The sequence below is a fragment of the Lynx canadensis genome, chromosome C1 (assembly GCF_007474595.2).
Source record: "Lynx canadensis isolate LIC74 chromosome C1, mLynCan4.pri.v2, whole genome shotgun sequence".
NCBI lineage: Eukaryota > Metazoa > Chordata > Mammalia > Carnivora > Felidae > Lynx > Lynx canadensis.
In genome coordinates this window covers 97,761,250-98,049,607 of record NC_044310.1, presented here as the reverse complement: position 1 = coordinate 98,049,607, position 288,358 = coordinate 97,761,250, and the positions used below count along the sequence as shown (strand labels likewise).

The following is a 288,358-nucleotide window of genomic DNA, read 5'->3' as shown; positions in this document are numbered from 1 at the left end:
AGGCAGAAGGCAACTTGGGAGATCCCCACGCAGGAGTGCACGGTACACTCAAAGAAGGAGAGAAGGTGAGGGGGGCCCAAGAGAGACTGCTCCCCAAGAAGGCAGGCAGAGAGGCCCCCAGAGCGGTGTGGGCTTGGCCTGCAGGCCACTCTGGGAGCTGGGTTTTGCTCTCATAGAAATGTGAAGCCCCCAGAGCTGTAAGCAGTGGGGGGAGCTACAAGAGACAGAGAAAAGGGAGCAGACGGTGGCCTTTTCGGGGTTCTTTGATCATAAACAACAGCAATGGAGTCTGGCTTGCTTCAGAAAAAGCTAATTTATTGGAAGCAGATGCTGCGGCATCAAAGGGAAGGCTGAACCACAGGGCCTTGAAAAGGACGGGAACAAAGGAAGTGCCACAGATCCCAGAAGCAGGGATTATAGACAGTCACCACTGTCCCAAAGTAGCTGCCCGAGCGCTCTCCAGCTCTTAGGCTGTGTCGCTCACATTTCGATTCCCCAGGGACAGACTGACGAGCTCAGCTTGGGTCACAGGCTCACTTCTTGGCCACAACACACAACACCTACCCTGACAGACTCTCAACAAGACAGCTTCCAAGGGGAGGGGTGTTCCTCCAAAGAAAAATAGCAGAGGAACTGGGGCGACATTCCCAAAGAATTGAGAAGGGGGTTCTGGACAAAAAAAAATAAAAAATGAGGTGTCTACTACAGATCCTGAAAAAACAGCTGAAGGATCATTAAGGACAAAGAGCATTTTCCCGGGGTTTTGCCTAGGAAATAAAGTCAGGCAGCATCCTGTCAAGGGGTGGGCCGGTAGAGGAGGTTTGGGAGATGGGAGGTTGAGAAAGAAGGTACCAGATGGCACCTCATATCAGGTTGCACGCCACAGAGTCCTCCCCTGGCCTCATTCGCTGACTCATCCATAGCCTTCAGAGAGATAAGGTAACCAACCACTAAGTAAATAAGCCACCAAGCTAGTGAGAAGTGACAGAGGAAACCGAAAAGGAATGTATTCATTCCACCAACAGTTATGTATAAATACATTCATCTAAGGAAGAAGGCTGACTGAAGCATCCCCCTGCTTTGGGAGGATGAAGGAAGGGGTAAGTGATAACCCATCGATGAGATTCCGGACGTCAGAAGAGAAAGCCAGGAAAATAAGCTGACAGACTACAGGCAGGAAGCAGCTAGAGCCCTGCCAGAGTCACTTCTCCGGCTCCTGAAGATCTATCCGTTAGAATAGCACTGCAGGTTCCTTCCTGGACAGGCAACTTCCTTCACCATATGCTAATTCAATGCTTCATTTCTTGCAGGAAGAATATTTCAATGTGGGTTGCAGTGTCTTAAGAAATCCACAGTGCCTCGAAGAATGTAGACATCGCAAACAAAAGAACTGAAGATTAAAAAAGTGCACAGAGCTGGACTTGGGGGGTGGGGGATGCGGATGGAAAGCTTTTGCTTGCCTCCTTGCAACTTTGTTTCACTGGAATAGAACTCAAGATTCTCTGCGCAATTTCAAGGCGTCAGCCTGACAGTTTCCGAAGGTCTTATTCCCCCTCCCCCTTCCCCACCCCCAGCTTTTTCACGCAAGACTTCTTTCGTTGCGCTGAGATGAAAATTTTGGGTGCAAAAAAGAGTGGCGTTGACTCTAAGGAAAGGAGCTCAGACATGGAACTGTGACGTGTAATGTGTCAAAGCTTCAAAACGCCACTGCCAGAACCCAGGGATGTCTGTTTGCAGAGAGGCAGTGGGGAAAAATGCCGGCCACTTCCAGCTGCACGTGTTGCTTCCACGTGAAGCAAGCTGATGAATTTACAATAAGAACTTGAGCAAATATAGGAACGCGTGAAGGAAAAGCAGCAGCATGTTCCTTAAAGAGGAAACTCTTACTACTACCGCGTTACAATACTTTCCTTACTGGTCTCTGCCACCTAGATCACTTTTTCCACCTTAGTCCATTTCACACCCGCTCTCAGATGGATCTACCAAAGCCCCACCCTAAACACTTAGCGTGCCTACCCTCCTAAATCATTCTAAACTGAGCCCAATCTCCCTGCATTTTTCCTTGATGATTTTTGTCATGTCTGTGCACCATCCAAGTTATTACTTCCTTCTTTCTTTAATGATTTTTTAATTTATTTTGAGAAGGGAGAGGGGCAGAGAGAGGGAGCGAGAGAGAATCCCTAGCAGGCTCCGCACTGTCAGCGCGGAGCCCGACACAGGGCTCGATCTCACCAACCAACCAGGAGATCGTGACCTGAACTGAAATCAAGAGTCCGACGCTTCACCAACTGAGTCACCCGGCCGCCCCCAAATTACTGCTTCCTGAATATTAAGTTGCCTCATTTTCTTTACTTTGCCTCATCGTGAGGAATATTATCATTACCGTTTAAATATTTCCAAGGTGCGTTAATATAAATGCCTAACTGATAAACTCTAAAATGGCCATCACATGCCACCAAAGACCATCTCGTGCATCCCCTAGCGGCACCGCACTGTCCTGGGCTGCTCCTAAGCACCCTTCATTCATACCCCCTGCACTCAGGCCAAAGCGGGCAATTCGCCGTTTCCCCCACACGCATCACTCGCTCCGATGTTTGTCCCACCATCCAACTCTACCTCTCTCATCACACTAATCATTCAAGCCCCAGCCCTCCACAGCCACCCCTCTCTTGAGATTTTCCCAGACTCCCACAGCCTGAAAGGATCTTGGCTCCCTGAGCTCTCTCGCTGCACTTGGAGCACCTAGGACTTCTCACTTCGGACTCTAGGTTGGCCTCTTCGAAATACGACGTTTTGGTAGACACCTTTTCTTTTAGAACATCCGCAGGCTTCCTTAGACCAGAGGTCATATAAGCTGATGAATTTACAATAGACCAGAGGTTTGTCAGTGTATTTTTAGGCTTCTTCTTCTTTTTTTTTTTTTTTTAATTTTTTTGTTTTAATGTTTATTTATTCTTTGAGAGAGAAAGAGAGCACGAGCAGGGAGGGGCAGAGAGAGACACAGAATCTGAAACAGGCTCCAGGCTCTGAGCTGTCAGCACAGAGCCTGACATGGATGGAGCTCAAACTCACAAACTGCGAGATCATGACCTGAGCCAAAGTTGGATGCTTAACCAAGGGGGCCACCTGCCAAGGCGATAGGGTAGCCCGTGGCTACCAGAACTGGGTTCTAGTTCTATGCACGTCCTGCAAAGACAGTGTGATGGTTAATTTCATGTGTCAACCAGACCAGGAACAGGGTACCCACACACTTGGCCAAACATTATTCTGAGTATGTCTTGAGGGTGTTCTGTAAGGAATTAACATTTCAGTTGGCAGACTGAGTAAAGCAGATTACCCCCCTAATGCGGGTGGGCCTCATCCAAGCAGTTGAAGATCTGACTAGAACACAAGGCTGGAGTAAGAGAGACCTCCTCTCACCTGCCTGCCTTGAGCTGAGACACCGGTCTTTCCCCGCCTTCAGATTTCACCTGAAAAATCAGCTCTGTTTCCATCTTAAGCCTGCCAGCTTTCGGACTGGAACTACATCATTGACTTTGCGACTGCAGACTACAGATCCTGAGACTTGTCAACCTCCACAATCACGCAGGCCGATTCCTTATAATATATATAGATGTACATCCCTTTGTTCTGCTTTAGAATGTAAAGGTTCTAAAGATTTTGTTCCCCGTCTTTGAGGTCCCTGTCAAAATTTAGAAGCAACAAGAAAAGTCACATTAAAATTATGCCAGATTAGGGGCACCTAGGTGGCTCAGTCTGTGGAGCATCTGACTCTTGATTTCAGCTCAGGTCACGATTCCATGGTCGTGAGATCGACCTGCACAGGGCTTCATGCTGGGTGTGAGCCTGCTTAAGATTCTCAATCTCTCTCTCTCTCTCTCTCTCTCTCTCTCTCAAAAAAAAAAAAAAAAAAAACAAAAAACATTATGCCAGATTATTATTCTGTAATTTTAAAAAATTTTCCCTAATTCAGGTGATGAAAATGGGGATCATCTATGAGATACGATAAATATTCGGACTCATAAATTAGACCTGAATGGGTTATGTTCTCTCCTTTCCCGACCCCCTAGAAAAGTGAAAACAAAAATGAGTAGGCTATTCCCAAAGGGCCCTATGGAAACAATCAATTATCCTTTGTGTTTGCCTCCGCCTCCTGTGTCACGGTCCCTTCTCTTGCACCATACATGTCTACACAAGCAGGTGTGCATGGCTTCCTCTCACCAGCAAACACCAGGAGCTAAAAAATGATGAAAGGAAGCTACTACTGCCTGAGTGCTGCAGATAAAACATTGAAAGCGGAGAGCCCAGCAACCTGTGACCATGGAGATGAGTTGTAATCAGCAAACCAAGGCCTCGCCTTCCATCTTTCTCTGGGCATCCAAGAAATGGTTGGTTTAGAAACCCTGAGCCCACACACTATTTTCCAGCAACAACCACATAGCAACAGAATTAATACATCACAAGCTAAGCAGTCAAACACTGCTCACGGCCTGCTTATCAAAACCAAAGTTTAGATAGCAGGTACACCACAGTTCTTTTTCCAACACTAGGGCAGACTTGATGCCCCGAAGTACTTCCTCCACTGAAACTAAAGCACAGGATAAAATATATAAGCATCTTTTTAAAAACAGGTTGCTTAGCTCGCACAAAAGAAAAAGCGTCGACAAAGGCCAAAATGAAGTGAATTCAAGAACCCTGGGAAATAAGATGCCAAGACCATCTCTGGCCCCGAGTTTCTGTTTCAACAGCTGCAAAGTCTCAAAGTTGATGAAGTAAAGCATGAAATCCCACTAAGGTAAAGAGTGTATGAGGATACCCTTACCCAAACCTGGTGTCCCCTCCCAAGGGCTGCACTCTCAAGGTAGGACTAGAGAGGAAATAAACCCATCATAAGAAAGGGGGCAACAAGGAAATGGACATGTTTTGATCTTGAGGTTGGGGGGGGGGGCTCCAGGTGGAATCTCCCCTGGGAACTTGTAAAGCCAGCCTTGAAATGGGTTTGCTGTCTGAATTAACACTCTGCGGTGGTGCCTTGAGATGATTGATTTGCGGACATCAAAGTAAACCCTCGCCGGAGAAACAAAACCTCAACTCAGGACACAAGGCATTTCCACAATTTTCCACGGGGAAATGAGCAGCTTACCGTAAGAAAAGAGAAAGAAATCACACAACACACAAGGAAACAAGACACTAAAACAAATAGGCAGAGAGTTCCACAGGTAGCAAAATCAGATCACAGAGAGTTCAAGGACTGAGATTAGGCAACACAGAATGCAAGCTTTTTCGATGCCACCGTCCCTTGCCTGCTTTCTCCCGTCTCCGTACGTAAACCCCCGTCAGTGTTCTGTCTCTCCGCACCTTTCTACTTCTTCCGAGTCTCTACTCTTGCTTTTCATCTTTTTTGACCTCTCTTTCTCCACAGGCACTGGAAGGACACAAAGCACTACTACGAACATGTCCAAATCTTTCCACGAAGGAAGAAAGGAAAGAGAAAAGAAAATTCGTCCCCCCCACGCCACCACTTTTCCTCTACCGCTCTTGTAGGTGGGCTTCCTGAAGAGCAGCTACAGTGACTCCCCCACTGCCCAGTCACCCCTAAACTGCAGCCCAGCTTCCACATGCCCCCCCCCCACCACGCTTCTGAAACAGCCCTTACCCTGATGTCCTGAGTTACCACATCACCAAATGCAATCAACTTTTATCTTACCTGCTCCTGCTGAGGTATGTGCACTTTGACTAAGTCCTTCCTTTCAGAAACTTTCTTCCTCCTCCAGCCTCTATGACATCACTGTCTTCTGATTTTTCTCTCACCTCTCTGGTCATGTCCGACTAGTCTCCTTTGAGTGTTACGTCTCCTCTGCTCCCTTCTTAAAATGTAGCTGTTTTAAAGTTTTCATTCTTGGGGTGCCTGGGTGGCCTAGTCAGTTGAGCATTTGACTTTTGATTTTGGCTTAGGTCATGATCCCAGGGTCGTGGGATGGGAGCTCCGCTCAGCGTGGAGCCTGCTTAAGATTCTCTCTCTCCCTCTGCCCCCCCTCCCCCACTTGTGCACTCTCTCTCAAAAAAAATAAATAAAAATAAAAATAAAATAAAGTTTCCATTCTCAACACTTTTCACATCCTCCCTGGCCATATCATCCACTCTCAGGGCTCAAAACAGCAGTCCATCTCTGGGGCACGCATAACCTGGCAATATAAGACATCTTTCCAGAAGACGTTCCAACATGAATAGTTTCAAGAGGATCCATTTCCAGATCCTCAATTGCCATATGTTTTCCTTCCTAGAATCAATCTGCCTGAGAATACGTGACACCTTGATGACAGGCGTCTTCCTTCATAAGTTCCTTCTTGCTCATCCTAAATCTGATAAGGGCACATTTCTTCAGAGTTTATGTAAAAATCTCTGGGCCAGCAACTTGAAAAGTTGCTGTAGGAAAGAACAACCTGATGGCTGCCAGAGGGGAAGGGGTTGGGGGATAGGTAAAATGGGTGAAGGGGAGTGGGAGGTACAGGCTTCCAGTTATGGAATGAATAAGTCACAGCATGAAAGGTACAGCAGAGGGAATATAGTCAGTCAATGGTATTGTAATAACGTTGTATGGTGACAGACAGTAGCTACACTTGTGGTGAGCATGGCATCACGGTTAGACTTGTCACATGACTATGTTGTACACCTGAAAGCAATATAAGATTGTGTGTTGACTAAACTTCAATTAAAAAAAAATGCCATAGGTACTGAGACTACCTACAAGGACTATAATATAGTGAATGACTATAATATGGGTAATAAATGCTCTTGTAAGTTAGAAGGGTTCCAATCCTGCTTTCAATAAAGTTGAACAGGGGCTCCTGGGTGGCTCAGTCAGCTCAGGTCATGATCTCGTGGTTCGTTGGTCTGAGCCCCCTGTGGGGCTTTGTGATTACAGCTCAGAGCCTGGAGCCTGCTTCAGATTCTGTGTCTCCCTCCCTCTCTCTCTCTCTCTGCCTGTCCCCCGCTCATGCTCTCTCTCTCTCAAAAATAAATAAACATTAAAAAATAAAATAAAAATATTGGGGCACCCGGGTGGCTCAGTCGGTTAAGCGTCCGACTCTTGATTTCGGCTCAGGTCACGATCTCACGGTTTGTGAGTTCAAGCCCTTCACTGGGCTCTGTACTGACAGTGTGGAGCCTGTTTGATATTCTCTATCTCTCCCTCTCTCTCTGCCCTGCTCTCTCTCTCTCTCTCAAAAGTAAATAAACATCTAAAAAAGTAAAATAATGGGGTACCTGGGTGGCTCGGTCGGTTAAGCGGTCGACTTTGGCTCAGGTCATGATCTTGCAGTCCGTGAGTTCGAGCCCCGCGTCGGGCTCTGTGCTGACAGCTCAGAGCCTGGAGCCTGTTTCAGATTCTGTGTCTCCCTCTCTCTGACCCTCCCCTGTTCATGCTCTGTCTCTGTCTGTCTCAAAAATAAATAAACATTAAAAAAAAAAAAAACCTCTTAATTTCAAATAAATAAATACATACATACATAAATAAATAAATAAAATAAAAAATAAAAAAGTAAAATAATAATAAAATAAATAAAATTGAAGAAAGACCAAATGGAGTTGTCAGCATATTGATCATTTGATGATAGTTTTTGATGATACATCTATATGTGAATTGGGGCTTATAATTCAGAAGGGGGTTGAAGAACTAATTGGCAGTTGCTATAACAACTTCTTCCATCCTCATTCACTTATTTATCCAACCAGTGTTTCTCAGCATTAATATCAAAGCAAGGAAAAATATTAAGACAATTTATGCTGAGCCCTGTGCTGTTCTAGCAATAAGGAATATTCATCCGTGGATAGGTAAACTAGTAGGAGAAAAATCCCAGCCCCCCCCAACCTCATTAAAAGATGCAGTTCCAGTAATATTTTACATTTGTGCTTAATGATTGTGCATTTAAACTATAATTGTGTGTTAATCAGTAATCAATTGTGTACTAAGAATAATTAATGATAGCTCAAGCGAGAATAAATTAATTAACACTTAGAGCCTTAGGGTCTCAGGAGGCAAAATTTCTTTTAATAAACATATAGTAATATTTGCTCAGACAAGTATAAAAGCACATTCAAGAAAAATCTTTCAAGCATAAAAATTACTTTAGGATTACATCGCATGGAAAGATAGAATGGAAATACAAGTTCAAGGAGAAAAAGGAAAGTTGTGACACCTTTACTCTGTTGAAGATGAGCTTGTTTATACATTTTTTAAATGGATGATGAATATGTAAAAATGTTGAATCTTTATGTTGTATACTTGAAACTCATATAATGTATGTCAATTGCACCTCAATAAAAATTTATCTTGAATTAAGTCTTTAAAATTTAAAGTTTAAATTTAAAATTTAATTTAAAAATTGAGAGATTGTCATGCACTAGACCTGATGAAACATTTCATATCGTCATTTCAAGTGTTAAACCTGAGACATAAAAAGAAGTGGGTGATGGTCGGTAGCAAATGACACTGGCACTAAGTTTCTAGTGGATGCATTAAAATGAGGGATGTGACCGTTTTTTATGTAGATATTTAAAATACATTAGAAATGACATCTTTTGCAAATATTCTAACTTATAATAAAGAAATTTATATGTCAACTTAAAAATATGTGAGGGTATGGGACACCTGGGTGGCTCAGTCTGTTAGGCGTCCGACTTCAGGTCAGGTCATGATCTCACAGTTCGTGAGTTCAAGCCCCGCATCAGGCTCTGTGCTGACAGCTCAGAGCCTGGAGCCTGCTTCGGATTCTGTGTCTCCTTCTCTCTCTGCTCCTCCCCTACTCGCGCTCTGTCTCTCTCTCTCTCAAAAGTAAATAAACATTTAAAATACTAATAAAATTTTAAAAATGTGAGGGTAAATACTGTAAAATTCCATTTATATGATGTTACAGAAGAGGGAAAATTAATCTATCATGAAAAAATCAGAACAGCAGTTGCCTCTAGAAGGGACGAGGGCACAGACTGACTGCAAAAGAGTTCAAGGGACCTCTTTGTTATAAACACAAAAGCATTTGTCAAACATCATTGAATGGGGTACTTAAAAATGTGTACATTTCACTGAGGCAAATTTTACTTCAAGCAAAAAAGAAAAACTACTAATATAGGTAGTGTCATGCATGCCAAAAAATTTAGAGGTGAAATGTATTGGTGTCAAACATGTATTTGGAAATGTACAAAAAATAAAATGGATTGAAAATGGACAGATGTAGAGATAAGTAATGTAACTAAAGCAAAATGTTTATGGGAGAATCTAGGTGGTGTGTGTATGTTGCTCACTGCTCAAGTATTTCAACTTTTCTGTATGTTGAAAATATTCACAGTAAAATATTGGGCAAAGTGCACAAATGAGAATATTTTTTTCATAATTCTTTGAGGGACATGTGGGCAAAAGTTTGAGACCACTGGTTTCTATTAGCACCATTTGCTAATGAATCTCTAACTTCAACAGCCCGAACCTCTAACTTCAACAGCCCAAACCTCTCTCCAGAATCCCAATAATCTTTCCATCTTCTCCTGGACCACTCCATCTGGATTTCCCATCAGATCTAAAACTCAACAGATCCAAATATGAATTTACTGTCTTCATGTGTCAGTTAGAAATATCATCAAGTGACAGAATGTAACAAAACGAGGGCGATTTTTCTTACATAACAAGAGATCTGGAGGTGGACGGCTGCTGGCGTTGGCTCAGCAACTCAACGATCTCCTGGCAGGTCTGCCATTCACTTGGCCTTTCCTCATAGCCACAAAGTGTTCTACTGTTCCAGGCATCATGTCTGAGTTCAAGATAGGAAAAAGGGGAAGGAAGCAATGCCAGTGACAATTGAACTTTTATTAACACAACTTCAGATTTTCCAGAAGCCTCCAGCAGCCTTCCACATGAATACCATTAATCAGAACTGCAAAGGAAACCAGGAGGCAGGTACCCAGTTTCCCTGTCCTCTAAACTGGATGTAGGATTGGGTGACAGGAAAGCCCAGCTACAGCATATATAACATTCTCCCCCAAACCTGTTCTACCTCCTATACTCCCTCTCTGAATTGATGGTCCCTGGATCTGATTAATTACCCAAGTAAGGAGCCCAGGAATCATCCTTACCTTTCTTTCGTCTCTACTCCTCATATTCACAGTCTTGATCTTTTCTCAGTCTTTGAGTCTCTCTCAGATCTGAGCCTCCTTCCTATATCCACTGCCACTGTCTTGGTTCAAGTTCTCATTTCTTCCCTGAACTGCTTAGTCTCAATTCTTAACTTTAAACCATCTTCCATGTGGCCCCAGCTTGACCATTCTAAAAATAGACATCTAACCATCTTATCGCCTGCCTAGATCTTGTCTGTGGCTTTGCATGACACCTAGTTTAAAAGCTAACTTCCTGAGTATGTCATGTATTGTAGCCCCCCGTTTTCGTATAATAATGGATTCTTGCAAATGTGTTATCAGTCAGGGTGCCCCAGTCCTGTCAAGGGTCAGCTCCCCTAAGACACAACTTTATAGATGGGGAGGGGGGAGCTGGGAAAGTCGATATTCAAAATCTAAACCTGTTATGCTAGGTAGGGAACCATCTGTCTCTAATACATGTGAGCTAAAATCATAGTATGAAGGAATAATACATTTACATGTTATTATAAGGGTTCTGTTCTCAAGAGTTTTGAATATATCATCTCTAAATGCATTTTGTCTTAGAGACTTAAAATTCAACAATATATTTAAAATATATCATTGCTGTTCATTCAGTTCAGATTTATTGAATGCCCACTAGGTACGAGACCCTACCCTTTAGTTCTTTTCCTTCATAATAGAGCAGAAATGAGAGACCTAGAACAGTGTTTGATGGAAGCTATTTGCCTCTTTCTGCATACCTAATGACTCACATCTTTGTCTCTATTGCACTATTTGAGACTTATTACCAGAACCAGCACTTTTATTTTTGTGGCTTCTTACTCATTTCCATAAATAAAATTCACTATTCAAACAAATGTCCAAAGACACAGATGGAGGCAAAGATGGCAACATGGTAGAAACCGGTTGATTGATAAGAGTGTGATGCGGTGATAGCTTAGCTTTAGAGAGTACTTACTCTGTGCCAGGCACTGTTCTAGGCACTTTACAAAGAGTAACTGAATCCTCACAACTCTACGAAGCAGGTGCTATGATCTCCATGTTGCAAATGAAGAAACTGAGACCCAAGGATACTTTTGGACCTTTGTCAGCTGAGAGCTATGCCCACCACCTCCCAGATTCACCTCCTGTCTGTTCCACTTGAGCTAACTACATTTCTCGTAGTTGGAGGTCGTGTGTGTGGGGGGAGGGACTTTGGTCTCTCCAGCCCTGTGGTTTTGTACATGCTGTCCCATCTGCCTGGACCGCTCTTCCTTTGTGCTCACCTCATTCTTGGAGACCAGGTCAGGCCCACTCTCCTCTGTAAAGTCTTCCCTGTCTAATGAGGTGAGGTCCAGCTCTGCTGGCCAGCACCTTGCCCAACTTCCCCATCTTGCTGTAACTATGTGCTTACAGATGTCTCTCTACCACCAGAGAAGATACTGCCAGGCCTGGCTGTCTCATTGTTGAGTCCCTGGGGCTTGCTACTATGCCTAGCCTATAATTGGCACTTCAAGTTTTGCTGAATTGATGCACAGGATTCCTGGATTTTACACTTTCTTGTCGCCCCCATACCGTCTGGCACCACATATTGCAGACTCTTAGTCAATGGGAGCGGGAGCCTGGTTTCCCTGCCAGCAGCCTAACTTAATAAAACAGCAACACAAAACCCGCCCCCCCCCTTTTTCTCCCGTGTCCCCATCACAATTAATACCCCAGGATCTGAATTCCTTTCGAAGCCCTCCCACCAGTCGAATCCAGCGGGACCCGAGGGGTCTGACTGACTCCCCCGCTCAGTGCAGAAGGGGCAGGGTGGGGAGCCATCAGGGCGCAGGGTAACCGCATCCCGCGCCTTCTGCCAGTTCTTGCCTATTAAGGTAAGAGTTCTCGGAGGAGTGCGGGAGCAACCGAAGCGGGGGGATCCCCAGAAGGGGCCCCGCGGCCGGTGCGCTCGCCCGGCGCCGGGGGAGCACAGCCCGGGTACTGCCAGCTTCAGGGCGGCCCCGGGTCCTACTTTTCTCTTCTGCCCGAGGCCACCTTCCTAGGTTTCCACAGCCACCGGGGCCGCGTCCTCATTCTCAACCGCCACCGCAGGCCTCAAATGAGTCTCTGCACAGGGCGCTGATTAAATGGGTCTCCGGTCCCCAGCGGACGCTCCTACCCGTCAGATGCCCGCGGAAGCACCGAGAGCGCTGCGCCCGCGGGGCCCCGCAACCGAGGGACGGTCCCGCGCTGCGGGGGCACAGCGGAGGACGCGTCCTTCCGGCCTTCGGCTCTCCGCCCCCTCTGCGCCCCCACCCCACGCCAGTCCCTCGGGGTCCCATAGGGCCCGCTCCAGCCCCGCGCCGGGCGCAGGCCCCGCCCCGCCGCCCCGCCCCCCGCAGGCCCCGCCCACCGTCCCTCGCGCTCCGCCCCCTCCCCGCCGGCTCCCGCCGCTCCCGGCGCTCCGAGCGCGGGCCTGGGGACTCGGGATCCCGCCGCCGGGGCCGCAGCATGGGGCGCTTCCGCGGGGGCCTGCGATGCATCAAGTACCTGCTGCTCGGCTTCAACCTGCTCTTCTGGGTGAGACCCGGAGCCCGGAGGGCCGGGCAGGGGAGGGGCCGGGCGGGGGCGCGGGGCCAGGGTCCCCGGGGAGCTGGCCTTTGCGGCGTCCGAGCCGGGCTCCTGAAGGCTGGGTGTTCAAACAGGCGGAGGTGTGGAAGAGGCAGACAAAGAGGGAGGGGGAAATAAAAGGGGAGGGATGGAGGGGAAGGAAGCACAGAGGGAGGGAGAGGTTGAGCAACAAGAAACGGTGAGAAGGGGGGGGGACACCTTGTGGATCTTACCTTTGAGGAACCTTCTGCCTCAGCTGGTGACTCCAGATGCGGGGACACCAGCCCCTCCTCACCTCACCTCCTGAGGACTGGGTCCCCCCAGCCTTCAGGGCACTCACCCCTTCTTGCTCTCCCTTTCTACCGCAGCGGGGGCCTGGCCAGGGCGCTGGAAGAGAACCCCCCCCCTCTCCGGGCCCAGGAGGGGGCTGCCGGGGGGTGGTGCCCCAAAGGGCGTGTGTGGAGACACCACCTGGCGAGGATGGTTTTGTTTAGGAAATTGGGGGTAGGAGTGAAAATGGTATGGGGGGGGTCGTCCTTATTTTGGGTGTTAGAAGAGGGTACCACGGGCTGGGAGGGGGTGGTGGTGCTCTTCTGCGAAGCGTATGGACGGAAGAGAGGGGCTTGCAAAGGGCATCGGCATCTCCCCACAACCCCTAGCCCGCAGCCTCTGCTAAATACCACAGATGATCTCATTCAACTTTGCATTGAACCAGCATTCCCCGGATTAGTGGTTCACAGAGAGACAGGGCCATGCCCCTGGTCTCCTATATTATTGGGACGAGGTTAAGGCCAGACCATCCCTAGATCCCCGGCTATCCTGTCTCAGGCCCTGGAGGACAAGGTCTAAAAATTGTTTTCTCTGCACGTTCCTGTTTGGGCTTTCTCAAGAAACTGTTGGTCAGTATAACTGCTCAGTTAGACCCTGGGGGAAAATAAAAATCTTGTTTTGGGTGAACAGGTTCTTAAAGCTGGGGTGGTGGGTTGGGGGGGGGGGGGAGCAGCAGTGGCCCGGGTGCTTTGAAACAGCCAGGAAGGAAGAGGATGGTGATTGTCCTATGGGCTCTGGGGAGTCGGTCTTCCCATGGCTGCAACTAATTAATTATTGAGTGATGGGCTCTGCTCATGTCTGCCAACCCATTAGCCCAGATGGCTGGGTGACTTCAGCAACTGCAGCCTCTCAGAAGACAAGTTACCAGGCTCAGCATCCTGCAGCAGGGGAAGGTGTGAAGGAGGCACCCCAAAGACAGCCCCTGAATTTTAAAAATACACATGGTTTTTGTATCCCAGGCATTTACACTCAGCCTGCTGTAGGGAGGGACATTTCTAAAGGCCCTTTATGTTGTGCTTTTTAATAGTGTGGCTTAATTTCAAAAGCTGTTAATTATAGATGTCATGCTTGGGTGACACCCTTCGCTCTCGCTGCTTACAAATTCAAAACAAGTTTCATATCAGCCTTAGAAGGAATTCTCGGGCTGGGCTCAGTGCTTACTTAGTGCCTGATGTTATGCCAGCCCTTCCAGGGATAAGAGGAAGCATTTCTTGAATGTTTTCTGTGTGTCAGGGACAGTGCTAAGCACATTGCATTCATTATTACACTTAATCCTCACAACAGTCCTCACGTGTATAATATTGCTATCCCCATTTTTACAGTTGAAGAAAGAGGCTCAAATAGGTTGACTTGCCCAAGGTCAAATAGCTAGTGAGTGGCAGAGGCAGGACTCGAACTCCTAAGCACTGTGGTACATCACACTCCTAAGCAGGGGTTCTCAAAGAGTGGTTCCTAGACCAGCAGCATCAGCATTTCCTTAGAACTTGTCAGAAATGCATATTCTCAGCTCCATTCTAGGCCTGCTGAAGCAGGAACTCTGGGGTAGGGACCCAGCAATCTATTTTAGCAAGCCTTCTAGGTAATTCTGATGCATGCTTGAGTTTGAGAACCACTGTTAAACAATTATTAAATAAGTATTATAAAGCTCACTTATCACATATAAATATAAATTAATATGTATAATTTGTCAATATAAAATGCTGTTACCTAAGTTTGCTAATGTTGTTAAGGAAACAAGCCCAATGCATATAGAACAACAAGTTAATAAGTATATAATCAAGCGAAAAGTTCACACTTCTGGCCATAAGCACAGTAAAGAAGGGAAGTAGGAACGAAGTGGTGTTTGAGCGTCTACCATGTGTTAGCTACTGGGGTTAGTCGTGACCTTTTATATGTATGATCTAATTAAGGAGTTCAGAGAAAGGATCACAGCAATAGTGAGGAGTCAGGACTCTTGTCCTGAAGAATAGGGTGCTTAAGCTGAACCCCGAAGGACTGTTGAATGAAGGTAGGCAAGGCAAGGGAGCGATGCCACCATCCAGTCTGACAAAGGGGTCAGGCTTGAGTGCAGAGATCCCAGGCAGAGTGTGCTTGAGTAAGCTATTCTCATCTCTAGGAGTCTGTTTTCTCGTCCATACTATTGAGGTAACGGGGTTGTCAGGAGGATTAAAAGGAAATGTGTAAAGCGCCTGACCTCCTCTTCCTTTGAGTCTAGTACGTAGTAAGTGCTCAAAAAGCGTTGTTATTAGTGCAGACAGGAAGCATTCGATAAAAATTAGCTCTCTTTCCCGAGTCCCATAATTTGGGGGAATAGCCTGTATGTTTGCCAAATGGCTTGCAGCTTGTCTTTGTTTTAGGATAACTACATGTTATCTTCTCAATTCGTACTCACGAATTTGGAGCGCTAGAACTCGGAGTGCTCGGAGAGCAGGAGTTTTTGGTTTGTTTGTTTTGTTTTTATGTCTTGTTCACAGTTGCACCTCCAGTGCCTAGAACAGAATCCAGCACGCAGGAGCCGCTCAGTGAATAGTCTGTAGAATGAATTCATGAATCTGCAGGTTAGAGGACGTGGTACAAATAACCTTTCCAGTTTGCACAGATAATCAATGATCGACTTTATCTGGACGACTGAGCCTATCTCTTCCCGCTCATTACCTGCCAATTTGTTCTCTCTTGGACAGATTGAGCCCAGGACAGGGGCAGGGATGGGTGCGGGTGGTATGGGGTCTTCCTCTCTCCCCACTCCATGGGAGGGTGGGGACTGTGGGTCTCGGAGCAGCAGCAGTTACAAGAGGCCTTCCCAGGTCCTCTACATGCACAACCACAGGGAAACGGCCAGCTGAAACCAGTACATAATGACTTAGGGGAAAATGAGTATTTGGGATAAATTATCTAGATGTCTACCTTCACTGTAACTGAGGGAACCTGATTCCAGAAAAGCCCCACCCTCGTTTCTGAAGTTGGAGGGGTTTGTGGGGAGGTTGGGGAATGGGCAGAGGGTGGGGGCCGGTTTTCCTGGAAGGCTGGGCTTTAACTGTGATATTCAAGTGTAATATTGCCACACACTGTTGGATGTTTGGGTGTCTGCCCCTCTGAGATAGAAGGTCCCCCTCGGGGACTACACTCTCTTTCCTATCAGGCCTTCAACAGAAGGCAGGCAAGGAGGTAGGGGTGGGTGTGTTCTGTGATCTGCAATTTGACAAATCAATTTGCAGCCTCCTCTGGCAGTTTGGTTTAAGTAAGCCTCCCCAGGCTGTGCTCCTGATTTTATAAACATTCAGCTAGATCCTGCCAGAGCCAGCACAGCACTGCCTGGCCCAGGGCCGCTGACTGTATTCACCACTGAATTTTTAAAAACAGAAGTACAGCCTAGCCATGAACCCCACCAAATTCATGTCTGTTATCATGGTCGCTGTCTAACATGGAACCCCTCCCAACATCTGTCATGTCTAAATTCGGACACTGCAATCAGATAGCACAGTATATTCCTATGCCTTTCACTGAAATCACCTTTATTTTTTTCTTCTGTTGCATAGCAATATAAACAAAACACCACAGTCCACCACACTGCATATGTTGGTTTCAAGAAAAACCTGGGCACTGTTTATTCCTTGGTTTATTGTTGTACGCTCAGCGTTTTCCTATCATTGTGCTATACCGAGCAACTTGGTGTTAGCGACCGACAGGAAGCAGGACTGCTCATTGTTGAAAGTCACATGCCATATATGGCTTGTCTGAAGTTTCTCTCCTTTCCTTCTCACCACTATTCATGCAGCTTTGGGGTTTCAGTCAGTGATGTCTAGCAGGTGCTGTTGGGAAAGACTGTGTCCCGTGGGCTGGGGAGTAAAACATATTTGACCCTACTGAAGCTTACACAGGTTGCCTCCTCCACTTTGTCAAGTTGAATTCAAACAGCGACTTCAGAGCTACCACCTGTTCAGAACACTGGTTTAGAAAAATACCTGAAGAAAGTATTCTTTGGAGTCCACCCAAAAGCTAGACCACCCCAGAAGGCAGACAGGAATTTCCTTGGCATTCTTGTAGGATAGTCTTTGTTTCTGATTTCTGTCTAGGGGGGGAAGATAGCAGTGGAGGCCAGCCTCCCCTAACGTGGACAAGAGGGGCCTAGCGTTGCTGGAGGGGGCAAGGAGTCTATGACAGGGCCAGTGTGTGGAGGCTAGAGGTATAGTGCCAGTAGTCGGGTCGACCTCGGACAGGTCCAGGCAGTATGGCCATTCAAATCCAGGAACTCAAAGCCAGGAAGGTGGATACTGGCATCACACTGCCTGGGGTTGTTCTTGCCTGTATTATTTACTAACTAGGGGACCTTGGACAAGTTGTTCAACCTCTTTGAGCCTCAGTTTTCTCATCTATAAAATAGACATAATTGAGTACCAACATCCATCTGTGATTTTTGTGCAGATAAAATGAGTTACTATAGGCAAAATAGTAAGTATAGTATGTGTGCATAGGTAACACTCAATAACGTAAGTTATTAGCAGCAGTCATATTTAAGCATTAGAAGTACAAGTAGAAACCAGAATCCAAGAGGTTCATAAAGGTAAAGAGAAGTGACAGATAGGTGGCCTAGGTCCAACCTGACCAACTAAAAGGGCAAGAGTTTCATACCTTCCGAAAGGCACGGAGTCCAAAGGACAGATGTCCTCCTCTGTAGTTATTCAGGAGACATATGCTGATGACCTACTGTGTGCCCAGCACCCTGCCAAGTGCTTGGGCATTCAAAAATGATTAAGACACAGTCCTTGACCTTGAGACACTCATGCCTCTATGTTAGCGCTCCATTTTCCCTTTCACTGTGGCTTATTTCCTCTCTAGTGTCTTTGCTCCTCGAGGGCAGTGACTGTTTCTTGCTGGGATCCTCCTTTGTCTCTCCGCACCTAGAAGAAGTTCAGCGGTCACTGGCAAAGCTCTGGCCAACAGGACTACGTTCACTGATGGCAGCACAAGGGCTGCCTGTTTGTGCCCTGCTCTCCCTCTCTACTACCAAGGGGAAGGCTTTGAGAAGCGATGGGAAAGCCTTTGGTGATTGCCGCCCCTCTAACTTCAGTGTGTCTGCAAATCATTGGAAGATCTTGTCCAAATATCCACTTTGCTCAGTAGGTCTGCATCTCTAACAAGCCTCCCAGTGATGCTGATGCTACTGATCTAGGGAATACACTTTGGTTTAGATGTGGCCTGAAGAGGTCAAAGACCTACTGGTGGCTTTCATTTCTGAACGGGGCAGAGAGTACCCTTTGTTTTGGCTTCCTTATGGCACTTCTCTTAAAAGACTTTTTTTTTTTTTTTCACATTAAGACTTGATGGTTTCTAGAATTACCCAGTGACCATGTGTCCATTGTTCACTTCATTTCACTGTGCAATTCTAGAACATGCATGCAATATCCTTATGTCTCCAACCATGTGTGACAAAAAAGAACATAACCTCCATCCCCTATGTTAATATTGACCATTAACATCACAACAGGGCTGTTCTCCTGAAGTAAGTGATGCTGTACTGACCACTGAGGCAAATCACGTCATGGTTGCTAAAGAATTCGGAGAAGGAATTGAGGAAGAAGCAGGTAAAATGAGAATATCCGATTGGCTGAGAGCATATCTTACAGATGAGTAAGGGTTACCTTGGCCGGCCTTTTTCATCCTTTTTGGATTTAATTGGACACAAAAATAATAATGCTAATTAACATTCATATGATGTTTTAGTTTACAAAATGCTTTCACATGCCTTATCCCATTTGATCACACATTGCAACGGGCCCATGACATAATGTAATTATCCCCATTTTACAGACGTGGAAGCCGAGAGTCAGGTCCAGTATATGAGAGGCAGGAGAGAGGTTGAGAACATGACTGGTCAGTTTAAGACAGAGGAAAAGCAAGATGGAAATCGAGAAAGGGTATATATGTATCAAGAGACAGTTTTTAAACTTAATTTCAGGAGCAAAACCTTGAGGAAGAATAGTAAGCATTATATAAATGTAAGCTGTGTGCCGCTGCTTTCCTGAGCGCATTTTCTACATTAGCTCCTTAAATCCTCACTCCAGTCTCCGAAATAGCAGCTATTGTTACCCCTAGTTTGCACAGGAGGAGACAGAGGTGCAGACACTTTAAGAGACTTGGCGGGGACTCCGAGCCAGCCAGCGACAGAGCTGGGTTTCCGTGTGTGGCCCCAGACTCTCTGGTGTCAACCACTCTAAGTCTGCAGACCAGCAGGAGAGAAGGTTGGAGCTGTGATGAACGTGTGCATTCCAGTATGGTGACCGTGCTACTAATCATATGCGGTGACTCAGATTTAAATTAGTTAGTATTAAAAGAGACTTAATATTCAGCTCCCCAGTCACAGTAGCCCCATGTCAAGTGCTTGATAACCATAGGGGGCTAGTGGCTACAATACTGGATAGCACAGAGAGGGAACATCTATATTCACATCACTGGGAAAAGTTCTATTGGATAGCTCTAGCCTAAGTATAGTTATTCTTTCTCTCTACATGATTTTTTCTGTTTATCTCTCATTAGGTCTTATAAAACTAAAGAGAGAGGGGAAGTATAGTTTTTAGAAAGGGGCACTGACGTCTGGAGTATCGGATGATTGAGAAAACTCAAGGGGATTCTAGCTATCCTGGAAAGAGCATAGAGCTAAAATAAAAGTGAGGGGAGACAGGTAGCAGAAGACTTAGTTATTGGTACTATGGGACTGGTGTTTCCTACCTTGAGTAGGATTCAGTTTTCAGTTTGACTGTATGTAGTAACATTAGCACGTCTACCACCATAATGACGCTAAGTGCCACTCCCACTCCTAACACTCACTCCCTCTCCGAAGTGTGAACCGTGAACTCATTTAACCTCTTAGGGAGGCACTGTTATTACCTCCACTTTGCAGATGAGGAAGCTGAGGGTTAGAGGGATCAGGTGTCTTGCTCAAGATCACAGACTAGTAAGTGACAGAGCCTGATTCCAATCTAGGATGCCTAGAACCTCCTCCTGTCGACACCGCAGCACTATATGGTGGATGTTTTTGTTATGATCCAGCCTGAGGGCATCGCTATGCAGTCAGAATACTCAGAAGCGGTAGAATTTTCAAGAAGAATCGTTGGCAGTGTTCCCAAGTGCATGCCAAGCCCCGTCCTCCCCATTGTAATGGTGGTTGGGAAAGAGTCAGCTTATAAACTGGGGCACGGAAGTTGGGCGAGGATGGCAAAGCCCCCTGTGGAGCAGGGCCTGGTGCCCTGAAAGTTGCTGTCACTCAGCCAGGAAGCCCATTTGCTCTCCCTGCACACGCTCGAATCTGTCCGGTCCCCTGTTAATGCCCCAGCGCTGTCTGCCTTCACGGCACAAATGGCTTCTGGCAAAATTGCTGTTAAGTAAAAGCTCTCTAGAACACCAAGCTGGACTTTCAGGATTTCTCCGGGATTCCATCCAAGCTAACTTTTTAATAAACCAAAGCTTTTAGGCTTGTTCCAGTCTGACCTGAGTTCTACCTGAAACGTTTATTTCCTCCTGTTGTTTCTCTGTACCATCTAAAACTGGATGGAGAGCATTATCATTGATTGATAGTTAAGAATCCTATGTATCTCAAGAATAATTCTTGAGATACCTTGAAAGATATTAGGCTCTAAAACAAATATTGCTTCATGCCCAGTCTTTGCTCATATAAAGCTTGATACAGATGAGATATCACAGTAGGCATTGGAGCCCTCAAGGTATATGTCTACTCAGAGGGCGAGCCTGGGATAAGAGCCAGCCAGGTGTTGTAAGGAGGAAGTCAGAGGATGTAGAAAAGGCCATTACTGTGCTCCTGGGAAGTCATCCGCTAGGTGAGCTAAGGCAGACGGCGGATTTCGGCGGATTTCATTCACTTCAGTGACTTGGTGGGTTGGATGTTAGTTCTGTATTTGATCTTCCCTTGATGAAGCCATCTGCTCACTGGAATCATTAGCCAGCAGTCTGTGATATTTGTATTGCTGTCAAAGACAACTATACGGCCATCACCTTTCTCCTAATCCTTGCTGATCCTTCCCCCCCCTCCTCCTTTGCCCTGTATCTCTTTAGAGACAAGGCGTTGTGTAGAACCACTGAGTAAATGCAACACACTTTCCAGCACCTGTCTTGTATCTGCTTTGGGGTGGAGGAAAGCTCCACCCCAGGTTAGTTTCCTTCTCCTGTCCCTGGGGTGACCCAGCACTTCCACACTGTCTCCCACGCAATGCCATGCCGGTTGAGCCACACAAGTTAACTTCCTAATGACCTAAACAAGCACAAGAAGGTGTGTTTGGCTCAAATCTATAACCCGGCATTCTTTCCAGAGAGGACATGCTCCTGATTCTGTCGCGATGTTGATTGCAGAACATTACCATCAGTGCAGAGAATTCAACATGGATTGGTTTTAAAATATATCCTTACCCGGAGGCAGTCTTTCGGGAATTTCTGAAGCACGAGCTTGTTCTAATGAAACCGTTATGAGAAAAATAATAGGGAAAATCAGAAACCCTGGTATCTAACCGGCACGTTTCCAAGCTAACATACACTGCTGCAGCCCTGCCTCCCCGTTACACCTCACCTGCTCCGGATGTCAGGGCAAAGGCAGCGAGCTTCCTCAGATCTCCTGTAGCCTTTGGCTCTTGGGTTTCTTCTGACAAAATCCTCGATTTTGAGAAAGTGCTGTCTGCCTCCTTTCACTGAATAAGGGGATGAAAATCTTGGGAGCTGGCTTTCCTCCTTGAGAAAATTAGTGTCACCGTCCAGAGCAAATGTGCTTCTGACGTTTGCCTGCTGAAAGGATGAAACTCCATTACCCTTATGGTATCATAATGTGGTTTGCAATCACATCAAAACTGTGAGTGCTCATTACGTGATTCCATCCGGGATGAGAACTGCCCCCGAGCTTAAAAGCTTTTAATGGAAACTCTGGGGTTCAAGTGTCATTTCCAGCTTTGCATGACTTCATCCCAAAGAAGAGATTTGCAGATGAGTTGGGTTGTGGGCACACATGGGGTTCACCCTGGAGAAGCAAGAATACAAAATTTCTTTGGTTCAGTCTTTCATTCGAGTCCTTGATTGCTGCTCTAATTGCATTCATATGTCCCTGCCTGTAAAAGGCGTGTGGAGATGTACCCTGTGTCCACGCATGAGGGGACAGCACACGTCCGCACAGGCTTAGGAAACACGGAAGTGGATGACTACCTGCGCTGGTTTTGTTTTGGTTTTCTGTGGGAAAGTGTTTTGCTGAGTATATTCAGCAGTGTGTTCACACAGTGCCTTCCAAGGTGTCTGCACAGTGTTTCCCAGGCTCAGATGTTTTTGAAAATAGTATTTTGCAAAGTATTCCCTTGGGGGGCAATCATTCCTGTCAGCCTGTCTTAGTCAAGTCAGGTTGCCATAAAAAAAATACCATAGATTGGCTTAAACAACAGAAATTTATTTCTTACAATTCTGGAGGCTTGGAAAGTCAAGATCAAGGTATTGGCCGATTGGGCTCTTGGTGAAAGCTTTCTTCCTGGAAATCAGATGGCTGCCTTCTCACTGTGTCCTCACATGGCAGAGAGAGAGAGAGAGAGACAGAGAGGGAGAGTGCAGGCTCTAGGGTCTCTTATAAAGGAATCCCATCATGGGGCTTTCACCATCATGACCCCATCTAAACCTAATCATCCCTCAAAGGCCGCACCTCCAAATATCATCACACTGCGGGTAGGGCTTCAGCATATGAATCTGGGTGGTGGTGGAGGACACAGTTCAGTCCACAGCACAGCCTAAATGGTAACCTTGTGAAGGCTCTCCACTCTTGCACTTAACAGATGTCTGTTGGGAGCCTGCTCTACAAGGCTGAGGGGTAAATCAACATACACCCTGTCCCTACCCTCATGCACCTCAGGCCTTAGTTTTTTTCAATGCCAGAAATATTTACAACGGATTATGTTTTTAATGTTTATTTATTTTGAGAGAGACAGAGCGGGGACGGGCAGAGAGAGAGAGGGAGAGAGACAGAGAATCCCAAGCAGGCCCCGCCATGTCAGCAGAGACCACACACGAGGCTCGATCCCAAGACTGTGAGATCATTGACTTGAGCCAAAATCAAGAGTCAGGCACTTAACCAACTGAGCTACCCAGGCACCTCTGAATTCCAGAAATATTTAAATAGAAGTGGTTACATGAGACATAAAGGAAAATACATATGCAGGCCAGCATAGGTTTCCCAGAGGAAGTGACAAGAGAGCTGATAGCTGGGGGTGGGGATGGGGGGCAAGTTGGGGAGCTCAGGGGAGGGGGAGGGGAGGAGAGGGGAGGAGAGCTTTCTAAGCTAAAGAAACAGCAAGAGAGTAAGCGGAGGCCCTCAAGTGTGAGGAGGAATTGAAACTGTGTCTCCCATATAGGTGAAAAAATATGTACTGAGAACTTCCCCAAGTGAAGCTTTTTTTACCCAAATAGGGGGCTTTCTGCTGGGTTTAGTTATCAGATAGCAGAGTAGCATGTATTTGCTTTTTATGATCAAGGTTTGGCTGGCCGCCTCTGGGTGTGGGTGCAGGAGGGAAGCTGGGCAACCCCGGGCACCAGGGTCTGGGGAGTGATCTTTGCATTTCCGCATCTCAGCACAGCCCGCTTTCCAACTTAGTGCCTTCCAAAGAACCATGTTTGTGATCCATGAAATCTTTGTTTTCTTTAAGTGAAAAAAATATGTCCTCAAGATGGAACATTTCATCAGCAATCCTAGGAAAGTAGAAATAAATACAGCAAAATAAAATTGAAATCCTTTGACAAGTTCTGCTTTGTGCCAGATGATCTGTTTCTGACAGATAGCCATTCCTTAAAGGAAACTTTTTGCTCGTCCACTTTCTTAAATGCTTTCTGAGCAGGTCTGGAGACCTCTCCGCTGCTACTTCAGTTTTAGAACACAAACTGCCTTCTCATATGCTTACAATTTGCAACTTTGTGTCCTGCAAACGCTCTGGAGTATGGTTAGATACTGAAACCACTTGCCTGTGAAGATGCATAATATAGTTGTATCTGGTGACCCCCTATTTAATGACATGGATGTATATGTCACTGTTCCCTTCACTGTTACCTTTTTCCCCTATTTGATTCCTGTCCTCTTTTTAAATGGTGGGCACACATTTGCCCTCAAAATTCTGTTTCATCACATTCTCTGAGTTCTTAATGCACAGTTCATCCTCAGAAAAGAAATGTGACACAAAGGATAATGATATCTGGCATCTTCTCGTGGGCTGGTTCTGTGATTGAATTCTTACCTGCAAGGTTTGTGTCTGTTGTGGACCACCCGGTGGAAACCAGCTTCTCCATGAGCCCCTGAGATCCTCCTGAGAAGGAACTGGGTCTTCCTTTCCTATGAATCTTTGGCTCCTGGCTCACAATAGATGTTCAATAAATGTTTCAGTGACCAACATCAAAGTCCCACTCACGCTGCTGTAGGAGAACATCCATTCCTAGAAAAAACAACATCTCTAGTGAGAATTACTCCAGAGGCACGAGGATTGGTACGAGTCCTGGACACAGGGGCAGCCCTCAGGAAAGTTCTTTAGTTAGGAGAGTGGATCCTTTGTGGTCCTCACCACTCAACTACATCCACTCTCTAGTGTCCCTGCTCCCTCCTTCAGCCATCGGGTCTTTATCTCTGGTTTCTCACTGTCTGGCATGAGGAAGCACTCATGTTCCTGATTGTTCCATCAAAATGAGTAGCTCCCGTCTCCCCTCCCCTCAAGGCCCTGCCATGGGCTTTCCAAGATGGCAGCAAGCTAAGTAGAAGCCATGGGCCATGCATGGTCTGCCCCAATGTGCTTTTCCAGCCCCAGATTTCTCTCTCTGCCCAACACAGGTTCCAGGTAAGGAAGGAAAGCCTTACCCATGCTGTTCCCTCTGCCTGATATTTGCTCCCCCCTTCCAGTCCTCCCTGGCTCAGTGACTTCCAGCTCATTCTTCAAGGTGTAAATCAAAATGCCTTCTGCCGAACACCGGTTGTCACGCTTTGCTCTGACCCCCCAGGGCAGTGTGACGCTCTCCCATGAGCACACTTCCTGCATTACGTTGCATGTGTCCATTCATGGGATTATCTTCCATGTGAGACTGTGAGTCCTGTCTTTCAGCATTGATTTCCTAAAGCCTAGCACATCCCACTGGGACCGCAGTTGATTCCTTGAAAGATGGGAGGAAGGGGAAGGAGGTGAGGGCAGGGGCAAGAGAAGGAAAGGGCGGCCTCATTCCTTGTTTGTTCTAACACTGGCTGAGGTGCATGTTGCGGCTGAGATTAAAAGGAGAAGAGCGGGAAAACGGAGGGTTTGGGCCTAGAAGGGGTTAAAATTTAAGCTTAGTGGGCCTGAAGTCTTCTCCCACATCATTTAGTGAGATGTCTCTTCCCGGGTTTGGGACACACAGAGCAAGGGGACTCACTGACACCTGCCTTGCTCTCTTTGCCCCTGGCTGCACTGGAATTGGGGTGAAGTTTTTCAATTTAATTCAGTTTGTAGCATGAGTTAGATCAGTCAGAGTCCAGTGATCGGAGTATTACAAGAGCCTTACCGGAATGGTGAGTCTGAAAAAACCAAAGGGCTACGTGGTCTGTGTTGATGTCATTTTCCAAAGCAGCGATCACTGTTGTCACGAGCAACCTCAGGCCTGACTGGTCCTCACCCACGTATTCCTGACACAGCCAGTGGCTATGTGCTGGGAGGATTCCCTCCACACAGTGATGACATTCAGTTAAGCCACAGTTTCCTTGACCCGGGAGGAAACCCGTGTGGTTTGGGGTTGGGGGCGTGGATGAGCAAGCCCAGATTTTTTTCTTCTTGCCCCGTGGCTTTAAATTGCAACTTCTCTTTTAATTTTCCATTATGCACTGAATACATGTGTGCCAGAAGTGGACAAATGTGTTCCGTCTGGGAGGGTGATCCCAGACAGCAATAAATTAAAGTCTGTGTACAGACATGCCAAAAATGTGGCCGCGTGGTGGGGTGTCCCTGGGACCAGTCACCTCCTCCACAGTCTGCTTGGTGGCTGCAGGCCTTTGGCCTGACGCCTCTGTCAATAGATTTTGCTTTGTATTTGGAAACTGTCTTTCCATCAGGTCGCCGCAGAGGCAAGATGGGAGGGTTGCCTGTGAGGCTTTGCTGGGCACGTCTGTCCCAGGCAGCCTCGGGGAGCTTCTAGGACAGTGTCCTCCCAAGGGCATCATTCTCTTTCCTACACCAGAACAGCAATGACCTCAAAGCTGGTTCCCTCCCAAACTAAAGCACGGCCCAAGAAAAGCCTCCCCGCTCTTTCAGGGTTGAGCAGATAAACTACCCTATAATGCTTTAAAAAAAAAAAAAAGAAAGAAAAGAAACAACATTTTTAAGCTTACGGGAGTAATACATGCTTAATGCACACAACTTAGACGGTAGAGTCAGAAAAAAAAGCCACCCATAATCCCACCTTCAAAGATACATACTGTGACTGTTTTAGCATGACTTCTTTCAATATTTTTCCATGCCATGCTACCCTTTTAAACATGCAAAACCCCTTTTAAAGCTGTCAGACTCCGGGGTGGCTCAGTCGGTCAAGCGTCCGACTTCAGCTCAGGTCATGATGTCTTTCTTGGTCTTGGGAGTTGGAGCCCCACATCGGGCTCTGTGCTGACAGCTCAGAGCCTGGAGCCTGCTTGGGATCTTATGTCTCCCTCTCTCTCTGCCCCTCCCCTGCTCACGGTCTGTCTTTCTCCGTCTTCCAAAAATGAATAAATGCTATAAAAAAAATAAAAAAATAAAAAGCTGGCAGACTCCAGCTCCCTTAGCTGTCCCTCACATTATCCAATTAGTGCTTTCCCCTAAGTACTGGAAACTTTTACTTATTCCACATGAGAGAGTCCAGCTGGTGGAGCGCTAGCGCCTCTGACTCCCCATGCTCTTCTGAAGAAGCCAGCCACAGAGGGAAGTGGCCTGGAGACAAGGGAAGGACAAAGTCCTTACGTAAGTCCAGCCAGAGAGCCCCAAACGGGAGCACCAGGTCCTTTAGCAGCAGCCCTGCGAATGGAGGGATGCTGCATCCAAAGGGCTCTGGTCTGACCCTGACTTTGATGCCCTTTTCCTTCGGAAAACCTCTACTGCCCTGACCGCATCCTGTCCTGTTGCTAGCATGTGTGTGTGCTCTTCCCTGTCGGGCCAGAAGCAGCCTCTGAACTGCTCATGTGATGATGGGCTCGGGTGCCCCCACACCAACGAGAGGGGTTGGCCGACCCAGGAGGCGATCTTGACATCTGCTTGCTTCCCCGAGAGCCTCCGAGCCCAGCAGGTGCCCAGCGAGTATCTGTTGATTGACTGATAGGACACAATTCGAGATGGGTGTTTGTGGCAGGAGTTGTGACAGTCCTGCGACGGGAGGAAAGACTCCCAGCGTTGATGCGGAGCCTCACAGAAGCCCTCGGAGTGGCCGAGAGGAAGCAGGCAATGAGTCTACCAGCCGCTGCCTGCGCCAGCCACACGGCCTCTCCATGAGCCGCACAGTACACAGACCGTGCTTTTTCAGAAAATTATTTTTTCCTTTCTCACTTTCCATGGAAACTCAAAATAGCAACCAAAAAGAAAAAAAAAAAAAACCCAAAACAAAACAAAACAAAAAAACAGCCGAGCTCCCTCTCTGCCTGCAAAACCATCCCCAGGCCGTACTGTGATCATAGAGGCCCTGGTGGAGACAGGGTTCTAGATCCCTCTAAAAGAGCTTTCTAACTGGGCACTGCACACTCATGAGGTGAAAGCGGGTTCTGAGGTGGTGTGCTTTCTTCCAGTTGAGAAAAGTGGGTTTCTTCCAGGTCTTCGAGCTCAGCTTGCTGTTGTGGTGACGGTCCCCTTTCACTGTGATGTCGGTGAGGAGGTGCGGACTGCCCAGCAAGGGACGATGTGGCAGAGGGTAGATGCCTTCCAGGGGGACTTTGATTGGAACATTCTTTTTGAGATGCCTCCCAGGCTGTGCTGTTATGCCCGGTCACCGCAGGGCAGCCTGGCAGAATGGGGAAAACTCTGGGCTTGGAATCAGGAAATCCCAGTTCTGGTATCACATCAGGTACCTGAGAGGCTTTGAGCACATTGTTTCACCTTCTCTAGGAAACGTGAAGGGCGGACAGGCTGGTTTCTGAAGGGATACCCTCATCCAGCCTCAGCACTCTGTGCCCCCAGCCCACTCCCAGATTATGTGTACACCATCCCTTTCCATTCCCTGAAAAACCAGGTTGTTTCCCTTTCAGCTGGCAGGGTCGGCCGTCATTGGTTTTGGACTATGGTTTCGGTTTGGAGGCACCATGAAGGACTTCTCATCAGAGGACAAGTCCCCGGAGTATTTCTACATGGGTGAGTGACCCCAGCTTGCTTCTCTAAGCTTTACCAGAGCTGCCCTGGAGGCTTAGGGCAGAACCCGCACCTGGACTTACGGAGGGGAAGTGAGGACACAAAACCTGGCCCCTGTAGACTCCACCTGGCTCCGAGGGTGCAGGGGCCATGTGGCCATGGCAGGCGAGGACCCTGCACCCCTACCCTGCCCGTTCCTCACATGGATCAAGAAAGACCAGTGTGGGAGGACCAGGACCGACCCACTGTGCTTCTCTCAGCCACATCTCATTTCCAAAGAGTTAGAAGGTTGCCTCTTGCCCTCCGAATGAGGTGGGTGCGCCACAAAATCAGTCATCCTCTTGTCCGTCTGGGCTGATGGGGTCCCTGCCGAGTCAGGTTTTTTTGTGTGTGATCTGCTATTTTAAATTGTCATAAGAGAGACACAATTCAAAGTGAGGAGACATCTCAAAGTTTGGAGGTGCTCAGTCCATCCCTAACTAGGGCCTGTAGAAGGCAGGGCTCCCTACCCAGGGAAGAGGCTGCCTCCCCCGCCCAGCAGGAGGAAAGGGATGAGGGCTGCGAGGGCAGCCTGCAGTTCTGAGACAGTGTGGTCAGTAATAGGGGCTGAGCATTTCCCCGGGTTTAGTCCCTCTGATCTACTCCTCGTCCCCTTCTGCGAATGTCCTCACTCTCCAGCCGCGTGCACCCAGACTCTAGACTTCAAAAAGCTCCAGACCGTTGTCACTGCAGGTCATAGCCCCGTGTGACTGGCCATTTCACGGTCTGTAGCAGCCACACGGTCCGCGTCAGTTGCTGGGGGAGAAGCAGGGCCCTGTGCAAGTCCTTTGCTCCCAGCACAGAGAAGAGCAACGTCCACTGCCGGGCCGAGGGGACTGAGCACCCAGGCTCAGTCCACACCAGGAAGGGCCACCCACAGCTGTGTCACCTCCTGTTCCTGGCACCTTTTGCACACTGCCTCCTCCTGCAGAGAGCAGCCAGATCGGCGAGGATACTCCCAGGAGCAAGTAACAAGAAAACCTACTACAAGACGGGTAACTGTAAGGACACTCCACATTCATCAAATCTTAGATGCAGTCTTTTGTAAAACACACAATTATTTTAAGTTCCACCTTGAGGTGGGAAAGAAGACATGCTGCCAATTCAGCCATGACCGCCCCTAAAATATGCATGCTAATTTTAGAAACATTAAAGTGTAAATATGTAAAATGTATATCGAAATTGATGAAACGTGGGGAGGGAAGAGTGGCGGTGGGGAGTCTCGTCTCCAGAGCTAGTTCTGGGTCCAGCAAAGTCATCAAGGAGCCAGGGTTTTTCCGTCTTTCCACCGGCAGTCCTTGGGATAACCTCAGACACCTCCCCTCGGGTTTAAAAGACAGCCGTTGTGGCTCCACGTCTCATGTCCTCATACGGCAACCTCCAAAAGAGAAAAAAAAGAAGTTTCACCTCGCGTGGCCCCTTTTAGGGATGAATACCACCTTTGTCCGAAGACCCCCAGCAGACCTCTCCTCGCAGCTTATTGGCCAGGACTGTACCGTGTGTTCCAGCCTAAGCCAATCACAGCCGAGAAGAGAACTACTGTGACTGGCTCTCTGACTAATGGGGAGGCACCCTGGGCTTGGGAAGGGGCCCAGGCTCCCCGGAGGGCCTCTGACCCTTGGACAAAGTCAGGGTTTTGTGCCAAGGACGGAGCGGAGGAATCTGCCATCGTGCTTAGCACCGAAACGCTCTTTTCCACTCACGTGGTTTCCAGGGAGTGCACACCCTTCCGTCCAGAGCCGGCACGCACATTTAACATATTTCTCCTTGAGGCACTCCTGGCTCTGAAAACCTCGTCTCCATCCCAGGGCAGGCCCCAGTGCCCCAAGACAAAGCTCGGCCTGTCCTTGTCCTGCGCCACCTCCCCGGGGATGCGCAGAAACAGTCAGGGGAGGGGAGCAGAAGGAATGAATCTCCCTGCCTCCCCCCTCCCCAGCCCCCATATGCTGCTGGTAGTCCAGGACCTGCTTACTTCATACTTGTTCCCCGGGATGTCTGACTCGGTTCAGCATAGTCACACCTCAGCACCCTCTGGATTAGCCGGCGTGGTTTGATCCTGTCGTCCTGGGATTCTTGCCTCTCAGACATGTGCAGTAATAAACAGCAGACAACAATCACAAGCAAACTTAAGTGCTAACGAGTGGCCCAAGCATAACCACTGAATTAGGAAGTAGAAGGGGCGCCTGCCTGGCTGGCTCAGTCAGGGGAGCATGCAACCCTTGATCTCGGGGTCATGGGTTCAAACCCCATATTGGGCATAGAGCCTACTAAAAAAAAGACGAAAAAAAGAGAAAAGATTGTGTGGGAACAGTGGTGGTGTATGTGCCTGTGCCTTTAGCAGTCACATGAAACCAGCGTCACAGATTTAGGGGACACTTCTAATAGCCACCTGGCCGACCCAGTCAGAAGAACATGCTACTCTTGATCTCAGGCTCATGAGTGTGTGCTCCACGTTGGGCCTAGAGCTTACCTTAAAAAAGGAGGAGAAGAAGAAGAAGTGAGAGAAAGCACTAGGGGCCAGCAGGACAGTCTCAGGTGGAGGGGGGCTTGAACGAGGCCTTGGAAGACAGGTGGGTTTCAGACAGACCGAATGAGTTAGGGAGAGCGTTACTCATGACTCGGAATTAGCACTGGCAAACATAAGGCAAGCAGTTATCCACCATTTCCCTCTCCTGGGGAAGTGATGGCTAATTGTTCAGGCTGCTCTCTTACCACAGTCTTCCTAACCTAGCCCCTCCAACCAACTATAGCTGATGCCCAGGGTCAACAATATTTTCTCTCCCTACTCTGAAGCCAGTAGTTACCTGATGGCGTAACATGACATCCGTCCCAATAAAACAGCGGAAATCTTTTGCTCCTGAAATCCAGGCACGCAGTGGTTCAGGGTTATTAACATTCAGTCTGTCTTCTCTTCACATGCTGTTGGCTTCGCACTGGCACCCTATTTATCCCCTCTTCCTCGGGAGGGACTCTCAAGACTTTCCATCAAAAGCTGCATTTCTGCCTTCAGGTGGAAGCTGGGGGGGAGCCCGCCCTTTGCTAGAACCAAAACATGGGAAACATCAACCAGTTCACTTACAGGCAGACGTTCTCCTTCAAGGTGTTTGGCAATAAGTAACTGCCTAATGCCCAGCCACCTACCCACCTCCTCACCAAGTTTGAGGTTGACAGATGTAAATCTCTATAATGCAGTTTCTGAGCTTGAACTGGAAATTTTCAGCACCAGTGAAGAAAACCCATTTTAAAAGGTCATGAAGGCCTGGGTTATGTGAAACACATGTAAGAAAAGCTGTCTCCCTTTCAATGATGATAAGCGTCTGGTTATCTAGTGATCTCTTCCTGGCTGTTTTAATTTGGGGATTTCATCAACTGTGGGTTTATGCAAACATAGGTATTCATTCAAGCAGGGGTGCCTCTATTCTTTCCATTTTTTTAGAGGTTTCTCCATTTGGGAAAAAATATAACCTATTCATGGATGCATCACCCAGCATCTACAGTCGTGGGCACTGGAGTCACACAAAAAAGGATGAGAACGCTGTACTTTCTCCCACGTATCTTTGCAACCTATTCGAAAAGACTCACGGAGTTAACAACTCAAATTCTAATGGAAACTAGCACGTAAATGCCAGCTAAGTGGTATTTGCAGTGGGTGAATCAGGGGTCATTCTAAACTGGTGAGGCAAGGATCTGATGTAGGTTTGAAAGACCAGACTGTAGTCAGTAAGTGGAAGCAAAATGAGGATGGTGAAGGTTGTAGGGCAAGACGGCACAAGGCATGTCCACAGGACAGTGACCAGTGAACCCAGGCTGGGGAGAGAACTCTGGTTGGAGTGTAACAGGTTGGGGCAAGGTGGGAAGTAGGACTCGAAGGGCCAGGGAGGGGGCGCCTGGGTCACTCGGTGGGTTAAGCATCTGACTCTTGATTTCAGCTCCAGTTATGTTCTCATGGTCTGTGAGATCGAGCCCCACGATGGGCTCTGCACTGACAGTGAGGAGCCTTCTTGGGATTCTCTCTCTGCCCCTCCCCTGCTCATGCGCTTGCTCTCTCTCTCTCCCCCTCAAAATAAATAAATAAATGTTAAACAAACAAACAAAAAAAGAAGTGCCAGAGAGGGAGGAGGACAATCACAGAGGACCCTGAATGTCAAAACTTGTTAATTTGGTAATCAGTAGAGGAATAATTCAGGGTTTGGGGGAGGCATGATCAGCGCTGCGTTTGTTTTTGAGTTTATTTATCTTGAGAGAGAGAGAGAGAGAGAGAGAGAGCGCACAAGCAGGGGAGGGAGAGAATCCCAAGCAGACTCCGTGCACAGAGCCCAGCGCGGGTCTCAAACCCATGAACTGTGAGATAATGCCCTGAGCCGAGATCAAGAGCTGGACGCTCCACCAACTGAGCCACCCAGGTACCCTGGCAGTTCATTTTAAAGAGATTATTCTGGCAGCGGCAGAATGAGAGGGGAGATAGCCCATGCTAGGTTATTGACATAGGCAGACATAGGACATAACCCTTGGGGGTTGTCAATAGTAGGGACTGTGAAGAAAGAGACAGGCAGATAAGAAATGTTATTAAACGTTATTATTAAACATTATTAAAGTCAGGAATAGAAAGAATCAAAATGACAAAAGATATCAGTGATAGAAGAGTCAAGCCTAGAAGTAATAATTAATGATTTTCAGTGGAACCTTGAGTTGCAGAAGGAAGGGATCCTGCTCAGAGAGAGGGGGAGGGATGTGGACCTGAGGTGAAAGCCAGTCTCGGGAGCAGCCTGTATGTGTTGTCCCGGAAACAAAGTGCTGATAGGAATTTCACAGGTGTACATCTGGGGCCAACAGAAGAGAACCTTTTTAATGATTTTGTAAACCAAAGAAGCTGAGCAGATTTCCACAGATAGAAGTGAGCTTTCCTCTACATCGGTATTTAACCACGAACGTGGCAAAAATCATAATGGAGTGATTATCAATTCGGGAGATTTCCTGTGCTGAGTAAGAGGGTGAAGAGGCTCCATACAGACATTCCTGATCCTATTTTTGAAACGAAAGCAAAATGAACTGCTCAAGATGCAAGAAATGTCATATCTTTATGGACGTATCTGTCAGGACCCTTTTCAAATCCAGTCACAGAAACTTGACTCCCACTGTCTTGAGCAAAACAGAAATTTCTTGACTCACAAAACTGAAAAGTCCAGGATCAGTACTCATCTCGGGGGTGCAGGTGGTGCGGTCGGAGCCCAGCCTGTACCCATCTCTTAGCCCTGCTCCCCTTTGGCTCCATTCTTGGGCGGGTTCCCATTAGACGTGACAACATGGCTGCTCCCAGCTCCAGGTGCCATCTCCCGAGCAACACTGGCAACGGAGGTACATACTTCTTTCATTCCAGCAGCTCTAACCAAAGTCCTGAGCCTCACTCTTACTGGCAATCTTGGGTCCAGTGCCTGTTCCCACACCAGTTACTGGAATGGGCTTTTTGGCCGAGGCCTGGGCTTCATGCCTGCCTTAGAGGTTGAGGTGGGGCAGACCACAGAGACTGAGTGGAGAAGGTTTGTGTCTCTCACGGAGATGAGGAGGAAGTGAATTCAGGTTAGGGAAAACAACAGGCTATAAACTGGGCCTGAGGTCCATCTTGTGTGTTTTTAGCGGCCTGGGGCATGGATGTGGGTCTGCCCACCCTTAGTTCTTCCTCAGCCACACTTCCCTTCCCTGTGTCTTCCCTTGAGTGGCTGGTGAAACGCTCATGGTCAGTGCTTGAAGTTCAGCGAAATGTGTTATCAAGAAACTAGAAACCAGTGGGTAGAGCAGCGGGGGTTGGCAGTCAGCCATGGTTTTCCAGCTCTTCGTGATGGGGCCCAGCCCACCACCCAGGTCTCCTTGTTTGTTTCCCCAAGCTGCTTCTCTGGTTAGAGGCAACAATAAAAAGTCCTGTGAAGTCAGAGATCTTTTCTTCACTTTAAATATTCCTTCTAAGTGAAGCAATATAACCCACGTTTATAGAAGGCGATAACTTCCTTCCTCAATAAATAATTTTCCAAATCGGAAAGATACCTGCTCTCTGGCAATCAAATGAGGAGAAAAATACACCCAGACACCATTTATGGACTTGCATAGCAAACAGTGTGAGGTAATAGGACTTTAAAAAAGAAGCAGGCCCAGCTTTTGGAAAATCTCACTTCATGTCACAGGGCACCAGTCACTAATCTGTGTGTTTTCTTTGCAGAGTAAGTTCCAGAGCAATCAGCCCACCAAACTCTTATCACCCCTTTGTTAAAGAGCGTCGGTGAATGGGCTTGGCACATTCAAGTGGTTCTGAAAGAAACAGGGCCTCACAGCCTAGAGTCCGTCCCCTCTGAGAGGGACCTCGGGAGGACACGTGGTCTAGCTGCCTGCTTCTGGGCAAATGACTGCCATGCTTTGTAGGAGAACTTCCTCCATCTTTGGGGGAATGCTTTCCTGTCTGGGATCCTTAGTTCTTTCTCCTTGTGATGGAAAGAGGCTCCCTTCCTGTGATGAAGATCTACCCTGATGTGAGCTGGGGACAGGGTGGAAAGGATCCAGCCACAAGCCCTGGGGGGAGCTGGCACTGAGGGCAGGGCGTGAGGGTGGTCAGACTGTCTCCTGCCGCCCCTTCTCCAGGTCCTCTGAGTCCAGGCCGGGGTCTGGAGGCTGACGCAGGAAGTCTGTGTCCCCTGAGTGCTAACATGGACAAAGGAGAGCCTGGCAAGAGAGGCTTGGGTGGCTTGGGGCTTCCTGCACTCTGTCCACTGTAGTCTCTCTCAGTGAGCTCCAAGGGGAAGCTCTCCCACCCCCGTGTCTTCCAAACTCTACCCATCTGCCCCTCTGACTTCCTGTCAGTCTGTCTCTAGGGCTGCCTCGTAGAGGGGCAGATACCGCAGGGGGCTTCTTGGGGGGCAGGGAGGCCTCCCCTAAGCCCTTGGAAGCCTGGACAGATGGCATGTGCTGGAGAGCCTGAAGTCGTGTCCCGTGAGCAGAGGACGTTGGCAGGTTTTCTCCACGAAGGGGCTGCCCACACAAACAGCAGTCCTTTGGCCCTTTGGGGTCACAGGCTGACTGCCTACAGCTGTGTCTCCCTGTTGAATTCAGAGTCCGGGAGCCTGGCTCTGATTGCGGGCTGGACGCAGTGCTGAACGCTGAGGAGCCGGCCTGCCTTTTCTCAAAACTCTGACTCACCCCACTAATATTTTTTTTTTCACTTCTTGGTTTTCAGTTGTACATGACGGTCATAGTGGCTGCAGAAGAGATGTGCCGTAGCTCACGTTGTTGAGACAATTTCCCCGAAGCCTTTTTTTACAAGTTAGATTGTTATCCATACTGCAGATGACAAAACTGAGGACTAAGGGGAGGTACCTAAAGCTCAGTTGACAGGCATGGGTCTCTGGCTCCCAGCCCTGTATTTTCAGAGGAAAACCCAGACATCATCCACTAGAGACTCCTCAAGCCCTTCTCTCAAGGAAGAAGAAAGAACCCTCCTGACATTTATAAGTTACAAAGTTAACAGACTTCCAGCTGTGAGCCTTTGTTCTCCTGCATTCCTACCGGAATTGCCCTGTAGGAGTTGGGGGGGGGGTGCCCTTTGGAATAGACTCCCTAGTTCAGTTCCAGTTTTGCACCGTCCATGAGCTGTGCAGTCGCAGGGAAGTGACTTAAACTGTCTGTGTCTCCGATTCCCCAGCTGTGAAATGGGAGTACCAGCACCACAGACGTCACAGCATGAGATGATTTAACACGTGAGCGTGCTTACACGCAGTACCTGTCGTGTAGCTTTGTTGTTTTGTGTAGGTAGGTTGCCGTGTTCCTCAATCAAGGAAGGAGCCGGCCCACAGCCCACGGGACGCATGGTTCCATGGGACGAAAAGAGAAGGAAAGAGAGAGAAAGGAATGGTTTAGGTGCCGGTAGTCAGTGAGAGAAGAGTTGACAGCATTGAGGCTTGTCAGGCGGCAGGTTCCCGAGATGATGCTTGTCAAGGTCACAATGCAGAGTCCGCACAGAGCAGGCTGAGGCTCCAGGAAGTGGCACCTGTTACTCTAGCCCTGAATGACTCCATGACTAATACATGTTACGCTACTTACAGCACGACTCGATAACCAATAGCTGTTGTTATTTAGATAGAACCCGAGTCTTTACTGTCCCCATAAGCCAACCCCCATCCAATATTCCAGACGACAAATGGTCATTAGCCGAGTGTGTAAAACCATCTGCTGCCAGAAAGCCACTATAATTGATGACCAGGCCACTCTCCAGTCCCTAAAAGGGGAAGCCGTTTTGAAATGAGTTGATGCCGACAAGGCTTTTTGGAGGTTGCTGTCTCCTTTCCATGTTAACTAAATGGTGCTTCTGGCTTAAAAAGAAGAATCTGGAATGTAAGAAACGAGCGATGGAATTGTCAGGGATTTGGTGATAGTGTGTCACCTGAAGATCACTTGCATCACAAGGCCCAGCTATTAATGATAAAAATGTGTTTTCAAGGTGTTTACTCTTTTTTTTTTTTCTCAAATCGAGGGAAATAGGACTTGGAAGGCATAGGGGAATGTAAGAACTCGGTAATACACTTGTCACACCAGCCGCCTGAGAGGGAAAGGGTTCTACAGAAACCATCTTGGAATTCAAATGTGACTGTCAATTAATGTATTCATTCAACAGCTATTTTTTTAATGTTTATTTTTTGAGAGGGAGAGAAAAAGAGACCAGGCATGAGCAGAGGAGGGGCAGAGGGAGAGGGAGACACAGAATCCGAAGCAGGCTCCAGGCTCCAAGCTGTCAGCACAGAGCCTGATGCGGGGCTCGAACTCACAAACTTTGAGATCGTGACCTGAGCCAAAGTTGGATGCTCAACCCACTGAGCCACCCAGGTGGCAACAGCTATTTTTTGAGGGCCAGATCAGAAAAAGGATAAGGTGTCCTTGGAAGCCACAGGTGGCCTTATGGTGTGCAGTTTTACAACAAGACTGGGAACTGCTTTCCAGAGGCCTAAGGAATTCGTCTGATTTTCCCTTAAGCTCCAACAAGCAGTGCTCATTTGGCACTGGGCTGAGTCATGTGGCCCACGCATACACAAACTGAGGTTTGCTGGGGAGAGGCCTCTGAATTTGGAGCTGCCGGGTCAGTTCCAGGGTGTTTTTGCTCTGAGCTCTAGACTCTGACAGCCTAAGAATGGACTACTATACCAATCAGCAGATTTTCTTGGCGAGCTCGTATTATTTCAGAAGGGAGAGGATTGTTGCCCGTGGAACCGAGTGAGCCTGTTTGCAGTGGGGAACAACTGTGTCCTCCTCAGGCCCCTGTGCCTCTGTCCACTGCACCCCCGCTTTCTCAGAGTGTGCAGCCATGCACTCATCTGCCCGACCTTGAGAGAGCCCACCCTGTGGCAGCTTCATGGAGGTTGGTTGAGATGTATTCCTAGCATGTATCTCTAAGCAAAGATGGGCGATGGCAGGCAGCCAGTCCAGAACTTCAGATTTGATATGTTCTTTCTTTATCCCCTCATCCAACAAACACTGATCAAGAATCCCGCCTTGTGTCAGCGTAGTCTAGATAGGGTGAATAAGGGTTGTTTGTGGACTTAAAATCTACAGAAGACAGACAAATAGGATAGCCTGCAAAAGCACAAAATGGAAAAGAGCTGGCCGGGTCAGATCACGATAAACTCCCCTGTGGCCAGAGCATGGGCTAGATGAGGATCAAGGTGAGCCCAGTCCCTAGGCTGTTACTGTAAGCGGAACCTGTAGAGTAGATCTTGTAGCAGTGGGAGACCATGACCGTTAAAAAAATTTTCTAATGTTTATTTATGTTTTGAGAGAGAGAGCTCAAGGGGGGCGGGGCGGAGAGAGGGGGACAGAGGATCCAAAGCAGGCTCTGCGCTGACAGCAGACCTGGGGCTCGAACCCACGAACTTCGAGATCATGACCTGAGCCCAAGTAGGATGCTCAGCCGACAGAACCACCCAGGTGCCCCCACAGTGAACATTTTAAATGGGAAATCAATATATTAAGGTAGCCCAACCATGAGATCTTCTGTGAGGGAACTGAGTACGGTGTTGCTGCCTTCCTGCAGCCTGTTCCAGTAGGGTGGGGATCAGGTCTCCAGTCCCGGGTGTCCCGCCTGGAGCCACCTTGCCTCTCTGACCCCCGTCGGCAAAACAGAAATAGAACACTCGCCTTACCTTACAGGCTTGTTTGAGAAACCAGTAAGAGGATGAAAGTGAAAGAGCTTTGAAAAATAAAATTTTTAAAGCAATAAGGTGTGTAGGCAGTGGAGCCAACAACAGTATTGTCTTTAACATGGTGTCATTTCTCATTCTCACGTCCGTTCCACACTAGGTCAATTCTTTTAGCGAAAAGGGAAGGGGAGGGAGTGGCAGATCTGGCGTAGCAGGAAGTAAATAAATAACCTGCCACAGGACCGCAGCACGGCAGGGCTTCCCCGTCCCAGGGGCCCCGAGAAGAGCTGGGGTGCTACAGGAAGCGGAGCTGCCTGGGTGTCACCCTGTCTGTGTCAGGGACCAGACAGATCTGCCCACAAACAACCGTCAGCACTGAGAGGGGCCCCCCGGAGGCACCCGGCTCAGGCTTTCCCCACGGAGGTGGGACACCGGCTGGCTCCCACCCTTTCGGTGACTGGGAGTGGTTTCCAGGTGACTCAGATGAATACAATGCAAAAAAATAAAATAGGGACAATTAGCATTACTCTAAGCAAGTCAAGTGCCAGGCCCCCACATTGTGTTCTGACTTATCTCCGGATCAGAAAAGGAAATAAGAAAGGGCTTGGCTTTATTTGTCTCCGAACAAGAACATTTCTGTCCTTTTCTTTCTCTGTGAGAACAGTGGTTCCTGTGGCTTGACTTCAGGACTGAGTGGGATTAGCGCCAGCAATGAGGCTGCTGGTATTACCAACGAGACAGGGCAGGGTAGGCTAACCATGATGAGCTAGCTTTAGAGGCACATGGGTATTTTTATCCCAGCTCTATCTTCTTGAGCAAATCACTTAACCATTTGGGGACTAGTTTCTCTAGAAAATGGATATAATGGTACCTGCCTCAGGAAGATAAAATTAATCAATCTGTGCCAGGTGCTTAAAACAGTGCCTGGAAAAAATAAGCCCTTAATAAATGTAGCTACTGTGGTATTAGGAATAGTATTTGGTGTGTATTAGCCTGTCACCTCCTCTCATTGGCTACTTTCTTGGAACATTGCCACCTCCCATGTGTCCAGTGTTCGTGGTGATGCCCTCTACAGTTGGTGATTCTCAACCAAACTTGACTGCCTTATTCCTGTGTCTTCCTGCCCCTCTTGGTAAACAAAGACCCCCTGTTCTGCCCCACCCTGTCCCTGCTTCCCCATCTGTGCCTGGGCAGACCATCAGCCCTTTTCCCTTCCAGACACTTTGTCCTCACAGCCTCTCCTGTGATGGAGACAGCCATTAATTCCAGAGTGCCGTGATGGCCCAAGGGTCTCCTGGAAAGGTGTGGGTTTGTGTCCCAGCTCCAGCACTGACTCCTGACCACCCCTGGACTCACTGTACTACTTTCCCGCAAATTATAGTGATACCCACTTTCCAGGGAAGGTAGAAATCTGAAAGGTAAAGTGCCCGGCATGTAGGAGGCACCTGGAGGGGATTAAGAGCATGAGCCGTGGAATTTGGACTAGTCACTGCCGCTCAAGTGACAGTGAGTAGGTCCCTTCACCTCTGTAGGTGTCAGCTTTCTCTGTCCACCGGGGATAATCGTACCCCCTACCTCCCAGGACCCCGGTGCGGGTTCTGTCAGGTGCACACTCAGCAAGCATTCAGCAAGTGCTCCCCATTATACTGTCAGCAGCCATGCTCTGCTCTGCAGGGACACCTGGCGCAGCAGGGGAGCAAGCGGGCTAGGTGCTCAGTGTCCCCTCTGACCTCTTCCCTGCAGGACTGTATGTACTGGTTGGAGCAGGGGCCCTGATGATGGCTGTGGGCTTCTTCGGGTGCTGCGGAGCCATGCGGGAGTCGCAGTGTGTGCTCGGATCTGTAAGTGGGGCATGTGGGAGGGGACTGGTCTGAAGGGCACTGGAGATCGGGCCTCCAGCGCCAGCTCCTCGGGCCCACTGAGACCTTGGCACTCGCTCCCTCTCCCTGAGTCTCCGTTTTCTCCATCTCTTGCTTAAGAATAATATTATCTTTGTCCCTGCCTCATATGGAAAATATGAAAAAAAAAAATGAGGTCATTAGTGTGAAGATGTTTTGAAAGGAAAGGTGCCTAATAATTGTAGGGGGTAATTATGATTGTTCTTTCAAAAGTACTTCCCAGTGAGGCAGCTAAGATTCCTATAGCCAGGGAAGTGCTGTTATCTACAAGAAAAGAATTGCTGTTTGAGATCAATAAGTTAGCCAAACATCTCTCTTGTGGGTTATTTTAACAAGCAGCCTCTGTCAAAAAAAAAAAAAAAAAAAAAAAAAAAAAAAAACGAATTTCAGTTACTGCTATACACATCCAATGCCAGAGCGACCTAAGAGAAACGGGGAGAAGGAAGAGGGGTCAGAAGAGAGAAGGATTTCGTATTTCTCCATGAGGGGTCAGAAACAGCAATTTCAGAGGGCAGTCTCTGCTTACTCGTTGCAATCTTTGATTTTTAAACCGTGTCTGCTGCTTCTGATCTCTTGCTGTGTAAAATCTCTTAACTCATTTCCTCAGTCCTGCATTCTGCCTGTCTTTCCCCTGTTGCTGAGCATCTCTCTCATTTATCTCTTAACATAGAGCCGACCCAAGAGACCGGAACAGAAATCTGTCCGGGAGGCCACCCCTCACCACCACCCCCACTCCCCAGAGAAGCCCTCACAGGCCCCAGGCCCCACCAGTTGCTCCCTATCTCCTGGCCTTGTTTTAGATCTTCGTAGTATCTCTTTTGTTCAAGAATTCGTTCAGCGCATAGGTGCCAGGCACTGTTCTGAATGGTGGGGTTTCTTTATCAGTGTCTGAAATTATCCAACTCACCTTTTTTTAGTGCTTTACTCCTTTATCATATTTACCATTTTCCAAGATGAGGCCCATGATCGCAGAGACGTTGGGATCTTACCTTATTCACCATTGAATACCCAGTGCCAAGGACAGTGCCTGGTGCAGAGTAAATGCTCAATAAACAATCACTGAATGAATCAATGAGCAAATGAACGCATAAACAAGCTCCAGGGGAGGGGGGGACAAATACTTCCTACTAGATCAATTCGAATGAATAATCTTGCCTCATGTTTTCCAAATGGAACTAGAATTAAAGAGGCTGAATACATTGAAAAGGTATTGAGTTAATGAAGTGAATGTTTTCTCTCCTCTATAGTTCTTCACCTGCCTACTGGTGATCTTTGCTGCTGAAGTAACCACTGGAGTATTTGCTTTTATAGGCAAGGGTGTAGTAAGTAGAAATTACATGCAATTTCTTTTTACGATGGTTAAAGGGTCTCTTTATGGCAAAGGATATGAGAATATTACACCCACAATGGTATTACAAAACTAAATAACCCCCACGTTTCTCATTGGCGCAGAATGTCTTAACCTGGAAATATCGTGCAGACCTATGCGGGTGTATATACGTATGTGCACACATTTTTCTGAGGAGATAGTTCATAGCTTTCATTAGATTTATGAAAGGGGCTATGATTTTTTAAAGGATATTTATCTTAAGATTATCCTATTTGTAATGGGGAAAGGGGATAAATTGCATTCGTGAGAAAGAGGGATCAAGAGGAACATGCATTTTCATCCCTTGTTGGACTAATATTTGTCCATAGGGCTCGGCCTGGAAAGAGGCCACATCATCCTTGAAGACTAAAGCCTGACCTGCTGTGTGCTGGTGAAGCCAGTCTCTTTAGATTTGTGCTCAAACTATAGGTGTCCAAAATAGGTTATCAGAAGAACCCACAGAGGAAACGTCCTTTTTAGAAGGTTAAAACACACTGTGGGAAAGAGGGGAGTGAAAAGGAGGAAGAATGGAGTCTTAAATGTACTGTATTTCATGTAAATTCATGTGCTATCAATATTGTGTTTATGAACTTACTTTAGATGTAAAAAAAAATGGTGAACATGTAGAATAAGTAAATATCACCTCCTTTGGAATGTTTCTGAAGTAGCTGGCTATATTTGCAGGTTGGAGGAATTGGATCTAATGACTTTTTGAGATCTTTATGGATGTCAGATCACATGCCTTTATATCAGAAAAAGCATTCTCTATGTTTTCTACGATATTTATATGCTGAAACAGCGTTCCTCAATCATGAACATCTTTCAAACCATGTCATGAATAGACTTGAATACTTTTAACCAGTGGGGTACCAAGAATGCCTAAGTCCCCACTCCCTGTATGTCAGAATCTCCTGGGGAGGCCCCAGAGTCTGGGGCTCGGTGGATGCTGATGTCCATTCAAGTTTGAGAACCTCCACTTAAAGAAATCTTTCTAGTCTATGAAAGTTATTCTTGGTTAGTCTGTCCTCCCATCTCCAGAAGTATCTACGAAACTCCAGAATCTATAATCTATTCCATAAATGCAGAATTGACTTAAAATACAGATAAACACAGGGACAGGCTGTATTTTCCAAGGGTAAGGAAGAGGGGGTTTTCCTTGATGAAAGGAGAATGTTTGGAACTTCCCACAGTTTTCCTGGTATTTTTTCAGGCTATACGGCATGTTCAGACCATGTATGAAGAGGCTTATAATGATTACCTGAAAGACAGGGAAAAGGGAAATGGGACCCTCATTACCTTCCACTCAACAGTAAGTAACTTTGCTTCTTCTTTAACATCATATCTTCTGAAGACCATGCGTTAGTCAGGACCTCTGTCTTCACTTGGCTTAAAGGTCAGAATAACTTTGGTGAAGCCATGCCGCAGCTGTATTTCAGCCCTCACAGGAGCCGCCATTGGCATTACGCGTAGAACCTAGAAGAGGAAGGGGCCTACCTGGCACCCAGCGTTCACCAGAGGAAGTCAGGGCAAGTGCCCCAGAGAGACAAAAGAGCACAAAGAAGAGCGCCCAGAAAGCAGCCCAAATCAGTTCCAAGCTGTCTCAGAAGGTGGCATGGTGGTGTAATAGAAGCGACCATGACCTTCAAGTCAGGAAAGCTCTTTCTAGCTGCAGCTCTGCCACTGAGCCTCTTTGCGACTTGAGCCACTTCCTTGCCTCCCTGATAATCACTCAGCTCCCCCATTTGTAACACAAAAGGGCACGGAGACAGCTATGCTCCCTTTATCCTAGAACGTTCTGTGGGACTGTGCCGTCAGTGCAGTGCTGAGGGCTGCACACAGCTAACCAACAAGGGCTTATGGATGATGGGCCAGGTCAGAGTCATCCTGATTTATTAACCACTGCCGTATGGAGAAGTATCTCTGAACCCCTGGACTAATTGCTTCCGGGTAGCCCCATTCCTGTTTGTCACAGGAATGTCCTGGAAGGTGCCAACCATTTATCCTGTTCAGCCTCAGCTGCCCCAGGGACATCAAGCAACACACAGTCTCCTTTGTCTTTGAAGAGCCAGCCCTAAGGCAGGACACCTATTTGTTGGCCTGACTTCATGCCCTGGCCTTTCAGCCCCTGGGGTTTATTTACTGTGGCCACTTCTCCTCTCTGTCCCAGACTGTCCCCAGTTAATGAGCCCTTCCTGAAGCTCATAAAACTTGAGCTACTCAGCAGGGTAAGTTACTCCCAGGCTGAAATAAAGAATCTAAGGACCCAATTCCTGTCTAAAAAACAGCAATTTACACAAGACACTGTCATTGGCTTCTTGCTTTGTTTGGATTGCCTTGAGTCACTTCCCATCGTAAAACTCAGACAACTTTACCGAAGTTCTCTTCTTGTTTTGCTAGCATGGTTATGTGACTCTTCACTATCTTCCTAGAAATGGCAGTTTGGGTTGCAGAGATTGGCCCCATAGCTGCTTTGCTGCCTCAGTACCCCAGTCCTCCGCCGTGATGCCCAGACTTATAGCTCCCACTCCTCCTTCCTGTTCCCTAAAAGCTGTTCTCTGACTCTCTAGTTTCAGTGCTGTGGAAAAGAAAGCTCTGAACAGGTCCAACCCACATGCCCAAAGGAACTTCTAGGGCACAAGGTAAGCTTCTCTACTAGGGTTCCCATCCTATCTATACTGTAAGATGGCTCTTGCCCTTGGGTATGATTCTAGAAGGCCATCTCCCAGTGGCTTCTGAGCCTCAGCTTTATTCTATGTAAAATACATGAAGCAATGCTGAGTCCTAGTCTCCCGGTCTCCTGGGAAATGATGGTAAGCTGACCTGCCCATAATGGTGCAAATGCCATGGCATTAATTAAACTCACCAGGGCCAGAGGTGTGCACCCTGAGAACGTTGCCCCACCCACCTCTCCCTGGAAGTCACTGATGAATGCTTCATTTAGCAAGTGAAGGTGCCAGGTTCTGAAACCCTGTGCCAGGTTTTGTGCCAGGTTCTGAAAACTCTGAGATGAAACATGGCTCCTGCCTCAGTGGCCTTGTAGACTAGTCAAGGGAGATGGTGTATGCCCGAAGCCTGTAAAGAATACAATGTAGACACAGAAAGCTTCACAGAAGTTGAGATCCTTGAGCTGCATTTTGACAAAGGAAGGTCATTCTGGGCCCATGAAGCAGCAGGAACAGAGGCATGGCAGTAGGGAAGTCCAGGACTGCAGGACAGTAGGGAGTCCAGAGGGGATGGTGAGGGACATTCTTGGGCAAGGCAGACAAAGGCGTGATTTTACACCTGGAAGTTTGGGAAAGGTGTTTCTTTTAGCAGAGGATTATCATAGTCCGTTTTGCATTGTAGAAACAGTACTCAGGCTGCTGGGTGTGACAGGTAGAATAGAAGGTTGGGGAGTGTTGGAGGGAGGCCACGTAGGTGCCACTTGTGGTCACCTTGGTAAGAGAGGATGAGGAGCTAATGCAAGTCACGAGCAGTAGGGATGGAGAGGAGGCAGCCGATTCAGAGATGTTCGGAGGGTAGAATCAACAGGCCTGGCCAATCTCTTGTGTGTGAGTGGGGAGTGGGAGGAGGAAGCTAAGACCTCAGACTTCTGCTTGAGCAGAATGGGTGGATGGAGACTCTGCTCCCCGTGAGAGGTGCATGGAGGGAAAAGAGCACATTCCGGGGCAGTTTTGGCCAAGTTTGCACTTCAGGTGCCTGTGGGACTTACATGTAATCTGAGCTGAAGACGGGTGTAGGAATCCCAGCATAGTGGTGGTAGCTGAAGCCGTAGGAGTGGCCTCACCCAGGGAGAGTGTGTGGAATAAGGCAGAGGTGGGCTGAAAACCCTGTCATTTAAGGGTAAGCAAAGGACAAGAAGCCAGAAGAGACTGTGAAGGAGGAGTCGAACTGGAGAGAGTCCAAAGACAGTGGCGCCTGGGAAGCAAGGGAGGAGATGGTTGGTCCATAAAGTTCAATGCTGGGAAGAAGACAAGGCAATGAAGGCTGGAAATAATGTGTTGGATTTGGTCTTAATCATTAATGATGTTTGCTCTGCAGTTTCAGCGAAGGGGGTGGGGGAAGCACAGATGCGATGTGGGACATTAGGGGAGAAATATGAGAATATGGGGACAATGACATGGATGCTTCTAAGCATGCAGCTGTGAGGAGACTGATGAGATCTTAGCTCCAGCCTGTGTCCTGAGTCCTGCATTGGACACTTAGTGACTCCCTTTGAGTTGGAGGACGTGAACAAGGCACAGCCACTGCCCTCAAAGTGCTCAGCGGCTGCCGGAGAGACCCGCAGGGGGACCGGCACCACCACTCGGTAGTACAAGAGTAAGGCTGCGTGAGAGAGGCATGCGATTGAAGGGTTGCGGGAGACCCTCTTGATGTGTGATTCTTTTTTGTTGGTGTTCAAGTATCATTAACGTAACAGTCTTCACTTAGTTTCAAGTGTACAATATAATGATTCAACAATTCTGTGCATTACTCGGTGCTCGTCACAGGTGTACCTCTTGGGGCACCTGGGTGGTTTAGTCGGTTAAGCGTCCGACTTAAGCTCAGGTCATGATTTTGCGGTTCGTGGGTTCGAGCCCCGTGTCGGGCTCTGTGCTGACAACTTAGAGCCTAGAACCTGCTTCGGATTCTGTGTCTCCCTCTTTCTCTCTGTCCTTTCCCTGCCCATGCTCGCTCTTTTCTCCCACTCTTTCTCCCTCTCTTAAAAATAAATTTAAAACATTTAAAAAAAATTCTAGGGGCACCTGGGTGGTTCAGTCAGTTAAGCATCTGACTCTTGTTTTCAGCTCAGGTCATGATCTCACGGTTTCATGAGTTAGAGCCCCACCTCTGGCTCTGCACTGACAGTGTGGAGCCTGCTGGGGATTCTCTCTCTCCCTCTCTATCTGCCCCTCCCCTAGGTGTGCTGTCTCTCTCTTAAAATAAATAAATAAACTTAAAAATTAGTTTTTAAAAATTTCAACAAGTGTACATCTTAATCTCTGTTATCTATTTCACCCATCTCCCTACCCACCTCCCCTCTGACAACCACCAGTTTGTTCTCTGTATTTAAGAGTCTGGTTTTTGTCTTTTTTTGTTGTTGTTGCTTGCTCATCTGCTTTGTTTCTTAAATTCCATACATGAGTGAAAGCGTATGGTATTTGTCTTTCTCTGACTGTGTTTCTCTTTTTCACTTAGCATTATACCCTCTAGGTCCATCCACGTTGTTGCAGATGGCAAGATTTCATTCTTTTTTATGGCCGAGTAATATTCCATTGTGTATCTATACCACATCTTCTGTATCCATTCATCTGTCGATGGACACTTGGGCTCCTTCTATATCTTGGCTATTGTAGGTAATACTGCAATAAACATAGAGGTGCATATATCTTCTTGAATTAGTTTTCCTTGGGTAAATATCCAATAGTGGAATTACTGGATTATAGGGTAATACTTCATATTGTTTCCACAGTGGCTGCACCAGCTTCCATTCCCACCAACAGTGCGTGAGCGTTCTCTTTCTCCACGTCCTCATCAGCATTTGTTTCTCGTGTTTTTGATTTTAGCCATTCTGACAGATGTAAGATGATATTTCATTGTGGTTTTGATTTGCATCTCCCTGATGATGAGTGATGTTCAGTTCTTGCATGTCTTCTTTGGAGAAATGTCTATTCAAGTCCTCTGCCCATTTTTTAATTGGATTGTTTGGGGTTTTTTGGTGTTGAGTTCTCCAAGTTCTTTATATAGTTGAGGTATTAACCCTTTATCAACTATGTCATTTATAAATATCTCCTCCCATTTGGTAAGTTGCCTTTTCATTCTGTGATTGTTTTCTTTGCTGTGCAGAGGCTTTTTATTTTGATGTAGTCTCCATAGTTTAATTTTGCTTTTATTTCCCTTGCCAGAGGAGAAATATCTAGAAAAATGTTTCTATAGCCAATGTCAAACAGATTCCTGCCGTGTTTTCTTCTTGGAATTTTATTTTTCAGGTCTCACTAAGTCTTTAATCCATTTTGAGTTTATTTTTGTGTGCGGTGTAAGAAAGTGGCCCCATTCCATTCTTTTGAAAATGTAGCTGTCCAGTTTTCCCAGCTCTGTTTGTTGAAGAGATGTCTTTTTTCCATTTTGTATCCTTGCCTCCTTTGTCATAGATTAGTTGACCATAAAAGCCTGGGTTTATTTTTGGATTCTATTCCGTTCCATTGATCTGTGTGTCTGTTATTGTGCCAGTACCATACTGTTTTGATTCCTACAGCTTTGGAGCGTATCTTAAAATCTGGGATTCTTTCTTCAAATCGCTTTGGCTATTTAGGGTCTTTTGTGGTTACAAATTCCAGGATTATTCGTTCTAGTTCTGTGACAAATACTGTTGGTATTTTGATAGGGATTGTATTAAATCTGTAGATTGCTTTGGAGAGTATAGACATTTTAGCAATATTTGTTCTTCCAATCCATGAGTATGGAGTATCTTTTCATTTGTTTGTCATCTTGTATTTATTTCATCGGTGTTATATAGTTTTTGGAATATAGATTTTTCACCTCCTTGGTTAGGTTTATTCCCAAGTATTTTATTATGGGTGCAATTGTAAATGGGATTCTTTTAATTTATCCTTCTGTTACTTCATTATTAGTGTGTATAAATGCAACAGATTTCTATATATTGACTTTGTATCCTGCAACCTTACTGAATTCATTTATCCATTCTGGTAGTTTTCCAGTGGAGCCTTCAGGGTTTTCTGTGTATGGTATTGCATCATCTGTAAATAGTGAAAGTTTTAATTCTTCCTGACAAATTCAGATGCCTTTATATATTTTTGTCTTCTAATTGCTGTGTCTAAGACTTCCAGTACTATGTTGAATAAAAGTGGTGAGAGTAGGTAAAAAAGAAAACAATGGTAGGAGTGGATATCCTTATCTCGTTCCTGATCTCAGAGGAAAAGCTCTCAGTTTCACCATTGAGCATGATGTTAGCTGTGGAGTTTTCACATATGGACTTTATTATGTTGAGGTATGTTCCCTTTAAACCTACTTTGTTGAGGGTATTTATCATGAATGGATGTTGTACCTTGTCAAATGCTTTTTCTGCATCTATTGAGGTGATCATATGGTTTTTATCCTTTCTCTTACTGATGTGATGTATCACATTGATTGATTTGCAAATATTGAACCACTCTTGCATGACAAGAATAAATCCCACTTGATCGTAGTGAATGATTTTTTTAATGTATTGTTGGATTTTGTTGCTAGTATTTTGTTGAGGATTTTTGCATCTTTGTTCAACAGAAACATTGACCTGTAGTTCTTTTATTTTGTAGTGTCTTTGTCTGGATTTGGTATCAGGGTAATGCTAGCCTTATAGAATGAATCTGGAAGCTTTCCTTCCTCTCCTATTTTTTGGAATAGCTTAGGAAGAATAAATGTTAACTCTTCTTTAAACAATTGATAGAATTCACCTGTGAAGCCATCTGGTCGCATATGTTTGTTTATTGGGAATTTTTTATTACTGATTCAGTTTCATTTTTAGTATTTAGTCTGTTCAAATTTTTTATTTCTTCTTGATTCAATTGTGGGAGTTTATATGTTTGTAGGAATTTATCCATTTCTTCTAGGTTGTCCAATTTGTTGGCATGTAATTTTTCATAATATTCTCTTATAATTGTGTTTCTGTTATGTCAGTTTTTTCTCCTCCTTTGTTTCTGATTTTATTTGAGTTCTCACTCTTCCTTTTTTGATGAGTCTGGCTAAAGTTTTACTGATTTTTTTTAGTCTCTATTTCATGTATTTCTGCTCTAATGTTTATTATTTCCTTCCTCTACTGGCTTTGCTTGGTTTGTTTTCTTTTCTAGCTCCATTCAGTGTAAGTTTAGGTTGCTTGAGATTTTTCTTATTTGTTGAGGTAGTCCTGTATTGCTGTAATCTTCACTCTTAGGATAGCTTTTGCTGCATCCTAAAGATTTTGAAACCTAGTTTCATAGTGTTCTGGTCAGAAAATATGCATGGTATGATTTCAGTCTTTTTGAATTTATTGAGATGTGTTTTGTGGCCTAACATGTGATCTATTCTAGAGAATGTTCCATGTGCACTTGAAAAGAACGTGTATTCCACTCTTATTGGATTGAATGTTCTGAATATATCAGTTAAGTCCATCTGGTCCAATGTATCATTCAAAGCCACTATTTCCTTGTTGATTTTCTGCCTGGATGATCTATCCATTGATGTAAGTGGGGTGTTAAAGTCCCCTACTATTATTGTATGACTATCAATTTCTTCTTTTATGTGTGCTAATATTTACTTTATGCATTTAGGTGCTTTCTTGTTGGGTGCATAAATATTTACAATTGTTATATCTTCTTAATGGATTGTTCCCTTTATCATTATGTTGTGATCTTCTCTGTCTCTTATTATAGTCTGTCTTTTAAAGTCTATTTGTTCAATATAAGTATTGTTACCTCTGCTTTCTTTTTGCTTCCATTTGCATGGTAAAGGTTTTTCCACCCCTTCACTTTGAATCTGCCTGTGTCTTTAAGTCTGAAGTGAGTCTGTTTTAGGCAGCATGTAGATGGGTCTTGTTTTTTATCCATTCAGTCACCCTATGTCTTTTGATTGGAGCATTTAGTTCATTTACATTCAAAGTAGTTATTGATAGGTATGTATTTATTGCCATTTTGTTACTTGTTTTACATTGCTTTGGTAGTTTTTCTTTGTTCCTTTCTTCTCTTGCTCTTTTCCCTTGTGGTTTGATGGCTTTCTTTAGTGATATGCTTGGATTCCTTTCTCTTTATTTTTTGTGTATTACTGCAGGTTTCTTATTTGTGGTTACTATTAGATTACTATTAGGCTCATATACAACATCTTATACATATGGCAGTCTATATTAAGCTGATGGTTGCTTAAATTTGAAACCATTCTAAAAGCACTAAATTTTTACTGCCCCCCCTCATTTCATGTAATGATGTCATACTTCATATTCTTTTATTTTTTAATTCTTTGACTGGTTTTTATAGATATAATTGATTTTACTGCTTTTGTGCTTTAATCTCTGTATTGCTTTTATAAGTGATTAATCTACAACCTTTATTGTATTTGTATTTACCTGTGAAATCTTTTCCTTTCATAATTTTCTTACTCCTGATTATGGCCTTTTCTTTCCATGTAAAGAAGTCCCTTTAATGTTTCTTGTAAGGCTGGTTTAGTGGTAATGAACTCCCTTAACTTTTTTTTATCTGGGAAACCCTTTCTCTCTCCTTCCATTCTGATGCTAGCCTTGCTGGATAGAATATTCTTACTTGCAGGTTTTTTCCTTTCAGCACTTTGACTATATCATAGGGGCCTTCTGGCCCTCAAAGTTTTTGCTGAAAAATCCACGGGTTTACCTTGTCTGTAACTATTTACTTTTCTCTTGCTACTTTTAAAATTCTCTCTTTATCACTATTTTTTTTTCTTTTGCCTGGTGTGTCCTGGGATGTATCTTTGTGGGTTCATCTCGTTAGGGGCTCTCTCTGCTACTTGGGCTTGTTTCTTTCCCCAGGTGATTAGGGAGGTTTTCAGCTATGATTTCTTCAAATAAATTTTCTACCCCCTTTTTATTTTTTTCTCTGGTATTATAATGTGAATGTTACTGCATTTGAATATGTCACTGAGTTCTCTTAACCTGTTCTCATTTTTTATTGTTCTTTTTTCTTTTTGCTGTTCAGTGTGGTTGCTTTCCATTACCCTGTGTTCCAGCTTCCTGATCCATTTTTTTGTTTCTCTAATCTACTGTTGATTCCCTCTAGTGTATTTTTAATTTCAGTTATTGAATTCTTCATCTTTGATTGGTCCTTTTTTATATTTTCTCTTTGTTGAAGGTCTCAGTGAGATCCTCCACTCTTTTCTCAAGTCCAGTGAATATCTTTAGGACCATTGCTTTGAATTCTTCATCAGGAATATTGCTTACCTCTGTTTTATTTAGTTGTTTTGCTGTGTTTTTATCCTATTCTTTCATTTAGGACATATTCCTCTGTTTCCTCATGTTGTCTAATTCTCTGTATTTCTGTGTATTAGTAATGTCAATTATGTCTCCTGCTCTTGAAAGTAGTTACCTATGAGGAAGAGGTCTTACGGTGCCCTGCAGTGCAATGTCCCCTGTTCCCCAGGACCAGGAGCTTCAGGGGTGTCTTCTATGTGAGTCGCACAGGCCCTACTGTTGTGGCTGAGCCTTGTTTACCTTCAGTCCAGGTGACTGCAGTGGTCCGCTTTGCCTGTTGTGGGCAGGGTTTGGTCCCTGTGCCAGTCTGGGGCCACAGTGGGCTTGTCGTTAGGCAGTATCAGCAGTCAGACCAGATGTCTGCCCTCATCCCATCTGCTGCGGCTGGGGTCATACCAAAATGCAGGGCACTGTCTCTTCCCTGTCCCCTAAGAGGCTTTCATTGGTGGCTTGGGCCTCCAGTCCATCTGCTGAGGCTGCAGTGACCCCAGACTGCAGGACTCTCTTCCTGTGCTGTCTTTGAGAGGTTTCTGTTGGTGGGTAGAGCCAGTAGTGAGATCAGATGTCTGCCCCCAGTCTATCTGCTGGAGCTATAGATGCACCGATTGTCAGGGCACTCCCTCTGCACTGCCACTTACAAGGTTCAGCTACTAGAGCTGCAGCGAAACTGGTGTGTATGGTTATCTTCCCTTCTTCCCAGGGCAGATGTCACTTTGGAGTGGCAGGGTCCCTGCCTGGGCTGATTGCAGGGTGAGATGTGGCCGGAGCCATTCTGGAAGGACTCCTGTCAAGTGGGGCTGGTTGGATGGAGTGGACCCAGATCCATAGGAGAACACAGGGGCAGGCAATGTGGTGTTAGCAAGCTAGGTGGCAGGTGTTCTCACTGGTTCCCGCAGGTCTCTAGCTGTCTAGGCTGGAGAGCAGGGAGAGAGAAATGGTGCCCACAAGCTCTTTTGTTCTTAGAAAGTCTCCTAAAGACCCCTGCCCCTCCAGCACATGTTCTGCGGTTAATAAATAAATCTTCCCATATACCCCAGCCACTTTTCAAACTGCTGCTTCTGTGTTATATCTCCGCAGGCCTGTTTGTTATGCTGGCTCTTTAAGGATAGCAGCTGAGTTTCCTACCACCCTCTGGCTCTCCCAGAGCGGAGCATGCTGATTTTTAAATTTCCCGGTGTTAAGCCCCACAAATTGTAAAACCTCTCAAAATTAAGCCCCTCTGGTTTTCAAAACAAAATGTTATGGGGACTTATCTTCCCAGTGCCAGTCTCCTGTGAGTGGGATGACTGGTGTGGGGTCTGTCTCTCTCCCTTCCCCATGCTTGTGGTGCCCCTCCTGTTCGTGGTTAGTCTCACCAAGAGTTTGGTTCCCAACTGCCTCTCTGCCCTCCCTGCCCTTTTCCATGTGGCCTCCTTTCTATGATTAAGTGTGGAAAATCTATCCTGCTAGTCTTAGGGGTTTCTGGGTTGGCTGCACTGATGTCACGGTTCCCTAGGTGTGCCCATGGGAGGAGGTGACTTGAAGATCATCTACTCTGCCATCTTTCCGGAAATCCTCTCCCCTGATATAATTCTTAGGATGCGTTTTAAAGGATGAATCAGAGCCTAGCAAACAGACAAAAGAGAAGGGTATTCCAGGTAGAAGGGATACGGGGTAAAGACAATGAAAACAAGGGAATATAATTGTATCCAGAAAAGTGCCAGTAGTGGGTTTTGGCTCAGGTACCTGTGGGGATGAGTCCTTCAAGGAGGAGGGACCTGTTCTTGAAGGGCCTTGAATACTTTCATGAAGCCAAAAGTCTACATCTCCTGCTGTATGCTTAGGAAAGTACTAATGTTAGAATCTGGGATAGGATTTACATTTTCCTGAGTTTCCTATAGTAGCAGTTTGGAGGATTGATGGGAAATGAAAATCTGGAGCCAAGAAGGCCAGTTGGGAAGGCTGCTGTCCTCGTTGTCGTCCAAGAGACGTTAACTGGTAACAAGCTGGACTGAGCACCAGGAATGGAGAGAAAGCCATTTAGAAAGGAAAATCTACAGGATCTGGTGACCAGTTCAATATGAGAGAAGAGGGAGGAATCCATTGCTGCTTTTGGCTTTACTAGCTGGATAGATGGTATCATTTAATGAACTGAGAAATAGAGAAAAAGGAACATATTTTGGAGGAAAGAAAGCAAGTTCAGTGCTTAACCTGGTAATTTTGAGGAGCTAGTGGAACTTCCAACTGGAAATGTCCAATAGATGGTTGCAAAATCTGGCCTGCGGCTCAGGAGAGAGGTTTGGGTGTCAGGACTTCATGGGAGTCTTAAAGCTGTAGATAAGAATTTAATCCATTAGGTTTAGACGAGAAAATGGCAAGGATAGAATTCCAGGGAACAACAACATTTAAGGACGGGAAGAAGAAGAGTTGCCAAATAAGAAAAGTAGAAAAACTAGATAGACACATGTGAGGAGATGCATGGGGGGAGGAGGGAATAGTTACCAGGGTCAGGTGCTGCCATTGAGGTCAGCTCAGCATTTATCCATCCCTACCCTACGCCTGGCCCTGCAGGTAAAAAGATGAACGACACAAAGTCGCTGCTCTCAAGGAATATGTGGTCTAACAGGACAGATGGACACAGAAATGGACAAAGTGCAGTAACAGAGGTAGGCACAGAGGGTGCAAGTGCTTTGAAAGCACAAAGGGTTACTTAGTGAGGCCAGAGGCTGGAAGGGTCGCGGGAAAGCTGACCGGAGCAGTGATGTCTCAGCTAACTCTTCAGGTGTGAGAAGTAACTATGGAAGCATTAGGCAGGAGGAAAGAGGAGAGCAGAGGAAAGAGCATAAGCAGAGACACAGAGGCAGAAAATATGAATGGGGAAGTAAAAGTCCAAGGAGGTCCACTGAGATAACTACTGCAATGTTGACAGGATTGAGCATTTTAAAACGATAACTTGATGTCAGGGGGAGTGAGGACAAACCCCATCCTGCATGACATTTGCCTAGTTTGGGGCAAAGGACAGGAAAAAAGAGTTCAGAAAAGACGATATCCAGGGGCACCTGGCTGGCTCAGTTGGAAGAGCATCCAACTCTAATTTCAGGATCCTGAGTTCGAGCTCCACGTTGGGTGCAGAAATTACATAAGTAAGTTTTTAACAACTTAAAAGACAAAAGCCAAATTACCATTAAACACATAAAAATTACAGGCAGTTAATAGCAATGGTAAAATATTGCAAATTAAAGAGCTGACATCGTTTAACCTATGAAATTGACCAAGTTCTTTCTTCTTTAATAGTTATATACAGGGTTGACAAAAATGATACGAAGTGAGCATTTTCAGAGAAATCAGTACAAAATGTTTAGAGGTAGTATGACTGTAGAATACTAGTGAGTTAAAAGAGCTTAGGAATGTGATAGAGTAGGAGGACCCTGACCTCACCCCATCCCATGTTTACAACTAGATATCACCCACATCCAAATCAGTAAACTAGAGAGTAATCCAAAGGCCTAGAAAACAAACGTCACAACTAAATGTAGAGAAGAAGCTGCATCTGGAAGGTTAGGAAGGTCAGAAAGGCAAAGGGAGGCTGCCTGGAGGAGGGAGGGAGCCGCACACGTGGAGAGGACAGAGAAATGGGCCTTTGCACCAGGGAACTTACGCAGGAAAAACTAATCCCCATGATGTTTGGCTTTAAAAACCAGAGAGGCTGAATTCTGGGGGACTTGGATCCTGGAACTTTAAAAGTCAGCTGACTCAGCACAGGGCAAGCTGGGAAGGTGAGTGATAGCCAGGTCACTGCCCTTAAACAGCAGCCTGTATGAAGAGGCAACATGAAAAAGGCGGTTTACACAATGCCAGGGGCAACAGGAGACAGATCTGTTCATACTGATTTCAGAGCACGTTGGAGGACTTCAAACTAAGGGAGCTGGCAGGTGCCGTCTTCCTCCTCCACCCCCCAGCATAAACACAGAGCCACTTGTAGGAGGCAGGACTGCACAGACACTTGCTGCCTAACCTGCTAGCAGTTCAGGTACATGCCTGTGAGATCTCCTGAGGACTCACCCACTCCAAGCCTGCTAACCTTGGCCCTGGGCTCAGGGAAAATTTTGTTAAAGCCGCCCATGCAGCCCACCCAGCCTCTGAGTGCCCAGTTGCCACCATGTTCAGTGCCTAGCCACTGCACCAGGCCCAGCTGAAAACTCCCAGCCGCCAACACATGCTAAGCACAGCTGGATGCCAAGTTCAGCCTCACACCCCCAGCCATCCTGGCACAGCCTCCAGCCACCACATGGGACGAGTAGCACAATGCGAATTTTGCTAACACTGCCACCCTGCTCCCAAGTTCCCTGGTAGGCACACCCACTCAGAGCTGGCCTGCGTGGGACCCGGGGGTCCCACTAACACCACAGAGAGCAAGCACAACCCACACCAGGCAGAGAGTTAGTGCAGATCACTGCATGGAAAGGAAAAGTGACCCAGACACAATAACAGAGCATAAGCCACACACATAGGATACTATCCTGAACTGCCAGGACCTCTTTGTTGTGAAGTCCCCATTTTCAAGAGCAGAAGACGTAGCTGACTTTCTTAACACAGAGAGACAGACAGAGAAGCAGACAAAAGGGAGACAGAGAAATTTATCCCAAATGAAAGGACTGGACAAGGCCACAGCCAGAGATCTGAGCAAAACAGATATAAGTAACATGCCTGATGGAGTGTTTAAAGCAATGATCATAGGACACTCATTGGGCTTGAGAAAAGAGTAGAGGACATGAGAGAGATACTTAACAGAGATAAGGAGTAACATAACAGAGATAAAGGTTCAATAAAGGAAATGGAAAACATGCTTGATGGATTGAACAGCAGGATGAAAGAAGCAGATAAATTAATTAGTGACCTAAAACACACACTATTTGAAAGTAATCAAGTTGAACAAAAGAGAAAAGAATTATGCAAAATAAGAATAGACTTAGGAAATTCAATGACTCCATCAAAAATAATAACATTTGTATTATAGGAGTCCCAGAAGAAAAGGGGGCAGAAAATTCATTTGAAAAAATAATAGCAGATAACTTCCCTAATCTGGGGAAGGAAACAGATACCCAGATCTAGTAGACACAGAAAACTCCCATCAAGATCAACAAAAGCAGGGATGCCTGGGTGGCTTGGCTGGTTAAGCATCCAACTTCAGCTCAGGTCTGAATCTCAGGGTTCTTGGGTTCGAGCTCCACATTGGCTCTGTGCTGACAGCTCAGAGCTTGGAGCCTGCTTCAGATTCTGTGTGTGTGTGTGTGTGTGTGTGTGTGTGTCTGCCCCTCCCAAACTCATGCACATGCTCTCTCTCTCTCTCTCTCTCTCAAAAATAAACATTAAAAAAAATACTTTTAAAAGAATCTACAAAAGCAGATCCACACCAAGACATATTGCAATTAAATTGGCAAAATATAATAATAAAGAAAAACATTTTAAAGCAGCAAGAAAAGTCCATAACTTACAACAGAAAACCCATAAGGCTAGCAGGGAATTTTTCAATAGAAACTTTCCAAGCCAGAGGGAGTAACATGATGTATTCAAAATGCCCAATGGGAAAAATCTGCAGCCAAGAATACTCTATCCAACAAGAATACTCTTATCATTCAGAATAAGAGAGATAAAGTGTTCCCAGGGAAACAAAAACTAAAGGAGTTCATGACAACTAAACCAACTCTGCAAGAAATATTAAAGGGGACTCTTCGGGTGAAAAAAAAAGAGACAAAAAGTAAGAGTATAGAGGTAAGATATACAAAAGGAGTAAAAAATGAATATTTCTGTAAAAAATCATTCAAGGAGATCACAAAAAAAAACGGTTATAAAATATAATAATATATACCTAAAACCTGAGGAGGAAAAAACAATGGGTTCAAACTTAAATAACCATCAACTAAATATAGACCACTATGTGCAGAAGCTGTTATATACAAACCTAATGGTAACCATATATCAAAAGCCACTTGGGGCGCCTGGGTGGCGCAGTCGGTTAAGCATCCGACTTCAGCCAGGTCACGATCTCGCGGTCCGGGAGTTCGAGCCCCGCGTCAGGCTCTGGGCTGATGGCTCAGAGCCTGGAGCCTGTTTCCGATTCTGTGTCTCCCTCTCTCTCTGCTCCTCCCCCGTTCATGCTCTGTCTCTCTCTGTCCCAAAAATAAATAAACGTTGAAAAAAAAAAATTTTTTTTTTAAAAAAAAAAAAAAAAAAAAAAAAAAAGCCACTAGGGGCACCTCAGTGGCTCGGTCACTTAAGTCTCTGACTTTGGCTCGGGTCATGATCCTGTAGTTTGTGGTTCAAGCCCCACATCAGGCTCTGTGCTAATAGCTCAGAGCCTGGAGCCTGCTTTGCATCCTGTGTCTCCCCCTCTCTCTGCCTCTCCCCTGCTTACACTCTGTCTCTCTCTCAAAAATAAATAAACGTTAGGGGCGCCTGGGTGGCGCAGTCGGTTAAGCGTCCAACTTCAGCCAGGTCACGATCTCGCAGTCTGTGAGTTCGAGCCCCGTGTCGGGCTCTGGGCTGATGGCTCAGAGCCTGGAGCCTGTTTCCAATTCTGTGTCTCCCTCTCTCTCTGCCCCTCCCCCGTTCATGCTCTGTCTCTCTCTGTCCCAAAAATAAATAAACGTTGAAAAAAAATTTAAAAAATAAATAAACGTTAAAAAATTAAAAAAAAATTAAAAAAACACTAAGGGTACTTGGGTGGCTCAGTCAGTTAACCCTCTGACTCTTGATTTCGGCTCAGGTCATGATCTCGTAGTCATGAGATCAAGCCCCGTGTCAGGCTCTGTACTGTGTGGAATCTGCTTGAGAATCTCTCTCTCTCTCTCTCTCTCTCTCTCTGTCCCCACTCCTCTCTCTCTACCCTTCCCCCTCTCTCTGAGAAAACACTAATAAATATGCAAAGAATAAAGAGAAAGAAATCCAAATATATCACTAAATAAAATCAGCAAGCTATGAAAGAATGACAAGAAAGGATGAAAGAAAATCTTCAGAAACAACCACAAAATAAAAAATAAAATGACAATAAATACATACCTATCAATAATTACTTTCAATGTAAATGAACTAAATTCTCCAATCAAAAGACATAGGGTGACCAAATGTTAAAAAAAAAAAAGACCCATCCATATGCTGCCTACAAGAGACTCATTTTAGACCTAAAGACACATGCAAATTGAAAGTGAAAGGACAGAGAAACGCCTATTGGATGCAAATGGATGTCAAAAGAAAGCTGGAGTATTAATACTTACATTGGACAAACTAGACTTTAAAGACTGTAACAAGAGATGAAGAAGGGCACTATATCATAATAAAGGGGACAATCTAATAAGATATAACAATTGTAAATATTTATGCATCCAACAAGGAAACACCTAAGTATATAAAACAGTTAATAAAAAACAAAGGAATTAATTGATAGTAATGTAATAATAGTAGGACACTACCACCCCACTTACAACAATGGACAGATCATCAAGGAAGTAATGGCTTTGAATGACCCACTGTACCAGATGGATTTAATAGATATATTCAGAAGATTTTATCCTAAAACAACAGAATACACATTATTTTCAAGTGCACATGGAACATTCTCCAGATCACATATTAGCCCACAAAAGAAGCCTCAACAAATTCAAGATCAAAGTCATACCATGCATATTTCTGACAGCAACACTATGAAACAAAGTCAACCACAAGATAAAATCTGGAAAAACCACAAATACATGGAGCTTAAATAACATGCTACTAAACAATGAATGGACCAACTAGGAAATAAAAGAAGAAATTAAAAATTACATGAAACAAATGGAAATGAAAACATAATGGTCCAAAACTCTGGGGTGCAGCAAAAGTGGTTCTAAGAGCAAAGTTTATAGCAATTCAGGCCTACCTCAAGAAGCAAGAGAAATCTCAAGTAAACAACCTAACCTTACACCTAAAGGAGCTAGAAGAAAACAAACAAAACCTAAAGCCAGCAGAAGGAAGGAAATAATAAAGATTAGAGTAGAAATAAATGATACAGAAACTAAAAAAACAAGAAAACAAATCAATGAATGCAGGAGATGGTTCTTTGAAAAATCAATAAAATTGATAAACCTCTAGGCAGACTTATTTAGAAGAGAAATGACTCAAATAAATCTCAAATGAGAGAGGAAAAATAACAACCAACACCACAGATATACAAACTCATAAGATAATATTATGAAAAACTGTATGCTAACAAATTGGGCAACCTAAAAGAAATGGATAAATTCCTAGAAACCTATAAACTCCCACAGCTGAATCAGGAAGAAATAAAAAATTGAAGACTGAATACTAACAATGAAATTGAATCAGTAATTTTAAAACTCCCAAAAACCAAAAGTCCGGGACCAGATGGCTTTACAGGCAAATTCTACCAAACGTTTAAAGAAGAGTTAATACCTGTTCTTCTCAAACTATTCCAAAAAATAGAAAAGGAAGGAAAACTTCCAGATTCATTCTATAGGGCCAACATTACCCTGATACCAAAACCAAATGAAACGCCACTAAAAAAGAGAACTGCAGGACAATATCCCTGATGAACTTGGATGCAAAATTTCTAAACAAAATCCTAGTAAACTGAATCAAACAATACATGTAAAAATCACCATGATCAAGTGGGATCTGTTCTTGGTTTGCAAGGATGGTTCAATATTGGCTAATCAATCAGCATGATACATCACATCAATAAGAGAAAGGATAAGAACCATATGATCATTTCAATAGATGCTGATAAAGCATCTGACAAAGTACAACATCCATTCCTGATAAAAATCCCCAACAAAGTAGGGTTAGAGAGAACATACCTCAACATAATAAAGGCCATCTATGAAAAACCCACAGCTAACATCATCCTCAATGGCTAAACACTGAGAGATGTTCCCCTAAGGTCAGGAAGAAGACAAGGATGTCCACTCTCACCACTTTTATTCAACATGGTGCTGGAAGTCCTAACCACAGCAATCAGACAACAAAAAGAAATAATGGGCCTCCAAATCGGCAAGGAAGAAATCAAACTTTGACTATTTGTAGATGACATGAAACTATACGTGGAGAACCCAAAAGACTCCACCAATAGATAGGTAGGTAGAATGAAAAACTGCCAGAACTGATAAACGAATTCAGCAAAGTCAAAGGATACAAAATCAGTGTACAGAAATCTGTTACATTTCTATACACCAATGATGAAGCAGCAGAAAGAGAAATGAAAATGCAATTTCTATCAAAATACCAGCAGCATTTTTCACAGGGCTAGAACAAACAATCCTAAAATTTGTATGGAACCACAAAAGACCCCAAATAGTCAAAGCAATCTTGAAAAAGAAAAGCAAAGCTGGAGGCATCATAATTCCAGACTTCAAGTTATATTACAAAGCTGTAGTCATCAAAACAGTATGCTACTGGCACAAAAATAGACAACGCAGATCAATGGAACACAATAGAAAATCCAGAAATAAACCCACAGCTATAAGGTCGATTAATCTTCAACAAAGCAGGAAAGAACATCTGGTGGAAAAAGACAGTCTCTTCAACAAATGATGTTGGGAAAACTGGGTAGCAACATGCAATAGAATGAAACTGGACCACTTTCTTACACCAAACACAAAAATAACTTCGAAATAGATGAAAGACCTAAATGGGAGACATGAAACCATCAAAATCCTAGAAGAGAGCACAAGCAGTAACTTCTTTGATATGGCCATAGCAACATTTTTCTAGATATGTCTCCCGAGGCAGGGAAACAAAAGCAAAAATAAACTATTTGGACTACATCAAAATGAAAAGCTCTGCACAGCGAAGAAACAACAAAACTAAGAGGCAACCTACAGAGTGGGAGATGATATTTGTAAGTGACAACTCTGATAAAGGGTTAGTATCCAAAATATATAAAGAATTTACAAAAACTCAACATCACAAACACAAATAACCCAATTGAAAAATGGGCAGAAGGTGTGGACATTTGTCAAAGAAGACATACAGATGGCCAAAAGGCACATGAAAAAATGTCCAACATTACTTATTATGAGGAGAATGCAAATCAAAACTACAATGAGATACCATCTTATACCTGTAAGAATGACTAAAATCAACAATGCAAGAAAGAACAGGTGTTGGCAAGGATGTGGAGAAAAAGGAATTCTCATGCATGGTTGGTTGGAATGCAAACTGGTATAGTCACTGTGGAAAACAGTATGGAGGTTCCTCAAAAAATTAAAAATAGAACTACCTTATGACCCAGCAATCCCATTACTGGTATTTACCCAAAGAATACAAGAACACTAATTCAAAGTGATATATCCACCCCTCTGTTTATCGCAGCATCATCAACAGTAGCCAAAATATGGAAACAGCCCAAGTGTCCACTGATACTTACATATATATCATATATATATATATGTATGTATATATATATATATACACACACACATATATACATGTCATATATATACATATATATACATATATATACATGTCATATATATATATACATATATATGTCACTTTTTATATATATACATATATGTGTATATATATACATTATATATATACATATATGTGTGTATATATATATATACATATATAAAAATAGAATGAAACCTTGCCATTTGCAATGACATGGATGCAGCTGGAGAGTATAATGCTAAGCAAAATAAGTCAGACAGAGACAAATACCATATGATTTCAATCATACGTGGAATTTAAGAAACAAAACAAGCAAAGGAGAAAAATAAGAGAGACAAATCAAGAAACAGACTCTTAATTGTAGAGAACAAACTGATGGTTACCAGAGCGGAGGTGGGTGGGGGGGGATGGGTGAAATAGGTAAAGGGAATTAAAGAGTGCACTTGTAGTGATGAGCACAAGGTGATGTATGGAAGTGTTGAATTACTATATTGTATACCTAAAACTAATACAACACTCTATGTTAAGCAATTGGAATTAAAATAAAAACTTAAATTTAAAAAGAAATTTAAATAGACTAATGAGTTGAGTATGTCCATGCCCTTTATCCAGAAATTCCACTCGTCAATTTATTTTAAGGAAAATAAATCAGAGATAGGGAGAGAGGTATGGTATCACTGCAGTGTTATTCATGAGAACAAAATACTGACTAGGCCATTAACAAGAGGGGACTGTCTAAATTATGTACTCTCATATGATAAATTGTAGCCACTAAAACCACTATTGCAAAGAATTTTTGATGAAAGTAGTTTTGAAGTCCTAATGTTAAGTTTAAAAAGCACATAGTTGTATATAAAGAATTACCTAAGTGTGTGTTTGAGTTTAAAAATACACCACCTGAGTCATCTAGCTGGTTCTGTGGGTAGAGCATGCGACTCGATCTTGGGGTTATGTGTTTGAGCCCCATGCTGGGTGTGGAGATTACTTAAAAAAATAAATATTTAAAAAAGGAATATACTCACAGTGTTGATGATTATCTTTAGTGTAGTAATACAAGTATGTCTTATTCTCTTTATTTTTTAATCTCTAGTAGTTCCCCCTTACCCACAGGGGATATGTTGCAAGACTCCCAGTGGGTGGCTGAAACACAAATAACACCAAACCCTGTATAAAGGGTCTTTATATAAACCCTATATATGTGGTATCATACATACCTGTGATAAAGTTTAATTTATAAATGAGGCACAGTAAGATGTTAACAATAATAATAAAATAAAACAATAATAATAATGTAATGTAATAAAAGTTATGTGACTAGTCTCTTTCTCACTCAAAACATTTTACTGTGCTGTACTTACCTTGTTCTTGTGATGTGAGATGATAAAATACCCATGTGATGAGATAAACGAGGTGAATGACAGACGTTGTGATGTAGCATTAGTCTACTAATGACCTAATGGTATGTCACGGGAAGGATCATCTGCTCCCGGACCCATGGAACCATGGGTAACCAACTGCAAAAGCGAAACCACAGATAAGGGGGAACTACTGTATTTCCCAAATTTCAACAGGAAGCACCTCTTTCTTTTATAAGGAAGTAAACCAGTACAAGTTACTTTTCCAAAAAGAAGCTGGCTTTGAAAGCAAGGATGGAATATGGGTAGTGCTAGAGGAGGACAGTCGTGGAGGGGATTGTTTTGTTTTAGACTGAGGAACACGGGCATGGTGTCATAACGATGAGTGGGAATGTCAATGGAGAAGTAGAGGCAAAATAAGAAAGATAACGGACAGCACAGGCTTCCTGAGGAGATGACCGGGAAAGAGATCCAGCCCCAGTAAAGGGATTAACTTTCAACAGAGATGCGTACTTGGCTTTGATGAGATAGAAATAAGAGCAGTGTTGCCTTGTTCACTCTGCGTGCTCACTGCCTACAACAGTGCCTGGCACTGAGTGAATGGAGCGTGTAAGTCTTATAGGTGAAGGAGGGGAAGGTTGAGGAATTTTCTCCAACAGGTGCAGTCGTGTATTATAATGTATTATTTTTTCTGTGGGTCTGTATCCTTCTCTAAACTGTGAGCTCCCTGGGGTACCTGGGTGGCCCAGTTGACTAAACGACTGACCCTTGATTTCGGCTCAGGTCATGCATGATCTCACAGTTCATGAGTTTGAGCCCCAAATCTGCACTCAAACTGCAGAGCCTGCTTGGGATTCTCTCTTTCCCTCTCTCTCTGCCCTTCCCCTGCTCGCTTGCTCTCTTCCTCTCTCATAAAATATATCAATAAACTAAATAAACTGCCAGCTCCCTAAGGGCAGAAGAAATCATGTCTTATTATCTCCATATCCACCACACTATTCCAGTGACTGACTGATGAAGGTAGATTGCTCAAGAAATGTTTGTTGAATGAATGAATGATGAATGAATACGGTATGATAGGAGACCTGAAGATTGTGGTAAGGGTTTCATATAGCTTATGTGGGTATTAGAGGCAACTAACCAGTGACAAGTAAAAGGACCTGGGCAGCCTAAAGACAAAATTGAATAGAGAGCATACCTCTGTACTTAAAAGGATTCCAGAGAGAAGCTGGAGAAACTAATTATAAGTGATCTGTTCTTTTCCCTGTCCAATTATCCCCCTTTCCTTTAACCTGCCCTGCACAAGTCTCTGTGGGCACAGATGAAAGGATAGAGACCCACCCAGCCCGGCCATCATTGAAAAGAGTTGGTCCTCTAACTGCTAACATTTGGTTTCCCTTTGTTTAATTCGAACCTGTACAGTCTTTTAAGCCTCTTACTAAGTAATCCCTACCTTGCATAGTAAATTGGACCAAGTATGTAGAAAGTCTTTTAAACTATTAATGGCAATAAAAAAAAAAAGCAAGGAGCTACTATCTGGGGGATATTTTACTTATTTTTATATGCTGAAAGTGAGAAGATGCCCCAAATTTTTAAATGCTTCAGGTCCTAGAATCGCTTCCCCCAGCCAGGTTTCAGGGTTCTGAAGCAGCCATTGGCCTAAATAGGAACATTTTACCAAAAGGAGAGGATTATATGTTTTCCCTAATATACATTTTTGCTTTAAGGTTATCAGAATGATGCTAAGAGGAGTGGTTTGGATGTGAGCAGAAGCTGACATGGAAAAACTGCTCTGTAGAGAAGGAAAGGGTTGGATCAGAGTGATGATTCACAGATACAATCATTTGTTATTCCTTTTTTTTTTCCCAAAACAGAATTGCATTGATGAAATTGAGGCCATAATCAGCGTTAAACTCCAGCTCATCGGAATCGTCGGCATTGGAATCGCAGGTCTCACGGTGAGAAAGTTCCAGAACTTACCTCTTTTGCGCTCTAAGAAGCCTTTGTATGTTGTTTGTCTTCCAGTGTGATACGGCAATACCTTAGGAGAGATTTCTCATAAAAGACAGACACTGTTGACAGGACCTCTTCTAAGAACAAAGCTTGTTAGATATATCAAGACTTAGTTCTCTAAAATATGATACAGGTTTTTTTTTTTTAACATTTATTTATTTTTGAGAGATAGAGACAGACCATGAGCAGGGGAGAGGCAGGGAGAGAGGGAGACACAGAATCTGAAGGAGGCTCCAGGCTCCGAGCTGTCAGCACAGAGCCTGATGTGGGGCTCGAACCCACACACCGCGAGTTTATGACCTGAGCCCAAATGGGACGCTCGACCGACTGAGCCACCCAGGTGCCCCGACACAGATGTTAACTTTAACCAAATTATGACCTTGAGTTTATCATTGTAATAACTTGCTGCTTTAAGGCCACCAAACTTAACACTAGACAAGTGATTTTCAATTCTGGTCTCTTCTTACTCTTAGAAATTTATAAGAGCATACCACATTAATCCCTCTCACTTATGATTTGCAGATGTGGTGATTAATAGTGTAAACTCTGGCGTCACCCTGTCTGGATTCAGCTCCTAGCACCACTACCTGTGAGCCCTGGGATCATGGGGTAGTTTCTTAATGTCTCTATTCTTCAATTCCCTCATCTGTGAAATGAGAATTTTAATGTACCAACCTATTCTTCCAAATTAACCCCTATAAAGTGTCTGGAACATAACACTCATAGATGCTCCCTCTAAACATAGTCTCAGGGTTCCCAAGCCCAGAATCCAGGCAAAGGGAGTAACACATGCAGAGTGTGAAGCCGAGTGCAACCAGCACCTGCAGGCAGCTCAGTGCCTCTAAAGTATGTGTGTGCAAGAATTGAGAGGCCTCGGGGCGCCTGGGTGGCACAGTCGGTTAAGCGTCCGACTTCAGCCAGGTCACGATCTCGCGGTCCGTGAGTTCGAGCCCCGCGTCAGGCTCTGGGCTGATGGCTCGGAGCCTGGAGCCTGTTTCCGATTCTGTGTCTCCCCTTTCTCTCTGCCTCTCCCCGTTCATGCTCTGTCTCTCTCTGTCCCAAAATAAATAAAAAACGTTGAAAAAAAAAATTAAAAAAAGTTTAAGAGGCCGAAGGATGTGAGAGGCCGAAGGATGTGAGAGGAGCAGCAAGAGATGACACTGAAGGGCGTGTGAGGGTCCACACAACTGTGGTCTCTGTGTGCCCTTTAGAAAGGCTGGGCTTCATCCTTAAGGTAGAAGGAAGCCACCGAGGGTTAGAAGGGCCTGTGGTTGCCAAGTGGAGACAAGTTGGAGGGAAATGAGGTTGGAATCAGGCCAGTAAAGAGGTGATTTCCACTGTCCAGGAGTTGAGTGATATTCGCTAATGCCAAGGCAGTACTTACCCTCTGGCTCTCTATGTAGATTAATTCATGGCATGAGCATAAGGGAATTACGAGGAAAATCAATGAATTGGCGGTTTTCCAGGACACACCGGCATCTGCCCTCTTTTCTGTATTTCGAGCGCAGAGGGGTGGGACATGTGGGTGAAATACTATGCTGAGGACCCCCCAGTCCAGGGCCGTCTCTCAGGCCCTCCTCACCTGCTCTGGGGCTAGCCCGGTTGCTACTCTGTGGCTTCCTGAGGACAATTTTTAGGCAGAAGACTTGAAAATGCACTGCATCACAGAGGTATCAGATAGATGCTCCTAACAACTCTACAGTCAGTGAGCGAGCATCCTACAGGCAGTCACCCCTGACTCGTGACAGTGGCAGGACAAGGCTGAAAAAGTTCTTTAGAGTACAGCCAGGATGAAGCAGGGGTTGTAGCCAACCTTCACAACCACACTCAAAGGGGAACGCCTTCTATTGGTCGTCTTGAATCAGCACCCCCGGAGTTTCTTCTTAAATTCCTATCTTCTTAAGTGTAATCAGTTAACCGGATGTCCATTAGGTGTCTCCCCTGCCATGCACTGGTACCATCAGCGAGAAGCTTGGAGCCCTGCTGCTGGCTCTTCTACTTAAGCCTACCCCTTCCCTTCCAAAAGAACAGATAATACATGTCTTTTTAAACTTAGCATTTATAGATTCTGGTCCGATGTAGGGTAGGATCAAGGAGAGAATGGTATGGATTTCTTGAAACAAACATTGACAGTCATTTATCAACATTGCACCCACAGATAACATTCCATAGGCTCTGCAAAACTGTAGGGGAAATGACTGAGAACAAGAAAGATCTTTTGGCCTCCTTCTATTCAAACCATACCAGTGGCTGTTGGTTTGGCCAGGTGTTTGGCTTTTCCCAGAATTATCCAAGAGGTAGAAGACATCAGTAATACCAGAATTCCAACACCTCAGTTTATGCTTTGGGGAAACTGTGGAGTTAAATAGTGAAGCATCATTTGTACCTTAAAATGGACCAAGAATGAAGAGACGCTCCACTTTGTCATATGTGGTCAAAGCTGCAAAAATTCGAAACTTTTCCAATGACAGAAAACTCTTTAGACCAAAGTGTAAACAACTAATAAATAGTTGATATGTTAATATGGAAGCCTTTAACCTGCAGCCATAAATAAGTATTATATATAAAACTGCCATTTATAGCCAGTAGTGGTTGTAATTATTTGTTAGACACCCAGGCAGTTTGCTGACCTTTTCATCAATTTTTATCATTCGAAAGTCATTAACAAGTGGTTCCTTCTTTTTCAGATCTTTGGCATGATATTCAGCATGGTCCTTTGCTGTGCAATCCGAAACTCACGAGATGTGATATGAAGCTACTTCGACATGAAAACTGCAATCGAGAGCTTTCATACAGCTGTCACAGGACCTGGCTCCTGGCTCATTTTTAATACTCAAAGGACATTAGGATCTTAAAATAATTTGCTGTCAATTGTACATTTGCACATGTATGTATGTTTGGCTCATTCCTCGTTTACCCCTTGAGTGAATGCTCTGTGTGTTGACTGACAGCATATTCATGTGTGATCTGTGTGTTTCTGGTATACGCATTATACAGAATGAAATCTGTTGGCTGAAAATTCCTGGTTCTTGTTATGTTAGAGGAATAATCTATTTAACTCTCAGAAAAAAGATCATAAAACTTTGATACACTTTAAAAAACTTGGCTATTCAGAAGAAGTGATAATGGGTCATTCTCTCAGATTCTAGCCATAGAAAGTTAGATACAGAGAATTCAGGGATTTCTAGTTAACAGAAGCAGTAAGTTATGGGAATTGAGAGATTGTGGCGGGGTGCTAAAATTGACTGCCTCTGAGTTGGGTGTCAGGGTTTCCTGGGATTTTTTTATATACATACTCTCCCCAGAACACAGTAAGCCACAGTTTTAGAACTAAACACATCTGTAAAACTAAATATAGCATGGAAAATCTTATTTGAATAACTCATACTTTCCTAGTATTTAAAAACAAAAAACTCCCTCTGGAAAGAGTGGTCACACAGACAATCATGTGCCCTATAAAAGTGAGTGTTTTTAGGACTTCAAAAAAAAAAAACCTTTTAATAACTTTTTGAAGACATTTTTTTTCTTATGTAAGTACATTTAAACATTGCTTTATTACTTACTTTCCTTTTCTGACTCTGTTCTGAACTACAGCAACCCTCACACAAACAAAAGGGCTTTTATCTCAAATTTTTCCGTGTTTCTCCAAATGTAAAGATAGAAAGACTAAAGCCAGAGATCTGGCAGTTGCAATTAGTGGGAAAGAGAATTTTCATGGGCACTGTATCCTTGAAATACCTCATAACTTGAGTTTACATATTTTCCTAATTTTTTCTATTTTTCTTACCTAGAGAATTCTTCTTCATAGATTATGAACTATAGATTCCACCACTTAGGAAAACAAAACCCTTCCTAATTCAAATATTATAAGCATCCTTGGCCAAACCAAAATAGAGAAAGAAAAGCATCTACTAGTTGTGTGCACACAGCAGAGACAAGCTAAGGAAATTAAAATATTTAAACACACAGAACAGAAATATGTTTTTTCTGTGTTAAGTCACCTATAAAAATAAAATTTTTGTATTCTTTATGATCTTGATGCTTTCATTTTGGTATGTAAACCCAAAGATAAGATCTAAACTGACATTATTTGTCCATTTTTAACAACTTGGTACCTTTAGTGGATCATGGAGGGTTTTTTTTTAATTATTATTATTACATTTGAAAAGGCCACCCAAAAGCGAAAGTGCTGGGGACTTTGGAAGCCCCTGAGTAAGTTCACAGGCCTGTGAGAACACAATCTTTGGGTGCGCACTAAAGCAAAGTGCTCAGTCCCAAGAAACTTTTACAAAACGATTTGCTGAAAAGACCTAATTGCTACAAATAGTCTCAATCACATAGAGAACCACTCTTCCACCATACTTGCTACTGCTACTAACTTGGGAGGAAGCTTTTCTAGAAAAAAAGACTGGAAGCGAGCTAATTTAATCGTACGTGGCTACTTTACAGTGTTTATAGCTGATGCAAAGATGATTTTAAGAAAGTCAATTTGTCAATAAACTTCATATAAAAAAAAAAATAAATAAAAAAAAAAAAAATAAAATCGCAAAATAGTAGATTAGCCCAGCCGGATCAATTACTACATTAAGTTCAAAGGATCTAAACAATCCAATAAAAATAAAGATTTTTTAAAAAATTTAAAAAAAAAAAAAAAAAAAAAAAAAAAGAAAGTCACTTTAACTTTAAAGACTATTTTAAGAAAGTCACGTGTAAACGTGAAATAGATGTTTATACCCCAGTAGGTGACAAATACAACCTTTGAGGCAAAGAACAAACCGTCCATCTCTCTTGCTGGCTTTAGTTCATCCGTCTACCTGAAGACAGGCCCAAGTGCATACTCGGGTTTCTTGCAGTTCAGAATCGTCTCTGATTCAACAAAACTGAGTTTCACTCCATATCTGAATTAACAACCTTAAAGAAGACTACAGTGGTTAAAAGAGGAAGAGTAGAGATCTGTTCCATAAATGATTAATGTACCCCTTTGGGGAGTAATTTTTCAGAAATATGTGCCATGAGTAAAACTAGAGAATTCCACCTCTGAGTGAGGGTAGATTTATATATATCCTGAATCTATATATATCTTGAATTCCTATATATCTTGAATCTATATATGTCTTGAATATATATATCTTGAATATATAACTCTTGGATACATACATATGTAACTTGAATATATGTATACATGCATGTATGTATAGACATACATACATGCGTGTATATATATATATATATATATGTGTGCATATATATATATATATATACACACACATATATAAATTTTTGGTTATGTCTGTTTACCTGAACTGATTTGAGATCAGACTCAAACAGATTCTTAAGCATCTGGTGCCAAGTTACTGAATTAAAATTTCTTGATGAACTATTTTAAGTTATTTCAAATTAAATTTTCTACGTACTGGAATTGTTTGTTTGATTTTATCTTAAAATTCTATTCTATCTGTTATACACCCCTTTACACAACCTTTCCAAATGTCCAACTACCAAAACAATACGGTTAAAAAAGGCAGGAGTAGCAATCCTTCTATAGTTTATTGTGAGGAGCTGGACGTAAAAGCAACACCCTAAGGACATTCAAGCAAATAGCACTATTTCCTTTAACGTTGTTTCATCTCTTCCCCAGAGTCGCTCCTTTGTTGTCCATGGTTCAATCTGGGAAGCCAGACACTGCTCCTGGGGCCATCACAGTCCCCCCCCCGCGCAGTCATGGAGATAGTTCTTTGCCCGTGTGCCTTGCTAATAGGTTTGCTTGATGAGAATAAGGCTGGTGGGAAGACAGCAGTGAAGGAGATCTCTTCCCTTCTGAAGTAAGTATCAAAGGTTAAAAGGAAGAGGCACCCTTGGAAATTCAGGCAGTGCACCCCAACTTTCCTGGTTCACTGCTCCATTGACATCCCTTTGAGGGAGCATTTGTGGGCCCTTGAAGCTAGTCACTTAACTACACCATCTTAGTTTGGACTCATCAAAATCAAATTTGTATTAAGGTATATTTTAAGGGGAACAAACGTTTTCTACTTTCTCTCAACATGATTTTATGTTTACCTGTAAATTATTATATGTAGGTGTCCACTGAAAGGTAAAAAGGACTACACTACTACCAAATATTATTAATCATTCTGTTGGTAGCCTCATTGCTAACAAAAGTTAAATGCATTCCAGGAAACCACTATTCCAATGGCTATCTCCTGGGGACACAGAAAGCATGACATAGAGAAGCAGTATGTCGCAAAGCAAACTCTATGTTGATTTCATAAAGTTTTTAGCCAGAAACCCATCTGAAGCTTTGGTATTTGTTTTTTGGGGTTTTTTTTGTGTATAATTTAATGATGGTTTTACTTACATTAAACAGAAGAAATTTAAATTAAAAGAAATAACCAACGAAATGCTTAGCAAACCTGGCAACTAATGAGTATTACCTAAATTGTTATGTTTATTACATTGATCAGGACTTTCTGTTAATTACAAATCAAATATGCATCATCGTGCACAACTGAATATAACTTCTGCATGATACCAAATACCTATCTGAACACATTCATTTGTTGAATTAATCAATAGTCTTTGATCTAGTTCCCCATTCTATTTTAATTCAAAGACTTGTTATTAGTAGCCAGAGCCAGAGTCCCTCTATATTCCCCTCGGCCTGCTCTGCCTTACAAGATGCAACCCACTCTAATAGAATTTTTTTCTTTACTTTATTTGGGGGCTACTATTTTATATGTTTGAAAATCTCTTTGCAACATACTGATATGCTAAGATGAACAAGAGCCTTCAAGAAGCTTAGGGTGAAAAAAAGGCAGGCAAATAGAACCCCCGTGAGGTTAAGTGCTGTGATAATCGTTAACCACGTGTGGGCCTTCTTGACCTTGGAGAGGATGGTCAGGGGAGAGAGGTTTCCTAAGTTCTGAGGTATCTAAACTGAGTCCTGAAGAACTCCTAACACATTAGCCAAGTAAAAAGTAATAGGAGTCGAGAAGAAAAGGGGATCTTTGGTGGAACAATATACAAGAAGACCCTGAAACAGAGAGCATGGAAGCTTTCCAAGAGGGCATGTCAAGAAGACATGAAGAGATGAAGGGCCCCGTTAAACTGTACCAAGGTGTCTTATCTCTGTACAGAGATCATAGGAAATACTTTATTTTCACATATTGTGATCTTTATTTTTTCTTTTAATTTAAATTTGAGTTAACATAGAGTGCACTATTGGTTTCAGTACAATTCAGTGATTCATCACTTACATACAGCACCCCATGCTAATCACAAGTGCCCTCCTTAGTACCCACCATCCATCTAGCCCATCCCCACCCACCTCCCTCCATCAACCCATAGTTTGTTCTCTATCATTAAGAGTCTCTTGTGGTTTGTTCCCTTCTCTTCTCTTTTCCCCCCTTCCCATGCATACATCTCTTTTGTTTCTTAAATTCCACATATGAGTGAAATCATTTGGTATTTGTCTTTCTCTGACCTATTTCGCTTAGCATTATAATTATACTCTTTAGATTGATCCATATCGTTGCAAATGGCAAGATTTCCTTCTTTTTACGGCAGAATAATATTCCATTGTATATGTACACATCACATCTTCTTTATCGAGTCATCTGTCAGTGGACACTTGGGCTGTTCCATAATTTGGCTATTGTAAATAATGCTAGTATAAGCATCAGGGTGCACATATCCCTTTGCATTAGTATTTTTGTATTCTTTGGGTAAATACCTAGTAATGTAATTGCTGGCTCATAGAGTAGTTCTATTTTTAACTTTCTGAGGAAGCTCCGTACTATTTTCCAGAGTGGCTGCGCCAGCTTGCATTGCCACCAACAATGCAAAAGAGATCCTCTTTCTCCGCATCCTTGCCAACACCTGTTGTTTCTTGTTAATTTTAGCCATTCTGAGAGATGTGAGGTGGTATCTCATAATGGTTTTGATTTGTATTTCCCTGATGATGAGTAGCATTGAGCATCTTTTCATGTGTCTGTTAGCCATCTAGATGTCTTCTTTGGAAAAGTGTCTATTCGTGCCTTCTGCCTCTTTCTTCACTGGGTTGTTTGTTTTGGAGGTGTTAAGTGTGATAAGTTCTTCATAGATTTTGGATACTAACCCTTTATCAGATAGGTCATTGGCAAATATCTTCTCCCACTCCATAGGCTGCCTTTTAGTTTTGTTGATTGTTTCTTTCACTGTGCAGAAGCTTTTTATCTTGATGAGGTCCCAGTAGTTCATTTTTGCTTTTGTTTCCCTTATCTTCAGCAATGTGCCTAGTAAGAAGTTGCTCCAACCAAGGTCAAAGAGGTTCCTGCCTGTGTTCTCTGGATTTTGATGGTTTCCTGTCTTAAATTAAGGTGTTTCATCCATTTTGAATTTATTTTTGTGTATGGTGCAAGAATGTGGTCCAGTTTCATTTTTCTGCATGTTGCTGTCCGGTTTTCCCAACACCATTTGTTGAAGAGATTGTCTTTTTTCCATTGGATATTCTTTCCTGCTTTGTTGAAGATAAATTAACCATATAGTTGTGGGTAAATTTATGGGTTTTCTACTCTGTTCCATTGATGCATGTGTCTGTTTTTGTGCCAGGACCATACTGTCTTGATCACTAGCTCTGTAACGTAGCTTGAAGTCTGGACTCGTGATGCCTTCAGTTTTGTTTTTCTTTTTCAGGACTACTTTGGCTATTCAGGGTCTTTTGTGGTTCCATACAAATTTTAGGATTGTTTGTTCTAGCCCTGTGAAGAATGCTGGTGGTATGATGACAGGGATTGCATTAAATGTGTAGATTGCTTTGGGTAGTATTGACATTTTAACAATATTTGTTCTTCCTATCCAGAAGCATGGAATGCCTTTCCGTTTGGGTCTTCTTCAATTTCTTTCATAAGTGTTCTATAGTTTTCAAAGTATAGATCTTTTACCACTTTAGTTAGGTTTATTCCTCGGTGTCTTATTGTTTTTGGTGCAATTGAAAATGGGATCGAGGGGCGCCTGGGTGGCGCAGTCGGTTAAGCGTCCGACTTCAGCCAGGTCACGATCTCGCGGTCCGTGAGTTCGAGCCCCGCGTCAGGCTCTGGGCTGATGGCTCGGAGCCTGGAGCCTGTTTCTGATTCTGTGTCTCCCTCTCTCTCTGCCCCTCCCCCGTTCATGCTCTGTCTCTCTCTGTCCCAAAAATAAATAAACGTTGAAAAAAAAAAAGAAAATGGGATCGATTCCTTGATTTATTTTTCTGTTCCTTCATTACTGGTATATAGTAATGCCACAGATTTCTGCACGTTGATTTTATATCCTGCTACTTTGCTGAATCATGTGTTCTAGCAATTTTTTGGTGGGGTCTTTCAGATTTTCTTTTTTTATTATTTTTTTAATGTTTATTTATTCGAGAGAGAGAGACAGAGCATGAACAGGGGAGGAGCAGAGAGAGAGACAGACAGACAGACAGAATCCAAAGCAGGCTCCAGGCTCTGAATTGTCAGCATAGAGCTGAACTTGGGGCCTGAGCCCACACACCGTGAGATCATGACCTGAGCCGAAGTCAGACACGCAACCAAGTGAGCCACCCAGGTGCCCCCAGATTTTCTACATAGAGTATCATGTCATCTGCAAAAAAATGAAAGTTTGACTTCTTCTTTCCTTTCTTTTTGTTGTCTGATTGCTGAGGCTAAGATTTCCAGTACATGTTAATAGTAGTGGTGAGAGTGGAAATCCTGTCTTCTCCTCACTGTAAGGGAAAGGCTCTCAGTTTTTCCCCACTGAGGATGATATTAGCTGTGGGTCTTTCATGTATGGCCTTTGTGATGTTAAGGTATGTTCCATCTATCCATACTTTATTGAGGGGTTTCATCAAGAATGGATTCTGTATTTTGTCAAATGCTTTCTCTGCATCTATTGACAGGATCATATGGTTCTTTTATCCTTTTTTTTAAATTAAAGTGGTGTATCAAGTTAATTGATTTGTGGATACTGAACCAGCCCTGCAGCCCAGGAATAAATCCCACTTGATCATGGTGAATGATTCTTTCAATGTACTGTTGAATTCGGTTTGCCAGTATCTTCTTGAGAATTTTTGAATCCACGTTCATCAGGGATATTGGCCTGTAATTCTCCTTTTTTAGTGGAGTCTTTGGTTTTGGAATCAAGGTAATGCTGGCTTCATAGAATGACTTTGGAAGTTTTCCTTCTATTTCTGTTTTTTGGAACAGTTTGAGAAAATAGATGTTAACTCTTTAAGTGTTTGGTAGAATTCCCCTGGGAAGCCATCTGGCCCAGGTCTCTTGTTTGTTGGGAGATTTTTGATTACTGATTCAATTTCTATACTGATTAGGTGTCTGTTCAAATTTTCTGTTTCCTCCTGTTTCAGTTTTGGTAGTTTGTGAGTTATTAGGAATTTGTCCATCTCTTCCAGATTGTCCACTTTGTTGGCATGTAATTTTTCATAGTATTTTCTTACAATTGTTTGTATTTCTGTGGTGTTGTGATTTCTCCTCTTTCATTTGTGATTTTATCTATTTGGGTACTTTCTCTTTTCTTTTTGATAAGTCTGGCTAGAGGGTTATCAGTTTTGTTAATTCTTTCAAAGACCCGGCTCTAGTTTCATTGATGTGTTCTACTGGGTTTTTTTGTTTGTTTGTTTGTTTGTTTGTTTCTATATCATTTCTATTCTTTATTATTTCCCTTCTTCTGCTGGCTTTAGGCTTTATTTGCTGTTCCTTTTCTAGATCCTCTAGGTGTAAGTTTAGTCTGTGTATTTGAGACCTTTCTTACTTTTTGAGATAAGCCTGAATTGCAATATACTTCCCTCTTAGGACTGCCTTTGCTGCATCCCAAGGGTTTGGGATTGTCATGTTTTTATTTTCATTTGCTTCCATGTATTTCTTTAATTTCTTCTTTAATTTACTGGTTAACCCATTCATTCTTCAGTAGGATGTTCTTTAACCTCCCTGTATTTGAGGGCTTTCCAAATTTTTTCTTGTGGTTGACCTCAAGTTTCACAGTGTTGTGATCTGAAAACGTGCATGGTATGATCTCAGTCTTTTGTACTTGTTGAGGGCTTATTTGTGACCCAGTATGTGATCTATTCTGGAGAATATTCCATGTACCCTCAAAAAGAATGTGCATTCTGTTGATTTGAGATGAAATGTTCTGAATAATATCTGTTAAGTCCATCCAGTCCAGTGTGTCATTCAAAGCCATTGTTTCCTTGTTGATTTTCTGCTTAGATGATCTGTCCATTGTTGTAAGTGGGGTGTTAAAGTCCCCTACTATTATTTTATTGTTATCAGTGAGTTTCTTTATTATTAATTGATTTATATATTTGGGTGCTTACAAGTTGGAGGCATATTACAATTATTTGATCTTCTTGATGGATAAACCCATTTTATTATGATATAATGTCCTTCATCCTTTGTTACAGTCTTGTCTTAAAATCTAGTTTGTCTAGGGGCGCCTGGGTGGCGCAGTCGGTTAAGCGTCCGACTTCAGCCAGGTCACGATCTCGCGGTCCGGGAGTTCAAGCCCCGCGTCAGGCTCTGGGCTGATGGCTCAGAGCCTGGAGCCTGTTTCCGATTCTGTGTCTCCCTCTCTCTCTGCCCCTCCCCCGTTCATGCTCTGTCTCTCTCTGTCCCAAAAATAAATAAACGTTGAAAAAAAAATTAAAAAAAAAAAAAATCTAGTTTGTCTGATATAAGTATGGCTACTCCGGCTTTCTTTTGACATCCAGTAGCATGATAGATGGTTCTCCATCCCTTCACTTCCAATCTTCAGTGTCTTTAGGTCTAAAATGAGTCTCTTGTAGGCAGCGTATAGATGGATCTTTTTTTTTATCCATTCTGATACCCTATGTCTTTTGATTGACCCTATGTCATTTAGTCCATTTACATTCAGAATGATTATTGAATGATTGGACTTTAGTGCCATCATGTAACCTGTAGATTTGATGTTTCTGGTGATGTTCTCTGGTCCTTTCTAGTCTTTGTTGCTTTTGGTCTTTATTTTTCTTTTTTCTCCAAAGAGTCCCCCTTAAAGTTTCTTGTATGGTCACAAATTCCTTTAGTTTTTGTCTGGGAAACTCTTTATCTCTCCTATGTTGAATGACAGCCTTTCTGGATAGAGCATTCTTGGCTGCACAATGTTTCCATTCAACATGTTGAATATATCTTGCCACTCCTTTCTGGCCTGCCAAGTTTCTGTGGACAGATCTGCTGTGAACCTGATCTATCTTCCCTTGTAGGTTAAGGACTTTTTTTCCCCATGTTGCTTTCGGGATTCTTTCCTTGTCTGTGTATTTTGTGAATTTTACTATGATATGTCTTGGTGATGACTGGCTTTTGTTGAATTTAATGGGAGTCCTCTGTGCTTCTTGGATTTTGATGTCTGTGTCCTTTCCCAGATTAGGGAAGTTTTCCACTATAATTTGCTCACATAAACCTTCCTTTTTCTCCCTGTTCATCTTCTGGGCCTCCTCTGATACAAATGTTATTACATTTTAATAAAACACTGAGTTCCCTAAGTCTGCCTTCATGATCCCTGACCATTGTTTCCCTGTTCTTTTCAGATCCATTATTTTTTATAATTTTATCTTCTGTATTGTTAATTCACTCCTCTGCCTCATCTATACTTGTTTTTATGCACTCAATTTGGGTTTTTGCATCTCAGTTTTAGCATTTTTAATTTCAGCCTGACTAGATTTTAGTTCTTTTATCTCTGCAGAAAGAGATTCTTTTGTGTCTTCTATGCTTTTTCAAGCCCAGCTAGTATCCTTATAATTGTTTTAAATTATAGTTCAGAAATCTTATTTATATCTGCATTGACTAAATGCCTGGCCATCATTTCTTCCTGTCCTTTTTTCGTTTTTAAAAAAAAAATTTTAATATTCATTTATTTTTAACAGAGACAGACAGATTGTGAGTGGGGGTGGGGCAGAGAGAGAGGGAGACACAGAATCTGAAGCATGCTCCAGGCTCTGAGCTCTCAGCACAGAACCCAACACAGGGCTCAAACTCATGGGCCATGAGATCATGACCTGAGCCAAAGTCAGATGCTTAACCAACTGAACCACCCAGGCACCCATCTTCCTGTTCTTTCTTTTGAGGTGAATTCCTCAATCTTGTAATTTTGGATGAATATAAAACAACAACAATAATAATAGAATAAAATAAAATAAAAATTAATTTTAAAAAATCAAGTAAAGGAAGCTAGATCCTAGGTGTGTTTGGTCTGCATGTTAAGAGAAGCTTGATAGAAAAAAGAGGAGAGAAAAAGAATAAAAATTACAGAAATTAAAAAAATGAAAATAAAAATGAAATAAAATTTGAAAATAAAAAATTTTGCTCTTTCCGTAACCAAGAAACAAAAGAAAAACAACAAAAACAACAGAAGCAACAAAAACAAAAAAAGCAAACAAACAAATGAACAAAAAAAACCCAAATGAAGCTAGATCCAGTTTTCCCTAGAGCTGAAACTTCGCAGCAGTATGGTCAGTAGACTAATCTCGTGGAAGGGACTTGTGCTGGTCTCCTAGGGGAGGGGAATGCTGCTCTCTCAGGCTGACTTGCCCTAGTGGAGATGTGCCTGGAGGACACAATGGGGAGGGGCTTGCAGTAATGACTCAGTTCTCCACTTGGTGGCACTATTTAGCTCACTGGGGTCCATCAGTGTTGGTGGGCTAATGGTGAAAATGGCTTCACCCCACTGTGTATTCTCCAGCGTGGGAAGTTTGGGCCATCACCCCTCCTGTGTCCCCTGCTTCCGTCACCTCCCTGCCTTCCCCCTGTGTCCAAGCTGTCCACCTACTAGGCAATGACTCTCTCCAGAGTTTTAGGCATTGCTGTGTTTCAAAATCCACATTTCAGAGACCTCCATGGTTCAGACCCACAGCGATCTGGGGGAGTCTCGTGGAACTGTAGCCTGCTTGTTCCAGGAAACAGTTGCACCACCACACAGTGGCTTAGAGTTTATGGTGAATCAAACACAGCCGGTACCAGGGTTTGTTGCCCTCAGCTGGGGTCTTTGTTCCTATATGGGTGAATATGGCAGCTTGATCGTGCCCACCAGGTCTTTTGCCTGCGGAGAGGCCATATCACCTCTATTAAATGCACTGCAAGCTGGGGAACCACTTCTCCCTGTAGGAGCCAGGGGATCCTCAGACCGTGCTTCCTGCTCCTGGGCCTCTGCTTTGCTTCCTCACCAGAGCACCACCAGGGGCTGACCTCTGACTCTGTGCTCTACTGTTTATTAAAAACTGGCAGTATTGAAACCCTGTCCTTTTTCTCCTATCAATGGTCTTGGGGAACAGTTTTCTTGTGCAGTCCCCTGTGCCTGTTTTCACTCTTCCTTTCTAGCTGCTTTCAGGGGGATTGCTTTCTTGCACAAACCCAATGCATTGCCCTCTCCCTTGAAGTGCAGATAGCTGATAGAGACTCTCCAGCCTGAGATTAAGGAATGGATGGGGAATACGAACTGTTTTGGGCTTTAAACATTACTGAATTCTGGATTGTAGTTAGAAACATTACTGGATTCTAGTTTTTGCAGCTTTCTCACTGAGGTCTTCGATGTGAAAGGCTACTCATATTGTTCAAATATGGGCACTACTACTTGTATGTTGCAGATTCCTAAACTATAGTTCTCGTGAGACTCCCTCCTTGAGCTTCAGGAATGTATATATCCTTCACATGTATTCAGTGCCTGTTTATGTTTCCTCTTGGATGTCCTATAGTCATTTCCAACTTGCTTCGTCACTGTAGTCTGCTTTCCTGCCTGTGTGCCACCATCTTCTAGCTGTCAGGAAACCTGGGAATGATTCTAGTTTCCTATTTCCCTCAATTCCCTTTCTCTACTTCTTGGTAGCAATTCCAGTATATTAGTTAGAAATCCTCATGAAGGGGCGCCTGGGTGGCTCAGTCGGTGAAGCGTCGACTTCGGCTCAAGTCATGATCTCACGGTTCGTGAGTTCGAGCCCCATGTTGGCTCTGTGCTGACAGCTCAGAGCCTGGAGCCTGCTTCTGATTCTGTGTCTCCCTCCCTCTCTGCCCCTCCCCTGCTCATTCTCTGTCTCTGTCTCTCTCTCCAAAATAAACATGAAAAAAAAATTTTTTAAATCCTCATGAAATCCTCTGACTTTGTCCTCCAGTCACTTCATACTAAAGCTAAGTGATCTTGAAAGGGTTCAAATTTGATTTTGTAACTCGTTCAAAATTTTTTCAGTGTGGGGAGGTGTTAAGATGGCAGAGTAGTAAGAGGACCCTGGGCTTGTGTCATTCCTTGGACACAGATCAACATCAACCCATTTTGAACACCTATGAAATTGATCTGAGGATTAACAGAACAACCTGCATAATTTGAGGCAGAGAACACAGCAGGTGTGTGCCAAGAGGTGAACTAGGGGAGTGAAGAGCTGCGGTGCCACAGAGCGGAGGGAGGGAAGGAGGAGAGAGGGAGGGAGCGAAGGAGGAGAGAGGGAGGGAGGGAGGGAGGGAGGAAGGAAACAAACATGGGGAGAAGCCCAAAGGAAAATCGAGGTGCACCGACCAGAAGGGACATGAATGCTAGGCAGACAAAAACAGCAGGTGGAAGGAGGGTAACAGAAGTAGAGAATGTGAGCCAGAGTTCTTTGAAAAGATAACTAGGAATTAGCCAGGAGAGATGAGAGGGTAGGAAAGAATCCAACATTGAGCAATAGGGGGTTAGAGTGGAAGTTACCTTGATAAAAAAAATTTTTACTGTACTTAGACTTGCTACTGAGAAGTGGGAGAGGGGCAATTTCTTATATAAATGAGAACTTTTTTTTTTCCTGAGGAGATACTGTATAATCGACATACATTAGTTTCAGATGTACATTATATTTGTATATATCCTGACATAATCACCACAATAAGTCTAACATCCGTCACCGTACATAGTTACAGAATTTTTTTTCTTATGATGAGAACTTGTAAGATTTACCTTCACTTAGCAACTTTCCACTATGCAATACAGCATTAACTATAGATGCCATGCTGTACATTACATCCCCATGACTTAGTTATTTCATAACTGGAAGTTTGTACCTTTTGACTCTCTTCACCTATTTCACTCACCTCCAACTCCCCACCTCTGGCAAGCACCACTCTGTTCTCTGTATCTCTAGCTTATTTTTCTTTTTCTTCAAGATTCAACATATAAGTGAGTATTTGCATTTCTCTGACTGACTTATTTTGCTTAATATAATCCCCTCAGGGTCCATTCATGTTGTCATACATGGCAAGATTTTACTTCTTTTTTATGGCAAAACAAAAAATAAGTGTTGATGAAAATGTGAAGAAAAGGGAACCCTTGTATGTTGTTGGTGGCAATGTAAATTGGTGTAGCCACTATGGGAAACAGTATGGAAGTTCCTCAAAAAATTAAAAATAGTACTCTCATATGATCCAGCCATTCCACTTCTGAATATTTATCCAAAGCAAATGAAAACACCAAGTTGAAGAGATATATGCACCCCTATGTTCCTTGCTGCATTATTTACAATAGCCAAGATACGGAAGCAACCCAAATGTCCATCAATGGATGAATGGATGTATATACATATATATATATATATATATATGCAATGGACTATTACTCAGCCATAAAAAAGAATAAGATCTTGCCATTTGCAACAACATGGATGGACCTAGAGGGTATTGTGCTGAGTGAAATAAGTCAGACAGAAAAAGACAAATACCACATGATTTCACAAGATGTGAAGTCTAAAAACAAAGAAAAAAAAAACACAGCAAGCAAAATAAAACAGACTCATAAATACAGAGAATAAACTGGTAGTTGCCAGAGTGGAGGGGAGTGGCAGGATGGGTGAAGTAGATGAAGGGGATTAAGAGGAACAAACTTCCAGTTATAAAATAAATAACTCATGGGGATGAAAAGTACAGCATACAAAATATAGTCAATATATTGAATAACATTGTATGATGACAGATGATGACTACACTTATTGTGGTAAGCGCTGAGTAATATATATTGTAGTGTATACAACATATGTCATATACATATATATTATACTTTGTTGTATGTATAGTGAGAATTGTTGAATCGCTGTGTTGTACATCGGAAACTAATATACTATCATATGTCAACTACACTTCCATAATAAAACAAAAATATTTTTTAAGGTTGCTTTGGTTATTCAGGGACTGTGGTGGTTCCACACAAGTTTTAAGTTTTAGAATTGTTTGCTCTGGTTCTGTGAAAAACGCCACTTGCATCTTAATAAGGATTGCACTGAATCTACATGTAGATTGCTTTGGCTAGTATGGATTTTAACAATATTCATTTTTCCAACCCATGAGCAGAATATCTTCCCATTTATTTGTGTCTTCTTCATTTTCTTTCATCAATGTCTTAGAGTTTTCAGTGTCTTTCACTTCCTTTGTTAAACTTATTCCTAAATACTTTCTTCTTTTTGATAGAATTGAAAATAGGATTGTTTTCTTAATCTCTTTCTGACAATTTTATGGGGTTTTTTAGTGTTTGTTTTCAGTGCAACAGGTTTCTGTAGATTGATTTTGTACCCTGCAATTTTACTGAATTTATTTATTAGTTCTAACAGGTTTTTGGTGGCGTCTGTAAGGTATTCTATATGTAGTATCATGTCATCTGCAAATAGTGACAGTGTTACTTGCAATTTGGATGCCTTTTATTTCTCTTTCTTACATACTTCTGAGGAGTTTGGCTATTAGAAAAGCAGAGATGGCGGCTGCACTGATCCCAGATCCATTTACTTATGAAAAAACTCTTTATATTTCAGAGTCAAATGAGGAACAAAAGGGTTTTTTACAGACCTGAGTCTCAAACTTCTGTCAAGAACTGACTCCTTTAAACTTTAGGTTGAATTAAAAACCACTTCAGTCCGATTCTGTGTCTCCCTCTCTCTCTGCCCCTCCCCCGTTCATGCTGTGTCTCTCTCTGTCCCAAAAATAAATAAACGTTGAAAAAAAAAATTTTTTTAAAAACCACTTCAGAAGATGTTCCAAAGTCTCCATCTTTCCCTTATTCCACCAGCAATGATTCTTTATTTCCCATTTCTGAACTCTCTATTCATTCCGCCTCTCTTAAACCCAAAGAACATCGATACCCTCCAAAAGAGCATTTCCATATACATGTGTTTCTAGATCCAGTTGAGGCAAATTGTTGATCATTCCAATCCCGAACCCTTCTCCTAAGGATTGTCTTAGACTACTTCACTTTTAAAAATAGTTCAGTATAACTTATACGTGCCCCTATTCTAAGTGGATTGCCTTCAGTGGGTGGAGACAAGTTGTCTCTGATATGCCATTCTAGGGTTCTGTGGCCCATGATGGTATAGGCCCACCACAGCCATGTCCAGGCCTAGCCTCCTCCCTACAGGTATAGGAAGCTAATTTATGCAATGTCTTCTGAGTGGAAGTCTGTTTAAGGGGCCTCCCTAAATCTCTCAACATAGTCACAGTTCAAGTTGCTGGAAAATATCTTTCAGATTCCATGAAAGCCATGGAATCACGTGATTAGTGCCAGTTAGGTTTGAACATTAAAGAGTTTACTCATTAATCAGAGATCTATGTTTGATACACAGTTTTCAGAGGGGATGTTATAATCCTGCAGCTTTAACGTGTTCATGTTATCAAGTGATATAAGAACCCAAAGCCCCAGATTAATACTTGGAAACTGTACTGTCAACCTCAAACACAGTAAGGTAAGCATAATGTGGATTCCTGACTTTGTCTATAAATGTGCAACTATTCCCTCCCCATTGACAGAGCACGGGCTTGGTGGTAATCAGTCTATGCCACCTGAACACCTGCACACATGCACACTCGCACACACACGCATGTGCACTCGCCCAGCTCTCCCGTGTCTGCATGCGGGCATTTACAAGATGCCCAGCTGAATGTAGCCGGTGACTGTGGGATACAGCAAAGGTAACCATCCCTGCTGATAATTGATTTTTACCCTGAGGGTAGCAGTTTAGATGGAGAGAAATGGGCAAATACAGGATAAATCATCTTTTTGGGGTCAAGTCTTTTTGAGGTCAGATTAGGTCTGTCTCGCATCACACGTGTGTTGAAACCAAACTCATGAAAGAGTACCTAAGGAAGGAAAAGAAAAATAAATGGCCACTTACCAAGTGCATTTTCCAGATAACAGTGTTTCAATATTGATGAATGTTTAGAATTTAGGATGATTCTATGTTATTGAATCCCTTAGCATTCTCCCCCTGTCCCTGAAATCTTTCAAAATCCTTCTAGTTTTTCAGGACATCAAAAGCCAAAGCAGCACAAGTTACTCTTGGTATAAATGCTGAAAAGTGTCTCCTATTACTTGAAAGAATACAAAGGATTTAGACTTCCACATGTAAAATGATCATGGCCTCTTTTCTAGGCTTTTGGGCGTATAACTTTCATAAGTCAGTTGGCCCATCAGAGTAATTAAATTAAAGAGAACAGTTTTTAGAATGGAATATACTGTCCTCTGAGTTTTGGTGAAGTTTTATCATATGCATTTGAGTAGCCTAGAATAAAAGGCTATATTGCAGATTTCACATATTCTTTACCCACCATTTCCACTCCAGTCCTGCTTCTAGCCTTTGGAAGTCAGTGTCTCCAGTACCCTGTTGCCATATATTCCTTCACTTTCTGATCACATAACCCTCTACTTATAACTCTGCAGCATCCCCACATTCATTTTCTATATCAAGACAAACCTCATGGCCTTCTGTTAAGAAAGCCTGCTCAGGGGGCGCCTGGGTGGCTCAGTCAGTTGAGCGTCCGACTTTGGCTCAGGTCATAATCTCACGACTTCGGCTCAGGTCACAATCTCATGGCTTTGGCTCAGGTTATGATCTCACAGCTCATGAGTTCGGGCCCCACGTCAGGCTCTGTGCTGACAGCTCAGAGCCTGGAGTCTGCTTCGGATTCTGTGTCCCTCTCTTGCTGTGCCCCTCCCTCACTCACGCTCTCTCTTTCTCTCAAGAATAAATAAAACATTTAAAAAACATTTTTTTTAAAGCCTGCTCAAGGCTGGCTTTCATCAGTGTCTGATATCCCTGTTCGCCATTTTACCTGCTCTCTGCCCTTCCATGTGGAAACCATCCTTTATGCGAGCTCAAAAGGCTGTTTCATTGACCTTTTCTTCTAAATCCCCTAAGCTCTCTAATGCATGTGTGGGTATAGGTTTGGATGAAAGAGTACTCAAAATGTACACAGTGTGTTGTGAAACATATTGGTATTTTATTAATTGTATTCCAGGTAAACACATTGAACTGAACCGCAAGTGACCTTGCTATTGAAGTTAGATAGAAACTCCTACCACATCGGACTTCCGGGGTTTGGTACAATCATTTGTCTTGATGGCCTCATGTATGCAGTCGCTATAGTCAGTATTACACTTGCCACATTTACAGCTTATAGCTACCGGGTAGGAGAAATAGGGAGTAACATGGTGTGGGCATCCTGGTATTTCTACAGTCTTGTACAGGAAGTCTCTGTAGGTGCAAACATCTTGGGACAGAGCATATTTGGGAAGAAACAGTTTGCCATTGATATCCTGAGGGAAGAACAGAAGAGGAAGCAAAATGTTAATTCGCTTACATCCCATAGATACAAATAGGACTGGGGGAGGATTCCTTAGTCCCATTCCCCAATACCAATTCAGCATATCCACACTGAATCCTATAGAGACAAAAATGACATACACACACACCTCTCTTTTATCCTTGATCGTGGGAACAAGATAAGGTTTAAATAAACTTTGGGAGTAAAACTATTGTAAAAATTATCTGTACCAACTGTATGGAATAGGTCCGTATATTATAACCTAGGGACTCTACCTCTAAGGAGCCAATGACCGTTAGGTCTGCGAAATGAGGTTGTGATTTATCTCATTTCCTTTCTGGATAGAAATGGACTGAGTCTAGGTTTATCTAATTTTCAGCTAAAAGAAGTGAGATGAACTACATACCCGTGTCATACAATATCCAGCACAGATGGTGGTGTTGATGGTTAGGCAATAAGCACACTCTTTCCTTTCGACATGCATCATATACTCAGTTGGAAAACAAAAAGACATCGCTTGTCCACATGCCAGGCCAAAAAGCACGGACATCACGTAGATTGCAGTCATGCTAAATCAAAGACAAAATTAAAGACTCTATTACATGAATCCTTTAGGACATTCAGAAGGGACATTTAGAAAGAGCTACAGTGCGTGTGCATATGTGTGTGCGTGTGTGTGTGTAAATATATATATTTATCGAATGCCTACTTTGTCCTAGGCCCTATATTAGGTGTTTTTACATACTTAGTACTCTCAATAACCTTTCTTTATAATGTGGCCATGAGCCATATACGTCATAGTGTAGGAACTCACATAGCAAATGTCCTGCTCGCAAGTGCCACTTAACAACACTGGGCAGTGAAATGGAAAGCCTGAAACATCACAATAGAAAAGTGACAGACACATAAGGTCAACTCAGCGCAAAACAATTCATTCAGTAGAAACAGTTTAAATACCTGCCTCTAATTATAAGAAGTGACTTAACAGGCCTCAGTAGGGGCTTTTCAAAACAGGAGTTTTCTAAAATCTTTGGTTCGATAGTTTAAAAGGCCAACAGACTAGTCATAATTAGAAAGCATATAGAAACCAAGAAAATGTATAATCAAACTGTAGTGCCATCTCAATGCAAATAAGCTTGCATACAATTCTATCCAATGTCTGTCAAGGAAGATGAAGCTAGAGAAAGCCTAGAATGGGCCAACTATTCTAGTGTTATTCTAACCGGTGTTAAAGGGTTAACCCAGAAATCTAGAACCCCCCCCCCCTTTTCCAACCCTGAGAATATTCTCTGATGGTTGAAAGAAGTGGAGTTGGACAAATAAAAATTATTTTACTAAGAAAATGTATGGAGCGCACTATCTTAAAACGAATTATAGAAACAAAAAATATAGGTTGACATAGTGAGAGTAATACCATTCAAGGACAGATCTACTGTGGGTTAGCCGGGAAAATAAAATGAGGTTTGACTACCTGGAAGATAACAGAGGGTCCACTGTGCCTCAAGTAGAAGGAGAATATGTATCTCAATAGAACCTGTTTAATGGAGAGTCTGTTCAATATTGATGGGTCATTCTAAGCAGATGGATAATATTATTATGACTTATAGCAGATAAATTAGATAAACATATACTGAGCATTTGAACCAGACGATGAGAAATACAAAATGGATAAGCTATGGTCCATGACTTCAAGGGCTAACAGTCTAAGGAGAGAAGTATGAACACTAATAATAAAAGCATTGTTCTAAGTGCTCTGAAAGAGTCCAAATCATGACTCCAAGATACAAAATTATATAAAACGTCTTCTGTATAAACAAGGAAGTGAAGTAACCCATTTAAAAGGGTTTTCTGGTTAACTCATTTGGATAAAATGTTGCATATTCAAGTATTCTTTGGAATTTTTTGGTATTTCAGTTAAGGAGTGAAAATATAAGAATTTCTGGCTCATGGGTCTGGTTTTCTCAAGTGCTTCACAAAATGTGAGCTCCATCTATGGTAGAGAATTGGTTCCATTATTTTAAAACCACAGATTTAGAGGATTCTCTAAGAATGATATAAAATATTCAGCCATCATGATCATATGGTTCTTGCCTGTCTAGCCAACTACTGGGTTTTTGCATAAAAAATAATTAACTCGGATATTTTAACTATTAGCTCTGTCTGTGATTCTATATAAAATAGATCTGTGGTGATCTGGTGAGAATATTGGTCGTGGAGTTAGGAAACAGAATGCTATTTCAAGATCTCCCATAGATCTATGAGAAATTGACTAAAATATTTAATCTATCTGGGCCTTATTTTCTCATCTGGAAAACATAAAGAGACAAGTAAACCTAACCTTTTTTTTTTTTTAATTGTAGGATAAAACACTGTTTTAGAACTTTTACCCACTGTTGCCATATTCATTATGGATACTGTATATGTTTTGAGAGTTCCTCTTATAAATGTAAAACTCTGAACTAACAAAAGGAAAAATTAAAAGTGCTGAGTTACTGGGTGGCTCAGTCGGTTAAGCATCAGACTTCATTCAGCTCAGGCCGTGATCTCATGGTTCCTGAGTTCGAGCCCTACATCTGACTCTCTCCTGTCAGCACAGGGCCCACTTTGGATTCTCTGTCCCCTTCTCTCTGCACCTCCCCCATTTGCATTCCTTCTCTCTCAAAAATGAATAAAAACATTTTTAGGGGCTCCTGGGTGGTTCAGTTGGTTAAGTGTCCGACTTCAGCTCGGGTCATGATCTCATGGGTTTATGGGTTCGAGCCCCAGGTCAGGCTCTGCGCTGACAGCGTGGAGCTTGGAACCTACTTCAGATTCTGTTTCCATCTCTCTGCCCCCACCCCCTCCCTCGCTCACATTTTGTCTGTCTCTCTCTCTTGCAAATATAAAATAAAATGAAAAAAATTGTTTTAATAAATAATTTTTTAAGTGCTGAATTACAAGCGATAGTAGCTGTATAATTTTGTGAGTGTAAAAAAAAGTAAGAATTGTTCTTTCCCCTTCATTGCAAATAGTAAAACTTCACCCACAGAATCTTTCTGAGCCTGTTTCTTCATCTATAAAAGGAAGGCTTAGAACTAGAAGATGATCAGGAAGGTCTTTTCAGCACAAATAGATTGTGATTCTATGTGATAAATTAGTGTCAGTTCCCTGAGCTATAAGAGTTAGTGATCTAGAATTCTGCTTCCAGATTTCATTACAATTATGAGTAACTGAGCAATTTAATATCATTTGCCTTCATTTTTCTACATGCTCCTTCCTAAAAATCATAAAAAGAATAAAACAATATGTGTGAAGCTCTTGGAATGCTATGGAACAAAGACTAATAACTATATAACACTATATAAATCACTATTAGTTAATACCTCCCTATATGATCTGCCATAATTTCTCCTTTATTGTCACCTGGATTCTCATCTCTGCAACTTAAATGCCTCTTTAAAGTCATCATAAGTGATTTATTAAGCACCTAAAAATAGAAGGCATGATTTCAGGTCCTAATGAGAGATGCCTCTTTCAGTGGTATGACCATCTGTCTACACTTTCAACATTTTTTCTTACATAAAGTAACTTCTTTCCTTTGCCATTTCCCCACCTTTTTCCTCCCTCCCTCTTTTCTTGCTCTCACTACCTTCATTCTTAATAAACACATTGCTCTCTACTCTGCTAAATTCCTTTGCCTATCTTTTGTCTCCAAATTCCTTACTATGCCATAAAAAAATCAATTGCCCACCCTATGAGCAATCCAGAACTTCACTAAAGCAATATTTTTCTGGAAACCAAAATATACTATAAGGCAGGTGTGTACATTAGACACTATCCAAAGTGAATTTACTGTAAGTTTTCCCAGAAGTATATGATCATCAAACATAACCATTAGTAATTGACAGGATCTAATACACTGATAAAAATGTTTAAATCAAAATGTAACTAGAGAAAGCCATGAACATCAATCAGCCTTCATTAGAGAACTGACCAGTTGTTCCTCTTACTTTAAGACAATGTAGTTTTTCATATCTTTATATATGTCATTCACTCACCTCCACCACCATTGAACAATTTTGGAGCAGTAATTAGAATTCTTGGAGTCTATTGAAGCAAATTATCACTTAGCACTTGCCATTTTTGAGTATTGGCTAAAATCATGAAAATGAAGAAAGAATTCAAGTAAGAACATTTCATTTCACAAAGCCTTTTCAGTGTAGACACCTACCTTACTTTGCATTGGTGAGCTGATGGTATAATGACCCAGACTAAAAGCTCTTGGTTCATTTTATACCCTTCAGGATAATTCCTCTCTGATCTTCTTGTTTATATAATTGCGTTTGAATTACTGCTTTCTTATCTGAAAAAACATCTATTGAAAATTCATACTGAACCCCAAATAAAATGTGTTTAGACAAACAATTTCACAACATATTCCCCTGGAAACTCTGACATTATTGCAGCATGAATTTTCCTCTCTCCAATTTCAAAATAAAATTACCCTTTTAAATACATCCTTTATTAATATTTACTAATATTAACAAAGGATACACACAGAAGGAGAAAAAACATGACAAAAAAGAAAAACCCTCAACATCATCTAAGTAAATCTTGGGAATAAATTTATTTGGGGCTTGAGTGTCCCAAATTTTGCCTGAATGCTCCTTTACAGATAATAGAAAATTTTGCTCATCTACAAAACAAAGGCACCTTTTTTATGGAAATCCAGAGCAATTCGCATATGTGTTGTGGATTAAAAGAAAAAAAATATTTAATTAGTTAAAATATTTTAGTTCAAAATATTTTAGTGTTCTATCTTTGGATTTGAAAAAATAATAAACAAAATTTACATGTGTGAAAGAATAGTCATTTAAGTAAATGACCAAATCTGACAAGATGTCAAACTGATCTGAGATCAAATCCTGACTCTGCCATTTACTATGACATTAGCATGCTTGAGCTTTAGTTGTTTCATCACGTACTTAAAGGTAGTATCAGTGTTTATGTAAAGCACTTAACACAGTATCTGCCATATAATAAGTGCTCGATAAATGATAGCTAACTTATGATAATTCAATACTCACTTGTTTAATAACTATTTAGTCAGAATGCCTGGTATATAGCAGGCAGTCGTTATATGTGTTTAGTGTATAAATGGCTGAGGAAGGGCATGAAAAAATAATTATTGAATTTTTGAAACCGACATACACTTTTCTCCATCTACACAGCTGTAATTCAGTTCTACTTCTTTTAACCCATTTGCCTCTGTGTAACAAGGTAATATGCCAAAAGTTCAACGAGAATTTTCTACTGCCCTCAGGAAAAAAATGTCCAAACTCCTTAGTATCATTTACAAATCCCTGGCAATCTATTTTAACTCTCTGGTTTTATCTGTCACCCCTCACCCTGACTTCCCCACCCTGTCTGCACTTTCTATGTCCTTCAGCCAATCTAAATGGAATTCTCAAATTAGTCACATTCTTTCTTGCCTCCAAGTCCTTTCATATACCATTCTCTATCTCTGGAACATCTGCCTGATCCCCCACTGTGTGCCTCATCCCACCTAATTCCTACTCATCCTTCAATACTTAACTGAGTAAGCAGCCCTTCTGTAAGCCCTGATTCCCCAAGGCCTTCATCATGGTTAGTGGTTTTAAAAGAATTTGAGAAAATAATAGAACATCTGGCACATGGTAGATATTCAATAAATTATAGATACTATTCTTGATTATTGACAATCCCATTGATCTTCATTTATCCTAGTCTTTCTTGTTAATAAAAGTTAATGCAAAAAATGAGTCCTGTTATAGGTAAGTCACTCTGGAGGTAGGATGGAGAGGTCAAGGCAGAATCTGGTATGCATACCAGGAATAGCTAGGCCAGAGGCCTCTAAATATCAGGAATATAAGTTACCGTGTAGTAAGAGAAAAACTCTGAAAACAGGAAAAGTTGAAATGAAGATACCAAACTTAACCTGTTTCATGTGATTCCAAGCAAGATGTTAAGACAAGAGTATGGTAACTGTGAGAAGATTTGATGTTTGTTTCTAGTGGAAGTAATACCTCTGTTGTATAAATTACTGATTCAGGAACTCAGTTTCTAGCACACTTGTATACATATTCCTGGGAAATATATTTGTATAATAGATACACTTGGCCTATTACTTAAAAACTATTAAAAATATCATATATTTGGGTAATGATTTTCTTTTCAGAGGGAATATCATGTATATGATCTGAATCCAGGCAGACTGAACTTTCACTTCTGGCCCAGATTTACCCTCCCATCTAAAATTACTGTAAACAGGACAAAATATATGAAATAATGCTTTGCATACAGTGGACCTTAGGCAATAGGAAAAAAGTGATCCCAGAGAGATGGGAAACAAACAAGAGAACGAGCTTAGTGCCTGGGGAAAGTTTCTGGCAGATGGTACAGTGAGAGGTACCAAGGTTGAGGCCAGTGTCCCCAAATTGAGAATATGGACTTGGGAGTCCATGGAATCTGGAGAGGAATACTGGAGAGGAGAGAAATGCACAGAGAGAGAATTCTTGAGATCTACAGATCTCTTTGAGTATTCAGCTGAAAACAATAAACTCATGCATGTGAAGAAATTAGATGAGGCTAGGAAAAGAAATATCTGAAAGGATTAAAGAGAACAGTCCTGGAACTCACACAGGGATAGGCATAGTGTTTGTACCCACCAGCAACAGTGGAAAATCACCTAATTCATGGGAAATCAAGTAGTATACTTAGAATGGTTTTGCCTCAATTATGGGAAAAATTAGCCCTAAACTAATGCTGTTTTGATCCTGCAAAAAAAAAAAAAAAAAAAAAAAAAAAAGCTTAAAAAGCAAGACCTAAAAGGATCAACTGTTTGCAAGTAACATAATTGAGTCAATGAACAAAAACAAAGAATATTTATAGGAATGCAATGATATTTGGTACCCAAGAAGATATAATCCACAATATGTGGAATTTAATAAAAAAAAATAAGTAGTAATGCAAAGAAGCAGGAAAATACATGGGCCCTTGTGTGGTTCAGCCGGTTAAATGCCCAACTCTTGATTTTGGCTCAGGGTATGATCTCATGGTTTGTGAGTTTGAGCCCCACATCAGGCTCTGCAGTCACAGTGTGGAGCCTGCTTGGAATTCTGTCTTTCCCCCTTTCTCTCTCCATCCCTACCCCACTCATGCACATGTGTGCACTCTCCCTCTCTCAAAATAAATAAATAAGCTTTTTTTAAAAAGTGAAATACAATTCATAATGAAAAGGAAATTAATCAATTGAAACTGACCCAGAAATGGTATAGAATTAGTAGACAAAGAACATCAAAACTTGACATCACCAAAAGAACACAAAATCTTTCCAGTAAATAATCCCAAAGAAACAGAAATTTGAGTTACCTGAAAAACAATCCAAAATAATTATTTTAAGATAGCTCAGAGAGATTCAAAGGAATGTAGACAAGTCAATGAACTCAGGAAAACAATCATGAAAAAACAAGAAGTTCAACAACAAGATAAAAATAATAAAAAATAACCGAACAGAAGTTCTGGAACTGAAAAATATGTAAACCACATTGAACTCTAGTATGTAAGTTAAAAGACAGAACTGTTGAAAAAAATATCTGTTAATTTATATTGTGTGGATACACCATATAAAAAGATGTAAATTGGGCACCAAAAACATAAAATGGGGGAGGCAAATAAATGTGTAGAACTTTTTTATGCAAATGAAGTAAAGCTGTCAGCTTAAAATAGACTGTTATAAACATTACATGTTTTATATAAGCTTCATAGTAATCACAAAGAAAAACCCATAGTAGATACACAAATAATAGAAGAGAATCATTATTAAAAAATCATCAATTCAGAGGAGAGACAGGAAGATGGCGGCGTAGGAGGACGCTGGGCTCACCGCGCGTCCTGCTGATCACTTACATTCCACCTACACCTGCCTAAATAACCCAGAAAACCACCAGAGGATTAGCAGAACGGAGTCACCGGACCCAAGTGCAGACGAGAGGCCCACGGAAGAGGGTAGGAAGGGCGGCGAGGCGGTGCGCGCTCCACGGACTGCCGGGAGGGAGCCGGGGCGGAGGGGCGGCTCGCCGGCCAAGCAGAGCCCCCGAGTCCGGCTTGCAAAAGCGGAGGGGCCTGACGGACTGTGTTCCGACAGCAAGCGCGACTTAGCGTCTGGGAGGTCATAAGTTAACAGCTCTGCTCGGAAAGCGGGAAGGCTGGAGGACAAAGGGAGGGTGAGCTACGGAGCCCCCGGACGACAGAGCTCATTTTGGCGGGGAACAAAGGCGCTCGCCAGCGCCATCTCCCCCGCCCATCCCCCAGCCAGAATCCCAAAGGGAACCGGTTCCGGCCAGGGAAATTGCTCGCTCCGCGCAAACACCCAACTCTGTGCTTCTGCGGAGCCAAACCTCCGGCAGCGGATCTGACTCCCTCCGGCTGCCACAGGGCCCCTCCTGAAGTGGATCACCTAAGGAGGAGCGAGCTAAGCCTGCCCCCCCTGCCGCCGTGCACCTTGCCTACCCACCCCAGCTAATATGCCAGATCCCCAGCACCACAAGCCTGGCAGTGTGCAAGTAGCCCAGACGGGCCACACCACCCCACAGGGAATCCCGCCCCTAGGAGAGGGGAAGAGAAGGCACACACCAGTCTGACTGTGGCCCCAGCGGTGGGCTGGGGGCAGACATCGGGTCGGACTGCGGCCCCGCCCACCAACTCCAGTTATACACCACAGCACAGGGGAAGTGCCCTGCAGGTCCTCACCACACCAGGGACTATCCAAAATGACCAAGCGGAAGAATTCCCCTCAGAAGAATCTCCAGGAAATAACAACAGCTAATGAGCTGATCAAAAAGGATTTAAATAATATAACAGAAAGTGAATTTAGAATAATAGTCATAAAATTAATCGCTGGGCTGGAAAACAGTATACAGGACAGCAGAGAATCTCTTGCTACAGAGATCAAGGGACTAAGGAACAGTCACGAGGAGCTGAAAAACGCTTTAAAGGAAATGCAAAACAAAATGCAAACCACCACAGCTCGGATGGAAGAGGCAGAGGAGAGAATAGGTGAACTAGAAGATAAAGTTATGGAAAAAGAGGAAGCTGAGAAAAAGAGAGATAAAAAAATCCAGGAGTATGAGGGGAAAATTAGAGAACTAAGTGATACACTAAAAAGAAATAATATACGCATAATTGGTATCCCAGAGGAGGAAGAGAGAGGGAAAGGTGCTGAAGGGGTACTTGAAGAAATAATAGCTGAGAACTTCCCTGAACTGGGGAAGGAAAAAGGCATTGAAATCCAAGAGGCACAGAGAACTCCCTTCAGACGTAACTTGAATCGATCTTCTGCACGACATATCATAGTGAAACTGGCAAAATACAAGGATAAAGAGAAAATTCTGAAAGCAGCAAGGGGTAAACGTGCCCTCACATATAAAGGGAGACCTATAAGACTCGTGACTGATCTCTCTTTTGAAACTTGGCAGGCCAGAAAGAATTGGCACGAGATTTTCAGTGTGCTAGACAGAAAAAATATGCAGCCGAGAATCCTTTATCCAGCAAGTCTGTCATTTAGAATAGAAGGAGAGATAAAGGTCTTCCCAAACAAACAAAAACTGAAGGAATTTATCACCACTAAACCAGCCCTACAAGAGATCCTAAGGGGGACCCTGTGAGACAAAGTACCAGAGACATCACTACAAGCATAAAACATACAGACATCACAATGACTCTAAACCCGTATCTTTCTATAATAACACTGAATGTAAATGGATTAAATGCGCCAACCAAAAGACATAGGGTATCAGAATGGATAAAAAAACAAGACCCATCTATTTGCTGTCTACAAGAGACTCATTTTAGACCTGAGGACACCTTTAGATTCAGAGTGAGGGGATGGAGAACTATTTATCATGCTACTGGAAGCCAAAAGAAAGCTGGAGTAGCCATACTTATATCAGACAAACTAGACTTTAAATTAAAGGCTGTAACAAGAGATGAAGAAGGACATTATATAATAGTTACAGGGTCTATCCATCAGGAAGAGCTAACAATTATAAATGTCTATGCGCCGAATACCGGAGCCCCCAAATATATAAAACAATTACTCATAAACATAAGCAACCTTATTGATAAGAATGTGGTAATTGCAGGGGACTTTAACACCCCACTTACAGAAATGGATAGATCATCTAGACACACGGTCAATAAAGAAACAAGGGCCCTGAATGAGACATTGGATCAGATGGACTTGACAGATATATTTAGAACTCTGCATCCCAAAGCAACAGAATATACTTTCTTCTCGAGTGCACATGGAACATTCTCCAAGATAGATCATATACTGGGTCACAAAACAGCCCTTCATAAGTTTACAAGAATTGAAATTATACCATGCATACTTTCAGACCACAATGCTATGAAGCTTGAAATCAACCACAGGAAAAAGTCTGGAAAGCCTCCAAAAGCATGGAGGTTAAAGAACACCCTACTAACGAATGAGTGGGTCAACCAGGCAATTAGAGAAGAAATCAAAAAATATATGGAAACAAACGAAAATGAAAATACAACAATCCAAATGCTTTGGGACGCAGCGAAGGCAGTCCTGAGAGGAAAATACATTGCAATCCAGGCCTATCTCAAGAAACAAGAAAAATCCCAAATACAAAATCTAACAGCACACCTAAAGGAAATAGAAGCAGAACAGCAAAGGCAGCCTAAACCCAGCAGAAGAAGAGAAATAATAAAGATCAGAGCAGAAATAAACAATATAGAATCTAAAAAAACTGTAGAGCAGATCAACGAAACCAAGAGTTGGTTTTTTGAAAAAATAAACAAAATTGACAAACCTCTAGCCAGGCTTCTCAAAAAGAAAAGGGAGATGACCCAAATAGATAAAATCATGAATGAAAATGGAATTATGACAACCAATCCCTCAGAGATACAAACAATTATCAGGGAATACTATGAAAAATTATATGCCAACAAATTGGACAACCTGGAAGAAATGGACAAATTCCTGAACACCCACACTCTTCCAAAACTCAATCAGGAGGAAATAGAAAGCTTGAACAGACCCATAACCAGGGAAGAAATTGAATCGGTTATCAAAAATCTCCCAACAAATAAGAGTCCAGGACCAGACGGCTTCCCAGGGGAGTTCTACCAGACGTTTAAAGCAGAGATAATACCTATCCTTCTCAAGCTATTCCAAGAAATAGAAAGGGAAGGAAAACTTCCAGACTCATTCTATGAAGCCAGTATTACTTTGATTCCTAAACCAGACAGAGACCCAGTAAAAAAAGAGAACTACAGGCCAATATCCCTGATGAATATGGATGCAAAAATTCTCAATAAGATACTAGCAAATCGAATTCAACAGCATATAAAAAGAATTATTCACCATGATCAAGTGGGATTCATTCCTGGGATGCAGGGCTGGTTCAACATTCGCAAATCAATCAACGTGATACATTACATTAACAAAAAAAAAGAGAAGAACCATATGATCCTGTCAATCGATGCAGAAAAGGCCTTTGACAAATCCAGCACCCTTTCTTAATAAAAACCCTCAAGAAAGTCGGGATAGAAGGAACATACTTAAAGATCATAAAAGCCATTTATGAAAAGCCCACAGCTAACATCATCCTCAATGGGGAAAAACTGAGAGCTTTCTCCCTGAGATCAGGAACACGACAGGGATGCCCACTCTCACCGCTGTTGTTTAACATAGTGCTGGAAGTTCTAGCATCAGCAATCAGACAACAAAAGGAAATCAAAGGCATCAAAATTGGCAAAGATGAAGTCAAGCTTTCGCTTTTTGCAGATGACATGATATTATACATGGAAAATCCGATAGACTCCACCAAAAGTCTGCTAGAACTGATACATGAATTCAGCAAAGTTGCAGGATACAAAATCAATGTCCAGAAATCAGTTGCATTCTTATACACTAACAATGAAGCAACAGAAAGACAAATAAAGAAAATGATCCCATTCACAATTGCACCAAGAAGCATAAAATACCTAGGAATAAATCTAACCAAAGATGTAAAGGATCTGTATGCTGAAAACTATAGAAAGCTTATGAAGGTAATTGAAGAAGATTTAAAGAAATGGAAAGACATTCCCTGCTCATGGATTGGAAAAATAAATATTGGCAAAATGTCAATACTACCCAAAGCTATCTACACATTCAATGCAATCCCAATCAAAATTGCACCAGCATTCTTCTCGAAATTAGAACAAGCAATCCTAAAATTCATATGGAACCACAAAAGGCCCCGAATAGCCAAAGGAATTTTGAAGAAGAAGACCAAAGCAGGAGGCATCACAATCCCAGACTTTAGCCTCTACTACAAAGCTGTAATCATCAAGACAGCATGGTATTGGCACAAAAACAGACACACAGACCAATGGAATAGAATAGAAACCCCAGAACTAGACCCACAAACGTATGGCCAACTCATCTTTGACAAAGCAGGAAAGAACATCCAATGGAAAAAAGACAGCCTCTTTAACAAATGGTGCTGGGAGAACTGGACAGCAACATGCAGAAGGTTGAAACTAGACCACTTTCTCACACCATTTACAAAAATAAACTCAAAATGGATAAAGGACCTAAATGTGAGACAGGAAACCATCAGAACCTTAGAGGAGAAAGCAGGAAAAGACCTCTCTGACCTCAGCCGTAGCAATCTCTTACTCGACACATCCCCAAAGGCAAGGGAATTAAAAGAAAAAGTGAATTACTGGGACCTTATGAAGATAAAAAGCTTCTGCACAGCAAAGGAAACAACCAACAAAACTAAAAGGCAACCAACGGAATGGGAAAAGATATTTGCAAATGACATATCGGACAAAGGGCTAGTATCTAAAATCTATAAAGAGCTCACCAAACTCCACACCCGAAAAACAAATAACCCAGTGAAGAAATGGGCAGAAAACATGAATAGACACTTCTCTAAAGAAGACATCCAGATGGCCAACAGGCACATGAAAAGATGTTCAGCATCGCTCCTTATCAGGGAAATACAAATCAAAACCACACTCAGGTATCACCTCACGCCAGTCAGAGTGGCCAAAATGAACAAATCAGGAGACTATAGATGCTGGAGAGGATGTGGAGAAACGGGAACCCTCTTGCACTGTTGGTGGGAATGCAAATTGGTGCAGCCGCTCTGGAAAGCAGTGTGGAGGTTCCTCAGAAAATTAAAAATAGACCTACCCCTATGACCCAGCAATAGCACTGCTAGGAATTTATCCAAGGGATACAGGAGTACTGATGCATAGGGGCACTTGTACCCCAATGTTCATAGCAGCACTCTCAACAATAGCCAAATTATGGAAAGAGCCTAAATGTCCATCAACTGATGAATGGATAAAGAAATTGTGGTATATATGCACAATGGAATACTACGTGGCAATGAGAAAAAATGAAATATGGCCTTTTGTAGCAACGTGGATGGAACTGGAGAGTGTAATGCTAAGTGAAATAAGCCATACAGAGAAAGACAGATACCATATGGTTTCACTCTTATGTGGATCCTGAGAAACTTAACAGGAACCCATGGGGGAGGGGAAGGAAAAAAAAAAAAAGAGGTTAGAGTGGGAGAGAGCCAAAGCATAAGAGACTGTTAAAAACTGAGAACAAACTGAGGGTTGATGGGGGGTGGGAGGGAGGGGAGGGTGGGTGATGGGTATTGAGGAGGGCACCTTTTGGGATGAGCACTGGGTGTTGTATGGAAACCAATTTGTCAATAAATTTCATATATATATAAAAAAAATAAATAAAATAAAATATCCTTAACTTACAAAAAAAAATAAATAAAATCAAAAGAACTTAAAATTAAAAAAAAAATCATCAATTCACAAAGAGAGATGAGAAGAAGAAAAAGAACTACAAAATAATTGAAAACAATTAACAAAATGGTGATAGTAAGTGCTTTCATATCAATAATCATTCCAAATGTAAATGGTTTAAATTCTCTAATTAAAAGACACAGAGTGGCTGAATGCAAAAAAAAAATAAAAGACCCATTGATATGCTGCCTATAAGAGACTCAATTAAGCTTTAAGGACACTCATAGCCAAAAAGTGAAGGAATGGAAAAAGATAGCCCATGCAAACAGAAACCAAAAAAGAGCAGGGGTAGCTATACTTGTATCAGACAAAATAGACTTTAAGTTAAAAGTTGTAACAAGAAACAAAGAAGGTCATTATGTGATGATAAAGGGGCAAATCATCAAAAGGATGTAACAATTATAAAATACATGCATCCTATATCAGAGTACCTAACTACATTCAACAATAATAAACAAATCTGAAGGCAAAAACAAACAGCAATGCAATAATAATAGGGAACTTAAATACCCCACTTTCAAAAATTGATAGATCATCCAGACAGAAAATCAATATGGAAATAATGGACTTAAACTACAAGTTGGACCCAACAGATATATACACAAGATTCCATCCAACAGCAGCAGAATACACATTCTTCTCAACCATATGCAGAACATTCTCCAGGATAGATCATATGTTAGGTCACAAAAAAGTGATAACTAATTTAAGATGACCAAAATCATACCAAACGTCTTTTCTGCCCACTAGAAATCAATAACAGAAGGAAAACTGGAAAATTTCCAACATGTAGAAATTAAGCAAAAACAATCCTGACCTGCCAACTAGTCAAAAAAGAAATGAAAAAAAATCTTAAAACAAATGAAAATGGAAACACAACATATCAAAACTTATGGGGTATAGCAAAAGCAGTTCTAAGAGGAAAGTTTATAGTGATTAATACCTACATTAAGAAACAAAAAAGATACTAAATATACAACCTCACTTATACCTCAAGGAACTAGAAAAAGAAGAACAAAGCCCAAAGTTAGAAGGAAGAAAATAATAAAATTAGAGCAGAAATAAATGAAGTAGAGACTAGAAAAATAGAAATCAATGAAACTAAAAGTCGGGTTTTTGAAAACATAAACAAAATTGACAAACCCTTAGCTAGGCTCACCATGGAATAAAAAAGACATGACATAAATAATAATTATAAATGAAAGAGGAGACATTACACTGACAACAGAAATACAAAAGACCATAAGAGACACTATGAACAATTACCAACAACAAATTAGATAACCTAGAAGAAATGGATAAATTTCTGGGAACATACAAGCTACCAAGATTGAACCATGCAATAATAGAAAACCTGAATAGGCCAATAACAAGTAAGGAGACTGAGTCAGTAATCAAAAATCTCCCAATGATAAAAGCCCAAATGGTTCACTGGTGAATTCTCCAATTAAAATATATATTTAAAGAAGAATTAATACCAATCCTTCTCAAACTCTTCCCAAATAATTGAAGAGGAAGAAACATTTCCAAATTAATTTTATAAGGTCAGCATTACCCTGATACTAAGTCAGACAAGGACCTACAAGACAAGAAAATTATAAGCCAATATCCCTGATAAACATAGATGCAAAAATCCTCAATGAAATGGTAGCAAACCAAATTTAAGAGCACATTAAAAGGATTATACACCATGATCAAGTGGGATTTATCTCAAGGATGTAAGGATGGTTTAACACATGCAAATAAGTCAATGTGATACACCATATTAGCAAAATGAGGAATAAAAAATCACATGATTGTCTTAATAGAAGCAGAAAAAGCATTTAAAAAATTCAACATTCTTTTATGATACAAACTCTCAACAAATTAGGTACAGTAGGAATGTACCTCAACATAATAAAGGCCATATATGACAAGCCCACAGCCAACATCATGCTCAATGGTAAAAAGTTAAAAGCCTTTCCTCTAAGATCAGAGACAAGATGTGGAGGCTCACTATTGTCAAGTCAATGAAGTACTGGAAGTCCTAGCCACAGCAATTAGGCAAGAGAAAGAAATAAAGGCATATGAATCAGAAAAGAAGCAGGAAAATTATCTGTTTGCAGATAACATAATCTAATGTATGGAAAATTCTAAAGGCTCCACCAAAAAAACATTACAACTAATAAATGAATTCAGTAAATTTGCAGGATATAAAATCATTATACAAAAGTCAGTTGCATTTCTATACACTAACAATAAACTATCTGAAAGAAAAATTAAGAAAGCAATCCCATTTAAAATAGCATCAAAAAAACAATAATATACTTCAGAATAAATTTAAACAAGGAAGTGAAAGAGATATACACCAAAAACTATAAGACACTGATGAAAACAAATGAGGAAGTGACAAATTAATGGAAGTTATCCTGCATTCATGGGTTAGAAGAAATAATAGTGTTGAGGCGCCTGGGTGGCTCAGTCCGTTGAGCGTCCGACTTCGGCTCAGGTCGTGATCTCACAGTTTGTGAGTTTGAGCCCTGCATCAGGCTCTGTGCTGACAGCTCGGAGCCTGGAGTCTGCTTTGGATTCTGTGTGTCCCTCTCTCTCTGCCCCTAACCACTTGCGTTCTGTCCCTGTCTCTCTCAAAAATAAATAAACATTTAAAAAAATGTTTTTAAATTAAGAAGAAATAACAGTGTTAAAATGTCCATATTACCCAAATCAATCTACAAAGTCAATGCAATCTGTATCAAAATTCCACATCCTCTCCAGCATCTATAGTCTCCTGATTTGTTCATTTTGGCCTCTCTGACTGGCGTGAGGTGATACCTGAGTGTGGTTTTGATTTGTATTTCCCTGATAAGGAGCGACGCTGAACATCTTTTCATGTGCCTGTTGGCCATCTGGATGTCTTCTTTAGAGAAGTGTCTATTCATGTTTTCTGCCCATTTCTTCACTGGGTTATTTGTTTTTCGGGTGTGGAGTTTGGTGAGCTCTTTATAGATTTTAGATACTAGCCCTTTGTCCGATATGTCATTTGCAAATATCTTTTCCCATTCCGTTGGTTGCCTTTTAGTTTTGTTGGTTGTTTCCTTTGCTGTGCAGAAGCTTTTTATCTTCATAAGGTCCCAGTAATTCACTTTTTCTTTTAATTCCCTTGCCTTTGGGGATGTGTCGAGTAAGAGATTGCTACGGCTGAGGTCAGAGAGGTCTTTTCCTGCTTTCTCCTCTAAGGTTCTGATGGTTTCCTGTCTCACATTCAGGTCCGTGGGTGATGGGTATTGAGGAGCGCACCTTTTGGGATGAGCACTGGGTGTTGTATGGAAACCAATTTGTCAATAAATTTCATATATATAAAAAATAATAATAATAAATAAATAAATATTTGACAACCAGAAAAAAAAATTCCAATGGCATTTTTCACAAAAAATAGAAATAATCCTAAAATTTGTACAGAACCACAAAAATCTCTAAAAACTAAGGCAATCTTGAGAAAGGGAAACAAAGCTAGAGGCATCACACATCCTGATTTCAAACCATATTACAAAGATACAGTAATCAAAACAGTATGATACTCACATAAAAACAAGCACATATAACAATGGAACAGAACAGGGAGCCCAGAAGTAAACTCATACATATATGGTCAACTAGTCTTTGACAAGGGGGCAAGAACACACAAAGGAAAAAGTGTAGTCTGTTGAATAAATGATATTGAAAAATAGGATAGCCACATACAAAGAAAGGAAACTGGATCTTATTTTATACTAATCAACAAAATTAACTCAGGGGTCCTGGGTAGCTCAGTTGGTTAAATGTTCAACTCTTGAGTTCGGTTCAGGTCATGATCTCACAGTCATGAGATTAAGCCCCACATTGGGTTCTGTGCTGGGCATGGAGCCTGCTTCAGATTGTCTTTCTCCCTCTCCCTCTGCCCCTCCCCAACTCATGTGTGCACTCTCTCAAAAAAAAAAAAAAAAAAAAAAAAAAAGAACTCAGAATGGATTAAAATTTAAATGTAAGACCTGAAACTAGAATTCCTAGAAGAAAACATAGGAAAAGGCTCTTTGACATATGTCTTGACTATGATCTTTTGGATAGGACTCCAAAGGCATAGGTAACAAAAGCTAAAATAAATAAGTAGGACCATATCAAATTTTAAAAGCTTCAGGAAAGCAAATGAAATAATAACTTGAAATGGCAACTTACAGAATGGGAGAAAATACTTGCAAACCAGGTCTGTTAAGGAGAAAATATTTGCAAACCAGGTCTGTTAAGGAGGTAATATCTAATACACACACACACACACACACACACACACACACACACACACATATATACTCATACAACTAAATAGCAAAAAAGTAAATAACGTAATTAAAAAATAGACAAATGACCTGAATTGACATTTTTCCAAAGATGGCCCAATAATACAGTATTGTATATACTTGAAAGTTGCTGAGAGTAGATGTTAAGTATTCTCACTACATAACAAAAAAAAAGACTCAACTATGTTAGAAGATGGTGCATTAATTATCTTGATTTTGGTTATTATTCCACTGTGTGTGTATGTGTGTGTGTATAAAATCATCATGTTGTATAATTTTAATATATACAATTATTTTGTCAATTATCCCTCAATAAATAAAGTTGGGGAAAAGGTATTATAACTAGTTTCCATATATTAGAGGAAAGATTAAGTATGTAGAGACATGGAGATATAAAAGACCAAAATTGAACTTCTAAAGGTGAAAACAACAATGGTTGTGAAGAAAAATACATTTAAATGAGTTGACAATAGAGGAGACATTGCAGAGAAAAAGATTAGTAAACCTAAAGACATAGCAATACAAATTATTCTAAATAAAATACACAGAGGAAAAAAAATTAACAGTAAATGATTGAGTTGTGGAACAACTTCAAGATCCCAAACATATATGTAGTTGGGACTCCTGAAGGCAAGGGATACAGAAAAAAATACTCGAAGATAATGGCCAAAAAAGTTTACAAACATGATCAAAGCTATAAATCTACAGATCCAAAAAGCCCCAAAACATAAGAAATGTGAAGAAAACCAAACCAAGACACATCATAATTAAATTGCATAAAGGCAGTAAAAAAGAGAAAAAAATTAAAAGCATCCAGAGAAAAAGACATATAATGCAGAGTAGAGCAAAGATAAGGATGACAAGAGATTTCTCACTGGAACAATCAAGTCAAACTAAAAGGCAGTGGATTATCATCTTTAAAGTACTGCCAAAAACAAAAACAAAAAACTAAAAAACCTATCCACAGAATTCTTAAGCCAGCAAAAATATCTTTCAAATATGAAGGGAAAATAAAGGGTTTCACAGACATGCACAATCACAATCTGAAAAGAATTCATCACCAACAGATCTGCACCATAAGCAGAAGGAAATGATACCAGATAGAAATCTAGACATAGACAACAGCATGAAGAACACTGGAAATGGTCATTACATGTGTAAAAAATTTTGTCTCATTATTTACATTTTTTTAAAGATAACTGGATGTTTAGGGGGAAAACAATAATATAGGGCTCATAATATATGAAGAAGTTAATTATATAACAAAAGCACAATGGCCAAGAGGCAGAAATGGGAGTATCCTGTTATAATGTTCTTATGCCATATGTAAAATGATATATATAACATCACCTGAAGATAGACTAAGATTAAGTTAAAGATGGATAAAGATATAATCCTTAAACTATTAAAATACCACAACAAAGAATTATGAATAATAAGTCAACAAAGTAAATAAAATGAAATTATAAAACATGCTCAATCCAAAAGGAGTCATAAAAATAAGGGAAAAGGTAACAACAACAACAAAACAGATGGGACAAATAGAAAACATCAAGATGACAAATTTAAATCCAACCATGTCAATAACTGTATTAAGTTAAATAGTCTATGGTAGGCAGAATCTTAGCCCCCAAGATTCCTGACTCCTATTATACATACCTTGTATAATTCCCTCCCCTTGATTATGGGTAAACACTTTTAAAAGAAGATCAGAAACAGAAAAAGTCAGAAAGACTCAAAGCTATAGCAGATGCCCTCCATTGGTCTTGAAGAAGCAAACTTCCATGTTGAGGAAAGTGCCACATGGCAAGGACCTGAGAGTGGCCTCAAGGAGCTGAGAGTGGTCCCTGATCATAAGTAAGAAAAAGAGAACCTCAATCATACAGCAGTTAGGAACTCAATTGTGCCAACAACTTGAGGGAGCTTGGAAGTGGATCTTTCCATAATCAAGTTTCCAGATAAGGATGCAATCTACTGGCACCTTAATGTCAGCCTTGTGGGAGGTACCAGACCAGTGACCCATGTAAACTATGAGATTATACATTTGTGTTGATTTAAATTGCTGTCTGTGGTAATTTCTCACTCAGCAAAATAACATATGTTATAAACACACCAATTAAAAGTATAGAATGTCAGTGTGGAAGGGAAAAAGACCCTACTCAATTACATGCCACCTATAACAAATCTACTTTAAACATGAAGGCACAGAGGTCCTAAGGTGGCTCAGTCAGTTAAGTGGATGACTCTTGATTTCAGCTCAGGTCATTATCTCACAGTTCATGAGATTGAGCCCCAGGTTGGGCTCTGTGCTGATAGTGCAGAGCTTGCTTGGGATTCTCTCTCTCCTCTCTCTCTTCCCCTCCTCTCACTCATGCTATCTCTCTCTCTCTCTCTCCCTCTCCCTCCCCCTCTCCCTCTCCCTCTCTCTCAAAATACATAAATAAACATTTTTTTAAAAAAAGAATTAAACATGAAGGCACAAATAGGTTAAAAGTTAAAAGAATATAAAATGATAAACTATGCTAACATCAATCAAAAGAAAGCTAGAGTAAATATATTAATACAAAACACACTACATTTCAAAGAATATTACCAGAGTTAAAAAGGGTCATTTGAAAATGATAAAGAAGCCAATCCATCAAGAGGACATAGCAATTCTAAAAATTTATGCACATAATAACAAAGCTTCAAATTTGTTGAAACACTGATAGAACTTCAAAGAAAAATTTCCAAATGCATAATTATAAGTGGAAATTTCAATGCCCCTCTCAACACTCGATAGACAAGTGGACAGAAAATTATTAAAGATAGAGAAGATTTAAACAACATTATCCAACATTTCCTAACTGACCTTTGTAGAACATACCACCCAAAACAATATGATACACACTCTTTTATAAAAAGATTCAAGTCATACAAAGTATGATCTCTGACAAAAAAATGGAATTAAATTACAAATCAATAATAAAAAATTATCAGTAATAACCTCAAATATTTATAAACATACTTCATATAACCCATGGGTTGAAAAAACATTCAAAGGGAAAATTATAAAGTATTTTGAATAGAATGAAAATTAAAAATTAAAACACAACACGTAAAAATTTGGGAAATGCAACTAAAGCAGTACTTAGAGGGAAATTTATACCCTTGCTGCATGGGAAGATAATACCTTAGAAAAGAATAATGGTCTCACAAGAAAAAATTTGAAAAGAACACAAATACTTGGAGGTTAAAGAACATCCTACTAAATAATGAATGGTTTAAACAAGAAATTAAAGAAGAAATTAAAAAGTACATGGAAGCCAATGAAAATGAAAACACGACAGTCCAAAACCTTTAGGATGCAGCAAAGGCAGTCATAAGAGAGGTGTATAGCAATCCAGGCCTTCCTACAAAAGAAAAAATGTCTCAAATACACAACCTAACCTAATACCTAAAGGAGGTGGAAAAAGAACAGCAAATAAAGGCCAAAACCATCAGAAGAAGTGAAATAATAAAGATTAGAGCAGAAATCAATGATATCGAAGTAAAAAAACAAAAAGCAAAAGACAGAAGAACCGATCAATGAAACTAGAGACTGGTTCTTTGAAAGAATTAACAAAGTTGATAAGCCCCTAGCCAGACTTATCAGAAAGAAACAGGAAAGGACCCAAATAAATAAAATGAAGAATAAAGGAGGAGACAGCACAACCAACACTGCAGAAATACAAACAATAATAAGAGAATATTATGAGCAATTATACGCAAACAAATGGGGCAATCTGGAAAAAATGGACAAATTCCTAGAAAGACATAAACTCCCAAAACTGAAACAAGAAGATATAGAAAATTTGAATAGACCCATAACCAGTAAAGAAATTGAATCAGCCATCAAAAATCTCCCAACGAACCAGAGTCCAGGGCTGGATAACTTCCCAGGTGAATTCTATCAAACATGTAAAGAAGAGTTAATATCTATTATTTTGAAACCATTCCAAACAAATAGAAATGGAAGGAAAACTTGCACACCCATTCTCTGAGGCCAGCATTACCTTGATTCCAAAATGAAAGACCCCACTAAAAAGAATTACAGAACAATTACCCTGTCAAACTTGGATGCAAACATTCTCAGTAAGATACTAGCAAATTAGGGTACCTGGGTGACTCAGTCAGTTAAGTGTCCTACTCGTGGTTTCATCTCAGGTCATGATCTCACAGTTTGTGAGATTGAGCCCCACATTAGGCTCTACACTGACAGTGCAGAGCCTGCTTGAGGTCTCTTTCTCTCTCTTTCTCTCTCTCTCTCTCTCTCTCTCTGCCCCTCCCCCTCTCAAAATAAATAAATGATCTTAAAAAAAGATATAGCAAATCAAATCCAACAATACATTAAAAGAATTATTCATCACAATCAAGTGGGATTTATTCCTGGGCTGCAGGGCTGGTTCAATATCATCAAATCAATCAACATGATATACAACATTAATAAAAGAAATGATAAGGGGCACCTGGGTGGCTCAGTCGGTTGAGCGTCCGACTTCGGCTCAGGTCATGATCTCACAGTTTGTGGGTTGGAGCCCTGCATCAGGCTCTGTGCTGACCGCTTGCTCAGAGCCTGAAGCCTGCTTCAGATTCTGTGTCTCCTTCTTTCTCTGCCCCTCCCCTGCTCACACTTTGTCTCACTTTGTTTCTCAAAAATAAATAAATGTAAAAAATGTAAAAAAAATCTAAATAAGTGATAAGAACGACATAATCCTCTCAATAGATGCAGAAAAATCATTTGACAAACTACAGCATCTTTTCTTGATAAAAACCCTCAAGAAAGTAAGGATAGAAGGAACATACCTGAACATCATAAAGGCCATATATGAAAGACCCACAGTTAATATCACCCTCAGGGGAGCAAAACTAAGAACTTTCCCCTTAAGGTCAGGAACACAACAGGGCTGTCCACTCTCACCACTGTTGTTCAAGACAGTAGTAGAAGTCCTAACCTCAGCAATCACACAACAAAAGGAAATAAAAGGCATATAAATTGGCAATAAAGAAGTCAAACTTTCACTCTTCACAGACAACACGATACGCTATGTGGAAAACCCAAAAGACTCCACCAAAAAACTGCTACAACTGATACATGAACTCAGCAAAGTTGCACAATATAAAATCAACATACAGAAATCTGTTGCATTTCTATATACCAATAATGAAACAGCAGAAAGAGAAATCAAGGAATTGATCCCATTTACAATTGCACAAAAACCATAAGATACCTAGGAATAAACCTAATCAGGGGCTCCTGGGTGGCTCAGTTGTTTGAGCTACTGACTCTTGATTTGGCTCAGATCAGGATCTCACGGTTCATGAGGTTGAGCCCTGCATTGAGATCCATGCTAACAGTATGGAGCCTGCTTGGGATTCTCTCTCTCCCTTTCTATCTTCCCTACCCCACTCTCTCTCTCTCCCCCCAAAATAAATAAACTTAAAAAAAAAACAAAACCTAACCAAAGAGGTAAAAGATCTGTACACTGCACACTATACAATGCTTATGAAAGAAATTGAAAAGGACACAAAGAAATGGAAAAACATTCCATGCTAATGGATTGGAAGAACAAATATTGTTAAAATGTCTATGATACCCAAAGCAATCTACACATGCAATGCAATCCCTATCAAAATAACATCAGCATTCTTCACCAAGATATAACAAACAATTCATAAATTTTTATGGATCTAGAAAAGACCCTGAATAGCTAAAGTAATGTTAAAAAAGAAAACCAAAGCTGGAGGCATCAAAATTCTGGGCTTAAAGCTATAATAATCAAGACAGCATGGTGCTAGCACAAAAACAGACACATAGATCAATGGAACAGAATATACAGAAATGGACCCACAAATGTATGGCCAACTAATCTTTGACAAAGCAGGAAAGAATATCCAATGGAAAAAAGTCTCTTCAACAAATGGTTCTGGGAAAACTAGACAGTGACATACAGAAGAATGAAACTAGACCATTTTCTTACACCATACACAAAAATAAATTCAAAATGGATGAAAGACCTTAATGTAAGACAGGAAACCTTCCAAATCCAGAGGAGAACACAGGCAGCAACCTCTTTGACCTCAGCCACAGCAACTTCTCATTAGACATGTCTCCAGAGGCAAGGAAAACAAAAGCAAACATGAACTATTGAGACTTATCAAGATAAAAAGCTTCTGCATGGTGAAGGAAACAATCCAACAAAACTTAAAGGCAACTGATGAAATGGGAGAAGATACTTGCAAATGACATATCTGATAAAGGGTCAGCATCCAAAATCTATAAAGAACTTATCAAACTCAACACCCAAACAAATAATCCAGTGAAGAAGTAGGCAGAAGACATGAATAGACACTTTTCCAAAGAAGACATCCAGACGGCTAACAGACTCATTAAAAGATGCTCAACACCTGTCATCATCAGGGAAATACACATCAAAACCACAATGAGATACCACCTCATACCTGTCAGAATGGCTAAAATCAACAACTCAGGAAACAGAGATGTTGGTGAGGATGCAGAGAAAGGGGAACCCTTTTGTACTATTGGTGGGAATGCAAACTGGTGCGGCCACTCTCAAAAACAGTATGGAGGTTCCTCAAAAAATTAAAAATAGAACTACACTATGACCCAGCAATTGTACTACTAGGTATTTATACGAAGGATAAAAAAATGCTGATTCAAAGGGGCACATGCACCCCAATGTTTATAGCAGCTCTATCAACAATAGCTAAATTATGGAAAGAGCCCAAATGTCCATCAACTGATGAATGGATAAAGAAGATGCGGTATTTATATACAATGGAATATTACTTAGTGATCAAAAAGAATGAAATCTTGCCATTTGCAACAACATAGATGGAACTATTGTGCATTATGCTAAGCAAAATAGTCAGAGAAAGATAAATACCATATGATTTCACTCACATGTGGAATTTAAGAAACAAAACAGATGAACATAGGGGAAGGGAAGGAAAAATAAAGTAAGATAAAAACAGAGAGTGAGGCAAACCAAAAGAGACTCTTAAATACAGAGAACAAACTGAGGGTTGATGGGGGGCGGGGGGGAAGGCAGACGAGAGGGGAAAATGGGTGATGGGCATTAAGGAGAGCTCTTGTTGGGATGAGCACTGGGTGTTATATGTAAGTGATGAATCACTAAATTCTACTCCTGAAACCAATACTACATTATATGTTAACTAACTTGAATTTAAATTAAAAAAAAAAAAGAAAAGAAAAATGGTCTCAAATCAATGACTTCTGCTTCCATCTTAAGAAACTAGAACAGCAAAGTAAGCCCAAAATGAGCAAAAGAAAGGAAATAAAGGTCAAAGAGAAAGTCAATAAAATAAGAAAACAGTAGAGAAACCTCAATGAAATTAAAAGCTAATCCGTTGAGAAAATTAATAAGATCAATAAGCCTCTAGCCATACTGATAAGAAAAAGACAAAACACATATTATTAAGATTAGAAATGAGAGAAGTGACATCACCACAGACTCCACAGGTATTAAGAGGGAGTATTATGAATAACTTTCTCTCAAAATCAACAATTTAGGGGCACCTAGGTGGCTCAGTCAGTTGAGTGTCTGATTCTTGATTTTTGCTTGAGTCATAATTCCAGGGCCATGAAATCAAGCTCTGTGTCAGGCTCTGTGCTGAGCATGGAGCCCGCATGGGATTCTCTTTTTCTCTTTCCCTCTGCCCTTCTCCCCTTCTTGCTCTCTCTCTCTCTCTCTCAAATATCAACAATTTAGATAAAATTGACAGATTCTGTAAAAGACACAAATTACCAGAGCTAACTCTAAAGGAAAAAAAAAAGGTAACTTGAATAGCTTTGTATCTATTTAAAAAATGAACTTGTAGTTAAAAACATTCCCACAAATACTATGCCAGGCTCAAATGACTTCACTAAGGAAATTCTACCAAACTTTTAAAAAAGAAATAAAACGAAACTTACACAAATCTAGAGGGTAGCAGAAAACAGAACATTTCTCAACTCATTTGACGAGAACTGCATTACCACTTATATACAAACTCATATTCTTCAAAAAATGTGAAGAGAAGGAAGTACATCCCGATACATTCTATGAAGCCAACATTATCCTGATAATAAAGCTAGACAAAGACATTACAGAAAAGAAAACCACAGACAATAACCTTCATGAAATGAACATACATGCTAAAATTCTTCACAAAATTTTAGCAAATCAAATCAAATAATATATAAAAGGGTAAAACATGACCAAATAGAGTTTATTCCAGGAATGTAAGGTTAGTTTGCATGCAACCAATGCAATTCACTATATGAATAGACTAAACAATAGGGGAGAGTCAAGATGAAGGAGAAGTAGGGGAACCAGAATTTCCCTCAGCCCTCAAACACAGCAGTACAGAGGTCAGAACATTTGAAGTTCCAGGAATCCAGGCTACAGAGTGACAGAAACATCTCCACAGGTGTATAGAGACAGCTTGGCAGGACAGAGGTGCATGTTTGTGAATTGGGAGAGTGAACTGGGTGGTGTAGGCATGGACAGGGGGAATCACTTCAGTGGAGAGACAAAGGGAAGAGAAAGGCTCTGGAAGTAAGGGATTGTATTTGGACAAGAGAAAAACCTCTCTGGACCATGGGCCAGAGAATGAAAAATACGGAGAGAGCCCATTTCTACATTGCAAATAGCATTCAGGGTGAAGATCTGAGTTTTGAGGGTTGCACAACTATCTCCAGACTGGAGCTGTGTGCACAAACTTCAGGAGGAGGGGAGCCAGCACTGGGACTCAGTAGCAATCTTGGGGGCATAGTGGGAATAAGCAGTCCTCCCTTGAGTACTGTGGGAAGAAGGGTATATTGCCCCTCCAAGGACAAAAGACCTGCAGGCACCAGCCAGAGGCCCTTTTGTTGACTGGGCAGAGTGGTGCTATTCCAGAACGGGTCCCCACAGAGTGGGATCCTTTAAGACAGTTGGTTTTGAATCCCATTCAAGCATCTGGGAGGAGCAGGAGATTGTAAAGCTGGACAAGCCTGCCCACCTGTACTGCTCTGTGAGGGCTGCCTAAACAGAATAGTTTGCAACACCTGGCCCAGGAAGGAGAGATGGGGGTATTGCCATTTTTCTGGCCATCACCAACACAGTGGGGCTTTGGAGAACAGGACAGTGGGTCCCAGTGGAGGCAGGACCCACCTACACCAAACCCTTTCACTTCATGCCTGGCAACTGCTTATCTACAGCAGCAAGATTGACACTGACCAAACCAGACGGCCTCTCTCCTCCAGACCAGTATAGCCGCCAGTTTCAAGGCACCAACAGACAACCATCCTGCGGTTTTGCATTTTCTGATTTGATTTTTGGCCAGTTCTTATTTTCTTCCTTCCTTCCTTCCTTCCTTCCTTCCTTCCTTCCTTCCTTCCTTCCTTCCTTTCTCTCTCTCTCTCTCTCCTTTTCTTCCTTCTTTCCTTTCCTTTCCTTTCTTTCTCTGTTCTGGTTGTTTGTTTAATCAGGCACTTTTACTCTATTCTTTTTACATCTTTGATGTATCTCCTTCTTTATTTTCCTCTCTCTCTCTCTCTCTCTCTCTCTGGATTAAGCCTTATAGTTTCTTTGATTCTCTGCCTGGTCTTTTTTTCCCACCCCTGTCATTTCTCTCTTTCTATGGGATAAGGTGTCTTCCACTCCCCACCTTTTTTCATTTTTTCAAGTGTTACTCCAACAAACAGATCAAAGCACACCTGGTGGAAGGTCCAAACCTCCACTACAAGTAGGGAGATAAAACAACCAGAGACACAACAACAAAGTGCACACAACACACTCCAGAAACACTTCCTGAAGTTCCAGGACCTGGACAGTGGATAACCCCTTTAAAATATAGTAGTACTCACAGGTGCAGTACACATAAAAAGCTATTAAAACACATAAAAGACAGAAAACTAGCTAAAATGATGAAACAGAAGAATTCTCCTCAAAAGAAATTCCAGGAAGAAATGACAGCCAAAGAATTGCTCAAAACAGATGTAAACAATACATCTGAACATGAATTTAGAATAACAGTCACAGTACTAATAGCAGGGCTTGAATAAAACATAGAAAACAACAGAAAATCTATTGCTGCAGAGATCAAGAACCTAAGAAATAGTCAAGACCAATTGAGAAATGTTGTAAATCAGATACAAAATAAACTAGATGCAGTGACAGCAAGGATGGAGGAAGCAGAGGGGAGAATAGGTGAAATAAAAGATAAGATTATGGAAAATGATGAAGCTGAGAAAAAGAGGACTAGGAAATTACTAGACCATGAGGGGAGAATTAGAGACTCAAGTGATTCAATGAAACATAATATCCATATCATAGGAGTTCCAGAAGAAGAAGAGAAAGGGGCAGAAGGTTTATTTGAACAAATTATAGCTGAAAACTTCCCTAAAGTTCTTGGGAGAAGAAGACGACATCCAAGTCCACTGAGAACTCCCTTCAAAATCAACAAAAACAGGTCAACATCACAACATATCATAGTGAAACTGGCAAAATACAAAGATAAAGAGAAAATTCTGAAAGGAACTAGGGATAAATGAAACTTAACCTACAAGGTTAGACACATAAGGGTAGTAGCAGACCAGTTCACTCAGACTTGGCAGGCCAGAAGGGAGAGTAAGGAAATATTAAATGTGCTGAATAGGAAAAATATGCAGCCAAGAATCCTTTATCCAGTTAGGCTGGATACTCATTCAGAATAGAAGGAGAGATAAAGGCTTTCCCAGACAAACAAAAACTAAAGGAGTTCACGACTACTAAACCAGCCCTGCAGGAGATCCTAAGTGCAACTCTATGAGTAGAAAGCAGCAAAGACTACAAAGGACCAGAGATATCACCACAAGCACAAAACCTACAGATAACACAATGGCACTAAATCCATATCTTTCAATAACTCTGAATGTAAATGGACTAAATGCCCAAATCAAAAGATATAGAGTATCAGAATGATTAGAAAAAACAAGATCCATCTATATGCTGCCTACAAAAGACTCATTGTACACCCGAGTACACCTGCAGATTGAAAGTGAGAGGATGGAGAACCATCTATCATGCTACTGGATGTCAAAAGAAAGATGGAGTAGCCATACTTATATCAGACCAACTAGATTTGAAACCAAAGACTATGACATGAAGAAGGGCATTATATCATAATTACGGGGTCTATCCATCAAGAAGAGCTAACAATTGTAGATATTTATGCCCCCAAGGTGGAAGAACACAAATATATAAGTCAATCACAAACATAAGCAAACTTATTGATAATAATACTGTAAATGTAGGTGACTTTAATATTCTACTTACAACAATGGACAGATCATCTAGGCAGAAAATCAATAAGGACAATAGCCTTGAATGATACACTGGGCCAGATGGACTTAACAGATATATTCAGAACTTTTCATCCAAAAACAGCAGAATACACATCCTTCTTGAGTGCACAGGGAACATTCTCCAAAACAGATCACATACTGGGTCACAAAACATCCCTCAACAAATATAAAAGGATTGAGATTATAATGTGCATATTTTTAGATCACAATGCTATGAAACTTGAAATCAACCACAAGAAAAAATTTGGAAAGCCTCCAAATACATGGAAGCTAAAGAATATCCTATCAAAGAAAGAATGGGTCAACCAGGAAATTGAAGAGATTAAAAAATATATGGAAGCAAATGAAAATGAAAACATGGCAGTCCAAACCCTTTGGGATGCAGCAAAAGCAGTCCTAAGAGGAAAATACATTGCAATCCAGACCTATCTCAAGAATCAAGAAAGATCCCCAATACAGAATTTAACCTCACACCTAAAGGAACTAGAAACACAGCAGCAAAGAAAGCCCAAAGCCAGCAGAAGAAGAGAAATAATAAAGGATTAAAGCAGAAATAAATAATATACAATCCAAAAAAACAGGAGAACAGATCAATGAATCTAAGAGCTGTTTTTTGAAAGAATAAACACAACTGATAAACTCCTAGCCAGACTTCTCAAAAAGAAAAGAGAGAGGACCCAAATAGAGAAAATCACAAATGAAAGAGAAGAGATCACAACCAACACCACAGAAATACAATTAGTAGAAAATATTATGAAAAATTATATGCCAATAAAGTGGATAATCTGGAAGAAATGGACAAATTCCTAGACACCCACACACCACCAAAACTCAAACGGAAAGAAATAGAAAATTTGAACAGATCCATAACCAGCAAAGAAATTAAATCGGTTATCAAAAATCTCCCAACAAATAAGAGCCCTGGGCCAGATGGCTTGCCAGGGGAATTCTGCCAGACATTTAAAGCAGAGTTAGTACCTATTCTTCACAAGCTGTTTCAAAAGATAGAACTGGAAAGAAAGCTTCCAGACTCATTCTATGAAGCCAGCATTACCTTTATTCCCAAACCAAAGACCCCACTAAAAAGAACAATTACAGGCCAATATCCCTGATGAACACGGATGAAAAAACCACAACAAGATATTAGTAAATCAAATTCAACAGTACATTAAAAGATTCACCACAATCAAGTGGGATTCATTCCTGTGCTACAGGGTTGGTTCAATATTTGCAAATCAATCAATGTGATACAACACATTAATAGAAGAAAAGTTAAGAACCATATGATCCTGTCAATAGATGCAGAAAAGGCATTTAACAAAATACAGTATCCATTCTTAATAGAAAAACCTCAATAAAGTTGGGATAGAAGGAACATATCTTAACATCATAAAAGCCATATATGAAAGGCCCATAGCTAAGATCATCCTCAATGGGGAAAAACTGAGAATTTTCCCCCTGAGATCACGAACACTACAGGGATGTCCACTCTCACCACTGTTGTTCAACATAGTAGTGGAAGTCCTAGCCTCAGAAATCACACAACAAAAAGAAATAAAAGGCATCCAAATCGGCAAAGAAGAAATCAAACTTTTACTTCTCGCAGATGACATGATACTCTACATGGAAAACCTGAAAGACTCCCTCAAAAAACTGCTAGAGTTGATGCGTGAATTCAGCAAAGTCACAAGATATAAAATCAATGTACAGATATCAGTGGCATTTCTACACACCAATAATGAAGCAAAAAAAAAAAGAGAGAGATATAAAGGAATCGATCCCATTTATAATTGTACCAAGAACCATAAAATACCTAGGAATAAACCTAACCAAAGATGTAAAAGATCTGTATGCTGAAAACTATAGAAAGCTAGTGAAAGAAAAGGAAAAACATTCCATGCTCATGGATCAGAAGAACAAATATTGTTAAAATGTCGATACTACCCAAAGGAATCTACACATTCAATGCAATCCCAATCAAAATCGCACAGCATTCTTCTCAGAGCTGGAAGAAGCAATCCTAAAATTTGTATGGAACCACAAAAGACCCTGAATAGCCAAAGTTTTGTTGAAAAAGGAAACCAAAGCAGGAGGCATCACAATCCAGACTTTAACCTGTACTACAAAGCTGTAATTATCAAGACAGTATGGTAATCGCACAGAAACAGACACATAGACCAATGGAATAGAGAACCAGAAATGGGCCCACAAATGTATGGCCAACTAATCTCTGACAAAGCAGGAAAGAATATCCAATGGAAAAAAGACAGTCTTTTTAGCAAATGGTGCTGGGAGAACTGGACAGCAACACAAAGAATGAAACTGGACCACTTTCTTACACCATACACAAAAATAAATTCAAAATGGATGAAAGACCTAAATGTGAGACAGGGAACCATCAAAATCCTAGAGGAGAAAACAAGCAACAACCTCTTTGACCTCAACTTCTTACTTGACATGTCTCTGAAGGCAAAAGAAATAAAAGCAAAAATGAACTATTGGGGCCTCATCAAGATAAAAAGCTTCTTTCTGCACAGAAGGAAGTAATCTACAAAACTAAAAGGCAACCAATGGAATGGGAGAAGGTATTTGTAAATGACATATTGGATAAAGGGTTAATATCCAAAAATCTATAAAGAGCTTACCAACTCAACACCTGAAAAACAAATAATTCAGTGAAGAAATGGGCAGAAGACATAAACAGACACTTTTCCAAGGAAGACATCCAGATGGCTAACAGACACATGAAAAGATGCTCAACATGGCTCATCATCAGGGAAATACAAATCAAACCACATCGAGATACCACCTCACACTGGTCAGAGTGGCTAAAGTTAACAACTCAGGAAACAACAGATGTAGGTGAGGATGTGGAGAAAGGGGAACCCTCTTGCACTGTTGGTGGGAATGCAAACTGGTGCAGCTGCCCTGGAAAACAGTATGGAAGTTACTCAAAAAATTAAAAATAGAATTACCCTATGACTCAGCAATTGCACTACTAGGAATTTATCGAAAGGTTACAGGAGTACTGATTCATAGGGGCACATGTACCCCAATGTTTATAGCAGCACTATCAACAATAGCCAAATTAAGGAAATAGCCCAAATGTCCATCTACTGATGAATAGATAAAGAAGATGTGGTATACATATATATATATACATACATACATACACACACACACACACTCACACACACACACACACACACACACACACAATGGACTACTACTTGGTGATGAAAGAGAATGAAATCTTGCCATTTGTAACAATGTGGATAAAATTGGAGGGTATTATGCTAAGTGAAATAAGTCAGTCAGAGAAAGACAGATATCATATGTTTTCACTCTTATGTGAAATTTGAGACCATAGGGGAAGGGAAGGAAAGGTAAGTTACAAAGAGAGAGTGGGGCAAACAATAAGAGGCTCTTAAATACAGAGAACAAACTGAAGGCTGTTGGGGGTGGAGGCTTGGGGGTGTGTGGGGGGAAAATGAGAGATGGGCATTGAGGAGGGCATTTGTTGGGATGAGCACTGGGTGTTGTATATAAGTGATGAATCATGGGAATCTACTCCCAAAGCCAAGACTACACTATATACACTGTATGTTAGCTAACATGATAATAAATTATTTTTTTAAAGCAATAAAAACTATGGTGCAATCACTGTGGAAAACAACATGGAGGTTCCTCAAAAAATTAAAAATAGATGTACCACATGATTCAATAATTCCACTACTGGGTTTTTACCCAAAGAAAACAAAAACACTAATTCAAAAAGATATATGCACCCCTATCTTCACTGCAGCATTGTTCACAATAGCCAAGATATGGAAGCAACCCAAGTTTCCATCAATAGATAAATAGATAAAAAGATGTGATATACCAAAAGCCTCTTAACATTAGAATGAGTAATACACTGTGACATGTTTATACAATGGAATGTTATGCAATAGTGAAAAAAGAATGAACTACTGAATCATGCAATTGCATTAATGAATCTCATAGACATGTTGAATGAAAAAAGTAAAAAAAAACAAAAAGTATACATACAATGCCATTCCATTTACATGATGTTCAAGAACTTGTCTGAAAGAAGGCATGAGTGAACCTTGTGGGAGGGGGATATGATAAGGTTCTATATTTTGTCTGAATAGTCATTGATTATTACTCAGACTTTAAAAAGAAAGAGATCTTGGTGTGCCGGGGTGGCTCAGTTGGTTGCGTGCCTGACTTCAGCTCAGGTCATGATCTCACAAGTCGTGGATTCGAGCCCCATGTCGGGCTCTGTGCTGACATCTCAGAGCCTGGAGCTTGCTTCAGATTCTGTGTCTCCCTCTCTCTGCCCGTCCCCTACGCATGTTCTGTCTCTCTCTCTCAAAAATAAACGTTAAAAAAAATATTTAAAAAAAAAGAGATCTTGCCATGTGCAACAACATGGATGGACCTAGAGGGTATTATGCTAAGTGAAATAAGTCGGACAGAAAAAGACCATATAGTTTCCATAAATACCATATAATTTCACTTATATGTAGAGTATAAAAGACAAATGAATGAACAACAAACAAAAATCCGAAAAAAGACCCATAAATACAGGGAACAAACTAAACTGATGGTTGCCAGAGGGGAAGGGGTGTGAGGATGGGCAAAATGGGTGAAGAGGAGTAGAAGACACAGATTTCCAATTATGGAATGAATAAGTCACAGGGATAAAAGGTACAACAAAGGGAACATAATCCATGGTATCAAAATAGCATTGTATGGTGACAGATCGTAGCTATACTTGTGGTGAGGATTGCATACCTTTAGGCTTGTCAAATCACTATGTTGTACACCTGAAACCAATGTGACATTGTATGTTAATAAATAAATAAGGAAAAAATGTTCATCCTTGGTCTTAGGAATGTGCACATTGAATGCATATTCAATGATGTGCTACTGCATACTTCTTTGAATGTCTAAAATTTTTAAGTTGACCATATCAAGTGTCAGCAAGGATGTGGAGTAACTAAAATTCTCCCACACTGCTGGTAGGAATATAAAATGGTATAGTTTGTCAAACAGGCAATTTCTTAAAAATTTAAATACATACCTATACTATGATCAACCATTCCATTCTTACACAAGAGATATTAAAGGACATGTCCCTACACAAAGACTTGTACATAAACATTCATAATGTCTTTATTTATAAAAGCCAAAACCTAGACACTAATGTCCATCCACAGCTGATAAACAAATTACACACACACACACACACACACACACACACACACACGAATATTTTCCAACAGTAAATAGGAATAAACTATTGATACAGTAATAACATGGGATGAACCTCAAAAAGTAATTATGCTTTGTGAAAGAGCCAGATCATATGATTCTGTTTATAAAAAATTCTAGAAAGTACAAACTAATCATAAGAAAGAAAGAAAGCATATTACTGAGTGCCTAATATGAGGAAAGAGAAGGAAGAGCAGAAGAGAGGGGTCACAAAGGGGCAGAAGAAATTTTAGGGGTGATGAAAATGTTTATCTTGATTGTGATGATTTCACAGCATATACATATGTCAAAATGTATCATATTGTGTTCTTTAAATATATGCAATGCTATGGTTTGAATTGTGCACCGCCAAATTCATATGTTGAAGTTCTAACCCCTAGTATCTCTGAACGTGGCCACATTTGGGAAACTGAGGCATTGCAGATGTAATTAGTTAAGATTAGGTCATTCTGGAGTAGGGTAGTCTCCTAGCCCAACGTGATTGGTATCCTTATAAAAAGAGGAAATTTGGACACAGACATGTAGACAGGGAGAATGCCATATGAAGACTGGAGTTATGCTGCCACAAAGCAAAGAACTATCAGAAGCTAGGACACAGGCCTGGAACAGATCTTTTCCGGCACCTTCAGAGGGAGCCTGGCCCTACTAATTTCTTATCTCAGACTTCTAGCCTCTAGAACTGTGACACAAAAATTTCTGTTGTTTAAGCCCCTCGGTTTTGTAGTACTTTATTACAGCAGCCCTAGGAAACTAACACATACAGTTTATTGTATGTCACCTATACCTCAACAAAGCTGTTTTTAAAATCCAGTAGGTACAAATGATCTGTGGCCACTTCTCTGGCTTCATGTCATACCACTCTCTCACTCTACCTTTCACTTACAATGTTCCTTTGAACATGCTAAACTTGTTCTTGCATCTGGACTTTTCATTTGCTATTGTTCATTATGAAGGGCTCTTTCACCAGATCTCCAAATGGCTTACTCATCATTTCCGTTTAAACTACTTAAAACTACTTTCCTCAGAAAAGACTTCCTTCACCACCAAATCTAATATAGCACTCCGGCTCTGTCATTTGTTAATCCACTATCTCATACTTTTTTCAAAGCACTTATAACTTTGATATCATATCATTTGTTTACATGTTTATTCTGTTTCTCCCCTTCTAACTAGGATGTAAGCACCCTAAATAGAGGGAATTATTTGCCTTGGTCATCACTGTATCCTTAGAATTCAAACCAGCCTATTACATACATTAGATGTTCAATAAATATTTACTGAATGTATAAATAAATGGAAATAGATATGCTTTTCCCAGAGTTTATAATTTGATACTCAGGGGGGCGCCTGGGTGCCTCAGTCGGTTAGGTGTCCAGCTTCGACTCAGGTCATGATCTTGTGGTTTGTGAGTTTGAGCCCTGCATCAGGCTCTGTGCTGACAGCTCAGAACCTGGACCCTGCTTTGGATTCTGTGTCTCCTTCTCTCTCTGCCCCTCCCCCACTTGTGCTCTGCCTCTGTCTCTCAAAAATAAATAAATGTAAATTTAAAAAAAAAACCAAAAATATAATTTGATACTCAGAGAGGCTATTAACTGCTCTGATGTTCTGAAAAAATTTTTTGCCCTGTGTTTTTCCTTTTTAAGTAGGCTTCATGCCCAACATAGGGCTTTAATTCACGGTCCTGAGATCAAGAGTCACATGTTCTACCAACTGAGCCAGCCAGGCACCCCAACTGCTCTGATGTTCTATAGATAGTTATAGGCAACGCCAGGCTAAAATCCAAGTTTCCTGATGTCCTTTTACTGCATTAAAATTTTAACTCATTTTCAAAGAAAAAAAAAAGTACCCACAACCTTCAATTAGCTAAACAGAGAAACAGAGGAGTGGCACAGGAATATGAATCAGACATATAGTATTTTCCCCTCCTCAAAGAGAGGGTAATTTTGTAGTTTGCTCTGCTTCCATAAAATTCTAAAATCTTGTACAACAATTATTTTTTAATCAGTTTATCTATCTGAATTCTGAGTTATCTGTAAGCATCACATTAGAACTGTCTGCCATTTGAAACAAAATCTGTTTTTTAACTCCTTTTAATGTTTTTTTTTTCTTAAACAATACAAATAAATGATAGCAAGTAGAGTTGGGCCTAATGTGCATATTGATCATTTTATTATCCTAAAGTTCCCAAGTAGAGGGACAAAATTGATTTAATATGTATAAAAATTATGTCAGTTTGCTTCTCCCATCTGGTAACAGGTTAAAGCCCCTGATATGCCAGATTTATATGAATTTATATAAGCTTTTTCCATCCTTTTCAAAACATTTCTGAAATTAAGGTCATATATTAATGTTAATAGGAATTGCTAGCATCTTCCGTATCAAGTTTTCTTTCCTGTATATCAAAACATATTTCGTGATCCCTTAGTGTACTATCATTCACTCTATTTTTGTTGCTTTGCATAAACTCTTGGTAATTAGATATTATTTCTCTGGCTGAATAATATGAGTAGTATTAACTGTACTCATAATAACATGTGTAGCTACTTCCTAACAGCTAATCAACAATATTAATCAACAATATTAATTAATATTAATTTTTGGTTATTAATCTCATCAAAACTTATTTTAACTTTTCTCATCTTTGTTTAGTACACCTTTTATCTTAAAAGAAGTTCATAGTATTTTTATATGCAAAAATCAATAAAAGATTCTGTTAGTGGGACACCTGGGTAGCTCAATCAGGGAGGCATCTGACTCTTGGTTTTGGCTCAGGTCATGATCTCACCGTTCGTTGGTTTGAGCCCACGTTGGGTTCTGCACTTGACGGTGCGGAGCCTGCCTGAAATTCTCTCCCTCTCTCTCTGCCCCTCCCTGCTCATGCTCTCTCCACCCCCCCACTCTCTCAACAAAACAAAACAAAAAAAGATTCTGTTAGCAAATTAATCTGTGGTAGCCAAGAAATAATAAACGAACAATGCAGTTAAATTCCTTAACCACATGTGTGTATAAAACAAAGTGAAAAGAAGCTACACACAAAAGATCACATATGGTGCAATTCCATTTATTTGAAATATACAGAATAGGTAAACCCATAAAGTCAGAAAGCACACTGGTGGTTACCAGGAGCTCAGGGAGTGGGAATGGGGAAATAACAGCAAATGGGTGCGGGCACATCCTTTTGGGGTTATAAAAATGATTTGGAGGGGCACTTGGGGGGCTCAGTCTGTTAAGTGTCTGACTCTTGATTTTGGCTCAGGTCATGATCTCTTGGTTTGTGAGTCTGAGACCCATGTTGGGCTCCTCGCTGATAGTGTAGAGCCTGCTTGGCATTCTGTCTCTCCCTCTCCCTCTGACCCTCCCCTGCTCACTTGCACACATGTTCTCCCTCTCTCTCTCATTAAAAATTAAAAGATAAAAAGAAAATGATTTGGAACTAGATAAGGGTACATTATGGAACATTTGGGACATTGTGAATGTATTAATACCACAGAACTGTTCACTTTAAAGCATTTAATTTTATTATGTAATTTTCACCTAACTTAAAAAAAAAAGTGGGGGCACCTGAGTGGCCTAGTCAGTTAAGCGTCTGACTCTTGGTTTTGGCTCAGGTCATGATCTCACAGTTTGTGAGTTCGAGCCCCACATCATGCTCTGTGCCATCAGTGTGAGTCTGCTTGAGATTCTCTCTCTCCCTCTCTCTCTCTGCCCTTCCCCTGCTCACTTTCTCTCTCTCTCTCAAAACTAAATAAAATTCTAAAAATTAAAAAAAAAAAGACAATTGACAGCTTAAAGAAAAAGTGACAATGTTTTGTGGGATTTATAACATATAAAGAAGTAAACTATACGTCAAGAATAAAACAAAGAACAGGAATGGGAAATAGAAATATATTTCTGTAAGTTTCTTTAACTATATGTGAAGTGCTATAATATTATTTGAAGGTAAACTATAAATTGAAGATGTATATTGCAAATCTTAAAGCAATCACTCAAAATAAAAGTATAGCTAAAAGCCAATTGTGTCGAAAGAATGAGAAGACAGACTGGGAAGAAAATATTGGCAAAAGATATATCAGGTAAAAGATTGCTATCTGAAATATACAAAGAACTCTTAAAAATCAACAGCAGGAAAACTAAGTTTGATTTAAAAGATAACTGAGCAGACGCTGCAACCAAAAAGACACAGCAGATGGCACATAAGCATATGAAAAGATGCCTCACATCATAGGTCATCAGGGAAATACAGATTAAAATAACAACACAATACCACTACTCATCTAAGAGAATGGTCAAGATCCAGAACAATGACATCACCAAATGCTGGCAAGGATGAGGAGCAAGAGGAACTCTCACTCACCGCTGGTGGGAAGGCAAAATGCTGCAGCCACTTTGGAAGACAGTTTGGCAGTTTCTCACAAAAATTAAACATACTCTCACCTAGCAACCTCACTCTTTGGTATTTACCCAAAAAAGCTGAAAACCCTAGCCACACAAAAACCTATACACAGATGTTAATAGCAGCTTTATTCATAATCATCAAAACTTGAAAGCAACCAAGATATCCTGCAGAAGGTGAAAAATAAACAAATTGTGGCATATCCAGACAACGGAATATTATTTAGTAGTAGAAAAAAACAAACAAACAAACAAACAAACTACCAAGCCATGAAAAAATATGGAGGAACCCTAAATGCATATTACTAAGTGAAAGAAGACAATCTTAAAAGGCTACTTACTGCATTATCCCAACCGTATGACATTCTGGAAAAGGCAAAACTACAGAGGCATTAAAAAGATCATTAGTTATTCAACACAGTGTTGGAAGTCATAGCAGTCAGACAGCAAAAACAATAAAAGGCATCCAAATTGGAAAAGAAATAAAACTGTCACTATTTGCAGATGACATGATATTATATATAGAAAACCCTGACGACTCCACCAAAATATATTAGAACTAATTTAAAAAGTTAACATGCAGTCATGCAGTATCCTGCAATAAAGTTGTAAGATACAAAATTAATATACATAAGTTATTGCATTTCTATACAGTTATAATGAACTTTTAGAGAAATTAAGAAAGCAATCCAATTTACAATTGCATCAAAAAGAATAAAATACCTAGGAATAAATTTAACCACAGAGGTGAAAGACTCATACACTGAAAACTCTAAGACATTGATAAAAGAAATTAAAGACGAACACAAATAAAAGGAAAAATATTCTGTGCTCATGGATTGGAAAAATTAATGTTGTTAAAGTATCCATACACTACCCAAAGCAATCTACAGATCAAAACATCGAAATAACAATGGCATTTATCACAGAACTAGGATAATCCTAAAATTTTTATAGAACCACCAAAGACCCTAAATAACCAAATCAATCTTGAGAAAGAACAAAGCTATAGGTATCATGCTTCCTGATTTCAAACTATACTACAAAGCTATAGTAAATAAAAACATTATGGTACTGGCACAAGAACAGATAATAAATCAATGGAACAGAATAGAGTCCAGAAATAAACCCATGGTTTTATGGTCAGTTAATATAAAACAGAGGAGGCAAGAGCATACAATGGGCAGAAGACAGTTTCCAGTAAATGATGTTGGGGAAACTGGACTACATGCAAAATAATGAAACTGGACCACTTTTTTATATGATATACAAAAATAAGCTCAAAATAGTTTAAAGACTTAAATGTAAGACAGGAAATCATAAAATTCCTAGAAGAAAACATCAGCAGTAAGCTCTTGGACATCAGTCTCAGCAACAATTTTTTTGCATCTTTCTCTTCAGGCAAGAGCAACAAAAGCAAAAATGAACAAATGGGACTATATCAAATTAGATGGCTTTTGCATAGTGAAGGAAACCATCAACCAAATGAAAAGGCAATCTACTGAATGGGAGAAAATATTCACAAATGATATAACTGAAACAAAATGTGGAAAAACACACAACTCAATATGAAAAAACAAACAATCCAATCGAAAATGGGCAGAGCATCTGAAAAGACCTTTCACCAAAGAAGATATACAGATGGCCAACAGATACATGAAAAGATGTTCAACATCACTAATCATCAGAGAAATGCAAATCAAAACCACAATGAGATATTATCTCATACCTATCATATTGGCTATTATCAAAAAGACAAGAAATAACAAGTGTTGGCAAAGATGTAGAGAAAAGAGAACCCTCGTGTGCTGTTGGTGGCAATGCGACATGATGCAGCCACCATGGGAAACAGTATACAGTTTCCTCAAAAAAATTAAAATAGAGGTGGTGAGGGAGCTAAGATGATGGCATAGTAGGAGGACCCTAGGCTCATCTCATAGCTCAAACACAACTAGATAACTATCAAATGATAACTATCATTCTAAACACCCCAGAAATCAACCTGAAGACTGACAGAACAAACTTCACAACTTGAGGGAGAGAAGAGGCCACATTGAGGAAGGTATGAGGTGCAGAGGTGTGGTATGAGGGAGAAACTGACCACAGGTGCTACGGAGGGGAGGGAGCTGTGGTTGTGGTGAAGTGTGAGGGAGACAGGAGAACACAGGGAAATGAACAAGGAGAACACTTTCCCCAAGCCATTGGCTGGGAAAATGAGAGGGGCTGATTTTTGGGAGTTCTTGCAACAAGCCAGGTTTAAAGACCGGTGTTTTAAAGGTGAAGGGGCTTGGCTGGAATAAAGCCCTGAGGGTACTTCCCTACTCCTAGAGAGAGGGCAGGCAAAAAACCTAGGGGCAGACAGGTTTTAGAAACAGGGATCTAAAGAACACCTGGGGCACACAGCTGGGAGATAATTCACTCTTCTTGGAGCAAGTCCCTGAGAGGTAGCATTCACAGAGATGTCTCTCTCCCCGGGGACAAAGGAGCTGGCTGGCACCATTCCCTCCCCTGCCCTTCAGCATAAATGCAGAGCCACCTGTGGGAAGCAGTTCAGCCCTGACAGTGGCTGCCTAACCTCCTTACACCAAGACCATATCTGGCACAACTGACCTTCTCAGTGAAGCCCGCCTCATTCCCAGCATGGTGAGACCCTCCCCCAGAAAACCAGGGCAGGCCTCTGTCCATACCACATCCCTAAAGCCTGGAATTTTCGAAGTCCGAAAGGTTAGCTGGGAACTGTTAAGAAGGCACTGCACTGTTCCTGGAGAGAAGGCTGGCAAACAACTCAGAGGCATAGAGTGTGGAAATAGCCATTTAGGATTGTTTGTTCTAGCTCTGTGAAAAATGATGTTAGTACTTTGATAGGGATTGCAGTAAATGTGTAGATTGCTTTGGGTAGTAGAGACATTTTAACAATATTTGTTCTTCCAATCCATGAGCATGGAATGTTTTTCCATTTCTTTGTGTCACTTTCAATTTCTTTCATAAATGTATTACAATCGACAAGATAAAAATCTTCTGCACAGCGAAGGAAACAATCAACAAAACTAAAAGGCAACCTTTGGAATGGGAGAAAATATTTGCAAGTGACATACCTTATAAATAGTTAGTATACAAAATATAGTAAGAATTTATGAAACTCAACACCCCAAAAAACAAATAATCTAGTTAAAAAATGATCAGAAGACATGAATATGCATTTTTCCCAAGAAGACATATAAATGGCTACCAGACGCATGAAATGATGCTCAATATTAATAATCACCAGGGAAATACAATGAGCTATCACCTCACATCTGTCAAAATGGCTACCATTAACAACACAGGAAAAAACAAGTTTGGCAAAGATGTTAAGAAAGGAGAACCCTCTTACACTTTTGGTGGGAATGAAAACTGGTGCAGCCACTGTGGAAAACAGTATGGAGCTTCCTTAAAAAGTGAAAAATAGAACTATCCTATGATCCAGTAATTGCACTAATAGGTATTTACCCAAAGGATACAAAAATACTAATTTGAAGGGATACATGCACCCTTATGCTTATAGCTGCATTATCAACAATAGCCAAATTATGGAAAGAGCCCAAATGTCCATCAACTGATGAATGGCTAAAGAAGATGTGGTTTATATATACAATGAATATTACTCAGCCATATAAAAGAATGAAATCTTGTCATTTGTGATGACTTGGATAGACCTACTCTTGGATAGAGTATTATGGTAAGCGAAATAAGTCAGAGAAAGACAAATACCATTTAATTTCATTCATATGTGGAATATGAGCAACAAATAAACAAAGGGGAAAAACCAAGAAAGGAAAACCAAGAAACAGGCTCTTATCTATAGAGAACAAAATGATGGTTATCAGAGGAGAGGCGGGTAAGCGATGAGTTAAATAGGTGATGTGGGTTAAGGAGTGCACTTGTTGTGATGAGCATCTGGTGTAGTATGTAAGTGTTGAATCACTAAATTCTATACGGAAAACTAATATTACACTGTATTTTAACTAACTGGAATTTAAATAAAAACTTAAAAAAATAAAACTGTATACCAAGAAAATAAAGTAGAACTACAACTATATTATCCAACAATTCCAGTTCTGAATATTTACCTGAAGAAAATAAAAATACCAATTTGAAGAGATATATGTACCCTTGTGTTCATTGCATCTTTGTTTACAACAGCGAAGATACAGAAGCAACCTAAGCATCTATCAATAGATGAATGGATAAAAATGTGGTGTGTGTATGTGTGTGTGTACAGATACACACACATGGAGGCTGGAAAATGGCAGCAGAGTAGCAAGACCCTAGGCTCAACTTGTCCCACAAATACAACTAGGTAACTATTAAATCATCTTAAATACTCCAAAAATTGACCTGAAGACAAGCAGAACAAACTCCACAACTGAAAAAGAGGCCATATGAAAGAAGGTAGGAAGTGTAGAGACATGGTTTGGGAGAGAAATGGATTGTGGCCACTGTGGTAGGCAGGGAGCTGTGGTCAGAGAGAAGGGCAAGAGACAAACTGTGTGTACAGGGGAGCTCACAGGGAAAATGTATACCCATAGCAAGTGGCTTGGAAAGTGAGAGGGAACAAATTTCCTGACTTCTGGCAACCAGTGGGGCTTAAAGCCTGGCATGTTTTGTTTTGTTTTAATTATTTGCTCATGTTTATTTATTTTTGAGAGAGAGGGAAAGACAGCATGAGCGAAGGAGAGGCAGAGAGAGAGAGAGAGAGAGAGAGAGAGACATAGAATCTGAAGCAGGCTCCAGGCTCTGGGCCGTCAGCACAAAGCACAATGCGGGGCTTGAACCCACAAACTGCAAGATCATGACCTGAGCCACCAAAGTCAGAAGCTTAACCACTGAGCCACCCAGGCACCCCCAAAGCCTGGGGTTTTGAAGATCAGCAGACTTGGCTGGGATAGAGCCCCGTGCTCTCGGCAAGACAGCAGGAAACAATCTGTAGGTAGGTAGTGTGAAAACAGTGATCTGAAGAGCACCAGGGACACACACTGGGAAGGTTATTTGCTCATTTCAGAGCATATCCCAGAGAGGCAGTGTTCGTGAAGAAACCCTGCTGGGAACAAAGGAACTGCCCCACAGCACTCTGGCAGAACCACCCTTTCCAGTCTCATTTGCCTCAGTCCCAGCTTTGTTGGACCCCTTCCCCAGAAGACCTGCCCAAACCCATGGTCACACTGCATGTCTCCACGCGGGAGTTTTCTGGAGCCTCATTTCCACTGGGGACAGGCCTCATTTCACACGCAGACCAGAACATATCTAGTTAAAATGCACCCCATTCAGGCCTGGGATCAAATACTGCCCACAAGATGCAAAGACAGCCTCTGCAGATGACTGGCCTGAAAGTTAAAGTGGCCAAGACAAAACATCAGAGAACACGTAGCACACATTGGAAGCACTCGAAACTGCCAGGACAGTACACCATAGGGCACTATAGGACTGCTTCTTCATAAGGCCATTACCCTCAAGAATAGGAGACATACCTAAGTTTCTTAACACAGAGAAAGAGACACAGAGAGGCAGACAAAATGACAAGACAGAGAAATTTATCTCAGATGAAAGAACTGGACAAGGCTATAGCCAGTGATCTAAGTGAAACAGAGATAATAACATGCCTGATGGAGTATTTAAAGTAATTTATTAGGGCACCTGAGTGGCTCAGTCTGTTATGCATCTGACTCTTGATCTCAGTTCAAGTCATGATCTCACGGTTCATGAGTTTGAGCCCTGCGTCAGGCTCTGCACCAGCAGCGCAGAGCCTGCCTGGGATTCTGTCTCTCCCTCTCTCTGCCCCTCCCGCACCCATTCTCTCCCTCCCTCTCTCTCTCTCCCTCCTTCTCAAAATAAAGAAATAAACTTTAAAAAAATAAAAAATAAAGTGATCATATGAATACTCCCTGGATTTGAGAAAAGAATGGAAGACATGAGTGAGATGCTTAACACAGAGATAAAAAATAACATAGCAGAGATAAAGGGCTCAATAAACAAAATGAGAAACATGTTCCTCCTCCTCCTCCTCCTCCACTCATGTGCTCTCTCTCTAAAAATAAACATTAAAAAAAAATAAGTTAGCTTTTTTGAAGGAAAAATATATACACACATACATACACACAATGAAGTATTTCTCAACTAAAAAAGAATGAGATCTTGCCATTTGTGACAACATGGATGAACCTAGAGGATACTATGCTAAGTGAAATAAGCCGAAGAGAGAGGGACAAATATCATGATTTCACTTCAATCTAAAAAGAAAAACAAACAGAAAAAAACAGAAATAGATTCATAGATACAGAGACAAATCTAGTGGTTGCCAGAAGGGTGAGAGGTATGGAAAATGGGTGAAATAGAATAGGGGATTAAAAGGTACAAACTTCCAGTTATAAAATACATAAGACATGGGGATAAGATATAGAGCATACAGAATATAGTTAATAATATGTAACAACTTTGTGTGGTGACAGATGGTTGCTAGATTTATCATAGTAATCACTTCCTAATGTATATAAATATCAAATCTCCATTTTGTACACCTCAAACTAATATAATATTGTATGTCAACTACACTTTAATTTAAAAATATATATCAGTGGTTATCAGGGATTGAGGGAAGGAAGCGATGAATGGGCAGAGAACAGAGAATTTTTAGGACAGTGAAAATATTTTGTATGATACTATAATGGTGGGTATCTGTCATTATACATTTGTGAAAACCCAGAAAATGTACATCAAGAATTAACCTTAATGTAAACTATGGACTTCAGGTAATAATGATGTATTGATAAAGATTCATCAGTTGTAACAAATGTACTACTCTGGTACTGGATATTTATAGAAAGAGTATGCATGTGTGGGGGAATGTGTATATGGGAAATCTCCATACTTTCCACTCAGTTTTGCTGTGCACTTAAAATTACTCTAAAAAATAAAGTCTAGGGGCTCCTGGGTGGCTCAGTCGGTTAAGCGGCCGACTTTGGCTCAGGTCATGATCTCACGGTCTGTGAGTTAGAGCCCCACGTCAGGCTCTGTGCTGACAGCTCAGAGCCTGGAGCCTGTTTTAGATTCTGTGTCTCCCTCTCTCTGACCCTCTCCCGTTCATGCTCTGTCTCTCTCTGTCTCAAAAATAAATAAACATTAAAAAAAATAATAAAGTCTATTAATTTTTAAAAAGTCAATGATGAAGATAAAATGAAATCATGACAATACCATAATAAAACAGAGCAGGCAGAAAAAATAAGAACAGAGGGAAAATTGGGGCACTTGGGTGGCTTAGTCAGTTGAGTGTCTGACTTCGGCTCAGGTCATGATCTCACAGCTTGTAGGTTCAACCCCATCAGGCTCTGTGCTGACAGCTCAGAGCCTGGAGCCTGCTTCAGTTTCTGTGCCTCCCTCTCTCTCTCTGCCCCTCCCCCACGCATGCTCTCTCTTTCTCTCTCTCAAAAATAAATAAATATTTAAAAATTTAAATAAAAAAAAAGAATAGAGGGAAAATATAAAGAATAGAAAACAAATGGCAATATGATAAACGTAACCACATTGACAATTACATTAAGTGTAAAGGGTTTAAACATTCAAAATTATAAAGCAAAGATGATAAGACTGCATGAAAAAATCAAGACTGATATATTCCATCTCCAAGTAATGTACTTTACATATAAGGACACACATGGGGTGACAATAAAAGGACTGAAAAAGATACATTATGCAAACATTAATTAAAAGAAAGCTGTAGTGGCTATATGCAAGTCAAAGTAAACCTCAGAGCAAGGAATATACTATGAATAAAGAGGGATATTCTACAATGATAAAGTGTCAAATTAGTCAAGACCAGAAAAGCAATCCTAAATGTGTATGCGCCTAAAAACAAACTCCAAAATATATGAAATAAAAATTGATGGAATTTAAAAGGAGAAATAATCTGCAATTATAGTTGAAATTTTCAACACGTTTTTCTCAGTAATTGAAATAAATACACAAAATATAAGAAAAAATACAGAAAATTCGAAACCTATAAACAATTTTTCCTAATTGATATATGTAGAATATTCCATCCACCAAGAGCAGAACACACATTCTTTATGCACATGAATACATATGGGATATTCACCAAGATAAGACTATATTCTGGGCCATAATACAAGTGTCAAAAAATTTTAAAAGATCATAATGATACTGAGTATAGATTCTGACCAAAGTGAAATTAAATATCAACAGAGGATATTTGGAAAATTCCCAAATAGTTGGAAATTAAACAACACAATTTCAACATTCAATGGTGCAAAGCAAAAAAGCAAAAAGTTAAAAAGTAAATTAGAAAATATTTAAAACTGGGGGCGCCTGGGTGGCGCAGTCGGTTAAGCGTCCGACTTCAGCCAGGTCACGATCTCGCGGTCCGTGAGTTCGAGCCCCGCGTCGGGCTCTGGGCTGATGGCTCAGAGCCTGGAGCCTGTTTCTGATTCTGTGTCTCCCTCTCTCTCTGCCCCTCCCCCGTTCATGCTCTGTCTCTCTCTGTCCCAAAAATAAATTAAAAAAAAAAAGAAAATATTTAAAACTGAATAGAAATAAAAATGTGTCAAAATTTGTGAGATGTAACTAATGTATAGAGAAAAATGTATAGCCTTAAATGTACATATTAAAATAAGAAAGGTCTAAACTCAAGTTTTTAAGCTTCTATTTGGATGAAAAGTAAATCCAAAGTAAGCAAAATAAAGGAAAAAATTAAAATGAGAATACAATCAAAGAAATAGGAAACAGACAAAAAATCAACAGGAAAACCACTAAAACCATTTTTTTCTGGAAAAGATCAATAAAATCCATAAACATTTAAGTAGACTGGTCAAGAGAAAAAGACACAAATCACCAAAATCAGGGATTAAAAAAGAGCCCTCACTACAGATCCTAAAGACATTAATATGATACTAAGGGAATATTATGAACAACTTCATTTCAAATACACTCAACCATTTAGGAAAAAAAATATGCATTTTGTGAAAGATAGAAATTATCAAAATTGACTCAAGAAGAAATAGTAACTGTAAGTAGCCACATATTTATCAAATAAATTTATTCATAATTAAATATATTATTAAAAAAAAACTCCATTCCCAAATGATTTCCCTGGTGAATTCTATCATGCATTAAAAAAAGAATAATACCAATTTGACATAAACTCCAAAAGTTAGATTGCGGGAATGCTTCTCAACTCATGTTATAAGGCCAGCATTACCTTGATAGCAAACCAAACAAAAATATTACAAAAAAACAAAACTAGATGTCATTCCTCAGAAAAGCTTTAGCAAATTGAATCCAATAATATATAAATAGAATAAAATATAATGACCTTCACATTCCAGGAATGCAAAGTTAGTTTAACATTCAAAACTCAATCAGTACAATTCACCATATTAACAGACTAAAAGTAAAATACCATATGATCATCTCAAAATATTCAGAAAAAGCCTGAGAAAATTCAACGTTCATTCATGATACAATTTTCAACAAATTAGCAATAGAAAGAACTTCTTTAATCTGATAAAAAGATATCTAACAACATACTTAAGGTTAAATAATTGGGGAAAAGGCCAGGATGTCAACTCTCATCATATATATACAACATTGTACTGAAGGTACTAGCCTGTGCAATAAGGCAATAAAAAGAAAAAGTTATAGATTGAATAGGAAGAAGTAAAAATGTCTTTAGCCATAGATTACATAATCATCCACATAGAAAATCCCAAGGAATCTATAAAAATGCGACTGGAACTAGTGAGTTTATCAAGGATGTGGGATACAAGTTGATTAGACAAAAATCTCCACCTCCCCAGGCATCATTATCTTCCCCCTGCCACACTGTATCTGGAGGGTCTGGCCATGCCATACTCACACCTCCTTTTGGATCCTAGGCTCTATAGATGGGTACTGCTAGGGGGCCATCCTTGGGCCCATCTACCTGCTGTCCCGCTAGCTATCCTGCTTTAGTTCCCATACACCAAACACCATCTTCTGATTCCTCCAAACACATGCAGACCTCAGCAAGGCAGACTTCCTCATTCAGTGAAGCTAGCAATAGTAGACCAATGCTCCATGCCAATTTGGCTTTTCATAGACTGTGGCCACCTATTACTGGCCAGAGCTGCCCTGAGGTAGCCCCTAATGTGTCCATTCATAGGAACAGTAGCCTCCAAGTTAACTCCAAATTTTTCAAAGAACCTGGGAGAAACAGGTGTGTGGTAACAATAGCTATTGCAGGCACCAGTCTGGCAATATGGATTCTGTTGACATTTCAGGTATTCCTAGGACAGAAAGGAGGCTTCTGAGGCTGGAGAGAGTCCACTTGGCCAATTTGAGCTAGGGAACTTCTAGAATACAGGTCCTTCTTTTTCACTGTCCCTGTTAAATTTTCACCTTCATATGGTGAGTCAAATTCATTAAAATCCACTGAAAGCCTACATGTCATGGGCATGCATAAGATTGATTTTATTAATAAAAATGAGAGGTAATCATGATTAGCACTTGCTTTGTGCTAGATACCTTTCAAAATGCCTATTATTTTTTTCTAGTTATAAGTATCATCATTTTTTTAGACCTAAAACTCAGCCACACAGAGGTTGTTATTCAAAACATGAACAACAGTTGCTAAGATTCCAAATTCAGTAGGCCAAAACAAAAAATAAAAAAACAAAACCCAAAACAAACCAAAACAACAAAAAAACCCACAATACTTTTAACTGACACATGTAACATGCAGACTGGCCCAAAGAATTAGTTTTGACTTAAGTAAACACGATAACCCCAACAAACTATATTTGTGATTTAGCTGATAAACAGAATATACAAAAATCTCAGTTATTATTATAAGGACTAGAAAACTTTTAATGTAATATCATATAACATAGCAATAATTTTTAAAAATTAAAAAATAATTTAGAATAATCAATTTGTATTACAGTTTACAACTCTTGATTAGCACTTAATTTAATGTTTATTTTTTAGAGTGAAAAGGCATGAGAGGGGGAGGAACAGAAAGAGAGAGAGACAGAGGATCTGAAGGCGACTCCAGCTGACAGCAGAGAGCCCAATGAGGGGCTTGAACTCACAAACCACAAGATCATGACCTGAGCTGAAGCTGGATACTTAACTGACTGAGCCACCCAGGCTTTTATAAGAGAATAAGCTGTACTCTGTAGAATATATTGTCATAGAATATAGTTTCAACTATTAATTACATAATGATTTGTACACATAATATATATTTCCATACCAGTGATTACATATTTTTACTATCGCTCCTAGACAACACCTATTAAAAATTTTAATATGCATATCTGTAGGCCCATCAATTCCAAAATTAATAATTTACAGAAATAAAAGCACTAACATTAGCATTGTTCATAGTGCAAAAAACCAGAAACAAAGAGAATTCTCCTTATGTCAGTTAAGATAGAGTAGGTTATGCCAACAATCATAGACAACCCCAAACTCTCAGGGGCTTAACGCTACAAAGTCTTATATCTTATTCATACTACATGACCATGATGGGCTAATGGGGAAACTTTACTTTATGTAATTTTTACTCACGTAGAATGACAGGAGTTTTGTCATCTGTAACATCACAAATTGCTGCAGCAGGAGGAAGAATGTTCTAGAAGGTCTCACACTATTAATCAAATACTCTGGCACAGAAGTAATTAGTGCGTATCAGTTCTATCTAAACTCCCTTGGCCAGGGGAAGGAAAAAAAAAAAAAAAAAGAGGTTAGAGTGGGAGAGAGCCAAAACATAAGAGACTCTTAAAAACTGAGAACAAACTGAGGGTTGATGGGGGGTGGGAGGGAGGGGAGGGTGGGTGATGGGTATTGAGGAGGGCACCTTTTGGGATGAGCACTGGGTGTTGTATGGAAACCAATTTGTCAATAAATTTCATATATATAAAAAATAAATAAATAAATAAATAAACAAACAAACAAACAAACAAACAAACAAACTCCCTTGGCCAGAACTTACAATATAGGCTCACCAAGATGCGAAGGGAAATGTAATCTTTATCTTGTGTGCCTAGAAGGAGAGAAGAAGTAGGTATAGGTGATCATAAAAGTCTCTACCATACTCTAATATATAGCTAAATTATGGTACATCCATGAAATATTACTACAGCCATTTAAAAGAATGAATTGCAGGGGCACCTGGGTGGCTCAGTCAGTTAAGTGACTCTTGATTTCAGCTCAGGTCATGCGTGATCTATCTCATAGTTGGTGGGATTGAGCCCTGTGTCAGGCTCTATGCTGACAGTATGGAGGCTGCTTGGGATTCTCTCTCTCCCCCACCCCCTTCTCTGCACTTCCCCAACTTGTGCTCACTCTGTCTCAAAAATAAATAAACTTAAAAAAAATAATAATAAAAGAATGAATTGGAACTACACCATGCTTTAAAGAGATTGTCATGAGATACTGAGTAAAGAAAGACTCTGAAAAGCATATCTAATACTATCCCATTTTTGTAAATTAACCATGACAAGAGAATCCTGTGTGTATGCCTATGTAAAAGTATGTAACTAAATATACTACATTTATTATCTACATCTATCAGTGATTGAAAAAAAACAGGAAAGGATTTTTTTCCCCCAGGAGAGGGAGGTTTGGCAGAGGGCGACCCTGATGTGTGTGGAGAGGGGAAGAAAGGAGGAAGACAAAAGCAAAAGGAAAAAAGAAGGCAGTAAGATTTTATGATTATATTTATGTATTGATGTAAAGTATGTATATGCATAGAAATTCAGTTTTCAAAACTATCTTTTCCTTTTAATTATGATTACTTTTATAGGCCTCAAATTATTGATCTATTGAAATTAAATTATCTTTTCAGTTCCCTCCAGCTCTAAACTCTATGATTTCATAACTTAATAATGGTAAGTCCTACCTGTCTCCTGTTTGTCATTTCCTATTTCTAACCCAGAGATGACCTACCACTGATTAAAGTAGATGTACTTCTACAGCCTGTGGACTACTAATTATACTGAATTCAGGTTGCCTAAATTATAAATAATTTATTTCTAACCTTTATATCAACCAAAGCAAGTTGTTCTTTGACATCATTAACTTACATTTACATGAAGGAGGATTTAAAGAGATAAAATTATGGATATTTTTCTTATGCTAGGTATTAGATATAATCTAAAAGTCTGGAACTTAAAATTTTTAGTCTAAGAAATTTTCCCATCTCTTATCTGGACTATTTCCATAGCTGCAATAACGTCACCCTGTTCCAACTGACCTTTAATGAGCTTTCTAAACACAAAAGTCTTTTTCAATTATAGGGATGAATAATAGAGTTGGGAGACCTTATAAACACTTGTTACACTTTTGTAAAACTTAAATTTTAAAATACTGTATTTTAAATAATAAAGTCTTATTTTCCTTGCTTAAACTCTATTCAATTTTCCATATCAAAAAGTCCAAGCTTTGGAATATAACATACTACATGAAGACACCATGGTCTGGTTCTCCTACCTACTTTTCAGCTCATCCTTTATATTCCTATTTCTCTTGCCTTAATTTTCCCTTGTCCTTCTTATACACCGGTAGCATTCTTTTTTATGTCCAAAATTCATCTCTTCTAGAAGGTCTTCTCTGAAGCCAAGACACGAAATTATCTTTCACATCTCTGTATCTCTTACGTACTGTTGAATTACTTACATTATAAGTGACTCATTTGTTTACACATTTATATTTGCTGCTGGACATCAAGTCATTGACGGCAGAGATTGTATGTCATATAGATAAATCCAATTATTTGCTTTCAAGTATTGCCACTCAGAAGGATTGGACATGGGAGAATACTCCCTTCTTAAATCACTTTAGTCTTTAAGCTTCATGACCCCTTACACTTCACCTGTCTGTCCTTCTTAGTCTTTGCAGCAACTCCTCTATTGCTTGACTTTTAAATGTTCCAGTATCCCAAGGGTATTAACTCTTCTCTGTAACTACACACTCACTGTCCACAGAAAGAGTGCACACAGTCCTATGCTTTAAATGACATGTATATGCCAATGATTACCAAATAATGATCCTTCTGGAGAACTCCAGATTCATTTGTTCAATGATCTATTCAACATCTCCACTTAGATATCAAAGATAGCTCAAATATTACGTAGCCCCCGCCCCCAAATATTACATCAAAACAAAACTTCAAGACCCAGCTTTGTACCTTCTTTTTCTCTCACTTCATCCTTATTTCAAGCCAATCTGTCAGCAAATCTTTTTGGTGTTTCCCCTTTTGCAGCAACCTTGGAAGCCCGTTGTTAAACATGGCAGAACTAAAAGTTGGAAGTAGCCAGGTTTCCTGAATCACTGCTTGGAGGAATGCTTCTCACTAAATAGGAACATTTATGTTGGAGTTTAGATAAGTGACAAGTCAATGAATGATTAGCCAGAGAAGCTTGTTACCTTAATACACTAGCCTGGTGGCTCAGTTGAGCATCTGACTCTTGATTTTAGCTCAGGTCATGATCTCACAGTTTGTGGGGTTGAGCCCCAGATAGGGCTCTGCACTGACAGCTTGGAGCCTGCTTAGGATTCTCTCTTTGCCCCTCCCCAACTCATGTGCATGCACTCTCTCAAAATAAACATTTTTTAAAAATAAAATGTTTGAAAATATATAGCTTCAAATACAAAATATCACATTATCAAGACCAATAATCCTCTAAAAAACACTTGCTCAGGAGACTAATTATAAAATTTCAATTAAGATATCAGAAAGCTGAGGAGCATCTGAATGGCTCATTGGGTTAAGCGTCCGACTTCCGCTCAGGTCATGATCTCACAGTTGGTTGAGCCCGCATCCAGCTCTGTGCTGACAGCTCAGAGCCTGAAGCCTGTTTCAGATTCTGTGTCTCCCTCTCTCTTTCTGTCCCTTCCCCATTCATACTCTCTCTCTCTCTCAAAAATAAACAAACATTAAAAAATTTAAAAAAAAATACCACAAAGCTGGAAATCCCCAAACCATTTCCAGTTATCAGAGTATAGTCAAAGGCTTACAAATTGAAGGAGGAACACAATTTCTGTAATGTCATAGCATTTCCATTTTTTCTTGGCACACAGAATTCCACACTATGAGGGATTTAGAGTTCTACTACACCAAAATTGTTAGAGACAACTGGAACTATTTTTTATCTACTTGTCAGTTGTTTTGACAGTTTATTTTCACTTCCCTAGTTTATATGAAACTTTTACCTGCTCATCTTTCTCCTCCATTCTCATTCTCAATTCTTACTCCACTAGGAAAATTGAAGCTATGAAACCACAACTTCTACAAACTCCTATCCACTTACCAACATCTTGTGTGATACACTCTTCCGTTTCTCTGGTTACTATGGTAGAACTCTCTATTTTCCTGCCTAAGGCCCAGCACTTTCATTTTCCACTAGATTCTATTCATCTTGCCTATCATAGAACATTCTACCAAAAAAAAAAAAAAACACAAAACAGTAAAAAAAGCATTTCCCTCTCTCCTGTATAATCATTTCCCCCCATCCTGAATCCTTCACTAATTATTAAACATGCTATTAATTCTTAGATCTTTAAAAAAAATCCCTTGATCCACTTCCATTTCTAGTAGCTGCTTCATTTATCTTCTTCCCTTTAAAGTGTAACTTCTTCTGTTTCTTACACTTTTTTAAAAAGTGTTATTTTTGAGAGATAGCACAAGGAGGGGAGGGGCATAGAGAGAGACCAAGGATCCGAAGTGGGCTCTGTGCTGACAGCAGAGAACCTGATGCGCAGTTTGAACTCATAAATCATGAGATCATGACCTGAGCCAAAGTCAGCCGCTTAAACAACTGAGCCACCCAGGCATACTGCTTCTCTTTTTTTTTTTTTTTCAATATATGAAGTTTATTGTCAAATTGGTTTCCATACAACACCCAGTGCTCATCCCAAAAGGTGCCCTCCTCAATACCCATCACCCACCCTCCCCTCCCTCCCACCCCCCATCAACCCTCAGTTTGTTCTCAGTTTTTAAGAGTCTCTTATGCTTTGGTTCTCTTCCACTCTAACCTCTTTTTTTTTTTCCTCCCCATCCCCCATGGGTTTCTGTTAAGTTTCTCAGGATCCACATAAGAGTGAAAACATATGGTATCTGTCTTTCTCTGTATGGCTTATTTCACTTAGCATAACACTCTCCAGTTCCATCCACGTTGCTACAAAGGACCATATTTCATTCTTTCTCATTGCCACGTAGTACTCCATTGTGTATATAAACCACAATTTCTTTATCCATTCATCAGTTGATGGACATTTAGGCTCTTTCCACAATTTGGCTATTGTTGAGAGTGCTGCTATAAACATTGGGGTACAAGTGCCCCTATGCATCAGTACTCCTGTACCCCTTGGGTAAATTCCTAGAAGTGCTATTGCTGGGTCATAGGGTAGGTCTATTTTTAATTTTTTGAGGAACCTCCACACTATTTTCCAGAGTGGCTGCACCAATTTGCATTCCCACCAACAGTGCAAGCGGGTTCCTGTTTCTCCACATCCTTGACAGCATCTATAGTCTCCTGATTTGTTCATTTTGGCCACTCTGACTGGTGTGAGGTGATATCTGAGTGTGGTTTTGATTTGTATTTCCCTGATGAGGAGCGATGTTGAGCATCTTTTCATGTGCCTGTTGGCCATCTGGATGTCATCTTTAGAGAAGTGTCTATTCATGTTTTCTGCCCATTTCTTCACTGGATTATTTGTTTTTCGGGTGTGGAGTTTGGCAAGCTCTTTATAGATTTTGGATACTAGCCCTTTGTCCGATATGTCATCTGCAAATATCTTCTCCCATTCCATTGGTTGCCTTTTAGTTTTGTTGGTTGTTTCCTTTGCTGTGCAGAAGCTTTTTTATCTTCATAAGGTCCCAGTAGTTCATTTTTGCTTTTAATTCCCTTGCCTTTGGGGATGTGTCAAGTAAGAAATTGCTACTTCTTACTCTTTATAGAGATGTTATCTCCACTTCCTCTACTCCCATTCTCTTAACTGTCCCTTTCAATCAAATTCCAGTCACCAAAACTGCCATTCTTAAGATCATCCAGGCTCCACATTAACAACACTTAACCAATTTTACTTTACCTCTGAGCAGTATTTAACACAATTTATCACTCCCTCTTTGTTGAAATACTTTCTTGCTTGACTTCATTATCACTCTTGGCTAATCTTTTGATGGTTTCTTATCATCTCTCTAATCTCCTCTTTTCTAGGTACAGTCACACCCATGATTATACATGTTCTCATCCAGTTTGATAGCTTTAAATATGCTGTTAACTCCCACCAAATTTATACCACTACCCTAAACTTGTCTCTAAACCTATTTACCATCCCCTATTTGGATGTCTAACAGGCATTTCAAACCTGACATGTCCAAAACTACATTGCTCAGGCCGAAAATATTAAATTATCCTTGGTTCTTTTTCTTATCACGTCCCAAATCTAATCTTCAAAGCAGATCCAAAAGTTGACCATGTTATTCCTCTACTGCTTTCACCCTTGTTCAAGCCAAATACCATCTCTCATATGCATTATTAAAATAACTTCCTGGGGCACCTGGGTGGCTCAATCGGTCGAGTGTCTAACTCTTGATTTCAGCTCAGGTCATGATCCCAGGGTCATGGGATTGAGCCCCATCTTGGGCTCCATGCTGGGCGTGGAGCCTGCTTAAGATTCTCTCTCTCTTGCTCTGGCCTTCTCCCTCACTTGCTCTAAAATAAAAAAAAAAAAAAGTTCCTGTTTTGTTTTAGCCTTTTGTCTTCTTTTCAAAATCTGTTCTCAATATAGTAGTCAGAAAGGTCCTTATGTTAAAACTTGAGTCACATCATAGCTCTTCTTTGCTAAAAAATACTATTAATTTCACATCTTATTCAGAGTAAAAGCCACAGTTCTTACAGTAGTTACAGCACTACATAAACTGCCCACCCAAACTCCCCATCCTGATAAAGATAGACCCTTTCTCCTTCTACTCTTCCTTTTGCTCATGATTCTCCAGGTACAGTGACCTCTTTGCTGCTTCTCAAATACAGTAGGCACACTTCCACCTCTGGGTCTTTGAACTTCTGTTCCTTGCGCCAGGAATGTACTCCCCAGAGAGCCACAGGCTCACTTGTTAGTCATCAGATCTTCAAATGTTATCTCAGTGAGGCCCACTCTACTTAAAAGTCCAACCTTCTTCATACTCCCTAGTACTCTTCTGTTTTATTTCTCCTAGCAATTACCATTAACAATACACTATCTGTTTTGGTCTTTAAATTTTCTGTCTTGTCTATTTCCCTCACTAACATGTAAGCTCTAGAAAAACAGAGGGTTTCTTTTTCTGTTCTGTTCACTGTCATATCTCCAGTATCTAGAACTGTGTTTTGCTCTTAATGGGCATTCAATAAATATTTGCTTAAAGTAGTAAGTGTTGAATAAATAATGTTATGAAGGTATACTGGTATAGCCTTTTCCCCCCTACAACTAAATAGACAGAGCTATTAGTATAGCTCTAAAGTTTAGTATAGCTAAAAGGTATAGCCTTTTCCCCCCTACAACTAAATAGATAAAACTTCTTCAGAATTATGAAACTTCACTAAAATGACCTTAAGATTTTAAAAACAAATATTATCAAAATTATGATAAGCTGTTCAGATGACAGAATCAATGAAAAGCATTTATTTGCATTCAAAATATTTTAATAGTAAAGAATACAGAGTAAATCTCAATGTGTTCCTAGCATTTAATGGATAACTTTACAAATTTGAAAACTTAGCTAAAACAGTTTTCATAAATACAAGAAAAGGTAAAAACAAAATACAATCATCTTATTATTTGAATACAATTACAAGATTTCAGGTAACATGTGGTTATTTCAATTTAGGCCAAAATATACAAATTTTAAAAACCAAATTATTTATGCAAAAATAAAGTCTCAATTTCAGAAACTGTTTGGCTCTTCAGAAAATAAACATTTTTAATTAACTATAAATAAGATGTTATTAGGCTCCTTAATCACACTTATTTTCTGAAATTAAGCAAATAGCTTTTCTGCATCCTTTAGTTTTTTTTTCCTATCCATTTTGGCAATTACAGCCCAACGATCTTCCCTCATTTTCCTCATAGCTCCAAACTTCAGTGTAGATCCAGGGGTTGTTAGAGATGAAGGGGTCTGAATATAAAATAAAATAAAATCATAATATATTTAATTTAAAAAGATAAAGTCCAGCTTTTGAAATTTGCTTTCTGTAGTAAAAATGAAAAGATACCTGTTTTGGTGTTCTGACACAAAGATGAGGAGTTGGTGGATTATTAGTCTTGTACAGTTTTTTCGATGTCTCTTCTTCTGCTACCATGCCCTTAAAGGAAAATACAAAAATATTAATTTGGAGTCTGTCACCACTGATATTTGTTATTAAGATTTTTCCTACATATCACAGAGAGGAGGAGAAAAACGAAGAAGGGAAAAGAGGAAGAAAGGAGGTAAGAGAAGGGAAGAAAGAGGAGAAAGAGGAGAGAAAAAAGAAGAAAAACTGAAGACAATGACAAAATAAACCCTCCATCTGTCAAACAAGGACATAGATTTGGATTCTATTAACTATGTTCCTGAAAGGTTATGTGAAATACAAGATGTGTATGAATAGTACTTATTTTGTTATTTCTATTTCAGTTTCAGAGTCTTTATACTACTACCTTTCCTTCCCCTTCCCCCCAGCCCACTTATTCAAACTCACACTTCGGCTTTAGAATAAGCATTTATAATCCTATAAAGCTATAATGTTATCAATTATCAGTTTATGAGTATTATAATGTCCCTACACAATAGCTAACACGTATTTAGTACTTTATGTTAGAAACTGTTTTAATCACTTTGTGTATTTTAGCTTTAATCCTCACAACAATTTTATGAAGTAGGTATACTATTATTATCCCCATTTTGAGGGTGAAGAATGAAGACACAGAAATATTAAGTAACTTGCCTAAGATTATACAGCTAGTAAGAGGTGGAGCCAGGATTCAAATCCAGGTAGGCTGGTTCCAGAATCCATTCTCTTAATAAATATACTACACAGATTTAGTCAGGCAAGCAATCGGTTTACATTATCTTTTCCTGCTCCTAATGTCACATTTACAGAAGCTTCATGAATAAAAATATTCAAAGAGATTTTCATGAATTCTAAGATTTCAGCAGAATTCAGTAATTCATAAAAAGCTGCCTTTCAGATACACTCAGAACCAGTATGTACCAACTGACCAGCTTAGAAAAGAAAATTTTTTTAAATCATCCTGGAAACTGTTAAAATTTTACTCAGTACATAGCAAACTGATAATTCATTAATGACTGCCCAAATAAAAATAAATTAACCCAATTAAAACAAAACCTTATCTGTCCTTCTAACTCTGTAACGTTCACCTTTTCATGTGCTTGTTGGCCATTTGTATATCCTCTTTGGAGAAATGTCTATTCAAGTCTTTTGTCCATTTTTAAATTGGGCTGTATGGTTTTTGGTGTTGAATTATGGGGGTTCCTTATGTATTCTAGATATTAATCCCTTTTCAAATATATGATTTGAAATATTTTCTGCCACCCTCTAGTTTGTCCTTTCACTTTAATAGTGTCCTTGGATGCACAAAAAATTCTTAATTTTGAAGCCAAATTGATCTATTTTCTCTTTTCTTGGCTGTTTTTGGTGTCATACCTATTAGGTCCTTGCCAAATTCAATGTCATGAAAATTTTCCCAATATTTTCTTCTAAGAGCTTCATGGTTTTAGCATTAAGTTTAGATCTTTGATACATTTTTACTTAATTTTTATATGTGGTATAAAGTAAGAGTCCAACTTCATTCTTTTGCATCTGGGTATATCCAGTTCTAGCACCATTTGTTGAAAAAAATGTCTTCTCTACCCACTGAATGGTCTTGGCACTCTTGTCAAAAATCAATTGACTATATATGTGAGGATTTATTTCTGGGCTATTTTATTCCACATATATCTGTCCTTATCCTAGTATTAATCTGCTTAAATTACTAGCTTTGTAGAAAATTTGAAAGTTGAGAACTATGAATCCCCCAACATTATCCTTCTTTTTCAAAATTGTTTTAGCTATTTGGGGACCCATGTAGCTCTATATGAATTTTAGTATCAGAGTTAGTTTTGACATCTTAACAATGTTGTCTTCCTATCCATAAGCAGAATTTTCTCCTATTTCTTTAAGTCTTAATTTCTTCCCGCAATGTTTATAGTTTTCATTGTATTTCAGCGTTTTACCTTCTTGGTTAGATTTGTACCTAAATAATAGTAGTAGTAGTAGTAGTAGTAGTAGTAGTAGTAGTGGTAGTAGTAATTTCCTTTTGGATTTTAATCATTGCTGGTGTATACACACATAACTGATGTCATGTGTTCTTCTACCCTTCCATGTTGCTGACTTCATTTATTAGCTCTAGTAGCCTTCTTGTGGAGTCTTTGTGATTTTCAATGGATAGGATCATGACATCTGTACATAGCTGTACCCCATACTCCATCCGTATGCTGGCTTTTTAGCTCCCTCCCTCTCCCTTTGTCTTTTTTGTCTTGGCTATAACTTCCAGAACAATGTTGACTAGCAGTGGTGAAAATGGATATCCTTGTCTCATTCTTAATCTTAGGGGGAAGTGTTCAATCTGTTACCACTGACTATGATGTTAGCTGTGGGTTTTCGTAAGTACTTCTTATCATGCTGAGGAATTTTCCCTTTATTACTAGCTTTGTAAGAGTTTTTAATCATGAAAAAATGTTGGATTTTGTTGAGTGCCTTTTCTATACCAATTGAGATGAATTTTTTTCCCTTTGTTCTATTAATGTGATATATTACATTAATTTTCTTATACTGAACCATCCTTGTATTTCTCAGAAAAACCCCACTTGGTCATGGTGAATAGCCCTTGTAATATGATGTGGAATTTGACTAATGTTTTGTTGAGGATTTCTACATATACAATCATAAAAGATAATGGTCTTTAATTTTTTTCTAATAATATCTGTATTTTGCTTTGGTATCAAGGTAATGCTGGCCTCAGGGAATGAGTTAGCCTGAGTTCTCTAATTTTTTTGAACTTGAGAAGGTTATATCCTCAAATGTTTGATACAATCCATCAATGAAACCATCTGGTCCAAGGCTTTTCTTTGTTGAGAGTTTTTTTTATTACTAATTCAAATTCTTACTGTAGGTAAGTCTGTTGAGATTTTCTATTTCTTCTTGAATCAGTTTAGGTAATTTGTGTTTTAAGGATTTTACCCATTTGTCCATTTCTTCTAGGTTATAAAGTTTGTTACCATATAGTCACAGTATTTTTTTTATCTCTGAATAATTAGTAATAATGTACCCACTTTCATTTGATTCAAGTTATTTACATCTTCTTGTTAGTCTAGCCAAAGATTTGTCAATTTTGTTCAAATAAACAAATTTTGGTTTCATTGATTTTCTCTATTGTTTTCTATTGTCTAATTTGTTTATCTCCCCTTGAATATTTATTATATCCTTCTTTCTGCTAGCTTTGGGTTTAGTTTGTTCTTCTTTTCCTAGTTACATAAAGTGTAAAGTTAAGTTACTGAACTCTTTCTTTTTTAGTAGGAATTTGGGAACTATGCCTTTCCTCTGAGTGTGGTTTTTGCTGTATCACATAAGTTTTGATATATTGTGCTTTCATTTTTATTCATATCTAAGTCTTAATTTCCCTCGTGACGACTTTTCTGATTAGAAGTGTGTTAATTTTCACAAATTTGTGAATTTTCTAATTTTCCTACTCTTACTGATTTCTAATTTCATCCCATTGTAGTCAGAGAAGATACTTTGTATGATGGCTATCTTTTAAAATGTATTGAGACTTGTTTTGTAATCTATACGGCTTATCCTCAAGAATATTCCATGTGCACTTGAAAATGATGTGTATTCTGTTGTTGTTGAGTGTTTTGTATAGATCTGTTAGGCCTATTTGCTTTATTGTGTTTTTCCAGTCCTCCATTTCCTTATTTATCTTCTGATTGTTTTATCCTTTATTGAAGGTGGGGTATTGAAGTATCCAACTATTGATGTAGAACTATTAGTCCCTTCAATTTTGTAAAGACTTTCTTCATGTATCTTGAGGATCTGTTATTAGGTATAAATGTTTAAAACTCTCATATCTTCTTGCTGTACTGAAACTCTTATTAATATAAAATGTCATTCTTTGTTTGCCTCTTGTACTTTTTTGATTTAAAACCTATTTTGTTGGATAGAAGTATAGCCAGCCCAGATCTTTTATGGTTACTATTTGCATGGAATATCTTTTTCCACCTTTTGACTTTCAATTTGTGTCTTTGGTTCTAAGATGAGTTTCTTTTAGACAAAACACTAGTTGGATCATTCTTTAAAATTTATTCTGTAAATCTATGTTGATTGGAAAGTGTAATCCATTTAAAGTAATTACAATAAAGAGAGACTAACTTCTGCCTATTTGCTGTTTGTTTTCTATATGCCTTATAGGTTTGTTGTTTCTCTCTCATTTTCTCCATCACTGTCTTCTTTTATGGTTAGGTGATTTTTTTTTTGTAGTGAAATGTTTCGATTCCCTTTTCATTTCCTTTTGTGTATATTCTACAGATTTTTTTGTATGGTTACCATGGGGATTACATTTAATATCCTATAATGTTATAACAATCTAATTTGAATTTATACCAACTTCACTTCAATAGCCTGCAAAAATCCTGCTCTTATACAGCTCCATGCTCCTTTTCTGTTATTGATGTCACAAATTACATCTTTATACCTTGGGTACCCAGTAATGTAGATCAACAATTTTGATGCAATTTCTTTCAAATCCTGTAGAAAATAAAAGGTGGAGTTACAAACCAAATTACAATGCTAGCTTTTATAAGTTCCTGTGTAAATTATTTGGTAACTCCCTCAGCTTTTGTTTATCTGGGAATGTCTTAATTTCTCCCTCATTTTTGAAGAACAGTTTTTGCAGGTATCAAATTCTCAGTTGATGATTTTGTTCTTTCAGCACTTTGAATATGGAAAACTATTGTCTTCTGGCCTCCAAGTCTTCTCAGTGAGAAATCAGCTGATAAGTGTATTGAGAGTACCTTGTTTGTGATGAGTTGATTCTCACTACTTTCAAGATTCTCTTTGTCTTTAGACAGTTTGATTATAATGTGTTTTGACGTGAGTCTGTTTGATTTTATACTACTTAGAATTCAGTGAGCTTCTTGGATTTGTAGATTCATTTTCTTTCATCAAAGTTTGAGAAGTTTTCAGCTATTACTTTTTCAAATATTTTTTCCCTTTTTTCTCTCTCTTCTTCTGGGACTGGTACAAAACATATTGATGTTTGATGATGTCCCACAAGTCTCAGGCTGCCTACTCATTTTTCCTTTTTTCTTTCCTTTCCTCAAACTCAGTAATTTCAATGATCCTATTTCCAAATTCATCAATTCTTCTGCTTACTCAAATCTTTTGAATCTCTCTAATGAACTTTTCATTTTAAGTTATTGTACTTTCAACTCCAGGATTCCTTCTTGGTTCTTTTTATAATTTCTATATCTTTATTGGTATTCTCATTTTAGTCATACATCATTTTTCTGTCTTTGTCTATGTCTTCGTTTAGCTCTTTCAGCATCTTTAAGATGGTTGTTTTGAAACCTTTATCTAGTAAGCCCAACATCTGGGCTTCCTCAGGGACATTTTCCGTTGACTTGTTCTGTTCCTTTGTATAGCCCTACTTTCCTTTTCTTTGTATACCTTGTGATTTTTGTTGAAAACTAGACATTGGAATCTTATAATTAGATAGGTCTGCAAATCAGATTCTTCACTTTCCCCAGGGTTTGTTGTAGTGGGTTAGTTTTGTTTTTGTTTTATGTTGTATAAGTTTCTATGCCAGGGATCAGGATGAGGTGAAAATTTGAGATCTCAGGTTTTTTCTGAGCCTGTCTTTCCCTTGGCACATGTAGTGGTTTTAAATACCCCATAAATGTGAGTGCTTTTGAGTGTACTAATTCTTAAATGCCTGGTTCTCCAAAGAAGAAAAATGAAAAGAAGAGGAAGGCAAAAAAAAAAAACAAAAAAAAAACAAACCAAAAAAAAAACCCACAGATACAGTTCACTTAAATCCTGTAAGAAGACACAAGCCAGCGAGGGTTGAAAGAATGGCAGGAAGTTTCTGTGCCTGCACCTCAGTGGTGAGAAGCAGCAATCATGATATGGAACACTGAACCTTGATACTCAGAGAAAAAGTCCTTGTTGCTTACCCTGGCTATGGCCAAGACCTGAGCATAGCTGTCTGCCACAGGCCTATGGATTGGATGATAGGTAGTTACTACCATTCTTAAGGTTGCAAACTTAACTATAATTTACCAAGTTGCAACCCTGGAAATTGCAAGCATTCAAACAGTCTCCAGAGCTCCAAAATAGTTATTTCTGGCAATTTCTGCAAGTACAATTGCTATCTAGGTGGAGAAATAAATTTGTGGTATGTCCTACTCCACTATCCAAGATCACTTAGACAATCCATTTTTACATCTAACTTTTTATAATAATTTGAATCTTCATCAAAATTTAAACACAACAGCTAAGAAATTTACGAAAATAGTAACTTCAAATGATAATTATAACCAAATAAATAGACATGAAATGTCTTTTTAGACAAGTGGAAATAATTGTGTATACATATAATAGTGTAGTATGTTTATGGTGTTGCAAAGTTGTGATGCTTTTAAAAATGAGATGAGTCATTTTGAATCTCAGATCAGCTAAATTCACATTGCTAGAAAAATAGTAGGGATTCCAACCCTGGAGTGTCTAATCCCAGAGCTCATAGACTTTCTACTAATTCTCCTTACACTTTTATATATCTGGACTTCAGTTTAAGCTGGAAGTTACTATGTACATGGTCTTACATAGGCTTTGGAGCTAGATGGTCTGTGTTCAAATTTTGGCTCCCTGCCTTACTAGCTATGTGATCTTGGGCAAGTATCTGTGTGACTCAGTTTCCTCTTCTGTAAAATGAGAACAGCAACATTGTCTATACTTCTTAAACAGGAGATTGTTCTAAGAAATAATCTATGTAGTCTTTGAAACATTGCTTGGTTCAGTTTTAATCATTAAAATGCTAATCAACATCTATAAAACAAAGAGGTACTTGAGTAAGGATTCTGTATGTTAACTTCAATAATTAAAGTTTTAAGACTTCAGCTACTCATTTTTCCAGAACAAAGCAGTCCCAAAAAAGCTTGAAGAATCTCAAAAGTTGTAAGTGGCAACAATGAAACAAGTGCTTTTAACTGGAATTTTGTAATTAGGAATCTTTGGTATATTGCTTCATTTTGTGTGATGAGATTTATTTGGTTTTAAATTAAATGAATCTAAGTTTAACTATTCTCACTAAATCAATATTATAACTTCAGAAAACACTGGTATGTGTGGATACACTCATGGTAGGGAGTAATTACTAATACAAACTGCTAGGGGAAATATCTTCCTTAAACAACTCATCTTTAATACATTAACTCTTTAAGAATAATAGTAATGTTATACCTTGATACAGATTTCAACCAAAAAGTGGTTATAAAATGAAGTAACATGTATATTAGCAAAATCAAAAGGGGCCCTAAATAACAAATTTGGCTATAGCAAGATTCATCTAACCTTTCTGAAAGAAAGAAAGAGGAAAAAGAAAAGAAACAAAAAAAGAAAATGTGGTTAAAAATTCCTTGTAACACTCTGCTGGAAAACAAGATTGTTAATCATGTGTCAACTATGTTACATCAAGTAATTCAAAATGCCATGTTTACTGAAGTTAGATTATTTGAACCCTATCCGAAATGCTGCAAAAGCATATAGGGCTCTGTGTTGTAGTAGAGTTCTACTATATTTTAGTATTGCAATGGTAGATGCTATGTGTATATATTATACATATACATCACAAAAAGTAATGTATAAAAATAATGAATAATGTAAACAAGTAATAAATACTGATTTGTAGTATTTTACCAAAAGATCAGTAGTTTCTGAACTATCCGAGTTAACATCAAACTCAAAGACCATTTTTCTTTTTTTATTACTTTCTTCGGTAGGTATATTCTTGCTTTCTCTCTGCTGAATTTTTAGTTTCGTTGGTGTCTTCACAGTATATGCCTATCCAAAAAGAAAAACAATACATTTTCCCATCAAAACCCCCGTATTATTAATAAAGGCAAGTTAAGTCTTTAGCAATCAATAACTCTCAATTATTAGTGGAATGTATATAGAGATTTTTGATAAGAATTTAATTCAGGTATTTTTGATGCTAAAACTTACAACTTCCTTCCAAAAATTTTTAATAGAAAACTTTTTCTTTGTCCTTCCCTTCAACTTACTGAAGAAAATAATGGCAGGAGAGAGTGCGGAGAGACACTCTTCAACTTCAGGAGTCAACGATCTTAAGAAGAGGGATTTTTAACTTTTTTAACAATGATTCAGACCAAAAAACAGAATGAGTTTAGCTCTCTCTACAAAAATCCTTACTGATTTATGAGAAAATAGGTATGCTTATATTTTGTTGATTAAGTAAGTCACATTAGTCAATGTTTACTATTCCATATTTCCCCGTAAGTTTTACAATTTTTTTTCAAGTACCTTAAAAAGTTAGGTCAGTGACATCAGCAAAAATGGCACAGTAAGGTACTCCAAAAATTTTCTCTTCCATAAAGCAATAAAATACTAGTAAAATGGTCAAAGTCCACTTTTTCAGAACTCTGGAAATTAACCAAAAGCTTGTCACAAACTGTAGTGTTTATTTAAAAAAAAATAATAATTGGCAGAGGGGTGCCTGGGTGGCTCAGTCAGTTAAGCTTCCGACTTCAGCTCAGGTCATAATCTCACAGTTTGTGGGTTCAAGCCCTATATCAGGCTCTGTGCTGGCAGCTTAGAGCCTGGAGCCTGCTTAGGATTCTGTGTCTCCTCTCTCTCTCTCTGCCCCTCCCCCACTCATGTTTGCTCGCTCTCTCTCTCAAAACTAAACATTAATTTTTTTAATTATAAAATAAAATAAAATAAAATAAAATAAAATATAATATAATTGGCAGAACCTCCATAAGAACAGCAAGCTTTGTGGTGTCTTAACTTTTCTTCATCCTAGCTCCCATTCTCTATGTTACCCTTAAAAAATAACATCCCACACTCCTGGTCCAGACTGGCAGCCATTAGTCAGAGCAAAACAAAATTGAGAGCTCTTTCAAAGCTTTTATTCCCAAAGAGTTGTCATTATTTGACCTGTCTAGGGGTTCTGTGAAAGACCTCACAAGCTAGTCTGTATTTAACCTGATTCAGAACTCATTCAGTACAAAAACTTTCTCTTTGGTGTTGAGTAGGACACAGCATTTATCAAGACAATTATAGACAAGTGTTTTCACTTTGCAGTTCCATGAGGCAATGATTTTAACAGGTCAAATGATAAACTAGACAAAAACTTCAAAAATTCTGGCATTCCTGGAAATGTAGAAAGCCACACATGCATAGGACTGTGAATAAGCACAGGAAAGACCTAAGAAGGCCCTAGTTGAGCTTGAAGATTCAGTTATCAATGGTCTGGCTGAGTGCTGAAGGTATACCCTAATAAGTACCTACAGTCCATTGGTAAAAATTGGGAGATTTATTGGTACAGGCTCAGTTGGTTCAAACATTAGCTGAACATTAAGCTAACCAAGTAGAAACTTCAGTGGCACTCAAAGAATACAAACTTTACAGAATTAGTTTAGAAAAGTCACTAAACAAACAACAACTATAACAAGCAGAAACAACAAACCCTAAGGACAGGGGTGAATCTGATCTCCACAGCTGTCACATTATGTTATTTTTAGTGTTCAGATTTCAAGAAAACATTATGAGACATGCAAAGAAACAAAAAACTATGGCCCATCACAGGGGTTGGGATGGTACAATCAAAAGAAACTATCCCTAAGGAAGACCTGTCATGGATTTCCTAGACAAAGGCTTTAAGTCAGTTATTTTAAATATGTTCAAGGAGCTGAAGAAACCCGTATCTAAAGAAATAAAGTATGATGACAATCTCTAACCAAATGGAATTATCAATAAAGATAAAACTTATTTTTTTAAAAAGAACCAAATTGAAAATTGCAGTTGAAAAGTATAATAAGTGAAACGAAAAGTTCAGTAGAGGGGCTCAATATCATATTAAAACAGAAAGAATCCATGAACCTGAAGATAGTTCAATTGAAATTATCTGGTCTAAGAAATAGAAAGAAGAAAAATGAACAGGGCCTCAGAGACTTGTGGGACACCATCAAGTATACATAATGGGAGTTCCAAGATAAGAGCAGAGAAAGGGAAGAAGAAACATTTGAAAAAATAATGGCTGAAAACCTCCCAAATTTGGTGAAAACATTAATCTATACACCCAAGAAGCTCAACAAACTCCAAGGAGGATAAACTCAATTAGAACTACACTTAGACATACAATCAAACTGTCAAAAGTCAAAGACAAACTAGAAAAGCAGTAAGAGACAAGTGACTCATTACATACAGTTGATTTCTACCATAAACCATGGAGTTACAACAGCTGTAGGTTGACTCCAAAGCACTTAAAAAAACCTGTTTCCAAATAATTCTATATACACCAAAACCATCCAGTAAAGAAAACTATATAATTATAAAAGATAGTATGCATGTATTTGTTTATAATTCTTTTTTCCTATCTAATCTAAAATGCAGACACATAAGGCAATAATTATTATACTGTATCAATGGGCTTAAAATGTATAAATATATGATTTGCATGACAATGACATCAAAAGAGAGAGGGAATGAAACTAAGTTTGGGCAAAGTTTTTGTATACCGTTGAAATTACATTGGTATTAATTCAAACTAAATCATTTTAAGATGTTAATACTCAGGTAATCACTAAGAAAATAATTCAAAAAGTATAATAAAAAACAAGAGGATTAAAATGGTATACTAGAAAATACTTAGGGGCACCTAGGGCTCACTTGGTTAAGTGCCCAACTCTTGGTTTCAGCTCAGGTCACGATCTCAATGGTTCGTGAGTTCAAGCTCCACATTGGGGTCCATGCTGACAGCTCAGAGTCTGCTTGGGATTCTCTCTCTCCCTCTTTCTTTGCTCCTCCCCCACTCATGCTCTCTCTCCCTCAAAATAAATAAATAAATAAATAAATAAATAAATAAATAAATAAATAAACTTTAAAAATTTAAGATCAAGACTAGGGAAGTATGCCAACTAAATGCAAAGTGGTACCCTGGATTGAATCCTGGAAAAGTAAGAAAACATTAATGGAAAAATAAAGTTTAGTTAACAGTAATGTACCAATGTATGTTTCTTAGTTTTGACAAATGTACATGGTAAGGTAAAATGTTAACAATGTAGAAAACTGAATGACTGATATAAAGGAATTCTCTGTACTACCTTTGCAATTTTCCTGTAAATCTAAAATTATGGTAAAAATGTTCTTTTTAAAAAAGTAAAGTCACCACAGCCATGAGAATGGCTAAAATCAAAAAGATAAAAAATACCATGTGGTAGCAAGGATGTGGGGCAACTAGAACTCTCACTCGCTGCTAGCTTAGATATAAATTGATGTAATGATTTTTTTTTTAAATGATTGGCAGTGTGGTACAATAAGAAACATACCTTTAGTTTTTGTCCCTGGTTCCTGACAGAGAACTTCTAAAACCCATGTAATTTTCTGAGTGAAAGGAGCATCTTTTGGTACAACATTTGGTCTTTGTTGACAGTAATGTGATAGGAGTCTTTTCCTATTCAGAATGAACTCCTTTCAACTGGACAAGAGTTAATGTTAATGAAATAACTGGCAGTAAAGGGCACCTACATAACTTCAGGATGGTGGCTTATTGCCGGAAAAAAACAAGGTTTGATTAGAAGTTTGTAACCTTTCAGTTCCACCCCCTGACCTCCTGGGAGGGGAGAGAGGTTGGAGATTGAGTTACCAATGGCCATAATTTAACCAATCATGCTAGGTAGTGAAATCTCCATTAGAAAGAAACCCTAAACGCTAGGGTTCTGAAAATGTCCATGTTGGCAAACACACAGAGGTGCTGCTGGAAGGATGGAACTCCTGAAGAGAGCATGGAAGCTCTATACCCCTTCCCCTATACCCTGCCCTACTCATCTTTTCCATTTGGCTGTTCCTGGGTTGTATCCTTTATAATAAACTGGTAATAGTAAGTAAAGGAATTTCCGGAGTTCTGTGAGTCATTCTAGCAAATCAGCAAACCTGAGGAGGGGGTTGTGGGAACCCCCAATTTAGAGCCAACTGGTCAGTAGTACAAGTGGCAAACCAGGATTGTGACTGGTGTCTGAAGTGGAAGCAGTCTTATGAGACTGAGCCCTAACCTACTGGGATCTACATTAGCTCCCGTAGTGTGAGAATTTAATCAAGTTGTAGGACACCTAGTTGGTGTCTGCAATCAGAGAACTGGCATGAGGGGGAAAAAACAAAAAACACAAAACACATGTTTTGTATCACAGTAAAAAACAGCCCAGGCAATATCTATTAAAATGTAACATATTATGCATAATGTTATTACCCAGCAATTTCATTCCTAAAGACATACCCAACCAAAATGCATACATGTCAAATACTAGAATTTTTATAGCAACACTGTTCATAAAAGTCCCATCTGGAAACTACCCAAAAGTCCACTAACAATACAATAAATAAAATATGGTACATCATACAATGGATTACTATACAGGAATAAAAACAGAGAATCTACAACTTAAAGCAACAATATAGATGAGTCCCACAAACATAATGTTAAATGAATAAAGCCAAAACAAAAATAATGATTCTGTTTATAGAAAATGCAAAAACAGATACATCAAATATTAGAGTTGGGACAGTAGTTAGCCTTGGCGGAGAAGCTAGTAAGGGGGGCAAGAAGATCTTCAGAGGTGATAGTAATGTTCTGTATTTTATTGTGAATGCTGATTACTAAAAAAGTCATCTTTAGTTTGTAAAGATTCATCCAATTGTATAATTAAGACCTGGGCATTTTTTTTGCATATATTTCAATAAAAAGTTTTTTTTTTAAGTAAGGTTCATTTTATACAAAGATCATTTCATGTGAATAATATAGTTCTAAATACAACAAAATAATTTTATATAAAAGCCTCTCTAAGCCATGTAGTTTACTAATTTTCATAATTTGCATGGTGTGGATAATATGTATAAACAGGATGTGAGAGACTCTTCTTTTTGCTCTGGAACTGTTAACTGGGGCACAAAGCTGTTGAAAAAAGTGCTAGTAACCCATATTCTAAAGAAAGTAACCTATGATTAAAGCCCGGATCCTTCGATCCTTCTTTCGGGCTTATTAAAAAGTGGTTAAACTGGCCATACAAGCACCAAACACCTCCTTTCTTCCCAGTTATCTTAAGGAAACTGAGAAGGAAAGGTATGAAATTTCAACTTAGAAGGATACAAAGAGGTAGAGATATTTTTCCCTTCAAGTTCCAAGCCAAGTGAGGAACTAATATAAAACTAGGGGCACCTTTAAGAAGATACACACTTAATGTATACCTCACTAGATACACACTTAGGGAGAAATTTCATTTGTCTTTGCATCTGGCTGAACAGTTTAGAGTATAAAGAAATTAGAGAGAAATGGACGGTGGGGGGGGGGGAGGGGGGCGGGGCCAGAGTAGACATTCTGTACTACCATTTAGCATGGAAAGGCTGAATGAATTCCCCATGGATTAAGTGGGCATATGGAAGATAGCTAGTAACTCAGCCACCTCCTGGTGGTACCTGATCCACCAAGGGCTGACTGCTAAGTAAAGATGACTGCTAAGCAAGATGATGAAGGGTAAATAGCAAAGGAAGCAACTGCGGTGAAAAATGCCAAGTCAGGACCAGATTTCCCACATCAGGGAATGCCATCTGGTGAATGCCAAAAATTTATGGAATCTGCCCAAGGTGTCATTAAGTTGTAGACAGTAATTTTAAAAAAAAAAAATTTTTTTTTAACTTAAAAAAAAAAAGGAAACCATTTCATACTGGTATCACAAAAACTGAATTGGTTTTATATATGTATGTGCAATACCAGATATATGGCATATGATACTAAAACCTTTTTTAACCAAAACGTTATGAACTTCTTAGAAATTTTAGCAACCAACCTTTGGCAATGGTGTGGATAAAGTACTTTTGGCAGATGTCCACAAATAGTCTCTTTTGTCTCTGGATTTGCCATTGTCCGCTGATGTGATGTTTCTGGATATATTTTGTGAAGGAGCTACTTTAGAATCAAACTTCCAATAATGAGTTTCAGGTGTTTCCAACAGAGATGTCTGTGGTTTCTATATTGAACAACAAATAGGAATAAAATCATCACTATATGTCATTTAAAGTGCAGCAACTACTAGAGATAACACTGGAATAAACTAGAATTTACCCCCAAATTTATTATTAAATAACTTTCAATAAATTATATTTATCACTTTATTTTCCCATTTAAGATGAAAATGGTATCTGCCCCTCTCTGTCTTCACAGAGCTGCTATAAAAAGAAATAAAACATCTCAACTCTCTAACTGACCAAAAGTTGAGGATTTGCTAAAGAAAAACCTCTATTCCTGGTGGCAAAAAAGCCTTTCTTTGTTGTTCATTACAATAGTCTAAAAGCCAGAGGGCAGTTTATTCTCATTTCTATCCATTCTCTTTTATGCTTTCGTATTTCCTCTCTCTCATCTATAAAAATATCGCCTTTCCTATCCACCAGCCTTACTCCCCACCAAAAAAAAAAAAAAAAGAAAGAAAGAAAAGAAAAGAAAAGAAAGAAAAATAGGTAAGAAAACCTATAAAAGTAAAGAACCAGAAATTTTTTCCAGGAGGAAAAAAAATGGTTTGTTTTTTTTTTTTTAAGAAAAAAAATTTTTTGAAGAAAAAAATTTTCTTCAATTCTGAAACAAATTGCAAATTTACTTTAAATACTTAGGTTTTATTTCAATTCAATGTCTTCCATTTTTTTTCTACCTTCATATGTATCTTCTCTTTAGCATCTGACCTATCTTTCTAGTAAAAGTTCGCAGTAGCTACTTTAATGGAATTGTGTTAGTTGCTTTGTATTTTATCACTTCTCTTGGTTGCCACTGTCTCCATGCATGGCAATTACTCACAAGAAAAAACGGAGCACATACAAACCACACACAAAGGGCTATTCTCAAAAGTTCAGTGGTTAAGTCTGCCATAAATTTAAATTAGGAGGGTATAAGATGCAGGATTAAGAGGTGACCACATGTGCTATAAAAATATTGGGAGTAGGGGAGCCCGGGTGGCTCAGTCAGTTGAGCATCGGACTCTTGATTTCAGCTCAAGTCATGATCCCAGGGTCATGGGATTCAGCCCCGTGTCGAGCTCCCTACTGAGCATGGAGCCTGGTTAAGGTTTGTTCTCTCTCTCTCCGCCCCAGCAAGTTCCTCCTCTCCCCCTTCACAACTTTCACACTCTCACTCTCTAAATTAATTAATTTTAATTTAAAAATTAAAAAACTTGGGGCACCTGGGTGGCTCAGTCGGTTAGGTGTCCAACTTCGGCTCAGGTCATGATCTTGTGGTTTGTGAGTTCAAGCCCTGCATCAGTCTCTGTGCTGACAGCTCAGAGACTGGAGCCTGCTTCAGATTCTGTGTCTCCCTCTCTCTCTCTGCCCCTCCCCCACTCACACTTTCTCTCTCTCAAAAGTAAATAAAACATTTAAAAATTTTTAATAAAAAATCCCACACTGGGGCGCCTGGGTGGCTCAGTCAGTTGAGCAACTGACTTCGGCTCAGGTCATGATCTCATAGCTCATGAGTTCAAGCCCCGTGTCGGGCTCTGTGCTGACAGCTCAGAGCCTGGAGCTTGCTTCAGATTCTATGTCTCCCTCTCTCTCTGCCCCTAACCCACTCGCATTCTGTCTCTGTCTCTGTCAAAAATAAACATTAAAAAAAATTTTTTTTTTTAAATCCCACACTGGGCAAATGGATAAGGAGGCTGTGGTATACATACATACACACACACACACACACACACACACACACACAGAGGAATGTTACATAACTGTATAAAAAAGGATGAGATTGTGCCATCTGAGACACCATGGATGGACCTAGAAGCTATTATGCCAAATGAAATAAGTCAGACTAAGAAAAACAAATACCATATTATTTCACTCATATGTGAAATCCAAAAACAACAACAACAGCAACAAAAGAATAAACAAAAAGCAGAATCAGACCTATAAATACACAGAACAAACTGATGGTAGTAAGATGGGAAGAGGATGGGAGAATGGGCAAAATTGGTGACAGGAAGTGAGAGATACAGGCTTCCAGTTAGGAAATGAATAAGTCACAGGAATAAAAAGCTCAGCATAAAGACTACAGTCAATGATATTATCATGGTGATGTAATAGGACAGATGGTAGCTACACTTGTGGTGAACACAGCATAATGTATAAACTTGTTGAATCACTATGTTGTACCTGAACTTATATAACACTGTATGTTGACTATATTTTAAAAAACAGAACAAAACATTAGACTAGGAGTCAAGGAATATACTCTTTTCTCAATCTTTTACTATCTTGCTGGGTGATTCTAAGTAAATCTCCAAGTACCTCTTGGCTTAAATCTGTCCATCTATATAAATCAAGGAGCTAAATGAGGTGACGTGTAGGCTTCTGCCCAGTTCTAGTGATCTCACTTCATAATCTTTTTTCCAGCAGGTATAAATTTTGGTAGCTTTTTTTCACACACTTGCATTTTTGTATCCTCCTTCCTAAATATTTCTGCATCATAGTTGATAACACAATTTTGATGGAAGTAAATCTTTTTGCTCTCTGGACTTATCAGGAGTCATCCTCAGAATTTCCAAAATGTAGCTGTTTTCATAGACAAATTTTTCTCTCTTGAAAGGACTGATAATGACAACTACACCACCTTGTGGCCAAGTCTGGGAATTTAACACTTCCTGGGGTAGAAGGGTAGTTTGAAAGAAAATTCACCCCCATTCTAGAATACTGAAATATTCCCCTTCATAATAAGTCATAGAAATGTATATATTCTCCTACCAGTTCATTCTTTTCTGAAGGTTACATTTCTAGTGATGCATATACAGGCATATCTCCTTTCATTACACTTCACTTTACTGTGTTTCAGAGATGCTGTGTGTTTTTTTTGGTGTTTTTTGTTTGTGTGTCAAGCAAGCCTATTGGCAACATTTTTCCTTAACCATTTTGCTCACTTACTGGAACTTTTGTCTCTTTGTGTCACATCCTGGTAATTCTTACAATATGTCAAACTTCTGCATTATTGTTATATTTGTTATGGTAATCTGTGATTGGTGATCTTTGATGTTACTGTTGTAATTGTCTGGGGGCACCATGAGTCACACCCTCATAAGATGTCTAACTTAACTGTTAAATGCTGTGCGTGTTCTGATTGCTCCACTGACCACCCATTCCCCATCCTTCTCCCTCTCCTGGAGCCTCCCTATTCACTGAGACCCAACAAAACTGAAATTAGGCCAATCAGTAATGCTCCAATGGCCTCTATGTGTTCAAGTGAAAAAAACAGCATGAACTATAAATGATTGAGCTTAGAGATAGGAAGGCATGTTGAAAGCTGAGATAGGCCAAAAGCTAGGCCTCTTGCACCAAACAGCTAGGCAGGTTGTAAATGCAAAGAAAAAGTTCTTGAAGGAAATTAAAAGTGCTACTTCCAGTGAGCACACACAAATGAGAAGTAAAACAGCTTTATTACTGATATGGAGAAAGTTTTAGTGGTCTGGATAGAAGATCAAACCAGCCACAACATTCCCTTAAATCAAAACCTAATCCAGAGTAAGGCCCTAAATCACTTCAATTCTATGAAGGCTGAGAGAAGTAAGGAAGCTGCAGAAGAAAAGTTTGAAGCTCGCAGAGGTTGGTTCATGAGGTTTAAGAAGCCATGTCCATAACATAAAAGTGCAAGGTGAAGCAGCAAGTGCTGATATAGAAGCTGCAGGAAATTATCCATGAGACCTAGCTAATTAATTACTGAAGGGGGCTATGCTAAACAAGAGAGTTTCAATGTACATGAAACAGCCTTATATTGGAAGCAGATACCATCTAGGACTTTCATAGCTAGAGAGGAGAAGTCAATACTTGGCTTCAAAGCTTCAAAGAACTGGCTGACTCCCTTGTTAGGAGCTAATGCAGCTGGTGAATTTAAATTGAAGCCAGTGCTCATTAACCATTCTGAAAATCCTAAGGCCCTTTAAGAATTACACTAATCTACTTGCCTATGTTCTATAAATAGAACAAAGCCTGGATGACAGCACATCTGATTACAACCTGGTTTACTGAATATTTTAAGCCTGCTGTTAACACCTACTACTGCTCAGACAAAAAGATTCCTTTCAAAATATTACTGCTCCATGACAATGCACCTGGTTACACAAGAGCTCTGATGGAGATGTACAAGGTTACTGCTCTGATGCCTGCAGCCCATGGATCACGGAGTCATTCTGACTTTCAAGTCTCGTTATTTAAGAAATGCATTTTGCGTTTTTTTTAATGTTTGCTTATTTTTGAGACAGAGAGAGAGAGAGAAAGAGAAAGAGAGAGAGAAACAGAATGTGAGTAGGGGAGAGCAGAGAGAAAGGGAGACACAGAATCCGAAGCAGGATCCAGGCTCTGAGTTGTGTGCACAAAGCCTGACACAGGGCTCGAACTTATGAACTGTGAGATCATGACATGAGCCAAAGTCAGACACTTAACTGATGGAGCCACCCAAGCACCGCTTAATAAGTGCATTTTGTAAGACTACAGCTGCTATAGATAGTGATTCTACTAATGGATCTAGGAAAAGTAAATTGAAAACCTTCTGGAAAGGATTCACCATTCTAGATTCCATTAAGAATATCTGTGATTCATAGAAGAGGCCAAATATCAGTATTAACAGGAGTTTGGAAGAATGTGATCCCAACCCTCATGGATGACTTTAGGGGTTCAAGACGTCTGTGGCAGAAATAACTTTAGATGTGGTGGAAACAGCAAAAACACTGGAATTAAAAGTGAAGCCTGAAGATGTGATTTAAAGGCTGCAATCTCATGATAAAACTTTAACAAGTGAGGAGTCACTTCATGTGGATCAAAAAAAAAAAAAAAAAAAAAAAAAAGTGGTTTCTCAAGATGAAATCTACTCTTGATGAACATGTTGTGAAGACTGTTGAAATGAAACAAAGGATTTAAACTATGATGTGAACTTAGTTGATAAATCAGCAGCAGAATTTGAGAAGACTGACACTGATCTTAAAAGAAGTTCTACTATGGGCAAAATGCTATCAAACAGTATCCCGTGCTGCAGAGAAATCATTCGTGAAAAGAAGAGTCAGTGAAGAAAACTTCATCGTTGTCTTATTTTAAGAAATTGTCACATATCCCAACCTTCAGCAACCATCATCCTTGATCAGTCAGCAGCCATTAATATCAAGGCAAGACCCCCCACCAGCAAAAAGGATTACTACTCATTAAAGGCTCACATGATGGTTAGCATTTTTAAGTAATAAAGTATTTTTAAATTAAGGTATGTACACTGTTTTTTAGACATAATGCACACTCAACAGACCACAATATAGTATACATGTAACTTTTATATGCAGTGGGAAACCAAAAAATTCATTTACTGTGGTATTTGCTGCATTGATCTGGAACTGAACCTGCACTATCTTCAAGGTGTGCCTACATACAGAACATTCACGATTTTCTGCTTTACTTTTTTAATGGAAATATAATTAACATACAGTATTATATTTGTTGTATGTATATATGTATACAATGTAATGATTCAACAATTCTATACATTACTCAGTGCTCATCACTGTATTTTTTAAACACTTATATGGCATTTTCTATGTGCCACGCTCTATTATAAATGCCTTACAAATATTATCTCCTTTAATCCTTATAACGTTAAAAATAGATACTATTAATTATCCCTATATCGATGAAGAAACTGAGGCATAAAGTAATTTTCCCAAACTCAGAAATGTTTCATAAACCTAATAGTCATTACATATAAAGACTGTGCTATTTCAATATTGTTGGAATAAGGCATAGCAAATAAAAGCTTATTAAAATTTTTTATTTCTTGTATTATTTCCTCATTTGTAATTTATATATCCAGAACCCCAAATGAAATATAGGGCATTTACTAATCTAAATAATGGGCCTATATTACTGGAATTATACATGAATCAAAATAACTCCATAAGAATACATGATATATACTGGTATACTCTAAACACATTCTATATTTAGAAATGAATATTAGATGTTCCTTACATATTTATGATCAAAAAAATTTTTCAGGTAGATGTTAGAAAAACAAGGAGAATTATATAAAACTCTTACCTTGTCTTTTTTTTCTTTGAGAAGAACTGTGTTTTCTTTGGTCTCTTTTTTGAGTTTTTCCTATTAAAAATGAGTACACACAATGCAGTCATTACTGTTATCAAAAATTAATGCTATTATCAAAATCTTTGCTGAGAGGGGCGCCTGGGTGGCTCAGTCGGTTAAGTGGCCGACTTCGGCCCAGGTCATGATCTCGCGGTCCGTGAGTTCGAGCCCCGCGTCGGGCTCTGTGCTGACAGCTCAGAGCCTGGAGCCTGTTTCAGATTCTGTGTCTCCCTCTCTCTGACCCTCCCCTGTTCATGCTTTGTCTCTCTCTGTCTCAAAAATAAATAAACGCAAAAAAAAAAAAAAAAAAAAAAAAAATCTTTGCTGAGAAGTATCAACAAAGAATGCTAAACTCTAAATAATAAAAAATAATGAAAAAAAAGCAAATTAGTTTCTTTCTACAGAGCCCATTATTTAGTTTTGATTATCTTTTTTAAAAATTCTGATCTGTCTAGTATGTATCTGTGGAATCCTGAGTCTTTTAAAACTCTGAATCAACTTTCTCATTTGTAAAATGAAGTAGACGAATTGGATTATAAACTAAGGAATACACACAAGTAATAACTGTGAAGAGCTATAAAGAGATCCAAGTATTATGGGCCTTTAGATGCAGAATTCAATTTTTCTGTGTGTTGAGAAAGGATCTCAGTTGGACCTTGGATAATGAACTTTCAACATGAGATAATCAAGGATGAGGGAAAAAAGAGTACAAAATACTTAGGAAATAATATATCACTTTTGCTGGAGATTAGGGTATGTGTACTCAGTATAGAAAAAAAGTTACCCCTGGCTTACAGAAAAGAATATGTATTATGCCTTTACTATGACAGCCAACTGGAGAACAGAATTGTTACAGCCCCAGGGGAACTTAAAGGACTAAGAGAAGGGAAAGTTCCAACACACAGAACTTTAAGCAAACTTGCCGTGCCTGCCCATGATGCCTATGCCAATATCAATCCTCACTGAATGCCTCTGGTACATTGTGCTCTCTATCCCAGAGTGTTGCTCCTAACCAAAAAACTCACTTCACCACAAAGAAGCTGGCAGTAAACTAATTTAACAATAGTCACTATTCTTACTATGTATCCTATCAACCACCAATGGTTGATTTTTAGTTATAGTGACAACTGGGGTCTCTACTAAGGGACTAGAATGCTATCTTCTAGAGTAAAGTACATCCTCTAAACCAGCAAAATTGCACTGCCTCTCTGAATATGTATCTTGGCTTCTAGAAGACAGAGGCCAAAAGCACCTTTTATGACTGCAATGACTCTATTAAAGTCTGGAGACTTTTACTGGTCTGGAGATCTTAGTACAGTCTATTCTAATACAACATATGTTTCCAAGGTGGGAATTATTAGCTCATACACAAACATGTATCTTTGGGAGTGGTTAATTGATCTTGAGTTCCTTAAGACCATACCAATGGGCAGTCCACTATGGTCCCTATTCAATCTAAATAACTAAAATATGCCTGTAATACACACTGGCAAACAGAGGATTGACTTCAGCCACAGGAATAGAGAATGACAGGCCTATACCCAGATTTCAGACTTGAACAAATTAAATTTATAAACCTAGAACCCTCTAAATTAAAAGAAAGCCTGGTAACTCTTGTGGAACGATTTTGTAATAGTATCACAAATAAATACTGTATTTTCTAGTATCTTGTGCGCTGAAACACTAAGACTTATGGGTAAGTGGACACTGACTATAAATTAACCCCATTTATTACACCCATAATGTTACTATTTTTTCATTAGATCAAGTGCAGGCGTTTTGGGATCAGGTGAAAGTGGCATTTAATCCAAGTCTACTTTCACAATGAGCCCATGGAACTATAGACCTAATCTATGGTCGTTTCTTTGGATCCTAAGAATAAAGTTTGATAGATAGTTTAAATTCAGTAAGTGCCATAATCCCCATACTGGTTCTAACCACAGAATGAGGGTTTTAAATTTGGAAGGACCAACTGGAAGACTTTGCTATTTTCCTCCATATCAAGAATGTAAACAAATGCAAATCAAATGTCACATCTCACATAGGCAGAGACTAAGGTCCCATTAAACCATGGAAGATATAGAGAAGGTGATTTATCACAGTCCCACAGAGACAAATTTTGGAAAATTAAATTTGACTGTCATCTAGTAACAATTTGGTCATACCAATGGGCAAGTAACAGAAGTTAAAATACGGACTGCCATAATGACTGGGATCAAAATTGAGAACTAAGAAAATAGTTTCATATAAAAGATGACTGAATCGGCGGGGTTGGGGGGAGCGCCTGGGTGGCCCAGTCAGTTAAGCATCCGACTTGGGCTCAGATCATGATCTCACGGTTGATGAGTTTGAGCCCCACATCAGGCTCTGTGTTGACAGCTCAGAGTCTGGAGCCTGCTTCAGATTCTGTGTCTCCCTCTCTCTCTGCCACTCCCCTGGCTCGTGCTCTGTCTTCCTCTCTCTCTCAAAAATAAATAACCATTAAAAAAATTAAAAAGAAAAGATGAACTGAATCTATGTAAATATAAAGCTCAAATTAAATACCAGAATCATGGTTACAGAACAAATACATGTGTTTGTTAATCTTGACAATGTAAATTAATACCAAAATTGTATAAGCAAAGGAAGAAGCAGTAGGAGGAAGTGTTAGATACACTGTTTACAAATACAAAGGTAACCAGTGAAATAACTGAAAATACTACACATACCTTTCAAATTAACAAGATACCCACACACACATTTAGAGAAAAAGAAAAAATAAATAAATATTAATATGTAATGTAAAATAAGAGGACAAAAACATGATATAAAGCATATCAATAAGGGGTTAATATCCAGAAAATATAAGTCAACAACAAAAAACAATTTAAAAATGGGCAAAGGATTTGAACAGACAATTCTCCAAAGAAGATGTGTAAATGGTCAACAGGGGAAGGAAAAAATTAAGAACTTCCAAAATAAATTCAATAACATAAACATACAATCACATGCCATAATTTCTGATTCCAGTGAGGCTCAGCATGAGAGCCATTGCAGACCTGTGCTTATTTGATTCTAGTCAATACGGCTCTTAACCTAATCACCACTTGTATAGTACTGGTGAAAGTGGACACATATAATAATGAGAATAACTGTCACTAGTATACCTGTATTGATAAGAAGTAATCTGAGGGGATAAGTAGGCAGTCCAGGAAAAAAAAAGAGGCCTATAAAATGCACAGAGACTGAAAGTTTCAGGAAAAATGACTAAATTTTTTTCATTTTGGTCTATCTAGTCTGGATAAAGAAAGTACAACAAACATACCCATACAGAATTAATTATCCATGCCAATAAATAGAACATACTAGCAGTAAAGTCAAAAGACAAGTTAAAAAAAAAAAAGAAAGAAAAGATTCACCTGAAGGAGCAGAAAACACAAAAAGAGATTCACTGAAAAAATAAATGAATTTTGTCCTTTTCCCAGCCTCCCTCTTACCACACTGTAAGTAGAATATACCAAATCATGATATTCTTATCTTTCTTGCATAAACTGCATGAGGAAATACAGCTTGAAGAGAGACTGGTAAATGGCAAAAGTGAATACACACACTGGAATATTAGCCATGAAAGAGATCTTGCCATTTACAACAACATGAATAGATCTATAGAGTATTAAGTTAAATGAAATAACTCAGACAAAGACACACATACCATCTGATTTCACTTATGTGGAATCTAAAAAACAAATAAACAAAGCAGAAACAGACCCATAAATACAGAGAACAAATTGATGACTGCCAGAGGGGAAAAGGGTGAAGGGATGGCAAAATGGGTGATTGAGAATAGGAGATACAGGCTTCCAGTTATGGAATGAATAAGTCAAGGGATGAAAGGTACAGCATAGGAAATATAGTCAGTGATATTATAACAGCACTGTATGGTGGCAGATGGTAACTACACTTAGGGTGAGCACAGCATACAATACTAAATGCTTTCAATAGGAAAAGAGAAGATTGATGTCAGCAAAACGGCAAGAGTTTTCTACCATCTACCCCACCAAGACAACAGATTTTAACAAAGATCACTCCATCCATGATACTGAGGTTAACTATAAGACTAAGGGGTGAGGAGGGTTGGGACTATAGCAGCAAAAGTTTAGAATGTATTTAAGGGACACAGATCCTACTAACTACATCATGGACTCTATTGGAAAGCCTGCCCAAGAGCTGCTGACGGTACCCTGCCTGAAGATCTCCTCAACTGGCCAATGGGCATCCTCCCAACGCTCCACACATCTCACCCATACACGTCCTACCCCGCTGCCAACCTATGCATGCCCCTATAAGTGTGGCAAGTGTGGGTCTTTATAGATGGCAAGTGATCATGTGCAGAAAGCTGGGTCAATGCTGCATCATGCAGACATGATGAAAGTAGTCCTTCAAACTGAAATGAGAGGATGGTAACTAGTAATATGAAAACATGAAAATATGAAACACACTGGTAAAGGTCAAATTCAAAATACTCTAATATGTATGAAGGTGGTATGTTAATCACTTAACTATCTCTCATATAAAGGTTAAATAAGCATTAGAAATAGCTAGAGCTATAAAATTAACAAGTCAGGAAACAACAGATGTTGACGAGGATGCAGACAAAGGGGAACCTTTTGGCACTGCTGGTGGGAATGCAAACTGGTGCAGCCACTCTGGAAAATAGTAGGCAGGTTCCTCAAAAAATAAAAAATAGAACTACCCTATGACCCAGCAATTGCACTACTAGGTATTTATCCAAAGGATACAGGAGTGCTATTTTGAAGGGGCACATGCACCTCAATGTTTATAGCAGCACTATCAAAAACAGCCAAATTATAGAAAGAGCCCAAATGTCCATTGATTGATGAATGGATAAAGATGTGGTACACACACACACACAATGGAATATTATTCGGCGATCAAAAAGAATTAAATTTTGCCATTTGCAACACATGGATGGAACTAGAGTATATTCTGCTAAGTGAAATAAGTCAGAGAAATATAAATATCATGATTTCACTCATAGGTGGAATTTAAGAAACAAAACAGATGAACATAGGGGAAGGGAAGGAAAAATAAAATAAGATAAAAACAGAGAGGGAGGCAAACCATAAGAGACTCTTAAATACAGAGAATAAACTGAGGGTTGCTGGAGGAGTGTTGGATGGGGGATGGGCTAAAAGGGGGATGGGCATTAGGAGGGCACTTGTTGGGATGAGCACTGGGTGTTATAGGTAAGTGATGAATCACTAAATTCTACTTCTGAAAACATTACAGTATATGTTAACTTAAATAAAACTTAAAAATTACATAAATAAATTTTAAAAATGAGAAAAAATACAGCTACAATAATTTGTTAATGGACACACATTATTAAAAGATGCAAACTGTAACACTGACTGAAAACACAAAATGTAGAAGGGACTTGTTTGCACTACAAGTTATTATCACCTTAAAATAGACTATTAGAACTATGAGTTTCTAGGGAGGCCTCATGGTAACCACCAAGGAAAAACTTACAGTAGGAACATAAATAGAAGGGAATCAGAAGGGAATCAAAATATACCGGTAGGTAAGATTATCATTTCACAAAGGAAGATGCAAAAGAAGAAACAAAGGAACTATAAAACAGCCAGACAACAATTGGATGGCATTAGTAAGTCCTTACCTAACATTAATTACTCTAAATATAAATGGACTCAATTCTCCAAGCAAAAGATGGAGAGTGGCTGAATGGAAAAATATGGGTAATGGATGAAGAATGGATAAATAAAGATCCAACAATGTGCTGCCAACTAGACTCAGTTATGCTTTAAGGACACTGGTGAAAGTGAAGGGATAGAGAAATATTCCATGCAAAAAAAAAAAACAAAAAAAAACCAGTCTATTTGACAAAATAGACTTTCAGTCAAAAGCTGTAACAAAAGACAATGAAGGTCATTACATAATGATAAAGGGGTCAACTTATCAAGATCATATAACAATTGTCAATGCATATGCACCCAACAGCAGAGCACCTAAATATATTAAGCAAATACTAACAAACCTGAAGGGAGAAACAGAAAACAATATAATAGTAAGGGACTTCAGTACCTCATTTTTTTACTGAAATATAATTAACAATATTAAATTAGTTTCAGATATACAACATATTGATTCAACAATTCTATATATTACTCAGTGATTATCACAATAAGTGTAGTCACTATCTGTCACAACACTGTTATATCATTAGAACAACATTGTTATATCATTAGAACAACACTGTTATAATATCATTGACTATATTCCCTATACTGTAGTTTTCATCTCTATGACTTATTTATTTTATTTTTATTTATTTTTAATGTTTATTTATTTTTGACAGAGAGAGACAGAGAGACAGAGCATGAGCGGGGGAGGGGCAGAGAGAGAGAGAGAGACACAGAATCCAAAGCAGGCGCCAGGCTCTGAGTTGTCAACACAGAGCCTGATGCGGGGCTTGAACCCACGAGCTGCGAGATCACGACCCGAACCAAAGTCGGACGCTCAACCGACTGAGCCACCCAGGCGCCCCTGACTTATTTATTTTAAATTGAAGTTTGTACCTCTTAATCTCCTTTACCTATTTTACCCCTCCCCACCACTTTCCCTCTGGCAACCACCAGTTTGTTCTCTGTATTTAAGAACCTGTTCAGGGCCGTCTGGGTGGCTCAGTCAGTTAAGCGTCCGACTCTTGGTTTCAGCTCATGTCATGATCTCACGGTTTCATGAGTTCGAACCCTGCATCAGGCTCTGTACTGTCAGACTGTCAGTCCCTCTCTCTCTCTGTCCCTCCCCTGCTCACACTGTCTCTGTCTCTCTCAAAATAAATAAACTTAAAAAAAAGAGAGAGAGAGAGTCTGTTTATTCAGGGGTGCCTGGGTGGCTCAGCTGGTTAAGCGTCCAACTTCAGCTCAAGTCATGATCTCATGATTCATGAGACTGAGCCCTGCCTGCATTGGGCTCTCTGCTGTCAGTGCAAAGTCCACTTTGGATCCTCTGTACCCCCCTCTCTGCCCCTCCTCTGCTTGTCCTTTTCTTTCTCTCTCAACAAATAAAAAATTTTAAAAATAAGTAAAATATGAGTCCACTTATTCATTTGTTTTCTCTTTTAGATCTACATACAAGTGAAATCATATGGTATTTGTCTTTCTGTGTCTGAGTATAATACCCTCTAGATACAGCCATATTGTCACATATGGCAAGATCTCTTTCTTTTTTATTGCCAAACAATATTCCAGTGTGTGTGTGTATCGCTTCTCGGCCTTTTGGCTAAGATCAAGTGCAGTGTGTGTGTGTGTGTGTGTATCTGTGTGTGTGTATCTCATGTCTTCTTTATCCATTCATCTATCAATAAACACTTGGATCACTCCCACATCTTGGCTAGTGTAAATAATGCTGCAGTAAACATTAGAGTGCATATATCTTTTTGAATTAGTGTTTTTTGAGAAACAAAAAACCTCCTGATTTTAAGATTTACTACAAAGCTAGAGTAATTGGTAGAATTACTGGATCATATGTTTATTTCTATTTTTAATTTTTTGAGGAATCTCCATACTGCTTCTCGCAGTGGCTACGTCAATTTACATTCTCACCAACAGTGCCTGAGTCTTCCTTATTCTCGATTCTTCCTTATTCTCCTTGTCAACACTTGTAATTTCTTATCTTTTTTTATTCTAGCTATGCTGACAGGTGTGAGGTTGTATCTCATAGTGGTTTTGAACAGTACTCCATTTTCAACAATGGACAGATAATTAAGGAAACACTGGAATATGAACTATGCTTTAGACCAAACAGACCTAACAGACATACACACAACTTTTCATCCAATAAAACATATTGAGACGAATATTCATTCTTCTCAAAACACATGGAACATGTCCATGGTAACTCATATGTTAGGCCATAAAACAAGTCTTAACAAATTTAGGATGACTGAAATCATACCAAGTATGTTTTAGAACCACAAGAGTATGAAATTAGAAATCAGTAACAGGAGAAAAACTGGAAAATTCACAAATAATGTGGAAATCAAACAATATACTCCTGGATAACCAATTAGTCAAAGAAGAAATCCAAAAGGGAATTTAAAAAATATATAAAGCAAATGAAAATGGAAACATAACACACTAAAACTTACAGGATGCAAGTAGTTCTAAGAGGAAAAAGTTTATAGCAGTAAACACCTTCAACTAAGAAAAAAGAAAGATCTCAAGTAAACAACCTAAATTTACATCTCTAGAAAGTAGAAAAAGAGGAACAAACTAAGTTCAAAGTTTGTAGAAGAATGCAAATAACAAAGATCAGAGTATAAAAACATGAAAGAGACAGATGAGGAAGGGGAGAGGATGGGAGGGGGGGAGGAGGACAGAAGGAAAAGGACAATGGCTAAGTCTGATCATTTGAAAAGATAAACCCGACACACCTTTGGCTAGACCATTAAGAAAAAACAGGGGCGCCTGGGTGGCGCAGTCGGTTAAGCGTCCGACTTCAGCCAGGTCACGATCTCGCGGTCCGTGAGTTCGAGCCCCGCGTCGGGCTCTGGGCTGATGGCTCAGAGCCTGGAGCCTGTTTCTGATTCTGTGTCTCCCTCTCTCTCTGCCCCTCCCCCGTTCATGCTGTGTCTCTCTCTGTCCCAAAAATAAAATAAACGTTGAAAAAAAAATTTTAAGAAAAAACAGAGAACTAAGAGTCAAATGAATAAAATCAGAATTAAAAAAGGAGATATTACAACAAACACCACAGAAATACAAAGAACCCTAAGAGACTACGAAAACAATTATATGCCAACAAATTGGATAACCTAGAAGAAATGGGTAAATCCCTAGAAATATAACCTACCAAGACTGAATCATCAAAAAATAGAAAATCTGAACAGACCAATAAGAATCAGTTGTCAAAAGTCTCCCAATAAGAAAAGTCCAAGACAACACAGTAAGTGTAGTCACTATCTGTCGCTATCTGTCACAACTGATTGCTTTTCTGGGGAATTCATCCAAACATTTAAAGAATAACTGACACCACTCTTTCTCAAAATATTCCTCCCAAAGTGAGGAAGGAACACTTCCAAACTCATTTTACCAGGCCAGCGTTACCCTGTTAACAAAGCTGGGGAAGAGAATTATAAGAAACAGGCCAATATCCCTGATGAACACAAATGCAAAAATCCTCAACAAAATACTAGTGAAGAGAATTCAACAGTACTGAAAGAATCATACATCATGATCAAGTGGGATTTTTCCCTGGGATACAAAGATGGTTCAAATACACAAATCAATAAATGTGATAAACCATATTAACAGAATTGAAGGGTAAAAATAATATGATGATCTCAACAGATGCATAAAAAGCCCCTGACAAAACTGAACACTCTTTCATGTAAAAACTCTTAACACATTAGGTAAAGTAGGAATACACCTCAACATAATAAAGGCCATATATGAAAAGCCCACAGCTTACATCATAGTCAATGGAGAAAAGCTGAAAGCCTTTCCTCTAAAATCAAGAAGAAGACAAAGATGTCCACTGTCACCACTCCTATTCACTTATTTCTCTGCCAAAGAAAGCAGACAAGAAAAAAAAAGGCATCAAAAATGGAAAAGAAGAAGTAAAATTATCTCTATTTGCAGATGACATGATTTTATATGGAGAGAATCCTAAAGACTCCACCAAAGAGCTGCTAGAATAAACAAAGTTGCAGGACACAAAATTAATGTACAAAAATCAATAGCATTTCTATACACTAGCAACAAGTTATCTGAAAAAGAAATAAAAAAAATAAAGAAAATGATCCCATCCATAATAGTGTCAAAACTATAGGGTATTTAGGAATAAATTTAATCAAGGAGGTGAAATATTTGTGCATGAAAACTTTTCTTTAAATATAATTTATTGCCAAATTGGTTAACATACAGTGTGTAAAGTGTGCTCTTGATTTTTGGCGTAGAGTCCCGCGGTTCATCACTTATGATGAACACTTACATACAACACCCAGTGCAATGTACATGAAAACTTTAAGGCACTGATAAAAGAAATCAAAGAAGACACAAATAAGTGGAAAGATGTCCCATGTTCATGGGTTGAAAGAGTTAACACTGTTAAAATGTCCATACTACCCAACACCATTTATAAATTCAATGCATTCTCTATTGTTTCCAATGGCATTTTTTACAGAAGTAGAAAAAACAATTCTAAAATTTACACAGAATCACAAAAGACCCCAAGTAACCAAAACAATCCTGAGAAAAAAGAACAAAGCAGGAGGCATCACACCTCCTCATTTTAAGATCTATTAGAAAGCTAGAGTAATCAAAAAATAAATAAAAATAAAGCTACAATAATCAAAACAGTAGGGTAATGGCATAAAAACAGACACATAAAAACTCATGCATATACAGTCAACTATTATTTTACAAGGGAGACAAGAATACTCAATGGAGAAAAGACAGTCTCCTCAGTAAATGGTGCTGAGAAAACTAAATATTCATAGTAAAAGAATAAAAGACCACTATCCTGTATTTACACCACACACAAAAATTAACTAAAAATGGATTAAAGACTTAAATGTAAGACTGGAAACGATGAAACTCCTTGAAGAAAGCAGGGGAAAAGCTCCTTGACAGGATCTTAGCAATGATTTTTTGGATAGAACACTAAAGCACAAACAACACAATCAAAATAAATAAGTGGGACTATGTCAATCTGCACAGCAAAAGAAATGATGGATCACATGAAAAGGTAACCTACAAAATGGGGAAAAAATATATGCAAACTATGTGTCTTATAAGGGGACAATATCAAAAATATATAAAGAATTCACACAATTCAAGAGCAAAAAAATCCAATAAAAAATGGGCAAAGGACCAGAATAGACATTTTTCCAAAGAACATATATGAATAGCCAATAGGTACACGAAAAGGTTCTCAACATCAGTAATCGTCAGAAAAATGCAAATCAAAACCATATTGAGATACCACCTCATGCCTGTCAGAATAACTATCATCAAAAAGACAAAAGAGGATGTATAGAAAAGAAAACCCTTGAAGGGAGCTAAGACAGGGGAACAGTAGGAGGACCCTAGGCTTGCCTTGTCCCTCAAATACAGGTAGATAAATATCAAACCATTCTGAACACCCAAGAAATCGATCTGAGGACAAAACAAACTGCACAACTAGGAGAGAAGAGTACACATGACATTGGAAGGAAGGAGGTGCGATATGTGATTGGGGGAGAAAAGGATCTCAGGTGCTGCAGGGGAGAGGGTGCCCTGATCACAGAGAGAAGGAGGAAGAGGGAGGGGAAGGGAAAGAGGAGGAGGGAGGAAGGAGCACAAGGAAAACACTTTCCCAAAGCCACTGATTGAGAAAATGAAAGGGGCTGATTATCATGAGTTCTTACAACAATCAGAGTTCAAAGACTGGAGTTTTAGAGGTCTGTACCATGGCTGGCGTTGAGCCTGGTGGGCATTGCAGTGTTACTGTGGAGAAGGAGGGCAGAAGGCTGGGAGCAGACAGTGAGATCTGAGGATCTCCTGGGATGCACTGGGAGAGACGGATCCTCCTTCTTGGAGCACAACTGGAAGAGGTGGCATTGCTTCTTGGCGGACAAAAGAGCCAGCAGGCACCATTACACTCTCCTGCTCCTTAGCATAGGTGCAGAGACAACTGCCGAAGACAGCTAACCTGGACATTGGCTTTTTGCTGAGCTTTACTCCAAATTCAAAGTTCCTGCATATTGGTGTGACTGCCCTTCTGGGATAAACCTGCACCAGCCCCATCATGGCGAGACCCTCCCCCAGAGGATCAGCATGGATCTGCTCCATGCCAGGTCTCTAAAGTTTGGAGTTTAAATTTTGTTTTAAGTTCATTTATTTATTTGGAGAGGGGGGGTGGGCAGAGAGAAGGGGAGAGAAAGAAGCCCAAGCAGGATCTGTGCTCTCAGCTCAGAGCCTGACACAGGGCTCAATCCCACAAACTGCAAGATCATGATGTGAGCTGAAATCAAGAGTCAGATACTCAACTGACTGAGCCACCCAGGTGCCACTAAAGTTTGGAGGGTTTTTTTTCCTTAATGTGTATTTATTTTTGAGAGAGAGACAGAGCACAAGCAGGGGAGAAACAGAGAGACAGAGGGACACAGAACCTGAAGCAGGTTCCAGGCTCTGAGCTGTTAGCACAGAAGCTGATGTGGGGCTTGAACCTACAAACCTCAAGATCATAACCCGAGCTAAAGAGGAATGCTTAACCGACTGAGCCACCCAGGCGCCCCTGGAATTTTTTAATCTTAGCCATCCTGCATTAGATAAAACTCAGGTGTACTGCACTGCCAGAGTGAGCAGATCACCCAAACACAGGCAGGGTGAAGGCAGGGATCTGAGGGACACCTGGGACACATGAGTGGAGATGGTTCGCTCTTCCGTGAGGGCTTCCCAGACAGCAGTGGGAGCAAACTCCACTCTCCAGGGACAAGAGAGAGGGCCGACATCATTTTCCTCCCCTATCCCTTAGTGTAAACTAATTTCAGTTAGCAGGACAGCACCAAAATTGAAGGCCTAAACCACTTATGCCAAGCCCCACCCCCCAGTGCTCTGCAGGTGCTTCTTTACTAGGGCAAGTGTGCCTGAGAACCAGAGCAGCAGGCCCCTCCCCAAGAAGACCAGCACAACCCCCCCCCCCCACATGCACCAAGTCTGCTGACCTAATAGAATGCTGCAAAGCTTCAGGTCTAGTGCAAATAACTGATCAGGTCTATTTTAACAAGCAGACAAGAACACACCTAATTAAAACTCACTACACACTCTGGCCAAGGTCCAAATACTCCCCACTGCAGGCAAGGAGAAACTGCAGAGGACTGACCTAAGGGAAAGAGCAGCCAAAACACAGTGTACACCAGAAACACTTCCTAAAGCACCAGGCCCAGAATATATGACCTCTTCTTAAAGCTATTACTCTCAGGAGCAAGAAACATAACAGGCTTTCCTAACACACACAAAAAAGACAAAGACCTAGACAAAATGCCAAGACAGATGAATTCATCCCAAGAGAGCAAGAAAAGATCATGGATCTACTGGAAACAGATAAGAGTAATATGACTAATCCAGACTTTAAAACAACAATAATATGGATACTAGCTGGACTTGAGAAAAGCACAGAAGACACCAGGGAGTCCCTTACTGCAGAGATAAAAGACCTAAAAACTATTCAGGCCAAAATAAATATTATAACCGCAATGCAAAACCAATTGAATGTAACGATCATGACAATGGGAGAAACAGAGGAACAAATGACTGATACAGAAGATAAAATTATGGAAAATAATGAAGCTGAAAAGAGGAGGGAAAGAAAAATACTGGATCACAAATGTAGACTTGGGGAACTCAGTGACTCCATAAAACATAATAACATTCATACCACAGGAGTCCCAGAAGAAGAGAGGGAAAAAGGGACAGAAGGTTTGTTTAAGAAAATGATAGCTGAAGACTTCCCTAATCTGGGGATGGAAACAGACATCAAAATCCAGGAGGCACAGAGAATTCCCATCAAAATCAAGGAAAACACGCCAGCACCAAGACATATCATAGTAATATTTGCAAAATATATACATAAGGAAAAAATACTAAAAGCAGCAATGGAAAAGAGGTCCCTGATTTGCCAGGGAAGACAAATAAGGTTATCAGCAGACCTCCACACAGAAACTTGGCAGGCCAGAAAGGAGTGGCATGATATAGTCAATGTGCTGATGGGAAAAATATACAGCCACGAACACTCTATCCAACAAAGCTGTCATTCAGAATAGGAGAGACAAAAAGTTTCCCAAACAAAACCTAAAGGAGTTCATGACCACTAAACCAGCCCTGCAAGAAATAGTAAAGGGGACTCTTTCGGAAAGAAAGACCAAAAGCAATAAAGACCAAAAGCAAAATAAAAGAAAAGAATAGAGAAAATCTCCAGACACAATGACTTAACAAATAATACAATGGCACTAAATTCATATCTATCATTAACCACTCTGAGGTAAACAGGCTAAATCCTCCAATCAAAAGACATATGGTATGTCAGAATGGATTAAAAAAAAAAGACTCATCTATATGTTGTTCACAAGAGACTTATTTTCTCCTATTTTATTTGAGAGAGAACAAGCAGGTGAGGGGCAGAGGGAGAAAGAATCTTTAAGCAGGCTCCATGCTCAGTGCAGGGCCCAACGTGGGATTTGATCTTACAACCCTGGGATCATGACTTGAGCCAAAATCAAGAGTCAGATGCTCAACCGAGTCACCCAAGCACCCTAAGACTCATTTTAGACCTAAAGGCACCTGTATACTAAAAGTGAGAGAATGGAGAACCATTTATCATGCTAATGGATTTCAAAAGAAAGCCAGTGTAGTAATACTTAATTCAGACAAACTAGACTTTAAACCAAAGACTAACAAGAGATGACTAAAGGCATTATATCATAATAAATGGGTCTATCCAACAAGAAGACCTAACAATTGTAAAAATTTATGCCCCTAACTTGAGCACACCCAAATATATAAAACTAATAAGTAACATAGAGGAACTCATTGATAATAATACAGTAATATAACACCCACTTACAGCAATGGACAGACCACCTAAACAGAAAATCAGCAAAGAAACAATGGCTTTGAATGACACACTGGATTAGATGGGCTTAAGAGAAATATTCAGAACTTTTCATCCTAGGGTAGCATACATTCTTTTCGAGTGCACATGGGACATTCTCCAAAATAGATCACATACTGGGTTACATATCAGGCTTCAACAAACACAAAAAGACTGAGATCATACCATGCATATTTTCCAACCACAACACTACGAAACTTAAAGTCAACCACAAGAAAAATCTGGAAAGACCACAAGTACATGGAGGTTAAGAATATCCTAGTAAATAATGAATGGGTTAAACAGGAAATTAAAGAAGAAATAAAACAATACACAGAAGCAAATGAAAATGAAAATATGACAGCCCAAAATGTTTGGGATGCAGCAAAAGCGGCCATAAGAAGAAAATATATAGCAATACAGGCCTACCTCAAGAAGAAAGAAAAATCTCAAATATACAATCTAACCTTACACCTAAAGGAGCAAGAAAAAGAAATGAAACCTAAAGTCAGCAAAAGAAGGGAAGTAATAAAGATTAGAGAAAAATAAATGATATAGAAACAAAAAAATAAAACAGATCAATGAAACTAGGAGCTGGTTCCTAGAAAGAATTAACAAAATTGATAAACCCCTAGCCAGACTTATAAGAGAAAGGACCCAAATAAGTAAAATCACAAATGAGAGGAGATCAAAACCAATACCACAGAAATACAAACAACTGTAAGAGAATATTATGAAAAATCACATGCCAACAAATGGGGCAATCTGGAAGAAATGGATAAATTCCTAGAAACATATAAGCTACCAAAACTGAAGAAGGAAGAAATCGAAAACGCAAAGAGATAACTAGCGAAGAAATTGAATCAGTAATCAAAACACTCCCAACTAAAAGAAGTCCAGGGCCAGATGGCTTTTCAGGCAAAACCTTTAAAGAAGAGTTAATACCTATTCTTTTGAAATGGTTCCAAAAAAATAGAAATGGAAGGGAAACTTTCAAACTCACTCTACAAGGCCATCATTACCTTGATTCTGAAACCAAAGACCCAGCTAAACACAAGAATTACAGACCAATATCCCTGATGAACATGAACACAAAAATTCTCAACAAAATACTAGAGAAAGTCAAATCCAACAATACATTAAAAGAATCATTCACCACAATCAAATGGGATTTATTCCTGGGCTGCAAGGTTGGTTCAATATTCACAAATCAATCAATGTGATACATCATACATAAAAGAAAGGCTAAGAACCGTAATGATCCTGTCAATATATGCAGAAAAAAGCATCTGATAAAGTATCTCATCCATTCTTGATAAAACCCCTCAACAACGTAGGAATAGAGGGGACATATATCAACATCATAAAGGCCATATATGAAAGATTCACAGCTAATATAATCCCCAATGGGGGAAAAACTGAGAACTTTTCCTCTACTGTCAGGAACAAGACAGAGATATCCACTCTTGCCATTATTATTTAACATAGTACTGGAAGTCCTAGCCACAGCAATCAACAACAAAAAGAAATAAAAGGCATCCAAATCAGCAAGGAAGAAGTCAAACTTTCACTATTCACAGACATGATACTCTATGTAGAAAACCCAAAAGACTCCACCAAAAATTGCTACAACTGATAAATGAAATTAGTAAAGTCAAAGGATACAAAATCAACTTATAGAAACCTGTTGCATTTCTAAACACCAATAATGAGGCAGCAGAAAGAAAAATCAAGGAATCTATGCCATTTACAACTGCACTAAAAACCATACAATACCTAGGAATAAACCTAAGTAAATAAGTAAAAGATCTGTACTCTGAAAACTATAGAACACTGATGAAAGAAACTGAAGATGACACAAAGAAATGGAAAAACATTCCATGCTCACAAACTGGAAGAAAAAATATTGTTAAAATGTCAATACTACCCAAAGCAATCTACATATTTTATGCAATCCCTATCAAAGCATTTTCACAGAGGTAGAACAAACAGTCCTAAAATTTATATGGAAGCACAAATGACCCCAAACAGTCAAAGCAATCTTGAAAAAGAAAAGCAAAGCTGGAGGCATCACAATTCTGGGCTTCAATCTATATTACAAAGCTGTAATATGCTACTGGCACAAAAACAGACACATAGATCAATGGAACAGAACAGAAAACCCAGAAATAGACCCACAACCATAGAGTCAACTAATCTTCTACAAAGCAGGAAAGACTATCTAATGGAAAAAAAGACAGTCTTTTCAACAAATGGTGTTGAGAAAACTGGACAGTGACATGCAGAAGAATGAAACTGAACCACTTTATTTTTTAATTTTTTTTATGTTTGAGAGAGAGAGCATGTGAGCAGGGAGGGACAGAGAGAGAGGGAGACACAGAATCTGAAGCAGGCTCCAGACTCCAAGCTGTCAGCAAAGAGCCCAACATGGGGCTCGAACCCACGAACTGCAAGATCATGACCTGAACCGAAGTCGGATGCTCAACCAACTGAGCCACCCAGACACTCCAAAACCGAACCACTTTTAACACCATACACAAAAATAAACTCAAAATGGATTAAAGACCTAAATGTGAGACAGGAACCATCAAAATCCTATTAGAGAAAACAGTCAACAACCTCTTTGACCTCAGCTGCAGCAATTTCTTACTTGACACATCTCTGAAGCCAAGGGAAATAAAAGCAAAAATCAACTATTGGGACCTCATCAAGATAAAAATCTTCTGCACAGCAAAGGAAACAATCAACAAAACTAAAAGGTAACTGACAGAATGGGACAAGGTATTTGCAAACAGCACAGCTGGTAAAGGGTAAGTATCCAAAATCTATAAAGAACTTATCAAACTCAACAGCCAAAAAACCGATAATCCAGTGAAGAAATAGGCAGAAGACATGAACAGACATTTTTCCAAAGATGACATTCAGATGGATAACAGACACAAAAAATATGCTCCGCATCACTCATCATCAAATACAAATCAAAACCATGATGAGATACCACCCCCATACCTGTCAGAATGGCTAAAATTAACAACACAGGAAATAAAAGACGTTGGTAAGGATGCGGAGAAAGGGGAGCCCTCTTACACTGTTGATGAGAATGAAAACTGGTACAGCCACTCTGGAAAACAATATGGAGGTTCTTCAAAAAGTTAAAAATGGAACTACCCTATGACCCAGCAATTGCACTAGGTATTTACCCAAAGAATATAAAAATACGGACTCAAAGGGATATATGCACCCCAATTTGTTTATAGCAGCGTTACCAACAACAGCCAAACTATGGAAAGACCCCAAATATCCACTAATGAATGAATAAAGAAGATGTGGTATAAATACACACACACAAGGAATACTACTCAGCCATCAAAAAGAATAAAATCTTGCCATCTGCAATGACATGGATGAAGCTAGAGTGTATCATGCTAAGAAAAATAAGTCAGAGACAAATACTGTCTTATTTCACTCATACATGCAATTTAAGAAATAAAATGGATGCACATATGGGAAGGGGGAAAAGAAAGGAGGGAAACAAACCATAAGAGACTCTTAAGAACAGAGAACAAACTGGGGGTTGATGGAGGGAGATAAATAGGTGATGAGTACTAAGGAGGGCACCCGTTCTGATGAACAGTGGATATTATATGTAAGTGATGAATCACTAAATTCTACTACTGAAACTAAGATTACACTATATGTTAACTAACTAGAATTTAAATAAAAGCTTGAAACAACAACAAAAACAAGAAGAAAAGAAAACCCTTGTGCACTGTTGGTGGGACTGTAAATTGGTACAGCCACTATGGAAAACAGTATGGAGCTTCATCAAAAAAATCAATAATAAAACTACCATATGATCTAGCCATCCCATTTCTAGGAATACATCCAAAGGAAATGAAAACACTATGCTAAAGAGATATCTGTCCCCACATGTTCATCGCAGCAGCATTACTTCCAATAGCTAAGACAAAGAAACAACTTAAGTGTTACCAACAGATGAATGCATAAAGTGTGATACACATACATACACATATATACACACACTGTTAGATTATTCAGCCATAAATGAGAAGGAAATCCTGCCATTTGCAATAACATGAATGGACCTTGGGAGCATTATGCTATATGAATTAAGTCAAAGAAAAACAAATACTTACATGTTCTCATTTACATGAGAGTCTAAAATTTTAAAAACTCCGGGCACCTGGGTGGCTCAGTCGGTTAAGCATCTGACTTCTGCTCAGGTCATGATCTCACAGTTTGTGGGTTCAAGTCCCGTGTTGGGCTCTGTACTGACATCTCAGAGCCTGGAGCCTGTTTCAGATTCTGTGTTTCCCTCCCTCTGCCCTCCCCCATCCCGCTGCCCTGCTTGTGCTCTCTCTCTCAAAAATAAATAAACATTAAAAAAAATTTTTTTTAACAAAAAACTCATAGAAAAACATCAGATTTGTGGTTACCAGAGGCAAGGGGCTTGGGGCTGGGGAATTAGATGAAAATGGTCAAAGGTACAAACTTCAAGTTATAAGATAAATAAGTACTAGGGATGTAATTTACCACACAATGACTATAGTTAACACTGCTATATGGTATACGTGAAAGTTAAGAGAGTAAATCCTAAGAGTTCTCATGAAAAGGGAAAGAACATATTTTCTTTTTTTTTTTTTTGGCATCTATATGAAATGATGGATGTTAAATGTATTACAGTAATCATTTCACAATATATGTAGGTCAAATCATGCTGTGTACCTTAAACTTGGACAGGGCTGCATGCCAAGTATATCTCAATAAAACTGGAAAACATTTGGAAAGAAAAGAACCTTAAGAGTAGTTAAAAACAATGAAGAAGACCTCTTCTACTAAAACAGCAGGATAAAGGTAAGTATATGTTACTAATACAGGTAAAGAGAAAACCATTTAGTCATTCCTCTGACAACATTCATTAAAAGCAGAAACTTTTCAGAGCCTTGTGGGTGGCTCAGTGGGTTAAGCGTCTGAGACCTTTGGCTCAGGTCATGATCTTGCGGTTTGTGGGTTTGAGCCCCGTGTTGGGCTCTGTGCTGACAGGCCTGCTTCAGAATCTGTGTTTCCCTCTCTCTCTGCCCCTCCCCCTCTTGCACTCTGTCTTTCTGTCAAAATAAACATTAAAAAAAGAATAAAAATAATAAAAAAATACATTAAAAATTTTTTCAAAGCACTGTGCTCGAAGAGAAAACAAAAATAAATAAGATATAATCCTTGCCTCTGAAGAGCCTGAAATATAATAGAAGCATAGAGTGACATAACTATTTTAATATAAGTACAAACTGCTATGAAAATACTTATATACAGTAAGCTCACCTTTGGAAGTTGAAAGATGTGTCAGATTTGCCATAGTGAAGAAAGGAATTAAGTACAAGAAACAAAGTGAGCAAATGCACAGGGTCTTGAAATTGAAAGTGCAAGTTACCTAGGCTGCTGTTGAGTCATTAAGAGAACAGGTTTTGGAATCATGTAAAATAGACCTAGATTTGAATTCTAAGTCATTTTACTTTTTTATTACGTGACCTTGAATAAATAACCTAAACTCTGTAAAAATGAGGATAATATGTATTGCTTATACCATTGTTGTATAAGGATTAGGTAGGATAGTCCTATAGAAAGCAAGAATAAATAAATAGTATCTGCCATTTTAAAATAAGCCCGTTCATTTTGTCAGGGTGCCTGGGTAGCTCAGTCAGTTGAGCGTCCCACTTCGGCTCAGGTCATGATCTCGCACTTCGTGGGTTCAAGCCCCATGTCAGGCTCTGTGCTGACAGCTCAGAGCCTGGAGCCTGCTTCAGATTCTGTGTCTCCCTCTCTCTCCACCCCTCTCCCACTAACTCATGCACACGCACTCTCTCTCAAAAATAAACATTACAAAAAATTTTTAAGTAAGTCAATTCATTTTGTAAACTGCAAAACACTATACAAATATAAGGCATTATTCTTTCCTAAAACCTGATGAATAGTTTAAAAAACACATCTAAATACATAAGCATTTTATAATATATGAGATAATATTTTCCAAGTATTTCTATCTAAAAGCACTCCTAAAGTATGGCTATATTTATATGTTTAATATTTCAATAAAGGAATATACTAAATATGTCTGAAAAAGAAGCTAATGGGGAAAAACTATATTTTAAAAATATATATTTATTATATATTTAATATAAATATAATTAATATTAATATTTAATTAATATTAAATATATATATAATAAATATATATTTTCTAGTATGACATGTTTATAAGAACAATGTTGCAATTATACTTCAGTAAAAAATTAAGAAAACAAAGTCACACCTAAATGGTACAATTAGTTACTTTAATGCCACAAAACCTACCTTTTCTTCTCTTTCTATTTCAAGCTGTTTCTTAACAGACAAAAGCTCACTTTTGAAATTAGATAGTTCAGCTTCCTAAAGAAAAAAAAATATGAAATTTTCAAGTACATCCATGTATTTCTCAAAACAATGCTAACAAATGCTTCAGATATATTCGGTTTTTCAGAGAAATAAATTCACTAATGAAATATATACACTTTAAAAGTCTACTGATAGCCTGCTAGCTGAACATGACTAAAGATTTCATTTAGACAAATTTCTTACAGTTTTCTCTGAAGAAATATTTACACCATGTATATTCTCCTCCTCAGCATCTCCTAATATATCCCATTCCTCCTCTCCCCATCTCTATCAGAGCTCCAAATTTATTTGTAACTGGAGTTTATATTTATTCATTTGAAAAAATAGTTCACTCCACCATTTCAGAATATAAATTGGAAAACCACTTATCAAACCCATAAGATCTTTTTCAAAATGTAAGATTCTTTGATTCTATAGCTCTAAAATTATGGCTTTATTTAATATATTACTCTTTACCACCAGCCATGCTGATACGAAAATTGGCATTAGTACTATTTGCTCTGTATCTCACCAAAGATGCCTTCATTGATGACTGTTCTTGTTCTTTGCTTTTATAAAGTCCTAATTCTGCGTCTCTTTCTTCAACTATTTTATCATATTGGTGCTATATTAAACAGAGAAAATATTTTAGGTGTATCAGAACACAAATAGGTCATGTTTTATTAATGGTGGTATTCTTAAGCATTTAATATTTGTTAGACAATGTCTAGGAATTCAGTGATATATATCTGAGTTTTTTCCTAACTTTTCAAGTCTTTTTTATTCATATAACGTAATCAATGAAACATAAAAAAAACAGTCTTGAAAATAATCTAACACAAGAGCAGCAAAAATTCTTTTTAATTAGAAATGTTGAATGTCATAATTTAAAAACTAAGGTAGGAATGCCAGGGCCTCTTAGAAAAGTAACTGATTCCAGATCTGGGAATACAGGATGAGTCTTGAACATTTGTCACAATAGAAAGCAAAAAAGTTGTCAGAAATTATTAAGGTCAAAAGGACTGGCCAGTGAGTTTGAAGAGCCTCCCGCTGGCCAAAAGATAAACAATTTGAGCATCAAGGATTATACTGGATTGAGATATATAAAATATATTTAAATCTATGAGTTCACAAAATTTTAAAGTTAAGCTCCACGTGGAACCCAATGTGAGACCTGAACTCACGAACCTAAGCTGAGATCATGAGTAGGATGCTTAACTGACTGAACCACCCAGGCACCCCGAGTTCCCAATATTTTTATGAATTTTGTTAATATTTATTACTTAAATATTTTTAATTCTTGTTGGTTACCTCATAACAATGTTATATTTCACCAACAATTTTTAACATAGATAGATATAGCCTACCTCCTCTCCAAATCTTGAAGGGAATAAAGGTAAATTCCCCTAAAAGAATGACTACTTTTAGAACGTTACTTTTAGAACAAAAAATACAGCATTCTCACAAACACAACAAACATGAAGTCTTTCATCTATTTATACCACTGATAAAAATTTGTTTATCCTAATATGTGTTAGCCATATAGATGATATAAATATTTACCAGATACATATCCTGGGGATGTACTTAAATAAATAGAAGGTGGCTATAAGAGACTACTAGGAAAATTCAGAAGAAAAGTGATTACTTCCATACATCACAGATGACAAAGAGAGATTCTACCAAGGAAGTGACACCCGAACTCAGCTTTGTGTAGTTAAGACCCAAACTGTGAAAAATGAGAGATCAAGAATATTCTAGCTGTAATAAGACATTCTTGCATAGTTTTCTGACATATCAGAATGTTATCTTGATTTCATCATTTTATTCATAAATATGGCTCCAATTAATAGTTTTCAATACACAAAAAGGGAAGAGTTACCTTATGTTTTTCCATAAGTGCTACCATTTCAGCTATTTTATGTTGACATCGTTTATCAATTTCTTTCTGTAATTTTACTGCTTCATCAGCTATTACTTTTGCTTTCTCAACCTATCAAATAAAGTGATTCTTAAAATTAATGCACAAAAAACAAATTTAACTTAAACCCAAAGACCATACACACTACTTACATAAAATGCAGAAATCAAACACAAGGATATTAGGAAAGCCAAGCAGAAAATGCATTACTGTTTTGGTTTATTTTAGGGTGTTCTATCAAGTAAGATAACAATATAACACTGTAATGTTATAACCTTTTAATGTTATAATCTTAGTCTTGGCAAAATATACTACTCAGTACTCAAATACTTACAATAACAAAGATATTTTTAAGCTTCATAGAAACTGTCTCATATAAATTTATTAAATATTTTAAAAATCATAATTTAAAAATAAGAATTGCTTTTCTCTTAAAGTGCTAATAAAAATATAGTTTTAAGATAACAAATTTTCAAACATAGTTTTTCCTACCTCTTCCAAAAGATTTTCTTCTGATATCGTTTTGTCTTTAATTTCTTTTTGATAGATGTCAGTCATTTCTTTAAATTTTTGTTTGGCAACTTCTAGTTCTAACTCTAATTTATTGACCTTTGAGCAAAGAAAATAACATGAACATTAGTAAATGCTGTGGATTACTTAAAAATATTCTGTATTCATTTTGGGGTTTTGTGAATCTTAAAAGATTACTTATTCATTTCAATTGTGGTTAGATCATTTTCTTACATTTTTTATACAGTGAGATGTGCTTTATTTTTCACAAAATCTATCTTCTCCCCCGAAGTATGTATGTAGTCTTAGCAAGTAATGTTTTAAAAGCAACCATATATATTTTTTAATCCATTCCTCAGCAATATTTATTTAGTCTCAGGTTTAGGTTTATTATAGTAAGTACTCCATTTGGATAGAACATCCATGTGACTCAAAGAAAAGTCTGCTCTTTTACCAAAACAAAACAAACAGCTTTACTGAAGTACAACTGATACACATAAAAAAAACTACACATAATGTATACAATTTGATAAATTTAGACATATGCATATACCGTAAAACCACCACGATTCAGATGATAAGACATAATGCATCACCTCCAAAAGTTTCCTGCTATCCCTTTGTTTTTTGCCATTAAGAACATTTTAACATGAGATCCTCTTAAATGAGTAAGTTCACAATACAGTATTGTTGACTGTAGGTACCATGCTGTACCATCTGCTGCTGTACAGCTGATCTTAGAACTAACTTATCCTACATAATGGAAACTTTATACAAATTGAGGAACTCTCCATTTCCCCCTACCCCTTGCCCATTCTAATCTCTGCTTCTGTGAATCTGACTCATGCCTCAAAAAAGTGGAATCATGCAGCATCTGTCCTTTTGTGACTGGCTTTTGTTGCTGAATTGGAATTGTTCTTTATATTATGAATACTACATCATTACCAAGTATATGACTGGCTAATATTCTCTCTATCCTGTAGGTTGCCTTTCACTCTTTTGACACTGCCCTTTGATACATTCAATAAAATTTCTACCAACATCCCAACTATCTTTTTGTCAGAAAATATAGAAGCTGATCCTAAAGTTTATATGGAATTATTAGGGACCCTGAATAGCCAAAACAATCTTGAAAAAGAATGATGTTGGAGGACACATACTCATTAATAATTTATAATAAAACTTATTACAAAGCTACAATAATTAAAACAGTGTGATATTGACATAAGATAACATACAGATCAAGGCAATAGAATTGGGAGTCCAGAAATAAGGCCATACAGCTATGGTCAATTTGTAATTTATTTTCAACAAGAGTAACATGACAATTCAATGGGGAAAGAATACTCTAACAAATGTTGCTGAGACAACTGCTATTCACATGGAAAGAAATAAATCTGGACACTTAACCTCGTATCATAAAAAAAAAAAACTCAAAACAGATTAAAGATTTAACTGTAATAGCTAAAACTATAAAACTCTTAGAAGAAAATAGGAGCTAACATTCATGGATCTGGCAGTGGATTCCTAGGTAGGATACTAAAAGCATAAGCAAATGAGAAAAATAGATTTCATGAAAGACATAGTCTTAAAGAGATTTTCTATAAAGAATTAATATCTCTGATTTCTATTATTTTCATATATTTTGTACAAAAAGGTACTGAGTTGTGTAGACATGATCCAAACACAGAAATTATCAAAAGAAAGAGAAACCTGAATTAGCATATCCACCCTCCAGAGTCACTTATTACTTTAGAGCTGAATTAGAAATGAAGAGTAGGTATATGGCAGGGACAGGAATTGGGGAAGGGAGGTATAAGTAATTTAACAATGAATCAGACCGTATACTGTACTCAAGAATCAACCAACTTTAAGATGGAATAGTATCAATATTGATAAATACTTCCGAGTGCCTCTCTTCATTGGTTTGCCCCTTCTGCCCCTCAAATGTAACAAATATCCTTAATATTCATTTTTCCTTGCTCTTCTTTATAGTTCTACTGTATATTTATCTACCAATATTTCAGAGTTGTTTTTGAACTTTATGTAAATGTATGTTTATTTTTCTTTCTTGCATTTTTTTTATTCATCAGTATATTTCAGATACTTATGTGTGTAAATACACTTCCTTCATTTTCACTGCTAAACGCTGTTCCATTGTATGAGTGTACTGTAGTGCTTGGTGATGAGAAAGAATGAAATCCAGTCATTTGCAACAACATGGACGGAACTGGAAGCCATTGTGCTAAGAAATATGTCAGAGAAAGACAGATACCATGTTTTCACTCATATGTGGAACTTGAGAAGCTTAACAGAAGACCATGGGGAAAGGGAAGGGGAAAAATAGTTTCAAACAGAGAGGGAGGCAAACCCATAAGAGACTCTTAAATACAGAGAACAAACTAAAGATTGATAAGGGGGATGGGAGAGAGGGGAAAATGGGAGATGGGCATTGAGGAGGGCACTTGTTGGATGAGCACTGGGTGTTGTATGTAAGTGATAAATCACAGGAATCTATCCCCAAAACCAAGAACACACTGTATACGTTGTATGTTAGCTACTTGACAATAAATTATATTTTTAAAAAAATGAGTGCAGGGGCGCCTGGGTGGCTCAGTCGGTTGAGTGTCCGACTTTGGCTCAGGTCATGATCTCACGGTCCATGAGTTCGAGCCCTGCGTCGGGCTCTGTGCTGACAGCTTGGAACCTAGAGCCTGCTTCGGATTCTGTGTCTCCCTCTCTCTCTGCCCCTCCTCCGCTCACACTCTGTCTCTCTCTCTCATAAATAAACATTAAAAAAAATTTTTTTTAAATAAAAAATAAAAAAAATGAGTGCAGAATTTTGTCAGATGCTTTTTCTGCAATCACTGAAATGATTATATTGTTCTCTTTTATTACTTGATACAGGAAATTACATTGATAGTTTCAAATTTTAAACTACCTTCTCAAGATAAACCTTCACTCGTTCAATGTAAGATAGTTTTCATTACAAGGTTAAATTTACTATTATATTAAGGATTTTATACATATATATTTTTTAATGTTATTTTTGAGGGAGAGAGACAGAGAACAAATGGGAAAGGCAGAGAGAGAGAGAGGGAGACACAGAATCCGAAGCAGGCTCCATGATCCAAACTGTCAACACAGAGCCTGACGCGGGGCTCAAACTCATGAACAGTGAGATCATGACCTGAGTCGAAGTCGGACGCTTAACCAACTGGGCCTCCCAGGCGCCCTTATACCTATATTTTTAAGGGATAGCGAAAAAATAAAAGATATTCTTGTAATGTCTTTGCCAGGATTTGGTATGAAAAAAAATTAGTTGGGAATTGTTCCCCTTCTATTTTTAGGAAGAGTTCATAGAAGGCTGATATTATTTAAAAAATTTTTTTGAATATACAGTTTTACATTACTTTCAGGTGTACAACAAAGTCATTCAGCGTCTCTATACATTATGCTACACACTCACCACAACTGTAGCTACCATTTGTCATCACACAATACTATTAACAATAGTATTACTATGTTCCTATGCTGTACGTTTAATTCCCACGACTTACTCATTCCATAACTAGGAAGCTGTATCTCCTACTCCCTAACACCCATTTTGCCCATCCCCCAAGACGGGTATTATTTCTTCCTGAAGCATTTGTTAGAATTCACCAGTGAGATCTTCCAGATCTGGATATTTCTCTAGGAAATTTTTCATGACGAATTCAGTATCGCTGATATATGGTTCTTAGATTTTCTGTTTCATCTTGTGTCCATTCTAGTAAATTAGGTTTTCCAAATTTTCCCATGTCATCTAAGTTTCAAATTTATTGGCATATAATTGTCCATGACATTCCCTTATTATCTTTCCAATATTTATAATATTTATATTAATGTCCTATTTCATTCTTACCTTTAGTGAGTTTTATTATTTTTGTGATCAATCCTACTAAGGGATTATCAATTTTAGTAATATTTTCAAAGAATCAACTTTTGACTTCATTGATTTTTTTCATTTTTTTTTCTCTTTGTCTCTCTTCCGTTTCTTTGATCTCTCTTCTTTACTATTTCCTTTTGTCTACTTTCTTTCGGTTTAATTTGCTCACCTTTTCTCAGTTTCTGAATAAAAACGTGAGTCCTTTCTTTTCTAAAACAAACATTGTTTATAAATTTCCTTCCAAAACCTGCCAAATGCATGCTACAAATTTTGACATGCTGTATTTCTATCATTATTCAGTTTAAAATCATTTCTAACTTTTCTTGTGGTTTCTTCTTTGGCCTATGACTTATTAGTGTGATATTTAATTTCTAAATATTCAGACTTCTCTAGGTATCTTAAGGTTACTTATTTCTAACTTAATTCTATTGTAGTTAGAGAATATACTTTGTAAAACTTCAATCTTTTTAAACATATGGAGACTTGTTTTATAGCCCAGCATATGGTCTTCCTTGGTAAACATTCTATGTGTCTACAAAATAATTCACAGCTTAACTATAGTGTTCTATAAATGCAAATTAAGTCAAGGTAGTAAATGGTGTTGTTCCGAATTTCTACATTCTTACCAATTTTTTACTAGTTGTATCAATTGCTAAAAGAGGTGTATTATATATAATTCATTTTAGTTTAAGTTTTTGCTTCATGTATCTTGAAGCTCTGTTATAAAATACAAACATACTCATGATTGTTACATCTTCCTGATACATTAATGCCTTTATCACTGTGAAATGCCCCTCTGGATCTCTGATAATACTTTTATCTTAATCTATTTTGTGTGTTATTAAAACAATCACTCCAGTTTTCCTATTCTTACTGTTTGCATGGTATACAATGTATCTTTTTCATCTTTATATTCAACTTCCTTGTATCTTTACATTAAATAAAGTATGTCTCTTATAGGTAGCATATGGTTTGGTCTCAATTTTTTATCCAGACTAACAATCTCTGCCTTTCTTTTTATTATTTAGTCCATTGATATTTAAGGTAATTATTGATATGCTTGATTCAGATGTATCATTTTGCTCTTTGCCTTCATGTCATCTCTTTTTTTGTTCTGCTCCTCTTTTGGATTTATCAAAATTTTTTAGTATTCCACTTTTTTGGCTTTTGGCTGGGAGGAGATAAAGGTGCAACTGTCTTTGGTGGTCCCAAATCCAGATTCATCCAACATCAACTGCTGTCACCATGCCAATGAAGTTTGATCCCAATGAGATGAAAGTTGTATACCTGATGGGCAATGGTAGAGAAGTTGGTGCCACATCTGTCCTAGCCCCGAAGATCAGCCCCCTACGTCTGTCTCCAAAAAAGGTTTGTGATGATATCACCAAGGCAACTGGTGATTGGAAGGGTCTGAGGATTACAGTGAAACTGACCATTCAGAACAGACAGGCCCAGATTGAAGTAGTACCTTCTGCCTCTGACCTGATTATCAAAGCCATCAAGAAACTGCCAAGAGACAGAAAGCAGCAGAAAAATATTAAGCACAGTGGAAATATCACTTTTGATGAGATTGGCAACAAAGTCAGACAGATGTGGCACCAATCTTTGCTAGAGAACTCTCTGGAACCATTAAAGAGATCTTGGGGACTGACTGCCCAATCTGTGGGCTGCAATGTTGATGGCTGACACTCTCATGACATCAATAGTGAGCAGTGGGGCTAAGCTGGTGAAGAACTGTAAATAAAAATATTTCAATAAAGGATCATTTGACAACCAATGGAAAAATTTTTTTCTTCATTCCATTTTTCTATTGGCTTTTCACTGTTTCTTTCCATTATTTTATAGTGACTGCTCTAGAGAGAATATGTATCACTAACTTATAGTCTACACAAGGACTTAATAGTGTACTACTTCATGTATCATGTAAAAATCCTACAACAAAATAGTTGTATTTACCTTCCTGCCCTTTGAGCCATGGCTGTCATATATCTTATGCACTGTGCATAGAATTTTTTTATAGAAGCTGAATACACATTTTAAAAATTAAAAAAAAGAAAAATATATAGCCTTTTGTATTCATTTACATATTTACTGTTTCTAGTACTTTTCATTCCTTCCATTGATTCAAGTTTTCATCTGATGTCATTTTCCTTCAGACAGAAAAAAATTCCTTCAGCAGGTCTTTAACGATTAGTACAACTCTCAATGTCCTTATTTTTGCTGCATACAGAATTCTGGCTTGATGGTTTATTTCTGGCACCACTTTACAGATGTCATTCCTTTGTCATCCAGCCTTCACTGTCCTAATGCAAGGTCAGCCCTTATTTGTGTCATTGTTTCCCCATATGCAATATGATGTTCTTCTCTGGCTGCTTTTAAGTTTCTATCTTGGGTTTTAGCACTTTGACTAAGATACACCTGCCTAGGTATCATTTTCTGTTTATCTTCCTCTGGATTTGATAAAAGCCACAGATCTACAAGCTTCTGTTTTTCATTAAATGTGGGAAATTTTTCAGAAATCCTTCAAATAACCTTCCTTTGACCTATTCTCTCTCTAACCTCTTCTTAGGGTCTCCAACTACACACTTAAAACCACTTGATATTGTCCTGCAGGCCACTGAAGTACCATTCCTTTTTTGATTTTCTTCTCCATCTTTCTTCTGTGCTTCTCTGATCATTTCTATTGATCCAGCTTCAAGTTCACTGACACTCTCTTCATCCATTTTCAATCTACTACTAGGACACTTGAAGTTTAAGATATTTTACTTTTCAGTTTTAGAATCTCCATGTGATTCTTTTTTAAAGTTTCCATTTATTCATGGAGATTCCCCATTTGTTATTTCATTATAATCATACTCTCCATCTTTGAACACAATTAAAATAGCTACATAAATGATCTTATCTGCTAATTACATCATCTAGGTCATCTTAGAGTGATTTCCTATTGACTTATTTTTATACTGCTAATGGTTATCTGTGTCATCTTCAGTTTAGGGCTACTATAAGTAATGCTGCTATGAAGATTTTGTACATTTCTCTTGATTCTACCTACAGAAGGCTGATTTATAGGATATATGTATCAGTTACTTTTCTACATAATTCCAGCAGTTTGAGACTTCTTTTCATTTTTAACACAATGTTTATATATTTTTAATCTCAAATAGTATTACAGGAAGGTGTAATATTTTTGCTTTCCTAGAAAAGGGCCATGTCTCAAACACCGAGAACCATTGTTTTCCATTCAAGACTCAAAAACTATTTGAGTACTGTCAGTTGTTGTTCAAAGACTTGGGCATATGATAACAAATTAGAGCTCTGACATCATGAGCTGACATTCCCTAAGTTCAATTTGTTTCTGCAAAATCAATGGTTCGCAAACTTCTTGGGCAGCCAGATAATCATATGTAGAGCTTCTATAAAATGTAGATTCCATGCAAATTGGTGCAGCCACTCTGGAAAACAGTGTGGAGGTTCCTCAGAAAATTAAAAATAGACCTACCCTATGACCCAGCAATAGCACTTCTAGGAATTTACCCAAGGGATACAGGAGTACTGATGCATAGGGGCACTTGTACCCCAATGTTTATAGCAGCACCCTCAACAATAGTCAAATTACGGAAAGAGCCTAAATGTCCATCAACTGATGAATGGATAAAGAAATTGTGGTTTATATACACAATGGAGTACTACATGGCAATGAGAAAGAATGAAATATGGCCCTTTGTAGCAACATGGATGGAACTGGAGAGTGTGATGCTAAGTGAAATAAGCCATACAGAGAAAGACAGATACCATATGTTTTCACTCTTATGTGGATCCTGAGAAACTTAACAGAAACCCATGGAGGAGGGGAAGGAAAAAAAAAAAAAAAAAAAAGAGGTTAGAGTGGGAGAGAGCCAAAGCATAAGAGACTGCTAAAAACTGAGAACAAACTGAGGGTTGATGGGGGGTGGGAGGGAGGGGAGGGTGGGTGATGGGTATTGAGGAGGGCACCTTTTGGGATGAGCACTGGGTATTGTATGGAAACCAATTTGACAATAAATTTCATATATTGAAAAAAAATAAAAAAATAAAGTTAAATTAAAAAAAATAAAATGTAGATTCCAAGGCTCCACCCCAAAATCTACTCAATCTCAATTGTGGAGGTATGGGTAAGGAATATGAATACACACATATACCACACACGTTCATGTATTTTTTTTAAATTTTTTTTTTTCAACGTTTATTTATTTTTGGGACAGAGAGAGACAGAGCATGAATGGGGGAGGGGCAGAGAGAGAGGGAGACACAGAACCGGAAACAGGCTCCTGGCTCTGAGCCATCAGCCCAGAGCCCGACGCGGGGCTCGAACTCACGGACCGCGAGATCGTGACCTGGCTGAAGTCGGACGCTTAACCGACTGCGCCACCCAGGCGCCCCCTTTTTTTTTTTTTTTTTAATTTTTTTTTTTTTTTTTACGTTCATGTATTTTAAGCTGCTTATATTATTTTAATTCAGCTAAATCACAGACAAGTACTCTATTACAACTAAAAGGATTCCTGTAATCTCAAAAGATAATTTCTGAAAATAACTGCTACAATATGAAGAGTTTAAAATTCCTAAGTTCTCATCTACTTACTAGTATTTTAAAAACAAAGAGTCCAAATACCTTTATCTCATAAATATTCAGTTGCTTGCTTTCTGCTGTACCCTTTTTTTTTAAGGCTTTATTCTGTAAAAAATTAAAAATACAGAATTACATTCAGTGATTCAATTTTGCACTGCCACTGACTTAGACTGAAATTACCAAAGGAAAGAAAAGCATTATTCTCTAAAAGTATAGTGAAAAAAATAGTTTTCCTTTAATAGTTTGATTTTGAGAATCAGTACATACCTCTTGCTGGAGTTCTTCAATACACTTGCTTTTATTTTCAACTTGTTTCCTTAAATTGTTACACTAAAAATTACGAGAAATTATAATTATTTTATTCAATATTCCAGTCAAAATAAGTAATTTTAAACAAAAATATTGCATAAGGTAACAAAGAGGTCATTTCAAAAATCATGTGGTTAAGTAATTCCATTAATGTCAAAAATTATGTGATCAAGTATAAATTGTAATGAAGAAAATGTGCCTCTTGGTAAATTCTATACAGAAGGCTGAATTATATTAATTGGATTTTCAAAAGCTACAGCCAGAGATAAGATTAACTGTAATTTGTTCCCCATTATTACTCATTATTCCCCATTTCATTATTCCCCACTCATTATTCCCCATTTCTCATTTCTGAGTCTCTTTTACTTGTTATATTTGGGGAAGGGAAATAATGTGATACTCTATGTTCTAGCTACATTCTAATTCCTCTTATCTAAACCACTTTTTTTTTTTATCTCACTTTAAGAGACTATTTCATCTGAGTACACAGGCATGATTGGACCAGGAGGCATTAGGGTAAGAAATATTTGGAGCACCATAAAAGTAGCACAGATTTCTAACCAGTCCTAACACATTACAACTTTGTAAACTGTCCTAATTTCCATCAAAATAGAAACTCCAAGGGGGGGGGGAGGACTAACCTCTCTTAGCACAAACTATTCTGTTAAATATTTTTACTGCAAAACCCACGTGCAGTCACAGTTAGCTATTATTCTAAAGCTGAGTAATACACGGCACTGTTGTTTAAAGTAACTTATTTATCTCATTTTTAATATCCCCCACCCCCAAACCATCTACTTCGCGGAAGAAAAGTTAAAGAAAAGTGATTTTCACAGCAATTTTACTGGTATAAACATATTAGCAGGTACAACTATTTGTGTATACAATTTTTCCTTACTTCCAATTTTGACAGAAAAGCCAGCTAGATACTCTGAACAACCTTCCTGATAATTTAAAAGTAAATGGCTACAAAACAGGTAATCTGCTTACTTGAAATTATAATTTAAAGTGATAATAGTAGGTTTGGGGGTAGCACCAAAACCAGCTAAGGATGTATGTTGAAACTACCTAGGGTAAGGGAGATAGATAAAACTTAGAGCTCACTAAAGGTAAAGAATTCAATAACACAACCCGCATAAAGCCATAAACTCAAAAGACTACCTACCCTATGAAAATGTAAACAAGAAATAAATCTGCCACACAGAAGGGTACTGTAAGAAAACTTGTCTGTCTTGATGCAAACACTTAAGTGAAAGGTATCAAAATCTTCCCTGAAATTTGTAGACATGAGGTGGCCTTATATGAGTTTATAGGCTGAATTCATGCTATCTCTATTATTTGGAAAAACTTAAAAATGGAGAATTTAATTTAAAATGGTTCCTGGTGAATAATGCTCCCAAGAAAATCTTTTGGGGAAGATCCCAACTTCAATACAAACCTCAAAGAAATCCCATAGATGAAATTCCAAAGAATCATTAAAAAACACAAAAGAATCAGCAGAAAGAAAAGCAGAATCAGACCTGAAAAGACTTCAAATACCGGTATTCCTAAAAAAAACCTTCTTTATTATTGGCATTACTACCATCCAAAAATTATATACCTTACTAAAATGATAGTGGCATCAAAACTATCAACTTTGAAGTCATTTTGACTGCCCCATCTCACTCTCCCTTCTTTCTGAATAAGCTAATGAAAATTAAAATAACAAGTTTTCATTCCTTTTAAGTTTAAATAATCTCCAAATTTAGGGCTAATGAAGATAAATATATTTGGTAGGATGTCCAAAAATTCTTGAAAAGTATTTAAACTATCAAAGTTTTTGAAATCACAGTTCAATTTTAAATAAAATAATTCATGTGCATAGAAACAAAGAATTTTATTCACCAGAATTCTAGGTAGAAGAAAACAGTGTTGCTTATTAGAGGTCAGAACTTCAGAGAGTGAACTATACTTTTCCAGAGGACTACTCAACTATAAAGAAGGTCAAGTTTAGGACAAGTGTGTGGTGAGGGATAGAGAAAGGAAGAGTGAATTGGGATGGACAGCCAGGCAGTAAAAACACTTCATAACTTCACATAAAAAGACGAGAAAATTTTCTGTAGCTCCCTTGATTATAAGAATGAGAGCAAAGTCTAACAATAATGTTTAAAAGCATCTTGCCGCTCTAAAGATATCTGCAACAAATACAGCTGCTGAGAGTGTGAAATCTGGGGAAAGGGAAGAGATAACTAAAGAGGAGTTTAATGAAACTTTGCTGTTTGAAGCACTGTACAAAACTCCTGAACTAATGGCCTCTTCAAAGAAACCTGCAGTAAAAATCCAAACTTATTCCTTAAAGCCTTCAGTGGAGAATTGAGATCTCTTTCTACAAGACAGTGTAAAGACTCCTCCTAAAGAATCTAGTCATACATATATTGTTACAAAGTCTCTTTTCTCAAAAACATTTTTTGCGATTTGATAATACCTTGTTCTCTAATATCTTCATTTGTTTATCTTTTTTTAAAACTTCACATTCAATGCTGCGAGCCTAAAAAACATTATATGACATCAGATTAAAAATGCTAACAATTTTCTTCTATGAGAATCTTATAGAAATGGAATTATAAAACTTAGTCTTATATTTCTACAAAAATATCCATTCTCCCAGTTTATTTCAGTATTCTTTTTTTTTAAAAAAAGAAACTGTCTTTAATGTTCATCATTCTTATCTTGGCCCAATAATCACTTTATATTTTATTAACTTCCCAGTTTACCCTGAAATTTTAAAAAAAAGTTTATTTATTTATTTTGAGGAAGAGAGAGTGCATGTGTGTGCGTATGCACACATACAAGTGGGAAAGGGGCAGACAGAGAGGGAGAAAGAATCCCAAGCAGGCTCTGCGCCATCAGCACCAACGCAAGCCTCAATCTCACAAACAATGAATGAGATCATGACCCGAGCGGAAATGGAGAGTCAGACACTTAACCAACTGAGCCACCCAGGTACCCGCTACCCTGGATTTTTAACAGTTGTCTTGCATACAAATGTTTATAATTTTTTAAATATGTCTTTCACAAACATTTGTTAGATCTGAACCTTGTAACAACCCAATGATAAAGACAGGTCAGGTATTATCATCTCCATTTTAGAGATGAGAAAATAGGCTCAGATAAAGCATGCATGAAACAATATAAATGTCTAAACTAAGGTAGCAGATTGGGGGGGAAAGTGTAATGACTATCAATGCCAGGCAAATATCTGAGAACAAACTGGATTCTTTCTGAGAAGCTGTTTCAATAGGTAAATAGAAATCCAACCATGGAAAAAGCTTAAATATGCTAACAACTCGTTTTGCATTTTGGGTTTTTTCCTTTAACTCATCACTAATATCTTGTACATTGATAACATAAATTTAAATTCTTGGTAGAGAATTTTTATTTTAAACACTAAATTCATGTTTTACCACATCACAAACAAAAGGACTGGGGTCTTGAGCAGCCTCCGATGCAAATTTTAAAGCAGTAAATTACATAGCAAGTCTTTAGGATAAGATTAAATTGTTTTTTTCTGGTTGAACGTAGTAAATATGAAACTGAAAGTAAAAAATACGTTTTTGGAAGAAAAAATATGGGAGAGTCTAAAGAATGGTAGAAGTCCAGCACTACCACTACTACTTCTTATTCATGACATTCAGAGTCTCAATTTCTTTTTTTTTTTTTAAGTTTATTTATTTATTGGGGTGAGGGGGCAGGGAGAGATGAACAAAGAGGCAGACAATCCCAAGCAGGCTCTGTGCTGCCAGCCAGAGCCTGATGCAGGGCTCAGTCTCACAACTGTGAGATCATGACCTGAGCCGAAGTCAAGAATCAGACGCATAACCAGACTGAGCCACCCAGGTGCTCTCAGAGGCTTGATTTCTTAATTCATAAAAAGAGGACAAAAGTAAGTTCCAGTTAACTAAGATAACATATATAGAGAACTAGAATGTTCCTGGTACACTGTAAGCCCTTCAAAATATTAGCTCATCTCATCCTTAGTTGAGATGGTCTGACAACTTTCTAAAAGTAAACATGACATTCCTCAGGTCAAAACTCTCAATAACCTCAAATTCCTAAATATAGTTTATGAGACTATACATAATCTGCCTTCATCTCTCCCAACTTTCATTTTCCCTATCCTCATCTCTCCACTCTCATCTTTCCCTACTCTCTACACTATTACCACAATCTTGAACTCTACCTTTCAACCAAGATGAATTTTCATAATTGTTTAAATACAAAAGACTCTCTCATGGTCTGTATACAGTGTGTATACTTGTAAATTATAACACTCTTTTCCCTGATATATTTATGTTCACCTCTCTGACTTCCACTAATTCCTATTAACCTAAGGTTTCAAACTGAATGTCACTTCTTCCAGGAAACGTATCCTGATTAGATGCCCCGTACAGGCTCCAACAGCATCTGGCCACCATTCTTTCCTGAGAAAACTCTGTTAGTGTAAATTGCATGATAATCCTGCTAAATCCATGTTGTTTGATCGAAGCTAATCTGTCTCCAGGAGTAGTGGGTAAGTACCTCAGGCTTTGCCAAATTACTCTACCCCTTACCCACAATAATTAATTCAGGAATAAGTAAGTAAACTAAACTAGGCCAAAGTTCTTTCCAAGATTTTTTTTCCAGAGCTTTCAGGACACTTTTTTAAAGCCTTCCAACTGACTCCAGCACCTTTCATATCTCCTCATTCCATTTTTAAAGATTAAAAATATCACTTCCCTAATAACAAATCTTAATTGGGGGCACCTGGGTGACTCAGTCAGCTAAGCATCTGACTTCCGCTCAGGTCATGATCTAGTGATTCGTGAGTTCGAGCCCCACCTTGGGCTCTGTGCTGACAGCTCAGAGCCTGGAGCCTGCTTCAGATTCTGTGCCCCCCACCCCCAACTCTCACTCTCTGCCCCTTCCCCCCATGCTCTCACTTGCTCTCTCTCTCTCTCAAAAACATATAAGCATTAAAAAAAAAAAAAAAAAAAAAAACAGAAAAAAAAAACACTTTAATTGGATCACACATTATCCACCAGAACAAATGAAGTCCAAGCTTGATACCCAGAACAGTGCCTAGAACATGGTGGAATCACATACTTTGTACTATTCCACTTTTGTGATATTCTTCCCAGAAAACCTTCTTCCTATCTCTATATATTGACATCATACCCACCAAAGCACAACACAAACTTACCAATTTTATTGGTATGTTATTTACTGACAAATTTTTTCTTGAGCCTCTTTAGCCTAAAAATGTATATCAACATTAAATGTTGAGGATTTATGAAAGAAATTTAGAATTATACCACTATTTCTTTTACTCATAAATCCTGTAAGCAAAATAACTCAGCTTTGCCTGTATTTTTAAGGTCAGCAGCCTACAATAGTCCCTATATCACTATTTATACACTAGAATATTTCACTTTATTTTTTTTTACACACGTGGTGATTTTATGATTTGAAATTCTATTCTACAATTTATTATTAAATATAACATACATTTTCTTCACTCTTGTCCAATTTACATTTAACTTCATCTCCTTTCTGCTTTAGTTCTTCTCGCACAGATTCCAGTTCATTCCTTAAAGGAAATGGAAGAGTGATATAGTAATAAACTTTATATTTTTTGTTCTATTCATTTTCTGGGATTTCTAAAATGCTTGACTATATTTTTTTGTTGGTTTAGATTTTCATTTTGTTTGGTAATCATTCATGCATTAATGTCAACATATATACCTCCTCTCCTACATTTAAATGAATTTATACATTTAACTTGAAACTATCTAGATCCTTTTTCCACTAAAAAAACCTCTAGAGGGGCGCCTGGGTGGCGCAGTCGGTTAAGCGTCCAACTTCAGCCAGGTCACGATCTCGCGGTCCCGGAGTTCGAGCCCCGCGTTGGGCTCTGGGCTGATGGCTCAGAGCCTGGAGCCTGTTTCTGATTCTGTGTCTCCCTCTCTCTCTGCCCCTCCCCCGTTCATGCTCTGTCTCTCTCTGTCCCAAAAAAATAAATAAACGTTGAAAAAAAAATTAAAAAAAAAAAACCTCTAGAAAGAAGTATTTCTGATTTAAATCAAAATTTCACTTTACTCTTCCTTAGTCTTAAATTAGTCATCATAGTCAAGACATAGTTATTTTATACAAATAAATTAGGGACATAAATACAAGTGATTTTTAATGAACTACTACATGACTGAGATATTTACATAGACAAATATCCTTACATAGAGACAGAGAGAGAGTATCTCTGGAAACACACATAAGAAACAGTGATACCTCTGGGGAGGGACACTAGACAGCAGAAAGACAAAGGAAAGACAGTTTTCTTTCCTTATGTGCCCCCCCTTTGTCGCTTTGAATTTTGTACCATATGCATGTATTATCCTTTCAAAATTTTGTAAATTAAAAATTTGTTGCACATGAAAGCAATGGTCTTTTGTCCTGGATCCTTGAAGCTATTTATTTTTTTTCTTTTTTTTAAATTTTATTTTAGAGAGACGACATCAGCAGGAGAGAGGGACAGAGGGAGAGGGACAGGGAGAGGGAGAGAGAGAATGCCAAGCAGGCTCCACGCTCAGTGTGGAGCCTGATGCGGAGTTTGATCCCACGACCTTGGGATCATGACCTGAGCTGAAATCAAGAGTCCGATGCTCAACCGACTGGCCACCCGGGCACCCCTTCTTGAAGCTATTTCTATTTATAGAAATATATAAATATTATTCAATCATATGAAATAATTGGCCTTGTAAAAACTGAATTCAGGCTATTTACTCTTTAACTGAGTATAAAATTTTTAATTGGCATATTCTTACTTCTATATGAGTGTGTGTGTATATATATATATATAGTATATAGAGTTGTGATATATGTTATATTATATATATAATTATATAATATATATAATACAATATATATAATTATATAACGTATATAATTATTATATATAACTCTTCAGAGTGTATATATACATATATATTCAGAGTTATTTATGTCCATAGAGTAGGTAGATGTACAAAAAGATATTTTCTAAGTAATTTTAATTCTCCTAAATAAAAGATAGCCTTTCCCTAAAATATGTCTTCATTTTTTATCTCCAAAATGTACAGTGCTTTAATCACAGAGATTCAATCTAGAAATAACAGCTACTTTCTCTGAAGGAGAAAATTGAGCAACAACAACAAAAGCAATCATTAGAAGTGTAATAAAAGATGACTTTCCAAACCTAGAAAATAGCGACAGTCTTGTGGCCAGACACTATATGTAGTACTTTATTCACATTACCTCATATAATCCTCAATCCTATATATTAACCAAAATGAGAAGCCAAAGCTTAATACTTCAGAATATAAGTACAGACAAGGATCTCCAAGTATTTAGAAACCATCTAAATTAACTAATGGATTAAAAGGAAACTTAAAATACAGGAACAGGTTGTTTAGAAAATAAACATAAAAACACTATATATCAAAACCTAAGTCATAGATCCATAGCTGTGTTAAGAAGTAAACTGCTATCTTCAAATGTTTTTATTATTTGAAAAAGAGAAAGAAAACTAAGTATCAATATATCAATTTGAAAAAGAACTAAAGAAAAGATTAATATGTGATTTTAAGCAGACAAAACATTTCTAAGTAGAAAAGCAATGGAAAAATTACCAAAAAAAGACAACTAGATTTAATTCAAATTAAAAAAATTTACACACAACAAAAAATTACCCAAAATGCAAGGAAAACCACAAGTTGGGGGAAATATGTACTGTAATATATTGTAAATATATGTAAATATATTATTTAAAGCTTAAGTAAATCAGTAAGTAAACAAGACCTCAAAAGTATTAATAGGCAACAGATACAAGCAATTTTAGAAATAAGAAATTCTAGCAAGCAAACACAAAAAATTCCAAAACTTACCCCCCAAAAAAGAAAATTACAAGTCCTAATAGCAATGAGTTGTTTTTATCTATTATATTATCAAATAAATTAATAATACCGAAAACAAATTAAAAAGATTTTTGGAGCCAGCATTTTCATACAATAGTGACTGTACTGCATGGTTTACAACTAGTATAACCTATTAGAAACCATTTGACTATCAACAGTTATTGAAATCGTTATTCCTATGACTCAGTAAATTCTCCTTGAAATGTATCCTATCAAATTCAAAATAAGGGAAAAAATCTGTATGCTCCAAGATGTTTACTACAATACTATTTATGATAGTGGAAAACTGGAAAATGTCATCTCTAAAACCAACAAGGATTAAAATAAATTGTTATATCCACTTGACTGGTTTACAGGCATTAAAAATAGACGATTGTGAAAACACCTAGAAACATGGACGTTTTAAAATAACATTAATTTTTTTTAATTTTGCTTCTAAATTTTCTTGCATATAATTATTTTCTTCAATATTAAAATATAAGAAAGTTCGTGATGCTTTAAAATTCCTGTCTAACCTATTTCAACACTAGAACAAAAGACATTGTTATGATTTTATTTTTAAGCAGAACTCCAAAGCAATCATTCTAATTTTTTACTTTATACCATATCCAACATTAAGTGTAATTTAAATTAAGCATAACAAATAGAAAAATACTAAAATCTTTTGCCAGACAAAAAAAAAGTCAACTCATTAGTCTTGCCTTAATTGTGCTTCAGTTTTTTCCATATTTTCTATTTGTTTCAACATCCGTTCTTCTTTCTTTTTGCTATTCTAAAGAAATAATAAATGTTGTTTATGTTAATAATTCTGTTTCAACAAAAATAAAATTGAAACTGATATTTAAAACCTTTATCTGTCACCATGAAATTCAATTAGTTATATATAAAACAAGACAGTGAGCTATTTAACTTGCATAGTTACATACTATTTTTCCAGCCTTATTTTAATTACTCCCCTAGTAATCTCTATACAGCAGCTAAAAAGCAAGTCTTACTTATTGTCTCCCAGTGATACTTTAAGGCCTTCTATCCTTGTTCATATTGTTGTGACTTCAAGGAATGCTTTTCCATTCACTATTACCTACTGAACTTATAATCAGTCATCTTTTAAGACCAAAATCAATGCTATGTTCTCTCTGAAGCCTTCTCTTCCTCCAAGGAAGAAGATAACACTTTGTCCCAAAAACAACACATATAACATAGTATTTTAAGTTATTTGAGCATTTAGTTCTTCTCTTGAGTCATAAGATCTTAATGAGGAAAGAAGGTATTTTATTCATCGTTGTATCCTCCACATTGTCATATGATTTACCTGATAAATACTTGTTGAATAAATATTCATAAAAATCCTAACGCTTAAAATTACATTAACTTTATCAATGGGTAGTTCTATAGTCTGTTGCCCATTATCACCATCTAAATCAATATGCGTATTTTTCTTCTGAAACAGAGGATCAGCTCTAAGATAATCAGATTTGTAAAGGGTAAAGAATCTTGGAAAGTCATCTATTCGAGCCCCCTATATTTACAGGTTAGAAAACTAAGTCACTGGTACTTTCTTTTTACAACTCACATCAGTATCTTCTTGCTGTTTCTTGAGTTCTAGGGCCATTTCACTTGTTTCTTGTGCTAATTTTTTGTTCTCCAGTGAAAGCCTGTTGCAGCTTGCATTTAGTTCAGTAGTCTTAAGCCTGTTTTTTAAAAACATGTCAGACCTAAATATTTACCTATTAAATTATATGATGTAGAATTTAATTCAAGATAATCTTAGGGGAAAGGGAGAAAGGGCTGGGAATATAAATAAGATTGGCCATTAATTAATAATTTCTGAAGTGCAGTGATAGCTATGTGCTGCTTCATTACATTATTCCCTCTACTTTACACATTTGAAATTTTCAACACTAAGTTAAGATGCCACAGATTTCCTTGCATATTCCCTACACCTCACCTCCCCATACTTTTCCACAAATTTTGAAGGGTGTCTTACTTTCTCATATAATTTTTTTTCTCTAGTAGACGGTCTCAAAACTATTCCAAACTTCTGGTGATTTGATTATAGTAGTACATGAGGCATGAGCTATTTTTAACAAAATATTTTCATTAAAATAAGTAAAATGAGGTTTAATTTTTGTGCACAACACTTAAACTGCTCTTACAAGATCTCAAATACTCCACACTGGAAGAGAGATTACTACTGCTATTAGTGCAGTCAGGATCAATTTTAAATCAAAGAAGGGGGAACTGTGTGGTTCTATGGAATGATTTCAGTAGCAAGCACCTATTATCTTCTCCTACTTAACCAATACTGGAAATTCATCAAAGAGTAGATTAGAAAATGAAAGGTTGAAAAAGCAAACATAGCTTTGAAAGGTTGAAATAGGAAACATTAAACTAACGTATAAATAACCAGTCCATTTACTAAAAGGAATTTTGGTTAATAAGTTTTACCCAGAATTCAATGATGTGTATGTATTTTGTCACTTCACCAAAACAAATCTATGAAATAATTTAACAAGCAACCAAAATAAATGGGTAGAATTGCAAATAATTATTTTTATGAGGAACTAAGTATTGCCAAGAAAAGTAATATATTGATATTCTAAAGAAGTTCCCAACTTTGTGATATACTCTTTTTATGTCAATTATATATATATGTGTATGTATATATGTATATGTATTTATCTGTATATATATATTAACAATGGTGTGTGTATATATATATGTGTCTGTGTACATGTATATGTGTATATGTATACACATACATATATATATATATACACACACACACACCATTGTTAATTTCATTAGCAGTAAAATTAATAAATTATTTTGATCTCTAATTAGGAATAAATACAACTTTAACCCCATTCAAATAAATATTGAATATAATTTACTAATTTATTAACTACCAGAAAGCTTAAAAATGAAATATGTAAGTTATTTATAGATAGAAAACTTACTTCTCATTTTCAAGTTCAGTTTTCAGCTCTTTAACCTGTCTGGAATAATGTTGCTCACTTGTCACAATGGCAGTTAACTGTACTTCCAAATCATGCACTTTTCTCTGGAAAATAAATGTGTATAATCACAGCAAACATTTTTACAATATTCTGATTTTAAAAGTATGGCCAATCTGTAATGAACTCATATATTAGGCAAAAATTTGGTAAGAAAATGTCACATTTTAAAATTTAATAGACTTAATGCCAAAAGCATTATAATTTTAGAATAATGAATAATGACAAATATAATACAAGTAAATTCCATCTTGATATTCTAAAGCTCAACCAGTAAAATTGTATTTACAAATTATAAAATATTTTCATCAGTTTTACTCAACCAGGTAATTAATCTGCATTAAAATGTTATATTATCAATAAAAAATATAATAATTAATGAAGTCAGGTAGTATCTTAAAAACTAAGCTGTTCTTACTATTTTAAACTATTGTATAGTTACAACATAATACTGTTATGGATTGAAAAAATACCTTTATAAAATAAAAAACATATTCCAAAATTATAACATAAGCACTATAAAAATTATTGTAAACTAAGAAGTTAACAAAAGTTAAATTTTAAATGTTTAAATTAAGAATACTGAAGACATCAAAAATGTGATTGTTATAAACCATAGCATGATGCATACTCCTGATATCTTAAATGCTGACCTCTCTCTCCCACATTAGAATATGAAGATTTTCTAGATGTGTTTCACATTAATCATTAGTACATTAAATGTAGCAGGAACACTTCCTTTGAAAGGAATTTTGTGAAGAAATCTTTCACAAAGCTAATAGCTATACCATAATCTATTCTGTAAATCTGTACTCTACTAACAAAATGTTGCAGGACAAAATGTATCTTTTCTAAACAAACCTCTCTGGTGTGGAGAAGACCAGTCAGTTCTTGCTGTGTTCCTTTTAATTCTTCAGCAATCTTCTCAAATTGTTTCTTTTCATCTAAAAGCTTTTGGTTTTCTACCTATTTAAGAACACCATAAATCATGACAACCAAAGCACAAACGTATGCAAAATGATCAAACTACCTAACTAGACTGAAGAGACTTACGAGTTTCTCTTTGGCTAAAATTTTTTAAAAAGAGAAAACAAGTAATTAATAAGTTAATTCCAAAACTAAATATGATAACAAAGGATTGAATAAACAGAGCCCTAAAATTTTTTGTTTAAAAAAAAATCAGACAGGTCATTGAATTCAAACCTTATCTTATGCATAATTCACTCCAATTTATTAGCATTTATTAGTCACTCACTATCCTACCAATCCTGTTTGTCTTTATATTGCACTAAAACGTGCTTCCCTATAACTTCCATGCAATTGTCATTGTTCTGCCTTTCTTAGTCGCATAGAAGTCTAATTCCTTTTTTACATGATAGCTGACAAATATTTGAAGAGAATTATCAACACTCCCTAACTTTTCTTTTTCTCTTAACCATTCTAAAATCTCTAATTCTTATTATCATTCTTCCTATGAAATGGTTTTAAATTACTTCATTCCCCGAGGATTCCTTTGTCAATATACAATTTTAAATAAGGTATCAAGAATTAAATTCAATGTTGAAATATGGCCCTTTGTAGCAACGTGGATGGAACTGGAGAGTGTTATGCTAAGTGAAGTAAGCCATACAGAGAAAGACAGATACCATATGTTTTCATTCTTATGTGGATCCTGAGAAACTTAACAGAAACCCATGGGGGAGGGGAAGAAAAAAAAAAAGAGGCTAGAGTGGGAGAGAGCCAAAGCATAAGAGACTCTTAAAAACTGAGAACAAACTGAGGGTTGATGGGGGGTGGGAGGGAGGGGGGGTGGGTGATGGGTATTGAAGAGGGCATCTTGTGGGATGAGCACTGGGTGCTGTATAGAAACCAATTTGACAATAAATTTCATATATTGAAAAAAAATTAAATTCAATGTTCTAGACAATCAAGGATCAACAAACTACAGCCCACAGGCCAAATCCAGTCCCTACTTGTTTTTAATAAAGCTTTACTGTAATACAGCCAACATATTTATGTATTGTATATTCCCATTTTGCCTTGTAACAACGAAGCTGTATAGATGCAAGAGAGACCAACCACATGGCCCACAAAGCCTAAAAATTTGCTACTGGCCCTTTAAAGAAGAATTCTGTCAATCTTTGCTTTAGATGGGTCCTATACAATAGAACTTTCTGCAATAACAGGAACATGCGGTAGCTACTGATCACTTCAAATGTGGCTACTGGAGCTGAGGAACTGACTTGTTTTTTTTAATTTGGTCTATTTTAATTAATTTAAATTTAAGTGCCACATTTGGCCTCTAGTTACCATACTGGATGGCACAGCTCTAGAAAGTGAGCAAGACTAAGTATAAAACAACCATTAACTCTTTACTTACAGGTGCTTAATTACTATCAACTCCTCCTGTTATCCAACATAGATTTAAGTCAATTTTTTTTTTAATTTTTTTTTTTCCAACGTTTATTTTTATTTTTGGGACAGAGAGAGACAGAGCATGAATGGGGGAGGGGCAGAGAGAGAGGGAGACACAGAATCGGAAACCAGGCTCCAGGCTCTGAGCCATCAGCCCAGAGCCCGACGCGGGGCTTGAACTCACGGACCGCGAGATCGTGACCTGGCTGAAGTCGGACGCTTAACCGACTGCGCCACCCAGGCGCCCCAGATTTAAGTCAATTTTCATGTTGTTTACTTAAGCATGAGATCACAACGGTGGAGCTATTTAAAATTTTGATACAGCTATAACATGATCGCATCTGTGATTTAAAAAGCTAACTCTAGCAATAGTGCATAGGAAGACCCAATTATATACAGACTACATATATACATATACACAAATGTTTACAAATAGAAGACTAATCCAGTTTGAAAGATATACCTTGCAAACCATAAACATTCTTCAAGACAAAAAGATACTGTCAGAGATAAAGAGAGATATTAATAATGATCAAAGGTCTATTTGTCAGGAAGACAGAATAGTTCTATATGAATGTGAGACTTATAACAGAAATTCAAAGTACGTGAAGCAAACATTGACATAATTATAGAGAAATAGACAATTACTAAATCAAAATAGGAGATGTTAACACCCCTCAGTAATAATAGAACAGGACAAAAAAAAATCGACAACACTGAAGATTTTCACAACACCATCAATCAAATGAATCTAACATTTAAAGAACACATATAGAACCTAACAACAGCAGAATACACATTCTTTTCAAGTACACATGGAACATTTACTAAGACAGATTATATCCTTTATAAATTTAAATAATAAAGTATATTCTTGAACCATAATGGAGTTAGACTAGAAATAAGTAAAAGGAAAATCTCCAAATACATGGAAATTAAATAACAGACTTCTAAATAACCCCAGGGTCAAAGAGGAAATCGAGAAATTAGAAAATATTTTAGCCTAAATAAAAATGAAAATACAAGATATCAAAATTTGTGGGATGCAGTTAAGGAAGTGATTAAAGTAAATTTATAGCATTAAATGTTTAAATGGAAAAGAAAGGTCTCAAAACAACAATCTAGGTTTTCATCTTAAGAACCTAGAAAAAGAACAAAATAAACCCAAGCAAGTAGAAGAAAGGAAATAGTAAAGATAAGAGCCAAAACTGATGAAACTGAAAATGGAAAAACAGTAGAGAAAAATCAACAAAACACAAAGCTGGTTATTTTGAAAAGGTCAGTAAAATCAATAAACTTCTATCAAGACTGACAAGACAGAAGACACCAATCACCAATATTAGTAATCAAAGAGTATAGACTATAGACTCCATAGATATTAAAAAAATAACAGAATGCTACAAACAACTCTATGCACAGAAAGTTGACTTCAATGAAATGGACTAATTCCTTAGAAACCACAAACTACCAAATCACCTAAGATAAAACAGTTTAACAGTTCTGTAATAATGAAAAACATTAGATTCATAGTTTAAAATCTTGCCAAAAAAGAATCTCTAAGTCCAGATGATTTCACCAGAGAATTCTACCAAATGTTTAAAGAAGAAATAACACTAGTTGTATACAATCTCTTCCAGAAAACAGAAATGAAACAAATGCTCCCCAACTCATTTTATGAGGCCAGTATTAGCCTGATTCCAAAACCAGATAAAGACCACTGAAGAAAACTATAGACTTCCCAAGAACACAAAACCAAAAATCCTCAACAAAATATTCATAAATTCAACAATTTAGAAAAAGGATAATATACCACACCAACTGGGATTTATCCCAGAAATGCAAGCCTGATTCAATATTTGAAAACCAATGTATGACATTGATTAGAATATTAATATTCTAAATAAGAAAAACAACATGATATCAGTAAACACAGAAAAAGCACTTGACAAAATTCAACACAGATTCATAAGAAAAAAGCTTAAACTAGGAACAGAAGGGCACTTCCACCAAAAAAAAAACAAAACTAGAATTAAACATCATATTTAATGGTGAAACACTGAATATTTTCCCTTAAGATCACATCAAAGATGTACATGGTCACCACTCCTTTTCAACATCATACTGGGAAGTCTGAGCCAGTGCAGTTAGACAAGAAAAAAAGAAATACAACTGTCCTTATTTGCAGACAAAATAACTGTCTACATAGAAAATTATAAGGAATGTGCAAAAAACTCCAAGAACTAGTAAGTCATCTTGAAAAGGGGTACCTGGCTGGCTCAGTGGATTAAAACATCTGACTCTGGGTTTCCGCTCAGGTCATGACCTCACCAGCCATGAGATTGAGCCCCACACCGGGCTCAGCACTGACAGCATCTCTCCCTCTCTATCTGCTCCCTCCCTCTCTCTCAAAATAAACAAACATTAAAAAAATAAAAAAATAAATGATTTTGGCAAGACTGTAGGATACAAGGCCAATGCATAAAGCAATTGTATCCCCACCTGCTAGTAATGTACAACTGGAAAAATACAGGTTTTTTGAGAAAAGTACTTTTAAATACTACTTAAAACACTTTCCAGAAAGGAAATATTTAGGTATAAATACAACATGTACAGATCTGTATGTTGAAAACTAAAAAATGCTAAAGAATGAAGGAAGATCTATACAAATGGAGAGATACCATGTTCATATATTAGAAGACCCAACATAAGTAATAACAGCAATTCAACCTAACTTGATTTCACACAATCACAATCATAATAACAATTACAATTACAATCACAATTACAATCATAATTCTGGTAGGATTTCCTTAGATAATAGACAAGCTGAAAATCTAGATGATAAAGGAACTAGGATAGCTAAAACAATTTTGAAAAAGAATATTAAAGCCAGAGGAACCACACTACCCAAATCTAAGACTATTAAGCTACAGTAATCAAAACACTAATATGTCAGTGAATTGATAACAAATAGATCAAGAAAACAGAAATAGTCCAGAAACAGATCCACACAAATATGGCCAATTGATTTTTTATAAAAGAGCAAAATCAATTCAAGGGGAAAAAAGAATCTTTTCAACAAATGCTAGTATCATCCTGGATCAACCTAAGTATTTAAATCTTAAATATCTCTCAAAACCATCCACTTTTTCTCACCACTACTTCCCAGCCTAAGCTACAATCATCTCTCCTCTAGCTACTGTGATTGTCTGTCTAATTAACTGTTCTATCTTAATCTGTTCTCAATTCTGCAAGCCAAATGAGCTTTTCAAAATGCAAACCAAGTCACTCCCTACTGAAATTCTTTAGAGTTTCCCATACCTCTTGGGATAATACAAAATTATCCTGATAAGATTTAAAAGGCCATGAACTGCCAAGCTCCTACTACCTAACTTTCTGGACTCATTTTGTACCATTCTCTTCTTTTCACTCGAGGTTGTACTCACCATACTCCTTCCTATTAAAGAAACTTTGCACATAAATATTTCCTCTACCTGATAAGCTCTTCCTTCTCTGAATTTCAGTTCAATATTTATTTTTTTAAAAAAAGACTTTCCTGACCTAACTAGTTCAAATTCCTTAATTATAGGCCTCATAGCACTGAAAAGTAATCCTTTATTGCCTTTGTCACCATTGTAATATTACCTTTGAATGACTGCTTATATTTAAATGTGATTATTTCATGACTGTAGATCCATGAAAGCTGCATATGCATCCATTTGCTCCCAACCGTACCCCCAGAGTATAGCATAATAGAAACTCAACAAATGTTTGTTAAAAGGGCAAATGTATTATTTTATTTATCCCTTACAACTACCCCATTAGCTATGTGCATTTCAGAGATGGAGATCTGAGGCATCAAGAGTTTAGTTAAATTGCTCTTAGTCATACAGTTAAGAAGCAAAGAGCTAGATTACCAAATCAAAACATAATTTTAAGGACCAAGATATTGTGTTCTATTGCTGTCCAAATATAACAAAACCCTAAACCAGTTCTTGTCTGCATAGGAGTGAATCTTCACAGTAAAAATAATGCTTTAGTATTCATTCATTCAACAAATATTCATAACGTGTCAGTCACTGTACTAAGTACTAGGTTTACAAGGAAAACAGGGCATGGATTCTTAGCCCTTAGCCCTTATGGGAGCATACATTCATTCCACTATTTATTAACTGAAGACCTACTGTATACCACCTACTGTGCTAAGTAAGGGGGAATCAAAAGGGTGAATAAAGCTTTAAATAATTTTACCAAAAATAAAGTAATTCTATTTGTGATAAGTGCTATACAGGAAAAGTACAGGGTGGCTATGGGAACAGGCCATACAGAGACCTAAACTAGATAAGAATATTAAAGAGAGGTTTCCTAAACAACTGATATTCAAGCTGAAACTTAAAGTATAAGGCTGCATTATCAAATCTGAAAGCAATGTAAACATTACTATTCACAAGAGTTTGAGTTAAAGCAATTCAGTGGAGAAAAGATAAGCATTTGGAAATAATGCTTCCCAAGAGATGGAAGAATCAGGAGTTGCAAAGTCAGGTAGAGACACAATAGGTTAAACCCACCATCAAATATCTATAATCATAAACAATACTATATAGCAAGGGTTGGCAAACTACAGCCTGCTACACAAAATCAGCCCACAATCTCTTTCTGTAGGCCCTTGACCTAAGAATAATTTTTACATTTTATTTAAAAATAAAAGAGAGGAGGAGGAGAAGGGGGTGTGGAAATAGGAGGAGAGGAGAATTAACATTCTGTATATAGCTTATAAAGCCTAAAATATTTCCTATCCAGTTCTTTAAATAAAAGTTTGCCACCCATGCTCCACACATTATAATCAATTAAAACATAATGAAGCCTACCCTAACAAATTCATTAAACGTGATTCTATCTGAACACTTAACATAGCTACTGAATATATAACATACATATCTTCCTTAAAAGTGTAGCTTTATGGTTCAAAGGCATCAAAGGCATACCAAATTTACAACCAGCTATATCGTATGCATTGCTCTTACTTAAATGTACTGTCAACACATGTTCAAATAACATAAACACTTTAGCCAAGACAGATGTATAAAACTTGGTACAGATAAGAATGTGGTTTACTAAAACACAAGTGTATTTTTTATATTTAGCTGAAAACACTAATATAAAATATCTGTAGTGTATGAGACTAGGTCAACAGATTCATATTATTTTGAAAAATAACTGCTCTATATTAATAAGAGAAACTATATACTTACCAAGATTTTCTTCAATTCTTCAAGTTCTACTTCTTTGTTATTTTTAAGCTTAGTCATCTCTTCTAAAATAAGCAAAAGAATAAAAGGTGTGAAAAGCCAGATTAGAAGAACAGGAAAGGAGAGATGAGAAATAAGAATACCACAGTTTGAAAGGGAAGAAAACCGAGATGGTTTAGTGCAACTAAAGAAAGCACCATAAAAGGACAGGTTTCATTCTTTCTCATTGCCAAGTAGTATTCCATTGTATATATAAACCACAACTTCTTTATCCATTCATCAGTTGATGGACATTTAGGTTCTTTCCAGAGTTTGGCTATTATGGCCTTTTGTAGCAACATGGATGGAACTGGAGAGTGTTATGCTAAGTGAAATATGTTACACAGAGAAAGACAGATCCCATATGTTTTCACTCTTATGTGGATCCTGAGAAACTTAACAGAAGACCATGGGGGAGGGGGACGGTGAAAAAAAAGTTATAGAGGTAGGGAGGCAAACCATAAGAGACTCTTAAAAACTGAGAATAAACTGAGTGAAGGTTGATGACGGGTAGGAGGGAGCGGAAAGTGGGTGATGGGCGTTGAGGAGGGAACCTGTTGGGATGAGCACTGGGTGTTGTATGGAAACCAATTTGATAATAAATTTCATATTAAAAAATAAATAAGTAAATGCCTTAGGTAAAAAAAAATAAAATAAAAAAGAAAGAAAGCACCATAAAGCATAGAGGAAGTCCAAATGGAAATACACAAAAATAATGGATATGTATTAATAGCAATGTTTGTATCAAGTTAATTCCACAACCAAATGAGCCTGGAGTTCATTAGTCAAAATAAGCAATAGACACACACACACACACACACACACACACACACACACACACACACACATATATTCCAAATATATTTGGAATGAGGTCACTCAGCATGTACCTTTACCTTTAATTCATCACTGTCTAAATACCTGGCCTCTTAATCTTCACTCTCAACTAAAAAGGACAAGTGATCCATTTTCTCAAGCTAATTCTGACCATTGTACTCTGGACTTCAACATTCCTACCTCCTCTGAGACTTTAGTTGCTTATATAACCAATATATATACTGACTCTCTGTAAAGGAATCTTTCATTTCCCCCATCCCATCGAAACATCTATTTGAATACAAAACAATATCTGACTGACCTTTCTGCCTCTTCTTACTACTGTCCAATTTCTTTGGTTTGCAAACAAATTCCTGTTTGTTATCTACACATTTCTTTCTTAGTCCTATGCAAAACTAATGCCTATCTCATGACATTACATTAATTACATCTCTTACATTATTTTACATTATTTATAAGTATTTATAAATATAAATACTTTAATAAATATTTATAAATAATTCATAATTTATATTAAATATTTATAATTACGTTATTTATAATTACATTATTAAAACTATGATCCTCAATAACCATTCTGTGGTACAATTCTCAGTCCTCTTTATTGTGGAGCTTTCTAGCATTTAATGCTATCAACTACTCTCTATTTTTCTTTGATTTTCAAGACCTTGTGTTATTTGCATTTCCTGTTTTCTCTGCTGACACCCTTCTTTTTTTTTTTTCCTACCCTAAATAATAACACTCTACACAAGGCTTTTATGTCTATCTTCTATTAATTCAGTATTAGACTAATAAATTTATAAAACTTTTCCAGGCCAAACCACCTTTATCCTCCTTTCTTAAATTCTTTAACTGCCTACAAAGTTCCCAAATGATGCCTAGCTGTCAGCTACAATTTTATTGTATTTGAAACATTGTCTTTCTTCACTGTTAATTAAGGGTTTTTAATAAATGGAGATATAAGAGATTTACTAGAAATTTCCAAGACTCTGTACATTAAAAATAAACAGGGATACCTGGGTGGCTCAGTTGGGTAAGTGTCTGACCTCTGCTTGGGTCATGATCACATGGTTCGTGAGTTTGAGCCCTGCGTCAAGCTCTGAGTGGACAGCTCAGAGCCTGGAACCTGCTTTGGATTCTGTGTCTCCTTCTCTCTCTGCTCCTCCCCCGCCTGCACACACACTCTCTCTCAAAAATAAATATTTAAAAAAAATAATAAAAAACAAAAGTGAAAAATAAAAAATATTGTAATAATTGCCCACAATTTTTAAGGAAAAATCAAACAAATAGGAAATGCCAGCATGGAGTCAAAAGAAACACCTGTCACAAGCAAAGCTTATTTAACCACAATTTTCATTTTAGGTAAAAAGAGTTTTTCAAACTCAAGGATTAATTAAAAATAGTTGACTAAGCATATCTTCACATTCTCTCATCCCCACTCCCATAAAATTTTTTAAAGATATATATATATGTATATATATATATATAAAATATAAATCATATATAAAAATATATGATGAGGGAGTGCAGGACAAGCTGAGGGCAAAACACAGACTAATGGCACCACCCACCCCCAGGTGGGATATGTGTGATATTCCTCAGAAAGTCCTGGCTACCCAAGAAAAGGAAAGGGATTTAAGTGTTTGCCGTGATGATGTGGAAAACGAAGACAAATGAAAAATTAAATTGCCTTACTGTCTACAGCCCACTGACAAGTCCTTGGAACAGGCAGAGTGACCTCTGCTAGGGACAAAAGGAAATCTTGGCTTATCCTGACCCCCCAGGAATCTGTAAGTCTACTTCAACATATAAAAATTCCTTTGGAAACTTCCTTTATCTCAACTCCCCTAAGATATATGCTTGCAATTATACTCCAAGCTTATGGCCCCCTGATATACATATGAAGGGTCTTATGATAGGTTTTACTGAACGGTAATAAATGGTGTTTTCCTAACACAGCTAGCCCCTCAAAGTCCTGGAAACCTTGCTTCCAAAATACCTTAGAGAGTTACTCTATCCCTAATCCCCTCCCAACCTGAGGGTGTATAATCAGTTACCTGTCACAACCCCAGCACAGCTCTTCCTGCCCACGGGTCCTGTCCCTGTGCTTTAATAAAATCACTTTTTACACCAAAGATGTCTTCAAGAATTCTTCCTTGGCCGTCTGCTCTGGACCCCGCCATCACCCCAAAACCTCATCATATATATATATTTACAATAACAAAACCAGACAGACTACCATAAACAAACCAAAATACTGAAGAATCCTAGAAGGAGGAGGGGTCACCTACATTAATTCATTGAAGACTATGTGCAACAACTAGACCAGGTGACTATACCTCCTACCACAGAGTCCACCTCAGGTTAAATCAAAGATCCTAGGAATTGGAGCCCAAGGGGTAAGGCAGTGCCCCCAAACAGCTCATGATCTCTACAAACAATCCCCTAAATCCAAAAGATTAGCTACCGAGCCCACCCTTCCCTACAGTACCTCCCATCTCCCCCCAACATAATCAGAAAAATCACATTATAACATATGTGGGAGAAAAAAGATTCTCAAATATTTAGATGAGTAAATAATCAAAAATCACCAATTAGTGAAGAAAAAGCAAAACCATAAATGTTAGACACCAAATTCAGAGAAGAACTAAAATAAAATTCAAGAAGGAATTAATAGAGCAAACAGAAGCAGAAATCTTGCTAAGTATAGTATGTTCCAACAGGATACAATATCCATGAAATTAATCACCTAGAGCTCTCAGAAACTTAAAATTTGGTAACTAAGACTTTAAAAACAGCAAAGTAGGGGTGCCTGGTGATTCAGTCATTTGAGTATCCAACTCTTTATTTCAACTCTAGTCATGATCCCAGGGTCGTGGGATCTAGCCCCATGTCGGGCTCTGCACTAAGCATGGAGCCTGCTTCAAGATTCTCTCTCTGGGGCACCGGAATGGCTCAGTTGGTTGGACATCCGACTTTGGCTCAGGTCATTATCTCATGGTTCATGGGTTCAAGTCCTGCATGGGGCTCTGTGCTGATAGCTTGGAGCCTGGTTTGGATTCTGTGTCTCCTTCTCTCTCTCTGCCACTCACCTGCTTGTGCATGCACTCTCTCTCTCTGTCTCTGTCTCTCAACAAATGAATAAACATTTTTTTAAAAAATTAAAAAAAAAAAAAAGATTCTCTCTCTCTCCCTCTGCCTCTCCCCACCCAGCTCATGCATGTGCTCTCTACCAAAAACAAAAAAAGGCAAATTAAACATATCTAAAGACTGAATTATTAGGGGGAAGCCAAAAAACTTTTTTCCCAAAATTCCCCTCAAAATAAACTAAAAAGTAAAGAGTTTAAGAGAGAAATTTTAAAATATAAAGATTGGGGCGCCTGGGTGGCTCAGTTGGTAAAGCGTCTGACTTCGGCTCAGGCCATGATCTCATGGCTTGTTAAGTTCAAGCCCCATTTGGGGCTCTGTGCTGACAGCTCAGAGCCTGGAACCTGCTTCTGATTCTATGTCTCTCTCTCTGCCCCTTCCCTACTTGTGCTCTCTCTCTCTCTCTCTCTCTCTCTCTCTCTCTAAGAATAATAAACATTAAAAAAAAATTTTTAAATACAAATATAAAAGCTTCAGAATTTCTAAAATCCACCTATCAAAATTTACAGAGAGAGAGAACAATGACACTAGAAAAGAAGAATTAAGAGAACTTTTCAGAGCTGAAGACAGTGTCCTCAGATTCAAGAGCTCACCAAATGCTAGCAAAAGTGGGATATGATTCCACTTTTAAAAGATAGTCTCTCATGCCTGTACCACTCAAACGGCTTCTAATATGATTTCTCCTCTTTGTCCTTTTCCTATCATCATTCCCCACCCACCACCAAATTTATCTGCCATACAAAAGTTGCAGTGATCCTCTAAAAATGTAAACCACAGGCACCTGGGTGGCTTAGTCGGTTAAGCGTCTGACTTTGGCTCAGGTCATGATCTCATGGTTCATGAGTTTGAGCCCTGGTAGGGCTCTGCACTGACAGCATGGAGTCTGCTTGGGATTCTCTCTCTCTCTCTCTCTCTCTCTCTCTCTCTCTCTGGCCCCTTCCCCACTTGTGTGCACCCTCTAAATAAATATTTTTTAAAAAGACAAAGATTTGCAAGATAGAGTTAAATTAGTTAGATCTTACAAGCTAGATAGGTATTAAAAGTTAGAAACAACAGCACTGGATAACCAATTAGAAGTGAAAAGTAAGGGAGAAAGAACAGTACAGAATATCATCCAAGATTTTGATTCTGAGAACTATACTATTAACCAAAGAAGGAAATAAGCTAATGCTCAGTACTTATGTCATTGTTAATGCTGCTCTCCTACACATAATGCTTTACACATTCCATCATTCTCTACAACTACCCAAAGCCTCTTTATACCTTAAAGTCTACTTTTAAAATCTACCTCTTCTAGAGAATCATTTCCAATTCTGCAGTCCACATTGATACCTTTGGCTTCCTCTTGTCATCAGCATTAACACATCTCCATCAGCAACAAGTCTGTGAGCATTCACCCCAAATATATAAATACGTATAAAACACAAATACATACTTATATATCATGGAAAATTTTAAAGTATAAATATGTGTACTATACTAGTCATTATGAAATATATGCAAAGCATAAAATAAATAGAAATAGAAACTCTAATATTCCCTTCTCTTAATAGAATTCTTGCTCATCCCCTCATTTTGGAAACATTGCTCTAATGATTTTATGTGTTCAACCTTTCTCTCATTAAATTAGAGAGTTCTCTATTATGAGAAAAATCACCTTATGCATTTGATTTGTTAATCTGACAATAACAGCCACTTAACTTCAATATCAGACTGAATTGTTACAAATAAATATCCACTAAAGATATTTTAAGGACTAAACTTATTCCTTAGTCTATCACATTCAATTGAATAATTCTAAGAAAGTAGGTATGTGCAGTGATTTAAAATACTACATTATGCTTTGAATGAAGATTTAAAAATTAGATGAAAAATGCATTTACAGTCATTGTAATATAAAATAATACCAAAGGAATTATTTACCACTGAAAAGTACAATTTTGGATGCTCAAAGATTGGTCTAGTCTATAGTGGGAGATTAAGCATTGCCAAAGGAAAGGCATAAATAAGTTTCGAAGTTCAACCAAACATCCTAACAGGGCAAAATTTCTTACAATTATTTTAATTACACAATTTTTCAAACCTAATAATAAAGTTTACAGAATGTTGTGGAGACAGTCTAGAAAACACCTGCAAATTCCTGAGTTAATTTATAAAAATAATTCTTTTCACCAAAATTGGAAAAATGTTTTTATATCTTTATAATTCTCCACATCTGTACATATGAAGATTTGTAAATATGAAATACAGGAGTTAAATTAGGATTAGCTAATTAAAGGGTTATAAATTCACAACTACAGAACTTCTTTCTCTTTTGGCCATGAAATCTATTGAGTATTAACAATACTACGTGACAAAACAGGATAGCATTCTCCTATAGATAGTTCATAATCCAACATGACTAATCAGGTTTAAATTTTCTGTCTTTGAAAATCAAATTAAAAGTTACAAAATAATTATTATTGATAAATGACAAAGGAGAAACTATATCATAATCTGAAATAGCATTTATATCTGTATAATAGACTAATATTATCATGTACACGTTATTCTCTAAATCTTACCGAGTTCACTTGATTTCTGCTGAAGCTTCATGGTAAGTATTTTCAATTGATCTTCACTTTTTTCCAATCTTGTAAAATATTAATTTACATGTAAAACATTCTTTTAATCACAATTCACCTAGTAACTAAAACTGGTGCAATTTAATAATATATCTTTCACAGATTCACCCAATTAAACAATTTTTGAGTACCTACCATGCCATATAGTATAACATTTCAAAATAAGGTATCCCTATTATTAATCCATACTTGTATATTAATTATATCTGCATAAAACCTTAAAGCTTATGGTCACAATTTATCTCTTAGCTACTGATGATAATCAAATTAATGCATCCTACAACTTTAAAAGAGACTGAATATGTAACTACTGTTACATTGAATTCTGCCTTAGAAACAATATAAATGTGAGAATTGGGCAATCCACTTAACTCTTCTAGCTTTCTGCTTCCTCATCTATAAAACTGAGGTAATTGGGGGCCCCTGGGTGGCTCAGTCAGTTAAGCATCCGACTTCAGCTCAGGTCGTATCTCGCTGCTGGTGGGTTTGAGCCCTGCATCGGGTTCTGTGCTGACAGCTTGGAGCCTGGAGCCTGCTTCAGATTCTGTGTCTACCTCTTTCTCTCCCTTCCCCAGTTCTCTCTCTTTCCCTCTCTCTCTCTCTCTCTCAAAAATAAATACTTAAAAAAAATTTTTTTAACTGAAATAATTGGAACAGATGATACTTAAGCTAACTTACAATTTCAAAATTTGAAAATCACCTATAAGATCAACAAAGAATATATAAGATGAGCTGAAGTAGAAAAACTAGCTTTTCTTCCACCACCATACATAAGCAGTAGAGAAGAAATACTACTAGGTTCAGGTCATGAATTCACAGAAAAGCGTGTTCCTGTCTTTCATCCTACTAGACTTACTAAACCCTAATGCTAATGGGACAAAAATAATAACTTAGGCCTCATAACACAGCTTTAAAAATACACATATAGTGAAAACAGAGTAAGTTTTTAATTCAAGCTTTAGACAAACTGTTATTTAGATGAAATTCAAATGAATATCTTACATATAATATTCATTAATTCATTAATTTAATAAAAAAATGTTTTGAGTACCTACCCTATACCAGGCTAGTACTAATTTTATACATCAGAGAGGTTACAGACCCAAGTAGAACAAACCCACAACCCGGGAAGTTATTTCTATGAAGGTAATAATGATCCACAGTTTAATTAAATATGTACTATCACTGCATCAGCACTTATGAGCTTGTTTATATAGCTGGACTCTGTGGCCAAGTATGCATGGGAACTATCCTAAAGAATACCTGCTATCTTTTCCCAGGACACCTGCCTACCTAATACAAACTTTTAAAAAGTATTCCCATTTTATAAATTAAAAAAGAGACTTACTTGGTTACAGATACTATAGGAATTAGAAGTCACTTGACAATGAATAGAAAATACAGTGAATATTGGAAATAAGTTGTTTTTATCAGCTAAATAAAAAATAGCTTTACCTTTGCTGTTCTGTTGTCAATAATTCTTTCAAGCTGCAGACAGAAGTTTTAAGTTCAGTAACCACAAATGAATGAGCAGCTTTAGCTTTATTAAATTCTTCCATCTGAGTTTCTTTTTCTCCAGTGAGCTGATATATTTTTTTTGTTGCTACCTGTAAATCTTCCTCTAAAGCCTTCTGAGTAATCTAAATGAAATAAAATACAAAACAAAAGCTATAATCCAAGGGCCTTAAGAAAAAAACTGAACTCATCTGCCTTTGCCGCCTCTCCTCCCTCCTTATTATTCTATCACCCTCCTCCATTACCCCACCCTGGCCAATTTCAATGCCCATTCAGTATTCCTACTTCAATTTACCATTCTCCCAAAGCCAACCTATAGTCCCAACCTCCCAATGGAGTCTTCTTAGCCCACAGTGTTCTTTCCATTTTTAGAACTACTGTAACAATTTTAGCCTGAATCACTCTGTTGGTATTTAGCAGAGTCTTCTATCTTATAGTTTTGATGCATTTTTACCCAATGTTTCTAATTAAACTATAAGCATTTTGTAGACTGGGATGAAGTTCCGGGTCTTTGTACACAGTATTAACATTTTATAAGTATTTACTGACTCATAGTGTGAGGCTTATCACACACGAATCAGTTTTTAAAAAAATTTTTTTTAATGTTTATTTATTTTTGAGACAGAGAGAGACAGAGCATGAATGGGGGAGGGTCAGAGAGAGGGAGACACAGAATCTGAAACGGGCTCCAGGCTCTGAGCTGTCAGCACAGAGCCTGACGCGGGGCTTGAACTCACGGACCACGAGATCATGACCTGAGCCGAAGTTGGCCGCTCAACCGACTGAGCCACCCAGGCGCCCCTTTTTTTTTGTTTTTTTTTAATTTTTTTTTTAATGTTTATTTATTTTTGAGAGAGAGAGACAGAGCATGAATGGACGAATCAGTTTTTAAATCATACCACACTTCTTTGCAAAGACATTTTAGTATCTTCTAGTTCTGATGTCAAATGATCCTGCTTCTCATTTGATTCTTTTAAGTTTTCATTCTGTAATTCTAAAAAAGAGAGTTGTGGATTGGTAGTACTTAATAAAAAAAATACATACCAAGAAAACCAATTATTTGTTCAACTACTTTTCTTTCCTCCATGAGATACTCCAAAATGAAGGAAAATTATGCAAATATAGATGCACTGATATTGGCCATCATCTACTTTTACTGACTTTTCAAGACTATTAACTCCCAAGTACTCACCAGTAAACATGAGGATGTTTGATGCTACATTTTAATAACAGCTAAACAAAGGAAACAATCTAAATATTCAATAGGAGATAAATTAAATTATGATGGTACATACACACAATGGCATACCATGTAACCACTATAAAAGATAATGGACTTCATTTATTCCAAATTGGAATACATATTCACAGAATATGTATTAAATAAAAAGGGCAGAATAAAAAGGGCAAGTTTAAATGGTATTTATAGAAATAATGCATATGAAAGGAAACAATACAAAAATATTGCAAGTTATTTACCTCTTAATGGTGAAATTATTCAATACTTTATTTTTATCATTGCACATCTTGATTTTTAGAGTTTTCTAAAATATTACATTTATATATTGAAATATTATGAAAAAAGGCTTTTGACTCTATAGCTAATATTTATTAAATACTAAATGTTACGTACTAGTCTATGTGCTTTATATGTGTGCATTCTACTTTTAAACCTCATGGAAAAAATAGGGTGAAAAAAGAAGTTCATCCTCTTCCCTGGATTCAAATTATTCTATGTCCTCTTACTAGCTACCTAAACTTAGGCATGATAATAAAGTAGTCTGTCACTACTTTTCTCAACTGGAGAAAGAGAATAATCATAGTTATTCATATCTTGAAGGATTAAACAAAATAATGCAACTTAAAATGTTTAACCACAGTGTCTAGCATATATAGTCAATTAGTGTTAACGATTAGTATGATAATGATGGTGTAAACTAGAAACTGGGCCTTAAAAATTCATGGTATTTACAATGCAAGCAGACAAATAATCAATGATAACTGCTGATGGGCACTCACTCAGAAATTCTGGAAATATACAGACGGGGAACCTAAGCCAAAAAGGATCAATAAAAGTTAGAGGTAAGGGGAGACAGACATAAAGAGGGAAAGTTCAAGGAAGGCTTCCAGAAAGTGACAGATCAGTTCAAACATTTGAAAGCCAGTAAGAATTAATAAGAGTAGTGGGAGCTAGGAGAGAAAGAAATATCACAGACAGGTCAAAGAGCATGTACAAAGACAAAAATGAAAGAGACAAGATGACACATCTAAATGTCTAAATGAAATGCATTTCAGTAGCATGAAATATAAAGTAAGAGGGAAGAATCATAGCAATTATGGTTAGAAAAATAACAAGGACAAGATAACAGGATTTATATGACTTGTTCAGAGGTAGTTCAGAAGTCATAAAGACTATGAAAAATGATGAAAGATGCTAGACCACAGAATGTTCCAAGTTCATATTTTTTTAAAGTTCCACTCTGAAAATCTGTGTAGAAATGAAAAGGTTAGTGGTCCACCTCTGAAAACAAAATGGGAAAAATAGATCTGGAGAGAGGAAATGATTACCAAAGACTATGGTGTCTGCTATGGTACTATTTATTATAGTCTGGTAATAAATGTCTCCTCTGAGAAATCTTAATCACAAACTAGTACTTCAGCATGTATGAGAACTGAATGTATGCTGCTTGAATGTCCTAAAAAGCTCCAAGCCGAAACTTAATTTGAAATGTCCTTAAGTTCACCCAGGATTCCAGAACTGCTAATGCAAATTTTCTCTGTAGAAATTTACTTCCAATCCAAGTCTTAAAGAAGTTCCACAGATGAAGTTACATGACCTCAAAATCACAAGAGAAAACAAAGCATCATGAGCAGAGTCAGCATAATAAATGAAAGGCATACTTGGATCTGCAAAAATTTCAGATGTTAGAATTACTGGCTGTGGATTAAAAAAAAAAAGTATTATAACATTCTTTAAAAACTAAAAAAAGGAAGATATCTATAAACTAAATAAGACTTCTAGAAAAGACTTTTTTTTTTAATTTTTTTTTAACGTTTATTTATTTTTGAGACAGAGACAGAGCATGAACGGGGGAGGGTCAGAGAGAGAGAGGGAGACACAGAATCTGAAACAGGCTCCAGGCTCTGAGCTGTCAGCACAGAGCCCGGCGCGGGGCTTGAACTCACGAATCGCAAGATCATGACCTGAGCCAAAATCGGACGCTTAACCGACTGAGCCACCCAGGCGCCCCTAGAAATGACATTTATAAAACTGAAACTGAAAATTCCATTGGGGTAATGAGTAAGGTATGTCATTCAAACATTCCTCTAAAAAGGAATAAAAACCCAGGATCAAATATTAAGAATATTAAAATCATTAAGCTCCTGACAAAATCGTAAGAAATTACCAGGACCAAGTGAAGGAGAAAACAGAAACTTGGAGAAGTAAGATAAGCACAGAAACCCTCTTTTGCCCTGAAAGCATTTGCAGATCCTGGCAAAGTTAGACTTTTGATTTGAAATGAGGTGATGAAAAAATGAGGTCAGGAGAAGAAACATGAAAACCCAAAAAGACTATATAAGACAAAGAATCCAAGAACTGAGGCGCCTGGGTGGCTCAGTCAATTGAGCGTCCCACTTCGGCTCAGGTCATGATCTTGCACTTCATGGGTTCAAGCCCCATGTCAGGCTCTGTGCTGACATCTCAGAGCCTGGAGCCTACTTCAGATTCTGGGTCTCCCTCTCTCTCTCCACCCCTCCCCAGCTTTCCTCGCTTTCCTCTCGCTCTCTCAAAAATAAACATTAAAAAAGGAAAGGAATCCAAGAACTAAACCTCTATACAATAAGCTGAGACACTGTTTATGTAAAGGAAGCCAAAGGAAACCAATCCTCAAGCAGATTTGCAGCCCAGGTTCCCATGACCTGAGTGGTCCAAGGAACCCGAAGCCTTGAAACTGAAGCTCGGAGCCTGGAGCCTGCTTTGGATTCTGTGTCTCATTCTCTCTCTGCCCCTCTCCCACTTGTGCTCTGTCTCATTCTGTCTCTCAAAAATAAATAATAAATGTAAAAGAAAAAAAAGAAAATTTGAATAGACCCATAACCACTAAAGAAATTAAATCTTACTCAAAAACCTCCCAACAAACAAGACTCCAGGGCCAGACAGCTTTCCAGGGGAATTCTACCAAACATTTAAATAAGAGTTAATACCTATTCTTTTGAAACTGTTCCAAAAAATACAAATGGCAGAAAAACTTCCAAACTCATTCTATAAGACCAGTCACTATCTTGATTCCAAAACTAGATAAAGACCCCCACTAAAAAGGAGAACCACAGCCCAATTTCCCTGATGAACATGGATGCAAAAATTCCCAACAAGATACCAGCAAACCAAATCCAACATTACATTAAAAGAATTATTCACCACGATCAAGTGGGATTTATTCCTGGGATACAGGACTGGTTCAACATCTACAAATCAACCAACATGATACATCACATTAATAAAAAATAAAAAGAACTACATGATCCTCTAAAGAGAGAAAAACCATTTGACAGTATACAGCATCCTTTCTTGATAAAAACCCTCAAGAAAGCAGGGACAAAAAGGAACATACCTCAACATCACAAATGCCATATAGGGAAGACCCACAGCTAATATCATCCTCAATGGGGAAAAACTGAGAGCTTTCCCTCTAAGGTCAAGAACATGACAGAGATGTCCACTCTCACCACTGTTGTTCAAGATGGTGTTGGAAGTCCCGGCCTCAACATTCAGACAACAAAAAGAAATAAAAGGCGTTCAAATTCACATGGAAGAAGTCAACTTTTCACTATTCACAGATGACATGATACTCGATATGAAAAACCCAGAAGACTCCACCAAAAAACTGCTACAACTGATACATGAAATCAGCAAAGTCACAGGATATTAAATCAACGTACAGAAATCTGTGGGATTTCTATACACCAATAATGAAGCAGCAGCAAGAGTAATCAAGGAATTGATCCCATATACAACTGCACTGAAAACTATAAAATACCGAGGAATAAACTTAACCAAAGAGATAAAAGATCTATATGCTAAAAACTACAGAAGACACAAGAAATGAAAAAACATTCCATGCTCATGGATTGGAAGAACAAATATTGTTAAAATGTCAATACTACAGAAAGCAATCTATGTAGTCAATGCAATCCCTATCAAAATAACACCAGCATTCTTCACAGAGCCAGAACAAAGAATTCTAAAATTTGTATGGAACCAGAAAAAACCCTGAATAGCCAAAGTAATGTTAAAAAAGAAAACCAAAGCTGGAGGCATCACAATTCTGGACTTCAAGCTGTATTACAAAGCTGTAATCATCAAGACAGTATGATATTGGCACAAAAACAGACACATGAATCAATGGAACAAAACAGAGAACCCAGAAATAGACCCACAAATGTATGGTCAACTAATCTTTGACAAAGCAGGAAAGAATATCCAGTGGAAAAAAGGGAGTCCCTTCAGCATATGATGTTGGGAAAACTGGACAGTGACATGCAGAATGAACCTGGACCACTGTCTTACACAAAAATAAACTCAAAATGGATGAAAGACCTAAATGTAAGACAGAAAATCATCAAAATCCTAGAGGAGAAAACAGGCAATCTTTTTGACCACGGCCACAGCAACTTATTCTAGACATGTCTCTGGAGGCAAGGGAAACAAAAGCAAAAATAACTATTATATTTCATCAAGATAAAAAGTTTCTGCACAGTGAAGGAAACAATCAACAAAACTAAAAGGCAACCAATGGAATGGAAAAAGATATTTGCAATGACATACTGGATAATTGGTTAGTATCCAAAATCTATAAAGAACTTACCAAACTCAATACCCAAAAAACAAATAACCCAGTGAAGAAATGGGCAGAAGACGTGAACTTTTCCAAAGAGGACATCCAGATGGCTAACAGACACATGAAAAGATGCTCAATATCACTCATCATCAGGGAAATACAAATCAAAACCACAATGAGATACCACCTCACACTGGTCAGAATGGCTAATATTAACAACTCAGGAAACAACAGATGTAGAATTACCCTACAACCCAGCAATTGCACTACTAGGTATTTATCTGAAGGATACAAAAATGCTGATTCAAAGGGGCACATACATCCCAATGTTTATAGTAGCTCTATCAACAATAGCTACATTATGGAAAGATCCCAAATGTCCATTGACTGACGAATGGATAAAGAAGATGTGGTGTATATATAAACAAAGGAAAATTACTCAGCGATCAAAAAAAATGAAATCTTGCCATTTGCAACAACATGGATGGAACTAAAGTGTACTATGCTAACCGAAATGAGTCAGTCAGAGAAAGATAAATATCGTGTGATTTCACTCATATGTGGAATTTAAGAAACAAAAGAAATGAACATAGGGAAAGGGAAGGAAAAATAAGATAAAAACAGAGAGAGAGACAAACCATAAGAGACTCTTAAAGTACAGAGAACAAACTGAAGGTTGCTGGAGGGGTATTGGATGGGGTGGGGGGATGGACCAAAGGGGGAATGGGCATTAAGGAGGGCACTTGCTGGGGTGAGCACTGGGTATTACATGCAAGTGATGAATCACTAAATTCTACTTATGAAATCATTATTACACTATATGTTAACTTGGATTTAAATAAAATTTTAAAAATAATTTAAATATTTTAAAAATAAATTAAAAAGAAAAGCAAATTAGACACAGAAGGTGGGATTAGGTAACAGGTCAATAGAAGATCTCCCAACTGAAACAAAGAGAAAAAATAAAAGATATACCTCATATGGGACACAATGAAAAGTAACTTAAATGAATACATTTCAGTGCTTATGAGTCTGCAGAATCACAGAGAATTAGTTACTTAGTACCAGGAAATTGTTCCAGTTTAAATGATAAGATTAAACATTCATTCATCCTAACAACTCTTTAGCTATTATGTACACAGCAATATGCTAGGCATTGAATTACACAGATACTTAATGAAATACAGCCCTGCCTGCAAGACACCCATAGTCACAGATGAGTAATGGTTAAGCCATTCTTAAGAATAAGGAGTTCACTGGAATTTAGGCAAAATATTTGGAGTGGAGGTTAAGAGGCTCATTTGTGGTAGAGGAAATAGCCAAAATCATGATGGAGAGGTCAGAAGAACAAAAAACGTATGGGAAGTTAAACTATTTCATACCTGGAGTATACCGATTTAGTAATGACAGTAATGTAAAATGAGTGGGCATCGTTTCACCCAAACTATGTAATCATTTGCCATGTGAAAAAAAGAATTTTTTTTTTAAGAGAGAAGTGACAAATATCACAAGATCTATATGATGCTCTGGAAGGTATACAGTATTTCACAAAGTGTATTATGCCTTCCAAGTGCCCTGCTACCTAAACAAGTTTGAAAAATATTCAATAAGGTGGTCTAAACATAACATGACATTCAAGAACCTTCACAATCTGATCCAAACATTCTTTTCCAGTCATGTACCTGAGCTCTCTAAGATATAAACACACAAATCAGTGTTTCAAATATACCCTAACTCTGACACTTCTATGACTTGCACAAGGCATTTCTTCTGCCTACATTCTCCCCTCCAATTCAGTAGAGAAACTTTAATCATCAAAGGTATATTTAGTTTAACAAGCAATTTTCCCTAATACCTTTCCCAATACCTCTAGAGTGTCCCCAGGGTATTCATTCATTCATGAAATATGTATTGAGTATGCTGTGTGCCAAACACTGTTCTAGGCACTTGGAATGCATCAGTAAACAAAAGAAAGAAAATCCCTGTTTTCTTGAAGCATTCTGTTGAAATTCTGAAGAAAGGGACAGTATGGAAAAGTGAAAAGAGCATATGTACACTGAAAAATCTCCCTAAGTGACTCTATTACACCCTCCTCCAAAGATCCAATCCAGGTTGAGAATTACAGCACTAGAAAGCATTACGACAAAACTGTAATGAAAGCCAAAATTTTAAATATAACAAGAGTAATACACAAGACACACTGTTATATTTTCTTATGTAAATTCTTACTTGTCTTTTCCTCTAATCGATTAACTTTATCTCTGGATTCCTCCAGCAGAAATACCAAATTTTTCATTTCATTTTCTTTCTCAGTATTTTGGAGCAATAGTAGTGATACCTAAAATGAAATATTTAAATAATACAATATAAATATGAAAAATTAAATATAATACCTTAGCATTTACCATTACCTACGATTATTTATGTACTTGTTTATATGCTTTTCAACTGGTTGTGCCTGGCATTTAGTACATATTTGCATAATAAACATTTACTAAGTGAATGAACAAACTAATATGATCTACCCAATGATCTACCCAATATTATAATATGCATTTCAAGTTAGTACTTAGAATACACAGATAATGAAATAGATATATAATGAAATCTATTGGCTCATTTATTCCATAAATATTATGGAGCACCTACTTCATTCCACAAACCATAATAAGCATTGAGTATACAGAGATAAGGAAACTTACCTTAAAGAAACTCAGAGCCTTACACCAGGAGACAACTATACTTGAATATTATTAGTAACAGGACAAAATGTTATATGAATCAGCGCACACACACACACACACACACACACAGACCTAAATCAGTCTTAGAGGATGTAAACAAAAATTAATCCTTCTCAGAGTACTGAATTGAGTCTTGATAGACAAATAGAAATTAATCAAACACAGAAATTAACATTCTAACTCATACAAGAACACAAAGGATCAAAAGATCATGTTTTATTTAAAGAGCTGAAAATATTCAGATGGCTAGAGTATAGAGTCCATGTGAAGAAAAAGGTAAAAGATAAACTTATAAAGACAAGCTGAAGACTCGCAGATTCAAGATGGCAGAAAGACCTCTCTGCCCTGTATTCAATTCCAAATCACCCAAGAAATAACCAGGAGAACAAAGACAGATTCCATTTCCCATGAAACTATGAGACTTCTATGACCCAAACCACGATATGTAACGAAGGAAAGCAGTTAAAAGGAATGGAAAATGATGTAGTATAGAAAAGCAAGGTCATGGGGCGCCTGGGTGGCGCAGTCGGTTAAGCGTCTGACTTCAGCCAGGTCACGATCTCGCGGTCCGTGAGTTCGAGCCCCGCGTCAGGCTCTGGGCTGATGGCTCGGAGCCTGGAGCCTGTTTCCGATTCTGTGTCTCCCTCTCTCTCTGCCCCTCCCCCGCTCATGCTCTGTCTCTCTCTGTCCCAAAAATAAATAAACGTTGAAAAAAAAATTTAAAAAAAAAAAAAAAAAAAAAAAGAAAAGCAAGGTCAAACCTAAGAGCCTACACAGGGAAGATACTATTGAGAAGCAAAACAATTCAATCCCAAAGGACTCCAGAATGTTTCAAGAATTAGAGGCAACAGACACTGTGGAAGGTAGGTATAAAAAAGACTAAGTATAAGGAGGCTATTTGGAAGTCTGTATAAAGAGTATGAAAACCTCCCCAGGTCCACTTAATCCTCCTTTTTCGGACTCTCCTCCTTGATAGCCAATGTAGTCAGAGAACTAACCTGACTAAAGATGCAGACGTAGTCATATTGAAAAAGAGAATCTCTAAACCTAGGTTTTCTAATCACAGGGAGGGTTGTAATGAAAGGTCAGCCTGTGGAATAGTAAAACTCATCCTGTCCTTCCTACTCTGCCAGCCTCAATCCAAAATGCCATCAGTCAAGTCTGTATCACCAAGCAGGAATTTGGAGAATTAAAAAAAAAAAAAAAAGTATTATAAATAATGACATTTAGGAGTCCATAGCAAAATACTAGTTGGCCACGCCACCATTTCACAGGGAACCCCACCAATCTATAAGCCCTGCCCATGCACCCAGAACTCCAACAAGCTTTTTAGCACTTCCTTATTTTTTGTGTTCTTTATAATACTCACAATTTTAACTTTTAAAAAGGCCTTCTCTCAGAAATCTGGTTTAAAAGTTCAGTTACAATATGGAAAATTATTAAGTCTTTCAAAAGATCTAAGCCTTAACACATAAATTTAACCAGAATTTAAAAATACAAGTATCTTCTCTGTACTTTCAATTAACTTTTGTTACTATTGTTTAAGTAGATATCCTTGTTATCTATCATTACAAGATATCTTATAAAAAATAAAAAAAAACTCTGAAAAAATAGGGGGAGACAGAAAGAAGGGGATTCCTTTCTATAAAACATTTTCCATTGGTAAGCATGACTTGAAACTGATTAAGTTGGCATAATAATTGACATTTTTGTGAATGTCAAAGAACACAGACATTATTTTCACATTTTCCACTATGTGACATTAATAGAAAGAAGCAAAAGAGTATTTTAGTTCCCCCTCCTTGGTGTCATTAATAACAAATACATTTCAAAATAAACTGCAAAATAGGAGTTGAGTGGTCAACGATCATCATCTTTACATTTGATAAAGTTTTTATCTAAACAAAAGTTCTCATAAAATATTTTTGCAGCAATGTTACCCACTAATATAAATATTGTAGAAAATTCACTGAGTTTTTAAAAAAGGGTTGCCATTCAGGGTATGCATGTTTGAATCAACGGAAATTAATTCTGCTAGGTAAATGGCTAAGTATTTGGAAATGTATATTTAAAATCTCTCACATAAATTTATCATGCAGTCTGCAATACAGATTTCTTTTGAAATTTTAAGTATTTTATGAATTATCAAATACAAAGAATACAAAGAGTTGATTTTTTTAAAAAATACCTGCTTTTCCTTGTCATGTACTTCCTTCTTATATTCCTCTTCAAGGTGTTGGAATTTTTCATGATCTTCCTTTACTTTAAAAATAAAGCCGATATACTTTAATATCTTAACACAATTACACAATAAAATTTAAAGTTTCTGAGACTTTATTTCACCTCCTTATTTATCTAGATACTAAACCTCAAAGTTCTATCAAGTTAAAACTGCTATTTTCTTGCTGTTTAATAAAATATTGAATTTAAATAATATCAAAATATAACAAGAAAATTCTATAATTTTTATAACAGCAAATATTTAAAAGCTTATACTTTATAACACATTTTTTTAAATAACAGATTTTAAATATATACAGATTTTAAATAACAGATTTTAAATATATAGAGTTGACCCTTGAACAACAAACATTAGGGATACTGACCCCTACACAGTTGAAAATCCACATATACTTTTGACTCCCCAAAAACTGAACTACTAATAGCCTACTGGTGACCAGAAGCCTTACCCATAACATGTTTTGTATGTCATACGTATTATAGACTGTATTCTTACACTAAAGTAAGCTAGAGTAAATGTTAAGAAATTCATAAGAGAAAGTACATTTATAGTACTATGCTGTATTTACTGAAAAAAATCCACTGAAGTGGACCTGCACAGTTCAAATTTGTGTTGTTCAAGGGTCAACTTGTTATTTTATCATGAAACTTTACCAAGAAATGTAAAAATAAGACCAAATCACCCTTCTAAAAAATTAGTACAAACCATAATAAGTTTGATTTCAGGGAAAATGTAGCTTTGAAGCCAAAAGACTATTTTTAACATATATCAATTCCCTGCCACATTCCACAAGATTTTGAGGGGTTTACAAAACCCTGAGTACGAAATTTAAAAGACCTGAGGAATCAAGCTGAAGCTAGGAAAACATTAAAGGAATCTAATTTTTTATTAGATTTATATATTTTTATTTATTTTTATTTTATTTATTTGTATTTTTTATAAACATCAGTAGAGTAATATAAAATTAAATAGGATCCATACATTTAAAATGCATTTCCAATCTGGAATTCTCAGCTTGCCCACGAAGTTCCTCAAAAGCTATTATCATTTTCTGAAATATAAAATTTAACTTTTAAGAATCATACTTACATTTTTTAAATAGGTTCTTCAAACTATGAAAATATTAATAAATTTGTCTCATGATCACTAGATATAAAACCACTCAACTTTGAATAATGAAATTCCCATAACTTGTAATAATTAAATAACTTACTAAAAATGTATTAAGAGTGCCTACTAAATTAGCTTCCCAGATGCTTAAATGCACTGGAGACATGTTACATACTACCAAACAGCAGCAAAATGATTTTTGGTATTCTAGTCATTTACTTAATAGCCCATATCAAAGTCTATAATTTTACATATTTTTTTGCTTACTTAATTTCTGTCTTCCCCCCACTAAAGTGTAACCTCTGTGAGGTCTCCCTCCTATTAGAGTCCAAATTAACACTTACGTCATCTAGCAGTGTTAAGTTCATTCAGGATTCAACAAATCCTGATTTGCAGATTTGTACGAATTCATTTATTTGTTCAATAAATAGTTACTGAGTATCTACCATGTGCCAGCCACTGTTTTAGGCACTTAGGATATAGGACAAGGTTCTGATAGGGAACTAATTTATATTCCAGGGTAATGGAAAATACTTACATATACATCTATATCAAATAAATGTCATGTGGCTTTCAGCAAAGTTAAACAAGGTGAGGAGATAGAGAAAAACTGAAAAGAAAGGTATTTTAGATAAAGTAGTAAGGGGGATAATTAAAAAGGAGAATGAAGCTTAAGAGTTCTCATAAAATCTTGGACACAAAAGTTCTAGACAAAGTCAAAGAACCAAGATCAGAAAGAGGTTACAAGTTTGAGAAACATAAGAAAGAATGACTATACCTGAAAAAGCAAAGTGGAAAACAAGAGGGATAAGAAAGGTAAGCAGGAACCAGACACATTAGTAATACTTTGTATTTTTTTTTCAAATTAATGGTTATGTAACATAATGTGATAGTCTCTGACACAGAGTTAATACATATTTGATAAATTAAGTTAAATGGTGTCACTAACATGTAAATTCAAAAGCCACTGAATAACAAAACATTAACACACCTAGTACAGAATCTTAATCTTATTGGATATAATCCTATGTCAACAAATAATAATCCTTTTATCAAGAAGAGTTACATATATCTTTGTAGCTATCACTCGATTTTGCTTAGAAATGTCTCTATTTAGCAGTGTCTATGTGGCTCAGTCAGTTAAGCGTCCAACTTCAGCTCAGGTCATGATCTCATGGTTCATGGGTTTGAGTCCTACACATCAGGCTCTGCACTAAAGGCTCGGAGCCTGGAGTCTGGTTCAGATTTTGTGTCTCCCTCTCTCTCTCTCTCTCTCTGCCCCTTCCCTGCTTGTGTGTGCTCGCTCTCTGCCTCTCTCTCTATCAAAAATAAACGCTTTTTCTTATGAAGGTAATTGAAGAAGACTTAAAGAAATGGAAAGACATTCCCTGCTCATGGATTGGAAAAATAAATATTGTCAAAATGTCAATACTACCCAAAGCTATCTACACATTCAATGCAATCCCAATCAAAATTGCACCAGCATTCTTCTCGAAATTAGAACAAGCAATCCTAAAATTCATATGGAACCACAAAAGGCCCCGAATAGCCAAAGGAATTTTGAAGAAGAAGACCAAAGCAGGAGGCATCACAATCCCAGACTTTAGCCTCTACTACAAAGCTGTCATCATCAAGACAGCATGGCATTGGCACAAAAACAGACACACAGACCAATGGAATAGAATAGAAACCCCAGAACTAGACCCACAAACGTATGGCCAACTCATCTTTGACAAAGCAGGAAAGAACATCCAATGGAAAAAAGACAGCCTCTTTAGCAAATGGTGCTGGGAGAACTGGACAGCAACATGCAGAAGGTTGAAACTAGACCACTTTCTCACACCATTTACAAAAATAAACTCAAAATGGATAAAGGACCTAAATGTGAGACAGGAAACCATCAAAACCTTAGAGGAGAAAGCAGGAAAAGATCTCTCTGACCTCAGCCGTAGCAATCTCTTACTCGACACATCCCCAAAGGCAAGGGAATTAAAAGAAAAAGTGAATTACTGGGACCTTATGAAGATAAAAAGCTTCTGCACAGCAAAGGAAACAACCAACAAAACTAAAAGGCAACCAACGGAATGGGAAAAGATATTTGCAAATGACATATCAGACAAAGGGCTAGTATCTAAAATCTATAAAGAGCTCACCAAACTCCACACCCAAAAAACAAATAACCCAGTGAAGAAATGGGCAGAAAACATGAATAGACACTTCTCTAAAGAAGACATCCAGATGGCCAACAGGCACATGAAAAGATGTTCAGCGTCGCTCCTTATCAGGGAAATACAAATCAAAACCACACTCAGGTATCACCTCACGCCAGTCAGAGTGGCCAAAATGAACAAATCAGGAGACGATAGATGCTGGAGAGGATGTGGAGAAACGGGAACCCTCTTGCACTGTTGGTGGGAATGCAAATTGGTGCAGCCGCTCTGGAAAGCAGTGTGGAGGTTCCTCAGAAAATTAAAAATAGACCTACCCTATGACCCAGCAATAGCACTGCTAGGAATTTATCCAAGGGATACAGGAGTACTGATGCATAGGGGCACTTGTACCCCAATGTTCATAGCAGCACTCTCAACAATAGCCAAATTATGGAAAGAGCCTAAATGTCCATCAACTGATGAATGGATAAAGAAATTGTGGTATATATACACAATGGAGTACTATGTGGCAATGAGAAAAAATGAAATATGGCCCTTTGTAGCAACGTGGATGGAACTGGAGAGTGTAATGCTAAGTGAAATAAGCCATACAGAGAAAGACAGATACCATATGGTTTCACTCTTATGTGGATCCTGAGAAACTTAACAGGAACCCATGGGGGAGGGGAAGGAAAAAAAAAAAAAAAAAAAAGAGGTTAGAGTGGGAGAGAGCCAAAGCATAAGAGACTGTTAAAAACTGAGAACAAACTGAGGGTTGATGGGGGGTGGGAGGGAGGGGAGGGTGGGTGATGGGTATTGAGGAGGGCACCTTTTGGGATGAGCACTGGGTGTTGTATGGAAACCAATTTGTCAATAAATTTCATAAAAAAAAAAAAAAAAGAGAGAAAAAAAAAAATAAACGCTTTTTTTAAATGCCTCTGTTTAGAACATTTAACTTTTCACTACAACTTACCTCAATGTTATTATTTAGATCCACATATACTTGCCTAGTTTCTTCCCGTTCATATTCATCTATTAATATAAAATAATTCAGAATTAAATTTTAAAATGATTATAATGCCAATAATACTCAAAATGCCTCAAGAAAACATTAAAATATTTAAAATTCTGTTAGTGAAATGTATTAGTATATCCTGAGTCTCTGAAAATAGTATCAAATGTACAGAATTGTTGATTACTATGTTGTACATCTGAAACTAACATAACGTTGTATGTCAACTATACTTCAGTAACAAGTTTTTTTAAATAAGCTACTTCATAGTAGTCTCACAGCAAGACACAGCAAGGCATAGTAAGGCATGATTTTATTTCAACCTCAAAAGTTCTAATTTTCTTTTACCGAATTACTACCCATGAATTTATTCAAACTTTGTAAAATATATTTACAGTTTTAGCCTTTAAAATGAGTAGGGATTTAACAATTATTCTATTAAGTACTTTCTCCTGTGTATATTTATGATTCATAGAGTCCACATGAAAACCAAAGCCTACGATCTCTTGCTCTACTTCTGAGGAGGCAGAAAGGAAGATAAACTTGCTCTTCATGTCTTGAAGTTTAAGAATAGGTGTGGCTCCAGAGAGAAATCCCCTATAAATCCTCTACAACCTTTTTATTTTTCTGGGTGTTTTTTTTTTTTTTTACCTGATCAATGATTCCCTCTAGCTATACTGAGGGGAATGAAGGTAGAAGGCAGTACCTTAATTACAAAGCAGTAACAGACAACGTGGCTGTTCCTTTATCATCCCCCCAAATGAGACCAGCATTACATTAAAGCATGTTAAATTTAAAGATGGTAGGGGCGCCTGGGTGGCTCAGTTGGTTAAGCGTCCAACTTCAGCTCAAGTCATGATCTCACAGTCTGTGAGTTTGAGCCCCGCATCAGGCTCTGTGCTGACAGCTCAGAGCCTGGAGCCTGTTTCAGATTCTGTGTCTCCCTCTCTCTCTGACCCTCCCCCATTCATGCTCCGTCTCTCTCTGTCTCAAAAATGAATAAACGTTAAAAAAAATATATAAAGAGGGTATTAGTCCCAGATTCTCAGTAACCAGCTGCAAACAAGAGAATAGCAGCTGTCAATGGGAACCCAAATAACCAAAAAGAGGGTACATGAACTATCTTTAGAAGAATGCAGGTGTCCTAAACCCCTAAAAAATAATGGAGAAAGCTCTGGACTTACAGCATATGAAACAGGAACTGAACCAATTTTATCTGAATATTAAAGGGCTAGAAATAAAGGGCTGGAAATTTTAAGGAAATAGAGGCAGAATATATCAGCATTTGAACAGAAAGATAGTTCATACTTCTTACTCCATCTATTCTGTTTTATATTCACTACTTACACACTTAGTAACACATCTTCTCTATTCCTCAGAAATGATTTGTGCCAAAGAACTGCATTCTACTGCCAACACCTCCAATTTTCCCATTACCAATACCATTAGTACTTCCAAGATACCATCCAGCCATTCTTCCAATAGAAAAGTACTGGAAATTAAATAAAACTACAGAAAAGAACATAAACGGGTATAGATATACTTTACAGTTGTCAGAAGCAAGACCCTATAGGTAGTACAAAGTAGGGACTCTGGTAGCTGTTGAGTGTTCCAATGTGGTAATGTAGTATTGTAAAAATATAACCCTACATTTTCTGTTTTTCTTCTTGATATTTATCCATTGATCTATCTCCTTACCCCCCATTTCACTCCCTTCTCTTTACTACCCTCCCTCCCTCTCCCTTCACACTCTACCCCTCCTCCCCCCCCCCCCCCACACACATGCTTTGCCCCAGTTTGGGCAACTAGATCTTTCAGCATTTACTGCCTTAAAGAAGAAATGATTCAGGGGTGGCTGGGTGGCTCAGTCGGTTAAGCATCCGACTTCGGCTCAGGTCATGATCTCATGGCTCATGAGTTCGTGCCCCGCGTCACGCTCTGTGCTGACAGCTCAGAGCCTGGAAGCTGCTCCAGATTCTATGTCTCCCTCTCTCTCTGCCCCTCTCCCACTCACACTCTCTCTCTCTCTATCAAAAATAAACATTTAAAAAATAATTTAGAAAAGAAGAGATGATTCAAACAAAAGCAAAGAAAAACTCTTTGGGTTTCAAAACACCAGATTGGGGATTAAGGGAAGGATTCAGGACATAAACACTAGGTTTTTTAAATATATGAGTCAGAACAAAGATTCTCATCCTCTACGTCAAAGAAATATTTACTAATTTGTGGGAAAAAGCCTTTAGAAGGGGAAGCTAAGAGAGCTTGGTAGGTTCTGGCAGACACTTAAGAAAAGGTTCTGGAGCCCTCTACACTCACCAGACTAAGCCTCAGGGTTGAGGACCACAAAACCCCCAGCGAGTGTGGGCCAACCAAGAGCAGAGTGAGACTATACTTTTTTCTTCAGTAGGGCTCCAGAAAGATGACAAAACCTAAGAAGAAATGCCTGTGAAGTATATCTAGGCAGATAGGGCTTTAGACAGCTTCCATTACCCTTGTTGCAACACCCGATGCAGCTGAGCATGGTGGGACAAAGCACAGAGAACCAGCAGATATGAATGGGCCCTGAGGACAGAAATGAGGGAGGACTCAGCAGCAACCTATGTGGACCAGTTACTGAATACCAGTCGAAACAAGAAAAGTTCCATGGATAACAAATGTCCTTCTCTACCACATGGTACAATATGGGAACTTCCAAATTTAGATTCAACCCCAGGGGAAAGGGGAAAGTTCCCAAATTTACTAAGATTATGTTTCTTCTATGTTAGCAGCATCAAGGCTTTAAGATATTAAAAATTAAGATTTTTTTATATTTTAAGATATCAAAGTGTTATGCACGTTTCAGTTTATTGATTACAATTATGCAGAATCATAGTTTCTACATTTATCAGAGCATCAGAAAACCAGCCAGAAGGGGCAGAGTCACACAAGGTGAAAGCTTTACAAACTGCTCAAGGATATGCCATACAACTGTAAATATAAAAAGAGGATTCAGCCACTAAACCAGAGGAGGTAAATCCAGACTAAAGTCAGTTTATCACCTAGTTTATTTAGTCTGGATAGTTCTTGCTTTTTTCAATGGCATATATGGTGAGAAAACCCACAAGAGGCCTACAAAAAAATACTGTCAAACAAAGGAAAGGTAACAACATGAGAGATGTTAAAAGGAATAACCTATCTCTGAAAACAAAGTCTATCTAGAGAACCCAGATGAAGATTTCAGAAAACTATCCAGTATCCTCAACAGAACCAAGAAAATATGGTCAATGAAAGAGGAAGATACAGTGATAAAAGACAGAACAGGCCACAACAGAAATGCAAGAAATGGGATAAACCAAATAGAAAAATAAATGAGGAGGAAAGGGGCAATGAATTGGATGACACTACAAGAGACTTACAGGTTAGAGGCAGAACAGTACAGAATTGATATTTCAAAAGTCAAACTGGAAATATAAGAAACAAACAGGATGAGGGGGAAAATATTAAAACAATTAGAGAAAAGAAGAACTGAAGGCCAACAAACAAGTATTGCCCAAACAAAAATCAGACAGTGCCCATAGATATCATAAAGCTTTCATGAGCTAAAAAAAAGACCGGTACAGATTGAAATGGTTGTACTGACAAAACTGAATTATAATGATCAAACACACACACACACACACACACATACACACACACATACACACACACACACACACACAATATCTAGGTATAGATCTAGGGAACTGTGATTACCCCCATTTCACAGATGAGGAAATTGTGAGACAGAAAATTATGTTATTTTCCAGGATCCCAAAGCTAGTGAGTAGTGGGACATGATTAAAACACAGGTGTGCCTGGGGGCACCTGGGTGGCTCCGGTTGAGCATCTGACTTCAGCTTAGGCCATGATCTCATGGTTTGTGGGTTTGAGTCCAGCATCAGGCTCTGTACTGACAGCCTGGAGCCTGCTTCAGATTCTGTGTCTCCTTCTCTCTCTGCCCCTCCCCCACTTGTGCTCTGTCTCTGTCTCTCAAAAATAAATAAATGTAAAAAAAAATTTTTTTTTAAACATAGGTGTGCCTGATTAAATCTAGTTTGGATAAATGCAAAGAATGCTATCTGGATCCAAAAATGTAAATGTACATGCAAAGAATAAAGCAAAAAAGAAAATGTAAAGGTTTTAATTAATAGTGAACTCACTAAGCCTATAATGCATTGTGACTATCAAATAAACTGACCTTAGAGTTCATTAAAGACACCTACAATTAGACAATGAATAGTCCCTTACACAGGGTAAGTTACAAAACTTGATTACCTCAGACAGATCTGGACTCTGTAACAAAGATGTTCAACAGATCAACCAAAATGCCAAAAGCACTTAAGAATCTTCAAATGTCTAGGCTAACGACAAGATTCAAAAAGGACAAGAAGCCAGCTTTAAAGATCTAAAGAGATAGCACATAAAAAATGACTTAGACTTTTTCCATATGCCTTAAGGAGAGCTACAATAAGAAGACAGAAACTACGTCAAGATTTCAGCTCAACATAAAAATAAAGAGCTGTCCTTAAATGACAATCTTGGGGTTAGTGAGTTTCCATCACTGAATATATTCAAACGTAAAAAAGACTACCACTTGGTTAGACATGCTATAAAGGAAACTAGATCAATGGAAATGTAAGTAGACTACAAAAGCTTTAAAGTCTTTCCCAACACTAATACACTAACTACTTTAGGTTAGGACTTAAGGCTACAAAAAAAAAAAAAAAAAGCTAACGCAATATTTCGAATGGCAGGCTAAATAATTCAATATCATTCAGTGTGCAACAGCCATTTAAAGGGTTTTTTTTTTAAAAGGTGCATCTAAGAACAGATTTGTTCTTTTTTTATTAATCTATCACCTACTATCTTGAAAGACATTGTCTAAAAAACGGACTACTGAATTAAGATATGATCCCTTGCCCTTAAGCTTGCAGTGAGATGTCTAGCATATAGTAGTAGACACTCAAATATTTGTTGAGGGAATTCATAAATACAGTACATGGTAAAGGTATACAAAGAAGAGGAGCATCTAAATCAGACTACAAAATTGGGGAATATTTCCCAAGAGTAGTAACATTTATTCTGAGTTTTGAAGGACAAATACGAGCTAAGGAGATGAAGGAAAGAGGATCAGTCAATAAAAAAAATACATTCAAAAGCTCAGAAGCATAATCTGTTTAGGGAGTAACAAGTAGTTCTCCATGAGCCTGTATGTATGGGAAAGTGGCAAACACCATGCTATCCACCAAAAAACATATTGAAAACCATTTAATGAATTAGACAGTAACATGATTTGGTCTATATTTTAGGAAAGCATCAAGGACTCTGTTTTCTGGTAATAGCTAAGTAAGTCAGACCAACCCTCCTACTGCAGACAGTTAAAAATCTGGAGGATCTTTTAATTCTTAAAGGAATCAAAGATCTAAAAACATAATGATGAAAACATAATCAGGCCAAGAATAGATTGAGGGTTATAATTCAAAAACACCAAACCAACTTGCAGTGCCAGTCAAGATGAAGTAATTCCACTATAGCTTTTCTCTCCCATTGCTTACAGCTAAGATCCCTGAATGAAATACATAAAGCAACTACTTTAGGACTCTGAAAAGTAAGCAAAGGCAGATATATTGGAGACAAAAAGTAAAATCTTAAAGAAATGACTCATGTGAAGGTGAGTTTCCTGTTTAGGTTTTTTCCTATCTTCCCTCCTAACAGTAGCCAAAGTGTAAGGCCCCAGCAGAACTGTAACAGGAAACATGAGCAGCAAAAGGAAATCCTGATTTTTTTCTTTTTTTTTTCCCCTCACAGCCCTGTCCCCAAAATGGCCCTAGTAGTGGAATAGTAGCAGCCATGGCAGCAAGGACATACAAAACCCCAAAAGAAATTCCACATTTACAGCCATCGGGCAGGGAAAATGGGCCCAAGGCTGAGCATGGGGGAGAAATCTTAAAGACAGCTCCAAAAGAGGATTACCTAAATTATGATATGAGTCCCATGGGAAAATTGAGAGAATATACATGTACAAGACAGACCCAAAACAAATACAGCAAGGGCTTTGAAAACTAAACTCCAATATAAACCACTACCCACATCCCAGACCTAATCTTGAGTGGAGCATACAAGAAACAGAGCCAGAGCAGTATACCAAAGGCTTTGAAAACTGAACTGATACTGGAACCCAGCACACAAAAGGCAAGATAGAACTTGTGATCTGATCTGGAGTTGACAAACTGCTAAAAAATAAACAAACAAACATACATTGTCCTGGGGATTTTAAAAGGACCCAGATTCTCACAACATATAATTTCAAAATGTCCAGGATATAATCAAAACTTTTCAACATTCAAAGAACCAGGAAAATGTGACACCATTCTAGGTCTCAAGCAAATAATCATGGATAATGAAGTACACAATGAGATAAACAAGAAGTAGAATGTAGAGGACGACACACCGGAATAGACCCCTTTAATAAACTTTATTAAAACCTTAATAAAATAATGTTTAATTTATTATGTTCATGGAGATAAAAAAAAAAGCTGAACTTAAAAATTTCAGCAAGGAACACTAGTGGTGAACATCTCATATTAAATCACAATGTTACACACCTGAAACTAATGTAACATTGTCCATCAACTTTATGTTAAAGAAAAATTTCAGCAACAAACCTGAAAGTCTAAAAAGTGACACTACAGATATTTTTAAGACCAGCTAATATATACAAAACCAGAAAATGCAATAACAAAAATTGAAACTTCGACTAATGAATTAAAAAACAAACTAGAACTAGCTAAAAAGAGAATTAGTGTACTAGAAGAGAGATTAGAAGAAATGTTCCCGAATGGCACACAAGAAAAAAGATGAAAAACATATACAAGGCAGAAATATGAAAGGTAACAGCACAGTGGCCTCACTGACTTGAAAAGATTAAACAGGCTTTCATCTAAGGGACTTTGCACTTACTATTTCCCAAAATAACTACATGGCTCACTCCCCCCCCCCCCCACACACACACACTTACTAGGGTCCCTAAAATACTTCCCCAATCACCCTATTCCAAAATACTCTCTCCTTAAGTAGTTACCATCACCCAACATATAATTTGTTTATGGTCTGTGTCCCTCCACTAGGATGTATCCTCCTTAAAAGCAGAAACTGTTCATTGCTGTTTTCCTCAGCATTCAGAATATTTCATGACCCAAAGTAGACACTTTAAAAGCTGGTGAATGAATAAATGAGACAGAAAAATCCAATAGCAAAAGGAAAGACTTCAGGAAGAATCTAGATGGAGTTTACATTAATAAGTGTAAAGACTTTGTATAGGAAAAAACGATCTACACATCATATCAAGATACATTCATCGGTTCATTTAAGAAATCACCTAAAAATCTTTCTAAAGATTCTTCAAACCTCTCCCACCATCTATCTCTGACTTAGAGAACATAAAACTAAACAGAGAAAAAAAAAAAACCTAGCAGCCTTGTCTCTATGGCCCAGGTTACTTTCTACAAAGCAGTCAACACACCATCCCTCTACACCCATCAGTGTATACTTTTCACCATTTTTTTTTTCAGAGTTTATTTTTTTTTTTTTTTATTTTTGGGACAGAGAGAGACAGAGCATGAATGGGGGAGGGGCAGAGAGAGAGGGAGACACAGAATCGGAAACAGGCTCCAGGCTCTGAGCCATCAGCCCAGAGACTGACGCGGGGCTCGAACTCACGGACCGCGAGATCGTGACCTGGCTGAAGTCGGACGCTTAACCGACTGCGCCACCCAGGCGCCCCTCACCATTTTTTATACATAGATGGGAAAGCTAATATTGAAAGTTGAATAAACAGGATGCAGTGGAGGAGCTGGTAGTGGTACACTACATTCTGGAAAATATATATAGTTCTAAAAGCAAAGTACTATGTGCAGGGACAAAGAATTAAAAACACTAGCAATAGTGCATACTGGAAAGAAAGAAAAGAAAGAAAAGAAAGAAAAGAAAGAAAGAAAGAGGACAAGGAAGAGGAGAGGGGGAAGGAAAAGGAAGAGGAGGAGGAGGAAAAGAAGAAAAAGAAAAAAGAAGAGGGGGGAGGAGGAGGGGTGGAGCACTTTGCACTGTTACAAGCAATTTATATTTATTAACAAATTTAATTCTCAAAACAACACTAAGAGGCACTTTATTAACCAATAAACAGTGGATCAGAGATTATATAACTTATCCAAGGTCAAGTTGACAGCAACCTAACTCTTAAGCCCAGGCTCTTAAGCAATAAGCTGTGTGACACTAAAATTTTAGCTATCCTGAAAAAGCAGATAGACAGTATATCCTAATAAATTCTTGGCAGAAACAAAGTAGAGCTAGTGTGAAAATAATGACAAAGATGAAAGTATTATTTTTGAAAATAAAATTTGTTTTTCATCAAAATGAAAAAAAATTCCTACAAGTAAAATCAAAATATGCATACAATGAAAAGGTGTACTTTCATATATATATACCACAACCTTATTTGAATATTTTAAAAGCATGTTTCTTTAGGAGAAACTTGAGAATTCTATTTAGATAGGAAATAAATATTGCACTACTCTTAAGTACTATGCCTTCAGCATAGCCCTCCACCAGTAGTTTCTATTATAAACATGGTTATGCATCAAAATTCAATATGCTAGTTGTTCCAGACAGAAAGGTTAGTCTCAAGATCACATTTTAACTGAAATAAGAACTACAAATGTCAGATATATAGCTTTTGAAATAAATTATCTTTCAAAAAAACTTTGAGCTTTGAAAGCTCAAAGAACTGAGAATCAAATTCCTACTTATGCAAAAAAATGGTATGAGGCACATGTAACTTGTTCAAATCAAAGTTGGCTCCAAAAAGTGAAAAAACAATTTCTTCCCTTCTCCATTAAAATAATAATAAGTTGACGGGGCGCCTGGGTGGCTCAGTTGGTTGAGCATCCGACTTCAGCTCAGGTCATGATCTCACGGTTTGTTGAGTTTGGGCCCCACATCGGGCTTGGGCTAGGTGCTGACAGCTCAGAGCCTGGAGCCTGTTTCTGACTCTGTGTCTTCCTCTCTCTCTGCTCCTCCCCCACTCTGTCTCTCTCTCAAAAATAAACATTAAAAAAAATTTTTTTAAATAATAACAAATTGAGAAAATCACATAAAACAAGAAAAATATTTACATTTCTTTGTCTTTTCTGCAGATCTGGCACAGGTTTCTTTGAGTAAATTGCATAAATGCCTTGTAGCATTATTCCTGAAAGAAAGCAAAGAGTCTGTGTAAGTGCAATCTGATCTCAAAGCAAAATCATATATAAAAGTTATGAAACATTATTTTTATAATTTTTGAAGAAAGTCTTATAATACTTTTTAATATATATATCACATCCCTCATAAATGACTATATGAAAAAAAAATGGGTTGACTGCACTATTAGCAAAGATGATTTAGTAACTGCTTCCCTTTAAAGTAAAAAGGATAGTTCCTTAACAAGTTTCTACCCAAGTAGCTATCAATAACCCTTCAGTAAACAGTTCTAGATTTGCAGAAGAAAAAATATGAGAAAAGAGGGTAGGGCTTTTCATTTACTAATTACCCCACACATACTCTAGCTGTCTTACCCTCAAAACAGTAAACAGGTAATTTTCTGACTAGCCTTTCATTACATGAATAAGACGACCTCTGATCATCTCAATAGATGCAGAAAAAGCATTTAATAAAATTCAATATCCATTTGTGATAAAAACTCTCAACAAAGTTGGGTATAAAGAGCATGTACCTCAACATAATAACGGCCATATATGACAAGTACACAGCTTGCATCATATTCAACAGTAAAAAGCCAAAAGCTTTTCCTCTAAGATCAGAACGAGACAAGAATACCCCCTCTTACCATTTTTATTCAGCATAGTATTAGAAGAACTAGTCAGAGCAATGAGGCAAGAAAATAAATAAAGGTATCAAAAAAAAAAGGCATCCAAATTGGAAAGGAAATAGAAACTCTTAACATGATATACAGAGAAAACTCTATAGACCCCACCAAAAAACTGTTAGAACTAAAAAACCAGTTCAGTGAAGTGTGTAGGATATAAAATCAATATACACATAAATCAGCTGCATTTGTGTACACTGATAATGAACTATCTGAAGGATAAATTAAGAAAACCCCATTTACAGTTGCATCAAAAAGAATAAAATACCTAGGATTAAATTTAACCAAGGAAATTAAAGACCTGTGTACTGAAAACTATAATACATTAAGAAATTGAAGACACAAATAAATGGAAAGATATTCCATGCTCATAGATTAGAAGAATATTGTTAAAATGTTCACATTACCTAAATGGGTCCTAATACCAATTCCAATGTGGAGGGGCAGCGGTTCAATTCTTGGGACCAACAAGCAATTCTTGGGACACCAGTTGAGTGTACCACAATTCAATTCAATCTGACACTACCTACCTGGATATAGCCTCAGATTCTAAGGGTTCGGTCCTACAAAAACTGCTGTTCCCCCAGCCCCACTTGAGATTCTACAAGTTAAGGGTTCGGTCCTACAAAACTGCTGTTCCCCCAGCCCTACTTGACCAGTTGCAAGCCCAAGTTGTTACCTACACTTCTGTCCAACTGGCTATAAATAAAAAATTCCCATGACTCACTCCTTAGTTTTCAGACACCAGTAACAAGCTCAGATTGTTACCTATACCTCTGACAAACTGCCTATAAATCTGAGGTTCCTTAGGTTCAATTAATTTGCTAGAGCAGCTCACTGAACACTGAGAAACAATTCACTTGCCATGTTACTAGTTTATTATAAAAGAATAGAAGTCAGAAATAGATAAAAGAGATGCATAGGGACAGGCATGGGGAAAGGGTGGGGAGCTTCCATGCTCTCTCTCTGAGCTCACCACTCTCTTCAAATCTCTTTACCAAGCTCGAAGTTTTCCTGAACCCTGTCCTCTTGGGTTTTCATGGAGGCTAAGTTACATAATCATGATTGATTAAATCATTGGTCAATGATGACAGATTCGACTTCCAGACCCTCTTCCCCTTACCAAGGTGGGGGGGGTAGGGGTGGAGAGGGACTGTAAGTTCCAACCCTCTAATCACATGGTGGGTTCTCCTGGCAGCCAACCTCATCCTTAAGTATGTTCCAAAACTCATTTCATTAACATAATAAGAGATACTTTTGTCACTCTTAGCACTTAGGAAATTCCAAGGGTTTTGGAAGCTATGAGCCAGGAATGGTGGATGAAAACCAAATATATATACATATATATATATATATATATATATATATATATATACATATATATATATGTGTGTGTGTGTGTATGTGTGTATATATATATATGTGTATATATATATGTGTATATATATATATACACATATATATATATACACATATATATATATACACACATACACACACACATATATATATGTGTGTGTGTGTGTGTGTGTGTATGTATGTGTGTGTATATATATTTATATGAGAAATACAGATTTGGTCATCTGAATGACCAAATATATTTTTCTTATAAATATCACACTACCCAAAACAATTCACAGAATCAATGCAATCCCAACCAAATTTTCAATGGCATTTTTCAGATACAGAACAAACCTAAAATTTGTATGATATCACCAAAGAGCCAAAGCAAACTTGAGAAAGAAGAGCTAGAGGAATCACACTTCCTGATTTCAAACTATATGACAAAACTAGAGTAATCAAAACAGTCTGGGAGGAGGGGGGAACTGGTTAAATAGGTGACGGGGATTAAGGAGTACACTTGTTGGGATGAGCACCAAGTACTGCACGGAAGTGTTGAATCACTGTATTGTACACCTGAAACTAATATTACATTGTATGTTAACTAACTGGAATTTAAAAAGTTTTGCAAAAGTATGGTATTAGCATAAAAACAGACACATAAATCAACAAAACAAACAAACCCATGCATATATGGTCAGTGAGTTCATTACCAAGGAGACAAGAATATACAACGGGGAAAGGAGAGTCCCTTCAATAAATGGTGTTGAGAAGGGGCACCTTGGTGGCTGGCTCCATCAGTTAAGCATCCAACTTGGGCTCAGGTCATGATCTCACAGTTCGTGAGTTTGAGCCCTGTGTTGGGCTCCGTGCTGCAGCTCAGAGCCTGGAGACTGCTTTTGATTCTGCGTTTTTCTCTCTCTCTCTGCTTCTCCCCTGCTCGTGCTCTCTCCCTGTCTCCCAAAAATAAATAAACATTAAAAATTGTTTGAAATAAATAAATGCCACTGGGAAAATGGAACCACTATCTTATAGCATACACAAAATCAACTCAAAATGGATTAAAGACTTGAACATAAGACCTGAAACCATAAAACTCCTAGAAGAAAACATAGGTGGTAAGTTCCTTGACATCAATCTTAGAAATGATTTTTTTGGATTTGACACAAGCAAAGGCAACAAAAGCAAAAATAAACAAGTGGGACCACATCAAATTTAAAAGCTTCTGGGGGTGTCTGGGTGGCTCAGTTGGTTAAGCACCGACTTTAGCTCAGGTCATGATCTCAAGGTTTGTAGGTTTGAGCCCAACATCCAGCTCTGTGCTGACAGCTCAGAGCCTGGAGACTGCTTCGGATTCTGTGTCTCCCTCTCTCTCTGCCCCTCCCCTGCTCGCATTCCATGTCTCTCAAAAATAAATAAACGTTGGGGCGCCTGGGTGGCGCAGTCGGTTAAGCGTCCGACTTCAGCCAGGTCACGATCTCGCGGTCCGGGAGTTCGAGCCCCGCGTCGGGCTCTGGGCTGATGGCTCAGAGCCTGGAGCCTGTTTCCGATTCTGTGTCTCCCTCTCTCTCTGCCCCTCCCCCGTTCATGCTCTGTCTCTCTCTGTCCCAAAAATAAATAAACGTTGAAAAAAATAAATAAATAAATAAATAAATAAACGTAAAAAATAATTATTTAAAAAAGCCATGACAACTGAAATCAATACATGATCAGTATTTAAAAAATAATAATAAAAAAACAAAAATAAATAAGTGCTTCTGCACAGCCAAGGAAACTACCAACAAAATGAAAAGACAACCTACTAAATGGGAGAATATATTTGCTGTCATTTTGCTATACGTATATCCAATAATTATGTTTCATACCTAAAATTAATGTCATAGATAAATTATACCAATAAATTTTTTTAGAAAGTTCAATACAATGTAGTCTTATATATTCCAAATCTCATTACATGTTAATGAAAATTTTTAAAAAAGAAAGAAGAGGGAAAAAAGACCTCTAGATAACATGAAGTAATCATATATTCAACAGTTAGATATAATTTTCCACCTTATAAATTTTCCATAGAAATGAACTGTTACAAATTAATCATTAATAATTATTTTTGGGGTGTTTTTATATTTATTTTTGAGAGAGCGCAAGCAGGGGAGAGGCAGAGAGAAGGGAACAGAGGATCCAAAGTGGGCTCTGTGCTGACAGCAGCACAAACCACAAACCATGACATCATGACCTGAGCTAAAGTCGGACTCTGAACCGACGAGCCACCCAGGTGCCTCTCATTAATAATGATTTTTAGCGGCACCTGGGTGGCTCAGTCACTAAGTGTGGATCTCAATTTCAGCTCAGGTCATGATCTCACTGTCCATGAGTTCAAGTCCTGCACTGGGCTCTGTGTTCAGAGCACAGAGCCTGCTTGGGATCCTGTCTCCCTCTCTCTCTGCCCCTCTCTCACTTGCATGGGCATGCTCTCTCTCTGAAAAATAAATAAAACTAAACTTTTGAGTTTTAAATCTACGTATTAGTTTAGTAAAAAGCAAAAGATTATTACATAGACCATATCCTTTGACATTTTCAATAATCTAATAAATGAAAAAGCTAAGAAATCACTGAAATCAAGTGTGGTTTTTTGTCTGCTTTTTCAAAATGTTTTACTTATTTTAATTCAGGAGTAGTCAACATACAGTGTTATATTAGTTTCAGGTTTATAATACAGTGATTCAACAATTCCGGAAATTACTCAGTGCTCATGATAAATGTACTCTTAATACACTTTACCTATTTCACCCACCTCCCACCCACCTCACCTCTGGTAACCATCTGTTTGTTCTCTGTTTTTGGTTTGCCTTTTTTTCCTTTGTTCATTTGTTTCTTAAATTCCACAGGAGTGAAGGCTGGAGGTATCACAATTCCAGATTTCAACTGCTACTACAAATATAGTGATCAAAACTGTGGTACTGGGGCGCCTGGGTGGCGCAGTCGGTTAAGCGTCCGACTTCAGCCAGGTCACGATCTCGCGGTCCGGGAGTTCGAGCCCCGCGTCAGGCTCTGGGCTGATGGCTCGGAGCCTGGAGCCTGTTTCCGATTCTGTGTCTCCCTCTCTCTCTCTGCCCCTCCCCCGTTCATGCTCTGTCTCTCTCTGTCCCAAAAATAAATAAACGTTGAAAAAAAACAAAAAAAACAAAAAAACTGTGGTACTGGCACAAAAAGAGACACACAGGTTAAGGGAACAGAATATAAAACCCAGAAATAAACCCACAATTATGTGGTCAACTAATCTTCAACAAAGGAGGCAAGAATATGTAATGGGAAAAAAGTCTCTTCAACAAATGGTAATGGAAAAAGTGGACAGCTACATGCAAAAGAATGAAACTGGACCACTTTCTTATACTATCCACAAAAACAAACTCAAAATGGATTTTTGAAAGGCCTAAATGTGAGACCTAAAATCATAAAACTCTTTCCAATTTGGATGCCTTTTATTTCTTTTTGTTGATTGCCCTAGAAGAGAGCACAGGCATATCAGCCATAAAACATCTTTCTAGATATGTCTTCTGAGACAAGGGAAACAAAAGCAAAAATAAACTATTGGGACATCAAAATAAAAAGCTTTTGCACAGCAAAGGAAACAATCAACAAAACTAAAAAACAACCTACTAAAGGGGAGAAGATATTTGCAAATGACATATCTGATGGAGGGTTAGTATCCAAAATATACAAAGAACTTATAAAACTCAACACACACAAAAAACCTGGTAACCCAATTTAAAAATGGGCAGAAGACATAAACAGTTCTCCAAAGACGACATACAGATGGCCAACAGACACCTGAAAAGATGCTCAATGTCACTAATCAACAGGGAAATGCAAATCAAAATCATGCCACCTGTCAGAATGGCTAAAATCAAAAACACAAGAAACAACAAGTGCTGGTGAAAATGTGGAGAAAAAAGAACCTTACGCACTGTGGGAATGCAAACTGTTGCAGCCACTGTGGAAAACAGTATGGAGGTTGCTCAAAAAATTAAAAACAGAATTACCATATGATCCAGTAATAGCACTACTGGGTATTTACCCAAAGAACACAAAAACACTAATTTGAAGGGATATACACAGTCCTATATTTATTGCAACTTTAAAATAGCCAAAATATGGAAGCAGCCCAAGTGGCCACTGATAGATGAATGAATAAAGAAGATGTGGTGTATGCATACACACACACACACACACACACACACACACACACAAATGGAACATTCTATCACTCAGTCATAAGAGAATGAAATTTTGCCATTTTCAACAACATGGATAGATCTAGAGAGTATAACGCTAAGAAAAATAAGCCAGTCAGAGAAAAGGTGGGTTTGTTTTATTTTTAAAGCCTGTGACTGTTCTCTAGTACAGAGCAGTAGCTCCCAAAGTATGATCCTTGGACCAGTAGCATCCACATCACTTGTTAGAAAGGCAAATTCTGAAGCCCTACTCCACTGAATCAGAAATTCGGGGGGGGGGGGCGGGGAGGACAACAGTATATTCTTTAACAAGCTCTGCAGATAATTTAGATGCTTGCTAAAATTTGAGAACCACTGGTCTAGAGAGGGTCTTTTTTGTTAGAGGTTTTGTAAAAATCAGAACAAGTGACCATAAACCTAATTTTTCAATTACAGTTTGAAAAAACAACTTCAGCCTCTTCCTGCTAATCTATGGTGAGAGGTAAAGGACAAAAGTGTCTTTAGCAATACGCTCCCCAAACCACAAAGACCCTTTGAGCAGCACAGCTTGGTATAAAACTAGCCATACATCCATATACAAGCAATCATCCAATCAAATATTTCAAGTCTACTCTGTATTTACAATGGCACAATTTTAGAATTCTGAAAACCCTTCACTGGCTTCAAAACGACCATCTGCAGCAATTTTCAATCTTTTTTTTTTCTAGAACCAAAATTCTCTTACAAAATGAAATCTTAACTGGATACACAAGATTTTAAATTATACTTAAAAAATAAAACTATTCTTGTTGAAGGGAGCCATAGCTATAGCCAATCAGCCTTTCTTCAGCCCACTCTTCTTCAGCCCTACTACCCTCCCACCCCACTTCAAGATAAAATCAAAACTCTAGCTTGTCACAAAATGCCAGAGTCGCAACCTCTAATTCTCCTCCTGGTTAATTCCTATTCGTCCTTTGGACATCCTCATCTATAGAAAGCCTTCTCTTCTCTGATAACTATCACTATCACATGCATGCCACAGGGCTTGATAAGGGTTTAATTCATCAAATTATCTAAACAAATCCCAGATAGGAGTCTGACAAATGCTGCTTTTTAAAGTAATTTCTGAATTATGTGATTGTGGATGCTTCAGGTTTGACTGCTGAAATTTGAAAATTGAGACACTAATATATGGAAATAAAATCACATATAAGGTCCTGCACTCCACTCAAAAAAAAAAAATCCCTCCCAAATTATCTAAACTATCTCAAAAGTCTTTTCCTGCTCAAAACTGTCAATAAATTAAAGTGTCCATTCCCTCTCAAACTTCTACTACAGGCCAGGCATATGGTTTTGAAATACCCAAAGTCTCTTTCAAATCTATATCCCTTTTAGAAAGTCATGACCAGTGAATAGGCTGGTCCTGAGCAACTTTATATTAAGTCTGTCATCCAACAATCAAGTCACTCGACCTTAAGTGCAACTTTGTTTCTCACCAACATTTTGACAAAGCTCTTACCTAAACGTCAAGGTTCTTTCAGATGACAAATGACAATTCAGCATTTGAGGGCAAAACTGACACACAACTCAAACAAGTGCTTAAACTAGAAGGAGATCCCATCCAAAATAAACTACCTCTCACCTCAAAAAAATGGTGTAACTCCTATGTCACGCTACACTACGTTACATTATACTATGTAATTAAACAGTCACAGTATTAACAAAAATACACATGTTCATTAATGGAGGTAACAGCAAACTTAAGAAAGCTCACAAGTTATCAAATACTGGTATTAGGGTGACAGTAAGATACTGTAGGAACTCAGTCACATACCCTACGAAAGTGACCGTAAGTACAAAATATACAATAGGCACACAATGTCAGAAACTTCCTCTTCACTCTCTCTTCTCCCTAATAACCAAACCTCAAGTAGGCAGAGAAAAAATTAAAGTATAATATTTCAATTTGATCTAGGAAGTCATAGGTTACCTTTTTTAAAGTTTGTTTATTTAAGTAATCTCTAACCCCAATATTGGGCTCGAACTCATGACCCTGAGATCAAGAGTCACATGCTCTTCCAACTGAGCCAGCCAGGCACCTCCACAGGTTGTCTTTCACTTGGGCTAAAACAATTTGTCATTAAGAGCCCTTTTCACTTATCAGCAACTTCACTGACAAGGTGATAGGTCTTCTAAAACCATATTTACCAAGCAAGTAGGAATAAGAAAGTTTTGCACTCTTTGTGGACCCATACATTACATTCTAACTATTCAATATCTATTTAGCAGATGAATTAAACAATTATATGTTTCTATTAGATGGGTTCAAGGAAGATGGTGGCGTAGGAGGACGCTGGGCTCACCGCGCGTCCTGCTGATCACTTAGATTCCACCTACACCTGCCTAAATAACCCAGAAAACCGCCAGAGGATTAGCAGAACGGAGTCGCCGGACCCAAGCGCAGACGAGAGGCCCACGGAAGAGGGTAGGAAGGGCGGCGAGGCGGTGCGCGCTCCACGGACTGCCGGGAGGGAGCCGGGGCGGAGGGGCGGCTCGCCGGCCAAGCAGAGCCCCCGAGTCCGGCTTGCAAAAGCGGAGGGGCCTGACGGACTGTGTTCCGACAGCAAGCGCGACTTAGCGTCTGGGAGGTCATAAGTTAACAGCTCTGCTCGGAAAGCGGGAAGGCTGGAGGACAAAGGGAGGGTGAGCTGCGGAGCCCCCGGACGACAGAGCTCAGTTTGGCGGGGAACAAAGGCGCTCGCCAGCGCCATCTCCCCCGCCCATCCCCCAGCCAAAATCCCAAAGGGAACCGGTTCCGGCCAGGGAAATTGCTCGCTCCGCGCAAACACCCAACTCTGTGCTTCTGCGGAGCCAAACCTCCGGCAGCGGATCTGACTCCCTCCGGCTGCCACAGGGCCCCTCCTGAAGTGGATCACCTAAGGAGAAGCGAGCTAAGCCTGCCCCCCCTGCCCCCGTGCACCTTGCCTACCCACCCCAGCTAATACGCCAGATCCCCAGCACCACAAGCCTGGCAGTGTGCAAGTAGCCCAGACGGGCCACACCACCCCACAGGGAATCCCGCCCCTAGGAGAGGGGAAGAGAAGGCACACACCAGTCTGACCGTGGCCCCAGCGGTGGGCTGGGGGCAGACATCAGGACTGACTGCGGCCCCGCCCACCAACTCCAGTTATACACCACAGCACAGGGGAAGTGCCCTGCAGGTCCTCACCACACCAGGGACTATCCAAAATGACCAAGCGGAAGAATTCCCCTCAGAAGAATCTCCAGGAAATAACAACAGCTAATGAGCTGATCAAAAAGGATTTAAATAATATAACAGAAAGTGAATTTAGAATAATAGTCATAAAATTAATCGCTGGGCTGGAAAACAGTATACAGGACAGCAGAGAATCTCTTGCTACAGAGATCAAGGGACTAAGGAACAGTCACGAGGAGCTGAAAAACGCTTTAAAGGAAATGCAAAACAAAATGCAAACCACCACAGCTCGGATGGAAGAGGCAGAGGAGAGAATAGGTGAACTAGAAGATAAAGTTATGGAAAAAGAGGAAGCTGAGAAAAAGAGAGATAAAAAAATCCAGGAGTATGAGGGGAAAATTAGAGAACTAAGTGATACACTAAAAAGAAATAATATACGCATAATTGGTATCCCAGAGGAGGAAGAGAGAGGGAAAGGTGCTGAAGGGGTACTTGAAGAAATAATAGCTGAGAACTTCCCTGAACTGGGGAAGGAAAAAGGCATTGAAATCCAAGAGGCACAGAGAACTCCCTTCAGACGTAACTTGAATCGATCTTCTGCACGACATATCGTAGTGAAACTGGCAAAATACAAGGATAAAGAGAAAATTCTGAAAGCAGCAAGGGGTAAACGTGCCCTCACATATAAAGGGAGACCTATAAGACTCGTGACTGATCTCTCTTTTGAAACTTGGCAGGCCAGAAAGAATTGGCATGAGATTTTCAGTGTGCTAGACAGAAAAAATATGCAGCCGAGAATCCTTTATCCAGCAAGTCTGTCATTTAGAATAGAAGGAGAGATAAAGGTCTTCCCAAACAAACAAAAACTGAAGGAATTTGTCACCACTAAACCAGCCCTACAAGAGATCCTAAGGGGGACCCTGTGAGACAAAGTACCAGAGACATCACTACAAGCATAAAACATACAGACATCACAATGACTCTAAACCCGTATCTTTCTATAATAACACTGAATGTAAATGGATTAAATGCGCCAACCAAAAGACATAGGGTATCAGAATGGATAAAAAAACAAGACCCATCTATTTGCTGTCTACAAGAGACTCATTTTAGACCTGAGGACACCTTTAGATTGAGAGTGAGGGGATGGAGAACTATTTATCATGCTACTGGAAGCCAAAAGAAAGCTGGAGTAGCCATACTTATATCAGACAAACTAGACTTTAAATTAAAGGCTGTAACAAGAGATGAAGAAGGACATTATATAATAGTTACAGGGTCTATCCATCAGGAAGAGCTAACAATTATAAATGTCTATGCGCCGAATACCGGAGCCCCCAAATATATAAAACAATTACTCATAAACATAAGCAACCTTATTGATAAGAATGTGGTAATTGCTGGGGACTTTAACACCCCACTTACAGAAATGGATAGATCATCTAGACACACGGTCAATAAAGAAACAAGGGCCCTGAATGAGACATTGGATCAGATGGACTTGACAGATATATTTAGAACTCTGCATCCCAAAGCAACAGAATATACTTTCTTCTCGAGTGCACATGGAACATTCTCCAAGATAGATCATATACTGGGTCACAAAACAGCCCTTCATAAGTTTACAAGAATTGAAATTATACCATGCATACTTTTAAACAATTATATGTTTCTATTAAATTGTATATGATATAATCTGAATGAGGATGAGGTAAGAGTGTATAAAATAAGGCTTAGCTACTGCCTAGAACAAAGAAAAGGAAAAGTTAAAGATGACTCTAAAATTTAAAGCTAATGTTCATGAAACAATCATTAGGCCACTGACAAAAACAGGAACTTGAGAGTGAGAATCAGCTTGGAACTAAATTGAGCACTATTTATACTATTTACTATACTATTATACTATTTACACTATAAATACTGTACCTAAAATACTACAACAGAAAGGTAGACAATATACATAGGCAGTTGTAGATTCAGAATTATCAGATACCTTTTGACACCCAATTAATGGTTTTTTCTACCTGACATTTTAGAAAGTGAAAAATTATTAGTCAGTGACCACTGTTTGCCAAACATAAGAATGTAGAATAACTATGTCTTCCTTCTCCCACAGTACCCAGGTAAAATTCTGTATATAATACATAATAGAAAGTGTTCAATACATTTCTGGAAATTATTTTAATAAATCTGGAATAAAATTTAGAGAGAACAAATTCATTAAACGATTACTTACTCTTTTATTAAATCTTTATTTTCTTGAATTCCTTCTTCTAATTTCAAACTTACTTTTTCATTTTCAAACTAATTTACAAAACAGAAGAACAGTGCATCACATTTTGCTTAGGAAAATAAACATGAGTATAATTATTAAGCAGCATTTCTTTGCTAACAACTAAGAAGTGTAAAAAACTTTTTTGCACACAAAAAAGTTTTTTTGTCACAACTTATGGATTTTCCCATAAGAATACAGTCTCACTTTCACAGATCTAAAATCAAGTTTGCTGAATCATCTCCAGAAAGTATCCAACAATATTTTAATGCAATATTATCTTCCCTAAACATTTTTAAATGATGTCTTATCTTTGTCCTAACCCAATGGTGCATTTTCTCAACCTTTTTCTTTCACTAGGCCACAAAACTGAAGCTCAATAGTTTCAAATACAGTTTTAACCACCAATATCATATTCCAATTAATAAAAGACATTTATTTCAAACAGAACATCAGTAATAGGAATTAAAAAATTAAAAGTCTATAATTAGAATCATTAAATCAATCTTTATCTAAAGTAATTTATTATTTCCCTAATCATTTGCATTAAGCTCTGTACAACTTGTCTTCTGTGTTCATCCTAAAGTTGAAATGCAGTATCGCTGAAACTTAAAAAAAGTACTGTCCTTAAAATCCACACCACAGAAAAACTCTATTTTAAATACTATTATGACAAAATCTACTACACTACATTTTCAATTCCAAATCTCATTATACCTGTAGTTCTTGAATGGCTTTCCGCTGTGCTTCAATTATCTTTCTATTTTCTTGCAACTTATTTTCTTTCTGCTTCAATTCAAATTCTATATTCACTTTCCACTTCTTGATCTTTTCAGCCTCCTTATACAGTTTTGAATACAGTCTGCTCATTGGCTCTGAATTCTATTAAAACAAATAGATTTTCAAAGATTGGTTACACTAAAATTATGAACAATTAACAAACTACAGCTGCCTACTGAAAATATCCAAGACTAATAGTACCTTACTAGTTGACAATAAATCTCTCCTCAAATTATGCCCTAATATCATACTGAAAGCTACATTAATTCTTTAAAATACTAAGGCAGTATTAGCTACTTTACTAAAGTTACTGGTCACTTGATTAAGTTACACCCACTGAGTATAATCATATACCTTCAAAATGTACCTAAGTCAGAAGTTGGAAATATTTTAATCAGTGAGAGAGTATCACTGATTAAAAGCTAGAGTAAATCCCTCTACATGATATCTATAAATTTTTACCATGGTCTTAAAACATTTTGGTTATACAGTTTGAAGATTACCTAAAGGACAAGAATTTTAAAATATAATGACAAAAAATATAGTTAACAAAAGATCTAGCTTTCATTTATTCGCAGTTTCTTTTTTTTTTATTCTCAGGTTCTATTTAGATTTTATTTGCATTTCCTTCATTATCCATTTCAACATTATAAGGTAATGCCAGAGTTTGTATTTTTTAAATCATATTGATTTCTGTTTTCTGATTAGCTCTGTTATCAAAATATATGAATATTAAATTCTGTGATGCTATAATCACAGCAACAAACATATAGCATTTTATCAGGCCATAGTTTCTCTCTGTTGGTTTTTTGTTTTGTTTTTTTTTTTAAAGTAGACCCACACCCAATGTGGGGCTTGAACTAAGGACCCTGAGGTTAAGGGTCACATGCTCTGGGGCCTCCTGGGTGGCTCAGTCAGTTAAGCACCAGACTCAGATAATGATCTCACATTTCACGGGATCAAGCCCCTTATCAGGCTCTGTGCTGTCAGCTTAGGATTCTCTCCCTCTCTCTCTGTCCCTTCTCTGCTTGTGCTCTCTCTCAAAATAAATAAGCCTTAAAAAAAAAAATTCCTTAGACAGCAAACCAGCCAAACAATCATACCTATTAGTTTTATTTGTAAAATAGTGACTTGATTCTCAGCCTTTTCATAAGCTGAGCCTATGAAATTGTAGCCACAGCCCCTCTTCTATTCTTGCTATATTTTAAAATTAAATTTCTCCTAAAGGATGGTTGCTTGTATAACCCAGGAAAATACAGAAGCCTAGTGTTTCAATAATTTTAAAAGAAAAACAAAGAGGGGGAAAAAGATTTTGAAGGGTATAACTTAAAACATTAGCCTAATTTTTAATCCTTTAGAAGCTTCAAAAGAAAAATATAAACAAACAACAATAAATGATACTCCAATTACAATAAATTGAATATGGATACGAAAACTTCTGACCTCAAAATCAGAGTCTTTTAGTCCTTCCTGGTAGTGACAACTGTCAGAGTTATCAACCTAAAAAAAATGAATAAATGTTTCCTGTAAGAAAATATTTCTGATGAGAGTTTCCAAATAGTAGCAATTAAACACTGAAGGCTAGTAATCCAACAAATAAAGAATTTTTTTTCCTTTTTTCAAACAAGCAACTCAAGACCTAAACATGTTATATGTTATAGTATTGTACGTTATACTTAACTGACCTGTTCAAGCATGGGCAAAACCTTAACTTTTTGTAAAGCAGGATCTGCAAGATAGAAGACAACTGATATTAAGTATGCCAACACCTTAGTTTTTAGGTCAAGTATTATATCTAGCTTTAATGTCAAGGCTATCAATATAATACTTACATTTTCAATATCTAACAATGTATATATAAAAAATGCTTATACGTATAGTGATGTATTGCTGTTCCAGTTTCTTACCTGAATCAACGTTTTCCCCATTTTTGGAGAGATTAGTCATTGCAAATGGAAAGCCAAAATCATCTTCAATACATTTGTTGAAACTCTAGAAACACAAAGAAGTTCTTAAACATACTGTTCCATATCACTCTGGTAACTAGGAGTGAATATGTAGTTATATATGGAACATACATCTGCTTGAAAAAGTGACTTTAATTGTAAATCCTTTCATGTATATACAGTATTTAAAATATCAAGTGGTTTTGCTATATAAGAAAGCAAAAAATTTTTTGACTTAGAAGATAAAGCTAAACTATAAATTTCACAATACACATTTTGGAAGTATTCAGTAAAATCTTATTTTATTTTTAAAAGTTTATTTATTTTTATTTATTTTTGAGAGAGAGAGAAAAAAAAGCATGAGTGGGGGGAGGGGCGGGGGGGGAAGGAGAAAATCCCAAGCAGGCTCCACATTGTCAGTGCTGGGCTCTAACCCATGAACCATGAGACCATGACTTAAGCCGAAGTTGGGCACTTAACCAACTGAGCCACCCAGGCACCCCAAAAGTAACAGTAATTTTAATTACTAGCTTAATATATTAGTCTTCTTCAATTTCATTATCTTTCCCTTGAGAGAATTGAGAGTTGTCTTCACTGAATAGCATTTTAATGTTATCCTCTTAGCTATACAGACATAGAAATTTTTCTACAGCATATAAAATTAAAATATTTTAGCATTTTATATATTTAGTATATAAATATTATGTATTATTGGTTATAATTATATTATTATTATATTATATTATTACATGTTATATATATTATATATAGATTATATATTATTATAAATATTGGAGATATTTATATCTCCAATATAAAGTTCCACAGAGAAATTTTTAAAATAATTTAGTAGTAAGAGCTGTTTTGCCTGAGAAACTTGGTATGATTCCCCCTTTCTGGTAAGAACTCTACTACAGAAATGAATTTCTCTTTTTATCCTGTCAAGCAGGAAGCTCAAAGCCAAATTTTAAGCTTAGTCAGACACTAATTTTTACCAGTATATTGACATATTTGTCCAAATTTTCTTATTTTTTTGATCCTAATAGTCTCTGAATATACTTTTTATATCTTGCTACTTCAATGTACATGTCTTATAAGTTGCCTCCAAGAGAGAGGATTCAAATTAGGACCCATTATGTACCCAGAGTTCTATGGCAACAGTGATTATTTTTTTTAATGAACAATGCTCGCAAACATTAAGTATGCTCATTATTCATTCAAAGCAATACTATTCAAAATTCTTGGGTACTAAAAATCCTGGAAGACAACACAGGCAGGAGTTTCTCTGACACTGGCCATATCCACATTTTTCTAGGCAAGTCTCCTGAGACAAGGGAAACAAAGGCAAAAATAAGCTATTAGGACTACAACAAAATAAAAAGCTTCTTTGTGCACAGTGAGGAAACAATCAACAAAACTAAAAAATAGCCTACTGAATGGGAGAAGATATTTGCAAATGACATATCCAATAAAGGGTTAGTATCCAAAATATATATACAATACTAAAAAACCCAAATAATCCAATTTAAAAAATGGGAAGAAGACATGAAACAAACAGGTCTCCAAAGAAGAGATCCAGATGGCTAAAAGACACATGAAAAGATGCTCAACATCACTCATCATCACGGAAATGTTAGTCAAAATCACAGTATCACCTCACACCTGTCAGAATGGCAAAAACCATAAATACATGAAACAAGTGTTGGTGAGGACGTGGAGAAAAAGGAACACTTGTGCACTGCTGGTGGGAATGCAAATTGGTGCAGCCTCTGTGGAAAACAGTATGGAGGTTCCTCAGAAAATAAAAATAGAAACCCTATGACCCAGTAATTCCACTACTGGGTATTTACCCAAAGAATATGAAAACACTAATTTGAAAAGATGTATGCACCCCTATGTGTCCTGCAGCATTATTTACAATAGCCGAGCCATGGAAGCAGCCCAAGTGTCTACTGATAGATGAGTGGATAAAGAAGATGTGTTATAGGTGCCTGGGTGGCTCACTCGGTTGGGCGTCCGACTTTGGCTCAGGTCACGATCTCACAGCTTGTGGGTTCGAGTCCCACGTCGGGGTGTGCGCTAACAGCTCAGAGCCTGGGGCCTGCTTCAGGTTCTGTGTCTCCTTCTCTCTCTGCCCCTACCCGGCTTGCGCTGTCTCTCTCGAAAATAAACATCAAAAAAAAAATTAAGGATGTGCTATAGATATACAACGGAATAGTACTGATGTATAAAAAAAGAATGAAAGCTTGCCATTTGCAACGACAAGCAGAGTTGGGAGAGTATAGTGGTAAGCGAAATAAGTCGGTCAGAAATACCCTATGATTTCATTCCTATGTGGAATTTAAGACACAAAACAAAGGAGGCTACAGGGAAAAAAGAGACAAACCAAGAAGGCGACTCATAACTACAGAGAACAAACTGGTGGTTGCCTGAGGGAAGGTGGTGGAGAGAGGGGTGAAATAGGTGAAGGGGATTAAGAGTACCCTTATCTTCATGAGCCCTGAATAATGTACAGAATTGCTGAATCACTGTATTGTACACCTGAAACTAATATAACACTGTATATCTAGTAAATGGGATTTAAATTTTTAAATAAATTTGTTTACAAATTCTTGGGCTAAAATAAAATCAAAAATAGGGCGCCTGGGTGGCTCTGCCCATTGAGCGACTTCGGCTTAGGTCATGACCTCAGGGTTCCTGGGTTCAGGTCCCGCATGGGGCTCCACGCTGACCGCTGGGAGCCTGGAACCTGGAGCCTGCTTCGGATTCTGAGTCTCCCTTTCTCTCTGCCCCTCCCCCATTAGTGTTCTGTCTCTGTGTCTTAAAAATAAAACATAAACATTAAAAAAGATTAAAAAAATAAATTAAAAATAAAAATTCTTGGGCAAATCAGGCCACACTTACTGGAAAACAAATTATACAATGTACAAATAAAATTATACAATATTACCAGTTAGAAAGTACACCGTGCCTCTTTACCTGAAGAATATTCAAATCAAGATTCATACGCAAATTTACCTTGAAGAAATTAGAATCTCCTCCCAAATTCTGTGGTTTCACTGCAGATACTTGACTGCTACTTAATCTTGGTGGCACGAACAATTTAAAAGGCTTTTGCTTTTCCATTTTCTCTCTTCCAGTTGTAATTATCTGTTGCCCCAGCGGGCGGGGTGGAGGGAGGGAAAGCGTTTTACATGGTTTCATTAATACCCTCTTTATTTTAAAAGGCGACGTTTGTACAATAAATGCTGTGTCAAGGAGCAGGTGTACCCTTTGCCACAATGTGAGTCTGCAGCGTCACATCACTGGGCAAAGTAAAAACACCCCGCAGTTGTTCCCTTCCACCCCCCACCGCCAATGGCCACGCTGGCCCCGTAGATAAGCCAGAAACCCCCACCCCAGAAAAGAAAGCTCTGCCCCCACCGGCCCTGGTAAATTGCATCACCCAGCCGCGAGAACTACCTTAGGTTCTTAGAGGGCTACAGCTACCAACGAGGCGCCGGAGGGTGGGGAGGGGGGGCGGCCAGAATCAAAATATCGCCCAGCTCCGGGTTCGGTCGTCAGGAAAAGAACTCAGTATACCTGCCCTTACCTCTGAATAGTCAGCGGGAAACCGTGGACTCAGTGCCCACGCGAACTGCTACCCGCTGTCTACTAGGGCGGCAAAAAGAATCTACGAGAACTTCTGCCTCCGAACCTCCAGAAAAGTAAGAAATCGCTCCGCCTCAGCGGCCGGCCGAAAAGGGCCGGGTGCACAACGGTTTAACGGCTAAATAACGGTCAGCCGCGACCGTTGGCCGGCTCCCGATTCTCGCGAGATTTTCCTTTGTGTTGGTAACAATTCTTCTCTGGATTCTGTTTTTCCTTAGACATTCTTGAAGCTTCTGCGATTGTCAGAGAATGCAAGGAAGACTATAGCAAGTCCCATGACAGATTGGAGCGAAGAATAAAAAATCCACTTGTGTCTTCCAAGAGTTCAGTCTTAGGGCAAAAAACAGATGGGCAAACAGTTGTAGCCACGTGTAATCATTTAAAGGTGGTAATTTTCAAAGACTGGTTAGGACACAGGGAAAGCGGTACTTTCAGTGGCCTGGGGAGTCAGGAGAGGCTGCCCAGATGTGATAGGCTTCTTTTAAGGCTTCCGTCAAGAATAGAGTGACTATAGACAGGTTGGGCTAGTCAATGGGGAAAGACTACTCCTGAAGGTAGGCGAAGGCCCTGTGGTTGTGAAAGAGATTAGTACAAGAGAGACTCCAACAAGTGTGGCGTAGGTGTGTGAGGACAAGGTCGGGGAATGGCAAGAAGGAGACTGCAGGCTTGACAGATAAGGCCTTGCAAAGACCTTTGGATTTTAGCCTCTGTGGATGGGGAACTTGTAGAATTCTGAGTGGAGAGGGAGGCAAGATCAAGTTCAGAAGAAAATTTGTAGTGTGAGAAATGGTTTAGGCAGGCATTGGGACTTGAGTTAGGGAGACAGTTTTAATAGGCTGGGTGAAGTATGAGGACCCGAGCCATGACAGTGGAGCTGGAGATGAGGAAGAGGCATCAAAAGTAAAAGGTATTTAGAAGTAAAATAGGAGTTGATGGGCTGTTTTAACAGTAAGCAGTGAAAGAGAGAAGTCTAAGATGACTTCCTAGCTTCAGACTTGGGCAAGGAAATGCAATAAATATTGTGATTCTAAGTACCTAGGTTTGAGCAATTAGATGAGTTCTGTTCCGTTTTGACCACATTTGACTTTGTTTTCTAATGTCTATAATTGATGTTTTTCCAAAGGACTTGAGTAATATTTTTAAATAACCAATTTTGTTTTGTGTAAATTTAATGAGACATCAGAGTTTCTGCTAGAATTTAAAAATTTTTTGAGCTTTGAAAGAGATGAGCCAGGTTGTCCTTCATTTTACACTTTAAGGAAATTGAGTCTAGATACCCTTAAAAAAAGAATATTCCCTCCAAGAGAGGATTCCAGGTTTATGCCCAAGATACCCCCCCCCGGGGGCAATAATTAATACATTTAAATAAGATCTTTTTGAAGTTGAGGATATAAATTCAACTATGTCTTTTTTTTTTAAGTTTTATAAATGTGAAAATTTTAACTATGGGCTTTTTTTTTTCATCGAAAACCAAACTGCTGCTACTCCTGCTATCAAATTAACTTAAATTCACAGTATTGAAAGACTTACACCCACTCTTTCAAAATAATAATACCACCACAGAATTTATTAATTTCATGTATTTCATATGAAATTTATTTTTACTAGCTAGCCTTCCTATCCTTACAAGGATTAAAATATTTGTGGGAAGATTTCAGTTTTTAAGAACTTCATTTTTTTTCTACAAAAGATATTGGCAAAAATGTCAAAGTATTGTCTGCCAGAATAAGCAGTAAATCGTGCCAGTATTTCCCAATATGTGTTAAAACATTTTAGGGGCGCCTGGGTGGCTCAGTCGGTTAAGCGTCCGACTTCGGCTCAGGTCATGATCTCCCGGTTCCTGAGTTCGAGCCGGGTGTCGGGCTCTGTGCCAACAGCTCAGAGCCTGGAGCCTGCTTCGGATTCTGTGTCTCCCCTTCTCTCTCTGCCCCTCCCCACCTCACGCTCTGTCTCTCAAAAAATGAATAAACGTTAAAAAAAAATTTTTAAAAACCATTTTAATGATTTGTCATTTTAACTTTTTTCAATATTTTACCATCACAATTTTTTTAAATTTAGACTTATAAAAGATTTCTTTTTAAAAAACATTAAGAGGGGCGCCTGGGTGGCGCAGTCGGTTAAGCGTCCGACTTCAGCCAGGTCACGATCTCGCGGTCCGTGAGTTCGAGCCCCGCATCGGGCTCTGGGCTGATGGCTCAGAGCCTGGAGCCTGTTTCCAATTCTGTGTCTCCCTCTCTCTCTGCCCCTCCCCCATTCATGCTTTGTCTCTCTGTGTCCCAAAAATAAATAAAAATGTTGAAAAAAAAATTAAAAAAAAAAATAATAAAAAAAATAAAAAACATTAAGAAAAGGCAAGAGTTGAACAAAGTTTTGTTCCTCTTTAATAATTCATAAAATGCCATAACAGGAATAAGTTTAAAACGTTAGTTCTTTATCCATCAATCTGGCCTAATTAATGAGGTTCACAAACTGCCTTTATTCTGATTACAATTGTTTCCACTAGATACCCTTTCTCATGTCTATAAGTAATCTACATATTTTCGTTCAGTTTTCTACTAAAGGGAAAAAGTAGAGCATCTTCAGGAAAGAACTCTATTTAGCATTTTTCCCTTTAGAAGGAACCATGCAAACAATAATCCTTGCTTCTTTTGAGTCAAATCTGGAAAAGAATCCTGGATGTCCCTCTAGTGGTGGTCCTATATCCCACAAAATTTGATGAGCACTGATAATGTCCCATTTTATGCTGATACATTGGTAACCTAGCAATCCTGTTTATGTTTTTCAAAGCAGTCATCCTATAATGATAAACAATCTAGATTTTGAAAGTTTTAAGACAAACCACAACCACATTCTAAAATTTCAGCAATGTGAATACAAATTCCATTGCTCTGAGAGTAAACTAGCCAATTTGGGGTCCTTTGCTTTCCAAGTGCTAAGTATTTCTGAGTAGTTGTGATTCAGTGTCCTCAGTTCTGTGAGCCTCCCTATCAGACGAGCAAAATGCTGTAGGTCTTCTGGATGATAAATTTTTGAATATTTGTATAAAATCTGTAAAACTGGTTCTTGTAAATTTTCCACATATTGCTTATTTTTAAGGCATGGACGATCTGAAAAACAGCATCATATACATCTTAATGAACACTGGAAAGTGGTAAAAGATAGCAAATTCATTGAAAACAATACAGTTTGTAAATAATAAAAATAGAAAATATTTACTGAACCCTTAATATATGCCAGATATTACACTAAGTAACTTATTTCATGCAATGTCTTATTTAGTCTTCAGAGTACACTATGAGGTAAATTCTATTATTACCGCTGTTTTTTGGACAAGCTTCTTAAGATGTAGAGAAGTCAAGTAGGAAGAGAAAGGTCAGTAAGTGGTTGTAAGAATATAAAAGCAAGTTTCAAGCTTACTTGAAACTTAAAAAGATTAATTTCCTCCAGGTCAACAATAAGTAAAAGGTGAAGCTTCTTTTTTTTATTTTTTTATTTTTTTAATGTTTTTATTTATTTTTGAGAGAGAGAGAGAGAGACAGAGCATGAGCAGGGGAGGGGCAGAGAGAGAGAAGGACACAGAATCTGAAGCAGGCTCCAGGCTCTGAGCTGTCAGCACAGAGCCTGACACGGGGCTCAAACTCATGGACAGTGAGATCATGACCTGAGCTGAAGTCAGACGCTTAACTGACTGAGCCACCCAGGTGCCCCAAAAGGTTAAGCTTCTTAAGTACCTAGTTATAAAAATAAGAACCAACCAAGAATTTCTTAATGCTTAGGCAACAATTATTTATCCAGGCATTTTGGTAGAGATACAGCAGTGAACATAAACAGACACAATTTCCTGCCCTCATTAAGCTTATATCCTGAGTTTGGGAGGAGTGGATGAGAAAAGAGACATATACACATTTTAAATAAAAAATATAATATGACAATGGTATGTGTTACAGAGACAAACAGAGAAAGGGATAAGAATTTAGGGGGGGAGGCACACTAGCTATTTTTAAAAGGATAATCAGAGATAGGATGACATTTAGCAGAGATCCAAGATGAAGGAGGGAGGCATGTAGCTATTCTGGGGAAATAGCTTTCCAAGGATATTTGTCAAGTACAGTACAACCTGTGGCAGGAGACTGCTTGACATTTTCAAGTAACAAAATGTATCAAAAGTAATGTGGGAAAAAAAAATGTGGCTGTGGTGGTGTAAGCAAAAGGAATAGTAGTAGGCAATAATGGAAAAAACTGGGCTTTAAGCTATGTAGAATAGGAAACCATGAAAGGGTTATGAGCAGAGAAGTGAAATGATCTGGCCTATGTTTTAAAAGAATAACTCTGGTCTCTATATAGAGACTAGACCCTAGGGAGGAAAGGGCAGAAACAGGAAAGCAAAAAAGGACACTAGTTTGAATTAGGGTGGCAGGAACAGAACAGTAAGACATGGTTGAGTTCTGGATATATTCTGAGGCTAGAGCCAACAGGAGATGTTGCCTTTTTGATACGGGTTTTTGGTTTGTGCCACTTGAAGGATGGAGATGCCATTTAGTAAAGATGGAGGAAGAATATAGGAGGATCGGGGAGAGATCAGGAGTTCATCCTGGGATAGGTTAAATTTGATATGCCTTACTGCAGGTTGAAATCTTGAGTAGGCTATTTAGTGGAGTTAGGGGAGCAGTCCAAGTTGGTATATAAATTTGGGAATTGGCTGGGTCGCCTGGGTGGCTTAGTCAGTTGAGCATCCAACTCTTGATTTTGGCTCAGGTTGTGATCCCAGGGTCATGGGATTGAGCCCCACACATCAGGCTCCATACTCAGCTCAGGCTCAGCAAGGAGACTGCGTAAGTTCTCACTCCCTCTGCCCCTCCCCCACTCACTCTCCCACGCACACACGCTCTCTCTCTCTCTCTCTCTCTCTCAGATAAAAAAATTTGAGAGTTGTTAACATGTAGATGGTGTTCAAAACCATGAGATAGGATGAAATTTCAGGGGAAGTGAGTATGGAAGAGAAAAGAACTGAGCCTTAGAACACTCTTAGCATTTATCAGTGTGAAAGATGAGGAGGAGTCAACAAAGGAGATGGAAAGAGCAGTCATTGAGGAGGAAAATCAAGAGAGTGTGATGTCCTGGAAATTAAGTGGGGAAAAATTTTTTTTCCAAGAGGGAGGGAGTGACCAACAGAAGCCAAGTGATGAAAGTGTTCCAAGAAAGAAGGAATGATCTGCTCTGTCAGATGAAGTTGATGATGGGTCAAGTACAATAAGGACTAAGAATTGACCACTGGAATCAGCAATGCCAGATTACTAAAGATCTTGACAAGTTATGGCAGAATGGAAAGAAGGGGACAAAATCTGACTGCAGTGGGTTCATGAGTAAATGAGAGAAATAAAGGCAGGAGCACAGACAACTCAAAAAGTTTTTTTTTTTTCTGTAAAGTAAAACAGAGAAATGGGAGAACAGCTGAAAGGGGATTATAGGTCAAGAAGGCGTTTTTTGAAATGCAAGAAATTATAGCATGTTTGTAAGCTAAAGAGAATTCTCTCAAGGAGAAAGAGATTTTGATGAAACAAAATTGTTACATTTGGCATCAGTGAATAATGTAATAACCACAGACATCATGATTTGATTGCCAAACTTAATCCAAATTTTTACTTTTGAATGGTTTTTACCTGAAAAAAACACAGTTGTTGCTGCAAGCAGAGCATATTCAGTATTAGTAATATTAAGCTCACTCATTCTTCTGTAGAAGTAAAACAATGTGTTAATAAATTCTTCAGCAATACCTAAAAAGATTAATATCAAATGTATTTTCGTCAGAACATAGTGCAGAATCAAACATATTGTCATTATCATTTTTTCTTAAAGCAGAATAATAAAATAAAACATTGTATCTGACCAATTTTTTCCACCCATTATATTTTGTATGATATGTAATATTACCAGTCAGTGTAGTAGGAGGACAGTCTTCATTGCAAAAGGTTTCCATAGAATAAATAACACTTCTATTAACACTCTGATTGTGACAATTCAGTGAGTGATCTGAATGATATGATATTCTCATAGTACCTAGTAACAGGGGAAAACATAAAGTCTGATATTTGAAAAAAACTTTATACAGATAGTAAATCCATTCTCTCTAATCTGTTAGGAAACATTCCCAACAAATGGTAGATTTATAATTTTTATTACTGAAACAGGAAGTGAGATTAATAGTTTAGATTTTATATAAATTTTGTGTAGAAAACCTTCCAAAAAGATTTTTCTTATGATGCCATATAATAAAAATGGTTTACTTTAAAAGAAAAGCAAAAGCTAGACCAATGAATTAGAAAAGCTATTACGAAATTCTTATTACTACACTAACTAGTAAAACAAAAATATAATAAGAAAAATAACTCAATGTTGTATACTTTGTTGCTGTATTTAATAGTAACTGTTAACAGTAAGGTTATGTTGGCCGGACTTTTTTACTTTCAGAAGCTGACGAAAGACATTCTTTCAGGCTGTAAAGTTGGGCCCCGTGAAGAAACATCACTTCAGTTTTTGATCCTTTACGTAATGCTGTCTGGTCCTCAGTTGTCAAATTTTCAAATCCTTTAACAAAAGATCACATAATTGTTTGAAATCAATAATGAAAAGATAATTTTCAGGTATAAGATTTAGTATTTTTAACTATCCATTTAGTTATAATATAAATCCTAAATGTTTCCTTAGAATAATCACAATTTGTAACTTCAAATCTAAATAAAATTCTTGATTCCACGTGATAATATTTTGGAGCACTTTCATCAGAACTAGATAATAATACTTTCATATGGCAAGAGCAAATCAAACATAGTTTAGCCTCAAAGAATTTATTTTTACAGTGAGTTATCTGTATATGTAGATAGGTAAGTTTTGGCCAACTGTACCTTGATTTTCTCATACTGTACCGGCAATTTTGTTTGTTTCATGTTTTAGCTAAAGTTAAAAGATACAGTCATATTATTTCTCTTGCTCCTAAGTCCTTGGAGTCATTTGAATATTTTAAAATATTTATACTTTCAACTACCTGATTGTTTAAAGCAGACAAAATGAACCATTCCCACCAGCTTTGCTGGAAAAATAGAGGTTTTTGTTTTCCTAAATGGTCCCCTTCCTTTAAAATAGGAAACTTAAAAAAAAAAAAAGTGTTGGGGCGCCTGGGAGGCTCAGTCGGTTATGCGTCCGACTTCAGCTCAGGTCATGATCTCACAGTCCATGAGTTCAGGCCCCACGTCGGGCTCTGTGCTGCCAGTTCAGAGCCTGGACCCTGCTTCAGATTCTGTGTCTCCCCCTCTCTCTGCCCCTCCCCTGCTCATGCTCTGTCTCTCTCTGTCTCAAAAAAATAAAGCATTAGGGGCGCCTGGGTGGCGCAGTCGGTTAAGCGTCCGACTTCAGCCAGGTCACGATCTCGCGGTCCGTGAGTTCGAGCCCCGCGTCAGGCTCTGGGCTGATGGCTCAGAGCCTGGAGCCTGTTTCCGACTCTGTGTCTCCCTCTCTCTCTGCCCCTCCCCCGTTCACGCTCTGTCTCTCTCTGTCCCAAAAATAAATAAACGTTGAAAAAAAAAATTTTTTTTAAATAAATAAATAAAAAATAAAGCATTAAAAAAAATTTTTTTTAATTAAAAAAAAAGTGTTAATTTTTTTTCCAAAGGTGAAGTGATTACCTGGGAGTCCCTTGGTAAAATCCACTAACCCCTGTAGGTGTAGGACCATGGTCTCCGAGAGTTGCAAAAAGCTCAGCTCAGGATTTGCATACTTCTGGAGCTAGCCAGCAAAAAGAAATAAGGTTAATAGATTTTTTTCTTTTAAGTAAATTAAAATGTTTAACTTTTAAATTACAAGTTTAAATTTTTAACTTTCACATTGACACTCTTATTTTCTAACATAATTAGTTATAAATTATTTCCTGCCAATAATGAACACATACAAACATCTTTGTTTCCTCTAAAGGACTTGTGTATTTTTGATGAGCAGCCATAATGTCCTTAATGAGCTGATGTTCCTCGTGAGTTAGTTCCATGCTCTCCTTAATCTGTAAGAAAACATGGGGGAGGGAGGAAAACTATAATGAATTCTTATTAAACAAGACATCATGTCATCATTAAAGAAACAAGAAATTTTATAAGAAGAGTCTTGCCACTTTTCCAGATCTAGTGGTGGATGATACAAGCTTGTTGTCTACTTCCTCTTCCACTTTGATGCTAGAGGAAAAACTATTCTTCTGCTTAAAATTCTTTCGAAGTCTCTTTGATTTGCATTGGATTTCTGTGAGCAAACCTGTGATATTACAAAATTCATATAAAATGTTTTAGGTATGGCAAATAACATTCTAGGATTTGATGAAAATTGTCTTATACTGGATACAGAATCTTTCTTTTATGGCAAGCAGCAATTAAATTTACTACATTACTTTCTCCTTTTCCTTCCATCACTACCTTCTACTTAAAAATACATAGTTAGCCTACGGGCATCTGGGTGGCTCAGTCGGTTGAGCTTCCAACTTCGGCTCAGGTCATGATCTCATGGCCCATGAATTCAAGCCACACATCAATCAGGCTTTGTGCTGACAGCTCAGAGCCTGGAGCCTGCTTCGGATTCTGCATCTCCCTCTCTCTCTGCCCCTCCCCCACTCGCACTGTGTCTCAAAAAATAAACATCAAAAAAAATACATAGCCTAGACATAAATTAAAAATTAATTTTGCATCTCCAAACTATAAGCTTAGACCTTTTTATGTCAGAGAAATATACACATTAATTAGATCTTGGAAGTAATATAAAATATCAATTGGTATAGCAGTTGAACTAACTACCTTATCCATGAGCTTTTTTCTTTGATTTTTATATAAGGTCAAGAGAATATTTTGTGATTTTTCAAATGAGCTAAGTCAATTTTTTCCTAACAAGACAAGAAAATGGTATTTTGTTATGGCAGCCCGAGCAGTCTCAAGACAGGGATAAAGTAAAGGATTCAGGCTGGACAGGATAACCTTAAGATCTTCTCCAACCCTAGAATCTTAAATAGGAATCCTTTCGCTCAAAAACTTTGAAGAGTTTGGACTTTATAATAATAAGCTGTATAAAATAAACAGGATACTGCATTGGTATTTATTGAACAAGAATGTAACTTAATAAAAATTGAAGAATATTATAGCAGTGGAAGGTAGATTGAACTAAAAAACAGAAAATGAAGAAATAGCCATAAAATTAGTATAATAGTATAAGTGCAAGATGATAAGAGTTTGTGCAAGATTAGACATGAGAAGAAAACCTTGATAGTACCTTACTAAGAAAAATGAAATTTTGAAATCACCATGAGATTTTGAGCCCTGGGAAATAGGAGAAATTGAGGAAATAATGCCAAAATCTTAGTGCTACTCTGAGGATTAAATGACATCATGTAAGTTATCAGCTAAAAACTCAGTGAACATACAAGGAACCCAAACAGCTTAGGTACTCTTCTGCCTGTTGAGTTGGGTTTTGACACCTATGGGTTGTTAGTAGGCTCTACTTCCCTATCATGGTATCGTGTAGGCTTGTAAAGATACCAGACCAAAGAAGGGGAACTACCAATTTAAAATTCTGCTCTTTTGGGGCACCTGGGTGGCTCAGTCGGTTGGGCGTCCGACTTCAGCTCAGGTCACGATCTCGCGGTCCGTGAGTTCGAGCCCCACGTCGGGCTCTGGGCTGATGGCTCAGAGCCTGGAGCCTGCTTCCGATTCTGTGTCTCCCTCTCTCTCTGCCCCTCCCCCGTTCATGCTCTGTCTCTCTCTGTCCCAAAAATAAATAAACATTAAAAAAAAAATTTTTTTTAAATAAAATTCTGCTCTTTATAGATACATTATATAACTTTAGGTTAAGTAATATGGCAGTACAAGGATTTCCAGTTAAGAACATATGATTACTGGCAAAATTACAGCAATATAGTATAGAACGGGCTTTATGGAAATAATTACCTAGATTGGTTACTGGTCGTCCTAATTTATCAGTTGCTAGAGAAATAGCTTAAATCTAGATAACTATGTTACAATTCAAAATGACAATCTGAGGAATGCATTAAGTTGTCAGGAATATAAGAAAAACTAAAATCCCCCTCAAAAAAAGAGCCCCCCAAATCCACAATAATACTTACATTCTGCCAACATTCCTACTGCCTTACACTTTTTTAGTCTGCACTCTTGACATTTCCTACGCATGTACATGTCCATTTCACAGTGGCCACCATTCTTGCAATGATATACTGCATTTTTGGTGATGCTACGTCGAAAAAAACCTAATGACAAGAAAAACTACTTTTAAAACTTACGATTAGGTATTTTTAGTTGTTTTTTATTAATATATACCTTCCTAGTAAAATGATCAAAATAAAATTATTTCAATAAAATGTGTTTTTCTATCAATAAGAAGGTTTGGTTTGATATACATTTATATTCCCTCATGATTGATAATATTCTATTCCAAGGGTATTCCTTTCAATAATCGCATCCAAAAATTAAACTAAATAGCTCCAACACATTAAGATTTTATTTTATCTATTTTACTATGGTTATGCTATATCATCTAAAGCATTTTTATAACTATGTTCTGCAGACTATCAAGATTCCATGAAGCATCTCTCTAGCTGCCTTTGAAAGAATATGTGCTCAGGTGAAACCTCTTTTCTGCTCTCCTCACATTTCCACCTCAACCCATAAAGGAAGAGATATTCTTCGAAACTTAGTCCCCTGTCCTTCCTTTTTTAGCACCCCCACAGGTGAGAAAATATTTTTAAGTTATTTGGCCTGAGACATTGAGTCGGCTGTGTTATGTGTGTGGGTGTTTTGGTGGAGGTATCTATATTTTCTCTTTCATTTCCTAAATCCATGCATAGCAGTCCCCCTTCCCATTTCCTCTTTTATTTCCCATTTCTCTGTAGTCACCCCTGCTACCTTCTTAATCCATTCCAAGCAGTAAAGTTGATAAGCCATGTCAATGCCTCTCTCAGAGGCCTGCCATACCTTTTTTCTGTAGCCACACTTGAGAGTGAGAGTTTCATGACTTAGATTCAACAAAGGGAGCAGAAAGGTCAGCTGAAGTCTTCAAGAACTATGCCTCATCCTCTACCTAGTTTTAACAGCAAGGCCCTGCATTTTAAGAGTAAGCAAATACATGCCCAGCTATTCTATTCACAAAGCTGGTACTTCATTTCCCACAGTCTTTATTTGGCTGTTCTTTGTGAGGGGTATGCTGTGAGATTCTGACAGTAAGTCTTCACCGTGAACTTCTAATAGATATGTTTACCTAGCTGCATTGGCCTAAGCATTTCCAGGTCTGTCTCAACATTGCATTTGTAAATAAAAATAGTGCAGAAGTGTTTTAATACCTCGAAATTTCATCAAGGGCTATTTCACTTTTTGAAAATTTCATTGTCAATAATGATCTTTGCTTGCAAACTTCCCATTTGTTTTCAAAAAAGCATTCCAAAAGAATTAAAATAGACTCATAGAAGTCATTTAATTTCGAATTCCTTTCTAATGCATGAATTATACCAGCTGTATGAGAAGATGTATTAGTTACCATTCAGATAGTTTTAAAAGTCATTTTCCATTCCAGTATCAGATTCATCTAGGAACACAGAAACCTCCTGCTATTATATAAATATTGAATATTTAAATGTAAAAGTTTTCATCAAAAATGAAAACTAAATCAAAACTTTATTACATTCCACTTTCATGTCTTTTATGCCACAGATGGATCACCTTTAAATACATCAATGGGTCCCCCTGGTTTTCTTTTTCACACTTTAAAAAGTAAGGCGGGGCGCCTGGGTGGCGCAGTCGGTTGGGCGTCCGACTTCAGCCAGGTCACGATCTCGCGGTCCGTGAGTTCGAGCCCCGCGTCAGGCTCTGGGCTGATGGCTCAGAGCCTGGAGCCTGTTTCCGATTCTGCGTCTCCCTCTCTCTCTGCCCCTCCCCCGTTCATGCTCTGTCTCTCTCTGTCCCAAAAATAAATAAACGTTGAAAAAAAAAATTAAAAAAAAAAAAAATAAATAAAAAGTAAGGCTATTCTTACAGGCCTAAAATTTCATGTCTCGTCAGTGAACACTAGGACTTCAGTTTCGTTTTAACTTTATCCTTACCTTTGCAACCTTCACAAGTAAGTGCATTATAATGATATCCTGATGCTTTATCACCACAAACTACACAGAGGTCTTCCTGTCTCTTAATTCGCATAGAAGAATGAGTTAGTCTGGACCTTTTTATTCCAGAGTATCCATCTTCAACATCATGGTCAACCACATAAGTGGGTTTATTTATTTCACAGGAAACAAGTCCACATTCTCCACCACTGAACTGTGGATCCAAGCTGCAAGTGTTGAAATGACTTTGTAAAGATTGGGACTGTAGAGCTGTTGGCAACTGGACGGTAGAATACTGGCAAAAAGGCGATTCTTGAAAATCAGTGTCGTACAGCTGATAACTGATTTGCTCTGGCAGAATATCTAGGTGTTTTTAGCATAAACAAAGAACAAATGGTAAAAAGTCAAAATTTCATAATTGTTTTCAAAGGTCAAAGAGTTTTATGCTCAACAAACAGTTCAACATGTCCACTACATCCCAGGGACTTGCTGTCCAGCATGAGGAGCAGGCAGTAAACTGTATTGCAATGCATCGTAAGCGCTGCCGTCCCAGTGGTATGCAGAGGTTGCCCAGCAGCTGGGAGAAAGGGCAGTTGTTGCTAATGGCCTGCATACCAACTCCAGCCTCCGTCTTAAATACAAATGCGTATTTCCCAAAGTTTGGAATGAAAGAAGGTTTTCCCCACCGTATGCATTTCCCTTATTGTGGATATAACCGTTTGCAGTGCAGTCAGGCCAACAAAGAGATGAATTCATAAATTAGCACCTCCCCAAAATACCAACCTGAAATACAATTTTACCAGTTACCTGGTTATTTCAAGCAAAGAAAAATTTTTTTTCTGGGGCTCCTAGCTGGCTCAGTCAGTTAAGTGTCCAACTTCAGCTGAGGTCATGATTTCACAGTTCATGAGTTCAGTTCATGAGTTCAAGTCCCGTGTTGGGCTTTGTGCTGACAGCGTGGAGCCTGCTTGGGATTCTCTCTCTCTCCCTCTCTCTCTGCCCCTCCCTGACTCGTGCTTTCTCTCTCTCTCTCAAAATAAATAAATAAATTAAAAAAATATTATTTACTTGAACTCCCCATTTAATATACCTTAACACTCTCCTTTGCAATTCATAGGCCTGATTTAAATTACTAGTTTCTTTTGTGTTTTGTTGACTAACAGTTCTAACTAGCAATTATGTGGTGATAAGTTCACCTACCTCAAAGGGTTACTGTAAGGATAAATAAAAGATGGTATGCAAAAGCAAATATAAAACATAAAACATAAAATACAAAATAATGCTTAATGAATATCAGTATTATAGTTATCAGAAGCTCCCAAACACCAACTTACTTTTCACTTTCAGCAAAATTGTTAAATCTAAATCCAGAAAATTGGCTCCAAATGGATCCAGGAGTACTGAGTGCCCTATGTCTGTAACTAGCAATATTTGTACTTTTCCTGATGCTGAATCACCAGGTGATTAACCTCAAAATTCTACCAAGATCAGTAAACATTATAATTTTCATTAACTAACTCACATAAGTCACTTGCAATCTTAGAGCATTCAATCTAATGCTAAGTGTTGAGTAAATACTAATGACCACCTGATATGAAAAGAAAGGTTATCAGTAAAAACAATGTAACTTTTTTTAAAAGAAGAAGGCCCTTCTTGACTGAGTGTCAAAAGACTGTAGAATACTGGCTGATGTTCCATTGTCATGGCAATCCGAGTTGAAATCTCAACCCTAACCTTACCCCTAACAAGAAAACTGCCCCTAAAATAAATTTATATTATAGCCTTACTCTTTTTGGAGAAAATTCCTGTCATATCCTGCATTCTGTGTCTAATTCTTTCCCTTTGATAAAAATCTTATATCAAGATTAAAATTTCAAGTATATTGAATAGCACTCTGAGCTACATTTACTAAATTGCATATGAACTAGCTACAACTAACTCCTAAAACAACTTCTAATGTGCATGTTAATTCACATTTTAAAAATTAAATACAATTTTGTACTATCTTGATTTTCCCTCCTTTTTTTTTAAAAAAGTTTATTTATTTTGAGAGAGAGAGAGTACTCCCGCAGGCACACGGACGAGGGTCAGAGCAAGGGAGAGAGAATCCCAAGCAGGCTCCTAGCTATCAGCGCAAAGCCCAACTCAGGGCTCCATCCCATGAACTGTGAGATCATAACCTGAGCCAAAATCAAGAGTCTGATGCTCAACCGACTGAGTTACCCAAGCACGCTGGCTTTTCCCTTTTACAATTGATTCTGGCTTACAATATTTTAATATTACTGATTTTTTAAATTATATTCTCGTAGAGGGAATAATTTTTTATTAAGTTTTTTATTTTAATTCCTCTTGTTGAGAATAATTTAAAGTCTTTGGTTTACTTGTTTATTTCTTTTTTAAAAAACCCTATTAACCAATATTACACACACACACAAAAATGTTTTATTGACTATTATACTGTATTTGTCTACATACCATAGTACTGCACTGGTTCAGCAAGACAGTACCCATCAGATGTAGTAACACAAGTATTTGCCATTCTCTGGTCCAATTCTCACTTGCTCATCAGTGAATGCTGAAATAGAGCCTGAAGGAAATAAAACTTTTGTAGACTATCTGAAAGCATGATTATCAACTCAGCATGACTTTATAAAAGTACAGTACTATTTTTCAAAAAGAGGAGTTAGCAGAATTTATACTAAAATTAGACATCTACATTTATACTTTAATTGGAAAAATAGTGAGTTTTCAATTTCTAAACGCCAAATTATTAATTCTGCCAATTTCTTTATACATATATATTTTTTAATTTTTAATGTTCATTTTTGAAAGAGAGAGAGAGAGAGAGAGATCATGAGCAGGGGAGGGGCAGAGAGATAGTGAGACACAGAATCCAAAGCAGGCTCCAGGCTCTGAGCTGTCAGCGCAGAGCCCGAAGTGGGGCTCGAACCCATGAAACGTGAGATCATGAACCAAGCCAAAGTTGGACATTTAACTGACTGAGCCACCCAGGCATCCCTAATTTTGCCAATTTCTTATTGTTCAGCTCTTTACAAATAACTCATTAAACCTTGGTAATAATGTGGCTTTTTTTTTTTTTAATGTGGCTTTTGAAAGTGTACCAAGCTTTGGTGTCAGGCTTCATACACTGCCTTCACCACTTACTTATGGGTCATTTATTAAACCTCCCTAAACCTTAGTTTCCTCATTTGTAGAAGAAAAATAATAAAACCCTCCTGGCAAAATTATTGGGAGAGTTTAATTAATGTATGTAAAATCCAGCACACTTCTTGTCTTAATAACTGATTCTCATAATCTCTATTCTAATAGGTTCAAGATTTCACTGTTCTAAATTTAGAGGAACTAGGAAGAAAAATGAGACTTCTTCATGAAGGAAATTAAAGAGTAAGAAAAAATGCCTTTCATAGCACTTGTGTTTATCTTCTAAGTCCTCTATAAATATTTTTCATAGTCCTATGATATGCTAAACATTAAAACATTAATTTTGGTTCTGCTTAACTAAAATTTTATTTTTTTATTTATTAAAGAAAGTTTATGGATTACTGGAGAAAGTGTTTTATTTTTAATAGTAAAGCCTAAAAATCATAAGCTGTTATAAGAAAAATTATTCAAAATCTAAGGCTATCCTTTAAGGGGAAAAAAAAGTCTTTATTTTTGTTATTTCCTAGAAAGGAACTCCAAAAATTTAAATACCCTTAAACAGGAAATCACAGTTTAAGAGATTGAAAATTATTGGAAGAAAATAAAGTTCACCCTAGAGTCCATCGTATCTTACAGCTTTATCTTCTCTACTGGAAGATAAAGACAGTTTTCACCTTCAAAAAGAACCAAAAAAGGAGAAATTGGGGTTTTAAATCATGCCAGAAAATTTATGTGACCAACTTCTGAGACAGTCTCTGAGCTTATATTGAAAAATCTTTCACTTGGATTTATTACCCATGTGACGAGTTCATGGCTAAGGTTTCTATGTCCACGAAGACAGTTCAAATAGTAATATTCTGAAATGTGTCCCCTTTATCATCTAATAGAATGTATGCTCCTTTAAAAGCGTTTGAATCTCCAGTCTTCTGACAGCATAGCAGTCAGTAGAATGAGCATTGGATGGAAGAGATGAAGCAAAAGCAGTGCCCCCAAATAAGTGCAACTTTGATATGAAGTTTTCCTTCCTTGAAAAGTCAGGACTAAAATCAGTATGATCAGTCAGCATACACTTCTGTGTTTCCTATATTGCAACAGGTCAATTGGCCCTCCATAGAAAAAACAATTCTGAATGCGATCCATTTAATTTGTGTGGTCCCTTTTAGCAATGATCCTGTTCAGTTCTTTCCAAACTTCTCTTTGGAGTCTCAATTCAATTTCATAAAATTATAAATGAATGTGAAAACTTGAAGTTGTTATTCACCCTCCTTTTAAAATTGCTGCATTTGCCATGAGGCTTCATATCTGAAGAAGTCTGAAAATTTAAAAGTATTTGGTACTACTTAGATACAGACTTTGCTGAGGGAGAGTTTGAGAAATAATATAGAACAAACCAGAGGTAGCACATTAAATCAAAACTGGTAGTATCCTGACAAAGACACACATAAGTATCCTGTAGTAATGCCATTATCAGGGTTCAAATCACAAACGATGATGTTCTAAAATCCAGTCCTTCCAATGCTGGTAAATAAACACCCAAAAATATTATCTAAAGTAAACCTGTTTTTATCAGTTTATGGACTTGTTATATTCCAGGGCATACATGAAACATACATAAATAAGCCTTTGATTAAAAATATGCTTCTTAAAATATGAAATATTCATCTCTCTAAATGCTCACAGTAATGTTGTATTATTTTCTACATAAAATTTTTCACTAATTTTCTTCAGCCTTTTAGATGTTTAATAGAAGTATTTTAATATGTATACATAGTAAATAAAAGCTTTCAGAAATGCAGTGTTCGTACAATTAGTTTAAGATCACTTAAGTAAATTATTAATAACATAGAGAAAGGTATGTAATCAAAGACTTCCTATCCTGTTAAAAGTTACAATAGGCCTGGCGTGATTCTGTTTTGTTATCTTTCCTAGTAAATATTTACTTAAAAACAAAAATAACTTAGTTAAGAGAGAAGCTTTTATCAAGAGGATCAATTTGGCATGGGCAAAGTCTGTATTTTCTTTCTAGAACAAATATAACTTTATTAAAAGATTGTACTTTCCACAGATTATAATAGCTATTTACCTGAAAAGATGCTTAATTGCAGAAATGAATTTGCATCTCCTCTGCCTTAACCCTAAATCATGTGTAGGAAATCTTCACGTAGCTAGAACTTTTAACAGGAAAAACATATTGACTCCGGAGAACTACAGTGACACGTGAAAGGCACGGTTTTTACATTTTCACTCTTGCAATAGGTCACTTGAATCATGAATAATGCATTGCATAAAACTGATATCACTGAAAAGTAGATAGCTTCATAAGAAAAACATTTTACTCTTCAGAGTAGCCTCTACTAGAAAAAAAGGAATGATAGTGCTGTATGATACACAATTATAAAAAGGTTTTTCAGAGCAGAACTTCTTTGATCCAAAATTCTCTGAGTTTATTGGAACCAAAGAAAATGAAAAGAATATATTTGAATAACAGCACAAATTAAGGCTTCTGGATTCCTTTACAAGGATCTGTCCTTTAACCTTCGAATACTTGGAGGATTTTACACTGTGAAGTCTTCACATATAGTTTTATCATGCAGCTTTTTTGAGATGTAATTTACATAATATAAAATTCGCCCTTTTAAAATGTACAATTTGTGGTTTTTAGAATACTCAGAGTGTGCAACTATCACCACCATCTAATTGCAGAGCATTTTTATTACTGCAAAGTGAAATCCTATACCCATAAACAGTCTCTCCTCATTCTCTTCTCCCCCCCGCCAATCCTTAGCAACCACCAATCCACTTTCTGTGTCTATGTATTTGCCTATTCTAGACATTTCATATAAAAGGAATCCTACAATTCCATATATAGTTTTAAATGAAAAAACATATTTAGTTAATATCATGTCAAGTAATTTTTACAGCTTAAGAAAGAGAAAACAGACTAAATGTTTAGAAAATTCATGGCTATGAATTTAATGTATACTTCAGAGATGTGGAAATACAGTTTGTGTCTACTTCCATAATCTGGAAGAATGTTTATAAATATCATCACAGCATTTTGAACAGAGGTGTAATTCCCTGAATATACCCCTATCACAATATATTTCAAGTTGCCTTCAATTTACATATAACCTATTGCTTTAAAAAATAAAATGTGTTTTAAGAATAAGTTCTTGATTAAAAACACATTTCATTTTTAAATATGAGAGTAAATACCACTGTGAATCAACTTACATTATTACATCGAATGTCACCTGAAGTCCAACCACGGTTCAAAATTGCCTTGTCATTCTTCAGGGGAAAACCAAACCACTGTATAAGCTACTTAAGTTTCTTGTTTTCAAGGAGCAAATGCTTTTTATAGTTTGACTATCATAGCAACAACATTGGCTTATTTGCTTTGCAAAAATTAAATTAATGATGATGGAAACTAAAGGGTTCCAAAAATACCCTTAACACCTTCCAGTTTAATAATAGTTTAAATTGCCAACAAAATTAATATTCATATTTAATTTAGACAGCATAAAATTATAAAATTTTGTGTTTTGAAAGAAGACAAAATACTCACAGTTAAATGATATTACTAGAGATTGTCCTTTTCCTCGCAGAACGAGTATAGATAGATTTAACAAGGACTTCAACTTTCCAGCTGGAGCAAATTGGACCTTCTCCCTATTTATCAAGGAGTGGAGAGGGGGGCACTCTGCATACACTTAGGCTCCAGACACTCTGCAGAGCAACGCTTCAGCTCTATCTCAGAGACAAACTTCCCAGACAATCCTCTCTTAGGTCAAAACAAGGGCAGTTATTATTTGACATAAATCAAATAATAACCAGATCATCAGGGATAGAGTTCTTTGGGACCTTCAGGTCACACTCTCCCAGAGTTCCTTATTGTTTACTTAATAAATATTTTGTTTTCTTGATTAAATTTGACATTCTCCCACTTTGGTTACAAAACACTGGGTCTCTAGAAACTACTAAGCAATATGTACAGGAAAGGAAAAACCGTCATTAATTCAAACGTCATTAATACAGGTGTTATAACAATTCAACTTGAAGTTTATCTCTGCGTTACCTACAAAATAATTGTTAATCCAATTAGAAATGTTGATAATAATTCAGATCGGTACAGTGTTATATGTATACAAGTCATCTAGTCCAACCCTCTCGATGTTTTGGCTTAAAAAACTGCAACACCAATAAATACTACTCCTGGTTCAAGTTCTCATAGCTAAGCCAGTTAGTAGCGAGGTGAAACTCAATCAAAATTCATGTAGTTGAACAAGATACATAAATAACTTCACTATGATTTTTTTTAATGTCACTTACGTAAACAAAGTCTGTTGGCTACCAGGCTCATAGTATCATCCCTGTAAGGCATCTCTACAGAGGCATGTTCCACCATTAACCTCCAATTCTTCTGGTAACACCTCCTCTAACTCACCTATTTTACGTGACTCTAGGCTCTGGTCTCTGTCCTGCCCATTTCTGCTTGCACATTAACGTAGCACAGTATACATTTCCACCTTTCTTGGCATCTTAGTCCACATCCCGTTTCTGACTTCACAACTACTATATCTGCTGAATTCTTCAAGGGACCTTATCTACTACTGGGAAGAATTCATGATAAAATCTGCAAGTCATGTCACATAGAGTTTTGTTTATTTCTTAAAAGAATAGGCCCTGTGTCTATGAATTTTAATCCGTGAACCAAAGAATAATAGTTCCAGCATGATAAATTCATTTATTTGATTATAAAATATTCCAAAAACAGGCTCCAAATTATGTCTCAAAAGAACTGACACTCTACTGGAAACCTTACAATGAAATAAGGCAAAACAAATATACACTACTTGATGTGTTTTAAAAGCAATGTTTAACTTCTAAATATTTATCAGGAACATTTGCTTCTCAAAAAAAAAACATTTTTAAAAGAACTTCAGCCCTTTCAGTATTAGTATACAAGTATCAGGGATAGTTTATAAATTATTTTATCATTTTTTTTATCTTTTTAATTGAGGTGTAATTGACATAAGACCTTGTATAAGTTTCAGGTTTACAACATAATTCAATATTTGTATGTATTGTCAAATGATCAACATAATAAGTCTAGTTAAGGCCTTTTACCATACATAGTTACATTTTTTTTTCTTGTGATGAGAGCTTTTAAGATCTACTCGTTTAGCAAATAGCAAATATGCAGTACAGTATTTTAAGTATAGTTACCATCCTGTTCATTATTTTATTTTATAGCTGGACGTTTGTGCCTTTTGATCCCCTTCACCCATTTTGCCCACCCTCCACTCCCCACCCCCCTGGCAATCACCAATTTGTCCTATGAGACTGGTTGTTGTATTTTGCTTTTTTTAGGATTCCGCATATAATTGAGATCATGCGATATTTGTCCTTGTCTGACTCATTTCATTCATTTTACTTAGCATGATGCCCTCAAGGTCCATCCCTGTTGTTGTAAATGTAAATGGTATACATCATGTTTTCTTTATTCATTCATCTATCCATGCACACTGAGGTTGTTTCCATATGTTGCTTCTTGTAAATAATGCTGCAATGAACATGGGATTGCATATTTATTTTCAAGTTAGTGTTTTCATTTTTTTTCAGATAAATATCCAGAAGTGTAATTTCTTGATCATATAATAGTTCTATTTATAATTTTGGGGGGATTCTCCATACTGTTTTCCATGATGGCTGCACCAATTTGCAGTCCCACCAACAGTGTACAACAGTTCCCTTTTCTCCACATCCTCATCAATGCTTGTTATTTCTTGTCTTTTTGATAACAGACATTCTAACAGGTGTGATATGATATCTCATCATGGTTTTGATATGCATGTACCTGATGATTAATGATGTTGAGCACCTTTTCAGGTACCTGTTGGCCACCTCTATATCATCTTTGAAAAAATGTCTATACAGGTCCTCTGCCCACTCTATAATCAGATTGTTTACTATTGAATTATATGAGTTCTCTATATATTTTGGAAATTAACCCCTTACCAGATATATGATTTCCAAAAGTTTTCTCCCATTCAGTAGGTTGCCTTTTCATTTTGTTGATTTTGAGTATTTCCTTTGGTGCACAGAGGCTTTTTAGTTTAACGTAGTCCCACTTATTTATTTTTGCTTTTGTTGCCTTTGCTATTGGTGTTAGATCCAAAATATCATCACCAAGACCAATGCAATGAGCTTATAGTCCATGTTTACTTCTAGGAGCTTTATAAATTAATTTTATTATTCAGATAATTACCAGTTTTAGCCTCTACCCATAACTATAATGATTAGTTTCTGTATTCAGTGATGTGTCTCAAATGCTCAATGATTCAAACATTTCATTAATTCATATCACCATGACCACTTACACCCTCATTCCACCCTTACTATATCTGAAATATTACAATTCATTGCCACCAGCTTCCTTGTTTAGCATTGCAAAGAGTAATTCATTCAGACCTTTTCTGCTACAAATTTTTATATGTACTTCCCTGGTTTATGATAACACCCTAGACTTACTATGTTGTTCACATAGTACTCATTCCAAGTACTTGAAAATATGTGCAAATATATGTTAA

The 288,358-nt window shown here is 38.3% G+C and overlaps 3 protein-coding genes, 3 long non-coding RNA genes and 1 pseudogene across 10 annotated transcripts; 4 read left to right on the top strand and 3 right to left on the bottom strand.

Annotated features, from left to right (window-relative positions):
* The first annotated feature begins 973 nt into the window (after positions 1 to 973).
* Positions 974 to 1,568, top strand: LOC115521504. Its single transcript, XR_003971081.1, has 2 exons — positions 974 to 1,100; positions 1,311 to 1,568. It is a non-coding gene; the product is annotated as an uncharacterized LOC115521504 (long non-coding RNA).
* A 5,828-nt stretch (positions 1,569 to 7,396) lies between these two features.
* Positions 7,397 to 26,641, bottom strand: LOC116738268. Its single transcript, XR_004343997.1, has 8 exons — positions 24,914 to 26,641; positions 24,303 to 24,497; positions 21,620 to 21,831; positions 21,463 to 21,504; positions 17,674 to 17,942; positions 12,655 to 15,575; positions 9,672 to 9,800; positions 7,397 to 7,436 (listed from the first exon to the last, which is right to left on the bottom strand). It is a non-coding gene; the product is annotated as an uncharacterized LOC116738268 (long non-coding RNA).
* Positions 12,561 to 69,017, top strand: TSPAN2 (tetraspanin 2). 5 transcript variants are annotated; one of them, XM_030326786.1, is made up of 9 exons: positions 12,644 to 12,684; positions 18,530 to 18,626; positions 28,283 to 28,385; positions 40,334 to 40,431; positions 41,736 to 41,810; positions 43,068 to 43,166; positions 44,425 to 44,496; positions 65,461 to 65,544; positions 68,287 to 69,017. In XM_030326786.1, the coding sequence occupies exons 3-9, from the start codon at positions 28,337 to 28,339 to the stop codon at positions 68,350 to 68,352; spliced, it is 543 nt and encodes a 180-aa protein (XP_030182646.1). In that variant the 5' UTR covers positions 12,644 to 12,684; positions 18,530 to 18,626; positions 28,283 to 28,336; the 3' UTR covers positions 68,353 to 69,017. The 5 variants fall into 5 exon arrangements, with proteins under 5 accessions (XP_030182641.1, XP_030182643.1, XP_030182642.1 ...); XM_030326781.1 differs by lacking the exon at positions 18,530 to 18,626 and having other exon boundaries at positions 12,561 to 12,684; XM_030326784.1 differs by lacking the exons at positions 12,644 to 12,684; positions 18,530 to 18,626 and adding an exon at positions 33,704 to 33,776 and having other exon boundaries at positions 28,301 to 28,385.
* Positions 69,018 to 70,269: 1,252 nt separating this feature from the next.
* On the top strand, positions 70,270 to 87,497 carry LOC115521505. Its single transcript, XR_003971082.1, has 3 exons — positions 70,270 to 71,421; positions 84,177 to 84,296; positions 85,849 to 87,497. It is a non-coding gene; the product is annotated as an uncharacterized LOC115521505 (long non-coding RNA).
* A 56,598-nt stretch (positions 87,498 to 144,095) lies between these two features.
* On the bottom strand, positions 144,096 to 265,986 carry SYCP1 (synaptonemal complex protein 1). Its single transcript, XM_030327378.1, has 32 exons — positions 265,841 to 265,986; positions 262,784 to 262,868; positions 262,562 to 262,605; positions 262,320 to 262,376; positions 260,814 to 260,978; positions 260,061 to 260,128; positions 248,307 to 248,380; positions 239,080 to 239,138; positions 235,828 to 235,897; positions 234,793 to 234,866; positions 232,090 to 232,198; positions 224,920 to 225,014; positions 223,961 to 224,145; positions 222,446 to 222,513; positions 215,862 to 215,923; positions 209,056 to 209,160; positions 208,138 to 208,241; positions 206,751 to 206,868; positions 205,879 to 205,949; positions 202,737 to 202,818; positions 199,678 to 199,740; positions 197,172 to 197,234; positions 196,947 to 197,009; positions 188,353 to 188,469; positions 187,822 to 187,932; positions 186,472 to 186,564; positions 185,880 to 185,954; positions 164,814 to 164,873; positions 158,561 to 158,740; positions 152,397 to 152,540; positions 144,660 to 144,749; positions 144,096 to 144,562 (listed from the first exon to the last, which is right to left on the bottom strand). Exons 1-32 carry the CDS (start codon positions 265,946 to 265,948, stop codon positions 144,425 to 144,427), a joined length of 3,000 nt encoding a protein of 999 aa, XP_030183238.1. The 5' UTR covers positions 265,949 to 265,986; the 3' UTR covers positions 144,096 to 144,424.
* On the top strand, positions 193,544 to 193,984 carry LOC115521892 (annotated as a pseudogene).
* A 2,865-nt stretch (positions 265,987 to 268,851) lies between the features above and the next one.
* Positions 268,852 to 285,062, bottom strand: LOC115521040 (bile acid receptor-like). The gene is made up of 11 exons (XM_030325985.1): positions 285,000 to 285,062; positions 281,079 to 281,190; positions 278,604 to 278,966; positions 276,618 to 276,758; positions 274,626 to 274,765; positions 274,416 to 274,520; positions 274,153 to 274,252; positions 272,936 to 273,058; positions 272,405 to 272,530; positions 272,134 to 272,247; positions 268,852 to 269,580 (listed from the first exon to the last, which is right to left on the bottom strand). Exons 2-11 carry the CDS (start codon positions 281,140 to 281,142, stop codon positions 269,333 to 269,335), a joined length of 1,524 nt encoding a protein of 507 aa, XP_030181845.1. The 5' UTR covers positions 281,143 to 281,190; positions 285,000 to 285,062; the 3' UTR covers positions 268,852 to 269,332.
* Positions 285,063 to 288,358: the final 3,296 nt, after the last annotated feature.

What these genes read in the sequence shown, in the direction of transcription:
- TSPAN2 (XM_030326781.1), top strand. Translation starts at nt 12,616, where the DNA reads ATGGGGCGCTTCCGCGGGGGCCTGCGATGCATCAAGTACCTGCTGCTC. An exon ending in CCCGGAGTATTTCTACATGG is followed by an intron (nt 28,386 to 40,333) that starts GTGAGTGACCCC and finishes TCTTCCCTGCAG; the next exon opens with GACTGTATGTACTGGTTGGA. An exon ending in TCATTACCTTCCACTCAACA is followed by an intron (nt 43,167 to 44,424) that starts GTAAGTAACTTT and finishes CTGACTCTCTAG; the next exon opens with TTTCAGTGCTGTGGAAAAGA.
- SYCP1 (XM_030327378.1), bottom strand. Translation starts at nt 265,948, where the DNA reads ATGGAAAAGCAAAAGCCTTTTAAATTGTTCGTGCCACCAAGATTAAGT. An exon ending in TAAAAGACTCTGATTTTGAG is followed by an intron (nt 260,979 to 262,319) that starts GTCAGAAGTTTT and finishes TTGTTTTAATAG; the next exon opens with AATTCAGAGCCAATGAGCAG. An exon ending in TGAAGATATTAGAGAACAAG is followed by an intron (nt 197,235 to 199,677) that starts GTATTATCAAAT and finishes CGTAATTTTTAG; the next exon opens with TGTAACAATTTAAGGAAACA.
- LOC115521040 (XM_030325985.1), bottom strand. Translation starts at nt 281,142, where the DNA reads ATGGCAAATACTTGTGTTACTACATCTGATGGGTACTGTCTTGCTGAA. An exon ending in TACTTGTGAAGGTTGCAAAG is followed by an intron (nt 276,759 to 278,603) that starts GTAAGGATAAAG and finishes TCTTGTCATTAG; the next exon opens with GTTTTTTTCGACGTAGCATC. An exon ending in TCTTTCGTCAGCTTCTGAAA is followed by an intron (nt 272,531 to 272,935) that starts GTAAAAAAGTCC and finishes CCCTGTTACTAG; the next exon opens with GTACTATGAGAATATCATAT.